This window comes from Petromyzon marinus, chromosome 6 (assembly GCF_048934315.1).
Source record: "Petromyzon marinus isolate PM22_M1 ecotype Great Lakes invasive population chromosome 6, UKy_Petmar_22M1.pri1.0, whole genome shotgun sequence".
In the NCBI taxonomy this organism is placed as follows: Eukaryota; Metazoa; Chordata; class Hyperoartia; order Petromyzontiformes; family Petromyzontidae; genus Petromyzon; species Petromyzon marinus.
In genome coordinates, this window is record NC_133672.1 from 16,120,768 (window position 1) to 16,409,125 (window position 288,358).

Genomic DNA, 288,358 nt, shown 5'->3' on the forward strand with positions numbered 1-288,358 from the left:
CAAAAGTTGACACCTCAACAGTGACACCACTTGAATCTCACCGTATATTTTGCACAGCCTCAAAACACAGGTCTAGGTGGGGTTTTTTTTTTACAAAACCTGTTCATTTGTTCTTTTCTCACAAAATGATGGCACAGGTATTTTAAAATGTTGAAAGTGCAGCGCCTCTTTGTGTAAAAATACAGTCAAGAGAATACCACAAGATAAGATTTTACAATTTTTTTTAAAAAATAAAATACAGAGCATAACACGACACAGGTTTTTTTTTTTATAGAATATGCTGGTTTATACCAATCTGCTTGTCAAAAATAAAGCACAGGATCCCTCTCCCTCCCTACAGGTTGCAAGTCTATATAAAGCTTCAGTCCGGAACATCCCACTAACACACTACAGTACAGCACAATATAAATAAATATATCAAAAAACATTTGATTTTTCTTCCAGTCCAAAATAAATCCAAACCAAAAGTAAACACATTATGTTAGCTCTGAAACAGGTTTACTTGAATATATATCCCCAAAGCAAAAAAAGGATATAATATTTAGGTATTATATCCATTCATACACATTCAATTTTAAAAGCAAACGAACCTTCAATTGAAAAACATTCTAAATTGAAAAATAATCCACCCTAATTACAAACATGAGGATTTATTTTTTTACTTTACGCTGTACAAAACCAAGTGTTAGACTATGAACAGTTCAAAGTACAGTTACAACACTGGTATCAGCAATAGCAGCTGTGCACAAGAATTTAGAATCGTTGTTTTACATGGAGATACCAACCCAACCTCTGAAGTTACTGTCTACAAGGCAGTACTAAAGTTAATGGACAACTGTAAGTATGATTCTAAATACTGACACAGCCTCGAGAAGGTGGAGGATAATAAAGTCTGGCATAGCCAGAAGAAAAATGGAATGATACAATGTCTTTCAGTCGTGTCCCGAGCACAACAGAACAGCTGCCAATACTGAATTATGCAACCGATTACAGATGCTCTTAAGGAACCATCCATTCAGGGGTGTTTAAGGCCCATTGACGATACTGATGTTTCTTCACACCAAATGGTCACGGCCTTAGTCTTAGCAGTACATCCGTAATGAGTGAACCATGAACTGATCTCCTGTCTTCACTCCCCAATGTCATATAACACTTCGTCTCCATAATATTCACAGGAAACTAATGAAAGTCGACTACATCCTCTGTACAGTTTAACTTTGAAATTGAGCACATTGGTTATTTCGGGACAAATAAAATACTTCTGTTACACCTTCACCAAATCGACGACGATCTGTGTTGGGGAAGCACAATGTCATTTTGCCAGTATTTTGTTGTTTTGAGCATTTCTCAGCTCAAGCTCCTCGAGCTTTTTCCACAAGTCTTCTCGGTCCTTCTCCTTTTTCTTTTCACTATAAAAGAAACAAGTGAATTAATATTAACAAATGCAATGCTAACATTTCAAACTCGTGAAGCAGGCTAAAGGGTAATCTTTAAATGCTGAAAGTGGCCACTAGGTGTCAGAAATGAATGGTATGGTGAGAGTACTGAATCTCGGTTAACGGAGTACAGTAAAAAGCCCCCTGGTGTCGCCGGATGCTCACCGCTGCCGGTCGGCCTTGAAAGATGCAGTCAGCTCATCGAACAGCTGGCTATTCATCTCCATGAAGGACTTCAGGACGTTGTAAACTAGCGCAACAATTGTCCTGGGAACAACAAAAATACACAATGAATTGTATTCCATCTCTGAAAATGTACCAGCAACAAAGGATCGTGATATACTCCAATCTAACTTACTGGTTCCAATGCTCCTTAGAAATCCTGTAGAGATTTGGGAACATGATGGGTAGGATCACATTGGAATTCTCCTCTATGAGGCTCATTATGTACTCATTGTTCCAGTAGTACAGGGCTCTTTCAGCAACCTAGAAGTGCGGTATGAATCAGAACATCAAGGTTAAATGTCCGAGGGGTCAATAACACCAGCAACTCATGCCACTGTGCTTATCATGGGATGCAGCACCATAGCAAATAAAGTGATTTTATTCACTTAGCAGTCAACATTAAGTGGTTACAACAGCACCTTGTAAAGAACTTTTCACACATAGCAGTACCATAACTTCTGCACACATATCCCTGTGTATTTCAACCAGGGTAATAGAATGGAGCTACCATGGAAGGCATGTGCTTTCTACAGGTGGTGCGAAAGAAGTTCATCATACATTCATTTAATTATTCATAATCAGCCATGGTATTGGTGAATGCCTCCACATTATTGTAATATAGAGATCTCTAGCATACACACACACATTGGATGTCCATGTTATATAAACAATGCTTATGAGAGTAACCTACCTGAAAATGAGGGCTAGCCACACACTTGGCTATTTGTTTGAACAAAGCCTCCTGGACTTTTACAAACTGGGAAGGTTCTATTACATCAAGAATCTCTTCGGCCTCACCCAGGAACATTACCTGGGAAGGAAACAGCACTTTAATCAGTATATGTGAACCCAGACAAATGCTCTGCTCATAACATACACCATTTTGCCCCGTATTTGTAATCAGATACACATTACCATTGTTATTGCGATTTTGCTTGTTAGAAGTAACTGTTTTGCTGTTAAGGGATACACAGAGCGGGGATTAAAAAATCCACCAGATAGATAATAGTTGTGGACACGAGTTCCTGCACTCAAGACAACTGTACAGATCGTATGTATGCAAAAATAAATCATGGGCACAGTCAAGTAGACCATACGCCATCAGGCAGAGATTTTAATTAGATGACATTGGATAGCCATTTGTAGCCCGAGGCAGAAAGGGCAGGGTGATGGATGAAAACAGCACCAAATGCTGCACAAATGTTGCAAAGGCTAAGGTGCTTAATCAAGCCAGTTCCTTTAACAGAGAGGCTCCCATTGAGCAGTTATCTTGTCATATTGTCACCATATCCGCGTTCAATGCATACCCTATATGCGATTTAAATGCAGCTTTATAAAACATCAGTACATAACGTTTTGCAGGGAAGAATAGAATTTCAGATCGCCGACAGGCATATTTGTTTTATTCACAGAAGTATGGGAATAACTAATTGTATTCCCAGCGAGATAACAATTTGGCACTATTTGATAACCATATACAGGGTGCAGATACAATTGTTGTCTAAGTGGCACGTGGGTTTACTATAGCTGCATCTTCATGAGCAGTGCACATTAAAACTGTTAATTGGATGTTTGCATCACATCTCACCTCCTTCTGGCTGCATGTTTTGGGCCAATACTTGAGCAATCCCCGTATTACCTTAAATATCAATAACAAAAGTTAATGCGAGGGATGAGACAGTTTGGGTGTAGAGGTGGCCTCTAGTCACATTTCTAAGTTAGCATTTAATTCGTAAAAGTTTACATAAACATATTCAATCCTTAAATGTGTAACATTCGTTGTATCTGTATGAAAGCAATATTTATCACCAACATCTACTTTTTAGGAAAGTATTCCACATCAACGTTTACAGTGTGTGACAAGCACTATACAGTAAAACCTTGGATTGCGAGCATAATTCGTTCCGGAAACGTGTTTGTAATCCAAAGCACTCGTATATCAACGCACTCGTATATCAGTTGTGATCACGTGACGCTCGGCAGACAAAGCGTATACGTACTACTACTCGTATTGCAAGACCTAGCTCGTTTATCAAATTAATATTTATTTATAATGTTTTGCTCGTCTTGCAAAACACTCGCAGACCAAGTTACTCGCAATCCAAGGTTTTACTGTACATATATATACAGACCAAAACTTTTACATAAAGGATCTTTATACTCAAAAGTATGCATTATAGGGCTCACTACACTGCAAAAAAAAACACAAAAAGGGGTTGTGATCTTTCAACAAATTCCATAACAGTGAAAGCCTGGTCACCCGAGCAGGTTTGTAAGAGTATTGCAGTATAATCTTTGGTTAATGCGAGGAATGAAACAGTACTTACTGGTTCAGTCAATGTGGCATCTTTTTCCAAAAATTGCACAACACAGTATGCCAACTGAAAATAAATAAATAAAACATCAATGTATTATGCAGCATTAACAAATTGATACATCACATTCGTCTCCATTTACAATAATATGGGTATGTAAAACAATTGAGCAAAGTGTGTAATCACAACAAAGCTAGGACACAATTTAAACTTCAAAGCGTATTTATCCTATCTTACCTGTGCATGAAAAAGAGAAAGTCCTTTCGCTGTGTGCAAAGGTATAAGGACTTTGACGAGGAACTGCTTGTGTTCAGCCTTCAGTGGCAAGGCAAATCCATTGATTATGCTAAAATATCATACAAAACCATAGTAGCACTTTTAGTGTTAATATAATGACAAAATTATTTCATCGAAACAAATGTCACATTTTCAGTCTCTATTTTATTGTCTGAAACGCACGTCTATATTCTGTATTATCCGCTTCCAAAAAATATTTGGGGAAGCACATAACCCATCTTTACGACATACCCAAATGTAAAAAAATGACTTGTCATCAGATGCTGTAAGAGGAAAAACTTAATATTCAGGCTTACCTTCCTAAGATTTCTAGGAGCTCTCCAACACCATTGAAATGTTCAGTTTCATAAATAAACCTGAAAAAGGAAATGTAACAATACAATAATATAGTGTTGGAAGGCTTTGGGAATTATCATAAAAAAATAAAATATTACACAATGTAGTAATACAATGTAATTGTTTGTTAAATGTTTTTTGTAAGAGTTTAATACAGGGAAAGATAACTTGAACAATTACACAATGTAATTTGAGTACACAAGGATTACAACAATGCCCTAGTTCTCCGTTGAGCAGTAGCCTCACCTTATAAAAATGTTGTTGATTTGTTTCCTAATAAAAGCCCTGAGCCCAAGGAACTTCCCATAGATGCGGTGAAGCACCGTCTTGAGGAAATCCCGCTCACGGGGGTCCTCACTGTCAAACAGGTCCAGAAGCTGCCAGCCAGATCACACAGCATTCAATGTGAACACTGCTCAACATCACCCACACCAATAATTGTATGCAGAGGGCCTAATTTCAGCTCAGCCTGGGTTGGTGACCCACAACATAGTTTTGCACATGGTATACCACATCTAGTATGCCTCCTGCTATGGCTGTGACTACCAGTCACGTGCCTACTCCCATTACGACCGAGCATATATTCAGTAAGAAATTACACTCCGATTGTAAGCATTAAGAATGTAAAATTTTCGAATTCTTATGCTCACAATATGTGAATTGAATCATGGTTGTAAGCATTGAGTATGTACTCTTTATGCAAATAATATCTGAGTAATACCTTTAGGGTATTGGAAAGAACAAGGCAGGACATAAAGACAGCTAATACCAATTAAAATCAGATAAAAAAAGAATCAACTCTAGAATAAATTTATGAATCCAAGTAACAACAATGTATCTAATTATGGGAAGGAGATAAATAATTTTTACTCATCAAACAGCGGTGCAGCTCTTGAAAAAAAGTGTTCTTTTCATATTTTCAGTGATTTAACCTACTTATATTATTGGACACATACATGACAAATGATATGAATCTGGAATTGACAAGATGTTGGAAGAGTTCAGTTTTCAATGGAAATATAAAATTGTTATGAATGAGATGTACACAACGTATACCTGTTACTGTGAAACTCAATGTTTCTTACCTGCAATACGAACTTTTGATCGATATATTTTTTTGCAATACTTGGTTGAAATTCTTGGTTTTCCAAGAATCTGAGGAATATCTCATATACAATCTGCAAAAGATAATGTTTATGTTGGAGTTATATGACATAACTATTGTTTTCAATGAACATGACAATATTTTATTTTTTTATAGGGGGGGGGAGTGCTTATCGTGAACTTTGTAAACATAATTACATGTTGTACTTAACTTCTATCTGAATAATACAAGTTACATGGCTCATTCACCAGAAAAGTTAAAAGTATGCTTCTCATGTAGTAATGAATGTACATGTATTAACCTGCAAATGTGGCCATGAAGCCTCCAGTGTGGGCTCGTCTTCCTCAGGATCAAACTCTGGATTGTCACTTGGTGGTAAAGTTCTGAATATATTACCAGCAATCTGTTTAAAGGGACAAACAGGTTTTACACTTCGGTATACATATCACACAAAGCACTGAACAAAGTAGGCATGTCATCGTCCTCTCACGCAATTTGATTGTTTAAGATATGGGCGTCAACCTAAAATACTATATATGTAGACATGCGGGAAGTACCCGGCGTTGCCCGGGCAAAAATTTGATTTCAAAACTACTCTTAAAAACCTTACATATACATACACAGATACCAAGCAATTGTGAAAGCCCGGTGGGCCGTTTGTCTGTTTCTCCACCAACAAAATTATAAGAGGCTTGCAGAAGTCCAAAAAGTTATAGAAAGTGGGGGGTAAATAGTTGATCTAAAAGGTTTGCGAAAATTGTCGACCCCCCCCCTCAGAAAATATATTTACCCCCGCGTAGGTATACATACCTACACACCCTACATACAACAGAGTAAGTAGTATCTATTGACTCTGTAGTTGTATCTACTGACTGTACAGTCGTATCTACTGAGGCAGTAGTAGCTACTGACTGATTAGTAGTAGCTACTGACTGATTAGTAGTATTTACTGACTGTAGTAACTACTGACCATAGTAGTATCTACTGGGCCTACAGTAGTATCTACCCCCCCTCTCCCCACCATGCCCCCGCCCGTGCTACATTAATAATATCTAAGCGCTATAATATTAGTTACTACCGACTGTATAGTAGTAACTGCACGCATTGGGGTGGGTGGGGGGGAACATCACACTGTGAAGAATTTTCCTCAGCGTTTTGTGTATATTTTTTGCATTTTTTTTTACACGAAACAAATTTTCGCCCTCACCCCCACCGAACGCGTGTTAATTGGTATGGGCGAGTGCTCGCTCTTTAATAAATAAATGAAAACAGTACTAAATCGCAAATTTAACAACTTTAAAGGTAATGGATGGGAAAACGAAATAGCGCTGGCTCACCACGGGGCTTACAGCGTGGTACCTGGCTACTTTTTAAAAAGGTAAACCCCACGGTTTGCGAGCCAAATACTTCGCAAGTTTCGGCCGCACACACAGCAACCGCCATTCGCCACTAAGTGGCGGTGACGTCACGACGACGACGCTTGTGCCAGGCCATGTGCACCTTGAGGCCACGTGAAGTGTCAGCCGCGCACACACACAGACAGACGGACAAACAATGACATTCATAGGTTAGATACATTCTAAACTGGTTAAATTTAATATTTTATTTAGATAGCTTATTTTGCCTTACCAGGAGATAATGTTGTTGGTAATGCATTGTCACTACTTGTTTCATAAGCAGTGCGATGCACACTTGGAAATAATTTTAATTTCCTATGTAAGCAATATAAGATTAAACGATTCCCATTTGGATCACCAAATGTGGCATTTGGGATGATGGCATGGAGGTGATAATCTCAGTGAATGATGCATGTTGCTACTGACGGAACCAGTGGGGGGGGGGAGGCTGGGGTGGCACGTGTCCCCCCAATGATCCGATCGAAATTAGGGATTTCGATCGGATCATTGGGATTTACCTTACATATAAACGTCATTTTTCGTCTGTCTGTCCGTCTGTCTGTCTCTGTGGAAGCACACTTGCGAAGGATTTTGCTCGCAAACTGTGGGGTATACATTTTTAAAAAGTAGCCGGGTACCACGCTGTAAGCCCCGTGGTGAGGCAGCGCTATTTTGTTTTCCCATCCATCAACTTCAAAGTAGTAAAATTAACAATTTAGTGCTGTTCCGCATTATTTAATTATTTCCTCGCACCGCCAAAGCTGCCCGGGGGTTGCCCCTAGCAATGCACACGCGTCATCGGTGTAGGGAGAGGGGATTTCTCATTTGCGTTCAAAATGCAAAAAAAATACACACAACGCGGAGGCAAATTCATCAAAGTGTCATGTCCTCTTCGCCTCCCCCCACCCCAATGTGTGCAATTACTACTATAGGGTCGGTAGATACTATTATAGCGCTTAGATAGTATTGTAGCCCGGGCAGGGGGATGGTGGGGGGGGCTGGGATAGCGGCCCAGCCCCCAGCCTGCCCAGGTGCCACCACGGCCGGCTGGGCAATTTAGGCGAGGCTGGGGGCTCTGCACGGGACTAGGCCTCACCACGCCACTCTGTCAGGTGAGTACTTTGTGCTATAGAGTCGATATATACTGCTATAGTCAGCATGTACTACTGTAGTGATAGCAGGTAACTACAGTCAGTATGCACTGCTGTAATCATAGCACGTCCCACCAGTCAGTATGCACTGCTGTCGTGAAAGCAGGTACCACCATAGTCGGTATGCACTGCTGTAGCAATATCAGGTTACCACCACACTCAGTATTCACTGCTGTAGTGAAAGCAAGTACCACCACAGTGGGTATGCACTGCTGTAGTCATTGCAGGTACCACCACAATCAGTATGGACTGCTGCAGTGATAGCAGGTTCCACCAGTCAGTATGCACTGCTGCAGTGATAGCAGGTTCCACCACAGTCGGTATGCACAGTTGCAGTGATAGCAGGTAACACCACAGTTGGTATTCACTGCTGTAGTGATAACAAGTACCACCCCAGTCGGTATGCACTGCTGCAGTGACAGCAGGTAACCACCACAGTCGGTATGCACTGCTGTAGTGATAGTAGATACTGCTATCGAGTTGGTAGATACTGCTATATAGAGTTAGTAGATACTAAAACAGTCAGTATATACCCACTACGGTCAGTAAATACTGCTACAGACAGTACATACTACTATACAGTCAGTAGCTACTACTGGCTCAGTAGATGTTACTGTAGTCAGTAGATACAACTACAGAGTCAATAGATACTACTTACTCTGTTGTATGTAGGGTGTGTAGGTATTTTTACGTATGCGGGGGTAAATATATTTTTTGAGGGGGGGTGTCGACAATTTATGGAAACCTTTTCGATCAACTATTTACCCATATTTTCTATTACTTTTTGGACTTCTGCAAGCCTCTTATAATTTTGTTGGTGGAGGAATGGACAAACGGCACACCGGGCTTTCACAATAGCTTAGTATCTGTGTATGTAAATGTAAGGTTGTAAAGAGAAGTTTTGTAATATATTTTTCGCCCGGGCAACGCCGGGTACGTCTCGCAAGTTAGTAATAAATAGGCATTTTGCGACCCCCACTGCCACTGTGTAGCATATTATTACGTGCCAGGGACTCTATGAGATGATAAGACAAAAGTCTGAGTCCATAGTTGGCAATAAGAAATGGCAAAGCAGTTAAAAGTGACTCAAAGAATTCTGCGCAGTTACGTATACAGTACACGACTTCCCTGAAGGCATACCTTCAGCGAGCACGATGCCGACCCTCGATCGATGTCTGCGCCATCGCCGAACACGCGTCGAATAAAAAGCAAGGGATAAGTCCTTACTTACTAACAACTCATTACTTACTAACAACTCCTTACTTACTAAAAACTCCTCTATCATTTTTCATTGCTGGAGGGGTTGCCCCCCCTACCTAAAAATCCTGGCTCCGCCATTGCATGTTGCTCCCCATTAGAACCCGATCAATAGACCTTGGGTGATGAGTCACACATAGCACCCAGCACACAAACTATACTACTGATTTGGGAAACTGCAGCAACTGCAACATCGCAGAGTGTCCTGTGGTTTTCTAAATTAAGTTGTATAAAGGTCAATAATTCAATTATGATGACAAGATGGTTAAAGAAGTTAGGTTAACTGTCGCACTGGATGGACACAGATTTAGCAAAAGCTACTATATCAATCTACCACCTCCTGTTGGACAACTTGTCTCCAAATTTCACACTTACCAGTAATTATATGCAGAAAATACACAGCTATACATCCCCACTAACTTCTCTACTCACTGTCTACTTGTTTATTGTGCCTTGATACTATCTAATTTTGGATTGACTCAAACATTTTCCACCAAACTGATTATCACACTAGTAAATACATCCATACTCGATAAATATTAAAATACATTCACTCAGAGTGAAGCTACAGTATGCTCTTGGTTAACTCGGACACGGTTGCCAAGTGAGCAAAACCATGGCATTATCCTTGACCTCTCACATATTTGACCTTTGTGCGAACTACAACCTACAATCATGCAACATCTCCCGCACAGCTCACTTCCTCATCATATCTACTGATGCGACAGTTATCCATGCCATCATCACCTGTTGCCTTGATCATTGTAACCCTCTCCCTTACGGCCTCCCCAAATCCCTAATCTGCAAACTCCAATTGATCCAGAAAGTGGCTAACTCCTTACACACACCTGTAAAGGACATCACATCACACTCTAATTCCCATGTTCCTCAAAATATACAAGATCATTCACTTGTATCCCCTCTCAAATCGTTTTAATCTCTTAACAAGCCCTTTGGTCTGTTAGTTAATGCCCAGAATGGGATATCACTTCATCTGCTCTGCTGCCCTCAGGCTGAAACTCCCTCCTCCTAGCTGTACACCACGTCAAAATCCTTATTATTCAAATCCAGGTTCAAGATCTTCCTGTTCTTGTCTGCCTATGATATCTATCTCTATGACGTGCCATCGTTCTGTCTTGCAGCCTCCTACCACCGATTATATTTCCCTTGCTGCTAAGATGTCCCCTATTTGTACAGCGTCATGAGCTGCATTTGAATTTAGATGCTTATGAAATAAATACATGCATTATATTAGAATAGGGCCCTAACATCATAATAAGAAATGTCAGAGGTTAAGGAAGGATTTCTCACCTCACCACAGCAGGATTCCATATTTACACATGTCCTGTAATGTGCTGTAGGTTGCACGCAATGTCTTTAAAAAGACCGGTGAATGGTGGGGTCAATGGAATGGAGTTTTGTACTTTCGAGCATAACATGTCGTAGAATTCAAAAAAGGTATAATTCGCTCAAAAATAATCGACATGTAGGTATGATGAACAGTTTATCAGAAAATGTCATGGACTTATATGCTGCACTTAAAACTGTGCACATCCACGCACATCTGCATAATACTAATGAGAATACAATTGCCCCTTACCATGCGGACCATGTCTGGGTAGACGGCCTCTGAAAGGATGCCCCGGCCTGTGGTGATGTAGTCCACCAGCTCATTGAGAGCCGCCCGTTTAATCTCCTTGCCTTTGAGATCTGACACGGAGTCCATGAAGTCAAAGATGACACAGCACTGCTGTAGCTTCTTCACAAACAGCTCCGGCTGTTCCAAGGCTGCCACATCTGCAGCCATAATCAGAACACGTTAGCAAAGACTCGTGATTACACGACCAAAATGCACACACTCACGTCAAATGAGAAAATGACGGAATTACAATTAAAAGAACAACATGAGTAAGGTTACAATCTCAGCGCATGCAATCTATAAAACATAATTGTAAAATTTTCAACGTTCTTAAGCACATTGTCTGTTTATTGTGTAAATATTGGCAAGCCTTGAATGTTTTATTTTACACCACAAATCAAAATACGTGCATTATCGTGTTATTGCCCTGTTTAAACACTTATGGCTTATTTTATTTAAACCCAGGTGACTACCATTGAGATATGTCTCACAGAGTGCAACACTTGTAAGTACTAATCAAAAAACGTAGCCCAAAACATATATACGCGATCTAACCCAAACATTTTGTTGACAACAAAATCCCAAAGTATATGTCAACATAGCTCATGTGAACAATATGCATAAACAGCAACTAAAGCATTATGTAAAAAAAATCTAAGTAATTTCCCCAATATTTAGGAAATTGCATAAAAGCATTCCATCAACAAACCAAGACTTGTTCATGTTGAAATAGGTATCAGCTGGTAATGATGTCACAACAAACATTAAACAACGCGATATTTTCCCTCAAGTTAGTGGGCAATTCTAAACCAAGTAACATAAATGCATTATTTAACTCAATACCTTTTAGTCCCATTAATTAACCTTGACAATGTCTACAACTATAAAATACATAAATCTATGAGGATAATTTGCAAAGCAACAAAATGATGACATAATTCACAAATATAACCACGAAACAAAATATCTCCTCATTTGTAAATCAAACATCCATGAGACCTATTAAAAGGATGGAATTACACGAAAACATTCTAAGATACTACATTTTAATTTATTAATTAAATTTAAAGGCCAGTTATAAATGAATTGTTGTACACAAGCAAATCACAGTGCACATACTAGTAATCCACTTGTCACGTTGGTTATTACACTTTGTGCATGAACTATTACAGGTCGTTGTGCTGTAATTATATGCTCCCTGTCGTCACCAACTTGTAATGACCGGTGTGGTGAAGTATGGTTAAAAGACCCCAAAGCAAGGAGCTCTTATCCAGCAGTATATTTACATGTACACATTCATCACCACCATCACAATCCATGGGCAGAGAGCCCGTAGGTGTCCACTGCACATTTCGTCATCTGTTCCACTTTCCTGTCTTGTGCCAATATGCTCAAGTAGTGCCACATCTTTCTGGCACCACATTACAGATCTATTATTTGTGGTACATTACATATTTCCATTGGACAACACATCTCTTGATTTACAAAATTAGCTACTTAACTTTTTGAAATTTGTAAAGGGAGGTTAACATATTAAAAGGGTGGTGTTTGTTTAGATGTCAATGGAGCTTTTAGTCATGAGAGCAAACGATAAACACTTTGGATTAACACGTAGATCTAACCCAAAAAACCTTTATTATGAATAAACACTTTGACCCAGGAAAGTGCATAAACATTCCTTCTTCTTATTCTTGATTCTTTCGGTAAAGTCACGTAGAAGGGAAACAATATAATAATATAAATATAAAACAATTAAATTCTCACGACGTTTCGACTGCAACAAAAGCAATCATCATCAGGTGTGAAAACCACAGCAATAATTTTTTCTTGCTGTGAAACGTCGTGAGAATTTTATTGTTTTATATTTGTATTATTTTATTGTTTCCCTTCTACGTGACTTTACCAAAAGAACCAATAATATGAATCCCTGCAGTCACGAAAGCTTTAAATCAAAATTTATTCCTTCTTCTTCGCATGTTGTCCACAAGCTTCCCAACCTGCCATTTGCACACTTCACCATTTCCTACCACTATTTTTTTTCCAAAGCAATATCTTAAGAGCCCTTGTTTAGAACAATTGAAACCTACAGGAAATTAGTCAAGTATAGCCCACATTCAAACGACACCTATTCAGTTGGACAATACTGATCATGTTTAAAAAAACAATTAAGTAATTATGTATTCCATGTCAATCCACTGTCCTTGTCAATCCAATGGATAAAGGCCATGTAGGTCTTGCGGGTCGTTTGACCATACTTAACCACGTTGGCCATTTCCAGCTCGTGAGGGGGGACGAAATCTGGTTCATATATCACACCACTGACTTGGGTGGGTGGGAATCAACCTCAGGAAACAGTATTCATAGTGCAGTGCATTAACCATTGGGCCACCACTTCATATCTTGAAATAGCATGTTTAATACTTGAATTTCTGTTTTGCTATTACCACAATAGAGTTATAAAATACAGCCTATCATGGCTAATGCACTTGGCTACAAGTGACCATATTCTGCAGTCAATACAACACTGCAAAAGCTCCTGCATGCTAGTTGTGAATCCCAACTAGCGTACTTCATTCACACGAACACATACAGGTAAAATACACCATAATTACAACAATTGATTCTTCTTTGTGGTGTTCTTTATTATTTGTAATTAATGTAATACTTCCTACATGTTTGTTTATGAAATAAAATATCATCTAAAACCATCAGTTATAAAAGTAATATTCCAAAAATGTGCACAGGCAACAATGTTCTGCTTTATCTAGTTTACCAGAATCTGACATAAAAACCCACGGACATTGCACCACTCGCATTGCATGCGAGTTGCCACAGCGGTAATGAACATTCATGTTGGCAGCTCGTGCACGAGTCGCTGAGGCTAGCCAATGACTGAAATTCACAATGGCAGGTCAAGGTGTTATTTAATTTACAGCAGTTTAATATTAACGCCTTTCAAATATTGGAGTAAAAATTATGTTTTGCATAATCAAAAGTGGTGTAATTTACTATTTATACTGACAATCTATCTCTCTGAAACTGTGCTCAAAAAGTGGGTCTCAGTGTGAATTAACTCTCAAGAGAATTAGAATAAATTTAGCATTTTGTCTCAAAACAGCCTTGGTTTTTTACATATATAAGATAAATGATATCACAAAAAAATGCAAATGGTTTAATTCTGTAATTAACTCAATAAAAAATGGGCTCATATTAATAGGATTAATGTTTCATTGACACACCTGACCCAGCATTACGGAACACTGGGAGGGGAATCACATTGTGTACAGGCCTAGACTGTGTAATGCTGACCAAAAACAGCACTTGATAAAAAAGCAGTAGCACCTTAACTGCTGCTCATTTAAGGATGGACTCTGTCATTCCAGTGTATGTTTTGGCACCAGCAAGGTCACAAATGGGTCAAAAGCATGACTCCATGACAAGGTATCCGTTTAATAAACATAGCTGCTAAAATTTTAGATTTTTCCACACAATGGAATGGAAATAATACCCACACTTTTTAAGTAACACACTATTTTGACTACACACTGCTAATGACACATACAGTACGTGCAACTGCCTCTTGGATGCATTTTATTTATACCAAAATGTATATGTCAGCACCGTTAACCCAAAACTGCAGCGCATATTAAAAGTATACCGTTCATTGGACAGGAAACAAAAATAAAATATTCCGTATTACATACTTTTGATAAGACGTCTATGGCAGCCAACATGAACAGACTATTGAGAGAAACAGAAACTTTTATCTTGTTTGATGTTTCACAAAAGAGTCAAAATGTATGCATACTGACTGCAGCTGCATATGTATAGTCCAGTGCACATTCTCAATATTGTGCCCCAACGTAGGTATTAGTTATTATGAAAACTGTATGTTATAAAGCATAGAGCACTTAAAATTAAGATACGTCTCCAAAGAAAACGCATTGCTAAACAGTCCTGTTCAACAAAACAACCAAACATTAAAACCATGAATAATCATCTTTGTAAGCACAATAATAAAGGAGGTGATGGCACACGCCGTGAGTGGAGCATGACAAACGCAATGTTGCTGGTCTGGACTCGCTTTTTGGGTACGGCCGCCCCAGGCAAGGAGCTTTACAGGTTAGAATGCACAACTGCAGTGTTCTAAAAATAATGTTGTGACCTGTTAAGCAAACAAATTCTGACAGATAAACATTTCCGCCATTTCAATATTGACATAAAACAGATACAGTAGTACATTTAATGTGACTACAAGCTTAGTGGGTGATAAACTATTCACTGAAAAACATTCCAACACCATTCAATTGAGGAATATGCTCTTCCAAAGATGTGTCAATGTAACTCATTTCACAAAATCCCAATGTACCATAACCATAAAAGAAGTCAACAGTTCCTAACAATACTTCCAAACTCATGCCATACATGATGTATATGTTGTATTTATATCACAAAAATTACAACACTTATGGCAGACAATTGTGAAACCAAAGATAGCTTGGCATTGGTAATGAACTACTGAATAGCAATCTGGTCAGCTCTTCTTCCAATGTGCAGTCTATGTCGGTATGGCTGCACTAAAATATATAAACCACCAGCAGTTAATATGCTCATTCGTGAAAATGCATTCATATGTGCAATTATGTTAACACGATATTCAGTTACTCTTTCGATTAACACATTTTTAGAATGTTCGTGGATACAGTAGGATAATTTACGTTCAGCACGATGCTTTTGAATGTTACAAGCATTATTCTTTGGGTTTTTGGAATTCGAAGATTCCCAGTATACTTAAACCATTACAGGACGGATAAGCATGGCCATTTTGGTTCACACTACATTGGTCACGTTTATGCACGTTACACATCAACAATGTGCCAAGGACATGGCGTTATTCTCAAAAGGTGCACTACTACATCGCCGTCAATCAAGCACGTACGTCTCTGTAAATTCTACACGAGTCTTATTTAATGTGTGTGTGTGCAGAATATAGTGAATGACGGGCTGAAGAACGAGTGCGTGGGTCACAGTTTGGACCCTGGCCGGGTCTGAAACGCATCTCGGTGGGCCACTGACTCGCCCGTGTCCGAGCACCTTGCCAGGGATCAGAACGGCAGCATTCAGGTGCGAGTGACGAGTTATGGCACGGACGAATTACCAAGCACGATCGGGTGACAATAGAGGGACAGGGTGAGATTAAGAATCTGTTAAGGTATGATAGGATTAAAGAGCTGGAAAGGATGAGAAGGGCTAAGTAAGAAGGTTAGGTGGCATAAATGATCGCTCCAGCAGTGGGATGTAGAGAAAGGATGGAATGGAAAGAGACGGGGTGAGATTAAATGCCGGGTAAGGCATCATAGGATGATGGTGGGGGATAAGGGGTTGTGAATGGAATAAACGAGTGTGTCTGGTGACACCTTCGCCCACATTATCCACCTGTTTCAACAACAACAACAAAAAACACCGATCGACATCTTCAATCAAACGCTGCGAGCGACCACAAACGCAGGAGAGCGAGCCCGAGTTGAAGGGCCCTCCCGTCCGCCATCGGTGGGGGGGCTGTGTTGGTGGTGTGTGTGTGTGGGGTTACCTTTGAGGTGCGGCAACGGCGTGAGCTCGACGAGACAGAAGGTACGGAACTGGGAAGATCCCTGCGAGCGCTTGTGGCGCCCACCGCGGCGCAGAGACTTCCTGCTAAAGCCGTCCACCTTCTCGGCCGCTGTCGCTGCCATTTTACTCCCCCCCCACCACGCCGCAGCCGCCGCCGCCTCTGCCGCCCCCTCTGCGGCCTTCGGGGCCCCGGCCTCCCGCCTGCTCGAGCCCTGCAGCCTCTCTTCTCGAGTCCTCCCCGCTCAAGATTCACACCCCACACCCCACCCACCACCCACCCGCTCAGCCTCCCACACTACCTCGAACCTCCCCGGCCCCACGAGCCTCCTCCACTGGCCGACCCCCCGCTCGTCACGGGGATTAAGGTGAGGAGCTACGGTCGTCGTTTAGGGGGGGGGGGGGGGGCACGCTGCATGAAGCGTCGGCGTGAAGGGAGGAGGAGGATCGGTGATGGCGAGGGAGGAGGAGGTGGTGGTGGTGATGGTGGTGAAGATGGTTAGGGAGGAGCTTAATGAAAGGGAATTGAGCGCGAATAGAAGCGGAGGTGACCACGAGGATGCGAACGATGCACAGATGATGTTGTGGAGGAAGAGCAAGTGGCGAGATTGTTGATGGTGATGCCGAATACGATTATTAAGAGCGGTCACTAGTGATACTGGGGTTTTTTTTAATGAAGGGATGATTCTTGTCGATGCTGTGGTGATGGTGTTAATGTTATCAATGGTTTCGATACGGAGGGTGATGTTTGCTGACAGTAACGATGACGGTGTTGATAATGCTGCTGCTGCTGCTACTGATTACGATATGGGGTAGGTAATAACGTGTAGCTGCTGGTGATGATGATGGTGGTGATGTTGACGTTTTGAGTCCGAATTTGTGTCACTTCTCCTCCCCCGCGTCTCCCGATCGCCGCTTCATCCGCACGCGCATCGCGGCGCGCCCCGCGGTCGCCTCGCTACGATTACAAAAAAATATATTTATACACACACACACGTATATATACACGAACCGATTTAACGCACACGGGCCTCACTACCCCCTGAGGATACGAAGAATCTCGCCCAGAACGCGAGGAGGGAAGAGGCGGACGAGAAAATACAAAGGGCGGTGGTGGTGGTGGCGGTGGTGGCCGCGGCGTTTTGCGGCGGCGTCGCCACTCGCGGGCCCGGGACTCCCGAGCCGCTACGGGCCGGCCCGCGTCTCACGTGACGCCCAACGCCGCGCGCCCATTGGGCCGCCACGCGGCGTGACGTCGCGCGTTAAAGGGAGCCGCGAAAACCTGGCTCCGGGGTGCGGTGGGGGGGGGTCATGGTGGGGGTCAGGGTGGGGGGGGTCAGGGTGGGGGGGGGTCGGGGTGCAGTGAGGTCAGGGAGCGGTGGGGTATTGGTGCGGTGTCAAGGTGCAGTGGGGTCAGAGTTCAGTGGGATCACGGTGAGGTGGGGTCAGGGTGCGGTGGGGGTCAGGGTGGGGTCAGGGTGGGGGGTCAGGGTGGGGGGGTCGGGATGCAGTGGAGTCGGGGTGCAGTGGGATTAGGGTGCAGTGGGGACAGAGTGCAGTGCATTGGGGTCAGAGTTCAGTGGGATTAGGGTGCAGTGGGGACAGAGTGCAGGGGGGTCGTGTGCAGTGGGGTCAGGGTGCGCATGGGGTCAGGTTTCAGTAGGGTCGTGGTGTAGGGGTGGGAGTCAAGTGCAGAGTCAGGTAGTCGGTTCAGGGTGTAGGGTCTGTGGTCAGGGGTCAGAGTGGGGTGTGTGGTCAGGGTGTAGGGTCTGTGGTCAGGGATCAGAGTGGGGTGTGTGGTCAGGGTGTGGGGTCAGAGTGGGGTGTGTGGTCAGGGTGTAGGGTCTGTGGTCAGGGGTCAGAGTGGGGTGTGTGGTCAGGGTGTAGGGTCTGTGGTCAGGGGTCAGAGTGGGGTGTGTGGTCAGGGTGTGGGGTCAGAGTGGGGTGTGTGGTCAGGGTGTAGGGTCTGTGGTCAGGGGTCAGAGTGGGGTGTGTGGTCAGGATGTGGGGTCAGAGTGGGGTCTGTGGTCAGGGTGTGGGGTCAGAGTGGGGTCTGTGGTCAGGATGCAGGGTGTGTGATCAGAGTGCGAGCTTCTGCGTGTACTGGAGTGTTGTATGCTGGGTGTAGTGGGGGAGCGGTAGTGTAGTGGTTAACGCGCTGCGCGATGAACCTGCGAACCCGGTTCAATTCCCACTCACGGCCAGTCTGAACTGGTCCGGGACCTCGCCTAGGTCTACTCAGTCTCAAATGAGTACCTGATGTGGTATATAAACATCGCCATAGGGAGACAAAGGCAGTCGGGCGTAGTACCACCCACCCCCTCGTGTACCGTGCCGGCCTTCATAGGTGTTCGCCCACATCACTGAATCCCAACAATCTGTTACGGCTACACGGGGGGAGTCTTTGTCGTCAACGCTGGATTGAGAAGGTGCTGGGCCGGGTGTGTGTGAGTGATGGGCGCGCTGGGGATGGGATGCACCCTGCAGGCTTGAGCGCGTTCTCTCGGTGAATAAAGAACGCCGCTCTCACGACAATATACGGCCAGTGCGTGAGCCTGGCCGGTAGGGGGCGTGCGATTGGGCAATGTCTGCGTGAGAACAGAACACATTCCTGCGGAGGGAGCTGGTAGTAGGAACGTTGGGTTGCTCGGTCAATGGCCAGGGTCAACGGCGGCACCACCACGTGGTGTATTCCGCACAATATTCCCGACTGTGAGGGCGGGCACAAGCCGGCGTGAAGGGTGGGGACCGAGTGGGGACCTGGTATGGTGGAGAGAGAGAGAAAAAAAGCTGTTCCTTAAAAAAAGAGTACAATACCCACGAATTGGCGGCTTATAATGTAGAGATTGAGAGCAGCCGTATACTCCAAACGCACGTTGTTGATTCTCCACGTGGAGGGAAAAATGTCGTGAAGATGGCCGGATGTGGTTGGTTCCTACCAGTATTATTTTTTTTTTAAATGATGCCTCAAGAGAGGAAGAGCTGTCAACTGGTAGCAGGGCTGCGCTTGACGACTCGCCGCACCAGCGTTTTCCTCATACAGGAAATGTGTGAAATTTCAGCATGGGACAAATGACAAAGCCATAAATGCGTGAGACACGGTTTGTGTCCGGTACTGTCTCCTGATGTACGAAGGCACGCTATTGCCATCCCACACGGTCCTGCGATGACGCAATCCATCTCACTCGTGCACATGGGCTGATCTCATCATCGTCGTCGTTGGTATGTCCCCTCATTTGGCTACCATTCCATCACCACTCTTATCCCCCATTCATTATCCTTTGCAACAATGTGTTCCGGCCAAGCCCACTTTTCTCATCGGTCAATATTGCCTGGGTAAATTTCCATACCGTAGGTGGCCTCAGATAAACTGCCTTCAACTACGAGCCGGCACAAATCAAAGCACTCGATGTGTGCCCGGCCAGGCACAAATGCCCCCTACGCTGGCAGCAGCTGTGGCAGTTTAAGGGTGAAGGATGTGAGTAGATGCCCACTCTTCCCAGCTTGTCGCCTGATTAAGCAACTTCTTCATCTTTCAATTAATGATCTAGCAAACGGGATTGTAGATTTTTATAAGTGCTTGCCCTTTTTGACTTGTGCAATGTTATTGTGTGAGGTACAGTATATGAATGTGACGCAGTATTAATTAACGCACAGCTAGATTAAACTGAAATCGATTATTTAATTGTGCATACTAATTACAATCAGAAGATACATCAGACAAAATGTTTCTTATATAGGTGACCTTTTAAAATGCTCATCTAGAATGTGATTACCGTGAATGGAAAGCAGTAAGAACACATGATCCAAATGTAGGTGATGTCCATAATTAATAATTTTAATAATATGTGACATATTCTTGGTTCTTTCGGTAAAGTCACGTTGACGGGAAACAATAAAATAATAAAATATATAAAACAATTAAATTCTCACGACGTTTCGACTGCACACTGCTTGTGTTGCAGTCGAAACGTCGTGAGAATTTAATTGTTTTATATATATATTTCATTATTTTATTGTTTCCCTTCACCGTGACTTTACCGAAAGAACCAAGAATATGAATCACTGCAGTCACGGAAGCTTTAAATCAAAAGTTAATATGTGACAGTTTAGGTGTTCCATCATATCCACGTTTTTTTTCTATATCCCTCCCTGGTATGAAAGATAATAAACCATTTGGTATAACACACACAATGTACCTCAACTTCCTCAACCGACACTTTGATAAGATAGGCATATCATGATTTTTCGAGCACGGTAGGAGCATGCCTTTGAACTGGACATGCAATTAATATTTTTAGCAGCTCAGGTGATGGCTTTAATTGGGCAGTATATACACAGCTCGTCACTCGGTCGCTTTCTAATTATACTGCATCAGAATGTTAATGAAATCATGCCTGTAGTGGTGCGTGTACATTGCTGAAATGAAAAATAATATTTTGCACGTCTTTTTTCTATGGTCGTTTACTTCGACAGTACATTCACAGGATGACCATTCTGTGTGCCATCGCAGACTCGGAGAGAGCTGCCTGCAGAATTCACCAACAACCGCCATTCGACACTAAGTGGCGGTGACGTCACCGCGACGCTTGTGCCAGGCTATGTGCACCTTGAGGCCACGTGAAGTGTCGAACGCCCGCTGGCAGGAGGTCACGGGACCGACCCAGGTGCCACGGGTCGACTGACTGAGACGACTGGCAGATGCACCACCTGTGCCCCCTACTGTGCCAACTTGCTGTGCTTTAGCCACCCGGTGCTCTGCTCGTTGTTGTGAGCGTCGCTCATCCGCCCTCCGTTGTTGTTGGAGGTCGACTGCCTCCAAATGCCCAGTAGCAGCGTCCTTCACGAGCCTCCTCCACAGAGGCCGATCTTGACACCGCTGGTACGAGTCATCGACAAGTCCACTCAGCTCCACGTCCTCCTGTACCACATCACTCCATCTCTTCTCTAGCCCGTGCCGCGCCTGTTTAGCAGAATTCACCACCACCTCTTTCACAGGCGACGTGGCACCCCCAATCAGCATCCAAGTAGCACCTAATCATAGTTCACAAACAGTGACCCCTTAATACTGTGACCTCTTAATACTGTGACCTATATAAATTGACCTATTAAAAGTGTAAAAAAACTTTTATTTTATACGTGGAGTACAGATTTTTTAAATTAGTTAAATTGTCTACTTAGTTTTTTAAAATAAAAAAAAACTATCTCCTTGCAAACGCGTATTTATCTGCTAGGGGAAACTTGGGTGGAGTTTTGATTTAAAGCTTTCGTGACTCTTGGTTCTTTCGGTAAAGTCACGTAGAAGGGAAACAATATTATTTTATTGGGTGGAGTTGTCCATTAAGTCAACAACCCCATAACCCTAATACTCATCAACTATACACACTCGCAGAACATGCAGGCACAGGGGAATTAGAGTTGTATACAGTACATGACTACCATATACAGCGGAAGGAGAGCTGTACACACGCACAGTGAGTGGAAAGAGTTGAAAGGACAAGTCCGGGGACACACACATGTAGGTTGTCAGCGGTATGGGTCACAGCCAAGTGGAGAAGTAGCGAATGCTTACGGAAACTGAGCGGTCTGGCTGAAAGTTATGTGGACGATGTCTAGGTGGAGAGGGTCGTTTGCACGGTTAAAGGTCGCACGTCTACCTATGGAGTCGGGGGTCTTAAAGCTACAGAAAGCAGTACCCACATAGTGGTTTTCTTAGCAGCATAGGATATCAAATCAGTAATGTGGCTGGCATGGGCTCTGGTCCGAGGAATTATATGGCCCGTCCTATTCAATTCCAACCGCCTTCTTAACCAGATCCCTTGGCCCCTCCGATCTCTTCCTGCACACTATACCACACCATGATACACTTGTTATAGGCAATGTTTGGTTATTCAAAAGTTATGCAGTTGCCAAATGCAGGATGTGTGACAGTTCCCAACTAAATGTAAATACAGGTTTGTTTGTTTTCTTTTTGCAGGCATCTTTGTTTTTACTTAAGCTCACTGCTGAAGGGGAACTATTCAAACTCAAGAGGAAACATTGTTTTAACTCATTCACCCTAGGATCAAAATCCCTCAATCTCGGAGGAAAAATGGAAGGTGAAATATGTAGTTAGGTTATGGCATATTTATTGTTGCCTCTGTGTCATCATTTAGTGAAACCATGTAACATATATTTAAAAGGCAACTATGTGCATTAATGTGGCTCATCACATCTAATTGAAGTTACGCAAATACATTGAAAATACATTTTCACAGAATTGATTGGGAAATATTAAACAATACCTCATCCTTAAGATTATTACAGGTGATTAAATGAAATGTGGCAACTTAATTCGTTCCCTTTCCCACATGTCCAAAAATATACATGCATTTCCTTAGCTTAATAAAAATGTGCAGTGCAACACCGCTATTTGCTCAGACTCTAATCTACATAGTGCTATCACTGCCGCTAATGAGAATATGCAATCTCAAGGGAAATGCAGCTCGACCTTGCATTAGGCTTTGCTCAATGTAAACACAACCGCAGCCGTTGTGCTTCAGTGAGCCATTGGGTCCGCTTCCACAGAGCAACTCTCGCTGCAGGTGTCAGGAATAATTGAGATCACAACGTCTCTCGTATCACTCCATGGCTCACGAAAACTCCAGTCATCCTCGCAGGTGGCTTTTGGATAGCCATCGAACAAAGACGGTCACTGCATCGCACGTTTTCAGATATATTTGGAAGCCACTGGAGCTATGCATTCTTAAATCTCGATTAAAAACTCATTTCTTTAGAATATATTTTTTGTGTATAATTTGTTGTCCTTCCCTCGCACCCCCGGTTAGCACGGTTGGATACGTAGGGTGCGAAAGAAACTCAATATACATGCATACTAAGATAGGCTGCCTCCAGTTGTAAGCTCTGCTAGGTTCTTTAAAACTCAAGATACTTTATACCCATACATAATTTTTGACTATTGAAACTCAATGATTCTGTTGAGTGTGAACTGTTTTAAATGCTTTATAATATACTGTATTATCCCAAATCACTTTGATGTATGTAATACATATCATCGGGTTATCTTTATTGTGTGAATCTTACCACTGAGAAGTACTTTCGAACGTGTTTACATTTTTCTCTCCAAAACTGACATGAAGCGAGCAGCACGAACATACACCCTTAAGCACTTTTGTAAGTTGTATTACAGCTGCTGTTTATATTACAATCTACTCTTGCATATGGCAATATGTTCAGCAGCTAAATGGTAACGTTGAGGTATGCTAGCCACAATAGGGCTTCAGGAGAGAGTTTGTGTAGTTTTCCTATTCCTCCGTTGAAGGAGCGCTGTCTACAGGAGTTTACGATATGGTCCACAGTTTGGGTTGCATAACCACAGTCACACTGTGGCATCGATTTAATTTGTAATATACATATAACTGCCTTTGTTATTGTGGCATATGCCTCTGTAGTTTAATGCTATTTACCATTTAGAACAGTGTATCCTTGTCTCTCCGAAGCAGTTTGCCAACTCCACTCGTAAATGTAACATTATTTACGAAGTATGATTGATGTCACAAAAGTGTGCATATAATCGGAAAGCTTATATTATGGAGTGCTTTTGGAAAACTGACTTTGGTAATGAGAAGAGATGTACCAATGTGCTTGAAGAATAACGTTTGAAAAAATAAGTGCACAGAGTATTACCCACTATGACATACAGACTGGAAACATGGACACTGACACAAATGGAACAAAAAGTTGAATAGTGAAAAAGAGGTGGCAAGATATTCATACTTGGAATTACACTGAGCCACCAATGCGGAGAATGCATGCATGTTGAACTTCTTTCGCACCGTATGTAGTTAACCGTGCCAATCGGGGGTGTTGGAAATTGGATGCCCACTGCAGAGATAGGATGATGTTCAGATGGATTCTTGCATCACAACCCCATGAGGGATGGTGATGACTTCGGAAGTCTTTATCCAGGAGTGGATAGAAGATGGAAATTATTAGTGGAGCTTGGTCATCTCAAATTAAATGTTTCCATAGTTATTGTGAGGACTAAACAGACAAGATTATGAAACCTTGGCCCGTGTGGCAGCGATTGGATCTGCACAGGACATTGGGTGAAACTAGTCGGTTGTTGATAATTACACAAGTAAAAAATACATGGTAACCTGGGATGGCTTGGGATGAGATTCTTATTGTCGCTCTCAGTGGCTTAAGTCACAATTTTCTAACCTCAGGTTACCTCTCAGCTGTAAGGATTTGTCGATGCTAATATATTTATTTTTAAGCTAATGGAATTGTCCTCTCACAGAACCCCAAATTATTAACAATCTTGTGTACTTTAGGGTGACTCACATAGACACACGGATGTATAATCTCCACCACTCCAACAAGTCCCCGTCTTTTCCCTTCCCATAAAAGCAGATTGGACGTATTAACATTTTCATGAAATATAGCTCCGGTTTCATTTAAACGAGTTTGACAGTTTGCACGCATATGCCTGACTTGATTTTCACTGTGGGCTTACTGTGCCATCTGACTCCATGGTATTGGCTGTACGCACTTACAATATTTCCAATCCTTTTTATTTTTACTCTTTCAGTGTAAGTCTTTTGGATATCTATCCGAAGTGATTTCCTGTAATATTATACTAATTATAAAATGTCTAGGAACTATTGAGATTTCTTACTAAATGCCAGGAATGTATGCAATTGGACACAATGTACAAACGAGCTCCATTGTCGACATCAGTAAATACGGCCACATTAATCATGAAAATATATAACTGTGCATTGCACATGACACGAATGAATAAATTATCTCTTCAAGAATGTCCATACAATTGAATATGCAGCTGCAATACTTAATTAAATAACATTGTTAAAACCTTACATTATAATATCGTATGCATTCGTCTTCAGAAGTTTGGCCTCAACATATTCCCCATAGCTCGATACAGAGGCATTGAGGCAGGGTGAGTGACATGCAGTAAATTAATGTGTACAGTGCAGTGCTTATAATGTGTGTGTGTTATGTGGACATGTGTCCAATGGAAAAGCAGGATATACAGGCGATGTGTCCACAGCTGTCGAAACTGCAAACATATTTCCCATGAATGGGAACCCTGCCTTCATTAATCACTGAAAGCGGCGGAATGACAGGAGGCCCTAGCCAGGATGATTGGAAAATGGGAAAAGGAGATCTCGTGTTTGTGACACCACTCTTGCAGCATTTATATGGCCTTTGCTGCGAAGGACGAGGGTGGCACTATTTATACTTGTATTAATTGTATGCATCTATCTGTAAAGTTATACATTGTTTTATGTACGAATATGTGAGAATGAAAAAAGAGTCTCAAATATATGCTTCAAAGGCAATCCTGTTGTTTACCGACTGACATTCTAGGGATTTCGTTATAAACCAGGTTAATGAAACGTTCTCAACAGTAACATATACTGTATCATAACTAATAGAACATGGACACATAAACGTAACGCAAAATACATCGAAACATTGACATACAATCTCAAAACAAACCACTATCAATTACTCATTTCGAATTCAGGTGGCAATCATCGCCCCCCTACTGCAAACACTTTCCAGAACCGTCCTGAATAAGTCTCGTGCGACTCTGCGTGTCATTCCTGGGTAAACATGCATAATAAATAATATACACGTGCCTTAGAGCTATAATGATAACAAGATAACCTCTCACCTGAAGACGATTGCTTGTGTTGTGATCGAAACGTGATATTTTTATTATTTTTCTATCTACGTGGCTTTACCGAAAGACCCATATAATAAGATAACCACAATGTATAATATCACAACTTTGTAGCTGATTTACTAGAAAATTAGGATGTGTAGGTATTTAGCTGAGGACCGAAGTATATATATAAACACGTTTTATAGTTTGGGAGTAAGGGTCACATCTGTTATATTTGCCAATATTTTATTGCAAAAAATATGTTATATTTGCCAATATTTTACTGGTAGGAACGAAGTTGTAAACTGAGTGTACCAGCCTGCAATAGATTAATGTGTCCGTCCGTCCCCTTTCAATACTTTAACGAAGTGAAATCTCGTGCTGTTGGGTGTAAAATCAGCAATAGACAGCGCAGAGACTTGAAAAATTGCAATGTTCCTACCAGCCCACCCTGCAGGGACCTGTTATTGCAAATAATTTAACCAACAAAGCATATCTTGTACGGTTGACCACCGCCAAATGTAATCACACCTCACTGAAGCAGATTTTTCAGTAAGTTGCACTGCCACCAACAACTCAATGTTTGTTATTTTATACACTTTTATACACGGAGTGGTGGCGCAGTGGTTAGCACATCGCACTCTGAACTTGGCAATATAGATTCCCGGCCACGTAAGTGGAGAGTCATATCTGAGCCTGGCATCGCCCTCCCTTCACCACCCCGCACTGACCAGCGATGGTGAATTTTGGTTAAACAACCCTTATGACCGACATCTCATTTTAAGGCCATTATCCTGCGGTGAATAACAAAGGGATGTAGGTTATCCGTTATTGTACAGGTACCACTTTCACTGAAAAAAAAACCAATGGCATAATTTGGATGTGGGAACCATGGTATAAGCGAATCAGACGGTTTATTTGTTTTTATTTCTCTTACTTTTGTTATTTTGAGGTGACATTCGTTCCCTCCCGCACGGGGATTAGAAAGCTGGCTATTTCTGGCACGCTCGACTATGATGCGGCTGGTCATTGACGTCAGAGTTGCTGCCTTTAGGGACGAGCATAAAAGACAAAATGGCAAATCACTGAGTTAGCAACAGCAGCAATTTCCCTCAGGGCTTTCTGTGAGGGGGCTTAGCTGCATGCGCGTGCAGTTAACACACGCACTGTAACATCCCATTAATATTAGCCAACTCAAGCTTATGATTGCGCGTGAGCATCATTATTGCAGTGTAATCATTTCCATCCCAACTGCATGACAAATCCATAAAGTGTGCGGGCAAATGCTGTTATATAAACACAATTATCTGAATATAAGTGGTGATTCTCGGTGGCAATCATCTCTCCTGTAAACCTGGTTTGGTATGCATTTAGTTTAACTCACTAAGCATATATCGTATTGATTGTGCCCAATATGGAATATTAAGAAGCCACTTGCGCATCACGTAGGTATAAAATAAAATAACTTAAATCACAACAATATTGTTTCTTGCTGTGGTTGTCCCACCTGATGACGGACGCTTGTGTTGCGCCCGAAACGTCGTGATTTAATTTATTTTATTTTCTACCTACGTGACTTTACCGAAAGAACCAAAGAGTATGGATCCCTGCGGTCACGAAAACTTCAAATCTAGACTTGCTCATCACTTGTCACATTATCATTCTCCACTACTTGTAATATGACGGTTTCATAAATTGTAACAACTTTGGGCCGCGATTCGGTGTAGCTATCGAGTGTGCAGGCGGTGCAACTGCACTGTAGCTCTCAGGCCTGGTTGTGTAGTACCATCTCATTTGCATACAATGTGTATAAATTAGAATGAATCTATTCTCACACACAAATCGATGCACGAGAATCACCTTCAATCAATGAGCCGATGCATTGTTGCATACTTTTTCATCACCCTACCGAAGACCAAAGAGCTTTCTCTTCAGGAATATTGCTGAAGAGTCAAATTTGTGTTGGCCCACTATTGTTTCTGTAATCTAATGACCAAGTCGAGCGTGGGTGGATTACGATTACGCCTGGCCATGTCGCACATGAAACATCGACCTGGTGGCAAACAGTGCCAGTAGGGGCAGTAGCGTAGCATGGTTGACATGGGTCCCTGGTGCAAGGAGTGGAATCCTGTAGAGCCCCCCCACTCCCCCTGTCCAACATACCCAGTCCTCCTACTCCGGTGCCTGGGTCTCACTAACTCGTGGGCCCTACTGCAGTTTCACCGCCTCCACACTCGATAGGAGGGGTCAGTCCAACCGGCAGGCACCTGACACCACACCCGTGCATCATTTTGGCATGTCCCGTCTGAAGTATATGGGCTGTCTCTGGGTACTTCAACTTCCTTTCAAAATCTAAAAAGACATATAGAAATATAAAAAAAATCTATTTGACTACACGTCCTAAGTAAAATCCTCTTATTCTTGGTTCTTTCGGTAAAGTCACGTAGAAGGGAAACAATGAAATAATAAAAATATAAAACAAAATTCTCACGACGTTTCGACTGCAACACAAGCAATCATCATCAGGTGTGAAAACCACAACAAGAAAAAGTTTCTGATGATGATTGCTTGTGTTGCAGTCGAAACTTCGTGAGAATTTTATTGTATTATATTTTTATTCTTTTATTGTTTCCCTTCTACGTGACTTTACCGAAAGAACCAAGAATATGAATCACTGCAGTCACGAAAGCTTTAAATCAAAATAAAATATCCTCTTAGTCTTTAATTTCGATCACACTTTAAAGGGTAAATATTTCAAATGCACATGCTTTCAGCCTGGTCACCAATGACTGCGCAAAACGTATGGCATGTTCACATATGACAACACGATATTTCAGCTATGAGAATAAAAATATATATTTTGAATGTTATGCGATGAACATATCTGTGTTGCATTGCATGTGGAAAAGTGTTCCCCTATTGTGTACATTGAATCAAGTTGCATGAATAGTTCCAGATGAATACTTTGTCTTGGGGCCATGGTGCCGATAGCACATTTGGAATGAAGTCGGGATATATAATAATGTAATCCAAAAAATAAAGATATCAAATGCAGTAAAAGTCACATTTTACTGATAGCATGCCCTTCTGAAATGACGTTATGGTGTTTTTCAGTTTAGCAGTGCCACCCAGTGGCCACCATTGGGACTTTTTTCCCGAGACCACATCGCGTTCCTGGCCATTACAAATCTATATTCATAAATACCGCACTCTTAAATTTTACACGTGACATTTTCTGTACGCATTGATAATCAATACATAGTTGCCAAATTATCCTACACACTACAACCCTTATCTCTCAATGGGCCAGAGATCAGTATGCGACTGCAACAACCCTTGTGGGCCACAAATGACCTGTGTGCCTGAGTTCATGCTTTTACAGTATTTTTTTTTTATCTTAAAACCTGATGTCAGATTCTTGCATTTTATTTATTTTAAACACACATTACGCGTATTCTGATTAGACTATGCATTATGAATATTTTTAAAAGTGTAAATAACATGATGCGGTTAATACTAATGTTGAACTTCGTTCGCACCGTACGTAGCCAGCCCTTGCTAATCGTCGGAGCACTGTCAACCCTATATACAGTGGTGCTGTGTGATGCTGATGACAAAGCTTGACGAGGCTTGCCGTGGCATGTTGGGGCACTGTTATCAGTCGTCCCTTTGCTGATACGAGGGAATGGCCTCTCCGTGCAGATAAGAAAGTGCTGTACTTGCAAAGCTCAATTCGCTCCATACGCCGACGCAGATACGGAGCAATCTACAATGAAGATGAATGCGAGGCTGATACCTCGTGCTGACAAAATACACGCATTGACTACTTTGTTTAAAGAGAATATACATTTGTCATTTACCGTATGCGCACGATGTACTCGCTCATGTATCTGTTTGGCTAATGGGTAAAAAACTACCGTGCATAAACAAGACGCACGAAACGTCAAATATATGAGACGGTAAAGGCAAAACGAGAATAATTTTTGAATCAAATTGCAGCCTGCAATAATGACCATTCAATGAAGTACTATGGGGATGGCTTATTCGGTACAAGTTATTAGCCCGATTATTAATAATGCATGTTTTTAAATAAATATACGGTATCTTCTTTGGTTCTTTCGGTAAAGTCACGTAGAATGAGAATAAAATAAATTGATAAAATAAAATAACACAATAATATTCTCATGACGTTTCGGCCACAACACAAGCGGCCTTCATCAGGTGAAGGGACGAGACTGTCTGGTAGGACAGCGCTGGAGTGAAAGAGCCACGTTCAGATCACGACCTTTAAGCTGTGTGAGAGGAAACAAAGCGCCTTGACAAAGGAATTAGCATATAATTTAGCATTGAAATGGCTGAGTGATTAGCTTGTGACTGGTCACAGAAATAGCTATGTTAAAAGTTAAAGCATACACATCCGCAGAGGCACCCCTTGATAAAGGAATTAGCATAGAATTTAGCATTGAAATAGCTAAGTTAAAGCATACACATCCGCAGAGGCACCCCTTGACAAAGGAATTAGCATAGAATTTAGCATTGAAATAGCTGAGTGATTAGCTTGTAACTGGTCACAGAAATAGCTACGTTAAAGTCAGAGCATACACATTCACCGAGGCACTTAGTACAAATCAAACAGGAGAATTTAGCATTGAAATAACTGAGTGATTAGCTAGTGACTGGTCACAGAAATGACTATGTTGAAGTCAAGGCCTACACATCTGAGCTATTCACAGTACTATATAGTGAACCAATAAAAAAACTAAAATATAAATTACCTTAATGTTATCAATAAACTCTATATTCTCCAATCAGCTAAGCTACCAACAATAAGTCGTTATATATCACAATGCTATACGGCGAAAAAATGGGTGGATTCTTACCCTCAACATGTGCCCTGCAGCAGCTAAAGACCGTCAACCCCACGGTGTTAAACGAGGAAATAAAATCAGGAATGTGCGTGCATTCTGTAACCCTTTCTAACATGTGTGTGTCCTCACAAATATGCCATTTGCGATAATAACGTTACCTTCCGAGAATCACAATGATATTATTATTGTTTTTGTTACGCTTGATAAACCAGGAAAGCTTTCGTAAGTATCAAAATTATTTTCCAAAAATATCTTGCCATGTTTTGACAAAAAAAAAAACCTCTTATGGATGATATTGATCGCAAAAGCCTACGTGTTAAACTAAAAAGGCGATGTTGCTATGTATAATGCCAATTGAGTCATTTGCAGGTAATCTTTCAGCATTGGGATGTTTTTGTATATACATATGGGAGGAAACCAGAGAACCCAGAAGCAACCCATGCAGAACAGGGGGAGAACATCCATACTCCACGCAGAAAGGCCCTTCTTGCATTGAGGCACAAGAGTTACCACTACGCATTGCTGCCACCACTATGCCGATGTGTGGCGTCGTGAGATGACGTCCCTCGTAATGATGTCTTGGGGAGGCAAGGCGCACGCATGGTGTAACATCATCATCGCCTTGGCCAAAAAAATATTTGCTCGTTTAGCGCTAGTTTTGCAATTGGCTAATTTTTGGCAACTATTTAATCAAGGATCAGTTTTACATTGGGCAAGTTCCTCATAGCAACACAACTTTTATACATTTAATTTTCATTGGACACAGATAGCATTATCTACGTTACTAGATCAAAGCCTCTCCAATTCGTCTTGGCCATGGGGTTGTTTGACCGTACTGTACTTCATACTGGTCAGTGAATTGTGGTTGGAGGGTGCATATTCAATAAATATTTTACTTGGCACTGATGTTAGCCGTGGCCAGGGACCTAACTCAGGTTGGCCAGGAACATAATTCGGGTAACAGATAGGGTTCATAGCCCTGCATGTGGACCACACTGCTGTTGCTGTTAATATGAACCATTCAGCTTACAACCAGGGGCGGAGCCACATGGGGGCCTGGGGGGAGGGGGCTCAGCCCCCCCTGAAATTTTGGGAAAGTCGGTAATCGGGATAACCGGATATCCGGCTGCTGCAAAATGCTGAAGGCTGCCACCTTGTGCTGCCCTGCAGGCTGCCACCTCGTGTGCTGCCCTGCAGGCTGCCACCTCGTGTGCTGCCCTGCAGGCTGCCACCTCGTGTGCTGCCCTGCAGACTGCCACCTCGTGTGCTGCCCTGCAGGCTGCCACCTCGTGTGCTGCCCTGCAGGCTGCCACCTCGTGTGCTGCCCTGCAGGCTGCCACCTCGTGTGCTGCCCTGCAGGCTGCCACTTTGTGCTGCCACCTTGTGTGCTGCCCTGCAGGCTGCCACCTTGTGCTGCCCTGCAGGCTGCTTGAGCGGCAGCCTTTCGAACTTATCGAACTTATTAGCCACATCAGCGGCTCCGACCTATTAATAAACTCCGCGTTCAAATCCAATAAAATTTGTTTTATACATTTGTGGCGCCCATTGGAAAACATACACTGGATATCTCAGAATATTGAAGTCAGCCCCCCCAAAGTAAAAATCCTGGCTCCGCCCCTGCTTACAACGCATGCATCATATTACATGTGAGACAATTGATGCTTTTACATTGTGCTGTATGTCCCTGGTATGGTAGCATTGGCAGTTTCAACCCACTGTACCCACTGCTCAACGAAGAAAGTAACAGGGTCAGTGTCAAACCGGTATATTCATTACTCAACTGGTAAACCCTCACCACAGCCCTGACACCTCCAAACTAGAGGAATACAAAGCATGCGAGGGTACAGATTAAATCGTTTTAAACGCCTCTACCCCACACTCTGAATCACGTCAAATCATACCCAAAATGCTAACCGTGCGCAGTTAAGCTGGACCTGACATGGATAAAGTCGCTTATCCGTCTGCAAAGAGCAGCACTGAGGGATGGCGGTGTAGGGAATGCGGTGTTGTGTTTGTGTGAGGGTTGTGTAATTATTCACCAGGGAACGCCTTATACAACGAAGAATCAATCTCTCTCCATTGATGGATCACATCGGATTTGCTCTCGAACGTCTGATGTAACTTCATTAATCATTACCTTCACAGATATCTTAACTCCTAAGCCAACAGCGTGGGATTGGTATTGTTGGTTGGTGGCGGGCGGATTAGATTCGACACTAGGTGGAGTTAGGCCAGGCACGCCGCTATGCAGGGTTATTATGGCAAATTGGTCATAAATAATAAGGGAGTAGATGGAATGAGCTTGTGTGCAGGTCCAAGGTGGAATACGAACATCGTAGCATCGTGAGAAATCGCGACAGCTTGGCGAGGCCTTCATCCAGCAGTGGATTGATCATTGCTCTTCACAAAGCATTGGCGCGCGATGTCTAGTCAGGAGATGTTGTTTAATGATAAGTAAGAGAGGGATGGGGTGCGATGAGAAGGCTGATTTTCACACTTTCTCACATACCAATACCCGCCACTCGCCACTAAGTGACGGTGATGTCACCACGGCGTCTGTGCCAGGCCAGGTGCACTTTGAGGGAGCCACGTGAAGTGTCGAAGGCTCGCTGGACAGGAGGTCACGGGACAGACCCGGCCGGTGCCATGGGTTGACTCACTTTACCTGGTCTGACTGAGATTACTTTGCCTTGCTCACATATCCACCGTCTCGCGTACACACACAAAAACGAACGCGTATTTTTGCACAGAGTGTAATGTAAACACACTCGCTCGTAATCACGTCATACTCTCACTCACGCACTTTCACATTCACACGTACTCGTGTGATCCCCCTATAGACGTATAGTAGACATGTTGGGGTCAGTGCTGTCAGCGAGCACAAATAAATGTCAGCACGGTGCACGATGGAGTAGCGGGATCAGCTCACTCTTGCAAATGAGACGATTCTGGTCTCTTGGGTTCTTACCAGGTTAAACAAGTAACATTACACTTCTATTAAGGTCCCACTTAAAAAAAAGAAATGGAGACCACCAGGGCATCCTTCCAAGCCCGTGGAATCCATCCAAACGCTACTTTACTTAGCAGTTCGCTGGAGAGGTCATCTCTGCCCGACGCTTTACCTGGTCTCAGGTTATGGATCGATCACTCTTTGCACTTCTTCAACAGATGGCACATCAGCCAACCACTCACAGGGAGCGGCTACTTTAGTCTTAGTTGAATATTTGAGGCAATGCAACCTCAGCAGGGTCAACCCCACCTTGTCCCGTGATATTGTTTAAGCTGAGGGGTTTTCCGCTACCACAAGACCTCAAAACCTCAAAGTAATGCTCAGCAAACCTGTTCGTGGGGGTTGGAGATCAGATCACCCTTCTTTCCCTCACATGCATACACATTGTCTCACACAAAAACGAAGATCCCACGCATAGTCTTAACAGACTGCCCTGTTAGCGAGCACCTTTGAAGGCTGGCACGGCACACGAGAGGAGTGGGTGGCCAGCACCACGCCCGACCGTCTTTGTCTCCCCAATGGAGATATTTACACATCGGACACTTATTTGAGGTTGAGTCGACCTAGGGGAAACCCAGGACCGGTTCAGATAATCGTCACTGGTGTCCGTGAACGGGAATCGAACTCGGATTCCAAGGTTCGTAACAGTGCGCTAACAACTACCGTTCCGTACACACACACACACTCACTCTCAAACAAAGACAGTGGGAATGTGTAGGGGTAATGGTGATTGCATCAAGGGCGTACACTATAACACACTAACTGCCATGCACCCAAAAGGAAATCTCTCAGTGTGGCAAGGGACCGCAGGGGGTGGTCCCAGAGGTTATTAGCAGCAGAGTAGGATATGAGCTCTCTAAGCCCTCTAAGCAACAACCGTCAAGTGCTCCCACAGCCCCACACGACTACAGGCTGCCGACATTACGCAACGCTCTGAAATAAGTCCACTTCAGTGCATCAACAACGCTTGCATGTTAAGTACATAAAGATGAATGCAGTGCTAAAATTGTGCGTGTGACTTTATTTTGCGAGTGCATCTCTTCATAAAAAAAATATTTCCGACCAACGTGTAACGATTCTGGCACAATAAGAGGGGGCCGCTATACGATTGGTGGGATGGGGGGCACACATATAAGCACCCTCAAGAGCAACCCTGAAACGTCACGTGCAACAGCTGTGGTATCTGCCATAGTAAATTAAGTTCATGGAAAGGTTTGACGATGCCATGAACGTCGCGGACCACGATGACTTAGGGGGGTACGGAGCTCTCGAAATCGAAACTGTAATCGTCACTTGTAGATGTTGCAGATGAATTAAGCAGTTGAACAGCTTCAGAGTGAGCGTTTTGCAAGAGTAAGGTTGACAGCCCATAATCTCTCCAGGTGTGATGAAATGAGCAGCACTCTGTGAGGGGGACGTCCTTTGTGTAGTGAGCGACTTCTCACTCTTCAGGCACAATCACTGGGCGACAATATACATGCACGGCTACGCATAGCTGATTCATCCACACAGCCCCATCGTCGGCATCTAACTATATAGCTGGCTGACTAATATAGGGACGATGATGGGAGCCGTGCAGAGGATCGGCCACGAGGCTGGACGATGAAGAGAGATGACGGCGAGACAGCGACGACAGCCAAGACCCGGGACACCCCTGAACCCTCCGTCACGTCCCCCTTATATACTTCCCGGCGTGGCACGGCCCCGCATCCGGCCCCGCCTCCGGCCACGCCCACTTCTAGAACCTTCGAGCAGGTTCCCGGAGCTTCCCGACTGACCCCGCCTTTTACCTTTAACCCGGTTACGCCCCTCTTCTAGTTGGTTATTATATAATGCGCCCATACTCGTGATTACCCCTCCTGGTCAACAGATGGCACCCTGTCATTACATTTGTAAAGACCCACCCCAGGTTGATAGGAATGTGGAATTCTCACCACTGGCTCAGGGCTGTAAACAGGAAACAAGGACTGTCGCAATGCTCATTTGAGTAGCCAATCAATTGCGCAGTGTTGTAGAGAAACAGCGGAGTGGTAAGATACTCAAATAGTTTATTTTGGAGACATGAAAATGGTTCCTAAGCATCAAGTTTAAGTCAAGTTTATTTTCTTTCACCAGGTGAGAAATAAAGAGACCAGGATAGTAAAATTTGCAAGTGACCTGGGGCACTAGTCTGCCAGTAGGGGGCGATGATTATTGTGTATAATTTCAAATATGTAAACCCCGATGCCAGCACACAATGGCCAACTTTTGCGAATTACGTTTTGGGATCTTTAACGTCCACTGTGAGTGAAGCAGATGGCAAGTAGTATCATAATGGTTAATACACACCACAGTATTAACCAGGGAGGCTGCTGGATTGGAACTGTGAACCTCTGCCACAAGCGGAAGGATACGCTACTGCTCAGCCACGGCACCATGAGCGTATCTAGATATACTGCCACGCGAAGTCATTTTATAGATGCCAGAAGGACACAGACAGATCTAACCTGGAAAAGAGTGCAAAAAAATAAATCTAAATGACTGGCGATCTCTTTGCATTTTATAGTGCTGTGTAGGTGAAGGCACAAGTGAATGAATACTCTCATAACGTTTAGTGTGAAAATGGACAAAGGGCGTAATGGCACAGAGGTATGCCATATATTTATTATGATGTTGAAAGAGAGGGAGTGCCATGGGGATCATTATCATTAACAGTCAAGTTCAACCACAGTTCTGGAAGCTGTGCTAAAGTACATTTATATAATAACAAAAATTTAAACACGCTGTAATATGAATTGTAGTACAATTATAATCAGCTAGGACATCGGCGATGAAGAGATGGTCTCCCCACATAATCGCCATCCTTCACGGTCTTGGGGCGCAGTAATCCATCTCGCTACTGCACATGAGCTAATCTGATCCCTCCATCTCGATTGTGGTCGTATTCTCGGGCAAGTTCTCTCTTTTGATTGCCATTCTGTCACCTCCTCTATCAGCCATCTTCCCTTCTATATCCTACCCAAGCCCACTTAATGTTCTTAACAGTCAACATGAGGTATCCGATTATCGTAAGTTATTTGATCAACATTTATCTTTCTATCTTTCATTGTAATTCCCGGCATTCATCTTTTCACGATTCTTAGTGTATCAGTTATTCTTCGCAAGGCATGCTCTTACACTTATCCAGCTGACGCAGAGGCTAGTAGAATCAGAAGCTACTCGGGGCCAAGGGAACTGTGGTTTATGTACCGCAATCACGAGGGATTTCGACTACAGTGGTACCCTGAAGATCGAACTTAATTCGTTCCAGAAGGCCATTCGAACACCGCTTTGTTCGAGTTCTGGTGCGTTCGATCTCCGAGGTTCTACTGTATATATATCACCACGCTGGTCAGTGCGGGTTGAGAACGCACAATGACCATGCACAAGGCCCCCAATTGCAGTTTACTCGTGGTAACGACTGAAATAATTATCACAACACAACACCACATCGTATATATAAGCTACTACTGATTCTAATTGTAATACAATACTATTAAAATTGCTACTCTGGAAGCTAGCAATATGGATTACGTTGCTGCGTGATGTACATTACTGCTCAATCATGAAAGTTTTAGTCCATGTAAACTGCAATTATTAAATTATCAGACAGCGTTAATCCACTGCTGGATGAAGGCATACCCAAGCCGTCTCGACCTCTGACGATCATCCTTTGTGATAATCCTCCTCCCACCTGCATACAAACTAATTTTATCACTCTATTTCCCCGATGGACGTCCACTTAGATGCATTCCAATACCTTGGCTGCCACTAGGTGTCATTATTCCTGACCATTTGCCATCATCCCTTCTAACCATGACGCGTCCTACCCACTTCGTTTTATTAACACAGTTCAGTAGTTTGAAATTGGAAATCAATCATTAGCATGGGATTCTCTTTCTGTCCCTCGGTGCTTGGTTATTTATTACATTTATTATTGGGCAAAGCAGACACTTTTCCTTGCCTCGTGACAACACCCTATTCTGGGCTTCCAGGTAGAGGTTGAATAACTCAGAATGTCGTAATTGGTGCAAAAGAGAAACACCTGAGGTTGTTTATTGTTGCACTTACATAACGCCGCTGAAAATAACTCTGGAAGATACTATTTACGATTTAAGCAAACTATATGCCAATGTTATGTTTAATAAAAACATACATTAAGGTAGTATAACTCCATTACATTATACATCGGACAAATAATATGACCTTGAATCGAATCTCAGCATGCAAAGAGCAGTGCAACTTGTTGCAGTCGATATTATAGTAGCAGAAGCAAAGACACCCCCCCTCCCCCCATGCTGTAATAAACAGTGTCAAGACAACGGCGTCACCTCGCAAAACGAGCAATAAGGAGACGTTGTGACTTTTAGGGGCCTCGGGAGTGAATGCTGACGTGGTCATTCACTCAGGGAAACTCTGCACTTGTAGGGCGCGGCGCGTGGTTAAACACGAGGTAGAGTGAGTTCACAGTGCTGACCCCATGGCGTGAGCAATACAGTGGGTTCATGGTGGTGACCCCATGGCGTGATCTATAGAGTGGGGTTCACGGTGATGACATGACGTGATCTATAGAGTGGGGTTCACAGTGGTGACATCATGACGTGACCTATAGAGTGGGTTCACGGTGGTGACCCCATGGCGTGACCTATAGAGTGGGTTCACGGTGATGACCCCATGGCGTGATCTATAGAGTGAGGTTCACGGTGATGACCCCATGGCGTGACCTATAGAGTGGGTTCACGGTGGTGACATCATGACGTGACCTATAGACTGGGGTTCACAGTGGTGACATCATGACGTGACCTATAGAGCGGGTTCACAGTGCTGACCCCATGGCGTGACCAATAGTGGGTTTACGGTGGTGACCCCATGGCGTGATCTATAGAGTGGGGTTCACGGTGGTGACATCATGACGTGACCTATAGAGCGGGTTCACGGTGGTGACATGACGTGACCTATAGAGCGGGTTCACTGTGCTGTGACCCCATGGCGTGACCAATAGACTGGGGTTCACTGTGCTGTGACCCCATGGCGTGACCTATAGAGTGGGTTCACGGTGGTGACCCCATGGCGTGATCTATAGAGTGGGGTTCACGGTGGTAACATGACGTGACCTATAGAGCGGGTTCACTGTGCTGTGACCCCATGGCGTGACCAATAGACTGGGGTTCACTGTGCTGTGACCCCATGGGGTGACCTATAGAGTGGGTTCACGGTGGTGACATCATGACGTGACCTATAGAGTGGGTTCACGGTGGTGACATCATGACGTGACCTATAGTGTGGGTTCACGGCGGTGACATCATGACGTGACCTATAGAGCGGGTTCACGGTGGTGACATCATGACGTGACCTATAGTGTGGGTTCACTGTGCTGTGACCCCATGGCGTGAGCAATACAGTGGGTTCACGGTGGTGACCCCACGGTGTGACCCGTGGCGGATTGCGTTCACTGTGGTGACAGACCCCATGGCGTGATCCTAAATCGCTTCACCATGCTGATACCGCGTGGTACACTGGGTTTGACCCCCCCCCCACCGCGTGGACCTCACGGAGTGACCTCGCGCCAATGCCGCCTGACCCCAATACACACACACAAAACCTTAACCGGGGCACGGTCTACCACGTGGGCGGCGGACGTGACGCACCACGGCCTTATATGGACTTCCGGGGGTGTGCGGGTCACGCGCGGACGGGCGACCGCTCGACCGGCGAGGAGGCGATAACCGGCGAGGAGGCGCTGCAAGAAGACGAGGCCGCGACCACCACCACCACCACGACGACGAACGGAGGGAGAGAGGGAGAACAACAACGAGGTGACTTCAGGATCACGCGGAGGCGAGCTCCCCAGGAGGAGGAGGAGGGAGTAGGAGGAGGAGGAGACGGGAGAGGCTGAAGGAGGAGCCAGCGCGGTGGGGCCGTGCGCACCGGGCCGGGCTGAGTGCAAAATCGGTGCGCACGGCCCCACCGCGATCACCGCCGCCGCCGCCCCGCCCGGTCCCTCATTGACAGCAGCAGCGGCAGTAGTAGCGGCAACAACAACAGCGGCAGCAGCGGCGGCACAAGAAGCGTAAGAATAATTAAAGCAACAAAGGGACGCGGTGTTGTCCGGTTACGTGTTCGTCGTCAGATTTTTTTTTAATTTCTTCTTGAGCCTCGTTTTGTGTCGTCTCGCCACTTCGGCGTCGGCGTCCAACCCGCCCGTTTCAGTCGAGCCCCGGCGAGGCCAGCAACGGCGGCGGCGTCGGCAAACAAAGGAACGCCTGGACCAAGTTTCCTTCGGCGTTATTCATCGTCGTCCCTCTTCATCTGGGTGACTTCGCTCAACTCGGCGGAGTTGTCCGTCGCCCCGAACCGCTCGATTCGCGACCCCGACGGGGAGAAGAAGAGGAAGCGGCAAAAACACGGAACGCGGGAGGATCCGTCAACCTCGTCCTCTACCCGCTCCTTCCGCCTCCTTCCGTTCCTCGCCACCGTCACCGTCTCCCCTGCTCGTGCCGCCTCGCGCGCTCCTCCAACCGCGATCGTCGTCCGTTCCATCGGTGAAGCGCGAAGGCCGAGGAGGAGGAGGAGGGAGGAGGAGAGGCAACCATGAACCCGAACCGAGCGCGCCTGATGTGCATGCTGGCGCTCACCATCGCCTTCTTCTTCGTTGAGCTGGTGGTGAGTCGCATCACCGAGTCGCTCGCCATGCTGTCCGACTCGTTCCACATGCTGTCGGACGTGATCGCGCTCTGCGTCGCCCTGGTGGCCGTCAAATTCGCGGAGCGCACCGAGTCCACGAGCAAGAACACGTTCGGCTGGATCCGCGCCGAGGTGATGGGCGCCCTGGTGAACGCGGTCTTCCTCACGGCGCTTTGCTTCACCATCGTGCTGGAGGCCATCGAGCGCTTCACCGAGCCGCGCCGCGTCGATCAGCCCCTGCTCGTGCTGGGCGTGGGCCTCGGCGGCCTCCTCATCAACCTCATCGGCCTGTGCATCTTCCGCGGCCACAGCCACGGCCACGGGCACAGCCACGGCGGCCAGGCCGGCCACGGGCACGGGCACGGCAAGAGCAACGGGTGGAAGAAGAACTCTAGCGAGGAGCGTGCCAACCCCGGGGAGACGTCGCAGTTCATCCAGTCCGTGGGTGCCGCCGAGCAGGGACCGCGCATCATCCCCGACAAAGACGCCATGGGCGGTACGGGGCCCGCACCACCACCACCACCAACCCGTTACACTTTCACACGTCGCACGCACGCATTCATTCATGTCGCATTGTTGCCGTGTTTACCATGCCAGCCTGTCACCATGTCGCGTCGTCACGATACCGTACTGTTACCATGCTTTGTGCCGTGTCACCATGTGTTACCCCTGGCCCACGCTGTTGCCATTTCAATCTTGTCAGCCTGTTTCCCATGACGGTGTACCCCTCAATCCCGTCACGTTGTTACCACGCCACCGCTTTCGGCCAATAATCTTGCCACCGTGTTAACCTTGTCGTTACTCAGTTATCATGTCACGCTGATTCATCTCGTGGTGTTTGCTCGCATGCCGTTCGTTTTGTGGCCTGGTGACCGTTCAAAACCATTAACTACAAACGGCCATGCTCGTATTAGACTTTATCCAAGCCATATCCGTGACATCGACTGCATATTCAGCTTCAACCAGTCTCATCCTCTCACCCTAGCTCAAACCACGAGCAATCCAAATCGCAACCTTACCCTAGCGCCTATTTCTGATTATGAATCGATGCCCAGGTTACAAAAAGTGGGACCGAATGCCAGCCAATCAAATTTGAATGGGGCTCCAAGCAGTGCGTGCTTTCACGTCAGTGCCCTCGCAGTAACCGTTAGGCTGTTCCATATTCACACAGCAGCAACAGCAGGAAACAGGAGGCCTCTCTTGTGCCGAACCCCCCCCCACCACACACACACATTTCCGATTTGAAAAAATAAAGATGAGGTGAGGATTGCTTCGAGCGTCTAGATGGTGGTGTGTGTGAGATCCATGAGGTCTGGAGGTGGCCGGCCATGACCCAGAAAGTGATTGGGCTTTATTGACAGCGTGGCGTAGTCTCCTTGCATCTTCCGATTTTTAATGTGTTGCGGTCGAGCTGTGGTGCTTTTGAGAAGTGAGCTCAACATCGCTGTGTCGCTTTGACACCCGGATGTGTGGCGACTTCCTGTCGAATACTGTATGCTCTAAATGCTCCATTGCTTTGAGGTTATACCAAACATTTCATGAGAGAATGTCGCTTGTTGTTGGCCATTATTAAGTGACAGTTTCTGATAATTGTTCCACATGTCTAGTGGTCTTGGCATAATGGTACCTGACCTTAAAGAAGCTGTGCCGTGGTCCCGTTTTTTTAATTAAAATATTTCAGGATAATACATTCAGATGGAACATCCATTTGCAAGGTATTGCGGGGTGTCAATTGACACGGCTCATACGAACATTTATTAAAGTAATTGAAAAATTCTATTTCATTTAAGAATATTTTAGAATTAATAATTGAGTTAAAAGTAAGCTGCTGGTCTTTGAATTATAACGAATGATTCATTTTCATAATGTTTACACCGCATTTCTAATATATGATAAGTTTGGATTTCATTTTAAACATACTTTATGCACCGCAAATGTAATATAAAATGTTTGTCCTCACAATCACAGCTTTTTCCAAAAATAGAACACATTTCTAAGAGTGATATTGAATGTAGCATCGAATGCCATATCAGGTGTGGTGACCTATTTAGTAACTACAGAGTGAGGTATGATGAATGTCGGTGTTAATATTTCTCAAATTTTCTTGTTCAGATGTCAAGTTGGCGTGCTCAGAACCTTTGCCACATGTCAACGGCAACCTGCAGAATGGCGATATGGCGACCGGTGTGGATCTGGAGATGGCAGAGGAGTCTGCTTCCCAGATGAATATGCGTGGTGTGTTCCTGCACGTGCTGGGTGATGCCCTCGGCTCTGTGGTGGTCGTGGTCAATGCAATTTTGTATCACTTTTTCCAGGATACTTGCACTTCTGGCGAAGAAAGATCCTGTTGGGTCTATTACTTAGACCCCAGCTTGTGTTTGGTGATCGTTTTCATTCTTTTGGGCACCACATTCCCCCTGCTGCGCGAGTCGGCACTGATCCTTTTGCAAACGGTGCCCAAGCACATCGATGTGCGGGTGTTGACGGAGCGACTTCGCAAGATCGAAGGCGTGCTGGCGGTGCACGAACTGCATGTGTGGCAGCTTGCGGGAAGCCGCATCATCGCGACGGCGCACATTAAGTGCCAGGGCCCGGCCTCCTACATGGAGACTGCAAAGCTTATTAAAGCTTTCTTTCACAATGAAGGCATTCATGCCACCACTGTGCAGCCCGAGTTTGCAGATGATGGCCTCTCAGGTTCGCGTATGGCTCTCTGCGACCTATCCTGCCAAACGCAGTGTGCGCCTAAGCTTTGCTGTTCTACCGGTAAAGTGATAGCTGGTGACTGGAACGGACAGCAGCAGTCTGGACCTGGAAACGGCAACAACCTAGAGACTATCCGAGAGACACCGGAGCCCAGCCGGGAGTCACCTGCACACTGTGAACTGAAGGAGGGAGACGAAATCAGCATTGACATCAAACCTGCCTCTGCGGAGGATAAAGTGGGAACAGAGAGTGAAAGCCAGATGTAACGTGTATATTTGGAAAGTCACTTTTATCCATTGGTTATGTGTGAACGTGTGTACAGGTTCATGATGAGGAGTAGGCTTAACTTTGCATTGTACCAATTCATTAACAATACATTTGGTAAGGATCTTGACAATAGATCAGCAGAGCATATATTTATTAAGTTTTCCTTTGGATAATTTGTATGAATGCAGAACTCATTCGACGATGCCAAGTTTAGCCTATTTCAAGGTTTTTTTCATGCCGTTGTGAACGCTGCGGGAGTTGACGTGCTTATTTGGTAATCGAGTGGTAAAATTGGTGGCACTTCATCAGAAATGGAGACGTAGCTCCAGTGTGACAGAATGGTCACTACTGTGCACAAAGGAATTGTGATGTGTTTTGTCATACTTCAACTTAACTACATCTTGTATCCATTTGTGGATCTCCAAACATCGCTCAATGCAATTAGAGTACTTGTAATTTAAGTATATATTGCCTTTGTATTTCGATTTTTTGTTTCATTGTTACAGTTTCACTGTAGTTTTGTGAATACTTGACTAAAAACATTTGAATGCCATCGTTTGGGTTATTGCTCTATTACCAGCAGTGCACAGTAACATTGCAAAAATGTTTCTGTTCACATTGGCTTTTTAGTGTGGATCATCAGTTGCATAACACCACGGCAAATGGTCACAGTTGACTCTTTTTTAAGAACAGAAACTTACATTGTGCCATGCTGTTTGTCTTTGAACAGTAGTAGCATAAAGTACAATCCGTTTTCTACCAGGTTTAGCTTATGCTTGCAGTGGTGTGGCAGAGGCCTCTTGCCAGTAGTGATTAATATTTCTTTAGAGGCCCCTGCACTCTTGGTGCTTTTGCAAGCTTGACCGTGCATGCAGCTTTTAGGACTATTAACTCTCCTGAGCAAAAATTAGATTTTCGAAATAACATGAAGTAAATTATAGCATTGGAAACTGGATATTTGCCTCCGATTTTTATACGTAAAAAAACACTTGTTAATGACATTAAAGAGTTAATTTTGCATAAGCAAAAGTAGACATGTTTCTGATAAATGGTGATTATGCCATGTGTCGGTCCATTCTTTTTTTTTATTGACTAAAGTGGTGGAACCACAATTGAGAGAATTGTTTCCCTCAGTCAACTCAACAATTGTAAACTTAAAGATAGTATTAAAACATACCATTGTTGTGTACTTGCTCTTTTACTTGAATTTATTTTCATTGAAGAAATTTGTGTTTGGATTCTTATTCATTAAACATTTAACTTTGATATTTGTACCGATTACATTGTTCAGCTAATCGGATTTTAAAGGCGTTTAGTTAATGTTGACTTAAATATAGGCCAAACATTGTTTTTTTTTGCTTAAAGTGATTATATTTCCCTAAAATGCTATTTATTTGGCCTATTCCGTGATTGGTTTGTGTTACTCGGCTACCCATTAAATGACGTTTAAAGAAATTAAAGCATTATTTGAGCTCATTTGCCTTTTTTCTCCCACTGAAACTGGACGAATGGAACTGGCCACATTGCCACTTATGAATGCATGCTAATTGCGAGGTGGAGAATAAAATTAAAAAAAAAACTTCTACCCTTTAAAGTAATAATTACAGCTTCTATAGCACCTTGCATAAAATCTCAAGTAATGGACTAAACATTAGTACAACGGCCCAGGTCCACTGATGTCAACATTTGAATGTGATTACAGAGGAGGCCTCATTTGCCTCGTTCACATCTAAATGTATATTTTGTGAGTGGTGAATTAAATGTCTAAATATGCAAAAAGTTAAGTTTTTTTTTAGTTTTACAAAAAAGGGGAGATTTCCTGTGGATTTCACTGCAAACACATCTGAGTGAATAGTCATAAAAGCTGGACTTCGGTTTTACTATTAAAAAAATCACATTTGCCCTCATTTACGAGTGGCAGATAAATTGTGTATTTGAATAATTTTTATTTCTTAGTATTTTGCGTGGTTGGGTGAAAATTTACTATTCAGTGTTCTGATTGTTGTGTATGTTATGCAAAGTTTTTCAAACATCATTGTTTTATTTGTCTACACTACTTTAGCTGTTTGTAGCTGGTTCTTGAATAATATTTTTATGTATAGCTCTTTCCATTTCTAAAAACAATCGCTATAACCTTGTCTTTTTAGATTCATACCTCATTAAAGTGCGCTTTAAAATTACCACTTGTAATTTCATGCTGTTTATCATTTCATGACATTCAGCACACCATCTGCAACAGCTAAGGCTGATTTAGAAGATGCATGGTTTGTATCGTTAACTAATAGTATGGTGGCTCATCCAAAATAAAAAAAAAATTATAGACCTGTATTGAGGTATTTTAAAAATTAAAAGCTTGTAAATACTATACAATGTGCAACTAGACTCCACCCTAAAATGATTGCGCTTTTGTATTCTCAAAAGTGACTACCTCAAAAGCAGGCAGCAGTGTATTTTCAAATCAGCACAAGTGTAGCTATTTAGAAAGAAAACCCTGCCAATTCTGTACTCCATATTTAATAATTTGTTAAAGTTTAATTACCCAACAGTATGTGCTCTCATGAAATTAACAATTAACAGGTATATGTGCTGATTACGTGAACTGGTGACAATAAAAAAACTGGCAATTTTACAGCATGCCAGGGCTGGATTTTCCCTGCATAGTGCATATTTTTTTAGATGTAATTAATACATTTTCCTGCATAATCGGCCAGGTGATTTATGCTATTAGCCTGTGAAGTAGGCCAATGTATTATTGGCTGACGTTTACTTTAAAATTATCATCTTTAAAGACTACTTTTCCTGTGCAAGCATCCAGTTTATAATTGAGCACCTTACACGAAAACTGTATACACATACTGTATATTAACTTATTGATCTGGGAAATATGGGACAAACGGATTTTTAAACGTCTATCTTGGGGAACAAAGTTAAGTCGCGCACAGAGATCGCATGAATAAAGTGGTTCCCATGTACAACGTTGACGGAGCTGTAACATTAACTATCAATTTAAATTCACTGTAATTTGGCAATCTTTCTTGGTATGATTTAGATGCGGCACAGCAGTGTAATAATTAAATAGTTTACACTGACTGGATGTTGCTTTGTCATCCCAACTTTTAACTAGAAAACCATATTGACACTTTTGAGAAATGTTTGACACCAAGTAACCCCCTATTCCGTGAGAGCATCATGTCCTTCGTTATTGTGCTGGAAAAGTACTCGAATGTGTTATCTGCTGAAGCATGTGATCGTGTCGTATGCCAAGGGTCACGATTCCGCATCTCCGAGCTTATGACCGCGTGCGTTGCCTGGCCAACAATCGTCCTTTTTTTCTTTCACACACTGCCATTGTGGGAGAACCAATGTCTTCACATTGACATCTGTAGCACGATGCATGTGCTTGTTTCACTTGAATAGAGTGCTTGTGTGTGTTTTACTGCCATTAATTTAACACCCAGAATCAAAACCAGAAGAGACAAGGAGATGCACTCTTATTAATAATGTTCACATTCACAGTGAACGGTTTTTTTTAATTGTTTTGGAAAAAAAACTGAAGCACAAATGGAGAGCGTATAAATAATCCGAATGAATTGTAATTTTTTTTACAGTGAATGGATATACAATATGGAAATTATTGTAGAACTTACAAAGTTGGGATGAAGATAAATACAGTTTGAGCAAAACAAGTCATACATAACATGATTGCTAAACAAACAAAAAGATGGAGTGCTTCTAACAAACTGCGGTTAAAAGAAAATATAGTTTTCGATTCTTGCATATTATCTGCTTTAACATAGGTGGAAACATAGACGAAGAAATTGGGACAAAGGCAGAAGCATGACAGGATATATTCTAAGAATTAGAGACAAAACTGGGGACACGTGGACGAGAGAACAAATGCTTTTTCGTGACAATACTTTAAGAAACGTGGGCTTGGGCAAAACATTTGCTAGAAGGGATGATGGACGAGTTGACGGAATAGCAGCCAAAGCTAAGAACACGCCCGAGAGGATGACCAGAGATGGTGCGATGGGATAATCTTATGTGCAGACGAGACTTGTTCAGCTGTGGGCTGATCATGGCTGATAATGATGCTTAAAACAAACGGTTTTTTTAACATTTTATATTTTACAAATGAATGGAGATGCGCGGTTTATAGGTTAGACATTTGATGAAGTAATGGTTAAAAAGTAGTCACACAAGGCACAGTTTCCCAACAACAAATTTTCTGCAACTTAAATCATGAGGAACAAAACAAAAACTCAACGCATTCGTCAATAATTGCTTTAGAAGGAAAATATATATAAAAGGTGCCGTTTTGAGCAATGGCCCTTATACATTGCACAAACAGGCCAGGGGAATAAGAGTGGATAAGAGTTGGAGACTACACTTTAAAAAATGCTTCTTGATGAACAGTTTTTACATTGGCATATGAACAGTTACATATTAGTGGCTATTGAGCAACAGAAACATGCTTCAATAATCACAAATGTAAGACTAACAATAAAAATGTGCAGTTTCCAACTAATCCACTATCTCTGGCCTATGTTTACAGTGAGGGAAAAAAGTATTTGATCCCCTGGTGATTTTGAACGTTTACCCACTGACAAAGAAATGATCAGTCTATAATTTGAATGGTAGGTTTATTTGAACAGTGAGAGACAGCATAACAACAAAACTGAAAAACGCATGTCAAAAATGTTATAAATTGATTTGCATTTTAATGAGGGAAATAAGTATTTGACCCCCTCTCAATCAGAAAGATTTCTGGCTCCCAGGTGACTTTTATACAGGTAACGAGCTGAGATTCGGAGCACACTCTTAATGGGAGTGCTCCTAATCTCAGCTTGTTACCTGTATAAAAGACACCTATCCACAGAAGCAATCAATCAGATTCCAAACTCTCCACCATGGCCAAGACCAAAGAGCTCTCCAAGGATGTCAGGGACAAGATTGTAGACCTACACAAGGCTGGAATGGGCTACAAGACCATTGCCAAGCAGCTTGGTGAGAAGGTGACAACAGTTGGTGCGATTATTCGCAAATGGAAGAAACACAAAAGAACTGTCAATCTCCCTCGGCATGGGGCTCCATACAAGATCTCACCTCGTGGAGTTGCAATGATCATGAGAACCGTGAGGAATCAGCCCAGAACTACACGGGAGGATCTTGTCAATGATCTCAAGGCAGCTGTGACCATAGTCACCAAGAAAACAACTGGTAACACACTACGCCGTGAAGGACTGAAAACCTGCAGCGCCCGCAAGGTCCCCCTGCTCAAGAAAGCACATATACATGCCCGTCTGAAGTTTGCCAATGAACATCTGAATGATTCAGAGGACAACTGGGTGAAAGTGTTGTGGTCAGATGAGACCAAAATGGAGCTCTTTGGCATCAACTCAACTCGCTGTGTTTGGAGGAGGAGGAATGCTGCCTATGACCCCAAGAACACCATCCCCACCGTCAAACATGGAGGTGGAAACATTATGCTTTGGGGGTGTTTTTCTGCTAAGGGGACAGGACAACTTCACCGCATCAAAGGGGCGATGGACGGGGCCATGTACCGTCAAATCTTGGGTGAGAACCTCCTTCCCTCAGCCAGGGCATTGAAAATGGGTCGTGGATGGGTATTCCAGCATGACAATGACCCAAACACATGGCCAAGGCAACAAAGGAGTGGGTCAAGAAGAAGCACATGAAGGTCCTGGAGTGGCCTAGCCAGTCTCCAGACCTTAATCCCATAGAAAATCTGTGGAGGGAGCTGAAGGTTCGAGTTGCCAAACGTCAGCCTCGAAACCTTAATGACTTGGAGAAGATCTGCAAAGAGGAGTGGGACAAAATCCCTTGAGATGTGTGCAAACCTGGTGGCCAACTACAAGAAACGTCTGACCTCTGTGATTGCCAACAAGGGTTTTGCCACCAAGTACTAAGTCATGTTTTGCAGATGGGTCAAATACTTATTTCCCTCATTAAAATGCAAATCAATTTATAACATTTTCGACATGCGTTTTTCTGCATTTTGTTGTTGTTTTTCTGTCTTTCACTGTTCAAATAAACCTACCATTAAAATTATAGACTGATCATTTTCTTTGTCAGTGGGCAAACGTACAAAATCAGCAAAAAATCAAATATTTTTTTCCCTCACTGTACGTGCTACGAAGAAGGGTCAAGAGCCCGAAGCACCGTCGATTATATATTTAAATTTAAGGCAGTGTTATCGAATAATGTTTTGAGTTTGTTATTTAAACAGCACCGTAATTGCAGTATCACCAAATCACGTTTTATGAGGAATATTTACCATAACACTAATAAATGTATACGGTGCTCTCATACATACAATTAAATATTAAATATATATGAGTGACGAGCCCAAAGGGTTGAATCTGAAATAATGTATACATGTGTAGTGACGTTAAGGGTGTCACTATGGTGGTAGCGCCAGGCACTGTCATAACAGTGCTACTGTGTGTCCGAAACCTTTCTCTGGGGCCAGAGTGATTATGGCATGTGAACGGGCCCTAGGGGGCATAGTCCTGGTGACGGCCTGAGAGAGGGCAAGTCAGGACATGGTAGTCTGGGTGAACCCGAGAGGGCACGTGACCGGGACAGGGTAGTGAGGGGGGCCCGAGGGGGGCTTGAGGGACACGTGACGCTCCGTCGAGATCCTTCGGGAAAGGTCTCGAAGGGGCGTGGCCGAAAGAGGAGCGAGGCCACGCTCAGGAGCATAAAGGGGCAGTCCCGAGAGCGTTCTGGGCTCATCCGTGGAATCATCCTGGGGTCCTGCGTCTCATCGTCTCTGGGTCTTCAGGCTTTGCTCGGCATCGTGGGTCAGGCAGCATGTACGCTGACCGACCCGTTCATGTAGTTAATCCGCTACTCACATAGTTAACCGTATAGTTATCACTTCGGTGTTGAACTAGTGTACGTTTATGTAGTTAGCCCTGTTGAGGTGTTGTAATAAACATGTTGCCTCCAACTTCAGTGTGTGGCTCCGTACAACACACTACAACGAGTCAGAAGTGTTAAGAAATATTGTTAGGTGATAGCCTAGTGTAGAGATGTTAATTAGGAGGAAACTACTCACCAAGCCGTCTTCGGACAAGGAAGATGATGACGGGGTGTTTCCCCAGTCGGCTCCGGCTCATCAAGCCCCGGAGATCGGGCACGAGGAGGACCTGCCGCCGATGCAGCGGGCCGACATGGACCTCGCCGCTTCGCCGCCGCCAAGGAGGGTGCGCTGATCAAGGAATGACTGCCTCGGCGACCTTCTGACCGCTGTGGTGGCTTTGGCCGCCGTCCTGAAGAAGGAGGATGACGACGACACGCCGGAGTCGCGCCGAAAACTCTCCGCCGTCGCTGCCTCCCGCGCGCGGGAAACCGAAGGAACACGGCCCGCGCAAGCGGCCGCCATTTTGACGAGCGGGCGGGACGGGGTTCCAGCCAAATTGGACCTCCCGCCAAAAGCGCCGTCTCAAGACCGCGCTCTCAAGAAGAAGCTTCCGTTCGTCCGGGAGTTTGCGGCTGCGGGTGGCGACTGGGAAGCCTTCCGACGCCGTTTCGCCGCCGCCTGTGATCTCTCGGGATGGACGAAGAAGGAGGCGCTGCGGGCGCTTCCCACAGCACTGGATGACGACGTCTTGGTGGCTTTCGACGCCATCCCGGACGAGGACAAGTCCACGCTGTCCCAAGCCCTTGCTCATTTGGGGGCGATTTTTGCTCCTCCATCGAACAAGTGGCAGAAGTTTGCCACGCGAAGGCGGGGAGAGGTCGAGACGCCCCTTGCCTTCCGCAGCGCGCTTCCTGGCGCTGGCAAAATCGGCATACCCCGGGATGGACCAAGTGGAGAGAGACTCACTCAAGACCTCCTGTCTTCACTCAAAGTCGCGCGATGCCTGGAGGTGCACTTCAACACCCAGCGACGCGCCACCGTGGCCCTCCGAGGACGATGGAGCACCCGAGAACAGAGAAAATCTTCGAGTCTGCGCTTCCCTTCCCGGTGTAAAGGGGAGGACGGCAGACGCGAGTCATCAAGGCGGCCGGGACCAACCGGAGGGGCCCTTCCCTCGCCAGAGGGATGATCCGGTCGTCTACTTCAGGTGTGGCCTGCCGGGACACGTCTCCATGGGCTGCCGCGCTCGACAAGGGAGACCCTTCACGTTGCCGCCATCCTACGGTGGACCGTCCTTCTCTCCGCTGGGTCCTCATGCAAGTCGCGGCGCACCACACACAGCCCTCGCAGTCACTTCACGCATCGGGTTTGGAGTCGTGGGTCCTGCGTTTTTGCCAGGGTGCGTCGCGTGTTGGTCGGGTTGTTGGCCTTGGGCCGCCGTGTTATCGCCGCGGTGGCGGGATCATCCGCTGTTATCAGGAATTTCGAGGGTGTGGAGGTGCGGGTGCTTGTTGATACCGGTGCATTCGCGACCATCATTTCGGAAATGATTTTTAATTGTTTGCCGCCAAAATCGCACACCATTCGGCCCGTTAACATCCTATGTTTTGCCGCGAAAAGAACAGTCCTTGGGGATTATTGGCCAGATATCGGCTACAGTCTGCATAGGTGACATTCGGTAATGGGTCCTGTACTTGTTTAAACGTCCCTAGCCATACCCTGCCTGTTAGGGACCGATTTTCTAGGGAAAATGCCACTGAAGTTCCTTGTGGATCAAGGCTTCATTGAGTTGCCATCGGACCGCCGAATGGCGTTTCTCAATTCCGCACGGCTAATGCATCGGTCCTAGTGCTGGCCAAACTGTAAAAATTCCCCCCGGTCCACAGATGCTCATTCCCTTGCGCCTGAAAAAACAACTCGACTGGAAAACGACTACGGAAGGGATGTTGTTGGTTCCCTTCATCAAGGCTGCTCATGGTAGAACTTTATTGTATGCGCGGACTTTGGTGGCAAACGATCATGAGCCATTTATCCAGCTTTTGAACATTGGCTCGGTCACGTCTGTCATACAAGAGAGTACTCTTTTGGCTTACACGTCAGCCGCATGTCGCGAGGGGAAAAACGGGACTGTTGGAGTTGCAGCGGTTGCGGAGCAGGGTGAGGAATGTGACGAGTCATGGATTGACGCACTCTGCTCCAAAAGCCCGGATTTATCCGCGGCACAGAGGCTCGAGTTGCGTGCGGTTTTGAATGCATTTTCTGACTTTTGAGTAAATCTAAATATATTGGTTGCACGCCGCTGTTACATCACCACATCGATACGGGGAACGCCGCTCCCATTCGCCTAAACCCATACAGATTGAGTCCCAAGGAGAAAGACCGCGTGCGTCATGTGGTCGACGAGATGTTGGCCGCTGACAATTTCTCCATCAAACAGTCCATGGGGGGCACCCATTGTGCTTGTTTAAAAGCAGGACGGGAGTCTGAGGTTTTTCGTCGACTTCCGCAATCTCAACAAAGTCTCCGTGGCTGATGCGTACCCGCTCCGACAGATGGATGACTCGTTTGACGCTTTGTCGGGGGCGCGTTTCTTCTCCACCCTTGATTTACTGTTTGGATTCTGGCAGTTGCTTTTGGACGACAGCTGTAGACCTAAGACCGCATTCCGTACACCCCAAGGGTTGTTCGAGTTTAACCGGCTCCCGATGGGACTTCACTCGGCCCCTGCCATGTTCCAGAGGTTAATGGAGTTGGTATTGGCGGGACTCCAATGGGACGCTTGTCTAATTTACCTCGACGACGTCATTGTTTTCGAACGTACGTCCGAGGAACACCTGTGGAGGTTGCAGGCAGTTTTTCTCAAAATGCGGGCTGCAAAGCTAAAATTTTAACCGCAGAAATGCCATTTGCTCCAAAGGTCGGTCCGGTACCTGGGGCACATTGTCAGCGAATCCGGGATATCGACAGACCCTGATGAAACTGCGTGCATACGCACAAGGCCAACCCCCAAGTTGGTGGAGCGTGTGGTTGCGTACGGGAGTAGAGTACTGTCCCCGGTGGAGCAGCGCTACTGTGTGACGTGCCGTGAGCTGCTGGCTATACTCTTTGGTTCTTTCGGTAAAGTCACATAGAAAGAAATTAAATAAAATAATAATAGAATACGAAGTTTCGATTGCAACACAAGCAACCATCATCAGGTACAAATGAATGAGAAAACAAACATAGTAAACTTGGAAATATAATGCAATACAACACAGAGAGTCGGCCAACACAAGTCAACACCCCACCTGATTGATTACGTTCTTCCAAAGATTGCTAAATTTGAGAGAAAGACAAAACACAGACACGGAGACACACAAACACACAGAGAGAGACTCACACAGAGACAAACAGAGAGAGACTCACACAGAGACAAACAGAGAGAGACATACACATAGGCACACAGAAAGACGTCTCTGTGTCGAGGCCTTAAATAGAGAGAGAGGGGGGGGGCAGAGGGTGGAGTTGTGTGGAATTCCTGCCCATAGCAGACGGACGAGCTGGACCCTGGACTTCTAAACAAACAAGCACGGAGCTTTGTGTGGAATTCCTGCCCATAGTGGCAGGAATTCACTAAAATTAGGAAGAGTAATTCCTGCAGTCACGAAAGCTTTGAATCTAGTTTGAACCACCTCTACGGGGAGGGTTTGCCGTGCTTATTTGTTTCACACACAACTTATAATTGAGCAATCTTTGGAAGAATGTAATCAACCAGGCTATGCGTTAACCGTGTGCGAACCGACTCTGTGTTGCATTGCATTACACCAGTGTTGTCATCATGGGCTGTACAGCAGCGTCTCCGATTACCACACGTTCGAGCATGTGGTTAGTCACACATTTACCATACATTTAAACCGTACACAAAATAAAAATACTGCACTATTGTTTTGGCGGATATATTGTGACTTTGGATTACTTAAAATGGTAAATGTGTTGCACCCAACAAGACACGCACCCAACAACGCAGGTAAATGTTCAGCCCTGAATTTGTGTTTCTCATACCTCCCCGAGCAGAGGTAAAAGGGGCTTCTACTCGGGGAGGAGCTCCAAGTGAGCCCTTATAAACTATTTGTCCCACTCTACGCTGGCCACATGTCTTGGAGGTTGGAGTACCCACACTTGACCTCCAGATTGCCTGTGAATAACACGTGAATAAAAAAAAGCAAGTGACCCATGCATTACATAAGATTGCCTTAGTTGTAATTAGGAACATACACTTTAGGGATACTTGAAGCTCTGTTAAATACAACTTATTCTTTGGGTCTTTGGGTAAAGTCAATTTATTTTCTTTGAACCTATCTACGTGACTTTAACAAAAGACCCAAATATGAATTCCTGCAGTCACGAAAGCTTTAAATCAAGATTTAAATACAGCTTGATAAACCGTGGTAAAAAGTGTAAATATACTCTACTTAAAAAGCTATACATGACGTACTGAACCGTACACTGTGCCGTGCGTGGGTGTATACTCATTGTGTATTGTGAAATCGGGGTGATTAGCTTCCGTTTACAGCAATTTTCCATTTTAACATCAGCCACTGATAGATCCATAACGGTCCCGAAAAGTACACAATCCACACATAGTTTTGATCGCTCCGTCTCCGTGGTGGGTGTACTCTCGGAACGTTCCCTCTTGTGGCTGCAACTGCGTTGTTGAGTCTCGACGACCGGCCATCATCATCTGTTGATTCTATTCCATTGACGTGTCTTGCCCAAGCCCAATTACTTTATTGGCCAACATTGTTGGTGAAGTCTTGAGCCAAACAACACCAGCCAAGGACGTTAATCACCTTCTTTTCAGGAGTAAAGCATTCTGCCGATACCTGTAGTTATATTTTAACAAGAGTCAATCGCACTGTGAAGGTAGTGATGCAACCTGAAGTGTTTTTTTTAAGCTGTATCGCGTTTATAACTTCAGCACGCACCAAATGGCACTACGTTGAAATTTTACAGCTTTTAAAGTGTAATCTCAGGGTCGTGATGGGACTGTGAGCCAGACTGCTGAAATGACACTTTCAGAGAACATTTCACGAAAGAGGTTTATTGCATCCACCCAAAAGTACAGTGAGAGAAAAAAAGTATTTGATCCCCTGCTGATTTTGTACGTTTGCCCACTGACAAAGAAATGATCAGTCTATAATTTTAATGGTAGGTTTATTTGAACAGTGAGAGACAGAATAACAACAAAAAATCCAGAAAAACGCATGTCAAAAATGTTATAAATTGATATGCATTTTAATGAGGGAAATAAGTATTTGACCCCCTCTCAATCAAAGATTTTTGGCTCCCAGGCGTCTTTTATACAGGTAACGAGCTGAGATTACGAGCACACTCTTAAAGGGAGTGCTCCTAATCTCAGCTTGTTACCTGTATAAAAGACACCTGTCCACAGAAACAATCAATCAGATTCCAAACTCTCCACCATGGCCAAGACCAAAGAGCCTTCCAAGGATGCCAGGGACAAGATTGTAGACCTACACAAGGCTGGAATGGGCTACAAGACCATTGCCAAGCAGCTTGGTGAGAAGGTGACAACAGTTGGTGCGATTATTCGCAAATGGAAGAAACACAAAAGAACTGTCAATCTCCCTCGGCCTGGGGCTCCATGCAAGATCTCACCTCGTGGAGTTGCAATGATCATGAGAACGGTGAGGAATCAGCCCAAAACTACACGGGAGGATCTTGTCAATGATTAAGGCAGCTGGGACCATAGTCACCAAGAAAACAATTGGTAACACACTACGCCGTGAAGGACTGAAATCCTGCAGTGCCCGCAAGGTCCCCCTGCTCAAGAAAGCACATATACATGCCCGTCTTAAGTTTTCCAATGAACATCTGAATGATTCAGAGGACAACTGGGTGAAAGTGTTGTGGTCAGATGAGACCAAAATGGAGCTCTTTGGCATCAACTCAACTCGCCGTGTTTGGAGGAGGAGGAATGCTGCCTATGACCCCAAGAACACCATCCCCACCGTCAAACATGGAGGTGGAAACATTATGCTTTGGGGGTGTTTTTCTGCTAAGGGGATAGGACAACTTCACCGCATCAAAGGGACGATGGACAGGGCCATGTACCGTCAAATCTTGGTCGAGAACCTCCTTCCCTCAGCCAGGGCATTGAAAATGGGTCGTGGATGGCTATTCCAGCATGACAATGACCCAAAACACACGGCCAAGGCAACAAAGGAGTGGCTCAAGAAGAAGCACATGAAGGTCCTGGAGTGGCCTAGCAAGTCTCCAGACCTTAATCCCATAGAAAATCTGTGGAGGGAGCTGAAGGTTCGAGTTGCCAAACGTCAGCCTCGAAACTTGAATGACTTGGAGAAGATCTGCAAAGAGGAGTGGGACAAAATCCCTCCTGAAATGTGTGCAAACCTGGTGGCTAACTACAAGAAACGTCTGACCTCTGTGATTGCCAACAAGGGTTTTGCCACCAAGTACTAAGTCATGTTTTGCAGGGGGGTCAAATACTTATTTCCCTCATTAAAATCAATTTATAACACTTTTGACATGCGTTTTTCTGGATTTTTTTTATTGTTATTCTGTCCCTCACGGTTCAAATAAACCTACCATTAAAATTATAGACTGACCATTTCTTCGTCAGTGGGCAAACGTACAAAATCAGCAGGGGATCAAATACTTTTTCCCCTCATTGTAGCGTAATACAGCTGCAAATAACGATACAAAACTTGAGCGATAATAATGACAATATTATCCAACAATGACCTCAAGACTTTCATTTAAATGAAGGCCCTGCATTGGGATGGTTGCTATATTTCGTTAAAACAATACGCCCAAGAAAGTACTGTACTGGTATTTACGCAACTTGTGTGTACAGTCTACAGACAAAAAAACAGGAAAGTATGAGTTCGAACTATGTTACGTGTAGATAATGTATTGGACATGCCACGAGTGGGCAAGTTCATATGCCCCAAACATTCGTGTTTGAGGATGATGCATTGACACGTGTACTATTTAACACCAAGTTAGGGTCGGCTCCTGGGGAACGAGACAATTGTTATGCTGGACCAGAGACAATGCCAGTGAGCTTAATTAAACTTTACATCCACCTGGTCAATCCACTGCTGGATGAAGACCTCTCCGTGCCGATAAGATGGTTGTTGGTGGCCAGACCAAACCGAACTTCACCACGCTGGGCAGTGGCGGTTCATGTTGCACAACTTTGCTACACCGCCCTCTGCTGCACAAGCTGTGTGATTTCGCACTCCACACGGCACTCGTCTTCAGTGTAGATCCACGCACAGTTTGGGGGGGGGAAGGACAGGGTGAGTCGGACGGACAAGTGATGGTTTGCGAACACATTTTGAACGCGGTCACGCCGAGACGAGCTGCCTTTGCCTCCTCAACCAAGGCGAGGGTCAGGAACCGGATTAAAGGACTCAAATCCCTGAGCGGTTGCGTAGATGACGATGATGATAACGACGATGACCCTTGGCAACATGTTGGATCTCCCCCCCCCCCCACACACACAATGGATACGGCGCTTGGAGTCATTCACCCACCAGCGCAATTCCAGTGTAGTGCACGCACCGCACGCGCGATACATCTGTAACATCATCACCATCATCATCACCACCAACACCACCAACACCGTGCAGGCCGGCTGACGTGCGCCCACGCCAGGCCCGAACCCTCTGCAGCTGTGCGGGCTCCCGAGGGTGCGGAGTCCCCGGGACCCCTATCAGGAGTCCCCGGGACCCCTATCAGGAGTCCCCGGGACCCCTATCAGGAGTCCCCCCTCCTGGGGGAAGGGGGCGGGTGGGCGACTCCTGCGACTGGTCCGCGGCCCGAGGCGTCGCTCTTCGCTGCGACCTCGCTTCTACCCAGTCCCGGTGGGTTGGGGGGCCGCCAACCGCGGCGTTCGGGGACCCGGCGGCTCGACGAGGCCCGGACGAGGGCCCGGATGAGGCCGGGCCGCGCTCCCCGGCCCCGGCGGCTCGAGGAGGGCGTCCGGGACCACGTGCGGGGTTGTCACCAGAGGTCTGGTGACATCAGTTCGGCTTTATAGGAAGTTGTATAGATGTAATGTTAATGTTAAAACCCCACCACCACCACCACCCACCCACCCACCGAGATCTTGTGTGACGATGTGTTGAACTTTTATCACCGCTGCTGGCAACAGTCTTTGTAGACGTTCTGCGTCCATCCCGGATTTGGTGGCAACTTCCGTGTGCGATGTGCGCACTTCTTTAGGCCTCGGCGAGCAGAAAGGGAACTTTGTTTGTGTTCGGGGGCGATGGGGAGGAGGGTTACCAGTGGAGCCCAGCGGAGGACGTGGTGTGCAACAGATCACACAATGTGCACCGAATGTCCCGACGTAGATCCCGGCATAAGGAAGGAGGCGATGGCGCCAGAGCTCTTGAACTCGAGGTCGGAGTTTGACACCTTTGGAAGGGCGGGCGGGGGGGTAACAACAACAACTTGACGCATATCGTAGCAAGAGGAATACGTCTATAACTCACAGTGCCGGGAGAGAGCGAGAGAGAAAATGAATTTAGCAAAGTGCCGACTACACAGAGTGTCTTCTTGTTTCCTCTGATCGTTAAAAACAGAAAGAGTTAGAGATTCGAGAACTATCGTCGGGTGTATTGTCTTGCGCGAGCGGTGTGCTTATAGGTAACGGATCAAAGCAACGACTTTTAAATGTCACGGGGAATACTTTTTATGGGACGGGTAAGCAACTCTGCCCCAGGAGGAGCTGGCTAAGTTGGGGGGCGATTCGCCCCCCACCACCCAAACTCCTTAGAGCACGTGCACGTTATCATCTTAACGTGCACGTGGTGCTCCCGTTAGCCTAAGCACGTGCACGTTAAGATAACGAGCACGTGGTGCTGCCATTAGCCTAAGCACGTGCACGTTAAGATAACGAGCACGTGGTGCTGCCATTAGCCTAAGCACGTGCACGTTAAGATAACGAGCACGTGGTGCTGCCATTAGCCTAAGCACGTGCACGTTAAGGTAACGAGCACGTGGTGCTGCCATTAGCTTGAGCACGTGCACGTTAAGGTAACGAGCACGTGGTGCTGCCATTAGCCTAAGCACGTGCACGTTAAGGTAACGAGCACGTGGTGCTGCCATTAGCCTAAGCACGTGCACGTTATCATCTTAACGTGCACGTGGTGCTGCCATTAGCCTAAGCACGTGCACATTAGGATAACGAGCACGTGGTGCTGCCATTAGCTTGAGCACGTGCACGTTAAGATAACGAGCACGTGGTGCTGCCATTAGCCTAAGCACGTGCACGTTAAGATAACGAGCACGTGGTGCTGCCATTAGCCTAAGCACGTGCACGTTAAGGTAACGAGCACGTGGTGCTGCCATTAGCTTGAGCACGTGCACGTTATCTTAAAGGCGTTTTGTCAATCCGCCGCTGATATGAGGGCCTCCCTATTTCGTCCGGACCGTGGGGTGATTATTTGACCATTCTTGATCACGATGGTTCGTGCGGTTTGGTAAAGGGGCCGTCCATAAATGACGTCACGCATTTAGGGGAGGGGGGGTCAGACATTTGTGACGATGTGTGACGATGTGTGACAATGGGGGGGGGGGGGGGGGGAGGAGTTTGAGAAATGTGACGTTACATCAAAATGCGCAACTTTAAATAAATATAGACAACACGTTCTGCTTAATTAAATACACTTTTTAAATAAATGTCCTCTCCTACAACATCACAGTGCAGCGCCACATTAAATACGCACAATGACAATAGTTTAAAGCGATTTGAAGCATGTTTTATATATTTTTTTGGGGGGGGGGGGGGGCAGAGCTTTGTGACGTTATATTTTGAGGGGGGGGGTCTGACTTTTTGTGACGCCGTGTGACGAAGGTGGGGGGGGGGGGTCCAAAATCGCGTGACGTCATTTATGGACGGCCCCAAAGACAAGGATCATATACAATTAATGGGAGGGGGCAAAGACTTAACTATACTGTACAACGATTTATTAGGGTGCACTGCCTTCTGCTGGCCAAAGTGTGTGAATACTGCTAAACTCCCTCCCCCCACCCAGGATAACCTCACCGCGAGTCTTGAGGATTTTGATCTCAAGAGGGGTCTCTTGCTTTTGAACGGCAAATTCAATTCATGCCTATTTGGCATGTAGGAGTAAACTAGATAACGCAGAGAAAACTTGGAAGTTGTGGAAGTCCTGCCAGAAAATGGTTCCCAATGGTTATTGTTTCGGTCATAGAGAGTATTTGTGAAGTTTTTCCCCCCGCTTTGTCACAAATAAGGAGAGTTCAGCTGTCCTATAATGATTAAGCACTGATTACTAACTCGTCAATGAGCTTACTATTTACGTGCAACTTTGTATTTAATGGTGCTTCCATTAGCCTAATCACCATTTACCCCCTTGTTGAAATCGTAAAATATATTGTCAAAAAAAGGCTGCATCTCATTTAGTCATATCTTGAAATGTGGGGAGTGGTCTGTGGTGTCATACGAAACCTGTTGTTCTGGAAGAGCTCGGTTCATAACTCGCGTTTCTCTGCACCCAGAGATGTCACAGAGGCAGGAGCTGGTGAGCCGACTCAAGCAGCAGGACATGACTGGGAGGCTGTGGCCCTGGCTGGCCAAGCTTCCTCGGGCGTCCGTGCTTGTGCCGCTGTTTTTGTGGAACGGAGAGCCCCATGTGCTGCTCACTGTGCGCTCCGAGCAGGCGAGTCTCATTGACGTCGTGAATTATGGTGAAATAAAATCGATCGGTCACACGGTGCGGGCAGGCCGTCATCCATTGGTGGATTGACAACAATTATACCTGGACTGTACTTTTCCCTCTCTGCCCAGCTGCGAACAAATAAAGGAGAGGTTTGTTTCCCGGGAGGGAAGCAAGACCCGCAGGACCAGGATGAGATAGCCACAGCTTTGCGGGAGGCGCAGGAGGAGATCGGACTTGCCCCTGATCAGGTCGAGGTGGTGTGCCAGTTCGTGCCCATCATCAACTTGGTACCACACTCACTGCTTGACTTGCTTTCAGCAGGTCCTTTAAATGTAGTAAAAAAAAATGCTCACTGGTCTGTTTTTATCACAAAACAGTGTCCTATTTCTTACTTCAAGTTTACCTACATTTTCATATTTTGAAATTGATTGCTTTATATTTGAAAAATTATGGTTACAATATTTGTTAGAATTTAAAAGATGTAGCCCATTTCATTGTCCAATAGCAATGCAGAAGGCTATCGTGTAAAAATAAAAATATTTTGTCTGGAAATGACCCATAATTCTATTATGAATAATTGCTCACGAAAGCCTCGGTGTTAATTTTGCTTAAATTTGAATTTAATGTACTCCATTGCCTAAACTCTTCTGCAATTTACATAAGTTAAGAAAATGTTTGCATATGCCAGGTTTTGATCACAATAAGACATTCATAATATTGAAAAAAAAATGTCTCCTCAAAACATTTTCATAACAGAACCGGTGCACGTTGTGTTCCAGAGGGGCTTAATGGTCACCCCGGTGGTAGGATTCGTGCCATCGGACTTTGAACCGAAGCCCAACCCGGATGAAGTGAGTGCCATATTCCACATGCCGCTGGCTCACTTTTTGAGCCCCATCAACCACAGCGACCGTATGTTCACCATGCCAGGAGGCTCCACATTTAACATCCACTACTTCACCTATCAGGAAGCGAAGAGCGGTGAGGCTGAGGGTCCTTCTTATGAGATTTGGGGCCTGACTTCCATCATTTGCATCGTGGTTGCCACCATCGTCCTTGGCCGAGCGCCTGAATTCCCGGTGAATTTCGACGTTTCAAATCCCCAAGGTTTTATGGAGCAGTATCTGAATGATAGAATGATCCCCAATAAGCTTTGAGAGCATTAGCCTGATGCTGAAGCCATAATCATCTGAAAACATGAAGCTGATCATATCTTGTAAAACGGTGTACAGCAATCCCTTGCCAACCATTGTTTCGAGTATCCACGCATAATATTATTTTGACCGTTTTTTGCCAACCACGGTTTGGTTTTTCGTTTCCCGTGACCTGAAATCTTCAGCCGTGTTCAAGCATCTGCCACCGAGGGCGCTGTAATACTATAAAAATCGTACACCTGACGAATCAAGTTTAAGATCGATGATCCCATCGCAGTCCGCTTTTATTGTACCACGGCTGCATCAAGCACGTGTACCCATACTTGTCCACTTACAGTACTTGTCCACGTCGTTCAGTGTTGTGCAGCAGTCGTCAAAGCGTAGGAGCACTGTAATTTATACCTCATGAAAGTGTACCAACAATTTTTGCCCCGAAGCATGGCCCCCTAAGCGTCGAGCTGGTGGTGAAGGTGAGCGTAATGTGAAGAGGGCCAGGAAAGTGATTTGTCTTCAGAGAAAAAAAGATATTAGTCTTGCCAACCACGGTTTTGCCAACCAGGGGGGTTTTCAGGAACCTAACCACCGTGGTTCGTGAGGATTTGCAGTATATATTGTTTGAAATAGGTTGAATTGGCTCAAAGCACAAGCTCTTTAACTCTAAGCAGACCAACTCTGGATTTTACAGGCCCTTTGTTATAAGACCACCTTTTTACCCATGAAGACACCCACCCCTTCTGAAGAATTTAAGAACACTTCCCTTGTGTTTACTGTCTCTTCAAACATTTTTTTACTGATCCACGTCCATTATTTTGTATATATACACTGCATACTCAATATACAGTATATATTATAAAGTTAATAATGTACCAGTGGCAGTACTTTTTATGTAAAACATGTATACACAAAATGGAAGCGGAACAATAAAGAAACATGTAATAATACTTCTAATTGTTAAATGAGCATTGTGCATTGAATATTGTGTGAACAGTGACTTGGATAACTGTTAAAATACTTTATTAAAATATGGAATCATTTTACTTCAGTCGTTTATTTATTTTATTGTAAAAGCAAACAATCAAATGACATTCAAAATCTTTACATTCAAATACTACCCGTCATCTGGCATCTACCCCCCCCCCATCACTGACCAATCAGAATGCTTCCCAGTGTCAAGCGATCATCTATGATGCATAATTTCCCCACGACCGGCCATCTGGCGTCTGCCCTTCATTACTGACCAATCGGCATGCTCTCCAGCGTCAAGCGATCATCTATGATGCTTAATTTTCCCCAGTGTCGATCCGTAATCACCGAAGGTCACGTGGCCAACGCCGTTTAACCCTCGATTAGCCGGATTCGAATTTCCCGACAAAAATACTGGACCAATCGACGTGTTCAGCACAGGCGCGCGTGGCGGTTGGTGGAAGGGTCACGTGTGTGAAGTGGAAAATGCAATGTTTTGAGTGGATAGCTGCCCATGTGCTTGTAAAATTGTAAAGGGCCGATGTGATGATCCCCAGTGTCAGCCCTATAGTGCTTACTGGCGAATAGTGTGCTGATTGTTAGGTGTGTGTAAAGTGTGAGTTGCCTCTGGTGAGTGTTAGGTGTATGTTTGGTGAGTATCCAGTGAATGGTGAGTGTCTGATGAGGGCTGTGTGAAATGAGTGGAGAGTGATACATGTGAGTTTCTGGTGGGTGGTATCAGGTGACTGGTTAGGGTGCGGTGAGAGTGCTTGGTGATACATGATCAGCTTTATTACAAAGTACCGCTGTACGTAGTGTCGCCAGCGAACATAGTACATTATGTATGTGACACGTGTGTTAACACAGTTCGGAAAACTTAATTTTGTAATTTCCAACATAGTACAATATGAAAGGGTCCCTGCATTAGTGACATTTATCGAACATCAAAAATGCACAGCCATGCTACTGCTCAAAGGAGCATTTCTGTTCTTCAGAGTATGTCTTCTTTAACTCATGGACTTGAACAGACAGATGAGGCAGCTTGCCAGTGTTAGGCTGCCCAAGGCCGTCAGCTGCATGCCATCTGATTTTGTTGACGGTCCCTCTGTGAACAGGTATGGCTGGTCCTGCAGGCACAAGGACAAACCATTTGCAAGTACATTAATGTTGGTGTGTTATATACAGTAAAACCTTGCATTGCGAGTAACTTGGTCTGCGAGTGTTTTGCAAGACGAGCAAATTTTTTAAAATAAATATTAATTTGATAAACGAGCGAGGGTCTTAGCAATACGAGTAGCATGTATACGCTTTGTCTGCCGAACGTCACGTGATCACAACTGATAAACGAGTGCTTTGATATACGAGTGCTTTGGATTACAAACACGTTTCCGGAACGAATTATGCTCGCAATCCAAGGTTTTACTGTATACGTTATTGATCCTGAAGTGATTCAGCTGCATTTTTAAACTAAATAAATACAAATCCTTATATAAACTATGCATGTAAGGATTCGGACACAAGCTTTCCCTCGTGTACACTTGGCTATTGAACCATTTCTGTGACGTTGCATTGTAGTTGTGTCCTTGTGAAGGGCATCGAGAACAATTTGTTGGAGAAAAAAATGGTACCAGACCATGAACCCACGTGCTCATGGTCACCGCCAGGGGGCAGTCATCGTTGCGAGTTGCCACTTTTCACTTTTATGAGTCCCGAACACCTATGAGCAGTTCCAGTACTGAGTACCTTCACATGTGTTCATAATCACGACTGCCTTAGCTCACACTTGAAGGTGCAGTGTACTTAATCTCGTTGATTTAGCGCAATGTATCACCTTTGTAGGGCATTTCAGCTTTTTCCTGCTTGTTCTAAAGTCGTTGTACGTTTGCTTCTTACCCACGGGCTCCAGCTGAATAACAGGACGATAATCACAATATATTTTAGTTTGTTCCATCACACCAAATAGTACAGGTATTGTAATGCTATAGTACTTATAAGAACACGTATATATAAGCATGTAATGTACACAGAACGTGTATGTTTCATGATCAAAACGTATCGTGGTGTGTTGTGTGTGCCATGGTAAGATGGTTTAGTTTCGAACTACAGTAAACTCACCATGTTGTTCCAAACAGCAATGGCCATCTCAGCCTGCCCCTTCTCGCTGAAATGGAAGCAATCCCTGGAGAAGTAGCTCAGGTCTGGTTCATTGAGCTGTGATTGGAGGAGAGCACAGGGGTTACACAGTGCTGTCAAGAGGACATCCGTGAATAGATCGAGTGGTTTGCCCATTTGCATGATGTTCACAAGGAGTTGGTGAAAGTGAATGTGACCCTTGGGCACCAACCTCGTCCAGTGGAAGGAAGGTGTTTCGGAAGAAGGGCTGCAGAACGATGGTGAAGTCATCACGGTCGGAGTACTTGCCGCTGGCAATCAGATCGCTGGTTTTTGTCTACAAAGGCACAGTGACATCACAGTTCACCATTGCCATCTTACGTTTTTTAAGTGCACAGAAGCCAACAGATTCCGGGCCTTAACGTGCTTGGTACTCATATTCTTGGTTCTTTCGGTAAAGGCACGTAGATAGACAACAACAAAAATATTAAATAAATTGAAAATAATAAAAGCAAAAAAACACAAAAAATTAAAATAGTACCTGGTACTCCCTGTTGACGATGACCATTTCTTCTAGCTCCTTAGAATATTCTCCAGGATTTATGAAACATGGGCAAAGTAACCTGTACGATAACAAAAATATATTTCGTTGAATAGTTTTCATAATGTTTACTTAAATACAAAAATACAAATGAATACATCTTACGTTTGTTGCTACCTAAAATAAATAGTGCAATGCAGTGTATGCCATTCTTTATTTTGATAGACAGTTAAAATAAGATGATTCTTCCTGTCTGTAAATACGATGGTTGATATAATAAGAAAAAGACATGTCAGGATTATTAAAATCATCAACTACTGGCACTAGCCAGTATCGCATGATTTCTATTTCCAAAGGAAAATAAATTGGACCTCCGGTGAGGGCAGTAAACACAGGCACAGAACAGAATTATTGAATTCGCAATCATGATCGAGATCCATGTGCAGATAGCCCCTTTAGGTGTCCACTGCACATTTCGAATTCCCTATACGAATTGGAAATTCGCCAAAATAATTGGACCATTTGGAGTGGTGTTATTCAGTTTCAAATGTATGTCGTGTGGACCTCGGATTCTTGGTGCAGCCGTAAGCACTGGACACGAGTCTCCGCAGCCCTTTGATCTCCAGGATCTCCACCAAGTTCACAAACACCCGCGGCACCTGTGCACACACGCCGCTTTATACGTGACCCATGATTCTGGTGACACTGTTGCTCGATGTCACGCCACGGTAGTTGACCGTGAAATAATATTGAGAGTGTTTTTCATTTTTAAACTGCAGTTAAATGGATTGTAGTTACATTGAAGACCAAATCTTACGGTGACAAATGTTCAGTAAAAACTCGAGCAAACAAAATGTAACGTAGAATTGTATTTGTTCACTTGAATATCCCGACTTATAAGTGTGCAGATACCCGAGCCTGAACCAAATGGTGCTTGCGTTTTGTTAAGGAAACCGTGTGCACAGTAGCCGATACTGCAATAGCAACTTCCATAATTAGATTCAGCCATAATCAGTCGATTGTTGGAGGACGACGTCCAAGCCCACACCCATCTCCTTTCGGTAAATTAGTTGCTTTTCATTATCACGTTCAGTTTTCCAATACACTCTCAGCTGCCCTCATAAACAGGTCCCTGCAGGGTGGGCTGGTAGGAACATTGGAATTTTGCGCAATTTTATTTTTACACCCCAACAGCACGAGATTTCACTTCGTTAAAGTATTGAAAGGGGACGGACGGACGGACACATTAATCTATTGCAGGCTGGTACACTCAGTTTACAACTTCGTTCCTACCAGTATAATTTCTCATATATACTCTGATGTGTTTTACAGTTGTATTCTTAGCGAATTTGTACATTAACTTTTTTGTTTCTGTCATACGTATCTTGAGCCCAACTTTGCAGCCTTCTTTATTGAGGTTTCCAATCACAATTTGTTGTTATTATGATTGTATGTTTGTCAAATCTGAGACAGTTAATACTTTCTCCATTTGTCTGTGCTTTTATATTTCAATCAAATTTTTCGGGAACTATCACTTCAAATGTCGCTGTGAATAACTTTGGTGAGAGCTGATCTCCTCGGCCGACTCACCTTATGATTATATGTTTTAGTATAACTATTAAGTTATCGTAAATAGCTTTTGATCCTTTCTATTTTTTAAAAAAGAGGTCTCGGTTTGTGAGAGCTTGGATGATTAAAAAAAATAAAAGCTAGACATGGAATAGTTATTAATTAGTATTTTCCATAACCTGACACTATGTCATCAATGGTAACACATCTTTCCTAAAATCTAGATTGTCCGTTATTTTGCTCCCAACTGTTACTACAGTATATATATGCACGTGCAAGACAGCTGTAAAATACAAACATGGTAAATTTGGCTGCATTATGGAATGTGAATCTGCCGTTCCAAGGAACTTGGTGATGTACCTTTTCATACAGAATGTCCAGGGCTGCAGAGATGTGATTTACAAACTTGTCAGCTGAACTTTCTTCCTGTTGGAACAAATATTAGATTTAGGGCCACTGAAAAGTAACTTTCAATATACACCACTGTAAAATAATAACTATATTCCCAGGACATTATTGTAGAATTATAACTATGATAATTCATGTAACTTTCATTTGCACATGTTTATTGGGATTACCTTTGCATCAATTCCCCTGGAAATGTAGTTACGTTTACATTTACAGTGTCTGGAGAAGCAGTTATAAATGTCATAAATAGGAGTTGTATTGTAAAAATATGTGAAAATATATAACTATATCGCAATGAATTGCCAAATGGCAAAGGGAGTAAGCACATTGCTGTGGAGTGGAAAACCCTCGCCAAATGTTTTAGAAAGCGGACCGAATTAGGAGTGTGTGAAGTGAGCACTTTCAATCAGGCGGGCAGATAAGCTACAGCGGAACCTGGCGTGACATATTGAAATAACTCAATTGGGATTGCATATAGCAGTCACTACCCCCTGCTGGCAGACTAATGCCCACGTGCAGGCTGGTACTGAGCTGCCTTGTCCCGGCACAAGGACAGCTGCTATCAGGGCATCCTATCGGCTAAAATAAAAAATGTGCACTCTGACATGTTTTGTTCTATTATGGGCACAAATGCAAGGATCAATGATTACCTTGGCGAGGCAGTACTGACATAAGTCGTTCCCACCGATGAAGATCGTCACCAGCTTCCAGTCATTGTTGAAGTTAATTTTCTGATTTTCGGTGAAAAAAAACATCAACAGGAAGCAGCATTACACTTCACTTGCTTTGAACGCAAGCAATTAATAAATCAATTCAAGTATGATAACACGCCATAATCGGCAAAAAAGCTGAGATGCAAGTGGGGATTATGGCACTGAGAAAATTTAAATGAGTTAAACTAAACAGAAATGTTTTTAGTCTGGTCTTAAAAACACCGAATGTCACGGCTGATCTGACTTCAGGTGGCAGAGACTGTCCCAGACCATTTCCTACTGCAGCAGATGAGCGTGGATTCCGCGGTGGTACGTATGGGTGGATGGCATGGCTCAGCTAAGTTGGTTGACCAGTTGTCTTTGCTATTAAACCAAGGACCTCGGACTGTGTAGCTTTGCAGCTGCTACAGCAGAAAACACAGACACACTCACTTGGTCATTGCTCATGCGGGTCACCAGTTCTTGTGCTTGCCCAGTTAGGTTCCTGCCGTGGCAGAACGTGCAAGGATCAATGCAATGCCACGGGCGGTGAAACTATCAGCAACAGTTCCACACATACACAGCTTAAATAAGCCTTTAAATGTTATTTTCTCCACAATGAAAGCATTTTTTGTGTGAAGTATTTGATTGTGCGAATAGCTTTGAAAATCGGTATGCAGTAAGAGGGGTTTTAAAATTGGCAGCCTGCTGCTTAGGGGCCGTCCATAAATGACGTCACGCGATTTTGGACGATTTTTGACCCCCATCCCCTTCGTCACACGACGTCACAAAAAGTCAGACCCCCCCTCAAATATGACGTCACATAGCTCTGCCCCCCCCCTCCCCAAAAAATAAAACATGCTTCAAATCGCTTTAAACTATTGTCATTGTAGTGCGTATTTAATGTGGCGCTGCACTCTGATGTTGTAGGAGAAAACATTTATTAAAAAGTATATATAATTAAGTAGAACGTGTTGTCTATATTTAAAGTTGCGCATTTTGATGTGACGTCACATTTCTCAACCCCCCCCCCCCATCACAAATGTCTGACCCCCCCTCCCCCCCTAGGTGCGTGACGTCATTTATGGACGGCCCCTTATGTATGTATTTTTCACTTCTTCCACAGTGTTGGTAGCCAACCGAGCTAATCGGAGGTGTGGTGGAAGGACATCAAACTCCACCGGTCGGGCTGGCAAGTATGGTTACGAATAGTTGCTCCCACCCCAGTGACGGATTAAGCTAGTGCGGGGCCTGTAGCAAATGTTATAAAGGGGCCCTAAAAAAAACGTTAATATTAAAACACCAATTTTTTTACTTGCATGGTAAAGCAATTGTATTTGTTCATTTGCTATACAACCAGATAATACGAGAAATCGCTACCCTTAAACACCCAGTCGTTCATAAAAGTTGAAGGCAGTGTAGTACTATAGTAATAGAGCAAGTGCAGAATCACTGAACCGGAATTGATAGCTTGAAAGCATTTAGCGCGGGGCCCTTGAAAGTGCGGGGCCCGTAGCTCCACGTGTAGCTACTGTTGCTCCACGTGTAGCTACTGTTGCTCCACGTGTAGCTACCGTTGCTCCACGTGTAGCTACCGTTGCTCCACGTGTAGCTACCGTTGCTCCACGTGTAGCAACCGTTGCTCCACGTGTAGCAACCGTTGCTCCACGTGTAGCTACCGTTGCTCCACGTGTAGCTACCGTTGCTCCACGTGTAGCTACCGTTGCTCCACGTGTAGCTACCGTTGCTCCACGTGTAGCTACCGTTGCTCCACGTGTAGCTACCGTTGCTCCACGTGTAGCTACCGTTGCTCCACGTGTAGCTACCGTTGCTCCACGTGTAGCTACTGTTGCTCCTCGGGTAATCCGGCACAGCTCTCACCTCCCAAGTACGGTTGACGAATACCGTATTCTTTGGTTCTTTCGGTAAAGTCCCGTAGTTAGAAATAAAATAAAATATTTTTATTTCTAAAAATATTTTATAAAATAAACTACGTGGCTTTTTTCGGTAAAGTCACGTAAAATATTAAATTTTCTTTTTCTACCAACGTGACTTTACCGAAAGAACCAAAGAGTATGGATTCCTGCGGTCACGAAAGCTTCAAATCAAGACGTTTGATGAATCTCAATCCACGGGATAATGCAGTTTAAGCTCTAACTAATTATCGCAGGTGCAATCCCCGGTCGCGAGGTGGCGATCGCGAGGTGTGGGCGAGTCACCGTGCGCGAGCTCCCGGCACGGCGACGTTGAACCGCGCGTTCGGAGAGTCCTTGCTGCCGATGCCCTCCGAGAAGCCGTACAGGTCGGGGTTGAACTTCTTCAGGATGTCTGCGTCGCGTGACAGGACAGCGAAAGAGCGTGACAGGGCATCGTCAGGTGATGGATCTCTGGACGGGCAACGATTCAGTCTGCGCTCTCATTCCCCCGCACCTCCGATTAGCACGATTGACTACGTGCGGTGGGAAAGAAGTTCAACAACATACGCGCACACGTATAATTGAAATGTCATCTCTGGCTGTCAAAGTGCTCCATTTCAAATGGTGAGCAAGTTGTGGAAATTACATATTACTTTGGCAGGAACCACTTTAGAGATGGATAATTCAAATCGGCTTGTGTGCAGGAGCTTAATGGACTGAGTTGCAGTATTGCGAGACTAAGAGATGGTGACAGAATGGGGAGACCTTTCTTCCAGCGGCTGATCATGATTACAGCAGGGTCCAGTCTGTCCGTACGACAACCACAGCTGCATTCCTCATGAAGTGAAACTCACTTTTTTCAAACCCAGATTCAACCGCCCCCCCCCCCCGATCGGCATTGTGTATGGAACGCATCGCTAACATCCCTACTTGGCCGGATGTGGTGCAAATTATTTTGCGCGGAAAAAATCTCGGCGTTACTCACTTGCAAGAGTAGTGATCGTGCTGAGAGTTTCATCTCCTCCAACACTGTGTGAGGGATCAAATAAAAAACAATTATGAAAGATGACCGACTTTCCCCGGCAGGCATAATTCATAATCGCGGTAATGTTCAGTCGTGCGCGTTGTTCCTTTCGTGGCCCAACTCACCTCCAAGACACCCCTCTCCACTGGGTGGTAACGTTGCTAAAATAGTCAGCCCTGGCTCCATTGGCAGCCTGTGGACAATTATCACAGGGAACTGCGTTCAATCGGATGGGAGGTAGTAACCCCGTGCAGCCCAACAATGCTCACACAGACTGTAACTTGTCGAGTACATATCAGTCGCATGTTCCTTCACTCACGAGCTCTGCCAACAATGAAACGGCAGGGCCTTTGATCAACCGACGAGATTGGGTGTCATATACAAAGCGATCGTTGCTCATCACCAAAATGTGGCAGACTGAGGAATGTTGAATGACAATTTTTAAGCGTGTGATTCGCGGCACGCAATATGCGTGCTTGTGCCTTAGCATCGGGATAAAAAAATATATATACGGAAGCACTTCGGCAAACAGTCTTAAGACATCGGTTTTTCCGAATTGCCCTGAGATGCATCGAAACCTTCGACAACTCGCTGTTTGTGCCCAACTTAGAAAGTGAAGGCACGGTGTTAAAGTACAGTGCTGAAAAGTGTTGCTGACTTGCGTGGCATTTAATGATGCACGTGCACGGCTTTTTAGTTCAAAAGATGCATTTAAAATTCAGAAGGCATGCGTACAGCTGTCAGCTCAATGTGCACTCTGAGCGATTCATGACCAAATATGTTTGGAGCCGTGCCATCGGGAATTGTGCCGTCCCCTTACCGTCAGAGAGTCGCCGAGCGCCGCAATGACCTTGATGTCTGCTGGCCTCAGGGTGTGCACTGGATGAGGATTGAGGGTTGGAAGCAGAGACAGCACTCGAATCAAGAATCTCTGCCGTCACCAACCAAAATCGAAGTTGGTTTACATCCGGGCGAGCACAGGCGTTGCGTGTGATCTGCCATCTCACCAGAAGTGGGGACAGTGCTTGATGGACTTATATCGGTGCAGGAGAAATCGCTTCCCCAGTCCTGCAATGAGAGCAAAGTCATTCCTGAAGATACATTGTTTAACATGTGCATTTTTAAGTTTCAAAATAAGCCAAAGACAGACATTTTTAAGCATGATATTACCACAAAGCACAATATCTATTTGAGAAAATATATTGTGATAAAATAATATTTAAAAAATATTTGTTTTTTTTCATATATGGGGAGTTAAACGATTAGTCTTGATATCATATCTCACCTTTTTCTTGTAATTGTAGTTGCTGTTCTTGTAAGTATGTAGGTATGGTTCTTTCTGCAAAAATCAATATTCGCTGTCTATGAATTTTCAACACACTGTTGCAATAATGAAAGGCAATGACAGTGGCATTAAATGTGGAGGTATGTGGTGGTGGTGGTGTTATAGTACCTCTGTGGGACAGCGGATGGGCAGGTCAGCCACAAAGTCCTGATCGGTGGTTTTCTTTCCCACTGGCTCCAGCTGCAAACCAGCAAGTAAGGTCACACTTGCCTTAAATCATTATCTCACCATCCTTTAACATCAGCTATTCTTGTGGGTAAGGCAATGTGCTATATCTCCAACAGAGTTGACCTGAGGTTGAGACAGATCAGATGTATTTTAGGTTTGCAATGCACTTGGGCGTTGCAAGCTAAGTTCCAAATGGTGTTGTTTTGGAAGACTTTCAACCCAAACAGGTGTTATCTGATTCTTTCTGTTGATGATTTCACAACATAAGATAAGCACAACACCTATAGGTTGAGTACTACTTTGCCTTAAATAGAGGTGAGTGATTAGGTAACGGGTTTCCAATCCTTTATTGTCTCATAAACAAAGGGCATAAACAAAAAACATGTGTTAGTAACCATGAAACATCCACGTCTCACAGACACGAAAGGTAATTTCATCTATCGCACAGCCGCAGTATATTACCGGCCTTGAGGTCACAGTGCCGTACCATGTTATTCCAGAGGGCCTTGGCAGACAGAGCATGGGCCTTCTCACCAAAGTGGAAGCAGTCCGGAGAGAAGAACGAAGGGTCTGGTTTCCCTAGCTGCACACCAGCAAGACGTGTGCAGAACAAAGAGGGCAACAGCACGAACCTGGGTCACCCTCTCCCTGCATGCTGTTCACCACCTTCGCAGGCGCGTGATGAAACAACCCCAGCATTGATTTGCCGTTTTTTTTGTTGTTGTCGCGATTCGGGGGCAAGGATTACATCTTGTGTATCGGTTTATACCAACTCGTATTGTTTCTCGGTCTTTTGTTTAATTTGTAAAAGATTTGTTTGCTCAGTTAACCGAAACGGAACGCTAGCACATTATTTACATCAATCGTACAAAATGTGAATCTCACTCATGTTTCGATGCATGTGTTGTAAGCGTAAGATTTAATATTAATATGACGAATGCATGCCTTCATACATGCCTATGACAAAACATCTGTTGCAATGTAATATAACTTATTTAGATTATGGACACATAGAGGTATATTTTGTTGTCTGTGACCGAATAACATTGCCATTGGAAGGCGTGTGCTGTGCAGGTGGGCGATGTGTAATGGTTATCAAACTCTGCTACAAACTCGAAAACCCGAGTTCAATTCCCGGCCATGATTAACATCAATGATCAAATTTCCCAACCGGTCCTGAGTATCCCTTTGGTTGATTCAGCCTTGCATTAGTAGCTGGCGTGGCGTGATCAACGTCAGCACCGCGGAGAGCAAAGTCTTATGGGCACGGTACTAGCCGCACCATCTTCCCGTGTGCTCTTCGAGCCTTCACAGGCGTTCGCTCGCGGCACTTGCCCCCCCCCGACAGGGAGGAGCACATATGTCATTGCACTGTGCTGGTGTACTGAGCTGACCGAATCGAGGGGCATGGTGAGGTTGCGCAGGAAGGGCTGCAGCACCACCGTGAAGTCATCCCTCGTGTCGTAGCGCCCGCTCTCTATCAGATCCTGCTGTCGTTGCTGCATGAGGAAGACAGCACATGCCAGCAGCTTGTCATGATCATCATCATCATCGCCATTCTTGTTACTAATCATAATCATCATTGTTGTTGCCTTCAACATCATCATCTTATTTCATGAGCAAGAAAGTACATCTATGAACGCGCGAGTCTTATAACCGAGGTTATTACGAGTGCCACAATTCAAAACACAGGTTTTCGTATAGATTTATTAGGTTACGAATTTAACTATGTCTAGCGATAGTCCAGTATTTAAATCTCTTTGCGCATTGGGACGAAGTTGGATCGTGACTTTAACGAGTCAGTTGCATATCGTCAAAAAAAAACTGGCTCCAACGCCACTTAACCCCAGAGAATTGCACAGCTGCCGGTAACGGAGATATCAGCGGGCATTTGTTTTCTCCAACTATCACACAATACGACAAACGTTCGTCCACATGTGGATTGAGCCGAATGTGTGCACAATATTTAACCAGCGGGAGGCTGTCATTGTGTAAGCTGGAAAACTGTTGCCACCGTTGTGTCCAGCAAACTATTGGTTTAATGCTCGCATTGAGAAAAAAAAAACATTGGAAAAATGTTTCTATTTGCATTGAGCGGTACATTATTTTTTTTGTGTGCAGCTTAGCATTTCTGCTGTGTGAGGATTTAGCGGACGTGTGCGTTTTTTTTATCATTTGACTTGTGCGCCAACTTGAGCGCTGACATATGTGTTCATGAATGTGTTTGCCGTGGATTTTGGAGACTCCGCAGCAGTACCTGGTATGCCCGGTTGAGTGTGATGAGGTAGTCAAGCTCGCTGGAGCCCTCGGAGAGATCCACCACGCAATCACACAGCTCCCTGCGGGGACACATGCACCCTGAGCCTCGCTTGGGAGTCGCGGCGCCGTGCAGCAAGAACAAATGCTCCAACCGCAAGCCCTCTTTGCGGAACTTTGAAGCTCTTATTACAATTGTCGTCATAAACAAACGTTCAAGGGTGGTTCAAACGGTCGCTGAGCAGCACACATTTCTGTTGGCGGTCTTGAGCAAGTTGTGAAAAATTCCACATTCTTCAAGCATCGTCTCCCTGTATGAAGAACGCAGTAAAACGCGTTGGGGGTTTGATTTGGTTCTTGTCTGCCATGCATCAATGGTGTCTCCCCACGCACCTGAGGATGATTCGGGGGCAATCGTTGCCATTGTCATTATATAGCCCTCGCAGGGGCTCAATGTACAGCATCTCCATGAGGTTCACGAATGCCCGGGGCACCTGCAGCACACACACAGTGAAATATTTCCATGCTGCCCTACACTTCTGGACGTTGGACATGTAACATGGCGACGGCTTAGAGAGGCCATCATCCAGCAGCGGATTAATCATGCAGTGTTCTTCATTGCAGGCCCTGCGGGGGCACTGGCGGACCCCTGGTGGCCTTTAGTGTGACCCCTGACGTGCAGCCGCTGAAAATACACAAATCGTGAAAACAACCCCTTGTAGGCGGTGGGGCGGCCCTCACACCGATGTCTTATCAGCGGGAAGTGGACCCCTCTCTGAAAATTAGCGACGAACGCCGTGGGCATGTGTACGTCGCCCACCCTAATAATTATTACTGTGGGTGTAATGAGCACAGGGAGACTACATGCTGTCTGCTTCCCAGTGGACGCTTAGGATCACCCGACGTCATTCGCAAGACGAGACCATTGTGTGCCAGCATCAGAGTCTGAATGTTCAGAGTAAAAAATTTACCCACAAATGACTCAATTTGGAATATGCATATAGCATTAATCGCCCCTCTACTGGCAGAATCACCCCCCAGGTTACTCTTGCAATTGAGATTAACGTTGACTCTTGGTTCTCACCCAGATAAATAAAAATAAACTTAAATCTTAACGATGGGGTGCCAGTGTGAGCTCCGTACCTCTGCATGCAGGATGTCGAGGGCTTCGCTGATGTACGTTATGTAGTTGTCGGCGGAGTGGTAGGGCTGTTGACATCCACACAATTTAGATGTCCAGATCAGTGTCACGTTTTAAATGTAAACATGCGATTTTTGTGTTTAGATTGGTCCACGTGTTTTCGTGTAACTGGGGCAAACCTTGTTTGAGCAGTATCCGCAGAGGTCATTTCCACCAATGAACAATGTGATGATCTTCCAGTCATTATTGAAATCTATTCTCTGCAAAAAAAAAAAACAAGAGTACAATTATAAACTGCCAACTTAAGCATGTAATGTTCTATGGCCAGTTTTAAATTACTTCAATGTTACAGTAGTTGCATGTGGAGCCATTATTAATGGATACACAGTCGTTTCTATTCGGCAAAAGGCAAGGTCACTGTCAGCATTGTGTGCTCCGTTTCATACCTTATCGTTTTTCATGATGTCCACAAGCTTACGGATCTGCTTTGGCATATCGCTGCAAAAATAATGAACACAAGCAATTAATGGTTTTAACACTTTTATCTCTATATACCCTATTTGTATGGAAATATGTAAAGTATAACAAGCAAATCATTTTCAACGAATGTACCTAAGAACATGTAGATAATTTTACATGTGCCTCATCTACCAACCATTTTTAAGTAGTGGTAGACTCTTGCCATGATTTGGGATATGTCATTTAAGTGCTGTTCAATTACACGCAAATTGTTATTTTTATTAAATGATTGTACTCTGTTGTATTTTATTGCTTTTATCATTTTGTTAACTCAATTCACTCTCACAAATGAGACGATCCTGGTCTCTTGAGTTCTCAAATGGTTATACAGCACATAGAACCTTAAACAGTTAGACCTCGTCAAGGAGAGGCCATGGTAAGGAGCTGCCTACTCTGCTTTTGCGCCCGGGACACCCTGGTTGAGGAAGGATTGCGGGTGTTGCTCATCGCCGATGCCCGTGGAGAAACCCGTCAGGTTCGTGTTAAAGTAACGCAGGATGTCTTGGGAAGAGAGCAAATTAAAACGACATCGATTACAGGGATAAAACAGTAACAGTATTTTTTTTATCAGAAAGGTATACTGGAAGCATCAATTTTCAACGCATAAGCGAATACCATGAAAAGTGTATCATAAAAAAAAACAATGTCAAAACTGAGCCATCGTGCTTACGTACTCGGAAGGGTTGTCACTTTGGAAATGTCATCTTTTCCACCAACGCTGCGAACAAAATTACAATCACCGACATTGTTGCGTGCAAAAATATGTGCTCCAACTATAAATCGCGCCGAGTGTCGATGATCTGCGCGGGCGGTGCTGCTCATTGCTCATCGTCGTCACGTGGTGGTGCGTCGTGGGTGTGCATCCATGTATTTGGAGATGACCCTGCCCTACCTCCAGGTGAGCCCCCGGTACTGAATGATCACCTCCAGCAGGTTGTCAGCCCCTGCCCCATTGCCAGCCTGGAAAACACACGCTCGGTTAGCAGCGCAAGAGCATTTTACATGCCTCCGTAAAAACGCATGTCATGTTTTAACGGTGCACCTATGGGACTTGTGGTCGGATGACGTCATCACGCTTCAGAATCAGAACATTTATTCTGGAGGAATTCGATGAGCTGTAAAGTGTTTTTCACAGATGTCCAGTTGGGGCGGGTCAAAACGTTACAACAACGAAAAATACAAAAATACTATAGGGAATGCAAAGTATAGTTAAGGTAAACAAATCGCTTAATAAAAATATATACAAATAAAACGAAACTCTTTTTCATCTTACCAGGTAGAATCCACTGAGTTATTCACTTATATATATATCTTTTTTTAGAAGCGACCTGACCACAAATGATAGCTCAGCAAAGTGGCTTGTTATTCACGATAAAAAGCTGTCCGCCCATCAGCTTCAGACTCCGGCAGTCATACAAGGGGTGGACATGAAGCTTTTGTTTAAAGGGTTCATCTTTGAACTCACCGTCAGAGAGTCTCCAACGGCCCCGATGACCTTGATGTCAGCCGGTCTGAGTTCGTGAACTGTGTGGCGAGGAAGGTATTGTAAAATTATTCAATGCAAATAGCTTAAAATGGAGCACATCTTGCTCGCTCCCTTTGCCATCTGGTTGATTGTATATTCAAATAGGAAATCATTGGATACCTGCACTGGTAATAAGCTCCGGTGCCGATGCACGTGGCATTGGAAACGTTCCTCGTGTGTGGCATTTAGGTGGCATTTCGTAAGTGCTCTTACTACCTGATTTCGGAACGCTTGCGGAAGGAGATGTATCCTTGCAATTGATTTCACTTCCATAGTTCGGCTGCAAGTAAGAATTAACACAAGAGTACATTTAACATGTATGCGTTACTGCAATGCACGTTCACACATCCAGAATACTAAAAGCCAACGTGTGTGTAAGCGATGGTTTGTGGGGGTATGCGGGGTGGGGGGGGGGCACCTTGGGGGGCGAGGTGGGCTCAGGGGGGGGCGGGGGGATGGAAGGCACTGCGGGGTAACTGTAGTTGCTGTTCTTGTACGTTCGCAGATATGGTTGTGCCTACAGGGTAGGGGGGGGGGGATAGGAGAGTGTAACGTATTATGGCACGACATCTGGGTGCAAAGCAAATATACGTAGGCAAAAAAAAACAAGTTTTGGGTTTTCAAATAATCTAATTTAATTTAGCTCAATGTGCGCGTTACAATAATAATGCAGCTTTTTTTAACGTGGAATTGTGTTGTGTAGTCGCATCGTACCGCACTGGGGCAATTAATCGTGATGTTGGCCGCGAAGTCTTGAAAAGTGCTTTTATTTCCAACTGGTTCGAGCTGAAAGAGAGAAGATGCACACACCGCTTTCACATAGGATACAGACCAATAAATCAGAATCAGAGTTTCCAAGCGATGACCAGGATAACCCGTGACACAGCCACAAGACTGCTGTCAGCGATGTTGTTTGTGCATTTCTCACACTCAAAAAAAAAACCTCACCATGGCGTTCCACAGTGCCTTGGCAGACATGGCGTGCGCCTTCTCTGAGAAGTGAAAGCAGTCCGGTGCAAAGTAGGTTTCGTCCGCAAGTCCTCCCTGAACAACAAGCGAGGGAGGTGCAAGTGACCGCTGTGTCGTGCAGGCTGAATTCCATTTTCCAATCACTGAACTATGCAATGAAGTTGCTGCTTCGGTAAAACGTACAACGTAAACAGTTAACATTTCTCACAATGTAGCGGTTTACACGTTTCCTTCAGGACACGTGAGCCACATCCTTTGGGCTACGTGTCGTTGAAGCGTGAGCGATGATGGAAAGGACTCGCACTCACAGTCCTGACCACAACCGTCTTGCAGTGTTTAAAGTGCCGCCGCTTTAAAGTGCCACCGCTTGCTGAAAGGCCTACCTCTGTGACTGGCATGGTGACGTCGTGAAAAAAAGGTTGCAGCACGACTGTGAAGTCCTCCATTGTGTCGTAGCGCCGTGTAGCCACCAGCTGCTTGTTGTAGTCCTGTACACGGAAGAGATGGCACACACGAGGTCAAGCGAGGCACTTGGCAACACAGTGGTCGAGCACTGAGCTGGCACCGCTAACATCCTGGGTTCGAATCCAGACAGGAGCTTGTGATTGAAGTGAATTCTCAATGTGTACGTAGATGATGGTCTCAGCTTAGTCACCGATAACTGCGCAAAACAAAAAACTCCATGAATGGACATTTGGTTCTGCACTTAATTTGGTTAAAATCCAGCAGGAAGAATGGCATATATTTATTTGACCCTCATGTGATGAAGATTACTCCTACTGTTTTGAATGGATCTCAGATGTAGTTATTTGACGAAAGGTTGTACTGGGGAGAGCACAACTGGGAAAAATATTTCTTGAAAGTTAAACAATATATAACAAACGGCAATGCCACGGCACTTGGTGAAACTTCGATTTCATTGTCCAGACATCTCGATTCATTCGTTATCATCAGCAATTAAGGCCATGGGAATGTAGTTTTCGTTGAGTTTTGTAAATCCTTTGAACAATAAAAAGCAAAGCCTAGTTCATCATGTACTTAGCTGGGAGTCTCTGAGGCCCTCTCGGAGAAATATGCATACCTGGTAAGCCCTGTTTGCTTTGGTCACCACTGCCAAGTCATCTGGGTTTGTGGGGTCCACGATGCATCCACACAGAATGCTGAGGAATGAAGATGCTCCCTGTTAATCAGTGGCAACTGATGCAATGATTACTTATCACTAGTCAACAACTCTCAATATAAATATATTTCAATTAAATCGTTACAAAGCACTTCTTTCATTCCCGTAAAACATAATGTTGTGTTACAGCCTATATTCGACGAGTGATCACTTTAAAATTAGAAGTAAATCTTGACTTAAAACTTTCGTGACTGCAGGAATTCATATTCTATGGTTATTTCGGTAAAGTCACGTAGGTAGAAAAAATAATAACAATAAAAAATAAAGTGAATGAAAATATCACGACGTTTCGATCACAACACAAGCGATCCTCATCAGGAGAAAAGATGACGATCGCTTGTGTTGTGATCGAAACGTCATGATATTTTCATTCACTTTATTATTTTATTGTTATAATTTTTTTCTATCTACGTGACTTTACCGAAAAGAACCATAGAATATTAGAAGTAATCATCACACATACTCTTTGGTTCTTTCGGTAAAGTCACGTAGGCATAAAATAAAATGAATTAAATCACGACGTTTCGGGTGCAACACAAGCGTCCGTCATCAGGTGGGACAACCACAGCAAGAAACAATTGCTGACGTGGGCAAAAGGGCTGCTGTGACAAGAGGCTCTATAAGGTAAGAGAGGGGGGAGACCTCATGAGCTGTTTGGGGCACTTGTTCTCGTCCTGGTGGAGTTTCCGTAGCGGCTCGATGTACAGAATCTCCACCAAGTTGACAAAGGCCCTTGGTACCTGAACGAGCAGGGAAAGTGCACTCAAAGGGGATGTCTTTTTTTTTTACGGAGCGTGGATGAAAAACACTGATGTCAATTTAAACTGTAATGATGTGCCCAGGTAAAGTGCATCGATACCTCTTTGTGGAGCATATCCAACGCAGTCTGTATGTGGTTAATGTAGCGTTCGGGCGAGTGCTTTATCTGGAGGGTGAATAACGTCGACATCACAGTGGAGGGAATTAATATGGTTTGCAAGTAAGCATGTAAATAGCACCTTGAACTTGAGTTTAACCTCTTTGCTGCCATGTCCCATACTCCTAATTTTGAACATCTTTTAAAAATGGGGAATGCAGCGTGGTGTTTTCAGGGCCATGGTGTATGGAGGAGGGTCATGGTGTGTGTAGGGGCATGGTGTGTGTAGGGGCATGGTGTATGGAGGAGGGTCATGGTGTGTGTAGGGGCATGGTGTGTGTAGGGGCATGGTGTGTGTAGGGGCATGGTGTGTGTAGGGGCATGGTGTGTGTAGGGGCATGGTGTGTGTAGGGGCATGGTGTGTGCAGGGGCATGGTGTGTGTATGGTCATGGTGTGTGTAGGGTCATGGTGTGTGTAGGGGCATGGTGTGTGTAGGGTCGTGGTGTGTGCAGGGTCATGGTGTGTGTAGGGTCATGGTGTGTGTAGGGTCATGGTGTGTGTAGGGTCATGGTGTGTGTAGGAGTATGGTGTGTGTAGGGGCATGGTGTGTGTAGGGTCATGGTGTGTGTAGGGGCATGGTGTGTGTAGGGTCATGGTGTGTGCAGGGTCATGGTGTGTGTAGGGTCATGGTGTGTGTAGGGGCATGGTGTGTGTAGGGTCATGGTGTGTGTATGGTCATGGTGTGTGTATGGCCATGTGTGTGTGCACGGTCATGGTGTGTGTAGGGGCATGGTGTGTGTAGGAGTATGGTGTGTGTAGGGGCATGGTGTGTGCAGGGTCATGGTGTGTGTAGGGTCATGGTGTGTGTAGGAGCATGGTGTGTGCAGGGTCATGGTGTGTGCAGGGTCATGGTGTGTGTATGGCCATGGTGTGTGCACGGTCATGGTGTGTGTAGGGGCATGGTGTGTGTAGGAGTATGGTGTGTGTAGGGGCATGGTGTGTGCAGGGTCATGGTGTGTGCAGGGTCATGGTGTGTAGGAGTATGGTGTGTGTAGGGGCATGGTGTGTGTATGTCCATGGTGTGTGTATGGTCATGGTGTGTGTATGGCCATGTGTGTGTGTAGGGGCATGGTGTGTGTAGGGTCGTGGTATGTGCAGGGTCATGGTGTGTGTAGGGGCATGGTGTGTGCAGGGTCATGGTGTGTGTAGGGGCATGGTGTGTGTAGGAGTATGGTATATGTAGGGGCATGGTGTGTGTAGGGTCATGGTGTGTGTAGGGGCATGGTGTGTGTAGGAGTATGGTGTGTGTAGGGGCATGGTGTGTGTAGGGGCATGGTGTGTGTAGGGGCATGGTGTGTGTAGGGGCATGGTGTGTGTAGGGGCATGGTGTGTGTAGGAGTATGGTGTGTGTAGGGGCATGGTGTGTGTAGGGGCATGGTGTGTGTAGGGGCATGGTGTGTGTAGGAGTATGGTGTATGTAGGGGCATGGTGTGTGTAGGGGCATGGTGTGTGTAGGGGCATGGTGTGTGTAGGGGCATGGTGTGTGTAGGAGTATGGTGTGTGTAGGGGCATGGTGTGTGTAGGGGCATGGTGTGTGTAGGAGTATGGTGTATGTAGGGGCATGGGGTGTGCATGGTCATGGTGTGTAGGGGCATGGTGTGTTTAGGGGCATGGTGTGTGTAGGGGCATGGTGTGTGTAGGGTCATGGTGTGTGTAGGGGCATGGTGTGTGTAGGGGCATGGTGTGTGTAGGGTCATGGTGTGTGTAGGGGCATGGTGTATGTAGGGGCATGGTGTGTGCATGGTCATAGTGTGTAGGGGCATGGTGTGTGTAGGGTCATAGTGTATGTAGGGGCATGGTGTGTGTGTGTATGTCCATGGTGTGTGTATGGTCATGGTGTGTGTATGGCCATGTGTGTGTGCAGGGGCATGGTGTGTGTAGGGGCATGGTGTGTAGGGGCATGGTGTGTGTAGGGGCATGGTGTGTGTAGGGGCATGGTGTGTGTAGGGGCATGGTGTGTGCAGGGTCATGGTGTGTGTAGGGTCATGGTGTGTGTAGGGGCATGGTGTGTGTAGGGGCATGGTGTGTGTATGGCCATGTGTGTGTGTAGGGGCATGGTGTGTGTAGGGGCATGGCGTGTGTAGGGTCGTGGTGTGTGTAGGGGCATGGTGTGTGCAGGGTAATGGTGTGTGTAGGGGCATGGTGTGTGTAGGGGCATGGTGTGTGCAGGGTCATGGTGTGTGTAGGGGCATGGTGTGTGTAGGGGCATGGTGTGTGTAGGGGCATGGTGTGTGTAGGGGCATGGTGTGTGTATGGCCGTGGTGTGTGTAGGGTCGTGGTGTGTGCAGGGTCATGGTGTGTGTAGGGGCATGGTGTGTGTAGGGTCATGGTGTGTGTAGGGGCATGGTGTGTGTAGGGTCATGGTGTGTGCAGGGTCATGGTGTGTGTAGGGGCATGGTGTGTGCAGGGTCATGTGTGTGTATGGCCATGGTATGTGCAGGGTCATGTGTGTGTATGGCCATGGTGAATGGATAATGGTGTGTGCAGGGTCATGGTGTGTGCAGGGTCATGGTGTGTGAGGGTCATGGTGTGTGTATGATCATGGTGTGTGTAGGGGCATGGTGAATGGATAATGGTATGTTCAGGGTCATGGGGTGTGTCGAGTAATGTGTGTACAGAATTGTGCGCACCTGGTCTTCACAGTAGCTGCACACATCATTTGCTCCGATGAAGAGAGTGATGAGCTTCCAGTCATCTTCAAAATTTATCTCCTGAAAGTGTTTCAAAATCCACGTATACATTAAATGTATTTTGCAGAACATAATAGGAAATACATTAGTGTGAAAAACACATTTTTAAAATTGCATGTAAGGATATGTTTTTATGATCTTACCACGGTAGATTTCATTACTTCGATAAGTTTCTCCACTTGAGATGGGATATCCCTGTGGGTGGGCAATGGAAACAAGCACCATTCACTTTACATCAATCACCACAGTCATCATGATGTGAGGGCATTGGTGCGTACTATCTGTTATGACATAGGGATCAAAAACACGGATATCAATTAAGTAAATGGAACAATGGCTGACAATTGTGAAGATAATCGTGGAGACGCATGCTTGGAATTACATTGCGAGATAGGAAGAGAAACACATGGTTAAGAGTGCATATGCAAGTTAGAGACATCATCCTGACTTTTGCAAAAAATAAGTGGACTTGGGCAGAACGTATCGTTATAACAACGGAGTGGCAGGCAAATGAAGAGAGGCGCCTACCGACAAGGGGGAGGAATTGCTTCACATCAGGCGAATTATATCGCATGATCGTGAGAGATGGCGACGGCTTTGGGGGAGGCTTTTATCCAGCGGTGGATCGATGATGGCGGATGACGACGATGGTGCTTGGCGAGTGAGCTGAGTGGAGAGGGAATGAATGCGTGAGGGGTTTCTCTTACGCGGCGATGGCGCCCGGCACTGCCTGGTTGAGGAACCTCTGACCATTCCCAACGCCACTGGAAAACCCCTTCAGGTTGGGGTTGAAGACGCGCAGGATATCTGAGGATGGACACACAGTTGTTCATCGCCGTTCATTCACTCGATTTGCGGCGCTGGGATTTAATTGGAGTGCTTAACGTTTTTTTTACTTCATACAATGACCTCACAATTGGTCACGTTTGCATTGCGGATGAGTGAAATCTGCCCTTACTTGGGAGCGTAGTGACATTGCCGATGTTTTCATCGCCTCCGATACTACAGGTGGGAGAAAACAAAAACGCACATTCAGCGAAGGGGCGCAGCGTGGTTTTATTGAAATTTAACGGAAGCAAGGGTTAATATTTTGCGGTGGCGACATGCAGAGAGACCTCCATGCCAGCCCTCTGTATGTTTGTAGCACATCGAGCACGTCTCCTGGCACCGAGCCAGCGCCGTTCGCAGCCTGGCAGACAACGCATTACGTGCACATCACACGCATCGCAACGACACGTGAGTCACATGACCTATGGCTCACCCCTCCAGACCCTGCCCGCCTTTTTATTTTATATTTCGCAGGGACAAGTGCTGTTGCGAGCAACCTACGATGGCCCCGGCCCGGTCAGGACGGCCAGGATTCCGCAAAGGACATAGCCTACTTGTCACCCAGGCAACCAGGGGGCACAAACAATAGAAATATTTCTTGACATATCAACTCGAGCAACAATGACAGCAACCACACCTGGCCACCGTTGCCTCCCAAGTATGCTGGTGTTTACACATTGTGTCAGTAATAATTTAATGGCGAGTTGAGCTGTGGGAGGCACGGTTCAGGTCCCGATAGTATTTGCCACTGGTGGGTGCGGCACAATTGCCGCATGCTCCTGTTTTGGACACACAAAACGTGGAGCAAGAACCTTTATAGGTTTGGTATGAGAAGCACAAATCGATTAACCAGTTTGAAAGCACAGATACCACTGATTTTAGAGGTTGACTGATAGTGACTACTGACATTGAATTATTGCCTGTAGAACCGTTTTTACGCTTTGCTATCTTTCCTAATAGTATTTGTATTTTAGGCAAGAGTGTGCGGCATGCTAAATTAGCCTTGTCATAATTAAATGTTGTTTTATTTAACTAAGCATAATTTATGAATGCTGAGATAATTGCACCAGGGGTTGTTATGTTGGGAGACCAGGTCCCACCATAGTCTTGTGGAATTTCTACAACTGGCCCAAGGACACCAATGGAAGATGCACGCCATGCCAAGCTCATTTTGAGCGGGAGAGATTGCTGCCTCTCAAAAAATGTAATAGGGCAATACGTTGGGGGGGGGGGGGGGTTCATCTGCAAGGTGCAAATGCTTTCAGGTTTGATTAAAAAATAAATGTGTGCTCAGAGGCGTGTTCGAGGAGAGGCGTCGAGAAGTGTCGCCATCACTCGCAGCGCGTCCCATACCGTGAGTGAGTCGCCAAGAGCCGCCACCACTTTAATGTCGGCGGGGCGCAGTTTGTGCACTGCGGAAGGGAGGTGACCGACAGTTATTGTTCAACAGCTGCATTTGCACTTAATCTAATCTGATAGGGCAATATTGCTGTTTTTTTCTCAGAAACCATGCCCCGCCCGGTTCAAATCTTATCATTGTCACCTTGGCTAGAGGCTGAACTCCAAGGGATCAGAGCCGTGAACTGTGGTTGCCCTGATCAGACCATAATCTAATATTACCTATCACTCCCGTCACAGATGTCAACGTTTAATAACGTGTAGTTCAATTCCATTTGAAAAGTGCACCTGACCAGCTATGGACATATTTAACGTTTCGTCACTTTGATAAATAAACAGAACTCTCAGGAGTAATAAAATAAAATTTGCTAAGAGAAAACCTAATTATTGTTACGTGAGACCAGGGCTGCCCACAACCTCAGCCATTGGGGCCAAATGCAGCCCACCAACTCATTGAATCCAACCCACGTGTTCACTCAGATCGATACAAACTAAAATGCCCACCGTGTGTTTTTTTTTTAAGTTGTATGATGGCTAATATTTTGGTATCCCCAAAAAAAGTAGGTAACAGGCTCCAGAGGATATCTCCCGTGGACAAATTCTTGGAGCTTGATGGAAGAGGGTCACATCACAAGACCATGAGGATTGGGAACGGCTAGGGGAGGCCTTCATCCAGCAGTGTATAGATTATAGCTGGTGTCTGCGTATTGACGGTGAACTCGTGGTGTGTGTGGTTCTCCGTGAAACTAACGTACCTGATGTGGGAACGGAGTTCGAGGGGGCGAGATCCGTGCATGAGACGACACTCCCCCACACCTGCGACGTTGACAATCGTGGCATCAGTTTCAGGCAACCCACAGAGATGCGCAATCGTGATAAAAATAAGAAATATATATAAAAAAAACTTTTTTAAACACGCTTTAATTAAATGTACTAGTAATGGAAGAACTCCACGACTCTAGGAAGTGTCCCCGAAGGTTTCCATAACGTAAGGGACCACAGTCAATTACAGCCAACGTCAGTTGACCGTGGGCAATTAGACCCAAACCGAAACATAACATATAAAAAAAATATTGTTTAAAAATATGTTTTTATTTTTTTATGATTGAATATAGTATTGTCATCAGTATGACATAAATTTACCAAGTTTGCAGTCGAAACCACATTGGGAAGTGGGTTAAAATTGAGTTACACGATTTGAGGATACAACAACAACAGACAGAGTGAGTTAAATAAAGCGTGTAATAATAATAATAAAAACCTGTTCGCTGTCATATGCACTTTCATTGCTAGCTGTGCGTCGCATTGCCCCCCCCCCCGCGACTCTGTGTGTGTGTCAAGTTCTGCCGTCCTTTGAGAGCCGCACGTAACTGATAAGCGGGGTGGACGGCTTGGCATTTGAAGCGTCTCTTATCGCCTCTCACGGCCAGGTGTGTGTACAAACAAAGACACACATTCACCCCAAAATCCCGAAACAGACTGTTGGGGCAAGTGCTGCTAGCGATTAGCACCGACTAAGGCCGGCACGGCACACCAAGGCGGTGGGTGGCCAGCACCGCGCCCGGCCGCCTTTGTTTTCCCGAGTGGCGAAGTTTACACAGCACCAGGTACTGCACTCCTTTGAGGCTGAGTCTACCTAGAGGAGGCCTCGGTGGCCTCAGACACCTCCTCATGCCCCCCCACCCACCCGTTCATGCAATTTAGTCTTGAAAAATCGGTAGCGATTGATGTAGTTTAACACGTAGGCTTTCGCGACCAATATCATCCATAATAGAGGTTTTTTGGGGTTAGATCGCGTTAATGATGTACTTATTCAATTTGAACTTATATACGTATTGGTGTGACTTGCTTACCTTTCCTATACTTTGAACTTTCATAGGTTTTTTTTAACTGTTTGTTGAAACTTTCTGACACGCCCCTCCAGGATAATAAAGAAAGATTCTCAAATAAAAAAAATAAAGGTTCTGTACGTGCGTTTGACCGCGGGTTTGGGGTGTGTTGGGGGAATATCCACGCCGGGAGCCCAAGCGTTATGTGAAGTAAAAAAAAGAGTATCTCAATACAACACTGTATATGTGAACAATGAAAATAAACTAGTCACCTTATGATGGACGCTTGTGTTGCGCCCAAAACGTCGTGATTTATTTTTTTATTTTATACCTACGTGACTTTACCGAAAGAACCAAAGAGTATGGATTCCTGCAGTCACGAAAGCTTCAAATCAAGATTAGTCAGCTGATTGTGTAAGTCAGCGTTTATTAAAAATGTTGGAGTGAAAAAGCAACGGCACCACTCTCGCACATAAAGGCCTCTACAACACACGTTTCTTTTTGTCCCTATAGCGTTCGAATGAAACCACATCTCAAGATGCTGCACATTTTATTTCACGGAGAAAGAGGCAGAGGATCAAAAAAAAACATTGTGAGGTCTTTAGCCTGGAGTTGAACAGGGGGGGGGGGGGGGGGGCAGGATGCCAACAGCGTGGATAAGGTATCGTTTGCTGGAGTCTAGAGTTGGGTCGAGGGGAGTTAAAGTGAGATGAAAGGAGAGAGAACACGGCAGGTGAAGTAGACCGGGAGGGGAGAGATGGGCAGGGATGACAAAGTCCACGGAGGATGTTGAAGACGGTGAGCACAATCTTACTAATTGACCTTGTCGGGTGGTGGTGTGTTCACGACACTTTTATACTTTCGCGATCTAAGCCAATAAACGTTATTATGATTATTATTATGGATGGGGTGATGTATTCTCGCTTACGAATGCAGGTTGAGAGCTGGGCAGTGGCGTTTTGGATCACCTGGATTTGTGTACAAAGCGTTGGTGTACGGTGCTTTTTCAGGAATATTTTGATGTTTTTCCCTGGATTTTCTGTTTGCACAGTCACCTAGTCACTTTAAGATGTTTTCTTGTTCATGTTTTTTTTGTTTGTTGCGGTTGCACCCGATTCAAGAGCCGAATGGCTCACAGGGCTATACCAAATAAATGGAACTGAACTGAACCTGGAGTTGCAGATGGAGGATGTTGGAATAACGCAGGGATCGAGAGTGGCAATATTATTTATGGATTCATCCCAGATGAGATCACATCAAGGCAAGATGTGTGATTGGACAGATAATTGAAATCGTGGAGTTGATGACAATATAGAGCTGGGTGTCATCAGCATATGAATGGTGATCAATATTAAAAACCGGAGATGATTTTGCCCAGAGGAAGGAGGTTGAGAGTATGAAGCTGATGATGAGGTGATGTACAACAGGGGCTACTGAGAGTAGGACAGCCCTTGAGGGGTAAGTGCGGAATGAGGAGTGAAGTGTACCGCAAATCCCTACATTGTTATGGAGGTGCTGATACTCCAGAAAGATGGAACGGTCTGTGGTGTCCAAAGCAGCAGTAATGTCTAAGAGAGTGATGCATGGTCTGAAGACAGAAGGTCATTTACCACTTAGATGACTTTGACATGGAATTCATCTAATAACTTAGGAATAGAAGCTGAATTGCCCAAGTCTTCTACTGAAGTGAAACAAACACTGGTCACGAACGAGCTCGTCATGTATTAAGATGCACACAGGAAACACCACTATCATGAGTTGAATATTTGAAGTTCGTGCTCTCGACTTACCCGTGGGTTCTTGGTGGGTTTGTTCTTGAGATCGTACCATTTTCCTGTGAACAAAACAAACAACTCCAGTTAAGTCATTGTATCAATAAAATACAGAAAAAACAATCTTACGGTGAATTTGTTTTTACTTTATATATTTTTACCTGCTGAAAGCAATGCCTGCCCCAAAACGATAACTATGAGGGCGACAACGCCGCGCTGTGGGACAAGATGCATGGTTGGGTCCACTGATTAATTCCGCTCAGTCGTCGCCTTTTAAAGCATCTCACAGACAGAGGTTTATTCATGGCATGTAGAGTGGTGCGCAAGCCATAGGCTGACATATCGCAGGTAGATTTAACAGCCTCCCCGCCACATCTGCTCTTACTATCTAAATTGATCCATAAAGCTATCCACGGTCCTAATCTATATAGTGCAAGTGTGTAAACGAGCTGAAGATAAGCCGTGTCGATCAACATCTTTATTGTCTGAATTGTCAGGTCATGAACTAGTAAAAATCCTGAGTGTGCAATATTCTTATAGGTTTGAACACTGCCATTTTTATTTCAAAGGCATTCTGTTATTCGTATATGTGTAAAAGATATGATATTAGAAGAACAAAAGGTGTTGGAATAAGTACCACTCTGGATTATTTAGGAATGAAAGAGAGGCAAAATGGTTGCCTTTGCAGGTGTGGCAGAATGGGTGGTCAAGAGATTGGACTTGTTTGGTTGCAAGTCCAAAGTTACTGGTTTATCTTTGAACATGACCTTCTGGTAAAGCGCAAATGAGCTGAATAGGATATATAACGTTGGTCTTTGTCTTCGTTGTTTTATTTTTGAGAACAAATATAGTCACGGTTTGTCACACCACATACGGAATGTAGCTCTATGAATGCCCATTATGTTGGGAAATATTACAAGTCCACATAACTGCTGTGGCACTGTGAACTTCACTACCGTCACACGAAGTATAAACCGCCAACAAAGCAACAGCAGTTGGCAGGAGCAGCTTTAGGTGTTGAAGAGACTACGTGCTGGAAATATAGTTCACACGTGGGAAACTACAGTAAATGAGCCACCATCAGAAATCACATACCTGCACAATTACTTAACCTCTATAATGGGACCTCCCTTGCCAGTATCAAAATATAAGAATAGGGTTGACGCTTTCTGCAATAAAATAAGTGTTAAACATCCATAATAGAGGTTTTTTCGGGCTAGATCGCGTAAATATATAAATGTGTTGTTAAAACCCGCCACTACCCGACACAGCCAACTAGTAAGGGTTGTTACGTAAACAGAACATGCCAATTCGTCACTAGTACAGCACACCGGTGTGTTGGAGATCCAAGCCACAACATTTATAATCTGAGTATGACGTTTCGCCAGTAATTACAACTACAGTGAGGGAAAAAAGTATTTGATCCCCTGCTGATTTTGTACGTTTGCCCATTGACAAAGAAATGATCAGTCTATAATTTTAATGCCAGGTTTATTTGAACAGTGAGAGACAGAATAACAACAACAAAATCCAGAAAAACGCATGTCAAAAATGTTATAAATTGATTTGCATTTTAATGAGGGAAATAAGTATTTGACCCCTCTGCAAAACATGACTTAGTACTTGGTAGCAAAACCCTTGATTTGAAGCTTTCGTGACTGCAAGGATCCATACTCTTTGGTTCTATTCGGTAAAGTCACGTAGGTAAAAAAATAAAACAACAAAAATCACGACGTTTCGGCCACAACACAAGCGGCCTTCATCAGGTGAAGGGACCGGACTGTCTCGAAGACTGCGCTGGAGTGAAACAGAGCCAAGCTCAGACTACGACCTTTAAGCTGTGTGAGAGGGATTAAGGTGCCTTGACAAAGGAATTAGCGTAAAAATTAGCATTTAAGTCCGCCAATCAAATGCTAATTTTTACGCTAATTCCTTTGTCAAGGCACCTTAATCCCTCTCACACAGCCTAAAGGTCGTAGTCTGAGCTTGGCTCTGTTTCACTCCAGCGCAGTCTTCGAGACAGTCTGGTCCCTTCACCTGATGAAGTCCGCTTGTGTTGTGGCCGAAACGTCGTGATTTTTGTTGTTTTATTTTTTTACCTACGTGACTTTATCGAATAGAATCAAAGAGTATAGCAAAACCCTTGTTGGCAATCACAGAGGTCAGACGTTTCTTGTAGTTAGCCACCAGGTTTGCACACATTTCAGGAGGGATTTTGTCCCACTCCTCTTTGCAGATCTTCTCCAAGTCATTAAGGTTTCGAGACTGACGTTTGGCAACTCGAACCTTCAGCTCCCACCACAGATTTTCTATGGGATTAAGGTCTGGAGACTGGCTAGGCCACTCCAGGACCTTAATTTGCTTCTTCTTGAGCCACTCCTTTGTTGCCTTGGCCGTGTGTCATTGTCATGCTGGAATACCCATCCACGACCCATTTTCAATGCCCTGACTGAGGGAAAGAGGTTCTCACCCAAGATTTGACGGTAAATGGCCCCGTCCATCGTCCCTTTGATGCGGTGAAGTTGTCCTGTCCCCTTAGTAGAAAAACACCCCCAAAGCATAATGTTTCCACCTCCATGTTTGACGGTGGGGATGGTGTTCTTGGGGTCATAGGCAGCATTCCTCCTCCTCCTCCAAACACGGCGAGTTGAGTTGATGCCAAAGAGCTCCATTTTGGTCTCATCTGACTACAACACTTTCACCCAGTTGTCCTCTGAATCATTCAGATGTTCATTGGCAAAGTTCAGACGGGCATGTATATGTGCTTTCTTGAGCAGGGGAACCTTGCGGGCGCTGCAGGATTTCAGTCCTTCACGGCGTAGTGTGTTACCAATTGTTTTCTTGGTGACCATGGTCCCAGCTGCCTTGAGATCATTGACAAGATCCTCCAGTGTAGTTCTGGGCTGATTCCTCACCGTTCTCATGATCATTGCAACTCCACGAGGTGAGATCTTGCATGGAGCCCCAGGCCGAGGGAAATTGACAGTTTTTTTGTGTTTCTTCCATTTGCGAATAATCGCACCAACTGTTGTCACCTTCTCACCAAGCTGCTTGGCAATGGTCTTGTAGCCCATTCCAGCCTTGTGTAGGTCTACAATCTTGTCCCTGACATCCTGGGAGAGCTCTTTGGTCTTGGCCATGGTGGAGAGTTTGGCATCTGATTTATTGATTGCTTCTGTGGACAGGTGTATTTTATACAGGTAACAAGCTGAGATTAGGAACACTCCCTTTAAGAGTGTGCTCCTAATCTCAGCTCGTTACCTGTATTAAAGACACCTGGGAGCCAGAAATCTTTCTGATTGAGAGGGGGTCAAATACTTATTTCCCTCATTAACATGCAAATCAATTTATAAAAATTTTGACATGCGTTTTTCTGGATTTTCTTGTTGTTATTCTGTCTCTCACTGTTCAAATAAACCTACCATTAAAATTATAGACTGATCATTTCTTCGTCAGTGGGCAAACGTACAAAATCAGCAGGGGATCAAATACTTTTTTTCCCTCACTGTAGCTTCATTAGGCGACAGCCAGATTTGTGGAGAAGTCTAACTGTTGCGTTCCTTATATAGAGGCGTAGGTGTGGTGCTACATCGCTAGGACCTCTTCGTTCATCAAAGACTCTGAATATCTCGTAAACATAATTAGAGATATGAAGCTTAACCCTAATGATATTTTCACCTGACTTCTCTGTTCACGGAGGTTCCGGTCAACGAGTCAATGAAGTTACTCGACACTCTGGCAACGAACAAAGGTTTAGCCAAAGATATCCCAAGACTAGCTGAACACTGTCTAAAGAACACCGACTTCTTGTGGCAAGGTGACTATAAACAAAAGGAAGGAGCAGCAATGGGCTCTCCTTTGTCTCCTGTGATAGCGAATTTGTACATGTGTAGTGTCTTAAAAAAATACTCACACCGACACGTTGTAACAAGTCACCTGCTTACACTTTAGTCACCTATTTTTGCACCCGTCGTAGGCACTCCTATAACTATCAACACGGTCACTTATATTTTGATTTAAAGCTTTCGTGACTGCAGTAATTCATATTCTTAGTTTTTTCGGTAAAGTCACATTGAAGAGAAACAACAAAATAACAAAATATATATAAAACAATAAAAAATTCTCACGACGTTTCGACCATAACTCAAACGGTCATCATCAGGTGTGTCGGTTTGCATAAATTTATTTTGAAAACGGCATATTTATTTATATATATATAAAAAATTAACGTTTGATTGTTCACGCTTACAGTGGCTTTCAGACAGCATACATAAAAACAAATTTCGTCTCCCCCCTCCTCTTTTCAAAAAAATAGATGGACTAGTCCTGGGCAAACTGCCAATCGCTGCGCGTGACGCAAACGTTAATTTTTTTATATATATAAATAAATATATATGCCGTTTTCTAAATAAATTTATGCAAACCGACACACCTGATGATGACCGTTTGAGTTATGGTCGAAACGTCGTGAGAATTTTTTATTGTTTTATATATATTTTGTTATTTTGTTGTTTCTCTTCAACGTGACTTTACCGAAAAAACTAAGAATACGGTCACTTATGTTTAACTTCTCCCCACTCTTATCTACGTTCAACCTCACTCCACAGCTCTGCTCTCAGCGTCTCCGCACACAGCGTCTCCGCACACAGCAACTCTACATCTCCACCGCTGTGCGAACCTACGCTCCCCCAGACCCGCTCACCCGTCTGTCCCGGGCGGGGGGATCAGCCAACACCCGCCCGGCGACGGCGTGAGGGTTGAGGTCCTGTTGACGGCTGGAGCGGCAGCGGCGAGATGCCTTCGCTCTTGTCCCCGGCAACAACAACTCCCTCTCGGCTCACGCACACACACCCTTATTTCCCTCTGCTAATTATCCGAGACCTCTCGTGCATCGAACCAGGCTGGCGCCTGTTGGCCCATCAATCAACCCTTATCTCCCGTCTCCCTGGCAACACCTCCGGTCTCAACATGCACAACTTGTCAACCCAGTTTCAACCTACTTCGCCCCTTAACAACTTGGCGGTTTGTCCGTGCAACCCTCATGTTGCACACGCGCACCTGTTTGTCCTCAGTTGCCCCGGTTAACTGTGCGCCCCGCGTATTTCACTCCTCTACACATGTTTAGTGACGTATATTGGGTCACTACGGCGTTTAACGCCAGCTAGTGAGAGAAGGGTGCAACTGTGCGTGTTGGAGCCTCTCTCTGCCACCAGATGATGTATGGCATGGAAGGGGGCCCTAGCGGGCATGGTTCTGGTGACAGTCAGAGAGAGGGCAGTTGAGGACGTGACAGTCTAGGTGAACCCGAGAGGGCACGTGACCAGGACAGGATAATGAGGGGGGCCAAAAGGTGGCGAGAGGGACACGTGATGTATAGCCCAGAACTTTCTAGCAGGATCTAGACGGGGCGTGGCCGAGGGCGGAGCTGGGCCACGCTCAGGGGCATAAAAGGGAGGTCCCGAGAGCCGATCGAGGCTGTCTGTTGGAATGGAACCCGTCGGTGCTACGTCTCTTCGATCCTCAGTCCTCGGTCTTCGGTCCTTATGCTCAGCATCATTGGTCAGGTAGTATGTGACTGACTGACCCAGTTATGTAATTACCCCGTTGTGGTCTAGTTAACCTGTTGTGGTTCATGTAGTTTCCCCGTTGGGGTCGTGTAATAAACGTTTTGCCTCCAAGTTCAAGTGTGTGCCTCCGTAGAACCCACTACACATGTGTAATGACAGGGTGCCACCTGTTGGCCTGGAAGAATAATCACGGGAATGGGCAAGGTTATGTAACAACTAATCAGAAGGGGGGCGTGCCCAGAGGCGGGGCCTGGCCACGCCGAGAGGTATATAAGGGGGATGGAACTGAGGGTTCAGGGTTGTTGCGCGGTCCCGGGTCCTGGCTGCATCACTGCTCTTTCCGTCGTCCGGCCGCATGGAATATCCTCTGCACGGCTCCCATCGCCGTCATCGTCACACTAGTCAGTCAGCGGTGTGGTTGGATGTAGGCGATGGGATTATGCAGAGAGGTCGGCTGTGCATAGCTAAAGTAGAGATGTATATATATATATATAACCCAGTGTTGTGCCCAGTGAGAGGAGACATATATATGTGTGTATCGGCCTGAGTTGTGCCCAGTGTAAGAATAAGTAAGAAGAATCCCTCTACATGACATGTCTCGGAAGTCGCTCGTTACATTTGGAGTCTGTTCTGGTGGGAACGTCCGCAAGCGCGACGGCCGCCATTACACGTGGCGCGAAGAACACGCGGCCGGAGGCCACCATTACACGTGGCGCGAAGAACACGCGGCCGGAGGCCACCATTACACGTGGCGCGAAGAACACGCGGCCGGAGGCCACCATTACATGTGGCACGAAGAACACGCGGCCAGAGGCCACCATTACACGTGGCGCGAAGAACACGCGGCCGGAGGCCACCATTACACGTGGCACGAAAAGCACGTGGCCGGAGGCCACCATTACACGTGGCGCGAAGAACACGCGGCCGGAGGCCACCATTACACGTGGCGCGAAAAGCACGTGGCCGGAGGCCACCATTATGCGTGGCGCAGGAGAGGCGTGGCCGGAAGTGAATAATCAAATAATATATTATATAAATGCATGCCTACAAAGGGCAGCGTACTTCAATAGGGATTACCGTTCGTAGGGCTATTTTAACAAACACAATAGACAGGAAGGACAAGTTCAAAGGGCTCGCATAATGCGTAATGTAAGTTGCCTCAGTAATCCACCCCTCCCCCCCCCCACATTATGCAATTACGCAGAAGGGTGGTCAACACATCTACACCTCCATATAAGGAACGACACAGTCAGACTTATCCACAAATCTGCCTGTCGCCTGATGAAGCTAGTTGTAATTACTGGCGAAATGTCGTACTTAGTTTGTAAATGTTGTGGTTTGGCTCTCCAACACACTGGTGTGCTGTACTAGTGACGAATTGGCATGTTCTGTTTACGTAACAACCCTTATTAGTTGGCTGTGTCGGATGGTGGCGGGTTTTAACGACACATTGATATATTTACGCGATCTCCCCCCCCCCCCCCTAAAAAGAAACCTCTATTAAGGTGTTAAGATGTTAAAACACCAAACTGAAACTTTTTGCAAGGAATCACATCTGCATTCACCAATGGTGTGGACCAATCGGTTTCAAAGACAATGCAAATACCACCAGATCATCTTTCTTTGTTTGCATCTTCACCACAAGTATATGTGGTTAATGCAGACATGATTCCTTGCAAAAGGTTTCAGTTTCGTGTTTAATATCTTAACACAACTGTTTTATTGCCAGAAAGGATAAAACCTATTCTTATGATGTGCCATCATAAAACAATCCCTGTATTGTACCTTCACAGAACCCATCCGTGTGCTATCACTAGACTTATTCCTGTGCCAACAGGACCCATAGCTGTGCCAATATGAGATCCTGTGTCATCATGTGACTCATCCCTGTACCATCACAGGGCTCATCCCTGTACTATCACGGGAGGTCTGACACATGCCCGTTAGTGCCCGCCACCATCAGAATCACATAGGTGGCAAAGGCCCACTGTGCCAACCAGAGTGTCTATGTTTCACCGTGTTGTAGAAGAGCACCTGCAATGTTAGGCCGGTGTCATGATAGACCCTGGAATGGCCAACTAACATGCCGGAGACGGTTGAGATCCACTCATCGCCTGGATGGATAGAAGCAAGGCATGGCGTGCGGGAGGAGTCATCCTCCATTCTTGCAATGTGGCCAAACAGATGAGACACGTCTCGAGTGGACGATGTTGCGATAGTTAGAAGACCAGTCCTCGACAAGACTTTGGCATTGGGGACACAGTCGAACCATTCGATGCGAAGGAGCTGATGCTTACACCACATACGGAAGGAAGGCGTGCAGACTGTTTGAGTCTGATTGCAGGAGGGCCCACTTCTCAGCACATTACAGCAGGACTGGCATCGCTCAAGTCTCGTATATTCGGATTTTGGTAGATGTGCTGAGACGACGTTGAGGCCAGATGTAGGGTAAAGACCGCACGATGGACGCAGCCAGGCCGATCTGGCTCCTGAGCGTGGTCAATCCTGGTAGTGCTGAATGTGAAACCTGCGATGTGTGCCTAGACACTCGCATGCAATGCGATACCCAGCCTGCACGGTGGAGTGGACATAGCATGCGCAATGGGATAAATCAGGATTGGGAGTAGGCATTGACGCCGTAAGGCACGACTGATGATAATAATCATCATATATTACTGTGCCCTATATTCCCATGAATCATATTAACAGGTTTGTAAAAGTATCCATAAAGATATCATGTAAACAAATTAAGGCGAGATGGATGTGTCTGGTGCGTAAATAATTTCAGGAATGGGGTTCTGGACTGTTCCGGCTGAAATTGAGCCACTGGAGTTCACACGCTTTGAAAAAATGGCCATTGCCCTAAGCGTTGCCGATTGTATATAATTTAAGGCGGTGTTGTTGACGAGTGTGTAGAATGTTATTTTTAGTTTTGCTTGTGCACCACTGCCAATGCACCAGCAGCATCACCAAATAAATTGGGGTTCATGATGATTTCGCAAAGCCCATAACACTGGGGATCTGTGAAAGAGCTTCATAGCTCATCGGGTTCCTCCAGCCTAAATAAAGCTTCTGACAATATTTGTAGAGCACCTTGTCTCAAGCCGCTTTACATCGTTTTAAAAGTGGTAACACAAAATGGAGTGATTTAGATGGCAGGGCGTGAAAGGGTCGAGGAATTAGTCACCTTAACACAGGTCGTGCGGGGGTCACGTTAGGGCTACAGGGGAGGGACGGGACGAAGTGGAGGGGCGAGGGGAGGGATTAGGAAGGGGATGAGCAATGCATCGTTTTGGCGAATATACGGAACAGAATAAATGTAAGGAACGATACGCCTCCCTCACATGTCTGTCCATCCACATGTAAACGTGTTATTTTACACGTCCCATCAGCCACGCCTGGCCTTCTTCTGGGAGATATTGTTCGGCAGAACTGTGTTTCGTCGGGGCAATCGACGGACAGCAGCACCAATTGATTCACCATTTAAATTGTTTACTAATTCACCCATTTACGAATTAATTTGCAAACTCGCTCTTCATGTCCTCAGTCACCATTCAATTAACTCATTTCCTTACTATTTCACGCACCAATTCACTCATTCATTCACGCATTGATAAGTTCACGCGTCGACTAAGTCGTTCATTCCGCTCAGTTGATTAATTCGCTCATGATTAACCAGTGCCGGATGAAGCTAGTGCGGTGCCTGTCGCATATGTTATAAAGGGGCCCTAAATAACAAAACATGTAAATTAAAAAAAACATTTTTACCTTGCATAGTAAAGTAATTGTTTTTTTCTTCATTTGCGTTACAACCAGATGATACGACAAATCTCTAACCTTAAACACCCAGTCGTTCATAAAATTTGAAGGCGGTATCGTACTATAGTACTTTTTGCTGTTATTATTTTCAATTAATAATTTTATTTTTTAAATTCTATTATTTTATTTTCTACCTACATGACGTTACCGAAAGAACCAAGAATATAGCACAATAGTAATAGAGCAAGTGCAGAATCACTGTTCATTTCATTTAGTTCATTTATTTGGTATAGCCCTGTGAGCCATTCGGCTCTTGAATCGGGTGCAAGCGCAACAAACAAAAACATGAACAAGAAAACACTGAACCGGAATTGATAGCTTGAACGCATTTAGCGCGGGGGCCCTTGAAAGTGCGGGAACCCGTAGCATTGCGTTGCTACTTTGTGCTACTCGGATAACAATCCGACACTGGGGTTGAACCGATCCCCGGCCCACACCACTGCCCATTCATTCCTCTATGCAACATCCAATGGGAATCGATTCCGCAGTTACCGACCCATACATTCTCGGAATCGATCCAACACGTGGCAGCCCGCGCACGCGGAAGTGGCTCCCGGCTTTGCGTGCGCGGAGCTACAAAAGCTGCTCCCACTCGCGCTCCGCTAAGCCCCGGGAGTCTGGCCAGGCTCGTTCCAGATTAGCTTCCTCAGTCTACAACAGTCGAACTCCTCTGCGGTCCGACTCGTCGGCAGCCTTAAGAGCCCCGCAAGCCGCCGCCACCTCGACAGTCGGCTACGGCTACGGTGCGACTTAGCGGTCGCGCGCGGCGGCCGTCTGGAACGCTCCTTCAAATTCGGATGTTACGGAGCTGATGCGCGTTCAAAACCTCGATTGAAAGCCATTTTTTTCTTCTTCTGAAACTGCTTTTTTGTGTGTTTAGTTTGTTGGCCTTAGCCCCTCGCTCGCACCTCCGATTAGCAGGATAGGCCACGCACGACGCGAAAGAAGTTCGACATAGCACACGCCGCACCGCTCGATCTCGCTCACAAGGCCACTCGGCGAGGCTGATAAATGTTGAGTGCACGTGTTTGTTTGCATGGCCTGAACGTGTGCGCGCTATGGGTCTCGGCGTGGTGTGGGTTGTGGACGTGTGTCCTGGTCCAGACCAGAATAGGATCAACTCCCTGGGCAAACGCTTTGTCTTTTTCAACCCAAAAATTCGCTGCAGCCTCCTCCGTTCTCTATCCCCGCTGACCCGTGCGTGGCACTGCAGTTTCGGCCATGAAGGATCGGCGACAGGTGACGAGCAGCACAGATGACGTTGGGAAGACGGCAAGCGAGGAGGATGAGGAGACTGAGGAGGAGACTGAGGAGCCGCTCTTAGGCTCGCCTGGCTTGAAGAGGGCTCGCCAAGAGGTCCTCGTCTGCCATCACTTCTGTACGTTGCCAAACCGGGCTTACAACACGAGCGCAGCTTCAGGTCCCCTTCAGCCGCATTTCGTTGGGGAGGGATGGCGTGGATTTGTACTAAACTAAACCATTTAACTATTTCGTTTCATTTCGCCAGGTGAAGCACCACAATAGCTATTTTTTTGCCCCCAAAAGCGACCTGGCCACAAATGATATAGCTCAACGAAGTGGCTTAGCACGTGGACATTTATTCCGGCCAAATATATACTTTAAACGCATGTTTCTAAATGTGGGGAAAAGCGCAGGACCTGGAGAAAAATCTACGCGGACCACGGGGAGAACATACAAACTCCAAATATACAGGCGTCAGGGTTGGGATCGAACCCACGACCTCCTGTACACCAGGGGAGGTAGTTAACATCCAGCCACCGTATCGCATTATTAGCACCAGGCCTGCAAATGCCAAACGCTGCTTCAGGCCTAACCACGTGGTTCACTTGTGGCTCATTCTGGGTTCAGGTATTTGAGACTGGTCTACGATTGAGGAATGGACCCCATGTTCGTGTGTATTATTCTTACTTGTCTCTGCTTGTCGCTCAGATGCCCCACTGCTGAGATTAGGCCGAATGAATTCACACATTGAGTATGGGAGGGGCGTTCATGATTCTTCCACGTACTCAATATGGTTCTCTTGGACTTGGTGAGGTTTATCCTAGTTAAATAAATGGCACCATTGTTATGAGATGCAGCAGCTGATTTGCAAAGTTTGCCATTTAGTGCTATCACTACACATCACCTTACCTGTGCTCTCCAACATCACACATCCCAGCAGTCTAATCATCGTCGGTCAAGATATATCCACGGCTGGCTGAAAGCCTCCCCAGGACGGCACCATCTCTCATGGTTGCACGTTTCTCCAGACTAATAAGGGGATCTGGTGAGCGCACTTGGCGGACGATGGGGTGTGCTCATTTCTTACAGGGCATATGCTAACAAAGCCAGCGGGGGTTTTTGGGAGGAGCACATGGCTGATTGAATTGCACGAGGCCTTGCTGCGGCACCACTGGGTCCGTGCTGCTCATCTCCTTCTGCCTGCGCTGGGAAGCCTGGAGACATGGGGGAAAAATGCCCTGCTACCCGAGGTGAGGGACGCGTGAAAAGCTAATATCCAGCGGGTCCTGCGAGTCTGTTGTTAAAGGGAGTGCCACGATAAACAGCCAGGCCTCGCTGAGCCTTAAACATTTTCAGTGGGGGGTTCAGATTTTCAGCCTTTTTTTTTAGCACTGTACATATCTGCTTGTCATCTTGTGAATTTGGACGTAATGCTGTAATATTTTTATTTGTCCATGTGGAGTGTGGAGTTTTAGGACATCTGATGTTCATGTGATATTACAGATTAACATTACCATTTTAAACACCGTAATTATTTCATTTATCAGAAAATTACATTTTGGCTGTATGACCTCTTTAAGTTAGTAAATGTTGTGTTTTCTTTTAGATTTATTGGAAGGCTGGAGCTGAAGTGATGATGAACCATCCACAGAGAAGTATGGAGCAGTTCAGCCTCTTTGCAAACAGGATGAAGTCATTTTCGAGAGACCTAAAATTGAAGGTAGTTTAACAGGACCTCGCAATATTGCTGAATTCAAATTTAAAAGAAACGTGACACTCGACGCAAACACTATTTACATGCAATAGGTTCTTTACCGAAGTTCAACGGAAAGCAGAATAGATGCCAGTATGAATCATGCTGTGTTTACAATAAACACTTAAAATTCTGTATTAGAAAACAGTCTGGCTGGCTAGCTGGCTGTCAGGCTGGCTTGCTGGGCTGGGCTGGATGGCTGGCTGGCTGGACGGTCACGTCCGAAGGACATGCAGGATGCTAGTAAGCTTGAAAAAAAAGTATCACTTTGGTGCCCAGGCGAGTGCGAGTTTGCCCACGGAGCGAGGTTGTGTGAGAAGGGTTCTTGTGCCAGCAGCACAGCTGTGTTATGTGGAGACATCAAACCCGTCTGTGGCTGTACATCAAGTCTCTCACGCATCGCTTTGCATTTGGTGCGATCAGCACACGTCGCTCTCGACGAATTAAAACAAAATCGGAATATTTCAACTGGAGGAATCTGATGAGCTATAAAGCTCTTTTTCACAGACGTTCAGTAAGGGCGGGTCAGAACGTTACAACGACAAATGATACAAAAACACGATAGGAGGGTACAGTATAGAAAAGGTAAACAAATCACGTAAAAACAATAAAACCAAACTATAAATTTTATCTTACCAGGTAATGCCCATTGAGCAATTAGCTTATTTTTCAGATGCAACCTGTCTTGGCAGTGTGCGTCAACGTTTTCTTCATATTGAAACAAGTTCGGCTTGCCATATTGATCGGCCGGGGACTTTTAGTGATCATTATTCTCATCACCTCCGATTAGCACGGTTTGCTACGTACGGTGCGAAAGAAGTTCATACATCACGCATGTGGCTTTTACTAAAAATGTTATGCACAGTGGGACGTGCCATCCTGCGTGTGTCTGCATTCAGCTGATCTGCTGTTTGGTCCCTTTACCACCAGGTGTGTCTAGAGCATACCTGGAACCTGCTGTGTCAGGGGCGGGAGCAGGAAGCTCACCGTGAGCTTCTTGCCTTCACTGCAAGGCACAAGGACCTTGCCTCTCCAAGCTGCGTCCTGCTCGTAGACCTCATCCAAGGCTATTGTGGCCTACTCCACTACTATGACTGGCAGCAGCAAAAGGACCGTCTTTCCAGTGGAAATGGTACAGTGTCATTTGGTGTGCATGCTCATAGCACTTGCCCCAGCAGTCTGTTAAGGCTGTACGGGAGGGGGGGGGGGAGGATCTTGGTCTTTGATTTGGTGTGTATATTTTCATGCTTCATTTGATTAGGTTTTGGAGTTCTTAATTTCTTTGCATTATATTCTTGGTTCTTTCGGTAAAGTCACGTAGAAGGGAAACAATAAAATAAAAATATATATAAAACAAAACCATTCTCACGACGTTTCGTTGCAGTCGAAACGTCGTGAGAATTTTATTGTTTATTATTTGTATTATTTTATTGTTTCCCTTCTACGTGGTGACTTTACCGAAAGAACCAAGAATATGAATCCCTGCAGTCACGAAAGCTTTAAATAAAAATTTATTTGCATTAGTCTAGCTTATTGCTCTCTGTTGAGGTTTGTTTTGCCATGTTACAGTTTTTTTTGCACAAAGGAAACATGTCTTTTTGTTTTGATTACCTGTCATGTCGTGATTCAGACGTGGGCGATACGCAGACCAACTCGGCTGCCCTAAAGGAGATGCACCATAGCTTCCGGAAATCCTCCTTAAACTTCATCAGTATCCTGCAGAAACCCGGGGTGTGGGACATATTCACCCCGAAATATGTGGAGGTACATATGAACAGTTCCGCTTTGGTTCCACGTGACATAAATAAGCAACGTATCCACAATATACTTCGTTATTGTATTAAATGGCCTCTGCCACGTCTTCCTTTTTTACTTACCACCCTTTCCAAAGCTGTTGGAGTTTTACGGAAACGTTGACGAAGCCCACGAACTTCTGGAGAACATTGCGTATGACAACAAGTACCCGCCCAACCCCAATGCACACGTGCACCTCTACAACTTCCTCAAGAAACACGACGCTCCCCAACCGAAGCTGCTCGCTGTGCTCAGGGTGCCTCCTTAAGCCACGGTTATTGCAAACCAAATTAAAAAACCAGACATTTTAAATGTGTGTGTTTTTTTGAAATGACTGTGAACTATTTGCCGGTATAGTATGTTGCGTAATTTTCTATTTACTGTAACGCTAAGGTGAATGTGGGTGATTCATCCCTCTTTCAAGACGCAATGATAGGCCAGGTAAAAATTCGCCACTGCCGGCCGCTCCCCCCCCCCCACAAGGGATTTCATGACGTTCCACAGTTTAATTCAAGCATCAGTTTTATGTGTTGCTATAATTATCACGCGATTCAATCGTAATGTAGTACCATGAACGTAGGATTATATCTCAAATCGATGCCTAACGATGGAGTCGTTAAATCGGTGTTCACTGTCACCGGTTATACTTGATAAAAAAAAAGTGTTCAGGCGAAACGCATGGTGTCATAAATGTCGTTTGTTGTCTGTTGCTTGTGTAATTTCAACAGGTCCTGCATAAATTGGTGCCATCTCATGAGCTGATGCTGGAATATAGCCGATTGTTGCATGAAAGTGGTGAGTTTCTGCAGCCCGTTGAGCTGCAGCGAGCACAATGCATCGCACGTCAAATACTACGCGGGGCGTGTTTCTGAAACGCTTCGTAACGCACATTCTATGTTTTACTGTAGGGACGGACACGATGCAGGAGAGAATTTCTGTGCTGATGAGCGTCCTGGATTACTCTCCCTGGCAGAGGGATGTGCGACCTTGGCAGAGTCTTGCAGAGCTCATCAGCGCTTGCATTAAAAAGTACAGTACGCTGTTATATGTAGACACAGTACGTTCCGTAAATCCTTTACACATGCACGCCACGATACAAAATTGCTTGCAGTTGCACATTTGCAGGGGGGCTCGCTATTCGAATAGTGACCGCCCTGACGAATGTTGCGACTGTATTAACTGTAAAAAAATATGCACCTGATTTACGGTGGACGTCATTAGCAAGGGTTAGGACGTTGTGTGCTGGCATCATTTGCTAAATTTGAAGAAAAAATTACAATTCGAATCTACATAGCAACCATCGCCCCCCAATTGCGAAACATTTGGTGGACTTTTTTTGTTATAAAAGAAAGGAAACTACGCTTAATCATTACAGCGGTTGTAAATCCACTGCTGGATGAAGGCGTCCCCATATCATTTTGCCATGGGAGTTTGAAGAAACTTAATGTGGATCAGTGCAGTTTGGTGAAATTGGCTACATACAAAACTATAAATTCCCACTGATGTTATCCATATCTTGGAATCAAACTCAGGTTGCCGGGTTCATAGTGCAATGCATAAAACTAAATGATGCCGCTCCACTCCCAAAATCTGCTTGCTTACCTTCAGACTTATTTGTATTCATTGACACTTGGCTAATGTATTTTCGGTCATCCAAAAACCTAATAAACTGCATTTCTGTGGCATGTTTACATCTTGGGGTGATCAATAAAAATACATCAACACATATGAACAGACTGCTACATGTAAAGTGTGAAGGACATAGTCTGGCACATGCTGCCACTGTGTAATGCACATGGTCTCGTGTGACTAACACAGTGGGAATGAGGCCTGCTTTTTAGAGCCCTGGGAGGTTCGGATGGACTGGTGGCCAAGGTTCTGCTTCTGTGAGGACCAGGCCAAGGATGACTTCCACTACAATCCTCTCCTTGCATCCAACAAGGCCACTATAGCCAAAGGGCTGATGGGGAAGAGTAAGTACACACAAACACATGAACACACATAGTGTGTGTCATGCAGTTAGTCACGTGTATGAGCAACATTTTTTACATTGGTGTTGTAAATGTAATTTGACAACATTTAATCAATCGCCATTTCTTTCAACGTGAAATTAAGAAAAAAACACATTTTTTATCACAGAATCTAGTGTTGATTATTGTGAAACGTATTTGCTTAGTTTTTAATGTATACATGAATGCACAAGTTTAGCACGGTTGGCTACGTACGGTGCGAAAGAAATTCAACATATATACACAAGTGTCATGCATATGGATATCTATACTATACATGATATATGACTGCGTGCCACACTTGCATACATAGCATCATACAGTGGTGTATGCATACATTCACGGAGGCCGTAATTTTTTGCTTCCAGGATAAAAAAAAACACAAATTGTCTTTGTTTATACGGTCGAGGTGTTTGTACCTGTGCCAAGCATTGCACACGGACTCCGATGTGGACATTCCAACTCTTGTTAGATTTGCGAGTACACGAGTGTGCTAAAATGGGAAACGTTTTTTTTTGCATCTGCACGTGCAATTATTTTCTAAAATACAGTAAGACATCCCCTCCGCACTTTTGCATGATGCTGAATTGATACATGTATGACCTTCATTGCCCGTGGCTCTTCAATGGGTTCTCTTTTCTGTGGTCTTTTAATTTGACTCACTGGCTAAACATGTGTGGTTTGTTACTGGGGGGTACACATGTGGTGAATGCGTCTGCGGGAACAAGTAAGTGGGAAGGCCACACTGTGTGACTCATTACCTGCGTGTGCGCTTTGGGGAAATAAACCAAAAAAAATGCATGGAAAATGAAATTGAGAATTTGCAAACTATTTATCCATTCCTTTCTGTCCATCTACAGAAAATAAATACGGCGTCCGTGTGCGGGCTCTAAAAAAGAAAATTCCACCCCGCAAGAAGCATAAAACCTAATGTGTGTTTTTGTGTTCGTTTACAAGTATACCACTTGCCAATGTAGCTTGTTCGACATTTTCCACTGTTGTAAATCAATATTTGCCAAGTGAATGGTGATGACAGTATTCTAAGGACTCATGTTTATACAGAGATTTATATAGACATCTCAATATCCCAGTATCTGGGTTATCTATTATTTCCGTACAAGTAACTTTTAACAGAACTTGAGAATAAACGGACCTCGGTGTGCATGAGTAGCATTCTAGAACCTTTCATGGGATATGTAATTTCCAAGTTTTGTTTGACATCTCTGGACAATATTCTTGGTTCTTTCGGTAAAGTTACAAAGAAGGGAAACAATAAAATAATAAAAATATGAAACAATAAAATTATCACGACGTTTCGACTGCAACACAAGCAATCATCATCAGGTGTGAAAACCACAGCAAGAAAATTTGAAAAAAGTGGCGTTTTTTTCTCTTGACAAGTACATCTTACATTTCATTGTCGCCAGTTTTTAGTGTTGAGTAAATATTCAATGTAAAAAATCAATGTTAAGCTGTCGTTCGTGGTTTGCAATTAATTGTACCTTCAACTTAAATTGTAATATTGTCAGTCGTGGAAATGTGCCAGAATGCTCTGGAACGCCATGGTGGGAGTGAGTTTTAACACGACTGTTCCGGAAGGAATCAAGGATTCATCTTTTTTCATAATTTGACTCGCATATAGACTCCTAGTCTAACAGAGAGATCCACAAACACCCACACATATGCACAGACCCACAGACATGCATAGAGACCCATGTGCAGAGTGAAGCTCCGCCTCCTCAGATCTAGTGGGGGTGGTGAGAATCATTTGAACAGTAATTTCCCATTTCCAGCGCTGAATATTTTTCAATAGATTTGCAAGCATTTTGTTCAAATTAGTCATGTATGTACATCAAGGCATTGCAGAATAAATCTTTGCTACACTACCACGTGTTCGTGTACATTTTTAGTGTGCCACATGAATGTTGATAATAGGATATTTCCTAAGTTCTGGAGTTTAGGTCATACTCCATTTCTCCAGGTACCTTGAATGTCCTCTAACCGGCGTGGTGTCGCCTATGATTCAGTGCTTTGGTGGGGATGCAAGGATTGGCGGATCACCCAGATTTGTTAAACTTCCAGATAAGCTGCGCTGAGAGGTATCTTGGAGATGGCAGTACAGACTGGGTTTGTGAACATTTGTGCAGACCTTTGAAGGAGTTTCGTGTGTGTGGTGGAGACTCCGGTTACCTCCCACGTGCCAAACACTTCCTGATTTGATGGACTTTTCAAAACATCCCTATGAAGGACCTTTACTGAAACAGTATCTAGACTTCGTAATGCTTTATTGGACAAAAAAAATGCATTACTGTACAAAGCGTAGAAAGGCGTTAACCCAGCATTGGATAAACAAAAATATCTACTTGGATATTATGACAAGGCCCCTCATCCATGTACCTCGCTGCCGGCTCAAGTCCTGATCCCCCCTTCTGGGTTTATGCTGTCACCATCTTAGAATCTCACCTAGATCCAGATGGACGCTGGCAAACGGACTGAAATAACGTGGTTGCCTCGGATAAACGCCTCATTCGAGATTTAAACCAAGCACTGTCTGGCTTGGACATTTCACAAAGGGTTAACCATCAACCGCATTAGAACATCAATAGGCCGACGCGCACATTTCTTTAATCTGAAATTAAAGACAGGCCGCAGTGCGACTGTGGCCATGTAACCCAAACGATGGACCATTGAGTAAACCACTGTAGGCTGCTCCGCTGCAATGGAGGAGGAAGAAGCGAAACTCCACGCACTCGTGAAGCCCTCGTGGCTAGCAGATGCCGACATTGGCATTTGGCTCCTGACCATACAATTATTGCTTTGCCATACGCAAACAACACAATTGCAATGGCATGTTGAAGAACACTCGAGCCCGAATGCTTCATGGCTCGCCTTCCCTCCTCGCTCCGTTTTTCTTGTTCGTGTTTTTGCTTTTTTTGTGTGTGTTGCGGTTGCACCCGATTCAAGAGCCGAATGGCTCACAGGGCTATACCAAAAATAAATAAACTGAAACTGTTGGCGTGTAATCGGGCACCGACGGCTGGCAACGCTGTGTGGGTGCTGGGATGGGACGTCCGGTCGGATCCGCTCGTGCGTGAAGCTATCCCGGCTGCCACGAGACAACGCAGGAATGCGGCCACGCACCAAGCCGCTGGTAATCATCATGATGATGATAATAATTCGTGACAATGATGGCGAAGGCATTTTTATTTATTGTTATTATTGCGGTGATGATGATGATGGTGTAGATGACAGTGGTGATAATTGGGGATAATTGTATTGATGATAGTGATGGTCCAATAGCAGACGAGTGTGTCGCGGTGGTGGAGGAGGGTGGAGGATGGAATTTCACACGGGCAGGAGGAGCGCGCTGTGGTGGTGGTGGAGGAGGAGGAGGTGGAGGAGCCGTGTTTCCCCGGGGAGGTGACGTGGGAGGCGGTAGCCCGCCCTGCCTCGATCCACGGAGAGTCACGCAACCTCCTCAAACCCACGTCTCTCTCTCTCACACCACGCCGCCTTGCCTGCCTGCTCCATCCTGCACGAGCAGACATCTGCGTGGGGAGTCTAAGGACCTCGCGAGGTAAGGCGGCGGCGGCGGCGGTGTTAGCTCCGAGCAGACAGATATCATGAGCCTTGCTCCGAATAATCGTCGTCTGCTCCGCTGGCCTCTCCTCCTCGTTGCCGTCGCCCTCGTTCGCCTCCGCTCGAGGGTCACCGGACACCCTCAGTGTCTCGACTATCGCCCGCCCTTCCAGCCGTCATCCCCGCTGCATCTGTGCACAGAGTACAGCAGCTTCGGCTGCTGCGATGCGGAGAGGGACTTGCAGATCTACCGCAGGTTCTGGGAGGTCATGGGGCACATGGATGGAGGCGGATACCGCCTGTGCGCCTCCTTCATCAAGAACCTCCTCTGCCAGGTGAGACGAGGTGACGCTCACTCTGTGTTTGCGTTGTTCTTTGTGCGCGTGCCACGTGGACGAGGGACAAAAAGCTGAGCTTATTACGAATGTGATTGGATGCATCGGTGGTACAGGAGTAGTGATGATAACAATTACGTCCCAAGATTTGCCTTTCGGGTCTTGGGACATTGAGACGTTTGGCCAAGTTCATTCATGAGTTTGGAAGCTTCTTTTGGGAGAGAAAGAGGAATAATCCACCATGCACACGAGGGATAAGCACACTCAAAAGTTCCGCACGGATGGATTTAAGTCCCCGTTGCTGTCAATGCCATCTCCTGGCCACCCCGCAGCCGAAGTCTACAACAGCTGGTACAGTAATTATTCCTAAGCAGCAGTGCCCCACCATCGAAAGTGTATGGGGACTGAATAGAGAAACGTTAACATGCAACGTGTTGTAATAATTAATAACACAGGTGGCCGGATGAGAAATAGAACAGGTGGTTCATAATTATGAGCAGGTGGCCGGATGTCTAGGCATCCGGAGTGGAGAGCATTGTCTAATTGAGGGCGAGGAGAGAGAGAGAGGATCAAAGGGGGAGCGAGGGCCAAAAGTCGGGGCGCGTGTCTGGGACGAAGACGATTTGGTGGCTCAGTCCTCGTAAGGAGGGATGTGAACCTCCCGCACACACGAAGCTTCTTGACGCAAGTACTATCCAGGCTCAGCCGTGCTTAATTTCTTCGTCTAAAGGGTGTGTGGGCAATACCAGCGACTTGAGGTCGTGACTGCCCATTCATTGCGCATCGGGTTTCGCCTCCACATTCGGAGAGACCAGGGGCATTTCGCGTTATGTGCTGACAACTTGCCAAAGTGCATGGAAGACCACTCCTTGGATCTTCTCGTTCATCAGATGTCCAGACTTTCGAGCAGGGGGTTTCCCAAACGCAAGTTCTCGCGACTCGCCACGCTACGTCGTCTTTCCGCGTTTACTCCCCATTCAAGTACAAGTCGGTCCACGCTTCACGCGCCCGATGATTGTTAAACACGTGACGCTCCAAGCAATTATCGCGCACAGACACGTGGAACGGGTTCACACGCACACAAACATCTCAATTTTAATTGTAAATAGGCTCAATGAACGCAGACAGCGTCATTTGCGTCACGTGGGACGTGTTTAAGCAGTTTAACAATCATCGGGCGCGTGCAGCGTGGACGGACTCGTATTTGAGTGGGGAGTAAACGCGGAACAAGGCGGGTGACTCGCGAGATCCGGCGCGTTGGAAACCCTCCACGATAGGAACATGTGCAAAACATGTTCAAAGCGAAAGTGACTTCGCCTACAACCGGTGCATGGTGTGCCAACGCGTGTTCAGGGGGCAATGCCCCCTGGAGGTAGCGGACGTGAGCAGAGTGTTTACACTGGAGCAGTGGGTGCTGTGCCACTGCTCCGTGCGAACTTCAGATGCCGAGTACAGTTTACAAACATGGAATGAAAATAAGTGGGCAAGGTCTGTCTCGTGAGTGATACGCGACCTCCATAAGAAATATATTTATTTTAAAATGTTACATCGCGTATTTACGTATTGCGCGATCTAACCAACCACCCCCCCCCCCCCCCAAATACAAAAAACCCTGTATTTTATGGATGATATTGACTTAAAGCTTTCGTGACTGCAGGAATTTATATTCTTTGAGTCTTTCGGTAAAGTCAACGTAGATAGGTACACATTTCGATCACAAGCGATGACTATCGTTTGTGATCGAAACGTCGTAGTTTTTTGTTTGTTTATTTTATATTCATTATTTGCATTAATATCTACCTATCTACGTGACTTTACCGAAAGACCCAATGGATACGGACGATATTGGTTGCGAAAGCCGACGCGTTGAACTGAATACGACACCTGCTGGTCATTCGAGTCCAATGCAATCGTGGATGGCGGGGCAAATCGTTGGCCCTCAACTGAACCCCAGGGTTCATTAAATCTTTTTTTAAATTCGCGCAGAGGCCACGGGGGATATGGAATACAGCAGCAATCTCTGTACCCGTTCGTGAATTATTCAGTCTCTGCAAAGGCCGGCGTGAAGGCTGTTTTTAAGGGTCCGGGCTAATTCCCTTCCTACCACTCTTCCAAGCAACACGCGAATAGTTGGCTCCTTGTGTAAACCGTTTTATGCAACAGTTGGCGCCCGTCATTAACTGGCCTAGGTTCGCTTTGAAGCCGGAAATGAAACATCAAGTGCCACACTGCCATTTGGTCTTGCATTCCGAGGACGGACGATCCAAAGAGAGGTGCCAGACTCCGGGGAGGTGTCTGTGTGGCTTGTACAGTACTGCAAAGCCCTTTGTTAAGTGCCCTGCCTCCCACTTGCTCGCCGCACAGAGATGTGCATCCGATTTTGGAGTGCCAAGGCACCGTTTGTTTTGCAGATTTTGTCCACTGTTCTGTGAGATGTGTAACTTAACTGTGAAGTCACGTAGGTAAAAAATAAAATAAAAATAAGAGATACAAATATAAATTAAATATAAATAAATAAAAGTAAATTAACGAACCAAAGATTATGGATCCTTGTAGTCACGAAAACTTCAAATCTAGAATGAAGTGTAACTTAAATTTTAAAAAATGTAATACTGTACCTTATTGTTGTGCATGTTGTTTGCCTGGGTCATTCATCTTGAGCCCAGCCAACTTTGCAAGCACTGCTGTTCAGTTCTTTACTTATTTCCACCTACAAGTTTTATAAACATTCGAAGATTTCTGTTGTGTTTCGAGGTCATTTAAGCACAGGGATGAAAATAATAAAAGAAACAGGCGAGTGTGTGATGGCCTGTTTTTGGAGAATGTTTATTTTTAAAGTGAAATGCAACATACCAAGGTGCACAAAAATAAATATTTTAATCAGTGCTTGTTACCCGAGTCAGAATATTGGGCATTGACAAGTAAAATTGAACAATGTGAAAAGTAAGTGGGCTTGGACACGCCACGTCCCCCTCCCTGGTAAGAGATTAAGAACGAGATCGGTGATGGAATGGAAGTCGGAGGAGGGAACGAGACATGGCGTGGAGAAGTTGACCTCATGCACAGCAGCGATTTGTATTCGTGGCACCGCAGGAGCATGAGGGATGGCGATAACACAGAGATCTTCAGGAGTAGATGGAGCATTGATGTGATGCATTTAAAGGGAGCGTGATAAAGCGAGCTAAATATTATACACTTGCAAATTGTCCCTTGGAGTATATAGCCCTTTTGTGAAAGGGCTTTAAGAATGAGTTGCTTTCTTCTGGGCAGGATAATGAACACCATGTTAACCATATGCCCAAGAAATGTCTGAAACCTTTCTTCAAACGAAACGTGAGCACTCGTGTTGGATTGATGACAGATGTGCCGTGAGGCAGTGTTGTGGAGATCAAGATGGGGTTAGCCTCAGCCTTAACTTTTGTGGAAAGCAGATTTCGGGGAATACTTAAATGGAGCGTAAGACATCAAAAACCGAGCCCGGATGTGAAACCACCGCGTGTAGTACTTGTCAAGCAATGTCCGACTGAATGGCTTCAAGATATATACACCTTCCTAAAACCCAATCGATAACCACTCTTTATGTCATTTTATCTTGATGGAAATCATAAAAAGTTATCACCTTTGACACTAAACTGCTCGAGCATTATACATTGTGTCACACATTTGCTCTCTAGCTATACAAATGGCCCAAGCCTCTGAGCACTGCAGATAAGAGTTGTAACTGCGCCTTAATAATTATAATGTATTTTAATTCAGTGCCTTTCATCAAAAGCTCACAAAATGCTGTACACGTTCAAATGTCAACACACCATTCAAAACGAGATTTTTTAAAAAAAAGTAGACAAAACTGTTTGGGTGAACGATTTGCACCGAGTGCTCCACAAGCGTTGGTACTGACCGCCGTGAGCTTTCGTGACGTCAAGACGTCGCCTGTGCCCGAGTCACGGACAGGTGGCTCTCCATAGGTGCAGAAAGCCCGGCCGGTGTCACATCGTCGCCCTTGCCTTGGCAGGAGTGCTCGCCGTACGCGGCGCACCTGTTCGACGCCGAGGACCTGTCCACGCCCGTGCGCACCCTGCCGGGCCTCTGCCCCGACTACTGCCGCTCCTTTTACTACCAATGCGGCTCGACCCTGAGCCTGCTGACCGACGACAAAGAGGTACGACGCCTGGAGACGGACGGGGAGCGGCTCTGCAAGAGGCTCGTTCTGGAAGACGAGGATTACTGTTACCCCGCCGTGCTGGAAAGCCCCGACCTCAACGCGGAGCTGGGCGTGGTGCAGGCGGGAGAAGATGGCTGCATGCAGCTGTGCCTCGAGGAGGTGGCCAACGGGCTGCGCAACCCCGTGGCCATGGTGCACGCCGGCGACGGCACGCACCGCCGCTTCGTGGCCGAGCAGCTGGGCCTCGTGTGGATGCTGCTGCCCAACGGCACGCGGGCCGAGCGGCCCTTCCTCAACGTCAGCAAGGAGGTCCTCACCTCGCCCTGGATCGGGGATGAGCGCGGGTTCCTTTGCCTGGCCTTCCACCCCAACTATCGTAAGAACGGAAAGATTTACACGTACTATTCGGTGCTCTCCAAGGATCGCAAGAGAGAGCTCGTACGCATCAGTGAGTTCCGCGTGTCGCCAGACAACATGAACTATGTAGATCCCAAAACCGAGAGGTAAGCAGATCGCATGATGCGTGTTGGGTATTTATCATAGTTGTGAAAGGTTTGGCTGTCATTGGCTGCACAAGGAAAGTCTGTGGTTCACTGTAAGTGGTTGTTTGTCGTTCAATCTGTTTATTTTGGACGTTCCGCTGTTTTAGGATAATGGGGCTGTTATTTGTCATGCTCGTGCGTGCCAAGAACATAGCGTTTATATTTCCAGGAAAGGACACTGATGTTATGATGTGTTTTAATAGCAATGTGTATTCAGTTGCCTGAAAGATGTACACATTTACACGATGGGTTTTATACATTTATACGAGTCATCTTGTTGGAAAATTTTTCTAAAGATATGCATATCTGTATGCATATAAAATTTATAAGCCAAAGTACATTTTACCACTGGGCAGAGTTTGCTTAACGATACAATTAATTGAGTGCAGTTTTGTTAAACTTTTTGACGTACGCAAATGAAAACACGATGTTAAAAGCCCTCCGTCTGTACAGGTACATTTTAGAGATAGAGGAGCCAGCAGCCAATCACAACGGAGGGCAGCTGCTCTTCGGAGAAGACGGCTTCCTCTACATTTTCACCGGCGATGGTGGCCGTGCCGGGGACCCGTTCGGGCTCTTCGGGAACGCGCAGAACAAGTCGGTTCTCCACCCCCCCCCCCCCCCCCCAGTCACGCTGCACCCATCGCCCGTTGTGCGTTTATCGGTGCGGTGAAGTTGCTGACACAGCCTTAACCCTATTGTGGTTTCAACCACAGATTCATTGCAAGCTGGCTCTGTGCTGGTCGGCGACTCAGAAAATATTCTTGCACCCAACACACCGCTATCGAGTCTGCCTAACGCTATGGTTGCGGCTACTAACAACACGCTCAGCGACGCGGACTACACTTGGTGACAAATGAAGCCCTGGTTACACCTGATTGCAGCACCTGGTGTTTGTGTAATACCTAACATACCCAACATTGCAACGGTTATTTTTACAGGCCTCAAATAGGAACATATCTTCAATGTAGCCACTTCCCTGTTTATATTGTAAAATATCCTCGGATCCCACCAGTGTTTTTAAGGCCATTCGTTTACACCTTCCCTCCCATTGGCTTGAGACACACATTTCTTCCTTTGAGGCCACGCTTATAGAGTCTGGTGTCACGTGGAGACGCTGACGTCATTGCCTTGTCTCTGAAAGGACAAGGCTCATCGCGCTCTCACTGTCTCCACATCTTGACGGCATCTGCTTACTGCCCACCACCACCACCACCACCACCGCCGCCGCCTCCCCCCCACTCCCGCCAGGTCCGCGTTGCTCGGCAAGGTCCTGCGCATCGACGTGGACGGCGCGGACGCGGGGCGGCCGTACCGCGTGCCCCGCGACAACCCCTTCGTGCGTGAGCGGGGCGCGCGGGCCGAGGTGTTCGCCTACGGCGTGCGCAACATGTGGCGCTGCTCCTTCGACCGGGGCGACCGGCTGACGGGCGCGGGGCGCGGCCGTCTCTTCTGCGGCGACGTCGGGCAGAACAAGTTCGAGGAGGTGGACATCATCGTCAAGGGAGGAAATTATGGCTGGAGAGCCAAGGAGGGCTTCGAGTGCTACGACCGCCAGCTCTGCCACAACCACACGCTCGGCACGTTTGTTTTTTGGTGGTTCGTCAGGGGAGAGCGCGCACCGTCAACCGTTTCAAGATTCGGGGGTCCGATGCGGTGACCCGAGCTACTGTGTGCTGCTCTTGGGCAAGCGTACGCAGTCGTGGTATAAACACATGTTCAGTCATGAAGCATTCTGTTTGTAATGCCTTGTTTTTGTTTCGTATATGTACAGATGACATCCTTCCAATATACGCATATAACCACAGCTTGGGGAAGTCTGTTACGGGTGGCTACGTCTACAGGGGGTGCCACTCCCCAAACCTAAATGGACTCTACATCTTTGGAGACTTCATGAGTGGGTGTGTCCTCACCCCAAAATCAATAGCACCAGAGCAGACGTTCTTACACAAAACACAACTTTCTCAAGGTACATTTCTATCTAGACTGCACTGCATTCTTTTAATGGAATGCTTCAGGTTCAAAATGGTTCAGAATTTTCTTCACCTCACAACCAAATTCAACAACATATGATGTTTCTCTCGGACTGCTTTTTTTATTTTTGTTTTGCCATTGTTGGCAGGCGGCTGATGGCGCTGAAGGAGGACCCTCGGCTCGGACGCTGGGAGAAGAAGGACGTGTGCATGGGCCAGGGTCAGACCTGCGTGTTCCCTGGCATCATCAACAACTACTACCAGTACATCATTTCCTTTGCCGAGGACGAGGCAGGCACGTCTCCCACACTGCCACCAACGCTCTCCCACCTTCAGGCTTCACCCAGCCAACGTGCCGCGTTTACTTGTTTTTCACCTATTTGTGCCTGCTGCCACATCATCCGGAAATCACCTGATCTTGTCAGAGCTCGGCAGCTAAGCAGGCTTGAGCCTGGCTAGTGCTTGGTTGGGTGAACCCCCTTGAATAAAACTGGTGCTGTAGGCAGCTACGGGGCGACCTTGTGTCCACAGGGCAAGTTTGGCAAAATGTATTGTCGTCCTTAACCATACCTCAACATCTCTGCGTCTTGCCTTAAATCTTCAACTGACCAGTGTGGTGAAGTTTGGCCGAATAACCCCCACGGTACCACATGGCATCGGGAGGCTCTTGCCAGCAGTGTACAGTATTGGCAAAGCACTGCGCATGCTCACATTGCGTCAACAATCCAGGAGGGTGTCTCTGTGGCAAGAGCGCTTGACTTGCAAATCAGCTGGTTGCAAGTGTTTAATCCGGTCGCGGGTTGACTTGATCGGTCCTGATTTTTGAGGGCTGATAAAATCGGTAGCGCCCTGTAGAGCACTTCTCGATTTCTCACATGCCAGCGGTTGCCCTTGAAACAAAGTGCTATGGATACCACGATGAGAAAACAACGGAGCGCGGCGACTCCTGCACCGCACGTTGAGTTACGGGCGGCCGTGTTCTGCCTCCAGGAGAGCTGTACTTCCTGTCATCGGGTCTGGCGAGTGCTCTGTCTCCCACGTCCACCATTTACCGCATCATAGACCCGTCCAGGTGCCTCCCCCGCATGCCCATCGCCTGCACTTGCAGCTCCACATCTTAACGCGTTGTTGTTGTTGGAAAAAGGGTAACCGTGTCTGAGGTGGGTTTTTTTTCATTTCCAGGAGAGCTCCCCCAAAGAAGTGCCAGGTGACGGTGGCCCCTGTTAAAGTGAAAGGAAGGCTTGTAGATTTCAAACCCAAACAAAGTAGGTACCATTTAAATGTCCTTACACTACACTGGGGGGGGTTTGCACTCAGAAAAATGGAATGTCTTGAACAATTTTCACAAGCTGTGCTGTGATGTTTTGTTTTAGGGCTGATAATATCAAAAACAACCACCACCCCTCCACCTCCTCCAACAAAACCTCCGCAACTTGCGCCCACTCGGAGGCCCAAGCCTACACGGCCATCTGGGTCAAAAGGCAAAACGTTCACCACCACCACCACCTCAAGGCTGGCAGCACCGGGTTCGCTGCATCCTTCTCGTCGTCCAGCCGGTCAGCCCACTCTGAGGCCCCCGACCGCAGGCGCGATTTCCCGCCATGGGCAGCAGAAGAACCAGAGCCGGACGGGCAAGCCAGGGCAGGCCGGCCGAAAACGTCCCTGGGTCAGCAGGCCGTCGAGGCCGTTGCGGCCAGGCACGCGCCGAAGGCCCACGCCGAACATGCGGAGGCCACACGTGCCGCGGACGAACAAACAGATGGCCGAAAGTAGCCCGGAGAGCAGATGATAAAGGTGCAAGCCGCAAGTGCTGTCCGGCACCGACATCCACGGACAAGTCACTCGCCTTTGGCGTGAGCGGGGTTTCATTTCAGCGCTGGAGCTGTCCTGGGCTGGGCTCTGGAAAATATTTCGCCTCCACTCTCCTCTCACCCACCCCCACGCCACTCAGTCTTCGGGTGGGCAGCCTCCAGAGTGGTTGGGGGGGGGCGTCAGAATATATTCCATGAGAAATCAAGCCCTTTGTGTGGGCATAATAATTTTAGAACGTGGAACACAGTACGTTTACACCTGCCTGGCCAGTCTTGCACCCACGGAAAGAGAAGCTGTACTTTGAGTTGCCAATGTATTCTCTGATGGCATTATTGACAAAGGTTAAGAAGCAGCTTGCATTGTCAATGGCCCTTTTTAAAACAATGCAGTGGTGCTGGGGCCTGCAGAAGAATCCATTGAGTTGGTGGGGCAGCATTGTGCGATTGTTTTTTTTACAGTATTCATCCTCCTGTATTTTGATCGTTCGAATTTTTACGAAGCATGAACTAAACTTGAATTTTTAAACTAATGACTAAAAATCAGGACAAATGTATTGTGTTAGTGATTGTTTTAATTTATTTAATACCCCCATAACTGAAAGTCTAAAGACCAAAGTGTGAAAAAAACCAATCACCTTTTGGGTTTCACCACCTGTGTATTTACAGCAAAACTCATTGATTGGGTCACGGTCTGTTACGTTTATTTTGTTTTAGATACAAAAAAAATCACCGTTGCACATGGATTGTGTCGCATTTATTTTTGGTGCTAAGTGTTGCATTTCCCCTGAAATATGTACGTGTAACTTTTCGAAACGTTAAGAGAAATATGTGAAGTCTGCTAAGCCCTAGATTTTGCCGTGGCAGCCACGGACGCCATTTGTTCTGCTGTATTTCTCAAGCCGGTGTTTGTTTGCGAGTGTGTAGGTAGGGTCGGTCTAACTTGTGCCAAAATGCCCCGGCAGTATTTTGGAGTTTTAAGGATTTCCTATGAATAACAAACAAACAGGCGCACGCAGCCTTCTGAGTAATAAATCAGCAGCCCTTGTGTTTTCATTATTTTATCCCTGAGGGTTGGATGAAGTTTCCTTCACCTTGATTGCCTTGAGGTCACCTGTGGACGCACACGTTCTGCGAATTCGTTTTCTCCAGAATGCAATTTTTATTAACTTTGTGCCAAAAAAAATGTAATCGTTTTAGCGCACTGTGCTATGAACCCAGTGACCTGAGTTTGATCCCAAGCACAGCTAACCTCAGTCGTGAATTGATATCTGAACCAGTCCTCGCATCCACCCTCCACCCCTTTACGAATCCTGATTGACCATTGTGGTGAAGTATGGTCAAAAAATCCCATGGCCAATACGATGCGGACAGGCCTTCATTCAGAAATGGATTGACAAAGGGCTGTAAAGAATGCAAGGCATATCGGTGTGTGCATGCAATCAATACAAGTATCAGATGTAAAACCAGAGGAATGTTATTGTGAATTTCTTAGCAATGAAAGTGGCAGCAGCGATATCGCGTTGTATTGATTCTGGAATATTAATTCTTACGCCCGCATTAATGCATCTAATCGTGCATGTCGTATGTTCACTCATGAGTTCACGCGCAATGATTTGTTTTTTTTAATCTCCCAACGGGGGCCCTCCGTTGGAAGATGTTTGAGAGCCGCTGAGGACCTGAGTATCTGAACTGGTTCTGGGCACCCACACCGGTCGGGTAACTCGGCTAGAGGTGACGTGAAATGTGCTCCTGGCTACCCACTGAGCAGCGTGGGGAAGTATGGTCAAATGCAAAGATCCCCCGTATAGCCTGAAGAGACGTTTGGGGCAAATGTCGCTATCGAGCATAAATACGCCATACGATCGGGTTGGTCGGCAGTACCACGCCCGGCCGCATTTGTATCCCCAGTGCTGATGTTTGCACACCGCACTGGGTACTCATTTAAGGCTGAGTAGACATAGGGGAGGCCCAGAACCGGTGTCCAAAATAAAATCAGTGGTGAAATCGGGGAAAGTCAGGGTGGGGGTGTGGGTGAGGTGGTCTTGCAGGCCTCCGTCCACTGATAGGGGTTCTTAGGGGATGTGAGTTGGGTGAGGGGGCGTGCAACCTCGCTGAATCCCCTTACGAATCGGCGATAATAGGTGGCGAGCCCCAAGAATGATCTGATCTCCGTCAGGTTCCTTGGCCGTGGCCATTCCACTACGGCGCGCATCTTCTCCGGATCAGTGCGCATCGCCGCCTCGCTGACTCGGTGTCCGAGGTACCCCACCTCGCGCTGCGCAAGGTAACACTTACGCGGCTTGAGCTTGAGATGGGCTGCTCGCAATCGCTGGAACACCTCTCGCAGCCTGGACCAGTGCTCAGACAAAGATCTACTGAACACTATCACGTCGTCCAGGTAAATCGGGCACTGTTCCCACTACAAGCCCCGCATCACCAACTCCATCAACCGCTGGAACGTCGCGGGCGCGTTAGTGAGTCCGAACGGAAGCACTCGGAACTCGAACAATCCCATCGGGGTGGTAAACGCGGTTTTTGGCCGATCCTCCTCCGCCATCTCCACCTGCCAGTACCCGGACGCCAGATCGAGGGTGGAAAAATACCGTGCTCCTGCGAGGCTGTCAAAGGTGTCATCGATGCGTGATATGGGGAAGGCGTCGCCGAGGGTGACTGCATTCAACTTTCGGTAATCAACACAGAATCGGGTCGACCCATCCTTTTTCGTCACTAGTACCACCGGGGCAGACCAGGGGCTCGCTGAGGGCTGGATTATGTTATCGCGGAGCATATCCACGACTGCTTCTTTAATCTGGCCCCGTTCAGGTGCGCCCACTCGGTATGCGGGGATTTTAATGGGTCGGGCGGCACCGGTGTCAATTTGGTGCTTCACGAGGTCTGTCCGACCCACGTCCGAGTCGTGTGCACTGAACACGTCGGCGTACTCCCGCAGTAACCCGCGCAGCTGATCGGCCTCCCCCTTAGGTAAATCTGCCCAGGGTACGTGTAACGCGTCAAGCAGGGGGACGGCCTCTGCTCGGGGAGTCAGGCCGACTCGCCAGCCCAGGTCCTGGTTGTCCTCGGGGTGACCGGGGTCCTCAGCCCAGAGTGCAAATACCGAGTCGTTAGAGTAGCGCGCGTGCAGGGGGTGTATGGTGGCTACCGGGGTGCGTCGTCGTAGCATTGCCGGGGTACTGTGTGGGTTAAACACCCGCACGAACAGTCGGCCCCCGTCTGCGTTGACCAGCGTGGCTGATCCCACAACCCCGTACCGCGCCGCCAACTCCGGGTGTGTGGGGTCGGTGGAGGGGGTTGCCACGGGCACCAGCATCTCGGCGAGCGGGCCGATGGTGACGGCCGACACCAGGGTGGCGGCCACGGGTGTGAAGCGAGGGCGATTCCGCTCCTGTCCCAGGAACGGAAACCGCTCCCCACTGCCTTCCACCGTGGCGCATCGCTGGCGGGGCTGCACGTTGAGCCCCAGTTTCTCCAGGAGGTCCGTCCCTGCAATACACTCATGGCACAACACACTCGAGACGTAGAATTCCTGTGTGCACACCTGGTGTCCGAGACGGACCTCGAGGGAGATCCTTCCCAGCAACCCCATCCCGGCTCCGCTCGCCGTGTGCAGCGCGCGATCCGGGGCCTGCAGGCGGCTCACGTTCAACCCCGAGCACGCTGCAGTGTGTGGTGCTCACGAGTGAGACCACTGCCCCCGTGTCCAGTAGAATCCGGGTGCGCTGCCTATTCACCTGTCCTACCAGTGACGTGGCCCCCGTGATTCCCGCCACCAGCTCCCGTAGCCAGTCGCCCATCCTCAGCGCGTCCTTGGGTGTTGTGGTTGGAATCTGCGTGGGGGTCACTCGCTCACCATTATTACTATCATCGTTTTGTTTCGGGACCTCGTCGATTGCACCCCTAGGTGGTCCGCTCTCTAGGGGGCGTTGGCGTTTAACCCTGGTGCATGTCTAGCGCGGGCGATCTGAGGACAGTCTCTCACGAGGTGCCCTCGGTGGTCGCACAGGTAACACGCCCGGGGGGCGGCCCCGTAGGAGCCCCCCCGCCCGTTCCCTATTCCCCCCAACCAGCACGCCGCTGCCCAGACTCTGCCTCTAGTCGGGACACTCGTCCAGTTAGCCCCCCTACCGTGGAGCGCAGTTCTCCCATTTCGGACTGAATGGTCTCCACTGTGGACTGCAGTTTGGTCATGTTCCGGCTCGCTTCCTCATGTACGTGGGTCACCCTGTCACCTACTTGGGTCACCTGGCCGGCTATATCCTTTATGCCCCTTCTGTATCCCCGCTACTCATCCCGGGGTTGTCTCGCGGGATACCGGAGGCTCCCTTTCCCGACCCCTTACAGTCCTGGCGAGCTCCTGTTCCTCCTCTTCCTCCTCTGGGGACAGGCTTGCGATGGTGCGTTCTCGTCCCAGCCCCCGGAGCTGCGCGCGTTCGCTGGAAATTCTTTCACATTTACGCGCGCGCTCGACAGGGGCGTTAAAGGGGAGACGTGTACAGCTCATATCGGGCTGCCACCACGAGGTGCGAGCCAAGTACCGTTGGATCTTCTCGGCGGCGAGCTCCTCAATCACCTCAGTCGTGTACCCCGGGCGTGCGATCTTTGTTAGCTCACGCACATCCTCGGCATAGTCACGCAGGTCCTCGCAGGGTTGGCGCCGGCGTGCCTCTAAGGCCGCCTTTGCCTCCTCCTCATCACGCATACCGAAGGGCAGATCAAGTCGGCGCACCAGCTCCTCAGCTGGGTTTGCGCGCTTGGGGGCAGGGCCTCCACAAAGTCGGCTGCCCACCCATCCAGGTTCATAATAAGTTGGCGTAACGCCTGCGCGTCCGTCCACCCATTAATCTCTTTAGCCCCTATGACGTTGCGGGAAAATGCTTTCCACGAAGCAGTCCCCTGGCCGGTGGATATACGCCTTATTTTTGCGTGGGGTAACGCGCTGGGGGTTCGTACCGCTTCTGACGCCAAATTGTTGGGGACCGCTGCTCCCCGAATCTCCACTCCCTTGTGATCCGAGGCTCTCCTCTTCCACACTCAGGGGAGGGTTGCTACCCTCCGCCTCTCCCACCTTCGCCGCTGCTGTGCGAGGCGTGGGCCGCGGCTGGCGCTTAGCCCCCCAGAATCCGTTCGCACACATGCCCTACGTGCCCTACGTGCCCCGGCACGACTCGAACGGCTGGCCCACCACTCCGCTGATCTCGATGCCTTGAAGAACACCGACTCCTTCACTCCCTGGTTCACCCTCTTTTATCGTTCTCACATCAAAGGGCACCGCGCTGCCCCGCCCCCTGGCCTCCCGTCCAATCGGGGGCCCAGATTTTCCCGCTCTTTTGATAGTCGGATCCTAGCTCTGGTGACGTCACCGCAGTGGTCCCCTCGACGTCCGCTTTCTGCTCCTCCCGCTACCAGCCTACTGACCCGTGTTACGTGTGCGCGTTTCTTTCCGCGGTGGCTCAACAGCCCCTGCCGTGACCACGCAATTACAATCCCAGGTCACGGCGCCGCGGTGCACGTCAGCCTCAGGGGTAGGTCGCCCAATTCCCCGGCCGTAGGAAACCGTGAAGCTTGATCCCATTAGGGGCTTCTGGACGAAAACCTGCCGGCCAGGCGACTTCCCCTCGGGCTCTATGTGGGGTATGCGTGCGTTCACGTGGGGGGCGGTGAGGGGCGAGCAGCGTCGGTGCCGTCGCTCCTTGGTGGCGGCGTCACGGCGGTGGGTACGGCCCCGACGGAGCGGCTCCGTTGCGGCGGCACCACAGGACCCCCATTCCACCACCCCCGTAGCGCCGCCGGCCCTCCTGTTCAACGTACAAAAAAAACCCCCACACCTTACTTTGGCAATTCGCTGGCAGTCAAAGGAGAAAACGTGCCCAACAGGACAAGAAGTGTGAAGATGGAGCCGTGAGGTCAGCTCGTGCGGGAGCGAGATGAAAATGTGGCATTGCAGGACGGAGACGGCGTGGTAATGAAAGCTTCGATGCAAACGTAAATAAACAGCAGGTCCTCGTTTAACGCGGTCGATGCGTTCCTGAACAGTGCCGCAATTTCGCCAAAAATAATTTCACGATAAAAGTTTGGCGAGATACGATGGGTATGCCGCTGTGTTACTGTATCAATCCGCGTACTGCATCGTACCGTCAGCCGCGCAGCTCAAGAAAGTAGTTCGTCGTCGACCGCAAAGGGGCCGTCCATAAATGATGTCACGCACCTGGGGGCGGGGGGGGGGGGTCAGACATCTGTGACGATGTGTGACGAGGGGGGGGGGGGTTTGAGAAATGTGATGTCACATCAAAATGCGCAACTTTAAATAAATATTGAATTATATTCTTGGTTCTTTCGGTAAAGTCATGTAGAAGGGAAACAATAAAATAATAAAAATATTAAACAATAAAATTATCACGATGTTTCTACTGCAACACAAGTAAGCATCATCAGGTCTCCCCCCTCCTCTTTTCCGAACATAGATGGACTCGTCCATCTGAACAAACTGTCAAATCGCTCTCCGTGGTGCTAACGTAAAAAAATAACCGCCACTTTTTAAAAATTTTATTGTTGTGGTTTTCACACCTGATGATGATTACTTGTGTTGCAGTCGAAACGTCGTGAGAATTTAATTGTTTAATTTTTATATGATTTTATTGTTTACCTTCTACGTGACTTTACCGAAAGAACCAAGAATATGAATCCCTGCAATCACGAAAGCTTTAAATAAAAAATATAGAATTGTTATAACAACTCTACCGGTAATTGTCATAACAACACTCCTACAACATCAGAGTACAGCGCCACATTAAATACGCACTACGATGACAATAGTTTAAAGCGATTTGAGGAATGTTTTATTTTAAAAACGGAAATATGGTTTGGGGGGGAGGGGGCAGAGCTTTGTGACGTCATATTTGAGGGGTGTCTGACTTTTTGTGATGCCGTGTGACGAGGGGGGTGGGGAGTCAAAAATCGTCCAAACCGCGTTATAACAGAGCGCGTTCCCCGTTGTACGAAAAGTTCCCGAATGGAGGAAGCGCGTGATAGCGAAAACGCGTTTGTGTGAACACGCGTTAAGCGAGGACTTGCCACGCTTCACTGTAAATTCCAAGCACGTCCCGTTCAGTTCACGTGTCCGCTAAAGCCACGAGAGGGCGCTGTACATCCCGCAACTGTTGAAAAAATAATAGCGGGATCAAATCGCGATTTGGAATCGTCAACACGGATCGAATCTCGAGTGCGAATCGTTACACTCCCAATGTATAATAACTAAAAATATGAATGTATAATAATTTAGGACCTTGCCTATAACATCTGATAGTTGACCACCATCAATGAAAGCCTGACTGCAGGATGAGACACGATGTCTAAACCTGTCCAGAGTTTGTTTGCACTGAATCAACGGTGCGATTATGATGCACTTTCAGAGATGACGGGGAGGTCTTCTTTGGTTCTTTCGGTAAAGTCACGTAGAATGAGAATAAAATAATAAATTGATAAAATAAAATAACAATAATATTCTCACGACGTTTCGGCCACAACACAAGCGGCCTTCATCAGGTGAAGGGAGCGAGACTGTCTGGTAGGACAGCGCTGGAGTCTCGCTCCCTTCACCTGATGAAGGCCGCTTGTGTTGTGGCCGAAACGTCGTGAGAATATTATTGTTATTTTATTTTATCAATTTATTATTTTATTCTCATTCTACGTGACTTTACCGAAAGAACCAAAGAAGATGAATCATTGCAGTCACGAAAGCTTTAAATGACGGGGAGGGCTGATGGTTGTGTAAAAAAGAAAAACCTTTTAATTGTTAAGTGGAGTAACAGCTGTATCCGTGTATCTATTTAGTAATCATTGCAGTATGTAATGTACTGTATGGCTTGTTCCCCACTTGATGGAAGTGAAAAGCGTGCTGCATATTAACAGCAGATGGCAGTATTCACGCGAACATTTTACTGGAAGGAACCTCCTGGTTACACCAGCAGCCCACAAGGGCTTATTGTGTCCGTCCGTCCGTCGTGCATCCAAAAATGGGAGGGTTGGGGCTGGGTGGAGAGGGGAGGGTGGGGAGGGTGGGGAGGGGCTGGGTGGGGAGGGTGGGGCTGGGTGGGGGGTGGAAGGGGTGGGGCTGGGTGGGGAGGGGCTGGGTGGAAGGGTTGGGGCTGGGTGGGGAGGGGCTGGTCACCCCGTGGTGCCCTTATAAAACTCAACGTTTAACCTACTCACGGCGGCTTGTGCCCGCCCTCACAGTCGGGCATATTTGCGGAATACACCACGTGGTGGTGCCGCCGTTGACCCTGGCCATTGATCGAGCAACCCAACGTTCCTACCAGCTCCATTCGCAGGAATGTGTTTTATGTCAATCCAGCAATCCTGCCAAGTGACACAATTTGCAGTGAAGGCAAATTTCCACTCAGAGATTCCCATTTTCATTCGGAGTTTGAGGTCGGGGCTCTTGTCCCGCACACAGCTCTTGCCGTCCGAAGGAGGTGATTATCCGACATCAATTGTAAGATGCTCAAATAGACGTTTACAACACTCTTGAGGGTCAAGTTCAGTTTGTAAAGTGTATTTGTTTAAGAACTCCAAAGAGATCCGGAAAGTTTGTTTTCAAGATTGACCTGATTCAACAACATGAGATAGAAACCAAACAAATAACACAGAATATATTATTCGAAGCACACAGACATCGAAGCAAAAAAAAACCAACTGCGCCACTTGAGAAATCGAAAAACGTTGGACAACCCAATCGATGTTAAATAATGTCAACACAAATTGATCGCATACATTCCGTGTGGCATGAGGTGCATTGTTGGCAGCTCCTAGGAAACGGCAATGTGGTGGCATCTCGCGCTGCTTCATGTCGTGGAAATGAGATTGACGGTAAATTCACCATCGCTCACAACTGAAACATGAACATCAGGACTCTTGCTCATCTGTTGGCGATGGGCTTGCACTTCATCCAGCAGGTGGATTGATCATGGAATATGACGATGACGACGATTATTTGGGTATCACCTACGTTTTTCAGGTTCGAGTACGTAAAAAAAAGCAACGTACAAATGAATGATGGCTAAGAATATTAAAGATTCGCTCCGAAATTTTTTTTTTAAAGTTTTTAAAACAATTTCCCCCCAAAAATGTCATGCTTGTTTGTAATTTCGTTTTGCTTAAAATGTCCATTTGCCGGCGTTCTTGTTGGCGTGCTGCTTATCAGCAAAGGAAATCTTGGCACAGTCGCCGATACGGCGACATATGCTTGTGGGTACGGCGCTCTCTTCTGAAACGTTTCGGCCGCTTGACTGACGGGCTGTGGCACAATCCACCCGCCCCTAGGACACCGACGCGGGTGACGGGACGTGAATGTCGAGGCAGGGATCACGTGAAGAAGCCGTGGGCCCTGCTGAGGGAATGCATTCCTGCAGGGTGAGCGCACGCCACACGCGGCGGCAGACACAGGAATCATCACCCCCCCCCACCAGCACCACCCCCACTTGCATCTGCGCCACCACATGTGCGCATCTCCTCGTTGCACTCTGCACACTCACCCAGCAACAACAACAACAGCAGCCGCAGCAGCAGCCGCAGCAGCAGCCATGTGGGCACACTGATATCTGATCTGAATGATGACCGTTATTGTAGGGCGCGGTTACGCCTGAAATCCTACACGTCGGAGAGGCAAGAGTTGGTGAAGCACTTGGGGTATTTTTTTTTGTCGGGGTAGGAGATTGGCAGCACAGCAAATTTGTTCACGAACACATCTGTGCGGAGCTTTAAGCGTTATCCACTACCGACGTCTTGGTGTTCTCTGTGTACCTCCCAGACGCGAAATATTCCTGAAAATGTAACTGGCTGGATGCGCGTTAATAGGTTTGAGAATTATTGAGGCTTTCCACTAAATATAAGCAACACGCAAACTGGACTGAAATTGACATGTCGTATGTAATATTCCGTTTCTTGAGCAGTTCGGTTGGCTACTGACGGTGCGAATGAAATTCAACATACATCCAAACGAATGTCTATCATACAACGCATGGCCCAATATAACTTTAGAGGCGTGCATAAATTATACACATAGGCTGCGTATTAATACAATCAACGATAACTCACAAGAAACAGCAGTGCCACTACCGCAGTACAAATTGGCGTGCGAGGGAGGTTGTGTTGTAGGATGGTTGAACGCATCGGTTGTCACATTGAAACGATTATAAAGGTTACTTAGACCACTCCGTAATCATTTCACAATGAACATGTCATGGGGGCGATGAGCTCATGTCGCGGGTAAGATTAAATTAAACATGATCACGATGTAGAGAAGGCAAATGTTACGGTAACACGATGGACCATGAATGTGTATCCATGGCTTCAAATTCGCCTTGGGCATCTTTGATGCGACGTGGCTATATTTACGTTTGTTATTGGACAATGTCTTCGCTGTTTTAGCAACAGAAGGCCTGCAGAATATAGCATCAGCAGCGGCGCTAGCAGCCGCTGCTTCTGGAGGTCGCACAGTTTATTGCCATGGTGAGTGCAAGCAATGCTTACTAAAACTCTCATCCCATCGGTGGCTTTAGCGATCACCTCTGAAGCTCTGCCAAACCCTGAGACATTGTCACCCGTGCAATCGATTTCGAGCAAAGTTGATCGTTTTGTGCGTGGGTGCGTTTCGTCGAGCAGTGGAATGATTCACAACCCGCCCTGACGCCTGTATATTTGCATCCATGATGGTGCTTTTTGGGTTAGATCGCGTAAATATATCAATGTGTCGTTAAATCCCGCCACCACCCGACACAGCCAACTAGTAAGGGTTGTCACGGAAACAGAACGTGCCAATTCGTCACTAGTACAGCACACCGGTGTGTTGGCTGTGTCGGGTGGTGGCGGGTTTTAACGACACATTTATATATTTAGGCCATCTAACCCAAAAACCTCTATTATGGATGATATTGGTCGCGAAAGCCTACCACGTGTTAAACTGTATATTTGGAGTCTGCGTGTCTCTCTCCCTGTTGTCGCGTGGATTTTTCTCCGGGTTCTCCCTTTGTCCCTCCACATTTAGAAACAAGCGTTTAAAGTCTTTGGCTACAATACACTTCCACGTGATAAGCCACTTCGTTGAGCTATCATTTGTGGCCAGGTCGCTTCTGAAAAGGAGCTTTATAGCTAAGCGGGCCTTACCTGGTAAAATAAATATACTTGATATTAGCTCATCACTCGCCACTGGTGTTAGCCATAACCGGGAATCCAATTCATGTTTCCTGGGTTCCATAGCGTGCGGCAAGGCCGTGGCCATGGAGTCAACATTGGGGGGGACCAAATCTTCCAGGGTGTCTGGGGGTCCCCCCCCAGAAAAAAAATCTAAATTTGAAAACTTATTTCCTGCCATTTCCTGCCTAAAATATAAAAAAAATCACTAACACATGGGATGGACTTTTTGTTTATTTTTTACAATAATGTCTAATAGTGTATTGTATGACATTGCTCTGTTTTTTCTTTTTTTAGCTTTTCTTGTTTCATTGTATGTAATGGCAGAGATTAGGGATTAATAAAGTACAACCATAACCACAATCATATAAACAGAAATCTATTTTATAGCAATATATTGGGGGGGGGGGGACATTTTGAGCACATTTGAATATTGGGGAGGGGATGTGTGTTCCCCCAATATATATTATAATTATATATTATAATTATATATATTATAAATATAAATTATAATTACGACCTTGGCGTGCGGTGCCTTGAGCAATGCACGACCGCTCCCTCACCTCACACAATATGACTGAATAATAAAAACTCTTAGTTAACATGAGATTTGATCGAATGCATGTATCATGAGCTTAGGCATGAATATTAATTGATGAATCGAGGGATCGTCCCACCTCTAGTTTCCAGGTTCGTCGTGTTTTCTAGGAAGCCCTCTCTGCGTGGCTCCAATGTTCCTCCAGTGAAGTGCGCTTTGTTTCCACAAACATTACACGGTTTTTTTTTTCACGTCCTATGTGGGGATTATTTTTTTTGAAAACTTGGGCCAGGTCATGTTTGTTGTTCAAGTGGGGGGGAAAAAAATGTGTGTTCGATGCACAAAGAGTGAGGGAGCGATAGTGCAGCAGCTAGTGCGATGTGCTACTTAAGCGGTTTCGATTTCCACTCATGGGCGACACCAGTGACGATTATCTGAACCAATTCTTGGCCTCCTCGAGGTCGACTCAGCCTCAGAAGAGTACCTAGTATGGTGTGTAAACATCGCCACAACGGAGACAAATGCAGCGGGGTAGGGTGCTGGCCACCCACCCCCTCGTGTGCCGTGCCGGCCTTTATAGGTCCTCGCTAACAGCACTTGCCCCAACAGTCTGTTAAGGCTATACGGAGGGTCTTTGTCTGTCATGGACAATGAGGGACGGCAGGACTGCACTGGGTGATGCTTGGCATTGGGTGGGTTCATTTAATTTCTGATTGTACTAAGGCCTGCGTTATTATTGACTTAAAGCTTTCGTGACTGCAGGAATTCATATTCTTTGGGTCTTTCGGTAAAGTCACATAGATAGGTTCAAAGAAAATAACAAAACACGACTGTTATTTTCTTTGAACCTATCGACGTTACTTTACCGAAAGACCCAAAGAATATTATGATATGTGTAGTACCACTGCATAGGTTTTTGTGGTTGTGCTGTACAGCTCTTAGATGTGTTTACGGGTTGTACCGCATGTTGCTCGGCATGAGCTTCTTCGGGAACTGAATTAAGTTTGCTGCCCATCAGACATCATGCTAAACAACAGAAGATCGTATTAAAGCAACGAGAGACACCGAGTGTGTGGTGTGCTGTGTTAAAGTTAGCCCAATTCCTTGCCCGTTAGCTCATGGCGCAGGCCCAACTGGCTGAGAATGCGATAAAGCCCCTTCGCTGTCTCATGAATGCAGTGGCTATTTTGGTAATTCTCGACCATATGGCCAAAACGATTCGGAGTGGCCTCATTGGCGGGAGCTAATCCAGAACGCAATGATTTAATGCTCACCCCTCCTGCTTCCCTGCTTCTGCACTGGTGGCATTTCTAATCTAAAATTAGATATTTACCATGGGAACACGCGTTTAGAAAACACAAACACTGACAAGTGTGGACTCGCTTTGTCTTATCCAGTTCGTGAACCTTCACCAACTTAAATAGAGAGTGCTGGCAGAAAGGTCACTTTAACTTAGAGCGCGAACCAGAGACAACATTTTGGCTGAGGTCATTTTCTGAATGCCCTGCCATTTGTTTTAGTGATATAAAATATGACATTATCTCAGTTTCATCACGAGTTGATGACCTATTTCAGTTCTTTTTTTTTCAGTTTCTTTATTTTGGTGTAGCCCTGTGAGCCATTCGGCTCTTGAATCGGGTGCAACCACAACAAACAAACAAAACAAAAACACGAACAAGAAAACATCAATATCATTGTCGAATGATCGATAGTTATTTCAGTACGTAATGGACACCGATAACTTGCTCTGCTATGTATAGGAAATTAAAGCCATACAGGTCACCATAACAAAAACACAGCACATGCAGTGCATAGTGTGACGTCGTGTTTTCCAAATAAATAACATTGCCTCCAGTGGAAAACAAACGGAATGGTTAATCTATGTACCTGTGTGTCTCGAACTTGTATGTCTAGTAAAACAGCAACAATGCCCCATGGAACAACAGCCTATTATTACTGTTTGAATGTTGACACCTGGGTCTGTCCTTTGGTGATGATTATTCTGGCGATTAATGTTCACACAAGGAGGCGAGTGAGCACTTTAGAGATATAAAATCCAAGAATTTGCTAGTCTTGAAACAATGCTGTTGAAATTAAGCACTCCCAGAATGCCATGTGGCTGATGGCTTGTGTAAGAAAAGTTTATTTTTTTTCATACGGAGAGCCAGATATGCGATGAAGACATAGTGTGCTTATAGCTACTTCTCAACCGCCAAACACAAATGTTATTTTGTAAAAAAAAAAAATCCTCTTTTTGGCCGTTTTTTTGTTGTTCATATATGTGACTAATTCTTTAAAATAAATTATCTTGCGCGATTGTCTTGCAGTTGTCCGAAGCTTAACCGAAGTGTATCAGTTCTGCTGGCTGTTAGGTTGTTAGAGACACCGCTGCCAATGATGATGCATTACATAAACTATGGCAATTGCTCTCTGCTAAATAGTGTCCTCTGCCATACCCTTGCAACGTATCAGGGTTACTAAACTGTGCAGAACGTCTCTGTGTTGTTCTGTTCTCATTAGGTGACTGCTGGGGAATTAACCATTGACCTTGCCGTGTGCACGTGTAACACACCGTGTCGGAGTAGCTGCCTGCACGAGCAGAGGGGCAGGAGGAACAGCATAGGTCACACACTCCGTGACTTCTCAATCTTTCGGGGTGTTAATTGCAGCACGTACCCCATGAGCAGCTCCTCTATTTGCGTGGTCAATGCAGTCCAGGATGCTTTCCCAGCCCAGCGCCCAAAAAAACACACGGACAAGATAAACGTTTCTAATTACAGCAGACCGCTTGCCGATACGACCAACCAACACAATAACAAGCGTTGGCATCACATTGGACACCAGATAAAATTTCTCAGAACACACATGTCAAAGCACAAACACCACACACATTACCATCAACGTAACATCGAACGGATAGCCCCATGCATCTTCATAAAGAAAAGGTCATGCCTCATACACGCTTTCATAACCTCTTTGCGAGATTTTCCCTACTTTTTGTCATACCTCAAGCAGCTACAACGCCTCAAAAAGAATCCAGAATAATGCCACTAGACCAATCTTCAACCTCCAGAAATGATCGCACATCACACAAAAAAACCGTATACTGGTTAGTTACCAATCAAATGCAGAATATACTTCAATATCATCCTGTTAAAATGCAAAGCAATACGCAACCAACCTCCACCGCCTTACACCAGAAACCTCACACCATAAACTTCATACAGATCGAGCAAAACAACGGATCGCTTCGCCTCTCAACCCAAAAACTTTTCCAACCGCCAAAAACCCAACACACACACGCACCATGGGAGTCAAACTGTTCTCATTTGCAGCACCGCACGTCTGGAAGATCCTCCTTGAAGCAATCCGGACACAATCCGGACGCAATCCGAACATTCAAAGTCGCAACTCAAAACACTCCTCTTTGCATTTGCACACAACAACTAACTCACAGCTCCAACTTGCTTTTTATTTTTTTTTAAACTACAGATATGAAATAGTGTCTATAGTTGTTATTTTCTCATAGTATAGAATTTTACATTTTAATGTTGAGCATCCACGCAATGCCGCTTTGAGTGGCGGATTTATGCCAGTAAGGCGTCACGTGCGTAAACAAAAATACATTTTAATTGTCTCGACACGACTTGCTGGGAAATTAACGGTGTGAGGATGTCAGTGCGTGGAGCGTCCCAACACCGTCGAGATTGCTTCTGCTTCCACGCGGCACCTCCTCTGGCGCGGCTTGACGAGTGCGGCGGAGTGATCTCTGTCTGTCAGTTGGCAGGGTGCCTGCCTCACTGGCCACGCGTTTCACGGTGCCGCCGCCATCTGGCATCGATGTGCCCGATTCTAAAGCACGAGCTGCTGCGGTCGTGGGAGGATGACATGTGCGTGCTCATTTGAAGAACTTAGCACATTTATTTTTTAATGCACCGAATTTTTAAGACGCTAAAATAACCCCCCTTTATTATGAATCCCACGCTCTACCCATAACACAGTCTGGGATTTTGACTTTGCTGCAGGGCTCTCTGGGATTTGTAATTGCTGTAAGGGTTTTTTGTTGTTGTGTGTGAGTAATATTACATTACTGGGGGTCACCTGCAGCTGAATTGAAGTTTGAATTAATCGAGGGGGAAAGTGTGCATACATTCCTTTCACCCCCTTGCCTACTTTGTTTCAAACTACTCTCAAAAACATAAAATGGGAGAGTTTGAGTACAGGCTAATGGCTAAAGGAGTCGCCGCTTTATTTATGTAATCCATCAGTGCTTTTTTACTGTAGAGTTGAAGAAGATGTTTTGTCTGTGAAGTGGACCCTATGGCTGAGTTGTTTAATATGTAATCATGTCATTCGAAAGCGCACACCGGTTGGTGCATTGCCAAGAGGAATGCTCCATTGCCCTTTCCCGTGGCTATACTTTTACCCACGGAACACGGAGAGCGCTTCAGGGGGGCCTCGTTGTGCCAGAGAGCAGAGCCGCCGTTTCACAACCCTCGCTTCTGTGAGCAGCCGCTGGGGCTCTCCCGCGAACATCTCAGTAACATCCTCACTACGGCTCTTAAAACACTGCTCATGGGAAAACCCACAGGCTGCGAACCAAAGGGTGTGTTTATACTGCCGCACGCTGCAATCTCCTAGTAGCACGGTTGGCTACGTACGGTGCGAAAGAAGCTCAGCATGCATCCATCATTCGATGGCTTAATGGGTAGCGTGGCCGGGAAGTGGATTGTTGTTCCACATCCATTTCAGGGTGTACAAAGTACTCTTTTTACACCATTCCTTGCAGATTATATTTAATGATCTAATAATGCTCAATAAACATTGTCCATGTGTACACTTCTACCGGAGGAAAATCCAACAAATCTCACATCGCAGCTGGGAGTTCGTCTCTGAACACAGACTTGTCAGTCATCTTCGCTGGGGATGGGGGGGGGGGATCATTTTGAAATCACAGTCTATTACCCTAACAGCATCGGATCTTGTGTAGTCTATGCCATCGCAGTGTTTCCAGCTGAGTTTGCTCTTTTTATGTGATCCTTTCTGCACAAGATTATTGTAATTGTGAGTGTGTGGCGCTGCGTGTTTACTGAACCCAAGTTTTCTCAGGCATCATTCAGTGAGAGACGGCGCGGTCTTGGGACATGCAGCATGACATTCTGACCTTGCTTGGTAATATAATTCACGTGGTCTCACCAGTGTTTGTGTGTGTTTCTATTCCATGCGAATCCACCTACAGACTCGGCCCGAACGTTAACGCCACGCGACAGTATATTGCCGGTATATTTTTTGGTCTCTCAATGAATGTTAGCCCCCATATACTCACGGGGTCTAATTACAGCGAACAGCTTTATACACGCGCGTGAACAACCTATGCCCGCTTTATGGGTGCGGGAACTGTGGTGGTGCGTTTAGCGCGTGAGTTTGGGGCTATGCATTTAGTACGTACACATTGAGGGGGGAGGGGGGGAATTTACCCAAATGCGTACGCTTGCGTATGGGGGGGGGGTCTACTGACAATGTACGCGTAGAAAACGTGGGGGGGGGGGAGGGTGAAGTCTCGATAATAATTTGTCTACGTTCGCCTTCAAATGAGTTAGAGAGTCCGGCAGTGGACTATCTGTTAGCTTAAACACGTTAATATTATTAATCCTTGCTCTTTTGCTGCGTGGATTAAAAATCGGCCGTTCTTTAGGATTCGTGGTGGAGGGGTGTGTGTAAAAAGTACGCGTGCGCATAGGGAGGGGGGATGGGGTCAAGTTTTGGCAATTTTTTTTGCGTGCCTACTGAATGGATATGGCCCCCTAATCGGAGGGCATCGCGGGCTCGAATTGCGGCTTCCGACACGCGGCGCGCGTTGCTCCGTTGTCCCGCGGCTGCCCCGGTGCGCTTGATGTCTCTTGACGGATGGTTGCCCAGTGTCTGGTGAAGTCAGCTTGGGAGCTTGGCAGGGAATGAGTTCACAGGGTGTCCATGGAGCGGAGTGGAGTCGCTGCTGTTGCTGCGTTATGAACACGGCAGCAACGCCTCTCATGTCCCCGTTTCCTGCATCATTTGTTAGCTCTGAAATGGCTCTTTCATACATCATACGGGGAAGGAGAAAACAAGCAAAAAAAAGAGGTCGCGGGTATTTTACCTGTGGTATTTGCACATTTTTTCCGCACCTGTGTGGAAACAAAATCACGTGGAATTTTAATGGGTTCTGTGCTGTAGTCATTAATTTGCCTCTAATGTTTTTTTTGTTAAGGTTCATTTATTTCCCTCCCCCGTTTTATTTGATGCCATTGCCATCCAATTTGTGCTGTCATTTCATTTTCAAATGAAAACGTAAATAGCTTTTTTTTTGTGAAAAGCGCATTTGAAGGTGAGGGATTGAGTTCACAACAGCCCGGTGCAACCTAATCACATGTGCGCTTATCAGGAGACCCCCCCAAGAGGCTTGCGTACTGAGACATCTCATACTGTCACACATAAACACAACAAGGACAGGCGAGGAGCCCCACTGCTAAAAAAATGAAGCTGGATTTATTGAGATCCAGGCCGAAAACCCCAACAACACAAACCCCAATCTCTCTCCCAAAGGAGCAACTGCATGAATGCGTGTGCAGAACAGGCTTGTGTTTTGTTTTCATTATGAGGACATTTGATACGGAGCGGGGCGGGGGGGGTAGCCTCCCCTCTGCCGTACGTATAGGCGTCCTTTTGTTTGAATGCCTCATTTCATTTTCTAATGGCTTGTCAAATTGGTGAGAAGATGCCATGCTGAGCGGGAGACCCAGAGTGACGGGCGTGAGTTCCGGTGTTGTTGGTTGTTGTTGTTTGTTGTTGTTTGTTGTTGTTTTGTGGCCGCGGCCGTACAGGGGGACGGCGCTACGATGCAGGCCACCTTCCCCAGCGTCGAGTTTTATTTTTTAAACCTTCATTTAATCTCCGAGCCTTGCATCAGCCCCCATCGATTAAAACATTCCTGCCGAATGATGCACAACAGCAATCCCTTCTGCATATGAGGGTTCCTGTTGCCTTGGATGTGTGCTCTAATCGGCTCCAGATGGTGCACGCAGTGATTAGTATCGCTTTATCGTCCCGGCATTGTGTTGTGCGCCGGGGCCGCCGGCAGATTTCGGGAGGGATAAAACGAAACAACGGGGTACAATTTGAGACACCGACTCAACACATTCTTCATTTGCACTGTGGCCTTAAAAGGAGGGCAAACATCACAGGGGGTATTTCAGCAATGGCCCTTCTTCCTGACGCATACTGTCCGCGGTGAAGCCAAAGGGACAAGTGCAGATAGGAGTTGGAGACTTGCACTCTACACCATAGGGCCTGACAAGTATACTCTTATTCATATTCTTGGATCTTTCGGTAAAGTCACGTAGAAGGAAAATATTGTTATTATTGTTGTTATTATTTCCCTTCTACGTGAATTTACCGAAAGAACCAATAATATGAATCCCTGCAGTCACGAAAGCTTTAAATCGAAATAGAAGTCTACTCTTATTCGTGTGCTATGCAGAAGGGCCATTGCCCGAAACGTCGCCTATTATGTATTTTCCTTTTCAGGTCACGCAGTTATTGATTCATGTGTTGAGCTTTTATTTATTGATTTCTGCTCGTGCACCACTGCCCATGTAGCAGCATCGCCCGCGTTCTCTTCCTTTTATTTTAAACATCGATCGAGAGTTTTTTTTTTAACGCAGTCCACCGCAAGGGTTAATGTACATTTGAATGTCCTGCCGCTGTCTCATAATGGGATAATGTTTGGCGTTTAAAATCAGGGAAATTCAGAGTCATCTGAGGCAGTACTCTGCGCGTGCGTGTGGGGTAATGGATGGCTGCAATATCTATAAGGATGCGATTCAGCCTTAAGGTGGCTCTCTTCAGGCACAGCTCGGTGTAATCACGCATAATGCACAGTGCAAATTATCCATCACTTCAGAACGCTGCGAGGGCCGGGGTAATGCCGGTGCGGTGGGAACAGCAACATTAACGATCCCACCACCCACGCAGCGTCTCAGCTCATTGCTCCACCGTTCTGTGATGTTGCCGCATCTCTCCCCCCCACCCCACCCTCGCCCCCCCTCTCTCTCTTAATTACAACACGAGCGCAGAGAGGATTGTGCCCGAGCCACATCGGGAGTTAGCGGCTACAGGAGAAAAAGGCTCCTTGTCGTCCAGGCCGGTGGAGGGACCTGCGGACGTGTTTTGGGAACCTCGCTCACGCCGTGAGAATGCGGCGTGAGCCGCTCTTGCATGATGTCACGGTCCCATGTCATCGCCACTGAACACGCTAGCCATTTAGGCTTTTTTCTCTCTCTCTCTCTCTCCCTATTTGGGGAAGAAACACAAATGTGCGAGCGTATGTCGGCGCGGAGCAAGCAGTTTCCGTTTACGTCAAGCAATGAGTTCCACGTGTGTCTCAAGGGAGCGGTGCATGGCTAGGTGGAGCGTGCGATTGTGCACTTTGGCTGTGGTTGACGTAACCAAAGTTTATATTCAGATTTCGTGTGCATAAATACACATTGAGAACATTTTCTTATTTTTTTGTTCCAAATGCTTTTGCACTTTTCACTTTATTTATATTATCACGTTTTACACATCGGTTCGTAACAAATCGGTGGATTATTTATTTTTGGGTGCATGATTCATGTTCTACCAGTCACTGTTGTTGTGGCTTATACTTTTCAAAAATCTGCATTTAGATCCAGTTGACACGTCGATGATTTGTTCCACCGGGCGCGCGCATGGTGTTTAAAAGTGCAATACGTCGTCAGCAGACGACACGCGCCCTACTTACCTGGCAAACACGAAACAATACAAAAGGCACACAAAACACACACTTCACCCTCGTCTCAGACACCTCCGCACGCACACAGCGCTCGGTGAAAATATTTTATCAGGGTTTTGCCGGCCTGAGCTGTGGCCAGCGCGCGCACGGCTGTTTAAAGCCTCAGGGTTAAATGCACTGAGGACCATTATTTGTCTTGTGTTAAAATGCCACCGAGTTAGAGTAAATGGATAAGCCCTTAATGAACTGCTGTTTAAAATCTTGCGGGTTCCATGTCCCCTGGGCTCCATCTGGAATAGCCAACTGCCTCTTCTGATTTAGACTTTGTATTCTTTGGCTGCAGCTTCCTATTGATTGACTTTGCTTATAAGTCCTTGAGAGGAAAATAAGCTGCGTTAATCTGAACAAGCCCCAAATAAGGGCACGACCCACGGAATGGCGATGTGGAGGATACAGTGCAGTTTTGAAAGAGCAGAAGATGGGATTCATGGGAAGAGTTTATTGAGAAAACTCTTATTGGGTGCAATTAATTTCGGCACCGAGGGAGATATCGTAGCGTGCGTGCGGGGCGATGTTGTGTGTGCCCTCTGAGGAGCACAGGGCGATAGCTGAGGCACTCGTTGTCGTTGTGCTGCGACGATGTTGCTTCCTATGCCCGATGCAACAAGGCCAATTGGTGGTGTTAGCTTGCAGCGCAGCATTTCGTCTGTCAGGAGGAATTTTCCTGTAATGTTTACGATGAAAACGTGGCCCATTACCCAAATTGCTTTCAGATGCCAAGAAGTCATATCGTTGCTATTTTCAGCACGGCACCGCTCCGTGCTGACATTCAAATCTTGAGAAAATGTGAACAAAAATTATCCCACTGGCCTTTGAACAGGTTTTTATATTCTATTTCTGGAAAGCCATCGCGTGCTGCTCGGGCCAATCCCATCTGTTAGCAATGGATGAAAAAAGCCTGTCCTGTCACAGGACCGCGACGCGCATGTTGGTTTTGCTATTAACGTGTTACATGCATGTGTTTATAAACTTGTTGCATGCATGTTTTGATAAACGCTGCGACTCTTGCTGCTCGACGATCCCAAGAGGATCGATTGATCGTCACGTAGCCGCGGTTCAGATTCGGGCCTGCCAGCTATTAGGTGCCGTTTTTGGCACGAGGCGTGATCACATGTTTTTTTTTTAAGAAAAGGGGAAAACAGTCATTTGTTGTGACTATGCGTGGGCCAGAACCCTGTCGAAATGTCCGATTTCACTGGGTCATCCGAGTGCTCGTATACATATGCTGCCCTCCTCTACTGCTCCTCCCGTCTTTCCCATGGCTTTGTGCAGCGCTGGAACGAGTGGCCTGCGCGCTTGGCTGGCGGCGACCCGCTAGCCGGCTCCCTGAACAGGGCGCGGTAGTGATGGCGCTGACTGATGCCCGTCCGTGGGCAGGAGCCGAGACGTTAACTCGGCTTCCTGGCGAACCCAACCGCGTCCCGCATACTACGATCGTCGCATACTCCGCGCAGGCCGATGTAGCTACAACTGCTGTTGCTGATGCTGCTGCCTCGTGGCTATTAATGATTTACGCGCGCGCCACGTGGAGTGGAAGTGAACTTCATCTGAACCGCGGACGCAACGCGAATAACCACGGTCCCGTTTCGTGCAGAAATTGTGAGCCGCTTACTACCGCGACCGCTTGTCAGAAGGGACAGGTGACAGACTTTGCGTGTGACCTATTTTTATTATTATTATGATAATTATTATTTAAAGTCAATCAAACTGAGCGAACAATGTCAAGGGTACATTTTAGCTCACGTTCAAATAACACTTCGTGTGTGTTAAAATGTAAAGCGATATTAGTTTGCGCTGCATCGATGTGAAATAAAATATATATTAGCCAGTAGGGCCTCCCACGGAATTCGAGATTATTGTTATTCAGGAGGGCCCTGCATTGTGATGATTGGCCGTATCTATTAATAACTATTTGCCTTCATGTAGCAGGGAGGAGGAGGAAACCACCCACGCGTACAAATGGGTAACCACTCAACACTGCCATTTCCTGGCCACCGTTGCAGTCACACACCTACGACACCTGACAATCCCCCGGTAGTCACCCATCCGAGTACTAACCGGTCTCGAACCTGCTCACTTTCCAAGATCCGACGATACGAGTTGCATGTTTGGGGGTCATTTGCTCCGTGTGGTCACGCATAACTTTCCCGTGCCGGATTTGAACGGCGTTTAAACACGTGGGAAGAGCTCGTGGTACCTCGTTGCTTTGAACTCCGCGTGGGGTTTGTGAACACGGGGGAAGTGTGTCAAGGTGGTTATTTACGGGAAGCTTCCGAGCGGATGGAGAGAAAACAATGTTATTATTGTGTTAGAAGTGGCTCGAGTATTGCAGCTCTGGGTGACTGCTCTTCGACTCACAGACAAACAATAGCGATCCTTTTTCCCCCCTCCCACGGGATTGACATAGTTGCGGAGAATGAGGTGGCGAGTGCGTGGTGCCGCTATCCCGTGCTTATGAAGCAATGTTTGATCTTTGTGCCCTTTGATGTGATCTCAACTCTGACACCGTCTCTTAGTTGAGTAATGCATTTGAATGAGTTCATCTTAACGGTGATGACTCGTACTTTGTAAAATAGCATGAGTCAGTCTTTGCCATCCATCCTTACTCATTTACTGCAACCAATGTGTAATATATATTTAAAAAATTATGTGATGCACATGCCACCGAGATAACACTCTTTCTCTTAATTTAATTAGTCCGGTGCTTTTTTAAAGTGGGGTAAAGACTACTTTAATTGACATTTTTGACAAGGACAATTTATTTGAATTGATTCTTTTTCTTGTGATGGCATATAGCAATAATTGATGCAGAAATGTGTGTAGCGTGGATAAATAATTGGTTTGAAACCCGTATCTGTAAAAAACATTTAGAAATATCTTGTCAAATGTGTAAAGGGCATGTTACTTGGTGGAGAGAGTTGAGCTCATAGTGGGGACCCCTCTGTGGTCGAGTAAACCGGTACCACTTTGTCAAAAGTCAGCAGTGGTGTGCTTGTCCAACGTAAGATGGCCCCTTCATCATTACCTGTGACTAAACTGGTATGAACTACGGCTGATCTCAGAGCGTCTTAGAAACTAAACAGAAATGTTGACTTAAAGCTTTCGTGACTGCAGGAATTAATATTCTTTGGGTCTTTCGGTAAAGTCACGTAGATAGGTTCCTTCCTGAAGACGACCGCTTGTGTTGCGATCGAAACGTCGTAGTTTTTGTTTTCTGTAATTTACCCCAAAAATATAAACTAAACAGAGTCGAGCATGGTTCGTAATTAAATGGGTTATCACCCAAGTTGCCAAGTGTTGTTGACATGGAGCATGTGAGGTGGCACGGAAAATGACAGTGCTTAATGTCGCCCGCTCGTAAAGTGTTGATGGGGCACTCCAATATCTTTCGTCAATCGGCAAGTCGCGTGGGTTTGTTTGATACGATGTGGGTACTCTCACTGTTTTTCCAAGAGAGTAGGTACTCACCACCTGGCCAGGGTGAAAGAGTAGGCCGACGTACCTTCTAGCGGGGTTATCTAGAGCTCCCGCCTGCTGGAGGCCCTTCTGTCAGCAGCGGCTGTGAGCGCGGCATTTGCAGCCCTGCGCCTTTACCTTTTTGTCCAGTTTCCTTCCACGAGAAGCCAATCACTCACGAATGTTTTTTTTGGCCAAATGAAATAAGACTTTCTTGAAAATGTTATATTTAGACTCGGTGAGAGTCTCCTGGGCTAAACAGCAATAAAGTATCTACATCAAAACCCTATTATTATTATAACAATAAAGTAGTAATTATAACAACGTGAGATTGCCTACTCGGGGAGTCAACGGATATGAGCACTCATCTCGCCTGCTTGAGTTAGGCAAACACTGACTGAACTGGATTTGCCGTGTGCGACGTGCGTCGGGAACAATGGGAGTCTGCGCGCCTCTGGTGGTGTTGGTGTGACCTCTCCTGTTGGCAGCGCCCTCAGTGGCGGCTCTGGCTCGAACCTACCTTTTGGGGTGACGGGTGAGGGGAGATTGCAGTAATGTTCGTACGAGTCTGCACACCGGTTCTCCTCTGCATAATTACTGTTTATAAATAGAATCTGTAATAAGCTCAGGCCGACGGCAGAGTGGATTGGAAGCTGTAGCCAAATTCTCACGGCTGTGCTGCGTGTGCCGCATATTAATCGGATTGCCACTGTGCGTGCGCGAGGCGGTGGCGATCAGAGAGAGAGAGAGGGCCTGCAGATGGTGGCTGGTTGGGATGGCGTGGAAGGCGCTGACCCTGCAGGCTGTTGGCGCTGACAGGGACCGGTCAGAGTAGCTCCGTCTCCCACGGGAGCTGACTGAGATGCAGCGAGCAGCGAGGTCACGGCCGCTGACCTCGATGGGGCGTGAAGAATCTGCGTGAGTTGTACATTTTTGTCAGGCCGATTCTCCTGGTTCTTGGGGAACACGAGGCAACCGTTATTTTAACCTCAGCTGCATATAGTCGCACCATCATCTCATTTTGTCTGGCTATTCTTTTGAGAACTGTGCGCTGAGGAATAAGTGAAAAGTAAGTATCTTCCCACATGTTGGAGTACAGTTCTTCCTCATTCCTACTGCTCTCTCTCTGCCCTTTGCTTCTCTGTCTTCCCTCCCAAGGATCAGTCTTGGCTCATTGTAGAAATAATTGCAGGGGCGGAGATTAGATGAGCACTTCATACCTTCTATCGAATGGCTCTGGAACGTGCTAAATGACCTCCATTGCATTTATTTAAGGTTAAAAGCACGAACCAATGAGAGTAGTTGTACCAGTGCTTTCCGAGGGATCAGGGAATTGTCCATTGCATCACACGCCACTTCGTCACAATCACACTGCCCTTTAGGAACGCACATTCATAAAATACAGTGGGCACTTTGCTCACAAAAAAGAACCAACATTTTTAATTAAAGCGGCCTCCTGGTAAATTTGCCCTATTACATATTGACATTGTCTAGAGCAGCAAGCAGAGACTTGTGTGCAAAAAAAAACCAACCACACACAAATCAGAGTTGTGCTGCTGTGCGTTATGAAGCACTGCTCTGCAATGCCTTGGGGTGTTAGGGGAAAGCGATGGAAATTATCCTCGCGCCTAAACTCAGGGTATTTGTATATGTCTACTGTTTGCTCATACGTGATGGCTCTCGAAGTTAATTATATAAAAATGCCAAGGAGAAAAAAGTCGTACTTGTTAATGAGCTGCCTTGCAGGTGACCAACTGCGCAAGTTGATAGTGACGCGGTGTAGATAAATAAGATCGGAGACGTTGATGCATTTATTCTTTGGCACATCCGAGTCGTTTCTAGAGACGGCAGCTCAGCGCGGGCAGCAGCAGCAGCAGCGGCAAGTGGTGCCCGGGGTTAAACAGGAACGTGAGCCGTGGCGTCGGGAGCTTGATCAGGAGCGATGTGCTGCCATGCCCTCGTGCTCTGCCCTGTATAGGGGCTGTGCGTGTGTGCTGTGGCCTCGTTGCTTATGAGTTGTGACATTTCCAGCATTTAGATCTCCGACCTCAGTCGATGCTGATTTATTGAGCAGCGGTGTCCAGTGCACACTTGGCCGGTGTCGTTTCCAGTCCAGGAGGTGCACTCAGACCGGTTTCATTGGGGCGTCACCCTGTCTGGCGCGGTGGCGCTACGGTTCGAGCAATTGACTCTGAATCAGAAGGCTGAGAGCTCAATCGCTCCGCAGGGTCAACGTAAATGTTGTTATCCTGCAGGGTTGATGAAATGGATATAACTTCGTGGAATAAACAGTGGCTGCTCTGAATAGACAGACCCTGCCACAGCAATTCGGAATTTAAATGACCACCGCCGCATGATAGCTTGAGCACGAAGACACTCCGACTTAATATTTATAGCCCCACTAACCAGAATTCGATTTATTTTTTGGAATCAAATGTCTGAGTGCGTAAAATGTTTGTTTCCCTCTCTCTTGCCGTGACAAGTGGCTGTAGAGGGGATGTACAGGGGACCACCCTGAGGAGTGAGCACACGGGGTCCGACAGAGCACGGTGCGTCATGTCACCCACATCACTGGTACGGTGTGGTTTAGGGTGGTGATATGGCCGAGGCCCTAAGAGGTAGTGCGATCACCGCTCGTTGCAGAGGTCCACAGCTTGAATGCAACGGCCACTCCGATTGCCTCTGTGGGTGTGATCACCAAAACACCACGCACCGTCTGCTCCAAAGTGGACGTTAAAGATCCCCGGGCGTCATACGCAATAGTAAGTCACTGTGTGCTGGCGTCAAAGGTCAACATTAAAAAAATAAATCGAACAACTTCCAAAAAATGGGATTATACATCACAAGCGTCGCCCCCTACTGGCACACTGATGCCTCGGGTTATTCTTGCAATTGAGTCTATCCCAGTCTCTTGAGTTCTCACCTGGTTAAACAAAATGCACTTGGTTGCCTCGTGGGTCTCTTGCTGAGCCGATGCCCTCGTGCACCGAGTGCCCACCCAGGAGTTTGCGCTGAGTGCGACCTTGCGCGAGGATGCCCTCCTCCACGCATACTCCCGGTGATGGAGCTGATGATGGCGTCTATGATGATGGTGCTTGTATTTAGATGAGCGGGTGCATTGGCCAGGAGGTGCAAGTATAGCAATTGATTATCTTAAATCTATCCGTGTGGAGCTTTTGAGTCTTACCCCCTTGTATGTATGTCATTTTTGCAGGTACTCTTTTTATTCTCTTCCAACAAGTCAAACACTCATACATGGACTTGAACAAGCATCCCAGCATGGCAGGACCCTCATGAATAATAAATTATACTCAAGTGAGTTTTTTTTCTTTTTCCCCTGGGTACATGGAGGGCAATTAGCCCCCGAACAGAATTCCCGATGCTGCTGGCTTAACCGTTACGTAGATCAACGAGAGGTTTGTGCAGTCCACTCAGGCACCGCGGTGGTTGTGAATATTTGGCTTGCGGGCCCTGCCTCCCTAAGCTGTGGCATCAGGGTTGGGTTGGTAGTCCAGCTACTTAAATGAAGAAATTTAAAGGCCCGGGGAAAGTATATCCAACAGGAATACTTGAAGCAAATACAAAGACAATAGCCAGGATATGACACTGGAAATGTAAGGCAACTGCACAAAAAAAGGCCGAGGCAGATATATTGCTTTGTTGGTGATTTGAAAAAGTAACAGCACCGCGAATGGTGGGATGAGTGAAATTAGGTGGATAGATTCAGGTTGGGCCTGACGTGAGGATTACACTCTGCGGTATCGTGGGGCGTGGGAGGGGGGTGAGGCATCACGAAGCAGGACGAGGGATGGCCATTAGCAACATGATAGCAAATTGGATGACCATGTATGTCTCAGAGGGGCAGCATGGGATAGGGCAGGGGAATAATAATGGAACCATGTTACTCGAGTTATGCAGCAAGGAATAGATTAATTATCTGGAATACACAGTTGGAATAGAATAAGTCACCCAAGCTGATGTGGAAATCACAACGATGGTGAGCCTGAGGCTTTGTATGATTACATTGTAGCCCGAGAACAACGCAGGAAATCTTACCTGAAGACCAGAGCTTACAATGTTGCATATATCAATCCAGACACAAAATAGTTATTGCAGGAGTAAGAGAGAAGCCAGGGAGCAAGTGACCTAGATGAGCTGTTCTTAGTCGTGACACAGCAAAACTAAAGATCTACGAGGGACAGCGACAAATTCAGGTAAGCACCGGGAGGCAGGTTTGGACAGAAGAAGAAGGAGGGGAGTCGGAATGAGAAGCAGACGCTCCGGGAAGGCTTTATTGTAGTTGAAGTTGAAGCAGCAGCAGAAGTCCTTGGTCCTAAAGTCAGCAATAAGGGTGAACAAGTGCTCAACCGAAGAAGCCATAGATGGAGCTGCACGAGGGAAGTGAAAGCAAATGTTGCATGGAGAGGACAATAGAACAGGGAAGAGCAGGGAAGATTGAGGATACGTTGTACGACCACAGGAAGGAAACCAGACACTGGCATAGGTGAGGACTACCGTACTTATTGGCAGGCGCAAGCAGAGGAGATGGAAAATCCTAACAGGAAAAGGAACAGCAAAACGTTATTTCCAATGGTCAATGAATGACGCGTTAAGGAAATGTCTTAAGAATGCGGATTAGAGCTGGAGCTGAGCAGGGATGGCAGTGGGAACACTGATGATGAATGAGTGTTAGAGGTATTGCAGACATGATCTTAGCCGCCTTTTGAGCAGAGAAGAACGCATAGACCCAGGAGTATAATTGCTACGGAACATCGGGCATCAGGAGGAAATGTCTGTGCAGGATTAAGCAATGATAGTAGGCATGGTTGAAAGAGGTAACCTCAGAAGAAGTTGAAACAGCGGTGAAGAACATTAGATCAGGTCAGGGGGCTGTGAGAAGGAGGTCAAGAAGTGAATTGCTATCAGCAGACAATGTTTTTTTTTTATGGGCTATGGAAACCACTGTGAAAGAGAGATAAGCGTGTAAACAGAATGGTATGCGAGGCAGGAGTGGTGTATATGTTTTACTCTACGGATCGGAGAGCTGCACTCGCATCGGTTCAAAAATAAGTTGTGAGGATTTGAGCACTACAGATGTCTGACACGGATGATCGGGATTTCCATGGCAAGACAGGATATGAGCATTGCGAAGGTATGGGAGATAACATGCCAGGTAAGTAGATGTGATCACAAAAAAAAACCCGCTGTGCTGATTGGGACGTGTGGAGGATGGGTAGAGGACCTATGGCCAAAGACAGGTAATGGAGTGGTCTCTATAAGTCTCTTGACGGAGTGGATGACCTAAGAACAGATGGTGGGAAACTGTTGGGACAGATTTTGGAGGTTGTCTGTCTAATGTGCAACATTTGCAGGATCTGACGGAGAGTTAAAGGCTTTGGCGAGGTGTGGTGTCATGAACGTCTTTGACATCTTGATATTTTGATCTCATAGTACTATGATCATTATTTGGGCTCACATCTCCCTGTTGTTATCCTATCTCACGAGTCGTCTTCCCTCCACGACTCCCTTTTTACCTTGGCTGAATAAGGAATTGTATTTTTCATTTAATTGAAAAATAAACACGAGATAATGTGTTTTTTTTTACGTTACTGTTTTTCTCACCATTGCTTTCGTGTGTGCACATTTGTCGAGAGCTTCAGGTTGGTACTGCTGCAGAAAGACTGAGTTCAGAAGAATCTGGAACAAGGTTGTTGGATGTAAAAATGGATGTAACATCAGGCTGCTCGAAATGCATACCTTACTGTACTCATTATAGACTTGCAGCAGTGACTGCACACAAAAGCTTACATTATGGCGTGCATTTTTGTAAACTCTTGGGTGTACGAGCCTGCAAGATAGCAGGTCGGGAGGACCTGTTATTTTCTCGTTCTAAGCGTCTTATGTAACCAGCCACCATAGCGATGCACACAAAATATTACCATTAGTAATGCGTCTGCTGTGGCGAGTACCATTTTTTTGTCTCATCAAGTTGCGCGGGCAGTTTGCAGGCAGTTGAACACATGGGCTTGTTTGGGCATGGAAATGAGAACAGGCAAAACTGTATGGCACCTTCATCCTGAACGCTACGGTTCCACATTCCACGGGTGATGTCAGAAATCTGACTGGGGACTACTGCTGTGCTATTTGTGAATTTTGGCAGAGAGGAGGCAAACAACTTGCCCTTTTTTGGGAAAACGATTGGTGCTGGTTCTTCCCTTTCGAATCTGAAAATTGGCGGCCGTTTTGCTCTTGGCCGGAACCGTAATGGCTGCCTTACTGTTGGCTGATTCAGTGATGTTTGGCTTTGTGATGCCGGGCAAAACGATCGCTGGCTAAATGATGGATGGGTGATGGCTGAGTGTGTGATGACAGTGTTTGACGGCTGGCCGGATGATGGCTGTCTGGGTGATGGCTGGGTGTGTGATGGCTGTCTGGGTGATGGCTGTTTGGGTGATGGCTGTTTGGGTGATGGCTGGATATGATTGCTGACTGTGATGGCTGACTGTGTGATGGCTGGCTGGGTGAATGCCGTCTGGGTGATGACTGACTGGGTGATGGCTGTCTGGGTCATGGTTGGCTGGGTGATGGCGGTCTGGGTGATGACTGACTGGGTGATGACTGACTGGGTGATGGCTGGCTGGGTGATGACTGACTGGGTGATGACTGGTAGAGTGATGTCTGGCTGGGTAATGACTGACTGGGTGATGGCTGGCTGGGTGATGGTTGGCTGGGTGATGGCGGTCTGGGTGATGACTGACTGGGTGATGGCTGGCTGGGTGATGGCCGAATGGGTGATGGCTGACTGGGTGATGGCTGGCTGGGTGATGGCTGGTAGAGTGATGGCTGGCTGGGTGATGACTGACTGGGTGATGGCTGGCTGGGTGATGACTGACTGGGTGATGGCTGGCTGGGTGATGGTTGGCTGGGTGAATGCCGTCTGGGTGATGACTGACTTGGTGATGGCTGGCTGGGTGATGGCGGTCTGGGTGATGACTGACTGGGTGATGGCTGGTAGAGTGATGGTTGGCTTGCTGATGGCGGACTGGGTGATGACTGACTGGGTGATGGCTGGCTGGGTGATGGCTGGCTGGGTGATGACTGGTTGGTTGATGACTGGTTGGGTGATGGCCGTCTGAGTGATGACTGAATGGGTGAAGCCTGCCTGTGTGATGACTAACTGGGTGATGGCTGGCTGGGTGATGGCTGGCTGGGTCATCAATGGCTAGTTGATGGCTGTGTAGGTGCCAGCTTGAATCCAAGCAAGGGACAGCCACAGTTTAACATTACACTTGTTAAAACATTTTTTATCTTGACGCTGACACTTCCCTAATGAGGATATTTTCACAGACTGTGTTAAAAGAAGTACATTTTAATCTCACTTTCGAGGAAAATGGGCAGCGTAATGTAGGCAGCGCTTGCCCTGAGGAACTAACCTTCATCACACATTCTATGTGTAAGGCTGAAAGGTGCTGCAACCTACGGTGCAAACCAATGTACACTGGGAGTGATTCTGTAAATTAATAATCATTTGTGATCGCATCTCATTTGCAACGTAAGCTAAAAATGTGGACACAATTGTACGCCCCGACTTCAGACGGTGTGTCTGTATGTTGAACTTCCTTCGAACTGTACGTTTCCAACCGTGCTAAATGGAGGTGCGGGGGAAGGACAAATGAACTGTTCATAGGGATACGGATGCCTTTAGGGTTCAGTAAACTGGCGGAGCAGACGAAAGCATTGGCGATGTGTGGCCTCAACCGCTTTTGGCATGATCTTCAGTGATGATTTTGTATGGAGCAAAATATCAACAATCCCTTCTGGTCGTGCCGTAAAAGTCAGTGGCTCCCTGTTCAACTGAGCATTCATCATTGATCTCGATTTGCAGTCTAAAGCCAGCGGAAGAAGTTCCACAGTCCTATACCAGGGCCAATATGTCGAGGAGAGGTAGACTGTTCAACTCCTGAAGATGCTGACAGTAAGTGCGAGGTAAAAGCTGGAGAAGAAGAAATTCTCAGCCCAATGCGCAAGCCACCACTTGGATCAGCAGTGTTTATTTTATTGACCCCACAAGGATGATGGGTTAAATTAAATCCGGACTGGCGTACGAACTCACGATCCTCTGATTGTGACGGACACTTTGCCAGAGCACCACCCACCAGGTTGATTTAACTCGGACATAGTCACGTGACCACATCGTGATCATGGGCAATGTTCTCATGATATCACAAGGCTATTCTTCAGAGTTTGGTGCGCCTTATAATGGCAAATTCTCACGAGCTCATGAGTTGAATTCGTACAGATTTTTTTTTAAAAAATATCAATGAATAATAACAAATACACACGCATTGCCAGGGCTGGATGCATCTCCCGACTGTGGTAATAGGCTGGCACAACGTGTGCTTGCAGTGAAGACAATTCATGCCTTATTGGAAAAGAGGAAATTAAAACGTGAAGTCATGCATCAGCTGTGTAAATACAAGATGTACCACTAATGGGCTGGGGCCACGGTGCATTCTTCCCCTGTGCAGCCACTGTTTTTATTCCAGCTCACATGGCGGTGACATCATCTTTGCGAGGCCATGCCTTGAGCCCCACGAATGGAAGAGCGGTAAACACACGGACAGCGGGCGCGCAGCTTGTTCGCTCAAGTGAACGGAATGAGTTATCCTGACCAAGCAATACACTGGCGTAGAATGGTTGGCATTGGGCCCTCGTGCATGGAATTAAATTGGGACAGCATCTTGTAAATTCCAACACCCCCCCCCCCTCCCCTTTTTTGTAGCTCAGCGCCTTGAACTCCCCCCGACCACAGCACAGTCCAGTTGGCACCTTTGACACACTCTAAGCTCTACCAACTGGACCCCTCTACACGTGGCGGATCTTAAAGATAGCACATTCGCCGCTTGTTGTAGAGGTTCACGGTTCTGGACATAGCGGCCGCCCCGATGAATACTTGCGTGAAAGATCCCGTGATGTCATTCCCGTGATGTCGGTAGACCATTGTGTGCTGGCAACGGGGTACAAATTTGACAAAATTCGATAATCACTCGCATTTAATTTAATTGGGTTCAAACATAGCATTAATCGCCCCCAAATGGCAGACTAATGTACCAGGTCACTTGTAAATTAGACTGTAGGTCTCATATTCTCACCTGATTAAACATATATTTTAAACTCAGCTCACTTTGTGTCAGTAATGATCTCAAGCTAAATTACGTTTTCTCCAGCTAGTGAGCTACCCCATCAACGGTGCACTGAGCACGCAACACGTGCAGGCTAAAAGCACGATACACCATACTCTTTGGTGCTTTCGGTAAAGTCACGTAGATAGAAAATGTATAGATCACCACGTTTCGATCGCAACACAAGCAATCGTCATCAGCAGGAGAACTGCTGAGGCAGGACAACGAGCTGCTGCAACAAGAGGTTATATAGGCTTGAGGTGGGATCAACCCAGGGGTAAGTGGGCCGAGCTAGAGATGGAATTTGCATGTAAATGTAAGAGATTAGCATGTCAATGTGAGACGGCTTCAGCAACCGGGGGCTGTGCCAATGAGTTAGACATTCAACTGTTGACCGCAAGGTCTCGTGACGTAGAACGTCAAACGCAATACGATCATTTTGATCCACGCGGCATTGTTGTGACCCCTTTCGTTTCTGCCACGGGCAAATCCATGCAGCGGGAGTAGCTTTCCACTCTCAACAACGCAGCGGCTTTGGAATGCGCCACTTCATTGAGCACGTCGCTCCTTCCCTGTTGCGTCCAATGTTCGTGGTAAATCTTGCGGCTTTATATAAAAAATAAATATTTTAAAAAACTTGTTTTTTTTAGGTATGGTCCACTGAGCTGTGTAGCTCTTTTTTTCAGAAGCGACCTGACCGTCACAAATGATAGCTCAACAAAGTGGCTCATCACGTGGAAATGTATAGCAGTCAAATAACTGTAAACGCATGTTTCTAAATATGGAGGAAAACTCTGGAAGGACCGGTGAACAGTCCCTGCGACCGCGGAGACACGCAAACTCCACATTTACAGCAGGCGTCAGGGTCGGGATCGAGCCCACAACCTCCTGTATACCGGGCGAGGTAGTTAACATCTCACCCACCGCGGCGCTTTCCGTGGTGGCGGGGATCCATGTGTACCTCGCGTAATTGCTCACGCTCAATTAGAACTGTGTCGTGCTTTCATTTTCCACTCACTTGTCACGGCCATGCTTGGTCGGGCGATTTGCCCAGCAAGTTCCAGTTGCGTTGAGTTTTGTCAAAAGGAAGGTTTGCGTTTGGTCAGGCTAAGTGAGAGCCGGGGCCAGGAGCCTGAGCCGAGTTTCGTCTCCTTGCAGAAGAGGCGATGTAACTCGTCACGTCGGGCATTTGCTTGCTTCAAAACGGCGCAGTATTTACAGCGGCATTGTGTGCTGTTGAAATCAGAATACATGCACAGTAATCATTGAGTCGTACGTGTGACAACCGGTTAAATTCGATTCGTATACGACGTCTTCTTACCTCCGATTAGCATGGTTGGCTACGTACGGTGCAGAAGAAGTTAAACATACATGCGTATACTTTGTATTGAATTCAGTTACTGTACCCCAGTTTGATTCTCGGTCACAGCTAACATCGGTCGGCGGTGAGTGATAATTAAACCGCTTCTGGACGCCCCCCCCCCCATTCACTTTACCAAACCACACGATAATCAGCATGGTAAGTTAGTTATAGCTAATCCCCTTCATCCCCTCTGGGACACGAGGCCGCAATGCGTCCCCTCCACTTCTTCCTGTCCTTGGCAACATGTTGAGCCTCGCCCCAAGAGAGGTTTGCATGCCGGCAGCTTGTCCTTCACGGCATTGACTTGGGCTGTCTTTGATGTCTCGTCCACGGTGGGGGCGAGACGTGTACCAAGTTTTATCATGGCTTTAGGGCCCAATAGGCTCTCCTTCACACTCCTGACGTCCAACAGGCTCTCATCAGGAGTGGTCATACTGCCTATAGGCAAGGTCGGATTAAGATTTTGTAGATCCCCTGGACTACAGGTACCGTTAGGCCCCCAGTATATTTTCAAAAGGAAAACAAAGTTAAAGAAAACAATTATTTTTACAAGGCTGACAACAAATAAAATTCAGCATTCACAAATGAAATAACTTTTCACCTAATCTCTGGACGCCCTCCAGCTGGCGGAGGCCCTAGGCTACAGCCCCTAAAGTCCGTGCCTTAATCCGGCCCCGTGGCCCTGGTGTTGTCTCTCTTTCTCGTTATGGTTACCGTGACAAACTTTTCGTTTTCCCGGGTTCTTAGCGCTACGCCCAACCCCCAACCTGGAGGTGCCAGTATGCTGTCGTTTGTCAGACCTGCCAGAAACCCCCACCGGCATAGCTGTCAGGGTCCTTGAGGCACACGAGCCTCACCACCACGACCACCACGACAAGGTGACACAGCAAGAGGGCGAGGTCAGCATGGTTTCAAGTATGGTGAAACAACCCCATGACCTAAATCGTGCGGGAAGGAAGAATGCCGTCCGTCCAGCATCGTATTGACTAAGGGATGAACATCGTGTGTGATGGATGTCATTTGCTTACAATAAGCTCTGCAGACTGGTGCTGTGCTCCAATCTTACTGGTAAAAAAAATCGATTCTTAGATGGAATTGCGGCACGAAATCACGCCAGGCCATTGAATCGCGAAGGGATGGAGTCGTTACACGCCCAGTGTGAAACATGACAAGGTAATGTGTTACTTGCTGTCAGATTATTGCCAAGTGTGTTGATAAGATAGTTGGGCAGAAATTATGTATCTGTCAAGAGGCTGTGGATCTGGATCTCTTGGTCTGGGACCTGTGAATTTCATATCATCACTGTCAGGGGACTGAGGATGTTGACATCATACCTCAAAACACTGTACCCCTTCCTACATTGTTCAAAATCGAATGTGTGCGTGGGTTTCTTTGGTAAAAGAATAAACAGCTTAAAAAACACAAACGCGATTCCATACATTTTAAATTCCGGAAAAGTATGTTTACCTAGCATGGCTTAGCATTATGGTGTTATGCACGCCAACAGCTGCAAATACTGGCTTTTAAAATGCACCCGACATATGTGGAATTCCAAACGGCCCCACAATAACATGTACAATTCTATCGGGCTCGAACGGAATCGGTTGCAGGAGGCAGCTGTGCTTGATTTAGCGGTGCCCTGTTCAAAAACAAGGAAAAGGAATTAAATTACAAGGATTGTGTTGAGCAGGTTTGGATGAAAAAAAGAAGCAGCAAATCTCAAATGCGGGGAGTAAATGAAGCTGCTCGGTGGAGAAGCTTTGGCTTGCATTTTATGGGCTGTAGAGGCAGCGAGAACGCAGGATGACCATGCAGGCGGTGTTCCCGATAACGTCTCCTCGTTAAGCGACGAGGAGACGGGTCGCGGCCAGGGGATGCCATCCGCATCGCGGCTGCGAGAGGGACGCTCTCGTCGTCGAATGTCATCGGCGATCGCCGCACAGCGCTCTCATTCCCCCTTCCTGCTGCCTCTGTCTGGGGCCGGTTTTCTGGACGTCGGAGAATTTTACCATCGCGTACACTGCAGCGCTGTTTTTGTCATATTGAGAAGCCTTACCCGCCACGGTAACGTGGAAATGCACGCGGCTCTCTTGGGGCTGGTGCTCACTCGGGCAGGCAGACGCTTTGATTTGCATATAGTGCAGCGTACAGTGGCTTTACGCTTGGGAAAGAATGAAAATACCGTAAGCGCAGAATATTGGTCACACATTTCTGCCCCTGATACAGCCACTGCTGTAGCCAGATTATTCTCGCTGAAGTTGACGGTCTTCATTCTGGTTCCTTTAGAATATGCACGCGTGCCTCTGAAATCGGTGCCTCACCACTGTAGTGAGGCCACGTCACCGTGTAAAAGGCCACACCATTGCGGTTATGCCACTATGGTCAAGCCGGAGTAGCATGGTAAGATCACGCCGCCGTGGTAAGGCCACACCATTTGTGATCACGCTACACCACCGTGTATTTGTACTCGTGGCTATTCCTGACGCATGGCTTTTCTTTTTCTGTAGTGCCTTCGCTTACTGTAATCTCGCTACTGTCATTCTCTAACAAAGTGATCGATATAGCCGCTTATATAACATTGGCTCCAGCATTCATTATTTTAAAGATAGCTCTCATGAACTTTTTTTCCTCTGCTGAAGTGTAGTTTATAACCCACATTGGCTGTGTGCCTGCATTTTGGCCAGTACTTTACCCAATGACGCAACCTTTGCATTCCTGAGTATTTATGCCTTTGTTTGGCTTTATTGTTATTTATGCCATAGTTTTTTTTCATTCTTATTTATGATCTTGTTACTTCCCTTTTTTTCACATGTTGTTTATTACTCCCAATGAGTTATTTTTATGGACCCAATTTATGTTGTGCAGCGGTGACAGGAACAATTTGGTACAGCGCCGCGCGACGAGAACTTCGGATGAGACGCCAATAAATGAGCAATCAGGACCGGCGTGGAGATGGGCCCAGCTGCTCAAGAGGGAGCCCTTGTTTGAGGTTTGTTTTCTCTTTGCATGTATGTCTGCGTATCTGTGCATATGTATCTGTGGGACCATTGGCGAAAGTAGCAGGTCCTATTTGAGGGGATACATAAGTACGTCTCCATGGCTGTCTTTGTTCGTCTTTGTATGTGTATCTGTCTCAGCCCAGTTACTCCAGCCTGCCTCTTGTTTTGAGAAGGTTTGAGTTGACGTGCGTGCGAGGCCGATCTCCATTGGCGAGCGTCTTGACCATTTGCTTATTTCAAGGTGGTGAGGGTTGTGTCGGCGGTAGGTTCTCCGTCTGTTGTATGTCGATGCCTCCGCGGACTCACTGACCGCACCATTAGCACCAGGCCCCGTGGATGCCACGAGCTGCCTGCAGCCGTAGGAGTGAGCGAGCGGGCGGGCGGGCGAGCGGTGAGACATGTGGCGAATGCTGTCTGGGGCTCGTCTCCTCGCACTCGCATCACATTTCGGTCAGCCTGAATCACGTCCAGCGCAGTTTCACTTTCGCACAACTGTAGATCTGCTGAAGCCTAACACTGTAATGTTATCATGTACCATGGTGCAATTACTTTCCTAGCCAGACTAATGTATTTTTAGAAATGTTTCAGCCTGCTGAATTTATATTTTAAATTGTATAACAATTTGTTTCGTAATTATTTCACGTGGCCATTTGAGTTGTGCAAAGGTCAACAAGGTAACTGTACAATTAATAATACTTATTGCTTTCATTATAAGTGTACCACATTTTATATTTTGTATCAGACTGCTTATTTAAAAAATAAACTTTTCGCCGGGCAGCTTAGTGATTAGTGCTCTTGCCCCTGGGTTTTGCCGATTCAATTCTAACCTCAACCCCCAGCTAATGTATGCTGTGGCAGTAGCATCATGGAACAGCCGCTGTGCAATCATTTGTGCTGACAGAAAATATTCCGTACAATATATATTTTTTTGCAATTAGTAAACTATTGTGTCCCTGCGTTGAGGCCGCATCGTGTCAGTTGGGCATAATTGTCTCATCGTGATTACTGGGAAGAGGGACAAATGTCAAAATGTCGCAAACAATGATGATGATGATGATAAAATATGAATTTGGTTAAATCTGCAGCGCTGAGATGTTTGTTCATAACAAATGCGAAAGAATTTCCCTGCCAACTGCAGCAGGGCACAGCGGGAGCTGCCTTCACCCTCTCGTACCCCAGACTACAGCCGGCATCAAATAATATGAACAGCTGAATGCAAGTAAACATGTGTGTGGAATATTCATAACACGATGCTAAGTGGCATCCTGCTCATTGTAAGTGGTGAGGCAAGGCGGCCTTGGTGCACCACGCTCTTATCGACCGCCACACACACACACACAGGTACTGGCACACAGACATGGCTTCTGTCCCGCCTTGCCGGTGAATTTTAATCCCACACGTAGCCTGAAGTAGGCCCTGGATGAGGTACAGATCGGATTGCCATCACTGAGGGACAAAAAAAACAGGAAGAATGCAGTATCTCAGGATACCTCAAGAATGAAAGACTGCACGTCTTGAGCGGTTTATATTACGCAACTGACAAAATCAGGACACTTAATGTCCCGGGTAGGCTCCTAATGACAGGTACACTACCTCGAAAGAGGTTGCTATTGAAAAACCAGCGCAGGTGGCAATCCGAGGTACAGTGGTAAGACCTTCTGGGCCCATGCGTGTGAATTGTCTGTTACATATTTTGTTCAAGGTGAATGTTGAATAGCATCGGGTGTCATAATTCTCTCAAGGTCGAGTATTAATGTGTTAGCGAGGTGCACAGATATTAGATTTTTCTTCTGGGAGGTCCCCGAGCACAGGCAAAATGCCTGTGACACAGGAAGCACAATTACATGTATTGATGATTTATCTCATACAATATTTATATGAATTGGGGGTTGGAAAAGCGCAGTGGCCTAGTGGTTACCAGACTACATTAGGAGCCCTATGACCTGAGTTTGATCCCTGGCCACGGCTAATTTCAGCGGTGAGTGTTATCTCCACTGGTCCTGGGTGCCCTCCTTTACCAAATGAGCAGCGCTGTGAAGTATTAACAGCCACCCACGACGGAAAGGCGTTCATCCACTAGTGCATCCACAAAAGTATTCATTAATTACTATTAACGATGCCGGTGACCCATTCCTGATGACCCAGAGACACGTGTAAACAAGTTTAATCGAAACGTGTGCGGCGACTTGTGCATGTGAGCCATCGTGGGCACGTCGCACGCACGCTGGGGGAGATGAAGGAGCGGTGTTATTTTGTTTTCAGCTAGAAGCCTGCACCTCCTTTGGACCTGCCCGTTTGTCCCTCCCTCCCTCGTCTCGCTCCAGCTAGCCAGCCAGCCAGCCAGTGAGCAAAACTTAACAAAAAACAATATAAAATACAGTACCTATATTAATATTAACCATTGTTGAACAATGGCTTTCCGCCACCCCCACCTCCCCACCCCTGGTTACCCACAGGCCCCCCACCACTCACATAACTCTTCAGTGCCCCCCCCCCCCACCGCGCTCCCTTTACCCCTATGCAGCCAATCAGAACGCAGCGCGTGGCCAGCGAGCCAGCAAAGAAGGCAGCCAGCCGGCAAAACTTGTTATAACGTAGCATGATGTGTGTCTACTGATGGCAAAATACCTCTGCATTCGCAGGGACAGAGACACTCGGCAAGGCAGCCCTATTGCGGCCGCTGCATGCCCGTGACTAACGACGAGGGCATGGATACGGAACTTTAACGCGGGCAAAGGAAACTTGGGCAATGATGATGTCACGAAGCAGGCCCTTGCCCTCCCCGGGGATGAGAAGCCGGCCAGGGGGAAATGAAGTGAACTCTGACGCCACGAGTTTATAAATCCAGGGCGTCGTTTACTTTTGGCTTTTGACATAATAGGGGTTTGTTTGCAGCTCGTGAATGCGGCGCTTGTGTGCGCGTTCGGCTGAATGCGCACCGCTACTCTGTGACAGAACTCTCATCTGACTTAAAGTTTTCGTGACTGCAGGAATTCATATTCTTTGGGTCTTTCGGTAAAGGCACGTAGATAGGCTCAAAGAAAATAGCAAAAAACTACGACGTTTCGATCGCAACGCAAGCGTTCGTCATCAGGAAGAAAATAGAGGGGGACAGCTCCTGACGCAGATTGTTTTAAAGGTCTAAAATTTGTGCAGCTTTTACGCAGTTTGCGCTGTATGATGCTTAATTGAATGTGCCAATTGACCAGTGTGCAGTCATTTGCATAACCGCAGCAATCGGTATAAAAAAAGACTTCCTCAGGAGCAAAGAGCATAATTTACATGTGTATGTGTCTGACTCGGGTGGCAGCATATACATGGTCTAATTATATACAGGAAATAATAATTCTATGTCACCAGAACAATCAATTTTACATCCATAAAATGACCACTTAAATGCCTTTTTAAGCATTTTACCAAATAGCCTATTGCTCCTCATGAAGATTTAATGCGCATTTAAAAAAGGGTTGCAATAACTCGGTGGCTTTGTATTATGGCCCAAAACTATTAAAAAAAATAGTTTATATGTAAAAAAACTATTCAAATGAGTGTCATGATTTATTGGACTTTCGCTGAAAGGACCCCTGTCGCAGATACAATCCACGTGTATTATCATCATAGGGTTAGCTCATCTTTAAGCACCTCCGATTCGCACGGTTGGCTTATGTATGGTGCAAAAGAAGTTCTACATACTGTACATCTCCCGGTGGCCCCAGCGCTAGCAGGCGCGTGTGCCTGCACTTGTGCGGAGCGGTAGTGGAGCGGTTAGCGCGCTGCGCTACCAACCCGAGTTCGATTCCCGCTCGCAGCCAACAACCACTGACGATTACGCCCCCCCCCCCCCACCTAGGTCGACTCAGCCTCAAATGAATACCTGACGCGGTATGTAAACGTCGCCACTAGGGAGACAAAGGCGGCCCGGGCGTGGTGCTGGCCAACCACCTCGCAGGGTGCCGTGCCGGCTTTCATCGGTGCCCGCTAACAGCACTTGCCCCAACAGTCTGTTAGGGCTGGGGTGGGGGGGTGGAGAGGTCTTTGCCACCAACATCCCGACTCCACCACCAGCAGCACCAACAGGCACGGGGTCCGGGGGGGGGTGGGGGAACTCGCCTCTCTGTTTGTTGCCGTTCTCCATGGTGCCCAGCGGTACCCTAAAAATACGAGCGAGCGGCCGCGTCTCAAAGTGCCGCATTAAAGAGTGGCTGGCAGGTGAACAAGCGCGCGCTAATGAACTTTATCGGCTGTTAATGAAGTCTTCTGCAAAAAAAAAGGGGGGGGGGGTGGGGGTGGGGGTGGGGGTGACAACTGACGTGAGAAAGCCGTCGCAAGGCTGGCAAGCAGCAGGGCGCGGACGAGGGGGGGGGGCGGCATGTGGGGTGTGTGTGTGTGGGGGGGGGGGTGTTGGATGCAGTGGAAATCTGAGCAGCCCCCCCTCGCCCGTAGCTATGGCTCCTGCCCGACAAACACAACTCCAATAGTAGCAACAGAGACAGAGTTGGAGCAGGAGGCATGCCGTGGTCAACTGAAAAATATCTGGCCTGCTCGAGAGTGATAGCACAGACTCTAATGTCATCTGCTCAGCGAGGATTGTGCTCTGCAGCACTTGGCAGGGCGACTCTTAAAAAAGCGTTCAGAAATAGGCGCATCGCGGAATGTTTTGGATAAACCCGTCGCTATAGTTCCTCTGTTTTCAAGGATGTTGTAAATTGTTTCATTAAAATGACCGAGCAGACGGAAGCAATTCCGAAAGCCTTGTCACTTGAGCAGTGGTAGCACAGAAGTGATCATCATCATCATCACTATCGTTTAGTCTTCAACGATGTTTGTTTTTTTATTGCCTGTCTCACCTATCATCATTAAGATATGTTTTTTTTTTATTATACAAACTATGCACAGGATGTTTTAAAGCTTGAAAAATATTGAATAGGTTGAGTTGGAAAAAAGCATTTGGACCCAAAAAATTATTTAGATTTGTGTGCAGACACACAGCGACGTTGTGCCGCGAATAATATGTATGGTCTTACCTCTAAACGGTACATGGGGGAGAGCAATACGAGGGACATTATTATTATTATTACACTTGTTTACTCATGAAGCCTCGCTGAGTTTTGTGAGTCTCTTTCATGAGGATCCTGGCAAGTGTTTTTTCTCTTCAGGAGAACGTCCACTGTGAAGCAGATGGCACTATTTAATGGTTGATATACCCGAAGTAATAACCACTGTAGCCGCTGGACTTGAACCGTGAACCTCTCCTCCAACAAGTGACGAACTAACTACCGTTAGGCCGATCCATGGGAGCCCAGTTTACCATGGGAGTCCAGTTCACCATGGGAGTCCAGTTCACCATGGAGGTCCAGTTCACCATGGGAGTCCAGTTCACCATGGAGGTCCAGTTCACCATGGGAGTCCAGTTCACCATGGAGGTCCAGTTTACCATGGGAGTCCAGTTTACCATGGGGGTCCAGTTCACCATGGAGGTGCAGTTCACCATGGAGGTCCAGTTCACCATGGGAGTCCAGTTTACCATGGAGGTCCAGTTCACCATGGGAGTCCAGTTTACCATGGGGGTCCAGTTTACCATGGGTCGGGGTCGGTAACTTGTGGCTCCGGAGCCGCACGTGGCTCATTAAGGACTGCTTCATGAGGTCATTTTTTAAAGGACCACCGTCTCGTATCCACGTGCATTTTGAGTCTTGAAAATTAGTTTTTTTAGACCGAATGAAAAAAAATTGCTCTTCTCGTTTTTTGGGTTTCCGACACCTGCACCAGGTGAACAGTGACCCGGTGATGTTCGAGAGCATAGAAGTATAGCGCACACTACAGCAATTAATTTTACCACACTGCCATCTGCTGCCCACAGCATATCATTTGTAGCAGCCTATAACACCTGTTTTATGCACGGCGGTCGCCAACCCAAACAAAATTCCGCATAAACCCTGCTCAACTTGCAAGATGTGAGGGGATCGAGTGCATTCTGGGTGATTTTGTGAAAGGTGGATGCCTCAATGCATTGATGTACGGGTCAGAAAATGTGAAGGCATGAAACGCATAGCTACGGGGAACACCAGTGCAGCGTGTCCTAACAATTGTAACGCACTCATTGAGAGGCAACAGCATAAACAAGCTTGTCTCTGTTGCATGCACACACGGGACACATTTGTCGCCTCCAGATTGTGTTGTGACAGACGTAAAACGTGTCACTCTCCAAACACAGCGTGTACACTTGGCTTAGCAGATGTGTGACGTATTTGTGTGGTGGTAGTAGTGTAAGAATGATTTTGTACTCTTCATGCCGGCTTTGCGATTCCCCTCCTCCCACCTTCTAAAAACAGCTCATTTAAAATGCTGCTGCGACCGCAATGGCACTGATACGTAGGTCCCGTTGCATGCCAGTTACCGAACGTAAGAAGGATCAGCCAAGAAGCCCAGCAGCTGCAGATCTGCAATGTATCGATGCCTGCACATAGCCCGCACTGTGCAGAATTGGCTGCATCGCATTCTATCCATTTCTAGCCATGTGCTCATTAAAAGCATGGCATAGGCACGTTCAACATTCATAATGAATATTCACCAGGAGCTATCGGCACATCCACTCTTAAAATAAGACTCGTATTTATTTTAATAGTGTGTGTAATGCCCTTCCTGGGTTGACAAGGTCACGTTTCTTATGATGTATTTGACAAGGGGAGGTAATGCTCGTCTTATTTATTGCACTTCGTAGGCTTATACATTACACGCAGTGCTAAATTCAATCTGAGAACTTGTCAGTTGCTTAAATAAAACCATTCATTGGCACGTTCTTCTTGCTCTAAAAAGATTTGGTTTATATCAGCATCCCTTATATAACCAAACCACTCATGGCAAGCACATATGAAACACGCACGCGATTAAAAGGAATAATGTGCACGGTCAATATGCGACAGTTTATCTGCCACACGTATCGTTCATCCAAGGTTGGCGTTATACTTTGTTACTAGAGTTTAATTTCGAAATTGCCCCATAAATGTATCAAAAAGCACTGTAATGTTTAAAAAAAAAACGGATGCGGATATCGCCAACACAAATTGGCTGGAATTATGTTGTGTACAAATAAGCACTTAAATGACAATAAAACACTACCCACAACATCAGTGCGAAATAAAACCCTGCTGTAGCTCTATTCATATTTCAATTATTTACTCTATTGAGAGTGGCACAAACAACATTCTCAATCACAGAGTCTGGTTTCACCAATTGCAGTCTCGTAAATGTCACGCGTAACGGTGAAAAGCAGCATTACCAACTTTTACTACTTTTATTATGCATAGGAAGCTAAAGGAATATTTACGTGTTTTCTGTTGCTAAAGCCACATTACAACGTACTGACTGATGCATTTATTTTTTGGTGATGGTTACTCAGCTAACACCATTAACACAAGTACTATACTCATCTTGGAAGGGAAACTTACATTGTTATACACGAGCAGGGATTATATACACAATTATACACCAGTACTTATTAAACGAACCAAATAAACTAAACACATTTGTTAATAACACTGCCTTAAAAGGAAAAATATATCATAGGCAACGTATTGGGCAATGATCCTTCTCCATAGCTTATAAAGGAACGAGGGCCAGTGTCCAAAATGTCACCTATTGTTTTTCCTTTCCAGGTAGTTGTTATTGACTAAAGTGATGAGTTGTTTTCGTTCATTATGCGTGTGCGCCACTGCCAACGCAGCATCACCAAATAATTGATCTGAACCATATTGTTTCAATGTTGCATAGATAAAGCCTTTCTACTGGTAGGAACCTCCTGGTTACACCAGCCCACAGGGGATTATTGTGTCCGTCCGTCGTGCATCCAAAAATGGGAGGGATGGGGTTGGTGGAGAGGGGAGGGTGGGGAGGGGCTGGGTGGGGAGGGTAGGGAGGGGAGGGTGTGGAGGGGCTGGGTGGAGAGGGTGGGGCTGGGTGGGGAGGGGCTGGGTGTGGCGTGGGAGGGGTGGGGCTGGGTGGGGGAGAGTGGGGCTGGGTGGGGGGTGGGAGGGGTGGGGCTGGGTGGGGAGGGGCTGGTCACCCCGTGGTGCCCCCTTATATAACTCAACGTTTAACCTACTCACGCCGTTTTGTGCCCGCCCTCAGTCGGGCATATTTGCAGAATACACCACGTGCCGCCGTTGACCCTGCCATTGACCGAGCAACCCAACGTTCCTACCAGCTCCCTCCGCAGGAATGTGTAACTGTGACACGTCCATTGTCCGCCTAAACTCGCATTCTGAACATTGGCGCTCACGTAAAGCACGCATACTGCATTGGGGGAGTGGACGTTTAAAAATAAGTTGTTCAACCGCCTCCACTGGGAACTGAATATGGTACAAATTAAGATTACAAGGTCAAATCATGATGGCACCACAAGATATAACACACAACTTGGAAAGTGTTTATGTTGTGGATGATCATTGTCCAGGTGTATTAAAGTGTGCAGCAATTTGTTTTAAAAGGACACGAGTTTTTTTTTTTTGGCGAGGATCAAATCTGGCTCACCATGGAACTGCTGAGCCAGGGAATGTGTAAGCCTGGATGGTGGATGTGTGTACACATGCATGTGCTGTCGTCTATGAATAGATCTGATATCAGCACTGCCGACCGTTATCGCTAGACACCCCTCTTACAAGGTGAATTGCATGTCAACCTCCCGAGTCTCAGCCAAGTTATATTCGTGCCTGTGACCAAACCCACATCATTTGGTCCTCTACAGTCTGGGCTGCATAATTTTCGTGGAGTGGCTGGTGCCATCATTTTCACTTTTGCAAGAACAAATGGCACGTCATTTCAGGATTTCACAAATCAAATATTATTTTCATACAATTGTACCGAAATTAGGTAACGTTCACATTTGGCGCAAGGAAATTCAAGGTTTTATTTTTCAGGCTAGCACTGCCTGTGCATTTGCGCGGGATATACGGCCAAAATGGAGGTGAAGTCAGCATGCACGAACCTAGCTCAGCGCTGCGATGTGGATGACATCATTACGCAGATGTGCACGCTGACAATACCACTGCAAACTTGCCCGTTCACGCGTCAGCCAGCGAACTTGTTTTTTGTATTGTATGGTTCATAACGTCTCAAAGTATGAGTTGATGCAAGTAACCAGTCACGGCTGATGCCTCCCGGCACTTGGCTTAGCCTTGCCCAGGTGTTCTTGGACGGCAAGCAGAAAAAGGGGGTGGTTGATCAAACTGTATCGATTTTTGGCCTGCTTGGACAAACGGCTGGCCGAATGCCATGTGGGTCACTTACAAGCAAAATCCTTTACAGTAACTACTTGCTGTCAGCCACCCTCTAAAATGTAATCATGTGAAATGTGCAAAAATAATTTTATATCGAGGCTTTTATTGATGGAGCACATTTTAGTGTGCGCACAAATAGACGTCAGATGTGCGATGTAATTATTATTCTGCAGTGGAGACTTTTCCGCAAGCAAATGCCTCATCATTCTGAATACGGAAACCAAATACGAAGAACTGCCACCATTGTGCCAACAGCATCTGTCATAGTGAAAACGCTGTATAGTTCAAATTTGGAAACAAGCGTCAAAGTAGTCATTAGGGTGTTGAATGCTGACAAAATAAACCAACATTATATTCCTATTCCACCATAAAAGGTTATGCCAGAGGACCGTTATACAAATGACAATTTATTGCCAAAATAAAACAAGATCGCGAGGTACAAGGGATGAGAGTAATAAATATAGCATCATATCAAACGAGCATATTTTTTCTTTCAATTTTAACATATAAACAAAGTGTCTTTGGTTTTATTTCATTACATTTAGCTCCTGAAAATGCTGGGCATAGTGCAAACATTTGCTTTAATAAACAGCACCTATATCCCCTCACCCTGCCCCTCGAAGCATAGGTCAGGTTAAATAAAATACATCCGTTTTCAAAACACACACCACATTTCTTTGAATGTTTCTCTTTATATACCTCTCAAACATTTGAAAAAAAAGGTTCTAATTTCATTCGGTGGTTATTACATTGTAATGAAAGGCCACCTAATGGCCTAGAACTTGAGAAATATAAACGTCCTCAGTGTGAGGCACACAACAGCATAAAATGGACATAGCACGAGCACCTACGGAGCAGACTGTACCAAACCCTTAATTGGTACCTCCCTTTTGGCTTCATATCCTTAGGTCTTGATTTTTGTAACAAAAATCGCTTTTATTTGACATTGCAATAATACTGCCACAAATAGGAAAGCTTATCGAGTTTAGATTTATCCGCAGCCCTTGGTAGGTCAAAACAACATTTTTTTGCACAGTGATTGGTACATGGTAAAAACTAAAAGGTTAATAGCAGTTTCCAATCACTCATTCTCTTCGTAAAAAAATGTGCATCATCACCCAGTCCATTGCCAAAAAAAAAACATGTTATGGATTTTCTTCTCACATATCTTGAAAGGCACAGGGCTCAATGCATTTCCCCTGCACAAAAAAAATATTCTGCTGTCATATCTGGTTCTCTGGCCAGGAGTCACGACTTGTCGACTTTGTGCAAGCACTGGATTATTCCTGTTAAAAGGTCTTTCAACAAAAGAGTTGGGATTGTAAATGTCAATTGTACACCACAAAGCAAAGAGTGACCCACATATCAGTTAATAGCAGCATATCAAGGATTAGCACTCGGTTCACCATTTGAAAAGTTATTGGCTGAGAATACTGTATCTGTTCACCCAAACAGTACCAGCATCATTGCAAAAGAAAGCACTGCCTTCATATCCATGGGAAGAAGTTCTATGCGAGTCTTGTACGCAAACGGTATTTAAGAGCGGGATGACTTCCATGCAGAAAACTCCCAAAAACCTAACAGGTGTGATCCTGCAGTGGTTTCACACCACAGTCTCCAGGCCCACCAGGCGGTGGCTCAGGATGCGAGGGCTTACGCCAGAGTTGAGGTCCTCCTCAAACTGCAGGAGCTGGCCCATGAAGTTGAGGTTTGGCGAGATGATCGGCCGCTTGCCTTTCACAAACTTGTAGGCATCCGTCATGGTCATACGCGTATGCTTCATCAAGTAGGCAATGACGATGGTGGCAGAGCGCGACACACCAGCCTGGCAGTGGATTAAGAGCCCCTTTCCACTTTGGTAGGCTTCCTCTGTTAGATGGCAGAAACAACAATGTCACATTCATGGAACACATGTAAAAAAATATACAATATAGTTATTACACAATGTTTTTTTCCCCATTTTAAACTCAATTTTATCAATGTAAATATAAGCTGCATTATGTGAAATTACAAGTGTTGTAAAATCAAGTACTGACCTATGAACTCAAAAGCCTCCTCAAAGTACTGGCGTAGGTTCTGCTTGCAGCTGTCCGTGGCCGGTAGCCGCTTGTACCGCAGCGCCCCGCGCTCATAGTGGTAGAGGGGTAGATGGGATGTGACATTGATGATGTAGCCAATGTTGAGCCTCTGCAGTTGTGCCAGGTCTTGGGCATCTTGCTCATTGCCCAAGAAGAGGAAGGGCAGCACTGCGGTCATCTCCGCATTTTCAACATCGGGTGTGCTGGCGTCAGAGCCTCCCATCCCCTGGCCCCCGAACCCAAATGAGAGCGTTTGCATCTGCAAGCCCTGCGATGATGGAAAATTCGAATGCAGGGACGATGGAAATGATGGCACGTGCAGGGAGCTGGTGCAGAGATTCTCATGTTGTTGCCGAAAGGAGCTCAGGCCTCCTGTGGATATGTAAAAACAATGGAGTGTTAATTTTAATGTAGAGACTGGCGTTCCATATGCTTAGTACACAAACTGTTTTATCAAGTCAATAATGTTAATGCGATAGAAGGCATAAAAAATATCGAACAAGTTCTATTTTAACACCATTAGATTTTCATAGCTTCATATTTTTTTTACAGTGACAAGGCTCACACACAGTACGAGATGCTGCCTGCAGGGTTTTGTTAAGTTCTTCAAATGTAGTGGCAGGAGCACTGTTGTGAGCTTGTAAGCCAGGTTTTTGGACCTTTTTGGGCAAGCATTTTGGCACCGTATGAAATGCTGCATTCCAATTGTATTGAGCTGTACCAGATGGAGCGGGCCTCATGCCTGCCAAGGGTATAGCTAGAGGCCTGGCAGGCGTGCCTGGCTCAAAGAGCCTGTAGCAACACATCAAAAACCCGACAATGCATGCTATAAGATGGGGGATTTAGGTGGGAAATGGCACATTAAGGCACCATTAGTGTTAAACATAAAGAGAGGTTATGATATTGTACTAAGTATGCATGGCTGGCTAACACCCATATGAAGTCATTTCATTCCGGTTCCTGGTTATTTGGAAAACCATGTTTACGTGGGTTTATGGCTTCTTTGATTTGATAACAGTCTTCGGCATAATGGGTGTAAGTTGGATTCTTATCGACATCCCATTATATCCTTATTTAATCAACTGGCTTAACATGCAGTCAACCTCATCGACCCTGTGCAAGTGGAAGAAAAGATGCACTGGTCTTAATGTGCCTGGTGACACGGTGGCCACACACACACACACTTTGTGGCCCATCCCGGCTGCTGTGACTGGGCCCTGCCGGCGCGCTGCCATTAGTATGCCTGGGACACGGCCTGCCATCAATCACGGCCGTCCAAGCCGAGGGATGCACGGAGCCTTTAATCTGATACGGCAGGGCAAGCCACTCGCCGCGGCGTGAAGGCTGAGCCCGCGTTTTGTATGCCGCGGGCATCGCGCGGGATGCGTGCGGTCGCGGGAATTGGGCATGAGCCCTGTGGGCAGAGCTTTACACTACAGTGCCCTTATCACATACACTCTAATCATCCCCCAATGGTGCGCTCTGAGGGGGCCCTCCCATTAAGGCAGTGTATGGGATGTTTGATGAAATTGTTCAAAGCGTTCATTTGCGCGTATTACCAAATGTCTGACAATGACAATGGACGGATTTCAATTGACCACGATGGCGAGATGGCTCGAGTGGTAGCTATGGATGAGGGGGGCAGAGCTGTACATGGAAAGTGTTCCTCCGCACGTCTTTTTATAGTCCGTAAAGAGGTCTCATATACTTCATAATGCATATTATTTACCCAGAAAAGCCCCTTGGTATCAATACGGTTTTTAGGAGTGTCCTGCATTGGGATTGTTGGGTGTGATACGATCTGCTCCTCACCGCCCTGGCAAACCACTACTTTTAAATAATAAAAAAAGATTCGTCAATAACACTGCCTCGAAAGCTAAATATATAAGCGACGTTTCGGGCAATGGCCCTTCTCCATAGCACAAAAGGGCAGTGTTATTGATGAACGTTGGGTGTTTTGTTATTTGTACAATGCTGCCAACAATGTATCACCGCATAATGTGTTACATATAACCTAGTCCAGCGACCATGTGCCCACACGAATCGGAGGTGTTTCCGGTACCTCCGATTATCACGTTTGGCTACGTAGGGTGCGAAAGAAGTCCTACGTACATACACACACCGTTGGCGAAGGTGCCATTATACAGGACCAGATGCGATTACTCCCCAGGATGAAAAAGGGTCCTTATTCCCACCGGGGCTTTTTGGGTGCTGCAGCCAGATGGTGGTGCCCTGGACGCCAGAAATACCCTCTTCTCTATTCACAGTGCGTGTTGGTATAAAGAAAGACGCGGTCCACTCAACTCTCCGCCTACCGCAACAACGACAGAATACGAGCGCCAAGAAGTGGTCACCTTTGAGCACGATGGGCTCTCGTCCCTCCTTGCGCAGGGACTCGATGACCAGGCAGAGCGGGCTGGAGGACGGCATGCGGCCCAGGTCGGTGGTGTTCTCGTCGTAGATGACCACCTCCCTGGTGGAGAGCTGGCGGCGCAGGGCCTCCTTGCCCTCCCGGCACGACGCCAGCTCCACCACGGACACTTTGCCCTGCTGCAGACGCCGGCGGCTCATCTTGTCCGTGCAGTGCACGTGCAGTGCGCCCTGCACGTGGCACCGGTTGTAATCCAGGAACGGGCGGCAGTCGATTATCAGAGGACCCGCCGCGCCGGCTGTGTCGCGCTCCCACGACGACGGGTGGTGGTGCATGTGGTGGTGGTGATGGAGGTGCAGGTCGCGGTGCTTGGAGGCCCTGCTCAATCTCCTGGCGAGCTCGTTGGGCCAGATGGTCCTGCACGTCGGGTCGGGACTGCCCGTGCGCTGCTGCTGCTGGCTGCGGTGCAGACCGCTCTTGCCCAACTGCAGCAGATGCCCGCAGGGCGCGCAGGCCGTTAGCTGCTGCAGGCCGCCCGTGGGGCCCGGGTACACGGAGTCGGCAGAGCCCGCGGGCTGCAGGAGCTGGGCCCGTAGCGCCGACTGCGAGTCCGCGCCGGCGCCGCCTGCTGTGCTGCTGCTGCTGCAGGCAGAGTCCCCGGCGCCCGCGCCCCGCTCCTCGTAGCTGAGCACCGCGCTGCAGCAGCTGCTGCTGCTGCAGCCGCACGACAGCGACCGTACGGGGCCTCCTCCGCCTGCGGACCTGCCGCCTGTCGCCGGCATGGCGAGCGACGCGCTGCCGGGGTCGCCCTCGACGGGGGAGCGCTGCTGCTGTAGCGGCGGCTGCGGCGCCGAGAGGCTCCTCTCGAGGCACACGGACAAGGCGAGATCCTGCGGTCTGACGGGCCGCGTTAACCCCAGCGTGAGCCGCGCTTCAAGTGGCGACGGAGGCATGGAGGCGACTGCTTGCTTGTTGCTCCCCCTTGCTGTTGGCGCCTTCGTGGACCGCCGATGTTCCGAAAAGCTTGCGGGATCCACGTGCCAAGAAGAACAAACCGGCGTTGTTTGCAAGCGCGGGAGGTGGGTCCCCGGATTGCCGGACCCCTGTGGGGTCTCGCCGGCTCCTGCCGCTGGGTCTTTTGGGAGATCGGTCCCGCTTCACTCCGAGGCTGGGCTCAAAAGCCGCAGCTCGGCGATAATTTGCGATGATGGGAGCCGCAGAGGATGAATGAAGAAGCCTTCGGGCGCCGCGGAGTAAATTTGTTTGGTCGTTGCGGCTTCCAGAGAGATTCAACAACTCGGCTTTGCTGCCTGTGGTCGTTTAACTCGAGCAGGGTTGGAACTTGTTAATCAGGGCGACGACCGCCGACTCTGCGATATTCCCTATGAGAACAAACACAGCTCACACAATGGCCCGGTGGTACACACAAAAGTGTCTTGCTGTTGCGGGGTCTTTAACGTCCACTCTACAGCAGACGGCGCGCTTCGTCGATTACCGGGGCCGGCTGTTGCACCCTTCCCACCCCCTCCCCACCTACAAGAAAAGAAAGAGTAATAAAAAAATACAGCAATCAATATGAAATGAGAAGAAATTTTACATAAAAAAGGAGACGTAAAAGGACAACCGATAAATTTAACGACCACAGCGCGCGGCGGCCAAAACTGCGACCCCCCCAGCACGCCGCACCGCCCCTTTTATAGCGCGCGCTGCCCCCCCCCACCTCCCCCCCCGGGGATACATGACATCACCGCCAACCAATCGGCGAGCCGCGTCCTTGGAAATGTTCGACGTGCGCGTGACGTCGAACCGCCAGCGGCGTCACCCCGTCACGTCGAACACGCGGAACATTTCCGTCGCGCGGTGACGTCATGAGCATGGTGGCGTCACGGCGTCGGGTTTGACGTCATCGCGCCCCCCCCCCTCCCCCCCCGTGACCGCGGAGGCTCGACTCAACCGGATCGCGTTTGCTCGAAGCCTCCACACACGTTTGCACTGTACAGCTGTTATTAATTACGGTACATATAGACGTGTAAAAATGTGTTTGGTTTTGTTTTTTTTTTAAATCCTGTTTAGTAGATACGCACGCTCGGGTTGTGCGATCTGTGCTATCCAAACGTGGGATTTCAAGCGTCCGTGAAACATGGGAGAGGACTGTGGAAGTCCACGATCGGCGCGTCTCTTATGGAACTTTGAAGTGAGGCCACCGCTGGCCGTGGTGTCACTCGAACGGCAACTTGACTCTGGTTGACAGCGCGTCTCGCCGTCCCTTCAGAGCAGGCTTTTAGAAACGACACATCGCGTTAACCCGGCGCTGTGCTCGTCAGGCCTCAAGCGGGTCACGAGGTTCGCTGAAGAGAAGGCGGCGTGATAACGGCGTCACTCGCTCAGCGCGTGGCCCATCCACGCGCTGACGGTAACCAGCGGCGATCGACGGGCAGGAAAAGCAACCCTCGTGCGCCTTTGCTGGTGGTGGTCACATCGGGTTTCCTCTGTGCCGTTGTTCAGATGTGAACCTAACATGATGATGGTCCGATCTCCGTGCGGGGCAGGCAGATCACATCTCCCCGCCCTGATAATGGTCAGTTATACTTGCCGATGATCAGATGTCCATGGTCAGGTCTGATCTCACGTGCTGGTGGTCGGATCTGATCTCCCTGCCCTGCTAATGGTCAGTTATACTTTCCGATGATCAGATCTTCATGCCCGTGGTCAGGTCTGATCTCACATGCAGGTGGTCAGATCACTCAGATGTGATCTCTGCTCTGCTAATGGTCAGTTATACTTGGCAATGATCAGATCTCCATGCCCATGGTCAGGTCTGATCTCACATGCAGGTGATCAGATCTTCCTGCCCTGCTAATGGTCAGTTATACTTGCCGATCATATCTCCATGCCCATGGTCAGGTCTGATCTCACATGCTGGTGGTCAGATCTGATGTCCCTGCCCTGCTAATGGTCAGTTGTAGTTGCTGATGATCAGATCTCTATGCCCATGGTCAGATTTGATCTCCTATCCTGATAATGGTCAGTTATACTTGCCGATGAGCAGATCTCCATGTTCAGGTCTGATCTCACATGCTGGTGGTCAGAAGTGATCTCCCTGCTCTGCTAATGGTCAGTTATACTTGCTGATGATCAGATCTCTATTCCGGTGGTCAGATCTGATCCCCCCGATAATGGTCAATCACCCTTGCTGATGATCACATCTGTATCCTCTATGTGAGGTCAGATCTTCTGCTCAAGCATGTTGATCAGTGCCCTGGTCCACTTTTGATCAGCCATGCACGTGGTAAGATTTTATCGACCATTCCTGGGTTGTCAATTCTGACGCCCATTGTTGGTGGGCTTGTGTTGGCTGTCGGTTATGATCTACTCACCACTATTCTGATTCATGTGCCAAGTTGTGATCAAGTTCTGTTCCATTTCTGAAACACCATTTTAGAGCTCACTGTTTTGCTGAGATTGGATTGTAAATGGCAGAGGTGACTGGGCACCGCGGTGGATAGATTTTTACTACCTTGCCTGGTGTACAGGAGTGCGTGGGTTCGATCCTAACCCTGTCGCCTGTATATTTGGAGTTTGCATGTTCTCTCTGTGGTCGCGTGGATTTTTCTCTGGGTCCTCCGGTTTTTCCATCCACATTAAGAAACATGCGTTTTAGAGTATTTGGCTTCTATAAATTTCCACGTGATAAGCCACTTCACTGAGATATCATTTGTGGCCAGTTCGCTTTAAAACAAATATATATAGCTCAGTGGGCCTTACTTGGTAAAATAAAAATTGTTTAGTTTTTCGTTTAGACTGCCAATTTGTGTGCAGTGTTAATTCGATTTAGCAGTTATCAGCGACCATGGCTTTTATATACTGCTTATCATGCAGTAATTATTATCCAGGTGTTTTATATTTAGCATGCTCACATCAATCAAACTGAAACAACCCAATCTGATGTCTTAATAAAGGCAGTGATGACTGTGCACGCAGATGCGGGGAGGAAAAACTGGATCTCAGGCTCTACTGTCCCCGCAGCTTTTTTTTCAATCATATACTCTCTGTGGGTTAAAGGGTTAGGGTTTAGGGTCTGGAGTTAGGTTTAGGAGACACTAATCTCTGCCTTTACCAAGAAATTAACTGAAAATCAACTTAATTGACTCAGCTATTTCACATTTTTAAAGTTTCGTTATTCTAAAGATTTTGTTTGACCATTTATATAATCTCGTAGCATAGTAAATACCAATTAAGTTAGTTTTCTTTAGATGCATTCTTCCACATTTTTGGCCTCATTTATAGTGCTAAGTTACGCATCGGTGCATATTTAATTTTTACTTAAACAATGTAAATTAAGTGTCGCTGCGGGGTGGATGAGGAGTAATATGCAGTCATTGTTTATTGTGGGTGAGGCTCACAGTAGTTTTGCCAATCCACCCCCAGGCAAGAAGCTGAAGCTTCGGCAACCACAATGGAGCCGGGATGCGGGTTCCACAGAACGAGTTTGCACTCTTAGATGAACAGGTATACAACCCTTTTGTAGGTGTCCGTACGGATTTCACCACGCTGGTCTGTGTGGGTTGAAGTCATGGAGCATGGGTGAGTAACCAAAGATGTATAGAACAACAATTTAATATGTTCTTAACTGCCCTGTGCGGCTGTCCACATAGCACTTTGATCACCTTGTTTGTGCACGGTGATGATCCATCCAGGCTCAATCCAGCTTAGCTTCGGAGATCTGACACATTCTGGATAATTTGGCAAATAGTGTAATTTATTTCTTAATTCACCAGGTAACGGGCCACAGCTATATAGTTCTTTTTCAGAAGCGACCTGCCCACAAATTATAGCTTAAAAAAGTAGCTTAACGTGTGGAAATGTCCAGCAGCCAAATACTCTAAACGCATGTTTCTGAATGTAGAGGGGAAAAACCGGAGGACATGGGGAGAACATGCAAATAGTACTCTGCATTGCTATGCAACTTCCACGTTCACTGTATATTGACTGTACAAATGACATTTTTGGAGAAAGCAGAAGCGTTTGTAAAATTTGCCACGGACAGAAGTGGACTCATTCTGTCAGGCTAGGTGATGAGTGGTGTAAACTGAGTTTGATGGAGGGCATATGAGGGTGAGTGGGAATGACTTAAGAGAAGAAAGAAGGATCTTGGTGATTCCTGCTCATCTCCAGGACCTCCCTAGTTGATACATCTTCATGATCACTGGGTGGGTGTGAGTCCTGCATTCATAATGGCTGCACATGTTACAACTACAGTGCATTTCTAGATTTAAAGCTTTCGTGACTGCTAGGATCCATAAGAGTAACTACAGTGCATGTTAATTATAGTGTTACCTAAAATTCTGGTTATACAGCACAGTTCGGTATGGCTTTAGTTACGTGATCCGGCTTCGAGGATGTTAAATGACATACAAATGTCACTGCAAAGACAATGAGTTATAACTATGGACTTGAAAAGTATCAGAATCTGCAGTTTATGGTGAGGCGAAGGCTCGTGCAGATATTGGAGACAGCAGAGAAGTGCCTCCAAAAGGTGCAATGGAGTAGGGAGGAAGAGATTGCTGAAGGGGTGAGGAGTCTGAGGTCAGCAAGTGAGATAATGCAAGGCCACGGTTAATGTTGCAGTACACGAGGATATTGCAGATATACTGTATGGAGCCCCTGCAACTTGCAGATAATGTATTTTGGAAATATACAGAGAACCAAGTTGCCACAATATTGATAAGGCGAAGGTTTCAACACGGCAAGTGTTGGTTAAGTTGGATAATGTGTAGGTGCTGATGGCACGTCGTGGTGGTAGATAATTTTGGAGACTAGGAGTTGAAAGACATGACAGTTTTTTAGGTGCTGAGATTTATATGACGTGAGACAGGTCAAAGTAGAGATTTACACACAGTACAGGCTTTTTAAAGGCACTTTAACTTAATACATATTCATTGTAATATATTTTAGAGCCCTTTGTTATTCCTGGGTTGGATGAAGGCCTCACCATGCCGTGTTAGTCAAGGACATTGTTTGACCACACTGCACATTGGTAAGTGCAGGTTGGTGAAGGCGCCCCTGGACATGTTCACATATCACTATATCACTCGCCACTGATTGAGATATTAATTTTAAAGCGCAATTAATTTTACGTTGAAGATTTCACGGTAAAGATAGAGGTGGGATTTAGGTTTTAGAGTAATTCCCACAACAGTCGTTCTCAAACACCTATGTGCGTAATTATTACATGATCATGGTGGATGTTTGCTGCTGTGGGTCTCCTTTGCATTAAAGGTGTGTCACACTGGATTCTCACGTGATTATTAATATAATAAACTTAGCATCCAATATTAATCATTCAAAAACATATTTCGAGTCTCCAAGGTGTTAAAATAGTTTTGGGTGGGCCTGTATTGGAGTTATGCTGGCATCCTGTTTCAGATTGTGCGAGTGAGGTAATGCCAGACTTGGCGTCTGATTCTATGCTTTCCCTGAGACCTTTTACATGCAAACCAGAGCATAGACCTGCCCTCCCATTAAGACGCCCATGGGGGTACTATATTGGGTCGCGGGGTTGTTGGGAAAATTCTATTACACGCCCTCACATACAGAGAACCTGGATTGATGAGCCACTAAGCTGGTGGCTGACTATTAATTTTTCATCAGCTCTGTGTGGGTGTTACGTAGCCTGATGAAATGCAGACACTGCACATAACCTGCAAATTACTTCATCAAAATGTTGCCAGCAGTCATTGTCAAACATGTTAACTGTTACATTGCTAAAAGGGTATTTTTCAAATGAGGATTTTTTTTTTTAATTAAGGCTGGGAATTCAGAACTTGCAAATTGTAAAAAAAGCATGGCATGGATGAAGACATGACAAAACCTTAATAGTGCAAAATGTGTTAATTTCATGAAACAGCCATTCAAGTGGCACTGGTTAGATTACTTGACTAGCATTAGAAGATTGAGTTCAAATCTTGCGCAATGGTTGACTCGGCATGTCTTTAGGTTTGATTTAAATGAGTAGCTGTGCCACTTTATCGGAAGTCGGCAGTAGACTTCCTGCGAAAATACCTACTGGCCCCCATTATTGGAGTCTGGACTTTCCACCATGCAGAAGAGTAAAGCCCCTTTGCTCATTCCGTCAGAAAAATATGTTGGGTTCTCTTTTCTACATAAAGAGCACAGCAATGTTACCATAGGCCCTGCATTGAACAAGCCAAACCTTAGCCACAGCTCTGCTTTTGAGTACTGTTTTTTTTGTAAAATATAGTCATTGCCAGTTGTGCAATATTCAAACAATAAAGGCCAAAATTAGATGTTCAGCTCATTGTACAACATTAAAGTTAAGTAACTTCAGAATGAGATGACAATCTTACAATAGAACCCCTTTCACAGCGTATTCGACAATGCATTACCATGAATAATGGTATTATTTTCAAACTATCAGAGTTGTACATAAAACTTGGAATTTCCTAATTCGTAGAAATGTCGTTACTTCTCATTTTCAGCACAATATTACACTCAGAACTTTGTGTGAAAGCATGTTCAAGATGCTTGCCACCCTAGAGCGCCTTGTCAACACAAGCGATACTTGACAGTGTCAAGTGGAGTGTTTTGCATCATGGCCATTATAAAGAGCGTATTAGGAACTGGTGCTGTGATATATTGACAACAGAGATCCCTTCAGCGTTGGTAATGCCTGTGCTTGCGAGGTGCACGCTGTCCTTAAGCGGCTGATCCCATGAACCCTTCTCATTCCCGGCCAGCGGTTTCGCAACCAGAGTGCGTCACGAGCAGTGGCGTCAGCGGTTCGCATTCACACAGCGCCACATTGACGAATCCACTGCATAATTATAATTTTTGAAACCAATGGACCATGTGTCCTCATGAGCATGTGTACGTAATTGAATATGTAGAAATTGAATTTTAAATAAGAGATGTATATAAACACAAAAAACTATTTCTTTCAAAAGAAGTGTAAGAAATCATATTTAGATTATAGTAAAGTGTATTTTGAAATAAAAAATTTCACTGAACCTAATTGATTGTAAAGAATTGCATGAAAAGCACAAATGTATTTATTTATTTGGAATTAAAAAACTGTAAAGTATAGAGAAGTATGGAGACACGCATGATGCGAATTAAATTGAGAAACCGCAAGTAGAACACATAGATTGGACAACAAACTAAAATTAGAGACATTGACTTCAAAAAGTAAATGGGTGTGCAGAGGACACATTGCTAGATGGGATGATGGCCAATAGACAATACTTATGATGGAACAGTGACATAAAGAAGGAAGTGCCCAACAGGATACTAACCGCAGAGATGGAGCAATGAGATTAGCTCATATACAGTATTAAGATGGATTATGGCATTGCTAGACCATGATGGATAGGGAAGACTTCATGTAGCAGTGGATGGAACATGGCTGCTGTCAATGATGCTCTTTTTAAGAAGAAATAAAGGTTTCGCTTCCATAAAATTGCCGTAATTTTATGCTTCCCATTACTGTCGCTTGGTTTAATACAAAAACTATAAAATTAGCAACTGTAGCCCATTCCATGTTGATAAACTGCAAAATTGGATGGGGCAGTGAGCATGACAGATAATGCAGGGACACAGCAGACAGCGCCATAAAGCCACTAATGACCTCCAATGACCTTACCGCTCCCAGAGACGAATGTGCCGCTTGCACAACGGGCATCTGAATTCATCTCAGCACAAGATGGTTTGTGACCTGATGGAAACCGCCTTGGGATGGCCAAAACCGCGGCACTTTATACCACCAAATTATCCCGCTGTTGGAAAATGCTTAAAAATTACAAACAATTATTACGTGATTGGGAAGTTGATATTATTACAGGGTTTCATTTGCATGATCTGCACATTTCTATGCTCAAAGGCAACTCTTGGTAAACTCCTACATTATACAAATAGAGATGTTTTCGGGCTTATTAATTTAACCATTGCTAACCATGTAATATGACAGCGCGTGCGCAACATATTAGCATCATTTTAAAGTCATTCGATACCGAAGCTGTTATTTTGAGTGTTGCTGGGCCTGTTGCTTATTTTCAGAAAAATAAGTTAATACCTCAGTGGGCTTTGCCTGGTAGGATGGGGATGAATTTCGATTTAAAGCTTTCGTGACTGCAGGGATTCATATTCTTGGTTCTTTCGGTAAAGTCACATAGAAGGGAAATCATATTTTACCGAAAGAACCAAGACTAGGATGGGGATGGTTTAGTTTTATTTGTATGTGTTTGGGTGATTTGTTGACTTTTCTTGTGCTTTGTACAACTATCATGTTTTTGTACTGTTCGTCAGGCATAACTACCTCCGATGTTCCCACAGTATTGTGCATGAGCTGACACGCCCACTCTCTCATGAATACTGCTATGGTTCATTAATTGAAAGGAAATTATGAAGAAATGCATTTGAGTGCAGTGATATTTTTTTGCTGCACAATTTATACATCCATTGGTGTATCCTGCACAGTGCATCTGAAGCATATTGGTGCGAATGCCCTTTGCTGTGTAAGACTGTATTTGCAAAGTGGAATGATGATTGTCATCATCAGCTATGTGAAACAGCAGTGTGCTCACAGCACACATGCATTTTAATTTTTAAAGAATTGTTTTCCAATTACGATGTGACAGAACAATGCGTAGAGTTGGGCAGAGCCTGGTAAAATGTGCCCAGAGGCAACGGCGTGATTTGGTACGTCCAATTTATGCTTTTAAAAACATCTCAAAAATGTGCCTATTCATTTTGCCTCATGTATATCAGTGTTTTACACAACGTACATAACTGTGCCTTTCAAGCATTTATAAGACAAATGTTCCTGAAGGTTCTCAATCAGTACTTGGTGGATTTAGTTTGTTTTATTAGGCTTTGGCCTTGGTGCCTTGTGTAGTGAGCCCTTTGCAAGATTACGATACGGCCGAGTAAGCTGGCTAGCTGGACACTCCCCTTGAGGAAGTTTAACCAAAAATAGGGGGACGCGTAATGGAATCTAAAAGAGGGGCCAGAGCACTGGTAGCAAATCCTGGAGCAGAGGAGAGAGCATCCGGGAGGGCGCGTCCGTCAAACTAGGAGGATGCACATGAGGCCTCTCGTCATGGGTGGGGTCTCTCTGCAGGATCTCTGGTGGTCAAAGTTTAAACTCTGGAGATTTTTTTTTAATTCACTGAGGAACTGTTTACAATCTTTGTTAAGTGATACCCAATATTGTTTCAAAACAAACTCATAATAATGTTTATATCGGCTATAACCATAGAGGTGGGACCCGAACTGGTTCAGATGTCACCCAACGCTGATGGTAGCAATGGCTGGGAATTGAACTCGGGTTGGGGGGGTTCAGTACACGGGCACAAACCACTGCACTACTGCTCCACCCCTGGAGTTGAACTCTTGGGTAGAGAATGTGCATCATCTGGTTACGTAAACTCGTGTATCGGAGTCCATGGCGGTTTCGCATTGTGCATGATCTCTGCACTCTGGTGTGAAGAACCTACCGTGTGTGCGCACACCTCCGATTAACACGCTTGGCTACGTACGATGCGGGAAAAAAAAGTTAAACATGCATGATTACGGTTTGCACCTCGTGATGGGTCAAACCCCATGCCCCAGTGTCGGTGCAGCACACTCAGCTGTGGAGTGTCAGCCTCACTGGGAGGCAAAGACCACATTTGTCACTCGTTAAGCGGTATCGAGTGATGCAATGTCTGCCAAATATCCTGGACTCCCACAACAGCAGGACTGCGTGGGGGAGATGATTGAAATGTGAAAAGGGGCTTTTGTAATTAGAGCCGTTTGCCCGCACCTCCGATTAGCGCGGTTGGCTACGTACGGTGCGAAAGAAGTTCAACATACGTTCCGTATATGTTATTTTCTGCATTATACAATGATTAAGAGATTTGTAAGTATGATGTCATGATGATGATGACATTTGTAAGTGCTAAGCCCGGTGAATGATTAACCTTGGAAAATAAATAGAGCATATGGTAATACAATACGAACACGTACATTTTTCTACTTTGCACCATTTTGCTCGCACAAAGGCTATCATGTTTATCCAGAATATGTGTGTATTTTTAGTCTACGGCAGAAATTCCTGAGAGTGACGAATCGCGAACAATGTACCACTTAGATGAGTCGGACACTGCAACCATTTTTAGTTGTTGTCATGAATATATATTATCCTACACATTAACATTAGTCCTTGTGTATATCGTACATTTTCTCGAGTGCGTAGTCTATAAAAAACGTAAGGTGTACATATGCGCTTAACGTTGACATTGCACCCTCGCGCGCCGTGCGGAGAAGCATAATTCTCGAATTGTTGAAACGGTGTTCTAGGATTTGCGGTGACAATCTCTACGTGCTGTAGGCAAAGGAGCTTGTGCTCGTACACAGCAGCTACTTATCGCGTGAGAAGAGCGTGGGAACTTCCTGTTCCACCCCCCCCTCCCTCCCCCCCGCTGCCTCTTTTGCAATTTGCAGCTATTTCACTGGACATGCAGCATTGCGAAAGAGCCCGCGTGGCGTTCGGTGCACTGCAAAGCAAAATCACCGAGAGACAGGGAGAGAGGGAGAGAGACTCGCCGCTTGTCGCTCACTCTCCAACTCCAGCCACGGAAGCCGGTGTCTCCTGCTGACGTCAGCCCGTAAAGTGGTACTCTGTGGGGGGGGGGGTTTCTCCCATCTACGTGGCTTTACCGAAAGAACCATAGAATGTGAATTCCTGCAGTCACGAAAGTTTAAAGTCAAAATTGGTACTCATCTCATCCACTCTTGGTCGAGTCGACAAGCCCGTTGATTGCCACTCAGAAACATGTCATCACAGTGCTACCCGACAGGCAGTGAATGAATGGGGACAATGCGTGTTTTTTGTTGTTGTTGTACTCTATTAAAACATTCACGTGTTATTTATGTTATGGCTATATCACTGGATGCGGGAAGTTGCGATGTGTGTTTGGTAGGCAGGTGTGCTCGCGGTTGCTGTGGTGTGTGTGCGTGCGTGTGATCCGGCCACATGGGGGAAAGTACAGCGCCGCTACCGTATTCACTTCTCAGTGGGACATGGCAACACATTTCCTGGAACATTGAGCTTATCTGTGGAGGATGGGGGGGGTTATTCCCCAGGATGTATTGCCGTTTAACATTGCGACATTAAGACGTATCAGGTTCATACCACTGCAGTCTGCCGTCGCACCGCTAGACTTGTGATAAAAACGCCTTGTTTTTTTTTTAGTCGATAGCTGTTTGAAATAACGCGTCCCCGGATATCATTTAAGTTGTGTGCAAATTGTACACGGTACTACAGATGATGCTGATTTAACAAAACAATAGCTGCTGCTGCCAGAACAGTGAAACTGCAGTATGTATAATTGTTTTGACAGCCGTGTACAACTGTAAACAGAGCAAGTCGTAACGCTGTAAAATAAGGATGACCCCCTGAAGCATTGCCCTTTGCCGCAACTGTGCACTGCGGCATTGTGCTTAAAGATGAGTGCTAAAAGAGCTGGAAAGAGGTCTGGCCTCATGGGGCTGGTGGAATTTAAGACGTTCCCTGGTGTTGGTTGGTGGGAGGACCAAACTCAACCTATCAGTGTTCAACGGCCCCTCTCATTTGTGCAGAACCTGTCAGCCTGATCAGGAGTTTTCAGTTAGTGCTCTTCGACACGTGGCATTACATCAGCGCCTGCCTGACTGCTTTGTGTCAACATCGCAGGGTTATAATAAACACGTGGCGCATTGCAGAAACACGGGGCTGTGCACACGCCTGGCCGGAGGGTCAAGGATATTTCACAAGTGCGAGCAGGAGGACTGTTGATTTGAAGCTTTCGTGACTTTACCGAAAGAACCAAAGAGTAAGGAGGACAGTGTTTTAGCGTGGACACGGCGTAATCTCGTCGACAAAACTAGACGGTGGCGATGAAACTCCACGTGACAAGCTAAACGCGATGGGCCCACCTCTGTGTCGCACAATTGTAAAGTCGCCTTATACGGGACGGTACTGTAATTCTGTGATGAAAAGGCTTCACAATTATGGGAATGTCTAAACTACTGTGCGCTCCGGCGAGTGTTAAAATAACCGCAAGTGCAGAAATATGACTGACATTCACAGTGTACAGTGACTGCCAGCAGTGTAATAAGCTGCGGGCGCGGTATCTCATAGAGCGCTCCGCTGTTAAACGCGTTTGACGAATTACCGTACCTCATGCAGTGCATAATGGCCAGCACTAATGCTTCAGCCGACGGAATATATCCCACGTGGAAGAGGGCATTCGTGTCACAGCTTAGCGGTTCATTGCGGCTTCGGGCGGGTGCCGTTGGGTGTGCTGTTTAGGATGGCTCGGGGAGCCTAAGGTTGATGATGCCATTCGTGTGCCATGGCCCTGCTTTGTTTGGAGATGCTGGGCACCGGTGCTCAAAGCCTTCCGAACGATTATATTCATGAGCACATGCTCCTGCAATTTGGCTTTAGGGAAATTGCCCCGAATCCATGGACCAGATAGCACCCATGACTTGAACTCATGCCGCCCTCGGCCACATTGAGGCCGAACCACTTCTAAGCGGCCCATACATTAAATGTATCCGTCACTGCAAGTATCTCGGCCACGCTAATAGCGGAATATTTTCGGCCTAGATATACTTTTTAATGTTATGTCGTTGCAAGGGCCCGTTTAGAGCCAAGTAAAACCGTTTAACCAGGCGTGAACTTATGTTAATTTGGTGTTATTATTGGATTATCGCTAAGGTGTGTGTGTGTGGTAATGTGTGACTCGGTAAGAGTATTTGAAAGTTCTATTGTGTCCTCTGTACAGAAAAGGTTTGCCACACTTGCGCTAATAATAATAAAAAAGGCTGTGTGGTGTACTGTACTGTGGAGATGCAAATGTGTAAATTGCATTGTGCAGTACGCTCCTAAAATGTATTTTTAACCCGTTCAGAGAATATGAGTCGTGTTAAATGTTTCATGCAAAATTAACTCCGATGTGCGCAAGCGGTGAGAGCGCACAATGAATGAGACACATGACGCGCTGAATGATGCGCCTTATTGATCTCGAAATTGCTCGCGGTGCCATACCTCAACGGCGAGCGAACAATTATAAAATTGCACGCCAGCCACGTTCGAATTTTGGCAAACGACGCACGGATAATTAGTGGAGCATTTCCAGGCCCCTTGTGCTGCAATCGGCGTTTTTGTTTTGTTTCCTCCCTTTGTGCTCTAGTGTCGCAATTATGCGTTATGTTGTTTGGAGGCGCCGCCGTGATGGGAAATAGGCCTCGTGTGATTGCCACTTAGATGGCGTCACGCTAATGTTTATTTAGCCGATGTCATTAAGGGCATAAGTCGCAGCATTTGCACCAACCCAATTCTGTGCAACGATTTAGTCGAATTAACCAGCATGGCCATCGCTCTATGTTTTTGGTTAAATGTAGCCTTGGAAAAATTGGAGAGGTAAAAACATCTACAAGCTTTCATAATTTGTAGTCATAAATGTGTTATGTATAATAGCAACTATAATATAAATGTAGAATGTTTACGACATGTTACATTTTATACGTAGGTTTCACAACCAATATGAATAATTACGGTAATTTCTTTTGGGTTAGATCGTGGAGGTATATTTGCCATTATCATAACTCTCCACCAACTGATAAAGCTAAGACTGGTGTAGGGTTATAGTAAAAAAAATTGACATACCTACACGATCTAACCCAAAATAAACGAATTATGAATCTAAATATAAATGATTTCTAATGACTCTGCTACTAAGTTTAAATGGTTCTCTAAAGACACTTTATATATACAAATTGTATATAATCCTTGACTTTCCTGGTAATGCATGCAACATATTTAGAGTGTAGTCTGTAGCTGTGTCTTTGATATAGGAAGTGCAGCGGTTAGTGCACTGCATTACGAAAATAGCGACCTGACTTTTATTCCTGCTTATGGCCAACACCGGTGGCGAATATCTGAACCAGTTTTGGGCCCTCCCGAGGTCGACTCAGCCTTATGACGCCTTGATGTGTATTCATCTGGACTGGAAGACGAAGGCAACCCGGCATGGTGCTGGCCTCACCACCCTCTCGTGCGCTGTGCCGACATTCATTTGTCGCTCACAAAACTTTCCCCAAAAGTCGACGGAGGCTATGTAAGAGTTCTATGTTTAGTACCGTACCTGCGTTATGTTTTTGATGAAGAAATAATTATGGGTGATCCACCTCTGATTGCTTGCTGACAGCACTTGCAAAGGGCAGAGAGACGTTATCACAATGATCCAAAGCAAACGTAAGTGGCCTTAATTGTACTGGGATGTACATAGCTATTAAACTTCTCTGGCATCATAAGCATTCATTTTTGAATGGCAAACGAGTGCCCTTTGAGGATGCCAATTATACATCACTTAATACGTATTATTTTTTTTGTTTTAATTGTGCAAATGTACCAGATTCTATTATCGTATTTTATTATATATGTGCTTGTATTGAGCGACAATTTAATGGTTAAATTGGATGCTCTTGTGAGCTTGGTGTTGCTCCGTGCGTGCAGATTAGTCTATGTCGTCTGCACAAGATGCATGCATTGCATTAGCCTTCCAGCAACCAACATTTTTAATTCCACTCGAATAGATCCACAGCGGATGCCTCTCCTCCCACCGATATTTTCTTCACAAACATCTATACATTTGCGCGATCAGTAAAGCAATTCAGTGTAATCTTTGAAGACTATACTCCACGCGTGTAACAACGTCTGTACAATGCCGTTATTAAATATATCGATAAACTTTCGATAATCTCTCGTCTCGGTGTGAACCACTCATATCGTCACTGCCGCGACCAATGCAGCAATTCCCGGCACCGATTCCACACTCACAATCGCTGCCCCTGTCTTCACGATGACATTCTTGCGATTTCTCGAGCACACTACTGGTCAGCTTTTCCAGATATTCTTAGCGGCTTCGTCCGCAGTCTCCAGTCCCATCCTTCCTTCGCTCCCCAACTACCGCCTTGTATAGCCCCAGAACCAATAATCCCTGCCGATCCACTCATTTGCATACCCAATGGAGTGTGGCATCCCAGGCCCCTGTCCTCGTTATCTCTCCCCCAATTGGTTCCCCTAGGATCCTACTCTCCTCTTGGCAAGAATTTCCTCTGTGCCACTTTGGCAACGTTACCCTGATTGGTAACGTTGGCCTCTTGCCTGCATCGGCTGGATGCTCAGGTGGAGTGTGAACTTTGTGGAGCGTGGAGAGTGTGGCATGATCTCTGCTGTGCGGCCAAGCAGTCACTCTTAAAGCACCAACCCAGGGTCAGTTCTGATCTCTTGTTTAATGCCCATCACATTCTGCACTGCCACAGTCGTGTCATCTTGCATTGAGGTGTACAAAATTTAGATCTTTACTGTAATGCCACAATTGCTTGAGGTTGCAGTGAAGTGGATATCCAAATCATTTTTAAATAACTGTTCAGGACTGGGGCTGAAGTAATATTTAAGCGATTCCAAGGCAAACAACTGATCATTTCAACGCACAGTTTATTATGGGGGAGATAGAGTGGGGTGTGCGATAAGCGTTGGCAGTCGTGTGCCGCAATGCACGAGGAGGCGTCAGTGTTGCTGGAGGCACAAGTTCGGGGACAGTTCCAGGGGCCACCTTGTTTGCGTATGTATGTGGAACTTCTTTCGCACTGTACGTAACCGACCGTGCTCATCGCAGGTGCTAGGGAAGAATGCCAAACCAAACACGAAAGGCAGTTCTACTGAATTGGGTTTTCGGTCTATTTTTAAAAGTGCATAGCTTTTGTGGCTTCCTGATATCGGAAGGAAGAGCGTTCCAGACGGCTGCAGAAGCGCATCTGAAAGCACGCGATGCGGTGACCGCCTTTGTTCGATGGTTTGCCAAAAGCCGCTGCGAGGATGACCGGAGTTCACGTGATGGTCTATGCTCCTTGACGAGATCACCAAGGTATTGTGGTTCATTTGTGGAAAGCACTTTGTGTGTAATGAGTGCGACCATGCAATGTGATTCGTTCGGGAACTAAAGCCAATGCAGCTCAGCGAGCACTGGATCGGCATTGTGATGAGCGCACTCGGTGCGTTTATGATTCCGGATATATCGCTGTTGTTTCTTGTGAACACTGGTATGCAAACTTGCAGCCGTGGAAAGAATCCACAGCTAGTGAAAAGGTACACCTCAGTGTTAAAAATACTTTTTTATCCAGTAAACTAAACTGTTAAAAACTCTTTAAAAAAACCCAAATATGGCATCTACCATTGATTGCATTGTGGGCCCATCCTAGAGATGCCACTGTTGAGGCCCAGCCTCAAATACTTTGCCTGTTCTTTCTTCTTTCTGTAATTACCGTATTAATATCTAGCACGTGTTTTATTGGTTATCTAATTTTCTTCATTATTGTACAGTAGTTCCTTTGGTAATCCAGGTCTAGCTTGCAAAAGGGACTCAATGGAATCTCACCTGGTTGAAAACAAAGGTTCTGTCTGTTTGTCTGGTGAGTAATTATTTGACTTGAAATTGTCATGATAATCAGTGATTAATGCACCTGTTAAAGTTTAACTTCTTTGAAGAAAATACCACAAACCAACTGTGTATAAATCATATCAGTTTCAGCACCCTCCCTATTTTTTTGTGTGTATAGTGAGTAGCATCTAAGTGATTGCACCGCGAGGATCTTGTCTAATGTGGCATTGTAGCATATCACCATCATCAGAAATGCCGAGGTGTCGCAGACCCGTTGCGCCGATCAGAGTGTCCACGGTTTCGCCGCATTGCAGGCTCCCTCCTGCAAGGTTAGGCCGTTGTCACCACAGGTCTGATGAACCCACAAGTCCCTCGGAACGGCTGACTGGACGGTGCCGTGATTGAGATGGTCAAGATCCGCGCATTGAATGCAGGGATGGATACAAGCAGGCCACCGTGCGCAGGAGCGTCGTCCTCCATTCTTGCAGCATTGTGGCACAGACGGTACCGCTTGACTTGGGCATGTGTGAGTGAGCTCACCACTCGTCGCCGTGTCCACGTATTCCCTGCAATTAACACGTGAAATCGCGGTGTGTGTGCAAGTCCAAGCGGTCACTTCGCGTGCACGCTTGAAGTACGCGCTGGTGTGAGAGCTACACAAAATGCGTTGCCCCCTGCGTCGGCGCGTGAGGCCGATGTGCCGGGATGTGGTTGAGCGAGCAGTAAGTGGAACTAGTTTGACTGCAGGGAGTGCTGCTTGTGCCACAGCGCAGCACTGTTATGCAAGGTCTCTTGCAAAGCACCCGACCTGGGGGCTGAGCGGTCGAGTCAGCGGTTCGTAATCGCAAGGTTGCGAGTTGCAATCCTGGTTGGTGGCTGAACTCAGTCCATCACATGTCCTGCCACATATGTATGTACATATGTATTTTTAACTTCTTTCGCACCGTACTTATCCATCGGTGATGATCGGAAGTATGGGGGAGGGACAACAAACGAAAACACACAAAAAGCAGTTCTAAAAAAATGAGTTGTCAATCTAGATGATCTAAAGGTGCATAGCTCCAGTAGCTTCCTAATATTGGATGGCCGCAGTAGCGCATGTGAAAGTGCGCGATACAGTGACCGTCTTTGTTCGATGGGCAGCCGATCTGACTGTGGTAAGAGAACACGGTGAGGAGACTTTGTGGGGGAAGTCAATATTGGTCGTCCTTTGGGTAGACTTGCTACCATCCATGTAATGTGGAATTGCCACCACTGGTTCAGGGCTGTAGACAGAGATGAGCACTGCCTCAATGCTCGTTTCAGCTTGACGTCACTGACGTTTTATTGACTTGCAGAAGATATTTACATCGGTACGATGTTTACAAGCTTACTCTAGGACTGCTGTCGTGATGTGAATGGGGCCTCTTTGCTTCAGTGGTCAATTCGCCATTTTTGGACGGAGGAGCTGAATTAATTTGTGCAGAATGGTTTACACTGTAGAACTGTGGGTTCATCTCTCGCGTAACGCTATCGCACCAGGGTACACGTGTTAGCAGTGGTGGTTCAATACATCCTGAACTAAGTGCTTTGCAGAGTTATTTATCCGTTACAAGACTAACACTCTGCACTGTGTACAATATTACACGTATGTTTAACAATCCTTTTTGAAGAAGCCTGCAAAGTAATTTTTATTTCATAAACACAGTCGAGGCTGTAAATACAATACAGTACAGTATTATACGTTTACATACATCGTCACGTGTAATAGTAGAGTATTGAAGTATAGGTTATTTCAGTGAAGTCAAGATGCATAACAAACAATTAGCGTTTACTTTGGTGACATCATTGTTTGTAACAGTAGTTACCAAAAAAATTAGAATGTCAGTCTTTGTAGGTGTTGCAATTGCAGCTCGTGTTGTGGCCATATTAATATAAATTGTCATTTAAAAAGTCATCGGCTCAATTGCCTTTCCTTGACTGATGCATGGCACTGGTCCGGTTATGCTCTTCGCGTGCCAGAGGATTTTAATGGCCAATTCCCGTCTACTGCCGCACAGAGCTCAACAAAAGTCAAAAGGGCCAGTACAATCGGCTGACTTCGATTAACCTGCAGTGTCAACATTTCTTTCAGAGAAAAATAAAACCGGTTTTTTTTCTGTCAAACAAGTGACATCATCTCCATGAGCTCACCCTGATAGGTATTAGCTCACATCAAAGCTTACAATAACAAATATACAATGACACCTTGCTTGTTCAACTGATCGGTGGCGGGGTTTATGCCACGTTAGTCATTGCTAAGGTTCCATGTCAAGACAACTCTGGCTATTGTCACTAGGCACGTAACAATTCGTCTTTTTAAATATATACTTACGCTCGTGGTAATCTTTTAGCTCATGTGCGTTCAAGAACAACTATTTACAGTTTACGAAAATTCTATGTAAAATATATTCAAATATTACTTTTAGCGTAGCAGACTGAACAAGACTGTGCAAAGAGTGGTTGAGTGTCGTTTGCATGTTCCTTGGCGCAAGGAATGAAATGGGACCTCCTGTCCAATTCCCTACCCCCCACCCCACCTTACGTAGCCCAGGACGTGAACCTGGTTCGTGGGACCGGTACAGTTGCACCACCTGCATACTCGATAGCGATGCCACTCTGTACAAATCATAGGCAACGAGGCAAAACAGACATTTTCTGCTAATTTTTGTACAATTTCAGTGGAACTGATGTACCACTGCCATCTTGTCAGGATGCCCTTGTAAATGAGATTTAAATCTCAAGGGTTTTTTTTCTGGTTAAATAAAAGCGTGTTTTCATGATTACATTTTTTTTTATCATAACCCCTGATCGTAACAATTCATTGGGGCGGAGTGGGGTGGGGGGGGGAGCGATTAATTCGTTAATTGGATAACTTCCACTGGGGTCGCGCGGCTGTGGTCACATTCAACTGGCACGTGATCATCAGCCGTCGCATTGGCGTGTCCTTTCGGGAGCTGTGTGCAGCCAACTTGCCCCATACAGCCGCGGCGATTCACCGGTGCCGCAAACGCACGGGAGCCTTACCTCTGCTCCACACCGGCAATCATCCGGAGCCCGTGGCGCCAGCGCTGTCTCCTCCTTCCTCTCGCGCAAGTGTGGGGCACGTCATTTGGGGCGTTGGGGCTGAGCCGCATCAGACCACACACAATGCAAAATAATCATAGGTGTCGCTGTGCAAAAGTCACAACATAAACAAAAGCGTGGTATTACTAACCTGACAATATACCTCGGACAATATAGATGAGTGAGCGATGTATATTTTATTATTATTTATATTGTTTAGGATTATAAAATACTGTATGCAATTCACGTGTAGCTTTGAATTGACAGTCATGTTACCTCCACTTTTATTGGCGATGAATAATTTATAGACTAAGGTTGACAAAGAAAATGGAACAAAAGCTCAAAAGTTTGCAACGAATTGCCCTGAGAGACAGAAATAAGAACACATGTATTAGGGAACAAGCCCAACTTAGGGATATCATATTTACTTGTGTAAAGTAAGTGGGCCTGGGCAGGATACATGATGGCCAGGAGTTTTAGAAGAGATGATCTATGGGCGATATTGGTTATGGAATGGGAGCCATAGGAGGGGAATGCCCAGGAGGAAGACCACCGCAGAGATGGAGTAATGAGATGCAGTGATGAAATGGATTGACAAAGTAGGTGAAGGCCTTCATTTCAGTGAATGCAACTTGGCTGCCAATGATGAGATTCGTAATATAATTTGGTACCATTACAACAGAGCAACTTATAACTTCCCAGCTGTCTTTAACATGAATACAAAGATGCATTCATAAAAAAAACGATTTCAATTTAATTTGATTGTGGGTGGAGCTGGGGTGGGTACTGTATGTTATGAGTTAATTTATTTGCACATTATTGTCTTGTGGTGGTCGGAAGCTACAGTCAAGATAATGCCACCAGCAGGGGTTTTACACCATGAATAAAATAAAAGATAAAATGCCTCTATCTTGGATTCATGGGCTCGCTGGGGTTTTGCTGGGCTGGCTGGCACAGACCATCATCTTTCTGAATCCAAAGCATTAAAGTGACTAGTACGGGTTATTCTGTTTCTGCATTTGGAAACCGTCGCATTTGTGAGCTACACACAGCCCAAACGAATGCTGAGCGATGTGGTTTATAACAGTACAGGGGGTCCCCGATTTACGTTGGGGTTAGGGACAGGAAAGTTGCAACTCATAACGAAATGATGTATAATGGGGAATTCCCCCCCCCCCCCCCCGTGAGAATAATCGGAAATGGGACAGGTGTGGGGACCATAAGAGAGTAAGCATTGTCTATGAGACACAAAGCGGGGCAATTTCTCCCATAGGAAACAATGGAATAAGGTAGGGATAGGGACCGTAACTTAGGGCAATGTTGTGTTTCATACACATTAATTACGGGGAATTTCACTGTGTGGTGCCGGGCTTGTGAGGCCACGGCCGGATGTATACTGTTGTGTGTACACCCCGGACACGGGGTGTAGTACCAGCCCTAGTGGGGGCTTCGTTGAGCGCTGGTTAAGCGCGGTGGCCATGCATAGCGTGCAGTGCGGGCTCCCGTTGAGAGAGCGAGAGAGTGTCAGTCAGCTGGGGTTACGTTGGGGGCATGATACTCTGGCTGAGCTGGGGACATGTGACCGGATGATTTTGGAGGGGGCCACCGGTGGAGGGGGCTAATGGGTGGTCACGTGGCACAGGAAGAACTCTCGAGAGCCTTCGGGCAAGGGCGAGAGAGATCGAGAAGGTGGGCGTGGAGAGAGGCGGAGCCAGCCCCAGCCCGGCCCGATATAAGGGGGGTCCTGTGAGGGGCTCGGGGTTCTTACTTTTGGAGAGGCAGGAGATCCACGTCAAGCTTGAAGAAGCCTCCAGCCACGCGGTCCGGGACCCAGCTTGTGGTCCGGACCGGGATAGTGGAACCGTGTCTAGTTCCGCCGTAGCGTGGTTAGTTGGGTGGTCACCGGCCGAGAGTATGTTGTGTTAATAGCCTGGAGTGTGTTGTGTTAATAGCCTGGAGTATGTTGTGTTAATAGCCTGGAGTATGTTGTGTTAATAGCCTGGAGTATGTTGTGTTAATAGCCTGGAGTGTGTTGTGTTAATAGCCTGGAGTGTGTTGTGTTAATAGCCTGGAGTGTGTTGTGTCAATAGCCTGGAGTATGTTGTGTTAATTGCCTGGAGTATGTTGTGCTAATAGCTTGGAGTATGTTGTGTTAATAGCCTGGAGTGTTTTGTGTCAATAGCCTGGAGTATGTTGTGTCAATAGCCTGGAGTATGTTGTGTCAATAGCCTGGAGTATGTTGTGTTAATAGCCTGGAGTATGTTGTGTTAATAGCCTGGAGTGTGTTGTGTCAATAGCCTGGAGTATGTTGTGTTAATAGCCTGGAGTATGTTGTGCTAATAGCTTGGAGTATGTTGTGTTAATAGTTTGGAGTATGTTGTGTTAATAGCTTGGAGTATGTTGTGTTAATAGCCTGGAGTGTGTTGTGTTAATAGCCTGGAGTATGTTGTGTTAATAGCCTGGAGTGTGTTGTGTTAATAGCCTGGAGTGTGTTGTGTTAATAGCCTGGAGTGTGTTGTGTTAATAGTTTGGAGTATGTTGTGTTAATAGCTTGGAGTGTGTTGTGTTAATAGCCTGGAGTATGTTGTGTCAATAGCCTGGAGTGTGTTGTGTTAATAGCCTGGAGTGTGTTGTGTTAATAGCCTGGAGTGTGTTGTGTCAATAGCCTGGAGTATGTTGTGTTAATTGCCTGGAGTATGTTGTGCTAATAGCTTGGAGTATGTTGTGTTAATGGCCTGGATTATGTTGTGTCAATAGCCTGGAGTATGTTGTGTTAATTGCCTGGAGTATGTTGTGTTAATAGCCTGGAGTATGTTGTGTTAATAGCCTGGAACATGTTGTGTTAATAGCCTGGAGTATGTTGTGTTAATAGCCTGGAGTATGTTGTGTTAATAGCCTGGAGTATGTTGTGTTAATAGCCTGGAGTATGTTGTGCTAATAGCCTGGAGTATGTTGTGCTATAGTTGAATAAAACGTGTTGCTCCCAAGACGTCTGCGACTCAGTTGGACTCACTACACATGTACAGTACCCGTACAATAATGTACAACACAGTGTACACATTTATAACCAATTCTGAGTTCAAGAACCTTTAAACAGCATTCATATTTATAAATCGAGCACTTAATTGAAAATACAATTTTGAGCATTTCGAAGCAGTCCCGTACACTTTAAAATGTTTTCATTTTAAAAATACTAAACGTATTTGTGACATGTTTAAGCAATTACTCAAAACAGAAAACAATTTTAGTGTCAAAAAGCACAGAATCTTAAACAGCGTTTAAAAAAAAGATGTTACCTTAACCTATAATTTTTTATGATATTAACTTGAGGAGTGAGTAAGTTGTGCTTGATTGGAGAAGGTTGTTGGGAGAGGATTAGGTGGAGGATGAGGATGGAGATGCAGCTGTAGGGTCATAAACTGCCATCTCAAGCTGACTTCATCAACGTTAAAACGCCTCTCTCTGATCATACCCCGCCTTCAATGATTTTCTGAAAACGTTTATGCAGAATCTGCATCGGCACTGGGTGACTCTCCCTGTATTTTTACATTCTTGAAACTATTTCGTGCCCGAAAATCTGTAAAACCAACCACGGGCAGCCTCGCACGGTTTCTCTTATCGCCGCTTCTTGCTCTCCCAACAGCGGAGATGCTTGGAAAGTTGAGTACCGCGAATTCAAACGCTGCACCCCCAATTCGCCTCCCTGCCTATGCGTGGGATGTGCTTCAGTTAAGCCGCGAGAAAATGTAAACGAATCTGTGCGCTTTGCAAAAAAAATGTTTTAACATGTGTCGTATCCTGGGAGATGCCATTTTCGATCATGCGCCGTGTTTTTTTTGCAGCAGCAGCAGTAGGTGCCGCACAGAAGGCATCTGTTTTGCTACTGGAGCCAGTTAATCATGCAATGGGATTACCAAATCAAATTTCAACACCAAAAAAGCCCTTTCTATAAGTCACAAATTATTAAAGATGAAAAAGAGCCAAAGGACTCAACAATTTAATGCCGTTCACTCAGTGGCAGGGAACGCAATATGCCAACGTCAGCCAACTGCCCGGGATAAAGATGTTTGCAATTCGTTTATAGCGATCTGCTGTGGACGAATGTATTATTACCGCTGTGCAATTTAAATAGATGTTTTCAGAAACTTGAAACCTTGTAAAAATGTACATTAACTGAATCTAATCAAATGTGTTGGGGGTGGTGGAGATGGCGGCGTGCAGCTCTCAGTGAAATCCAAAACCAATTAAACTGCATCGATTCTGTTTGCTGGTGCCTACTGGCCCAGTTAGAACAGCTCTGTTCCCTCATGTATGTTGGTCCAGCGAGAACAATTCAGTTTGCTTGTGCTGGCTGCCCCAACTGTAGCCATTTCCCTTGCTTGGGTCTGATATCCTTGCTACTGTAACAGATCAAGTGGTGTTGTGCCAGCTAGCCCAGAAAAAAAACGTTGTGCTCTCATGTCTACTAGCCAGACCTGAACAGTCCTGTGCTCTCATGTCTACTAGCCAGACTAGAACAGGTATGTTCTCTCATGTCCACGAGCCAGGCTAGAACAGTTACGTTTGCTCATGTCGGTTCGCCCAGCTGTGACCAGAGACGGGTTTCCACCTGACAATCAAACTGCAGCTCGGTGCTTGCCCACAGTGATGTCAGCACTTCCCGATGTGGAGACCTATCGGACCCTTTGCACGCATGCACGTTAATAAATGCACGTGGAGTTTCATTATTAACATGTTCTCAAGGACCCCTGCCGCATTGACAAGTGTTCAGTTGCTGTAATGTGTTTATCACGCAAAACGTTTTCAGAATTATTGGGCTGCACGCCCGAGCAAAAGCACTCTGTTACCCTGATGCCACATTGTTGTAGATATATAGTCATCGTCGTCAGCCATGACCAGTCCATTGCTGGCAGGCATCACTGAGCCGTCACCCTCTCTTATGGTCCTGCGATGCATCAATCCATCTAGCACATACGCGCCAGATGATTTTATAGCTCCAGTAGACATTTCTCTCGGCTACGTTTTTTCTTCATTTGGCTTCTAGTCTCGACTACCAGCCATAACCCCCCCCCCCCCCCCCCCCATAGCCATGACGTGTCCTGTCCAGGTCCACTCACTTTTCCAAACAGTTTTAATGATCTCCTCGACCTGCACATGTTTTCCAATGGACGCGCTCTGCTGAAATGTCTAAATTAAATTCCAAGCGTGCATCTCTCCGCGTTTCTTTGCACGGAGCTCATGGAGGTCCACGGTGAAACAATTGAAAATGTCATGGAAAGTCGGGGGAATCCCCATAACTTGCATGGAATTTACGTGGAACAGGAGGACGTTAAGAATTCCACATTCGTTAAACAAAAGGGCATTTGTCAGGGGCAGAGGGATGATAAGAGGTTAACAAGAATACTTTGCATTGACAGTCATTGCTTTTTCGCAATGTATGTTGAACTTCTTTTGCACCGTACGTAGCCAACCGTGGTAATCGTAGGAAAACAATCTGAAGACAAAAAGCAGTTCTAAAGAAATTCGTTTTCAATCTAGATCTAAATGTGCACATCTCCAGTGGCTTCCTAGTATCGGAAGGAGGAGCGTTCCTGATGACCGCAGAAGCGCATCTAAACGCGCGCTATGCGGTAACCGTCTTTGTTCGATGGCTAGCCAAGCTAGCCAAAAGCCACTGCGAGGATGACTGGAGTTCGTGTGATGGTGCTCCTTGACGAGATCGGCAAGGTATTGTGGTTCATTTGTGGCAAGCACTTTGTGTGTAATGAGTGCGAACAATAATCACATTTACATTAACCCCTGCAGTTCACACTCCCTCCGCATGGGGCTCCTTCCATCTCCCAGCCCTGGTTCCCTAGCCGTCGCTTCAACACTGCCATTCGCCCTGTAATCCAGGCCTACAGCTGTCCCGGCTGTGTGTGAAAGTGTGAATGTCGTTCTTGCCTTTTTTCTCCTGCGTGCATGCTGCTCTCTGCCTGTGATGGATCCAAAGATGGATTTACAGCGTTTTTGCTAAAGCCGTGGCTCTACTATCCCAGCTGTGCGCAGTGTGAGCGACACTTTGAGCGTTGCCTCGAATGAACCTCGGGTAGTTTCTCCCTGAGCTTTTTGGGCTGCCAACCATGTGGACTACGTGTTCCACGAACTCGCCGACGAATGTTCACAAGCACGAAGAAACAAGTCACAATTTCCATCGATATGGGCAAATGTACAACCCACAGTTCTGCTAGCCAGCACAATAACATTCCGAGTGGCTTGTGACAGATGAAAGGGTGGACTGAGTTGACCGAGGTTTTTTTATTTAGGATTCGTGTGCCTCGGAAACCATTGGAGAAAGACGATGTGCCAGACTCGGTGACATTGTTCCCACATGTAGCCACCGCTGCGTAGTCGTGTCACAGTGTGTAAATGGTTTCCAGGGTATGTGTTTTTTATTTGTTGTCAAGAGTCAACCCCGCTTGTCGAGTGCGATTAGACTGTGATGCAGCTTTACTCGGCATTCCCTTAGCAGGAGGTCTCGGGAGGCGATATCCTTTTTGAGACCCTGTGGTTTTCTGGAGTGAGACAAAACAAAGTGAGAACGTTGCTTGAGATATGAGCTCATTTCTCAATCGCCGCATTTCGGTTGGGAAAAAAAATAACAAACACAAAACTGCTGTTTATTAAAATGGATAGGGCTAATTGCTGCAATTATGACTTTTGATTTTTACTGATCTGTGTGTGGCCGACACCAATCCGTGTGACCCCGTGTGGGTGTGGATAGGTGGCGCAGTGGTTACCGTACTGCACTAAAAATTCTGATGTTAGCCGTGGCTAACATCAGAATTTGTCCTTGGCCACCCTAGGTCAACTCGACCTCAAATGAGTATTGCGGATGCTTTGTGAAAACATGAGTAATGAGCAGACAAATGTGGCCGACCATGGTGCTGGCCACACTATCCTTTGTGCAGTTTCAGCCCTAATAGGTACACACTAACAGCCCTTCTCCTACCAGCCTATACTGCTAAGCAGCGGATGTTCGTGTGAGAGAGAGAGAGAGAGTGTTCTACCCTGGGGTACTACAGCTGTTCAGCTGTCGGCTGTTCACATGAGCAGGTAATACGTAAACAGGCCACAAACAAGTCACTTAAATATTGAATTCAGTAAAAGTGAAGGACTCTTGGCTCTTGAACAGTGACGCATTTGCAGTGGCTCTGATCCCAATGCTTGGAGTTTGGCTAAGGGGGGGGGGGGGGTGGTGGCTTTATTTCTGTGCTGGTGGTATAATTACCTGCAGTGACTCAAGTAATCCTGCCAGGCACTAGTTGTTTTTTTCAGGATACAATGGACAGAAACTGAGGCTCAGGGGCCATCGTTTTTTTAGCTTCAGAGCAAAAGATAATCTGAACTGTCGTGGGAGGTTTCTGCACTCTTTGCTAGTCCGTATTAGTAGTCCACCGAGTATAGCCTTGTCGGTATAATTATCTGGATTGCTCGCTTGCACCATGAGTTTAATTTCCATTTGCAACGTTCTGTGCTGTGTAATGCATTATTTTTTTGTAAGAAAAACGCTGCAAGGATCATCTGCAATGGAATGTGACCCCAAACGAGGGGCGGTCATGCAACTGCTCACACAGTGAATAATCACAACGCCAATGTATATAAAATAAAGAAACAGGTAATGCAGACAACTGAAGCACCTTCATTCTCGCCATTATCATTCACTACGGCATTCCCCAAGCATCACAAACCTGCATGGTTATAATCCGAGCGGGTGTATTTTTAGAATAGTGTTATTTTATGAATGTCACCGGCGAAACTATCGGAGAGAGGCTGTCTGCCCGCGTGTCTGAGGCAGCATGGATGCGCGAGTCAAATTACTGGAGATCTGTGGGACCAAAAAAGCTTTGTAGCTCATCGGATTCCTCCTGTATAAATATTCTGAACCACCGCGAAGCTCACTCACGACGTTCACCGTGCGCCGGTCCTGCCTGGAGAAGCACGGGGCCCACCGTGGGCTGGTCCATGTGGCTTGATCGGGAATATTTCTGTAATGACGGCCTCGCACGGAAGGATTGGGGGGGGGGCGATCCCACCAGGAGGGCGGTGTAGTTGGAGCATATTATGTAAGTGTCTTGCGTGGCGGGGGTGGGTGATTGGTGGCGTGTGTTCGATTCAGCCTCTCTGTTAGTGGAGTGCCTACGTTGACCATGATGATCATCTTTGTGGACAAATGCTTTGTTTCCCTCTGGGATTCTCAATAACACAGTACCCGTTTTCACCCGTATTTACTTGTGTGGTGTGAAAATGGTTATTATGTCAGTGTTTACAATGTCCATGCGTGATTTCTGACATCGTTGGCACCTTACTGGCAGACTAATCGTTAGCAGGCTGTTCTCTGTCCTCGTTTTTCTGCCTTGGGGTCATTGCCACTGGGGGGAGGGGGGGGGGTGGCTCTTGGCTAGAATGCCACTGGGCAATGGAATGGTTGAGATGCGACGTGACGTTGGGTGCTTTGAAACTCTCAGGCATTTGGAGCGTCCCTATAAATGCAACCCTTGAAGTCCATATAATTGAAACAACGACAAGAAAACCAGCGGAAAAGGGGGGATACAATTCACAACAAAGCGATCAACTGAAGGTGAACGATAAGGTGACTTTAAAAATAGAGATTTCCATTCGGGCTCTGATCACAAATGCTCGATCCCCACCATCGCGAGGAGCGGCGCTGCAGCCCACTATGCGGCAGCTCCATCACCACTTGCGCTTCGGTCCGCATGCTCCCTTGCGCCACGTGGCGCCAATGAAAAGACCCTTTTCAGTTAGATCGTGTAAATATATAAAAGCGTTGTTAAGCCTGCCACCACCCGACACGGCCAATGAGTAAGGTTTGTCAACGTAAACAGAACGTGCCAATTTGGAGAGCAAGCCACAGCATTTACAATGCGAGTACGACGTTTCGCCAGTAACTGCAACTAGCTTCATCAGGCGACAGCCAGATTTGTTTTGCAACACATTTATATTTACCGATCTAACCCTAAAGAAACCTACATTATGGACGATGTTGTTCGCGAAAGCCTACTACGTGTTCAACTAAAAAGCCCCACGTTTTGTTTCTGGGCTTTTGCCGTCAACTGGGAGACTCGAGAGGAGCCAAAGAGCGTGTGCCCCTTTGACAATCACAGTCGTGCCTGTCAAGTGATCGCGTGCAAAAAAAAAATAAGCAAAACTCGCTCCCTGCGAACGGTTTAATTGTAAACACAGCCCTGACCCTAATAGTTATATTGCATTACGGCTCTTACACTAAGGGAGCGGATCAATCGCACAATTCCCTGCCAGCAAATTCTCTGCAGGGACTAAGTTGGTTATCAATAACCCGGGCGTGTGGTCTGTGAGTGAATTGTCCTGTTGTGTGCAAATGACCATCGTGCGCTTCCGCGGTTTACAGTGCAGTGTCGTGACAACAAGACGCTTAGGTGGCTCAAACGCGGGTTAGGTCCACGCGGACGCTGCGTGCGTCAAGACTCCCGAGGGACAGCAGCTACCCCGTCTTGCTCTCTCACTCACTTCGTTGAGTGTTTTTTTTTTCTCTTAATTCTCAACGGCGTGTTAGCTCCGAAATCGTGGTGGCGGCGGCTGCTCTAGAGGAATCGAGCACTCGGGCTGCGCCTGGAGGGCCCATCGCGACTGCGGCGACGGCGCGCACAGAGAGCTCGAGGGGCGCTCTTCTCGCTCGGCCGACAACGCGCGGCGCGAGCGGTGGCTTCGGGCTCCCTGGATCGACGATTGCAAAGGGATCGAGGCTCTTTTTTTTTGTTTGTGGGACCGTGTCAGACACAGCCGGCACCGCTGTTGGTGTGCCATTACCTGCCCCTTGAGTAGCCAGGATGTTACGATGGGATCGCCTCTTATTTGAGACGTTAGTGCGAGAGTGTAGTAGCGTATCTGATTATCCATATTTCCCCCCCGCCCCCGCGCACTTTATTATTATTATTATTATTCACGTGGTTACGTGGGGGTGAAACTGGATAAGTGGGCATTTTTTCCACCACTTCTGGGTCACTCTTATCCATGCAACGACTTTGAATAATGAGAGGGATTGTATCACTTCTGGGAGACCATGGTTATGGATAAGCACGGATACAGCCAATTCTGGCTGACTTCTCTCATCAGCTGAGAAGTTTGCGTAACGGAAATAATTTGTACACGGACAAAACAAATCTGATCAATTGGGGGTGCGAATAATGGGAGAACTGTATCGTGTAACAGGATCCTCGGATAAGAGAGATCTTGCCGCACTGGATACGAACTTCAGGGTGCGATGTTTGGTGAAGAAGTCTGGAATTTGGAGCTGTGACCTTTTGCATTTTTAAATCTACTCCTCTCCAAGGCTTTCGCCGGCTTATGACCCCTGGCCCCCGTCAGCGCCGGTGTTTCTACCAGTGGCAATGATGGAGGACAAGAAGGTTGATGATGATGCTGCTGCTGCGGTTGTGTCTCGTATACAAAACAAGCGGTGTCATTTTTGTCACGTTTCACTTACAGAACCGCAGGGTCTGTGTTGTGTCAGGAGCCACCGCAGGGTATCGTGAGTTTGTCAAATTCGGCACGACGGCAAAGCTCCGTTCACGTGGTGTCACTTTGCTCGGTCGAACAACGACGGGGCGGAGCGGTGGCGCAGCGGTTAAAACATAAAGAAAGACCAAGGTCCCCCGTGTAGCGTACACAACAACACACCATGCTGTTGGGACGCGTGTTGTTGGTGAGCACCTACTAAAGCCGGGACGACGCACGAGGGCGTAGTAAATGGTGGCTCGCTATAGACCTCGGTGTCGAGTCCTAACTGATCCAATCCTGGATGCATCCCCCTCCACCAACCCAAACTGTCCAGCGTGGTGAAGTATGGTCAAACAACCCCCATGGCTGGCACGGGGGGGGGGATACTGTACCATCATCCGGCATTGAATTGATAAAAGATAGTAACTATTCTATCTTCTCTAAACTATTCAACTATTATTTATTCTACCAGGTAAGGCCCACTGAGCTATATAGCTCTTTTTCAGAAGCGACCTGGCCACCAATGATAGCTCACTGAAGTGGCTTATCACGTGGAAATGTATAGCAGCCAGACACTCTAAACGCGTTGATTCTAAATGTGGAAGGGAAAACCGGCGGACCCGGAGAAAGAAAAAGACACGCGACCACGGAGAGAGAAAACATGCAAACTCCAAATATATAGGCGTGCAGGGTCGGGATCGAACCCACAACCTCCTGAACATCAGATGAGGGAGTTAACATCTCGCCAACGCGGTGCCCTCAATGTAACCGAATGTACAGACAGAGCATCCATCAGGCCTGTGTCTCAAAACGCGCATGCGTTCTGGCAGAATAGAGTTGTCACATCCCTCGCCGCACCGGGGCTATAGCCTGCCTGCCCGTCGCATCTGGCAGGATCGATGTTGTGAGCGCAGCGTAACAGAGATACACAGGACAGCGACTGAATTCCACAAAACTGATTGCCTTTCATTGACCGCTTCTTCGCGAAAAGAATAAGTTTGAGCCCGGTTTTGTTCGAGAGTGTTTGTGCATCCTCCCGGTTTGCACGCCGAGTGGAGAGCGGTCGCGTAGTAGCGGCTAGCGCGCTGCGCTGCGCTACGAACCCGGCGACCCGAGTTTCGATTCCCGCTGACGCCCAACACACCGATGACGATTATCTGAACCGGTCCCGGGCCTCCCTTAGGTTGCGTCAACCTCAATTGAGTGCCTAGTGCGGCGCATGACCATCGCACGCATTACGGGCCTCCATAGGTGCTGCTACTCGCTAACGGCATTGGGCCCCCCCAAAAAAAAGGTCTGACAAGGATTTAGGAGGAGACCTTTGCCCTTGCATGTTAACGTCTCAAAAGTGCCGTAGATATTGACACGCCAAGGTGAAAAGCACGCAGCGACGGCGTGCAGGCGCGCGTGTGTGTGTGGGCGGGGAGATGGCATTGCCTGTCATCGAAATGTCAGCTCGATTGAAAAACGTTTTGACGCGCGGGCGACGGGGCGGTGAAGAGGAGGGGAGGCTGCTGCGGTCGGACCGTCTGGTCGCGGCAGGGCCAGTTGAGTGGGTCTCCCCGGCTGAATGGGGAAATAGCCTCAAGGAGCGTCGTCTTGACTTGACCCTGAGTAACTCGCTGCGCGCAGTCTCGCAGGCGTGGCGTGGCGTGGCGGGGGGCGCGCGCGCGCGCGCTCATTACGAATGCCGGTGGCAGTTCTGCCATCAAGCCGGAGCACGTTTCGCGCTGCTGTAATGTGCAAATGCACTGCAGATGCCCTCATTTAAAGTCAAGATCAACAAAAATTGTATATGGGAAGTGAATGAGTGTATTGTACACTGTGCCACCTCCCCCCCCCCCCCCCCCATTATGTTAAACAATGTACAGTATACACGTATACTTGCAATAATAAGAGGCGAATGGGTCTATAATGGGACTGTTATTCTTCAAGTCAGTTTTGTCATCGCGAGGACAATGTGGGATGGCAACGTCTTGGTGAGATCTTCATCCAACAGTGGGTAAATAATGGTTGCTGATGATGATGATGTATGCCATTTATTTTGTCATTTGCATATGCTTTAAATATATTCTAACCACGTGTGGTGGTCACGAGCCTCGTCCCGCACGACGCATCAAGTCGGCGGCGTTCAACAAAACCAGCGGTGGACGCCTCTGAAGGGGTCCGGACCACCACCACCACCGTCCCCCGTGGCGGGACTGCTGTGTCACTGCTGCTACTGCTGCGATGCAGGCCACTCCGGGCAGCAGCAGACAGCAGAAGCAGCGGAGGGTAGCAGCCGCGTCGTGCCTGTGGTGTGGGCTCCGGGGCCCTGAGCCAACAAGAAACGTTCGTGCGAGGACATCATTACCGCCGCGCCGCGGCAGCGAGATGTTAACTCCCTCGCCCGGTACGCAGGAGGTTGTGCGTTCGAATCCCGACCCTGACGGCTGTATAGATGGAGTTTGCGCGTTCTGACCGTGGTCGCGTGGATTTTTCTCCGTATCCTCCGATTTTTCTCTCCACATTTAGAATCAACGGGGGGTTTTAGAGTATTTGGCTGCTGTACATTTTACACGTGATGAGCCTCTTCTTTGAGTTATCATTCGTGGCCAAGTCTTCTGAAGAAAAAAAAGCTATACGGCTCAGTGGGCCTTACCTGGTAAAATAAAAAAAAATGTTTATAGTTTTATCACCACCACCATCATCATCAGCCATGCTCGGTGCACAGAGATGAAGGCTTCTCCGAGCCGACGACATCCCTCGCAAATGCCGCGACGCAAAAGCCCGCCGATGGGAACAACACGAGCGGCACGCACGTCCTCTCGAGGGCAATTGATGACCATGGCTCTCGCGTTACGGTGACGTCATTGGCACGCGCTGTGAGGCCTGTGATCACTTTCGAGATTAGGTAATTGCCGGTAGTTTCTCGAAAACCCTTGCACCGTGCTGCGTGGTGGACGTTCAGTGTTTGCATCACCACCGGCGAGGCGTAAACAGCCCGGGACCAGGGCGATGGAAGAATGCTCTCGCTGTGCTGTTCCTGTGCAGCTGTTCACGACTCTTGTCTGCCGAGCGCAGCTGTCCTCTCTGTGTCCACGCGCACGTGCGCCTGTCCTGCGGGGTAGAATCAACACATTCGTCACGAACTGCCGGTTAAAATACAAAAAAATATAGATACACACACGAGGTGACGTTTCGGGCAATTAGCTTATTTCATATCACAGTCTCCAAAGCGTTTTTTATTTTTTTTATTTTAGGGCAGTGTTGACGAAATTAGTGTGTGTTGTTATTTGTGCTCGGGCACCGCTGCCAACGTAGAAGCATCACAAAAGAACGTGTTATTTTTTTAAAAAATCTACGTTAAATTTTTAAAACGATTTAGAGGCCAAGGCGCCTATGGTTGGAAGATGCTCGTCCGTGCTTCGTCGGTCATGGATTGCCTCGTGCCAATCTGTTTATTTAAGCGTTGTGGGTTGTGGTAGCGCCGGAGTTGGGCACACTTGCACTACAAACACGGCAGCCCGTGTTCGATTCCCGACCACGGCCAACATCAGTAGCGATAAACTAAACCAAATTCTGGGCCTCCGCCAGGTCGACTCAAATGTGTACTAGCTTTCAGTTGGCACATCATCATCGGAGAGAGACAAAGGCGGCCGCCGGACGTGGTGCTAGCCAAAGCCACTACGCCCTCGTGCGGCGTGCCGGCTTTCATATGTAGTGGTCCTTATGGCGGTACCCCGGGGTACCAAATAATACAAAATGGGCCGAGGCAATTAAATATTTTATTTCTGGGACACTATTTTTTTCCAAGGGTGTTACTTAACTCCGCGACTGGGGTACCAATCAATCCGAAATCGGTGCCACTCCGCGATGTCGAAACGCAGCGAGGACTATTGCGCTGAAACCCTGAACGCTCGCACGCACCGTGGTGGTGCATCGTGAGTACGGCTCGTCGAGATGAGTCGATTGCCGCATCGCCGACCATCAACAGACTAAAAATGACTGCATCACGCACATTATGCGAGAGCCGGGCTACTATGGTCACCCGGGGTACCGCCATAAGGTTCAAGTGTCTCAACAGCACGGTGTGTGTGTGTGCGCGTGCGCGCGTGTGTTTCGGCTACACGGAGAACCTTTGTCTTTGTGTCTTTCCTCGCGTTGTGTAATGTTTTAATAGATGTTGGATGGCAGCCAGGCACAGTGCGCGTGGCGCGGGCAGCCGGCGACAGTTGTGGCAGCTGCACGTGCCGCTCGCTGCGTGCGCTCACGGAGATCCGAGCAGACGGTGAACTTGGCCTACGAGCACCGCTGGCAATCCGACTGTAGCCATAGATGGACACCGCAGCGGTGCCCCTGCGCGATGCTCGGGCATCTCTGGTCCTGGCAGCGGGCATAGCGAGGGCACCGCGGTGGCGAAATGTGACCCGCCTCGCCTGGTATACACGAGGTCGTGGATTCGATCCCGACCCTGACGCGTGTTGTATATTTGGAGCTGGCGGTGTCTCCTTTCTCTCCGTGGTCGCGTGGATTTTCTGCGGGTTCTCCGGGGTTTTTCCCTCCGCCATTTAGAAACATGCCTCTAGAGTGTTTGGCTGCTTTAAATTTCCACACGATAAGCAACTTCGTTGTGGGCAGATCGCTTTGTGAAAAAACGAGCTATGTAGCTCAGTGGGTGTTACCTGGTCAAGTAAAAAAAAATGGTTCAATAATAAATAGTTAAATACCGGCGTCGGTGGTGTATAAGAGTGGTTGGCATGGACATGATGGTGAAACGGGGGGGCCCCCACTCCCAGATTTCTCCACAACTCCTCGCAGCCATCGGGGACTCAATGAGGCCCTCTGGTCCGCGGCCCGCAGTGCCAAATTGTGCCGCCTGCACTCGACAGCTGCACCACTGTGGCCTGTCCTTGAGTGATGTCGGTGGGCAGGAGCGTCTGACAATCGTGCGGGTATAATAATCATCATCATTATGCGGATATCAATGGTGCCAGGTGCAGATATACAATAAGTATATATCGCTAGCATAATTATCGACCACGGCTAACTTGAGTGGCGAGTGATATCCGAACCGGTAGCGTGCGAGCCCATTCATGAATCCGCAACTGACCAGGGTGGTTGATGCATGGTCAGACAACTTTCCATGTTGACCGAAAGCGGCAACCTGGGACGACTACCACTGGTGCAGCCGTCCCATGTGCCCACTCAGAAGTGGCCACTCAGATGTGGCGCTGGCTAAGGTTGAGCTCAGTGGGACGCCAAGTGCGGCGGCGTCGTCCGATGCTTTCACGGGCGAGTTAACTGCCTGCTTACAAGGCACACGTCATCCATTACCAACGTGAGGGCAATTAAAGCCAGTGTGCTCCTCTCTATTGCCTGCTAATTATGAATCATTATGTGCAATAGGCAGCGGTAGCGATTTAATGGGGATCACGCACAGCACGGATAAGCTCATCCGCGGGTTTGCACGGATGCTGTTGTTCTGCCGGGTTACGTTGACGGACTGGCAGCTGTTGGTTCTGCCGCTGTTACCGGAGACCTGTGTCGTCAAGATGATTTCGTACGGCCCATGAAGTGGTTCAACTCTTAGAGATGCCGTTATGTAAGGGTCCGTCCATAAATGAAGTCACGCACCTGGGGGGGGGGGTGGGGTGGGGGGTCAGACATTTGTGACGATGTGTGACGTCACATCAAAATGCGCAACTTTAAATAAATATAGACAACACGTTCTACTTAATTAAATAGACTTTTTAACGAATGTTTTCTCCTACAACATCAGAGTGCAGCGCCACATTAAATACAATAGTTTAAAGCACTGAGTGCAAACACAGTCTTGCCAAATCAAAACACATACGTACACAACTAATTTGATAAAATAGCACAGTCATAGATTTCACTGGTTCTGTTGTAGAGGTTACACAGCGTGTGGCTGCGCTGTGGGATAGGCGTGGGTGCAATCCCATTCATTGCTCATTCTAGTGTGTGTGTGGGGGGGGGGGATTTCTCGCCGTGGATTACCCCCGGGACTGGATTGATCCGGCTGCTGGCTCGACCCAACGATTACGTCAGCCGGGTCGGGTGGCAGGGTCCCGTGTTGGCAAGTGAAAACAGAAGGCACGTGACGAGGTAAAGCTGCTGAGTGCACCATCCCCCTCCACTCCCCGTGGGGAGGAGGAGGTGGGGGGGGGAACGCGTTTCCACGCAACTTTCTCGACCCGGTCAGAACATCTCCGGCAGTTCACACCAGAAGCAACCGGGTACTGCCAGATCATTCTCGAAACTCGTGGCCATACCAGGTCAAACCAGCCCATCGTAAGTAACCACCCCCACCCACCGACCCACCCACCCCCCGGCCAACCACCAGATACAACCGGTCTCCTCTGAAGTCAACCACCACCAAAGGCACAACTGCCTCATCGTCACACCCAACAGGCGGAGGGTGAAGCTGGGGGAACAGTGTGTTCGTGGCCTGAAGGCGGCAATACATCGAACACGTTGTCAATGATAAGACATGCGGCAAAAAAAAAAAACAACTCAAATTGATGCCTATTATTTTAGACGGCAGTCGGGCCGTCTAGAAATGGTGCGTTAGGTGCGCACCGCGACTTGTTTCCAGCGTGCAAGCACTTATTCGGTCAGATTAGCTTCGAATGATTTGCAGAAAGTGTGTTAGAATTGGTTCGTTGTCACCTTGAACCAGTGTCAAACTGTCTTGCCGCAGTGACCAGGGAAGGTTTTGACCCACATAACGCCCCTGCTACACATACGGCAGCAGGACGAATATAATTGGCCGTGCCGTATTGATGAGTCCCAACCGGGATACATCCGCGGTTGGGTTTTCCATTGCCCCCTGCTTTACGTCGAAAATAACACTGCCATGATGTTGACAACTTTTGAGTTGGTGGTCTAAAACAAGGGCTGTGTGCGTTCATCCTCCACGCGGCACACGGTTGACGCGAGATGCGAGGCACGACGGGAGGACACATTTTAGTGGTCACAATCGTGCCCTTTTTAGTCTTAATTCAGTAAACGCCTCGTCGCGTGCGAGCCAGTAACGTTGCTGATGAGCCACGAATTAAATATGGGGAAATAAAAAGTCGAGATAGATTGACGTCAGTGGGGGAAACATTTTACCGTTGCGCGAGCTAAATATATTTCGTGGCATCCACGGTGTTTCGAGACGTGGCAGCTGATTTATCTCCATTATTAACACATCGGATACGGCCGATGAGCGGAGGCACCGATGGGGAAAAAAAATAAAATGGTGAAACGGTTCTTAATGACGCTCGCAGTTCCGCTCGAAAAATGCCGCGCATCCGTCTGCCGCAATTATAGATAGTGATGATCAAGTGCAGCCATGGTTAATCCACTTGCTCGATGCGAAGCACGCCCCCCTCCCATCTAAACCGTCGTCACCACTCGCGACCCTGTGACGTAATAATAGTACGGTAATCCACCCACAACACCTGCACGTGAGCCGATTTAATTCCCCCCCCCGCCCCCCATCTGGTCAAAGGGAGTCACTGCATTCTCCGACGCGTTCCCGTTCCGTGGGGCTTTCTAATCCGTCGCTTGCTTTACCCAGTAGCGAATCGTCTCTTGGAAGCGACGCGTCACACCACCCGCCCAACGCGGCGGTCGCTTTAAAAGCGGCGAATGTGACTGCACGATAAACCACGTGGTCACGGTCGTCGGAAAAAGGCCGAGTGGCCGTGGCGGTTCGTCGATTGCATTGTGCGCGGGACTTCAGACCTCCTCCTCCTCCTCATTCTCCTCCATATGTCTGCTAATTGAAGTCTTGTGTCAATCTCGCAGTGGATTGCCCAAGGCTGCTGATGCTGCTGCTGACGACGGAGGCGGTGGTGGTTAAGCCAGAAGTGGTCGTCATCCCCGCAACGGCCAGTTCAATGTAAAAAAGAAGAGACTAATCCGTCAGCGGCGGAATATAATGAACAGTTTCGCGCTTTCATAAGCGGCGGCGTGACTGATGACTCAAAAAATGACGCAATCATTTATCGAGTTGGTGGTGGCATCGCACAGGTGGCGATGCCGAGTTCACCCTGTAGGTGATGTTTGTGCCGAGTCAAAGATCAATAGAGCAAGTAGCCACGCCTTGACTTAAAGCTTTCGTGACTGCAGGAATTCATGCCACTACACCTGCTAACGAAACAGCTCATAGACACTTCTACACTCCATCATTGTATCCTTTTAAACCCTATCGTCCCATTACTTCACCAGCACTCCTTCCAAACTTCATTCTGCTCTTAAACATAACACCATCTGCGAGCTATTGCTATTCGTCCAAGGTTCGCCGCTCTTCATCCTTTCACAGAAAATACTTGTGCAAACTATTAATTCTACTTTTCTTATTTCTGGGTGGTATTGAGCTTCATCCTGGCCCAAATGAAAAGAACTCGTATAATTCTGTAGATTTTCCTGGCAGGAAAGGTGTTGGTGTTCTACATGTCAACATCAGAGGGCTTGTGATTAAATTAAGTCAACTAAAACTAGAAGTGGCAAATCTTGACCCGGACATTTTTTGCCTAACAGAAACATTTCTCACTCCTGCCGTCAATGACTTGCAGATTGCGATTGACAACTACAACCTTTTTCGGCTTGACCGAGGATCTAAAGGAGGTGGAATTACCATCTATGTTGGAGTTACTATTGCATGTTCTCTAGGTCACTCAATGTTTAAAAAATGTTGCTTTGAAGGTCTGGCTCTAAAAATAATTCTCCCAAATAATCAACAGATATTGGTAGTGTGCTGCTATCGACCGCCTAGTGGGAAGGATGTTGAAGCTGCATCTGCACTGAGAGAGCTTTTTGGGGGCCTCCCTAAAGGTGTAATAGTTTTAGTGGGTAATCTAAATTGGAATTGGCTAAACCCGCCGGCCGTGGCCACAAATTTTGCAGATTAATTTAATCTGTTTCAATTTATAAATGTCCTCACAAGACCCAACCTAAAAAATTCCGGGACAGTCATCTCTGTTTGACGTCCTATTGACAAATGCCCCTCACAATTTCACACTGACTGGTGTTCTGGGTAATAACCTTAGTGATCACTCCTTCATTTTGGGGTGAGATCATCAGCCAGACCCAAAACCCCCTCTAAATTGGTTGAGAAGCACTCTATGAGACACTTCAGCACTCAGGCATTTACTAATGATGTGCTTCACTCGGATATTGACAAGGTCTGTGATTTTGATTTAAAGCTTTCGTGACTGCAGTAATTCATATTCTTAGCTCTTTCGGTAAAGTCACGTTGAAGGGAAACAATACAATAATACGTGACTTTACCGAAAGAGCTAAGAATAAGGTCTGTGATATCCCCAACCTGACTACGGCTTGGGAGACCTTCAGGTACACGTTTCTCCAAATTCTTAACAAACATGCTCCGTTGGTTAGATTTAAAACTAAAGGCAACCGTCCACCATGGTTTGATCCGTTGATTACAAAGTTCATGAAAACTAGGGACAAGGCTTGGGCATGTGCTCAGAAAAGTAATTTGGTCAATGACTGGCTAGAATACAGGATTTTAAGGAATAGATGCGTCAAAAAAATACGGCATGCAAAAAATGCCTACTTTTCCTCCACTCTCCTGGAATCACATGGAAATGCCAGGATTTTCTGGAAAACAATCAAATGTATCGAAAAGGCATCCAAAACAGACAATCTGCCTGTTGAGCTTAACCGAAATGGGGAATATTTTTCAGATCCCCAAAAAATAGTTGACAATTTTAACCTTCATTTTTCTGAAGCTGGTAATTTTTTTGATAATGTATTGGTAGTCACCCCTGCTCATGCAAATTCCTACACTCCTGTCCAAACATTAAACGAATTTAGTTTCCAGCCAATCCACGAAAGTAATGTTCTGAAACAACTGTCCTACCTCAAAGGGTCTTCCTCTACCAGAGCAGATAGTATTCCCGTCTTTGCTCTACTAACTGTTGGTCACCTAATATACAAACCTATAGCCCATATTTTCAACCTGTCCATCAAAGAAGCATCAGTTCCTCTAGAATGGAAACATTCCTATGTCCGCCCACTTCACAAAGGGGGCCCTAAAGATTATCCAAATAACTATCGACCTATCTCAATTTTGTCCCCGTTGATGAAAATTTTTGAAAAATTATTGTCCTACCAAATTAGCAGTTTCGTTTCCACCTACAATCTACTACATCTAAAACAATCTGGGTTCCGAAAAAAATACAGCACCACATCTGCTGCATTAGACTCTCTGAATCACATTTACAGTAGCCTTGATAATAAGCAGTACTGTGCCTGTCTTTTTCTAAGCCTGTCCAAAGCTTTTGATACAGTAGACCGCAACACTCTGCTTAGTAATCTAAGTTGCCTCGGTTTTTCCGAAAACGCAGTAAAATGGTTACAAAATTACCTCTTTTCTCGCACCCAAACTGTATTTACAGATGGTTGGAGGTCAAACAGTGTTAAGATAACAAAAGGGATTCCACAGGGTTCTATCCTCGGCCCCCTTTTGTTCTCTCTTCATGTCAATGACTTGGGCACTGACCTGGATCATTCCAGGGTATATCTTTTTGCAGATGACACGATACTGATTAATGCTGGCCACTCTCCGGATGACGTGATTGCTAAGCTACAGGGTAATTTCAACTATAACATCAGCTAGTTGCTCTTAAACTAGTCCTGAATACCTCCAAAACCAAGGTGCTATGCTTCTCACCAGGACTAAAGCAGGAAGTTATTTTTCCCCAATTACATTCCTTAAATAACTATCAAATAGAGCAAGTCAAGATCTATAAGTATCTTGGGGTCATCCTGGATTCAAAACTGAATTTTGAAGATCACATTGATTATATTGGTAAAAAGACAAAAATAAAAATTGGTTTTCTGTATCGACACGAGCACTGCTTCCCCCCAATGTTCCGTTTGGAATTGATAAAAGCTACCATACTGCCTCTACTTGATTATTGTGATATCGTGTATAAATCAGCCGCAAGTACTGTACTGAAGAAGCTTGATTCTATCTATCACTCGGCCTTAAGATTTACATTGAACTGCCCATATAGGACTCATTACTGTGATCTCTACATTGGGTCAAACTTAACATCTCTTAATGTTCGACGGCTTGTGCACCAGATCTTATTTATTCACGATGTACTTACAAAAAAATCCGCAGACTACCTGCTGGATCTCCTCTCTGTTTCAAAGAACAAATTTGACCTCAGGTCTTCGCTCATTTACCAGCTTCACATTCCCTATTGCCGTACAAAAACTGGAGGAAGGGCCTTTGCTATTGATGCCCCCAGGGCCTGGAATGCTATTGCCAATAAACTGCAACTTGAATCGCTACCAATGAGATCTTCTCTCAAAACTGCTCTAGAGGAATTGTACACCCCTTGCTGCCACTGCTATTCATTGGTGTAAAATAAAATAAAATGTTTTGCTCCGGATGACGCTGCAAAGTATTATCTGTATTTTGATTTATCGTGCTGATCTTAAAGGTGCATTTAAAAATTTGATACTCCGACTGATGCTTCTGTTGTTGTGGAGTAACTCATGCAGCCAGCTATGGCTCTAGGATTTGGTGTTACATGTTATTTATGTAGTTTATTGTAAAAATTCGGTCACAGTCCCTGTGATCACTGTTACGTTGCAATTATGGCTTTATTTTGGTGATTTCGAAAAGATTTTTGGTTTGGCCATGTTTGTTTTGTTATAGTACGGAGTTATACTGATGGCTTTAATCTAAGTTTTCTTGTGGTTGTTGTTGTTTGACTTGCATCCCACTGGGATTTTTTGCACACAGCGTTGGTGTACGGTGTTTTTTTCAGGAATATTTTGCTGTTTTTTCATGGATTTTCTGTTTGCACAGTCACATAGTCACTTTAAGATGTTTTTCGTGTTTTTGTTTTTTTTGTTTGTTGTGGTTGCACCCGATTCGAGAGCCGAATGGCTCACAGGGCTATACCAAAATAAATAAACTGAAAATAAACTGGGTTTTTCGGTAAAGTCACGTAGATAGGTTCAATGGCGGAGCCAGGATTTTCAGGTAGGGGGGGCAACCCCTCCAGCAATGAAAAATGATAGGAGTTGTTAGTAAGTAAGGAGTTGTTAGTAAGTAAGGAGTTGTTAGTAAGGACTTGTCCCTTGCTTTTCAATCGACGCGTGTGCGGCGATGGCGCAGCCATCGATCGAGGGTCGAATTCGAACCGCGTTGTGTGATCGCCATCGCGCTCGCTGAAGGTGTTGATGCCTTCGGGGAAGTCGTGTGCTGTATACGCAACTGCGCACAATTCTGAGTCACTTATAACTGCTTTGCCGTCACTTATTGCCAATTATGGACTCAGACTATTATCCTATCATCTCATAGAGTCCCTGGCACATAATAATATGCTACAAAGTGGCAGTGGGGGTCGCAAAATGCCGATTTATTCTAATAAACCCCAATGATCCGATCGAAATCCCTAATTTCGATCGGATCATTGGGGGGGCACGTGCCACCCCCCCCCCCCCCCCCCCACTGGCTCCGCCAGTGGATAGGTTCAAAGAAAATAACAAAAAAAATGTTTTGTTATTTTCTTTGAACCTATCTACGTGACTTTACCGAAAGACCCAATAATATAGCCACGCCTTGATTAGTCGCCCGCTCCCTGCCACCCCAGTCGCCCGTGTTGCCCACGCCATGCCCCTCTCCACTGTCCAGATGGTGCAACCCTTCACGTACACACTTTACTTTGTTACGCTGTGCACCCAATCCTCGCCACGGCAAACACAACGCATAGCAGGCAACAACAACAACAACACGTCTTACACTCGGCTCCTTTATTTATTCCTCTGCCCTTGGACGGTGACTTGCGTTTACCCCTCACTCTCTCTCTCTGTGTGTCAGAAATATATCCACCGCTTCTGTGTAGAGTTGTAAGATTCGGTCTCATTTGGACGCTAAACAAATCCAAACACCACGCGACTCCTTTTTAATTATTATTACACGTTTTTATTTAACTCACTTTGTCTGTTGTTGTTGTATCCTCCAATCTTGTAACTCAATGTTTACCCACTTCCCAATGTGGTATCGACTGAAAACTTGGTATACTTATGTCATACTGGTGACAATACTATATTCTATTAATGAAATATTTTTAAACATTATTTTTTATATGTTAATTTTCCGCTTGGGTCTAAATGTCCACGCTCAACTCACGTTGGCTGTAAATCACCACGGTCCCTGACGTTATGGCAAGTTTCGGGGCCACTTCCTGGAGTTCTGCCATTACGAGTAGGGTACATTTCATTAAAGCGTGTTTAATTAAAAAAAAATATTACTTATTAAGCCTGGGGTCATTTTACTCGATGGGCGTTGGAGGCTGTGACGCTGCATCCTTCATCACAGAGGGCCCCCTGATGGTGTCGCCATCTCGGGCCGTAGTCTCTGTCGCCACCTGCTGGCCGCGCCTGGGAATGCCGCGTCCTCTCGACGTATTCTGTCGCAGTTCAAACCCGAATGTTGCTCGGTGAGCTGAATGGAGTTCTCAAGAGAACTCACAAACACACGCACACACACACACACGTTGTTGCGAATAGCCCAACGCAGGAGACCCCTGGTTGTGAACTTCCCACGAAGCTCACGGGTCACCCGAAACCGCATCCGCACAAACCAAGGCTGGCACGGCCCGGTTTTATTCATTCGGGTTTTAATCGTTTTTTATATATAAAGCCGGAGCACCTGGATCCTGCCCAAATCCGTTTTTATTAAAGTTAAGTCGGGATTTCAGTCGCTCGTCTTCATCGAGTCGAACCTCACCGCGTTCTACGACTACTCGATGCCCGACGACGACACCGAGTCCAGCGGGGAGAGCGACGACGAAGACGACGAAGACGACGCGGCGGCGGCGGACGACGACGAGGAGGAGGAGCAGGATTGAAGTGTGCACGAGATGCCGATAGTAAAAGCAGGTTTTAATCGGCAAAATCGGGTTTAATTCCATTAAAACCAATAACTCGATTTGTCGGGCAAAAAAAATCGGGGTTTTCCCACCCTTGGCACAAACCATGGCAGATGCGGTACAAATGGAATATAAAAAAACACCTCTCCAGTAGTGGTGCGACTGTGGTCATCCCTCCCCTTATTAATAATGTTCAACCCCGAAGTGAAGACGACATCATCGATCCTCAAGTCCCGGGTCGTCATCTGGGACCAGGCAGCCCGTTACCTGCCTGGGTCACGCTGTATAGTGTTCCAGAGTGCTAGTGAGTTGAGGAAGGTACAGTGTTATATTACTTACCGCTCTAATAAATAGTGTTGCCTCGAAGCTGTGTGTGTGCGCACCTGAGTTAGAACCCACTACATTTGGTGTCAGGAGTTGCGGAAAAATAAATATTGCTAGGTGTTATCCTAGGGTAGTAAAATGAGCGCACAAAAACAAACTCACCTGGACGCCTTCGTACGACGCGGACGGCATGACGGCGTGATGACCATCACTTGGGACAGCCCCGGGGATGGCAGCCCCGGTGACAGACAGAGAGAGAGAGATGGCGCTGCACGTCGAGGGGCGGGACTGGCATCGCAGGAATCAGATGAGCCGTGAAGCTCTTTGTCTCCCGGGATGTCGGGGTGGTGCGTCTCACCCCAGCGCGGCTCTGCGAGCGACCGTGGGGGGCTGGGTCCCGTCGTCACCGTGCCGCCACCCCCCCCGCCCCCCTGTGCGCTTCCTTTGCAGGAACTCTTTCAGCTGCAAAGTATTATCTGTATTTTGATTTAGCGTGCTGATCTTAAAGGTGCATTGAAAAATGTGATACTCAGACTGATGCTCCTGTTGTTGTGGAGTGACTCATGCAGCCAGCTGTGGCTCTAGGGTTTGGTGCTACATGTTGTTTATGTAGTTTATTGTAAAAATTCGGTCACAGTCCCTGTGGTCACTGTTACGTTGCATTTATGGCTTTATTTTGGTGATTTCGAAAAGTTTTTTGGTTTGGACATGTTTGTTTTGTTGTAGTACGGAGTTAGACTGATGGCCTTAATGTAAGTTGTCTTGTGGTTGTTGTTGTTTGACTTGCATCCCACCGGGATTTTTGCACACAGCGTTGGTGTACGGTGCTTTTTCAGGAATATTTTGCTGTTTTTTTCCTGGATTTTCTGTTTGCACAGTCACATAGTCACTTTAAGATGTTTTTCTTGTTCATGTGTATTGTTTTTTTTATTTGTTGCGGTTGCACCCGATTCAAGAGCCGAATGGCTCACAGGGCTATACCAAAATAAATGAAAACTGAAAATGAAAACTGAAATCCAGAACAGACCGTACAACGTATGACGTTGCAATGCCCGATCCACAAAACACGTTGGAGACATCACGGCGATGATACACTCCACGGCTCCTGATGTGGTTATCTGGACTTGACCACCTGTATGTGAATTTGCTGTCATTTCCTCTGCGTCTACGCTCAGTCGTACACAAGAAGAGACGGATGCCATTTCTACTGCGGACCCCAAAATGATGATTTTTTTTACTCTAACCACGTGTACACATTCAGCTGAGCCCCTCCCACCCGAACCGTCTCCTGCCTGCCAGGAGCATCTTGACGTGAAGGCGTCTCAGAGAGAACGCCTCGTGCTGCTCTGCAATGGAGAATAAGAGACCAGCTGTCACTTGCATGCTCCTCTCACAATCATCTCGAAGTCGGGAGTACTACAAAGTAAGCGGTTTCTTTTTTAACGTAATAATACAATCCGATATAATACGCATTGCGAGGTTTTTGTTTGTGTTATCTAGTAAATTGAAAGAATATCCTGGCGAAATAAGGGGCCTTTCATAAATGACGTCACGCACCTTGGGGGGGTGGGGGGGGTCAGACATTTGTGACGATGTGTGACGAGGGGGGGGGGGGAGTTGAGAAATGTGACGTCACAGCAAAATGCGCAACTTTAAATAAATATAGACAACACGTTCTACTTAAATAAATAGACTTTTTAATAAATGTTTTCTCCTACAACATCAGAGTTCAGCGCCACATTAAAGACGCACCACAATGACAATAGTTTAAAGCGATTTGAAGCATGTTTTATATTTTTTTTGGCGGGGGGGGGGGCGGGCAGAGCTTTGTGACGTCATATTTGAGGGGGGGTCTGACTTTTTGTGACGTCGTGTGACGAAGGGGGGGGGGGTCCAAAATCGTCCAAAATCGCGTGACGTCATTTATGGACGGCCCCTAATTGAAAAGTTTTGAGTTATTTTAAACGAACCGTGTCGATCTTCTATGCGGTATTTGTAACTCCCGCCTTTTGGGTGTCGCTGTCTATTTATTCAATGTCTTCCGAACGTCTTCCACCGTCATCGTTGGGGTGATGGAAAGGTGTCCAACAACAAGCAGCCAGCCAGGAAACTCGAGGCATGGATGTGTTTTTTTTTTAAAGTAGTATTATGGATGACGATGATGTACACTTCACACGGTCGCTGTTCACTGACGAGTTTGGCGACACAATCGTGCGTGTCGTGGTGTCGTGTTGTGGTCAATCCAAGGAGCTCAACACGCCCGGGAGGACTTCCGCCGTAAAGATGGAGCGATTAAAGTCAGCTCACGTGCAGGGACGAGGTGAACTATTGCAAGGCAGGATCGTAAGAAGTGGCGGCGACGGCGGCGGCTTTGGGGAGAACATTCAGCCAGCAGCGGATCGACCATGGCATATGGTGTTCATGGCATCGTCAGCCAGCGTTTGGCTGTGCGTGGATGAGCGGCGAACGGACACGTTGCGATTCCGAGCCACGATTCGGATCCGGCACTGCTGAATTTTTAGAATATAAGAATGCGCGTGGATGGAACGCGCATCGCATGAGAAAGTACACGTCGCCTCTTATGTAGTCACGAGAATAAACATCCAATGTCCTGGGCTGATTTATGAGGCCATTAAAAAAGCTTTCAGAGTGCCGCGCGGATCTTCAAAAAAAAAGCTGCACCTCCCTGTACACCACGGCGTGGCCCCGGGGTTGTGTTTTAAATCAGGGGCTGCGTCTCTGTGCCCCCTTGGGAGGGAGCAGCACCCCCCCCCCTTACCCCACTCCCGCACATCTCCCCACGCCACCCTCGGGGGAGCTGCGTGGAGTCTCCAGCGTGACCCACGTGGGAGACCGGCTCGCACCCACTGGGTGACGCCAGTGTGGTGGTGCTGTTCTCACGTCCGTGAGCCGCATCCTCCTCAGTGCCAATGCTGAAGCTGGTTTTTGAGGACGGATGATGGTTTCGCGTTGATGGTAAAAAAAACTATCTTCGTTATGCATAAGTATGTTTAGCTCTTCGGATAAGTTTCGGGTTTAACTACAGTTCATAATAAAAAGTTTGCTATTCAACACACCGGTGTGCTGTACGAGTAACGAATTGGCACGTTCTGTTTACGTGACAAACCTTACTAGTTGGCTGTGTCGGGTGGTGGTGGGTTTAACGACACATGCATATATTTCCGCGATCGATCCCCAAAAACCGGCTTATCGATGAAATTGTGTTAAATTAAACGACAGTGTTGTTCGGCATTGTTACCGACGTTCCGCTCCACTTGCTGGTAGTTGTTTTTATTTTTATTTTTGCTCAACAGCACGCTCTGCAATCCGAAGACACATCGGACGAGCTATACAGAGTGCCAACGCGAAATACCGCAAAGTATATCGGTAGGTTGTTTTCATGATCAAGTTCGCGTTTCCAAAACCACTTCGGCCCCCTTATGGTATACCTCTTTATTTGATCATTTTGATTCTGATCCGTTTGCAGGAGAGTAGCTGCCCCATGTGTATATGCGAATACCATACCTGGCATAGCCGTCCCTATGGGGTACGGCGAATCGGGGCGACCACCCCGGGCCCCGTGCTTTAGGGGGCCCCGCGCATCGACGCCACGGTGTTAGATTAAATAGTTACGGTTTAGTTTGAAGGCGTTGGGGGGCCCACACACAGCGGGATTTGCCCCGCACACCGCCGCCCTCCCCCCCCCCCCTGCTATGGACGGCCCTGATACCTGCTGTGACATTTGTCAGAGAAAAAAAAACACACACACATGGACACCTTTAAAGGATATGTCGCGAAAACTGAAAAAGAGCACTCGGAAGCATGGACGGATGAGACGCGCGGGGCATTGCATGGAGCGACATAAAGAGGAGCACGCGGGTCAGAGGACATTGTCGCACGCTATTGAAATTGTATTGACCGTGAAGAAGAGTGCGCTTGGGCCAGGGTGCGTCGCTAGAAGGGACGATGGCCAAACGGCAATGACGGAGCGGCAGCCAAGGAATGCAACGCGTACCGAGATGACGCCCGTCGTTGAGAGATGGAGCAATGAAATCGTGCTCGTGTGCAGGAGCTACATTACTCATTACATGACACGTGAATGCGAGCGGTGGCGACGTCTTGGGGAGGTCTTCATCCAGCAGTGAATAGATCATGGCTGATGACGTCGCGGCTCCGAGAGCCATGCGCGTGAGTCCGCTGACGTTGTTGTGCCCGGGTTGTTCCGTAAACAAAGACGGCGGTCACCGCATCGCGCGGCGCTTCCAGATGCTCTTCTGCGGCCGTCTGGAACGCTCTTCCGATATTGGGAAGCCGCTGGAACTGTTAACTTTTTAAAAAAAATCCATCAGCTTTCTTTTTTTATTTAACACGTAGGCTTTCGCGACCAATATTATTAATAAATGTTTTTTGGGTTAGATCGCGTTATTATTTATAAAAGTGTTGTAACCCTCCACCACCCGACATGGCCAATCAGTAAAAAAAGTGTCACGTTGACAAAAGACACATAGTTCACTACTTTAGCCCACCGGTGTGTTGAAGAGTGAATCAACATCATTTACAATTTTGAGTACGACGTTTCGCTGGTAATTACATCCAGCATCATCGGGCAATTTGCCAGAATGAAGCCCTCCACTTGCTCCCGGTCTTAAATAGAGCAGCACCGTGACGTCATCATTTAACCCAATCTGGTGCAGTGATTTGAGGCGGAGAGGGTATTGTAATTATATAATAGATTGGTAACCATTCACTTGTTATTCATTAGTATTTGTTTCCCCTATAAGGAATTGTAATATATATTTTATTTTGTTAACAGAAACGTGAGCCCGCGTGACAATGCACTGGGTGACGACAAAAACAGCCGGGCAAAGACAACAGCGAGGCATACAAACCCGAAGCCATCGATCCATTTGAGGGCAAGACAGTCCAACCCGGAGAGATGTAAGAGTCTATCGCCCCATTCGCCTAGCGGGTGTCGCGCCGCTGGTAGAAAACAAGTTTTTTTCAAGGGTGGGAAAAACACGATTTTTTTTTGCCCGACAAATCGGGTTATTGGTTTTAATGTAATTAAACCCGATTTTGCCGATTAAAACCTGCTTTTATTATCGGCGTCTCGTGCACACTTCAATCCTGCTCCTCCTCCTCGTCGTCGTCCGCCGCCGCCGCAGCGTCGTCTTCGTCATCGCTCTCGCCGCTGGACTCGGCGTTGTCGTCGTCGGCCGTCGGGTAGTCGTAGAACGCGTGGAGGTTCGACTCGATGAGGACGAGCTTCTCGACTGTGTTGGGCGCCAGGCTGTGCCTCAACTTGGGATGGACAAATCCCATCGTCGAGAAGTTTCGCTCAGACGCAGCAGCGGCGGTCGACGTGGCCATGCCGCCGTGCGCGTGACTCACGCTAATGGGTGCGTGCGACTGAAATCCCGACTTAACTCTAAATAAAAAACGGATTTGGGCAGGATCCAGGTGCTCCGGTTTTATATAAAACCGATTAAAACCCGAATGAATAAAACCGGGCCGTGCCAGCCTTGTTTTTTTCTTTTATCGAGGAGAGGGAGACGGGTGGGGGGAGCTACGCACTTTTAAACTAGATGAAAAACTAATTTCTTTAGCGCTGATTTTTTCCGTTCAGTTTGTTGTCCTTTCCCCCGCACCTCCTCCGATTAGCACGGGCCGACTACGTGCGGTGCGAAAGAAGTTCAACATACGTACGTAATGGCAAACGAGTTAACTTATTTCGGTTACAGCGCAGAGCTTATGCAACGTGCGGTGTTTTTCTTTATTAATACACAGCCTGCTCTGAACACACCGCAAAAGCGTTATATCTGGAAAACAACTTTATATATGTAGAAGAAAAAAACCCAACATAAACTGCATCTGCTCGAACAAATTGTTCCATTGGGGATGGTTCCAGCCTTGATTTTCATCTTGACCTTTGCGATGGCTCAGTTTTTGGTGAAACATAACGCTGATGTCAAAGTATAGAATCATTGCGCCTTAAATAAATATATATAAACGCTCGGGAATACTGTATTTGTTTCCACGCACTAGGAATGTTATGGCATGCCTCGGCCTGTTACGGTTTTGACATTCATGCTACGTGCGCGTTTTTAATTAAATTACGAACTTTTCACTGTTTACGTCAGAGTTCATTTCTGGCTGCGGTCACGTGCAGAGGAGCAGCAGTAGATATATGTGCAGTTGATCAGTGCTATGAGTCAATTTTTTTTATTTTATATCACGTCATGCATGATAATAGCATCCCACAACACAGTACGTTAATGTTATATAAAGGACCAACTCGCAAATACGGCCACTACCAAGCAAAAATCATAAATTCATCAACAAATTAAGAAATGGCACACAAACAAACAGGATATCACAACAAAGAATGTTGATCTCTAAAGTGACTCCTTGATTTCGACCATCACCCAGGGTCGACCACGATGTGTTGGACTGCATGCGAGACACCATGACCCCTGTCAAACCGTTGTCATGCCGTGTCACAGTCACATCGCGCCACGCTATGTTACTGCGCTTATCACGCTGTGTTATGCCGTGTCACGTCTCTCTGTGTCACGTCTCTCTGTGCTCCGTGTCACGTCTCTCTGTGTCACGTCTCTCTGTGTCCAATGTCACGTCTCTCTGTGCCCCATGTCACTTCTCTCTGTGCCCCGTGTCACGTCTCTCTGTGTCACGTCTCTCTGTGTCACGTCTCTCTGTGTCACGTCTCTCTGTGTCACGTGTCACATCTCTCTGTGCCACGTGTCACGTCTCTCTGTGTCCTGCGTCACGTCTCTCTGTGCCCCGTGTCACGTCTCTCTGTGTCACGTGTCACGTCTCTCTGTGTCCCGTGTCACGTCTCTCTGTGTCACGTGTCACATCTCTCTGTGTCACGTCTCTCTGTGTCACGTCTCTCTGTGTCACGTGTCACATCTCTCTGTGCCACGTGTCACGTCTATCTGTGTCCCGTGTCACGTCTCTCTGTGTCCTGCGTCACGTCTCTCTGTGTCACGTCTCTCTGTGTCACGTCTCTCTGTGTCACGTCTCTCTGTGTCACGTGTCACATCTCTCTGTGCCACGTGTCACGTCTCTCTGTGTCCTGCGTCACGTCTCTCTGTGCCCCGTGTCACGTCTCTCTGTGTCACGTCTCTCTGTGTCACGTCTCTCTGTGTCACGTGTCACATCTCTCTGTGTCCCGTGTCACGTCTCTCTGTGTCCCGTGTCACGTCTCTCTGTGTCACGTCTCTCTCTGTCACGTGTCACGTCTCTCTGTGTCACGTGTCACGTCTCTCTGTGTCCCGTGTCACGTCTCTCTGTGTCACGTCTCTCTGTGTCACGTGTCACGTCTCTCTGTGCCACGTGTCACGTCTCTTTGTGTCCTGTGTCACGTCTCTCTGTGTCACGTCTCGCTGTGTCCCGTGTCACGTCTCTCTGTGCCCCGTGTCACGTCTCTCTGTGCCCCGTGTCACGTCTCTCTGTGTCCCGTGTAACGTCTCTCTGTGTCACGTCTCTCTGTGTCACGTGTCACGTCTCTCTGTGCCACGTGTCACGTCTCTCTGTGTCCCGTGTCACGTCTCTCTGTGCCACGTGTCACGTCTCTCTGTGTCACGTGTCACGTCTCTCTGTGTCACGTGTCACGTCTCTCTGTGTCCCGTGTCACATCTCTCTGTGCCACGTGTCACGTCTCTCTGTGCCCCGTGTCACGTCTCTCTGTGTCACGTGTCACGTCTCTCTGTGTCACGTCTCTCTGTGTCCCGCGTCACGTCTCTCTGTGTCACGTCTCTCTGTGTCACGTGTCACATCTCTCTGTGTCACGTGTCACGTCTCTCTGTGTCACGTGTCACGTCTCTCTGTGTACCGCGTCACGTCTCTCTGTGTCCTGCGTCACGTCTCTCTGTGCCACGTGACTCACGGTGTCCCGCCTGCGCTTCCTGCCGCCCTGGCACTTCCCGTGCCACTCTGGCCATTGACGCACGCGCCGCGCATTGCCACGGTGACTCAGGAGCTCCGTGATGGTGATGGAGACAGGGAATTTGTCGCCTCTTGGTATACAGAGTTGAACGTGGGGGGGAGGGGGGGTGGAATCCGGTAGGGGAGGGGGGGGGGTTATGGGGGAGTAATTTTCGTGGAATCTTTTGTTTTAGATTGCAAATATCCAATTGTAGTTGGAGCTCAGGCGCCTTTTTACTGTATTTCCAAACGTATGACACGCATGTGTAGGTTCAGTGAAACGTACTGTGCATTGTTTACAAACGTTGATAACATTGCACGTGATGGTTGCATACTACAATCTAAAAATATAAATCACGTGGGAGTTATGACAAACAAGTCTTTATTTATACAAGGTGGCTGGTATAAGTTGTTGTTTTAGCAATCGAATAACATTCACACACACACACGTGTAAATTCATTAAGGGCCGTCCATAAATGACGTCACGCACCTCGGGGGGGGGGGGGGGTCAGACATTTGTGAAGATGTGTGACGAGGGGCGGGGGGTGAGAAATGTGACGTCACATTAAAATTCGCACCCTTAAATAAATATAGACAACACATTCTACTTAATTAAATAGACTTTTTAATAAATGTTTTCTCCTACAACATCAGAGTGCAGCGCCACATTAAATACGCACTAGAATAACTGGTTTGAAGCGATTTGAACCATGTTTTTTTGGGGGGGGGGGGGGGTAAGCTTTGTGACGTCATATTTGAGGGGGGGGGTCTGACTTTTTGTGACGCCGTGTCACGAGGAGGGGGGGGGGGTCAAAAATCGGCCAAAATCGCGTGACGTCATTTATGGACGGCCCCTTATAATTTAACATTTAGCCTTGCGTCCTTTAGAGGAGACGATGGACTGGCATCCTCGACTCGTAACGGGTGAAGAGCTCGCCAGCTCCCCTCTTTGAAGATAGAAGGGAGGATCAGCATTTACATTTCAAGTCAATAACATTTCGATCGCAACACAAGCATTCGTCTTCAGGCGAAGATCCCTCTTTTTTCACCTGAAGACGATTGCTTGTGTTGCGATCGAAACGTCGTGATACTGTTATTATCCTGATTATTTTTTTCTATCTACGTGGCTTCACCGAAAGAACCAAAGAATATGAATAATAACAATGTTGCCCGTTCCGCACACTAACTCTTCCCACGCTACACGCGCCCGATGATTGTTAAACACGCCCCACGTGACGCTGCACGCGATGAACGATGTCTGCGTCACGTTGACACGCGCAGGACACGTGCGCGTGCACACACGCGCGGTGATGACGATCTGAATTTGAATCGGCCCTTTTAACGTAGACACCGTTAATTGCTAGGCGCGTCACGTGGGACATGTTTAACGGGCATCGGGCGCGTGCAGCGCGGGAGTGAATTGGCGAACGCGGAGAGACGGGGGAGTGTGTCGGTGGGGTCGCGAGAACTGGAGGTTGTGCAACCCCGGCGCCAGCGCTTTACGTTCCCCCCTAACACAGCTGCCGCGGACTTCAAGCGAGACGCTGTCGGAGGAGGAGGCTGTTTCGCTGATTTGTGGCTCCCTCTGCCGACACCGGCGCGCGCTGCCATCGGACCAAAAGACAAATTCCCCGCAGCATTGACACTCGAGAAATGTCACGGAGTTGGCAGTGGAGGGCGCAGGTTTTTTTTTAATCTGTGCGCTGCTGCTGCTGCTGTTGTTGTTGTCGACAGGACCCCAGCGTTGATTGGTGCGACGGTGACCGCCGCTGTTTCGCTACCTGTCCCGCTGCAGGCCGGGCTGACGCATGGCCCGGAGTTCTGCTTCGTCTCGCGAGAGGCCAACGATTCTGTCAACATTAGCTGGTGCTCAAGCTCTCAAGTTGCGGACACACAACTTTTGGGCGTTCTGTTGTGGTAGCTGTGATTGGTACCCATCGTGGGTATTCGGAGATCGTTGGACGTCTCCGTGGCGTAATTGTTTTCATCACGTGAATGGACGCCGCCTCCTGTGAATCTTGAGTTGTGAATCGCACACGCAACGCACACACACACAAAAAAAACCCCACACGGTCATTGTTATGATCTCGTACTCTTTTATGTTCCTAGAATTTAAACAGCTCGGTTCTTTGTCCTCCGTGTCCACCACAGACCGATGTCATAGCTGAGCGCAATATACAGCCAGCTCAATGCTGGACAGTGTTTCGCGAGATCAAACGCTGCTCGCGTATAAATATTTGCAAATTCTCAAGACGCAGAGAGCGCCCCACGGATCGCTTGTCAGGATTTACTTCCTGTAATACGGCAGCGTTTCGTTTGTCGGGAGTAACGCGTGTTCTCTGATAAGGCACTCAATGTATGTTGCTGTCACCCTCGCCAGCCATTAGGTGCCAAATAACATTGCTCAGGGCGGCCAAGTGTTTACTCTGTGTCTGTCTGGCCGTGCGTTTATCCCCCGCGGCGTGGCCGGTGGTCTGTGTGATGGATGCGCGCCCTCACGGGGGGGGGGGGGGGGGGCACGCGCGCCCTCCTCCCTCTGGCTCGGTGTCTCCGGGATTTGGCGAACGACGACAAACAAAAGTGGAGCTCCGGGCCCACGTTGTGCCCTGGCGACAAAGCCAAGATTTGGGAGGGAGGGAGGGAGGGGGGGCTTTACTCGCGCCGTGCCCCTCGTCCTGGCCAACAGAGGGCGCCCTCTTATTGATGAGTGACCACGAAGCGATTGTGAACCCTGCATCGCTGGGTTATAACTGTGATTTGTTATTGTCATTATTATTATCTGGGCTTAACGGCTCTGCCAAGTCAGGTTTAAGCAATGTAGTCCAAAGCACTTACCCCCCCCCCGTCCCATTAAATAATGCAGTATAAAGGATTTCGCGAGCGATGCTTTGGTGTCGTCGGAAAAAAATCATCATCCATGATTGATTCACTGCTGGATGAAGGCCTTACCAAAGGTGTTGCCATTTATCCGTGACTCCCCCGTGACCTCGCTGTGCGTGATTTCATCGTGGAATAAATAAAACCTACTAATATTATTGCTTTCTCTCCGCCTTTTGGTCAAATTTGAGCCACGTTCAATCCACTGCACGAGGCACCCGACTTCTATCGCTGGGTCCGTAACACGAGCAGCCACTGCTGGTTAGCCTCGCGCGCTCTCCCCACGTGAACGTGCCCGGAATTCTCCTTGATTCCGTAGCCCGCTACCTGCGGCCACGCTGGGTCACTTTGGTTACCGTGTTTGATCGATTGCCCCCTGTGCGTACGCAGTACCGAATGAATCCCATCAGCCACTGTCTTGGGCGCAGAGGTTTCGATCACCCTCGCAATTCGTTTTTGGTTCGGTGCTCCGTGACCATTGAGGCCATCTGTCGAGCAGCCCCCCCCCCCAACCCCGCTGCCCCTACGATCACATTCATGTGCTGCACGAATGTTTAATTTCTTCCTGCCATTATGCTGTAAATTTAGCCATGACGTTGTTGTGAGATTCTATCATCGCGGCTGATTATTGCCGCTCTGGGGGGACCGCGAGTGAATGGAGCGCGCGGGTGCCGTGACCTCCCCCGGCCGAGTCCGGCCCAGCGGCGGCAGCGGCAAGTGGCGACATGAATAGCGCCGTGTTTTTGTCAAACAGGAAGAAAGGAATATCCTTGACGCACGACCCAGCGCTGCCGTGACGCTGGCGCGGCCTAGAGGATGCGCCTCCCGCTCTGCAACTCTTTCGTCATTCCTCCTCCTCCTCCCTCTCTGCAGCCGCTGGGCTCGCAGTGCGATGCATGCGTTGCGGCGCTTCCTGTTATTGTGCAGTGGCTGCTGTGACTGCTGCTGCTGAGCCTCCTGCTGCTGCTGCAAAAGCCGGTTCCACTACTCCAGCTACGCTTACTGATGATGTTGCTGCTACTCACGCGTGTTGGTTGTGAATGATCGTCTCCAACGGCTGCATGCAACAGACGAACTACAGTATAACATCAGAACTTCACATCGTTACGACGGTCCAACGGGACCTCACAGCATTAAGGCTATTCGGTAGGGCCTCGCAGACATCATGAGGACTCTTGTCAAATGCAAGCGAGACTGGATGTGTGTCCACCAGCTGCATGATTGCAACAGGTGATGACTTTGCAGCAGTTCTATGAACGAAAGAAAGCAAACAAGTCTGAATTAAAATCTTAAAATATACGTGAACATTTTTTTTGTAAATGGAATTCAAAGTAAACCCACCATTGATTTGTCTTTGTCAATCGGGTTCATAAAAAAAATCCATTGCCGCAGAAAGGAAAGAATGATGTTGACTTTCAGTAAATTTCCAAAATGCGCTCTTGGGCTTCCAATAACAATGAAAAACTCGAACCGAAACGCACCGGGGCGGCTGTGATGATAAACAACAGCTCCTTTTATAAGGTCGCACGTCCGCACCAAAAATAACTCTCATCAGATAAACCCGAGCTTTCAGTCACACTGGGGCAGAGGAAGAGCTCTTGTAAACGAGCTCCATTCTCACACGTGGCCACGTCCGCCTGCCAGGCGCTCAGAGCCCCCCCCCCCACACCGCCTTCAACAACGTCCCAACCCCGAGCCCTCTTCCATCGTTATTTTAGGGCCCTTAAAAAGACGTTCAGTAAACATGGCTGTTTACGGAGGGTTCCGAGGTCTATTATGCACTGCAACATTTACACGGAGCCAACCAAATGAATAAATAATGCGGCTCACATTCGCGACTGTTGGACATCAGATGTGTTAAGTTACTTGTTGCGTTTCAAGAGTTATTCACAGTGGAATATGAATGGTTTTTTTGTTAAAATATATGGTTTTAAATAGATATGTGCGAGATGTGATGATTATCAATACACGATCTCAAAATGTGTATAAATTTAATTACTAGGATATATCTAACAATCAACTGCAAAATATCTCGCAAAGTGTATGCATTTCTACAGGCGCCTACCCTCTGATTTTTATTTTTTTAAATGGCCTCTTCCCATTTGTTGAAATATTGAGACAGCGATAGCTCCAAGTCTCACTGCAGAAAGTGTGACAGGATTTCATCAGGATATTGAGATTCGTTGTGAGACGTGGAGAGGCCTTGAAATAAAATATACTATACTATAAGTGTACTATAAAATATACTTTAAGTTGTTTTGATTAAGTTTGTTGAGCCGGCTGGGTCAGGATTGAGCTAAATTTATCTCACTTTTCACCCAGGCAACTGAAGAGCATACACCTAAGTGTTACGAACCTACCATTACATCTAACAATACATATTTAACGAACACAGTTAAAAGACAAACAACGCATATGGTATTAAAAATAATAATAAAAATACGTACTCTTTGGCTCTTTCGGTAAAGTCACGTAGGTAGAAATAAAATCAATCACGACGTTTCGGGCGCAACACAGAAACAATTAAATTTTTATTTAAAGCTTTCGTGACTGCAGGGATTCATATTCTTGGTTCTTTCGGTAAAGTCACGTAGAAGGGAAACAATAAAATAATAAAAATATATTTAAAATATATTAAAAATATATATTAAAAATAAATATATACATATTTTAAAATATATTCTTTAAAAAAATACAGAATATATTTTTATTATTTTATTGTTTCCTTTCTACGTGACTTTACCGAAAAAATATATTTAAAATATATATATTTATATTATTTTATTGTTTCCCTTCTACGTGACTTCACCGAAAGAACCAAGAATACAGCAACAATTGTTTATTGCTGTGGTGGTCGCGACTGGATGACGGACGCTTCATGACGTCGTGAATTATTTTATTTTATATCTACCTACGTGACTTTACCGACATAACCAAAGAGTATGGATTCCTGCAGTCACGAAAGCTTCAAATCCACTTAAAATCTCGGCAATGGTCCTCAAACTATCCGGAACACTATTTCTGTGCCCCAGCAAGCTGCTGTTATTATGATTTAATTTTAAACACCATAAGTACCAACCAAACGCCGTGAAGAAAATGTTTTTGCATTTTTTAAATCAGTACTTTGACCGCCATTGATCTGGCTGAGAGTACGGAAGGGGAGTTTCCCTTCAGATGATACAAATATCGATCAATTAAAATATCGTGTATAAACCGACGGGAGTTCTTGTTCCTTCGATCTGCTAAGCAGATATATCGGTATTGTTTTAGTGGGGTACGTATACATGGATTATCGTGTACATCTGTCCCGCACCTCCGATTAACAACGAGTGGCTAAGTACGGTGCCCAAGAAGAAGTTCACCATACGTTATTCTCTCAAAAGTCACAATTACGTGTGGCTTAATGAGCTTCATAGAATGGATTTTATTTTTGCTGAATAATCTTAAAACATTATTATTATTATTATTCCTGCGTTGGCAACGGTGCATAACTAACGTATAACAAAAAAAACCTCAACATATTCGTCAATGACGTTTCTGGTAAAATAAACCTATATATAATCGGTGACGTTTCAGGCAAATATCCCCTTTTTCATGGATTTACAGCTAAATAATGATCCTAGTCTGATCATTAAAAAAAACAAGTAGTTTAATGCACTCTTGACCCGCTCACAACTCCAGTGCTGAGGACTCGAAACAATTTGCGGATGCAATCCCCGTGGAGAGGTGGAAGGCTGCTTGTACTTGGTGCTTCCGCCCCGCTCCTTAAATTACTGTGCGCATTGTCCCCCCTCCGCTATAAATAAAGGGTCATTTATTTAAACAAGTTCAAAAGCTAGCCAAAGGGTAAAGAGTCGCATTCCACTCACGGCTGGACAAAGTAACAATAGGGATAGGGACGTGTTTTCTCTACAGTCCAAAAAGTTGTCAAATCCCCACGCCCAGGCACAGAAGAGAGAGAGAGATCTCCGTTCTGTCTCGGACGAGATATCTGCGTGGCTCCATCGCGCTCGCCCTTGCCGACTCATCCCCCAGTGCCCTCTGTGGTTGATGAGTGCGCGCGCCGTGTGTGGCGACAGCGAATTGTCACACGGGTTCGGTTCCCGCTCATGACTGACATTAGTGACGAATATCTGAAATACGTCCCGGGCATCCCTCTCGGTTGACTCCAGCTTTAAATGAGAATCTGGTGCGGTGCGATGAACATCAGCACTGGGGAGACAAAGGCGGCCGTGCGTGGTGCTGGCCACCCAACCCTCAATCCTTTGCTGTTTCCGGCCTTAAAGGATGCTGGCTAACAGCACTTGGCCTAACAGTCTGGCAAAGGCTATACGGGGGGTTCCTTGTCTTCTCGTATGGCGTCTGTGTGTGCGTAAGCAGTAAATTAACTGTGAAATGCGAGGCCAAACACACGATCTCACAGAATATAAAATCACACAGGAATCTGTGTCCACGGCGCGAAGGAACAACTCCGTGCGTGCGCAGTGAGAGACACAGAGAGAGAGAGAGACTCCAGCAATGGTAACGATGACATGCACTGTATTTAAAAAAAAGAGATACAACGAGAGGAGAGCTTGCGACTTTAACAAGGCTGTTCAATCAAAGACGTAACAAAAAACAAATCAAAGAGGCTGCTGCGCACATCTGAGCGAGTGTGTTTTTGGCAGCGAGAGCGCATCTAATCAGCCGGCATTGTCGGCTGCTTTTGGCAGGACGGCTCCCTCCTGTCCGCACGCTCGCGCACAACCACACGCGACACTCCTTCTCCTGCTGCTGTCTGCTGCCCGTGTCTGGCTGTAATTACGCGAGCGCACTCGGCCTGCGCTCCCCCCTCCGAGTCGCCGCCTCATCGCTCACTCGCCGTGGTGCCTGGAATCGCGAGCCACTCCGTGACCACGAAGAGCTAACGCTCGTACCGAATGGAATTATCTGCGGAGAGAGGAGCTCGTGCGTTGTCATTTCGCAGCGTTGTGTACATTTCGTTTTGTTTTGTATCTCCTCCCCACCCACCACCACCACCACCACCCTTTGTCCGGTTCTTTTCACTGGCGAAGCACCAAATAAGCGCCCGGTACGAAGAGATGAAGAAGTAGTCCAGCGCTCGTCTCGTGGCACCTGAACGCACGTGGCACCTGAACACACGTGGCACCTGAACACACGTGACACCTACACACACGTGGCACCTGAACACACGTGACACCTACACACACGTGGCACCTGAACACACGTGGCCGTAACTCACCAAATCCGCGACCTTGAACTTCACCCCATCGCCTAACCGCCACTCCCAACCAGCTTTGACCAGTTTTTGCTTCCATTTATTCGAAGGATGTATCATGGTGCAGACATTATATTCGCAACATTATACAATTAATCACGATAATCAGTGATATTAATTGGCATTGGATAATGCTCAAGACTCTTTGAAGTTAGCCTCAGGTTGTGTGTGTGTGTGTGTTCATAGAGTTGTGCTACGTGTCCAACAGAGGTGGGCTACGTTCGCCTCACGTAACAATTGAACGTATAAGGTGAAGAGTTCTGGATGAGGGAGGGGGGGGGGGGAGTTCCGGGGGGACTGAGATGCTCCCCTCAAATGCGGTTGTGGTGGACGTAAGTGAGTGAATGAGTGATCGTGATTGCGGTTATGAAATAAGTAAAAACAGGGGTAGGGAACATTTTCCTTCGGGCCGAATAGGGCTTTCAGGGATTCCTTTGACAGGGATTACACATTCGTTGACACGAGACTTTGATCACCATAGGACCGTGTTCAATGCCTGTGGGCTCAGGAATACTTGAAAGACAACACGTGATTCTGAGCGCGATTAAAATTGCAAACACAATACTGTTGCCAAGTGGAAAGCATTCCCTCTAGTACCGAATTAGTGTGGCCAAGATGCTTATAGTGACTGATAAATATCGCTTTCGGGCTGCTTCTAAAGTATAGGCCTCATGTGCCCACGGGTCTATTTAAATGAAGTCACGGGCCATGGGTTCCCCATCCCTGGTTTAGAGGATTTAAAAATGCGCCAATGCATATAAATATTACCACACCAGCCTTGGCACAGCGCTGTGAATGCCAGTCATCTTCTAGCAGAAGCACTGCTTCTTCATTTAAAGGGGGGTACAGCAACAACAACAACAACAAAAATAACCCCCACCCCCCCCTCCAATTGTACACCGCTCACTCGAGCACGAGTGGCGATGTTCGCACCCGGCGTGAGCTCAGTAGGCCCGCGCCGTTACATTCTGTCATTCTCACCTTTCAGCCAAACAAGTGCGCATTGATTACCGTGGCACTTTATCACCCGGCACGGCAATTCCCCGGGCGGGCACCAGCAGGCAACGTCCTGTACGCCTGTCACTTCCTCGCACTCGTAACGACTGAGACGGGGGGTTGGAGAGAGGGAGAGGGGGGGGGGGGCAAACGGACGCGCCCCCGTGCTCCCCTCCTGTCAGCGCGTTCTCAAGGTTGCCTCATCACTTGCCTCTGACATGCAGAAAGGGACCCAGGCTTTAATTGCCCCCCCCACCTCCTTTCGCGCTCTCTCGCTCCCCCCCCCTCTCGCTCGTTCTCCTCGGGGTCGCGCGCACGGCTCGTAAATCACGCGCGCCGCGACTCAATACGCGCAGTGTCCTTGTGGCCACGGTGGCAGCGTTGCCCGTGGCCTCGCCGTGCCCTGAGGCCACGTGGGCCTCTCGCCCATCACCTTGCCGGGCGGTTGTGAACACAACGCGGTTGTGAACACAATTACTGTAAGATAAACACGGCCGCGCTCTGCTCCGTATATATTGGTGCGTTTAGCTCCGTCTGAGGTTTCTCTGTTTAGCTTTTTAAGTGGTTGTGTTTGAAAATACTGCAGTCGCAGTTCTAGAGTAGCGAAGTTCGGGTCCGTGCGTGTTTGCTTTTTAGGGAACGTTTATTTTTCCTATTAGCATAACATACACCGTTTGAAATGTGTTTATTCAGTAGTACATTACACAAGTCACTCGCAATGTGTGTTGGCTTGTGGCCGCTACAAAGTGGGCTAAGACCTGGTGAAATAAGCCGCATGTCCTTTCTGCACATTGCCAAAATTTCTCTAATTGTCGATTTCCCAGCTGAAAAAACCCAAAACGATCTGCAAGAATCCGCTGTCAAGTAAACAAATTGCAGCCGCCTAACCCTTAATTAATGCAAATTGGGGCTTCGTTTCCTAAAGCGGGGCTGCCTTAATCCAGAAAGCGGTAATTTGTCCGACGGAGCCCAGATGTGCAATTTGTCCGACTCAGGAACAGCCGTTGAGTATTTTTTTTTGCGAGGGCACGCCGAGTTTAGCTAAGCTACAGTCCGGGACAGGCGCGATGGAGGAGGTTTTTTTTGGGGGGGTGGGGGTGGGGGGTGCTCGGGAGTGGGTAAAGATTCAAAAGCAGGGATGGGTGGCTGCGTGGTAATGTTAACTCACAGCTGCGAGGGAAGTTTTAGCATGCGCTTCTAGTTAGCGAGGACATTCTTCCGAGTCATTTGTGAAATTGCTTCAATGTGGAGCGTGCCGGGGTGCGGCGGGGGGGGGCAGTGAGAGTCTGTCCCACTGCGGCGATCAGCTCCTCGTTATTACAGCGCACGCGGGCAAGGGTGGCGGTGCCATCTGAGTTCCATTATCCAAACCAGTGTGGCCGCATTTATGTAAAATTACCGAGAGGTTAGCGAAAGTCCACCAATACATTACAGTCGACGTCATACAAACGTGTTAAAGGCAATTACTCCCCCCCATCAAGTGGGCGGCGTGTTCGCCGGTTTCCATCGCCGTTGTGATACCATTTATATTGGGGGGTGGGCGAGGAGGAGGGGGGGGTTATATTGTCGTAGCCTTTAACCAATTGTGAGATTATTTGTTTCTCTTTACCAGGTGGACGCCATTAAACAGGGCCTGATGAGTTCATCAAGCCAAATAAAATGCCCTCCTCGTGACCCTGGCCCGCGCGGTGTAATTACGGTGCGCAATTGAAACCACGCGCACGGGGCCCGAAATGCGGCTGTAGCACCTGGACGTGCCTGGCTCACCGCTGCGGTGGCCAGTCGGGGACCCCGAGGGGGTCACATCTCCCTCCTCCGTGCGCGTCCACGGCCTGGGAAAACTTTTAATTTGTCTTTAGTGGATTCCGCGGAACTAACGAGGGTTTGTGCGCAATTGCAACAAACGTAAAAATATGGTGCGGATTGCTGCGCCTCGAACAAAGGCACGGAGCAGATGTGGTGGTGGTGGTGGGGTGTTTTTTTTTGTTTTGGTGAGAATCGAGGCCAAGAGTTTTTCTCAGGAGTCCAAATGGCGCTCGGCAGGAGGGTTCGAGCGCGGTGCTGCGCGGGGTTAAACTTTTCCAGCCGTCCCAGCCGGCCCCCAAGTGGCCCTGAGTGGCCTTGCTACGTTTAGCTTTTGGCATTCACTTAACCCGGGATGTGTCAGTTTGACATTAAAAAGTCAGAGCCAATTTGTTTAGCTGGCCCAGCGGAGTGCGAGCGCATCGCTTCTGCTCGGAGAGAGAGAGAGAGAGCGAGAGATCCATTAAGCGTATCTGAGTCCCTTTCCTCCCACAACGCCAAGAGACGCTTTAACAGGAACTATCTAATACTCGCTGTTGTTGTTGGCATTCGGCTAAAGTAAACCTACGCTGTTTGGCAGCAGCAGCAGCACTAAGAGTGGGATTTCCCCCTCCCCCCCCCCGGCATAAAAAAAAACAACAAATCTCCATACGGAGCACAGTGTAGGTGTTTGCAGGTGTAGTGGCGAATGGGACGAGCCACGCCACATCACTTGCACTGACGCGGGCGGGTGGCTGAGCGCCGATCGCGCGGCTGATAAGAGGGAAGGACGGGAAGGTTTGCCAAGTCGGGGTAATGGTAATGTCTTTCTTTTTTTCAAACCTGACGGAGTCTTCTGACGTGCGAGACTCCGGGGTGAGCGCGCGTTACCTTGTAAAAGCTGTCCAGGGCGCTGTCGGCAGGAACCGGAATGCATTTCCCACCGAGGTTGAAGTTGACACGTTTCCTACGCCGATGCAGATGTCCCGCGCACTCGTCTCAAACTCAAAAGCAATAACTCCACAATCTCCTCTTTCCAACATATCCTCCACTGTATATATTCGCAATGTGCGCGTGCGTGCGTGTGTGTGCATGCTTTTTTTTATGCGTGTCGGGTTTCCCCGTCAACTCTTGAGTCCTAACTACAGGGAGCGTTGCATTAAAATGTATGTCACTTTAAAAATTATTGTGCGCGCTCCGTCACAGATACGATACAGGATTGCGAGTGCCAAGTGTAAGCTCGCAAGCGTAATGTATACTAATGTATCAACCTCGTGGCATTACGTGAGACAGTCCACGGGCTAATTGATCGCAGGTCGGATGTGTAAATGATTTATGCGACCGCGGAAAATACACGACCACTTTGTCAACTTCTGCGCCGTGATCTGAGCGCTCTCTTGGAGGATGACGGAGGGAGACTTTACACGAACCTCGCTCTGTATACCAGCAGTGCACAACGGTGATTTGCTCGCACCCATGAAACTGCGCGTCAATGAGCAGCCGCTGGATAACATTGAAACGGCACGGTACTCCTCGCAAATCGTCACGAGTACTCGAATTGTAAATCGTCGTGGGATTTACTCTCCAACAACACCGGTGTGCTGAACTAGTGACGAATTTGAATGTTTTTTTTGTTGCGTGATAAACTTTACTAATTGGCTGTGCCGGGTGGTGGCGGGTTTCACGACACATGTATCTGTACGTTATATAACCCAAAGAAACATCAATTGTGGATAATATTGGTATGGAAAGTGAAAAGGCCGTTGGAGTGAAACAAACAAAACCATGCGCACTTCCGATTAGCACGGCTGGCTACGTATGGTGCGAAAGAAGTTCAACACACGTACACATATACTGGCGATAACCTAAGGTTACAAGAGTTGCGCGTTCATAAGACAAAGATCCCCCGTATAGCCTCAACAGACTGTTGGGGCAAGTGCTGTTAGCGAGCACCTATAAAGGCCGGCACGGCACACGAGGGGGTCGGTGGACAACACCACGCCCGGCCGCCTTTGTCTCCCCAGTGGCGATGTTTACACACCGCACCAGGTACTCGTTTGAGGCTGAGTCGACCCAGGGGAGGCCCAGGACCGGTTCAGATAATCGTCACCGGTGTTGGCCGTGAGCGGGAATCGAACCCGGGTGGCCAGGTTCGTGGTGCAGCGTAGCGCTAACCGCCACGGGTTCATCAATACACTCACTCACTCAGTGCGAGGAGACAACACGGAGTGCTGGTTTATACTATGGCTAAACGATTTGGGGAAAATACTCAATTGCGATTTTTCTGACAGATATTGCGATTGCGATTTGATTTGCGATTACATGTTTTAAGTCAAGCTTCAGTTACATTTTCACTGTGTAATAGATTTAAAACACGTGATGGAGCATTACCACGTAATACCATCAAAATACGAACTGCTCTGTATAGTCTATCATGAATTGCTTCCAACATGTAATAATAGGATTTTTCCCCTTTTTTCTGGCAACAAAACTGAAACCTTTTTTTTACAAGGATTCATGTCTGGCGTCATGTGGTCGAGCACCAATTGGGTCGAGGCTCAAAAGAAAGCCATCCCTTGGTGTGGACCAATCAGTTTCAAGGACAATGCATATATTATCAGAGTGTTTTTGTTTGCATTTTGACTGCAGGTATTGTGGTTAATGCAGACATGAATCCTTGTAAAAAGGTTTCAGTTTTGTTGCCAGAAAAAAGGGGAAAAACCCTATTATTACATTTTGGTACTGGCAAAGGAGGTCTAATCATGCTTCCAACATGCATTTATTAAATTGAAATAGAACAATCAAACAGAACAATTATTAAGTTAACTAAATAAAGTTATAATAATAAAAAAAAAGAAAACAATTCCAGTAACAAAGTAAGAGGACTTTTCAAATCGCAAAAAAAAAAATCGCAGCCTTCGCGCTTTGCTAATGGCATTGTTTCAAATTTCGATTTCGATTTGAAATCGCTTCATCGTTCGACCCTTAGTTTAAACTTGCTCGCGCCCACTCAGCTCGCCGCACGTGCTGCCTTGCCCGTACGTCACCGATGAGCCGCGCGTTTTTCGTGCAGTTCCGTCGGCAATTTCCCCGCGCTACGAACGTGACGGACCCCCAAACCCTCCCCAGCAAAAAAAAAATGTTGTTGTTTAATCGCTGGGAGTTTTCCCGCTGTGATATTTACGTATAACCGCAGCAACGATATCGTTCGACTCGTTTCAACGTCCGCGGTGCTTTTTGTTGTTCGCACCGGGCGTTTGGTAAAACAAAACAAAAACGTTCGACTGAACTCTTGGGATGGACCGCGTGACGTAGCGCAACGTGGAAGCTCCGAAACTTCCGTGGTGCTCGTCCCGAAGAGAGTCGTCGCGCAAGCGGGGAGATGGAGCTGGGCACGGCGACGTTTCACGACACCCCCCTCGCCCCCCCCCCCCCCCCCCCCCCACTGGCCGCATTGCGCGCTGGGGCTCAACGATTAATCGAATTCAAATCGAAATTTGAAACAATGCGATTAGCAAATCGCAAAGGCTGCGTTTTTTGTTGTTGTTGCGGCTTGATAAGTCTTATCTTGAATTTGAAGCTTTCGTGACTGCAGGAATCCATACTCTTTGGTTCTGTCGGTAAAGTCACGCAGGTAGAAAATAAAATAAAATAAATCACGACGTTTCGATCGCAACACAAGCGGTCGTTCTCAAGAGGATAAAAAATAAAATCCAGCAGTGGAACTGCTCAAACAACGAGAGAGCTGTTACAATTCCAGCTCAGACTCCACTTGCTTGCCCATCGCCACGTATATAACCTCTTGGTTCAGCAGTTCTACTGCTGGATTATATTTTTTTCCGCCTGAGGACGACCGCTTGTGTTGCGATCGAAAGGTGGTAATTCATTTTATTTTATACCTACGTGACTTTACCGAAAGAACCAAAGAGTATGGAAAGTCATATTACTTTCTCATTGGAATTATTTTTATTTATTATAATAACTTTTTTTTTTATTTAACTTAACAATTGTTCTATGTTTGATTGTCCTATTTCAATTACAACATTTTGATAAATACATGTTGGAAGCGATTAAAATATTTTAAGTTCTCATTCTTGCATTAGAACATATAGAGCTTGTGGTAATGCTCCATCACATGATTTAAATCTATTACACAGTGAATGTTGAACTGAAGCTTGACTTTCAAAATGTAATCGCAATTCAAATAGTGTATGTAGTAGATACTATTGACTGTATTGTATGTAGTAGATACTACTGACTGTATTGTATGTAGTAGATACTACTGACTGTATTGTATGTAGTAGATACTACTGACTGTATTGTATGTAGTAGATACTACTGACTGTATTGTATGTAGTAGATACTACTGACTGTATTGTATGTAGTAGATACTACTGACTGTATTGTATGTAGTAGATATAACTGACTGTATTGTATGTAGTAGATACTACTGACTGTATTGTATGTAGTAGATACTACTGACTCTATTGTATGTAGTAGATACTACTGACTCTATTGTATGTAGTATATACTACTGACTGTATTGTATGTAGTAGATACTACTGACTGTATTGTATGTAGTAGATACTACTGACTGTATTGTATGTAGTAGATACTACTGACTGTATTGGATGTAGTAGATACTACTGACTCTATTGTATGTAGTAGATACTACTGACTGTATTGTATGTAGTAGATACTACTGACTGTATTGTATGTAGTAGATACTACTGACTGTATTGTATGTAGTAGATACTACTGACTGTATTGTATGTAGTAGATACTACTGACTGTATTGTATGTAGTAGATACTACTGACTGTATTGTATGTAGTAGATACTACTGACTGTATTGTATGTAGTAGATACTACTGACTGTATTGTATGTAGTATATACTACTGACTTTATTGTATGTAGTAGATACTACTGACTGTATTGTATGTAGTAGATACTACTGACTGTATTGTATGTAGTAGATACTACTGACTGTATTGTATGTAGTAGATACTACTGACTGTATTGTATGTAGTAGATACTACTGACTGTATTGTATGTAGTAGATACTACTGACTATTGTATGTAGTAGATACTACTGACTGTATTGTATGTAGTAGATATAACTGACTGTATTGTATGTAGTAGATACTACTGACTGTATTGTATGTAGTATATACTACTGACTTTATTGTATGTAGTAGATACTACTGACTGTATTGTATGTAGTAGATACTACTGACTGTATTGTATGTAGTAGATACTACTGACTGTATTGTATGTAGTAGATACTACTGACTCTATTGTATGTAGTAGATAATCTGACTATATTGTATGTAGTAGATACTACTGACTGTATTGTATGTAGAAGATACTACTGACTGTATTGTATGTAGTAGATACTACTGACTGTATTGTATGTAGTAGATACTACTGACTGTATTGTATGTAGTAGATACTACTGACTGTATTGTATGTAGTAGATACTACTGACTCTATTGTATGTAGTAGATACTACTGACTGTATTGTATGTAGTATATACTACTGACTGTATTGTATGTAGTAGATACTACTGACTGTATTGTATGTAGTAGATACTACTGACTGTATTGTATGTAGTAGATACTACTGACTGTATTGTATGTAGTAGATACTACTGACTGTATTGTATGTAGTAGATACTACTGACTGTATTGTATGTAGTATATACTACTGACTGTATTGTATGTAGTAGACACTACTGACTGTATTGTATGTAGTAGATACTACTGACTGTATTGTATGTAGTAGATACTACTGACTGTATTGTATGTAGAAGATACTACTGACTCTATTGTATGTAGTAGATAATCTGACTATATTGTATGTAGTAGATACTACTGACTGTATTGTATGTAGTAGATACTACTGACTGTATTGTATGTAGTAGATACTACTGACTGTATTGTATGTAGTAGATACTACTGACTGTATTGTATGTAGTAGATACTACTGACTGTATTGTATGTAGTAGATACTACTGACTCTATTCTATATAGTAGATACTACTGACTGTATTGTATGTAGTATATACTACTGACTGTATTGTATGTAGTAGATACTACTGACTGTATTGTATGTAGTAGATACTACTGACTGTATTGTATGTAGTAGATACTACTGACTGTATTGTATGTAGTAGATACTACTGACTGTATTGTATGTAGTAGATACTACTGACTGTATTGTATGTAGTAGATACTACTGACTGTATTGTATGTAGTAGATACTACTGACTGTATTGTATGTAGTATATACTACTGACTGTATTGTATGTAGTAGATACTACTGACTGTATTGTATGTAGTAGATACTACTGACTGTATTGTATGTAGTAGATATAACTGACTGTATTGTATGTAGTAGATACTACTGACTGTATTGTATGTTGTAGATACTACTGACTGTATTGTATGTAGTAGATACTACTGACTGTATTGTATGTAGTAGATACTACTGACTATATTGTATGTAGAAGATACTACTGACTGTATTGTATGTAGTAGATACTACTGACTGTATTGTATGTAGTAGATACTACTGACTGTATTGTATGTAGTAGATACTACTGACTGTATTGTATGTAGTAGATACTACTGACTGTATTGTATGCAGTAGATACTACTGACTGTATTGTATGTAGTAGATACTACTGACTGTATTGTATGTAGTAGATACTACTGACTGTATTGTATGTAGTAGATACTACTGACTGTATTGTATGTAGTAGATAGTACTGACTGTATTGTATGTAGTAGATACTACTGACTGTATTGTATGTAGTAGATACTACTGACTGTATTGTATGTAGTAGATACTACTGACTGTATTGTATGTAGTAGATACTACTGACTCTATTGTATGTAGTAGATACTACTGACTCTATTGTATGTAGTAGCTACTACTGACTGTATTGTATGTAGTAGATACTACTGACTGTATTGTATGTAGTAGATACTACTGACTGTATTGTATGTAGTAGATACTACTGACTCTATTGTATGTAGTATATACTACTGACTGTATTGTACGTAGTAGATACTACTGACTGTATTGTATGTAGTAGATACTACTGACTGTATTGTATGTAGTAGATACTACTGACTGTATTGTATGTAGTAGATACTACTGACTGTATTGTATGTAGTAGATACTACTGACTGTATTGTATGTAGTAGATACTACTGACTCTATTGTATGTAGTAGATACTACTGACTCTATTGTATGTAGTAGGTACTACTGACTGTATTGTACGTAGTAGATACTACTGACTGTATTGTATGTAGTAGATACTACTGACTGTATTGTATGTAGTAGATACTACTGACTCTATTGTATGTAGTAGATACTACTGACTGTATTGTATGTAGTAGATACTACTGACTCTATTGTATGTAGTAGATACTACTGACTGTATTGTATGTAGTAGATACTACTGACTGTATTGTATGTAGTAGATACTACTCACTGTATTGTATGTAGTAGATACTACTGACTGTATTGTATGTAGTAGATACTACTGACTGTATTGTATTTAGTAGATACTACTGACTGTATTGTATGTAGTAGATACTACTGACTGTATTGTATGTAGTAGATACTACTGACTGTATTATATGTAGTAGATACTACTGACTGTATTATATGTAGTAGATACTACTGACTGTATTGTATGTAGTAGATACTACTGACTGTATTGTATGTAGTAGATACTACTGACTCTATTGTATGTAGTAGATACTACTGACTGTATTGTATGTAGTAGATACTACTGACTGTATTGTATGTAGTAGATACTACTGACTCTATTGTATGTAGTAGATACTACTGACTGTATTGTATGTAGTAGATACTACTGACTCTATTGTATGTAGTAGATACTACTGACTGTATTGTATGTAGTAGATACTACTGACTCTATTGTATGTAGTAGATACTACTGACTGTATTGTATGTAGTAGATACTAGTGACTGTATTGTATGTAGTAGATACTACTGACTGTATTGTATGTAGTAAATACTACTGACTGTATTGTATGTAGTAGATACTACTCACTGTATTGTATGTAGTAGATACTACTCACTGTATTGTATGTAGTAGATACTACTGACTGTATTGTATGTAGTAGATACTACTGACTCTATTGTATGTAGTAGATACTACTGACTGTATTGTATGTAGTATATACTACTGACTGTATTGTATGTAGTAGATACTACTGACTCTATTGTATGTAGTAGATACTACTGACTGTATTGTATGTAGTAGATACTACTGACTCTATTGTATGTAGTAGATACTACTGACTGTATTGTATGTAGTAGATACTACTGACTGTATTGTATCTAGTAGATACTACTGACTCTATTGTATGTAGTAGATGCTACTGACTGTATTGTATGTAGTAGATACTACTGACTGTATTGTATGTAGTAGATACTACTGACTGTATTGTATGTAGTAGATACTACTGACTGTATTGTATGTAGTAGATACTACTGACTGTATTGTATGTAGTAGATACTACTGACTGTATTGTATGTAGTAGATACTACTGACTGTATTGTATGTAGTAGATACTACTGACTGTATTGTATGTAGTAGATACTACTGACTGTATTGTATGTAGTAGATACTACTGACTGTATTGTATGTAGTAGATACTACTGACTGTATTGTATGTAGTAGATACTACTGACTCTATTGTATGTAGTAGATACTACTGACTGTATTGTATGTAGTAGATACTACTGACTGTATTGTATGTAGTAGATACTACTGACTGTATTGTATGTAGTAGATACTACTGACTGTATTGTATGTAGTAGATACTACTGACTCTATTGTATGTAGTAGATACTACTGACTGTATTGTATGTAGTAGATACTACTGACTGTATTGTATGTAGTAGATACTACTGACTCTATTGTATGTAGTAGATACTACTGACTGTATTGTATGTAGTAGATACTACTGACTGTATTGTATGTAGTAGATACTACTGACTCTATTGTATGTAGTAGATGCTACTGACTGTATTGTATGTAGTAGATGCTACTGACTGTATTGTATGTAGTAGGTACTACTGACTCTATTGTATGCAGTAGATACTACTGACTCTATTGTATGTAGTAGATGCTACTGACTATTGTATGTAGTAGATACTACTGACTATATTGTATATAGTAGATACTCCTTACTCTCTTGTATGCAGTAGTAGATAGCCAGTAGATACTACTGACTATTGTATGGATATACTACTGACTATACTATATTCTATGTAGGGTGTATTGATATATAGAGTCTGTAGATGCTACTGACTATTCTATGTAGAGTGTGTAGGTATGCATAGGTATATTTGCCTACAAAAGAAATGTCTATTTTTGGTGGTCGACAATTTTCGGAAACTTGTTGAATCAACTTTTTACCCCCCCACATCTGGTGGGGATGGGGGTGGGGTGCGGGATCCACTTCCTACAACTGTTTGATGCAGCCCTTCTGAAAGGCTCTCCTATAATTTAGTTGACGGACAGACGGAACGCCGGGCTTTTGATAATTGGAGGGCCGCATCAACTCGTTGAGCGGTATCGCAACTTGTCGCGCGAGAAGCGACGGTGGGGGGGCAAGAGGCTGCGGTCGAAGCCGGCTCTGGGACCTCGAGTCGAGTCGAGGTTCGCGCGCGGGCTGTTCCGAGTAGCGCGCGATGAGCTTTTTACATTGTTCACGCCGCGTGTCATTTCTCATTATCAATGAGCATTTGCGTTCATTAATCGCTCGCCTGCCCAAATGCCAAGGTCAATATTTGCACGTGCTTTTTTTTTTACTTGAGTTAACAGGCATTTTTATATCTGCCGCAGCTGCGTTCACACACACGCGCACACACACGCACGCACGCGCGCAAACATAAAAAGTGTTACGACTTGAGCGTCGTTGAATCGAGAGCCGCATGTGGTTTCGTGAGCAACTTTGTCTGGCATCTTCAATCCGGAGCACGGAACCCCCCTCCCCTCTATGACCCCCCCGCCCTCTCCCGATGTACACACAACGCGCACACTCCTCGCGCTGTTTACACGCAATTTAGCCACCTCCCGCAAAACGCCAAGTGCCCTAACCGTGGGCCCGCACCGGGCAGCCATGCACGTGTTTATAATTTGTCCAGTGCTGGAGTGGCAGAGTCCTGGCGGGTGAGCGAGCTAGCGTGCGTGCGCGCGCTTAGAGTTACAGGGCACGTGTTAGAGTTATGGGCACGTCAGCTCAGTTACAGGCATGTGTTAGAGTTGCAGGCACGTGTTTGAGTTATAGGCATTGTTATAGACATCACATTGAAGATATGGGCAATGTGCGAAACATTATGGGCTCCAATATATCTTCCTCCGAGTTCTCCACACTACGTCAATGTCCGTTGTGGTGTTGTGGGCGAAGCACCCCTCTGACCACACAGAGAGATCGCCTGGCCCCTCACTGCACTCAGCCTGCAGCCCACACGGATCTGACGCTGCTGCTGCTGCTGCGGAAAAAGGACCCCAGCCAAGACTCCCGGGCACATGGCAGTAGCGGCCTGCCTCTCTCCCCCGCAGGCACTCTCGATGACAGTTTAAACTTTTCACGTGCAGCTGGTAAAGAGTAATATTACCTCTTGAATTTTCAGCCTCGGCACAATGCACTGCCGCATGGGTGATGGGCCTTGCCAAGGCACACGTCGGTCGCGGCAGTTGCTTGGCCATACTTCCCCACGCCGGGCAGTGCGCGTTCGTGAAGGGGACGCCCGGCACGGTGCTCGGTTGCCGCTTCGCCGCTGATGTTAGCCGTGGCTGGAAATCTAACTCGGGCGACAGGATTCATATAGCGCAGTGCACGGATCGTGTAATTAGTACTGGCTAAGTAGTTTTATCCGAGCACCGGCTGGAAGGGAATTCATTCCAGCCCGTGCCGGTTGTTGCTGGAGCGTGCACCATCTATTCTGGCGCACAGGACACCAGAGTACACTGCACTGTTCATTTCAGCGCTTGTTTTGGGGGGGGGGGGGGGAGGATGTTGAAATCCGAAACTGTTATCTTCTTCTGCCGCAGATTTCCATTCTTTAGAAGGCATTAGCGAGTAATCATCTACCCCGAGATTTTATCGACGATTGTCATGGAAGTAAATGCTGACGACGACCGCCCCGTAAAATAAAACAATCCATTACGCCGTCTGCGACGGCTTGTTTAGAAATAATCCAGACGGACAATCAAGGGAGGCAGCGTGGCACAACACTGGGAGGGCGAGGCAAGTAGGGAGAGGAGGAGGAGGAGATGGGGCCGCGAGGTTTGGAGACACTGGGCCCGAGACCGGCACAGGGGAAGCGGCGAGGGCTACGCGCCGAGTCTAATTATGATGTAGTTGCCCCATGGGGTTGCTCGCTAAAGAGGAAACGGCAGTCAATTACCCGCGTTGCCTTTACGGGGGGGGAGTGGGTGGCGGGCACAGGAATTGCTGTCCGTGGATCCCTGTCATTCACGGCTTTTTTTTTGGACAAATTCTAGCTGTCAGCCCACAAATCTCGCCCCCCACTACACAGCTCCCCATCCCTCTCGCCACCAGCACGGGTCCCGCACTTAACCCGCGTGCCCGCGGCCAGCAGGGCTGACCTGAGATGGTGGTGGTAATCCAATGCCTTTATCACCCACGTGGATGGTCAATGCTCTCCTCCTGAGCGCTCATCGCCTCCAAATCAAGGTTTCCCATCGACAGCTGACGGCGCTGAGGTCAGGGCCCACTTCGTTCATAGCTCCTCACTGTGAGACATTTCGAGGCCTTAATGGGAGATATCATCAATGAATTGAATCGAGCGGGTTTTTATTTATTTAAACACAGCTCTGCAATTATTTTAATTCTGTAAAATTGTTTGACTAGATAGATACATATATATGTAAAACAATAAAATCCGAGTTCCACATGCGGAGCCGAGTTCACGCGCTCGATTCATCGCGCGTTTATAAACACAACGCCCGATGGCGAGTTTATTATTTTATTATAGATATATAAAAAAAAATGTGGATTTTCACGACGCAAGTTTGGTCCGACGCCGTGGGCGTGCGCCGCACGTGAAGGCAGTGACCGGTCCCGCGGCTCCTGCCAAGGAGGGAAGGGGGAGAGGTGAAGGAGAATCGGCCGAGGCTGCGTGCGTGCGTGCGGGCAGCCTCGTGGCGTTGGCCTCTTTTGCGAACATTCACGATAAATAACAACAACAGCAGCGGCGGCGGGAGATAGCGCTCTACCAAGACGGACAGCCAAAGCGACTTGCCCGAGCACCCGCAGGAGGGTGCTAGCATTCCTCCCTTATCCCGGTGCTTGATTAACAAGGCGTTAAAGCCTCGCGACAGCCGGCCTCCTGCATCCAGCCGGCCGGGTCGTTTTATGACGGGTGGGGGTCGCCTGACCTTTGACCCGTGCCAGGTGATCCCTGGGCAGGTCACCGCTCGTGTGGCACTCACTCCCCGGCGCGAACAGCGCGGATCGCGTTTCAGCCAGCAGCGATCCAACGGATGACAGAAAGGGGCTTTACGGATGGCAGCCGTGACGGATGTTGGCTTAAAGCGTAACCGTAATTGCCCTGCAATTAGCTCAAATATCATATGGCAGCGCGGTGTATGCAGATGGCAGGATGACATCAGAGGTCTTAAAAGTTTAACATTCTCCACCGATTTCTGTGCTGTTTCCTTGTCTGTCGATGTGGCAGACATAATCTGCGCCTGTATTCCTGTTCACCTTGGCGTTCGTCTGGTTCCTTGCCTCTAACTGAGTCTGTCCATGTGTCTCAACGTCGAGGTAATGCTCGGTCAAGCGTTCACGCCAACCACCTTGAAACGTTCAAACAATCCCCGACCATATATGCATTGGACGAATAGCCCGTATTAAAAATAGCCACAATCGAAGTTTTATTTTGTTTTATTTAAAAGCTTTGGGAAATCAGCGACAATCCTTGCATGGTTGAGCGGTGACCTCGGGTCTCATTGACAAAAAGGGATATGAAATCTCCACGTCCTACTGCAGGCAGTCCCGCGGTTAAACAAAGGACGCGCGAATGAAATAAACCCTGGACAGTGTTCACGACAAAAAAACAATAACTATGATTAAAGGCCATCTAATGGTGGCTGCTGATGGAAGCGTTTGGCCGAGGGCTGGCGTGCGAGCGAGCTCCCCGCTGCCGCGTTTCCGTGACGAAGTACACATGGCGGAAAGCCGGCAGAACGCGGAGCGTAACCTATCTCTCGCCCCCCCCCCCCACCACTATATTACCCCATTAATTGGTTTTTACTTATAAACACACATGCTGCTGATATTCAACTTCAAAGTGAGAAAAGACAAATATTAACACTGGGTTTGCTCCGGAGGCTGATGATCTGTGATTGTTGAGACTAGCGGGCCAAGCATTTATGCCTTAAGACGTTGGCGCAGCTTGGAAATAAATAACCAACAAGTTTGCACAATGGGTCGGCTCGCATGGAAGGGAAGATCCTTCAATTACCAAAGATAAACTCGCAGGGCTTTAACCGAGTGATTTGCGGGCGGGCGGGCGGGCTGCCCATCCACTCTGTTGTACTCGCGGACCCCGGGATTTATGGAGGATTGTGGGCGCCACGGTCGCTACAGCCGCCTTCCCGATAGCCGGACCACCCATCCGTGCGCTCGGGGTCTGTGCTGCCCACGCAGAACAACAGTCCTGGCAGCGCGGCCTCATTATCTCCCGCCAGTGACAGATCGCTGGAGTTAGTACTCGCGCTACGAGGCAATGTCTCTCACGCACTTTAACTCACAGCCTGCATCACGCACTTGTCTGACCATTGAGGGTCTCATCATTGCAAGAATGCGTTAGAATTGCAGTTGTAAGTCTTCTCTCCGGCTTGTTATTTTTTTGTTGTTGCTCGGAATAACATCAGACGTTTCGCTCGATGTGCTTATTCAGGAACCGAATATTTATGGAAATTATATGTGTATTCAGGAACTGAGCAAAACGTCGGACATCATGCCGAATAACTCGAAAACACGTCAGGGAGTAGCATTATAGTTGGTTCGCACACCCCCATTCCTCACGACGGACGAAAGGCCCTTTGGATAACAAATCGACATTGACGCTTCGTGGATTCTAATCATTGGATCAATCATTCTAATCATTGGATTCTAATCATTGGATCAATCATTCTAATAATTGGATTCTAATCACTGGATCAATCATTCTAATAATTGGATTCTAATCACTGGATCAACCATTCTAATCATTGGATTCTAATCACTGGATCAACCATTCTAATAATTGGATTCTAATCATTGGATCAATCATTCTAATCATTGGATTCTAATCACTGGATCAACCATTCTAATCATTGGATTCTAATCATTGGATCAATCATTATAATAATTGGATTCTAATCATTGGATCAAAACACAGTGGTGCAACGGGCGCCAACGTGGCGAGATGTTAACTGCCTCGCCTGGTATACAGGAGGATCGTGGGTTCGATCCCGACGCTGACGCCTGCTGCGTGTTTTGAGTTCGCGTGTTCTCCCCGTGGTCGCGTGTATTGTTCTCCGGCTGCTATACATTTCAACACGATATGTCGCTTTGTCGGGCTATCATTGGTGATAGCCAGGTCGCGTCTGAAAAAATAGCTATATAGCTCAATGGGCCCTAACTGATACAAAAAAAGAAAGTTTAGTTTAGTATACTTAAGGCACAATATTGCTTTCTCTTAGTAACATTGCGGTGCGTGCTTGTGCGTGAATACGACGTTTCGATTGCAGCACAAGCAACCGTCATCAGGTGTGAATGAATGAGAAAACAAAGTGAACATTCATACCTGATGACGATTGCTTGTGTTGCAATCGAAACGTCGTATTCTATTATTCATTTTAATTTCTTTCCACACGTGACTTTACCGAAAGAACCAAAAAGTAATTCCTGCAGTCACGAAAGCTTCTAATCAAGTTCATGGTTCTTTCGGTAAAGTCACGTAGATAGAAACACAAGCAAACTGAAGAAGGCCGCTTGTGAAGAAGGCCGCTCGTGTTGCGATCGAAACTTCGTGGGTTTTTTTTCCTTTTAATTTTGATTTTTGTTTTCTATCTACGTGACTTTACCGAATGAAACCAAGAATACGAATTCCTGCAGTCACGAAAGTTTTAAGTCTAAATTCGTGCTGATGCTTCTCGCGGTTGTCCAGAGACCTTCCTGGCTCACCGGGTGGCACGTTCGATTGAAGGGGTCGCTCTCTACGCTCGAAGCAATTAGCCGAAGGCCACTCCACTGTTCGGTGTCTCCCAGCGTACAAGAGCCGTGCCACGATAGCCGCGCGCGCCTGCCACAAGGCAGCAAGCGCCGTCATCACACTGTTTGTCACGTCACAGCCACGTGACTCTTCCTGTTCACGCCACGTGCTGCGACGCGGGTCCCACGACGGAGCTCACGCGCTTTGTTTTTACAGTCTTCTTCTTCGTGGGGGTGGTGGTGGTGGTGGGGGGCTCTCTGGGAAGCACAGAAGGGACAGGCAAAATGCCTCATACTCGACATTCGCCCACGCCGATTAAACGCTGCCATATTGTTCGTGCGAGCGCATGCACGCACGCACGCGCGCGCCCACACAACCACACTCCCATATAACCACACAACCTACACACACACGCACAGCAGACGAAGATCCCCCTCCCCCCCCCTATTGCATATACCAGAATGGTGGGGGAAGTTCTGTTACCGAGCAGCTGTGAAGGCCGGCACGGAACACTAGGGGGTGGGTGGTCAGCACCACGGCCCGGACGCCTTTGTCTCTCCAGTGCTGATGTTCACACACTGCACCAGGTACTGTAGTGCTCATGTTAAGGCTGAGTCTACCTAGGAGAGGCTCCCTACCGGTTCGGATAGCCGCACACTCCCAGACAACCACGCACACCCTACATACAAAGACACAAAAATCCACGGTATAGCTTTAACAGACTTTTGGGGCAAGTGCTGTTAACGGACACATATGAAGTCCGCTACGACACACGACGGGGTGGGTGGCTGGCACCATGCCCGGCCGCCTTTGTCTCCCTAGTGGCGATGTTCACTACGCACCGCACCAGGTGAGACTCAGGTTCGACTGAGATATTCGTCACCGATGTTGGGAGCCGTGAGCGGGAATTAAACCGGGGTCGCCGGGCTCGTAACGCGCTAACCGCGACACTACCGCTTCCCACGCACACACACACACGGGCGATGGACAGAGAGGCTGCGGTTGAATTAGAGCGTTGTTTAGAATGAGTGAGGCTCGCGCTGAGCCAAGCCACTGCAGGCATGCGATGCATCAGTCATCTTGTATAAGTTTGGTGACAAATGTGTTATTCTAAGTATTTTACATCAAAAGCTTGCGGCCCTCTCAGCTGCGCCCGTCCGCTGCATGGTGATATCACATCTGTCACTAAATATACTGCTTTTTCATGTGCGCGAGCATCTTGTTTATATAATTTAATCGTATATGTTTTATCATTGGTCATTACGCGAGCTGCGCTACCGACGTGTTTACACGAGATGGAAACTTCTTCTCGCGTGACAGCACGGCCCTGCAGAGTGTCCGCGCGTGCACGGAGAGAAGGCGTCGCGTGACCGATGTGAGCCCGTGACCGAACCCTCACGTGAGTGCGCACGAGGAGGCAGTCTCGAAGATCGCAGACGGGAGGTGAGGATCGCCACGCGCTCCTCCGGCACGCTGGCGACTCGCCGAGAGACGCTGGGATTTGTCGGACTCTCGGCGTGAGACAACCCCCCCCCCCCATACCCCCGGAGACTCACTGGGAGACACGGGGTGTCGCTGGCAAGCGGGTTGGCGTGCAAAGAGATTCGCTGGCACTCGCAAGGAGACACCGGATTCATTAGACACGGGGTGGGGGGGGGGGGGGTGACTCGTAGGTAGACGCGGGGAGTCACGGGCAAGACACTGGGACTCACGGAGAGAAATAAAAAAACAAGGGAATCGTTCACATGAGACGCGGGGACTCGGTAGGAGACGCGGAGGACTCACTGGGAGACAGGGGGACGCGGTGGAAGACACGGAGTGTCACTTGGGAATGGCTGGGCAGGATTCCCACGTGTGTCCCCTTCCAGTTCTTCCATCGCACTTGATTGGCTTCGCATCGAAGAAAAATACATTATAGAGAGAAAAAGAAGCATTAATTGAAGACCCTGCTCACAATTAGAGGCTATAAAGAACAAATTACTCCCAGGTTTTCATTGCCTGAGCATAGGCAGACGTACGGCAGGGAAAGTTTTGCTCATGGTAAAAAAATAAAGGCAAAAATGCTCGATTTCGTGCGCGTGGGTGGGGGGTGGCTGTTATTGCTCCGTAGGAAGCGGTGAGTTTCTGTAACTTTTTGCAGGCAACCTGCGGCCGTGTCCGGGGCACCGCTAATCACGCCGAGCACCACCACCACCACCACCCCCTCCACTGCCTCCTTCCCCTCCTCGGTATTTCTGGAGTTTGTTCTTTTTGCCTTTTTCCCCCTCCTTTCTCGTTCTCTCTTTCTCTGTACATATTCTACATCTCTCTCTCTCTCTCTGTGTGCCCTTCATCTACCTCTCTGCATCTCTCTCTTCTACCCTTCTATCGCTACACTTCTGCCTCTCTATCTATCTCCCTCCTTCTCTCCCCCCTCCCTCCCTTCTACTCTTTCTATCTCAACGCCTCTCTCCCTTCCCTCCGCTATCTCTTTGCACTTGCTTACCGCTCTGCCTCTGTCCCCTACTTATCTCGCTGTCTCTCTCTCTCTTATCTTGCTCCCATCTTGCTCCCATCTTCCTCCCATCTTCCTCCTATCTCCGACGTGCAGCGCCGCACGTGCTCCGTAGCACACGTGCGGCGCTCCCAGCTGTGGTCCCCGCTGTACGGGGACGCGGCTGCCGCACGCACGTGCGCCCGGGGGGGGGGGGGGGCTGGGGGAGTGACTTCGCTTCGGCTCGGCTGATTAAAGTACTCGGAGCGACCCCTCCTCCCCCCATCACCACCACCATCACCACCCCTCCACGCTCGCCTCCCTACCCCGTAGAGCGCTCGCATTGGGGGCTCGGGGATTTTGCATTTTTCGGGGACCGCAAACTTCCACAATCAATAAACCCCACACCTACCACATGCACGGTTCCGCATAGCGTGCAAGCAAAACATTTTTTTTCCTATCCCGCAAGAAAAAGGGAGAAGTGAGCCTTCAAAGGTCACCCCGTGTGCTGCCACAATAGCAAAACTTGAAGCGGATCCAATCGCACCGCAGAGGCTGCAGTTGATGAAGTTTATTCAAGCCACGTCTCTGAATTATTTCTCTCTCGCTCTCTCTCTCTCTGTGACGACCGACGACGCTGCTTGTCGCGAGGTAGTTCGCGGAGAGACGGCGAGGCGAGTGTGTACCACACACAAGCGCGGTGCTTGCAATCTGTCTCATCAGACCATTGGGCATTATTGTTGTTGTTACGATTCCTCCCGTACTCCACACTGCCTGCTGCGCGGGGTTTATACCTGACACACGGCTTGTATACAAACCCGTTGTGTGCACGGTTGTGTCTGCGCACATATAAACTGTATACACACTCAATCACTTTTATCCGTATGTTTATTAAACTCTTCCTTTTTTTTTACATCAGCAGACAACGCACGGATTTTTTTTATTTACTTACACCACCGCCCGTGTTACAAATGGTCTCGTAACTTCTCCTTTGCATCACAAAGCGGGTCGCGTCTCGTGATGACTGCGTGCGCGTACAACGTTGCGTGCGTGAGAAATCATTTTTTCTCCGGGGTTAGAATGTCTCGGTTTATTGCTGCTTCCTTAGACATTATCATTACACGTAGGCCCCAGCGCGCGTCCGTGAGTGCGCGCAGACCGCGATGAGAGAGAGAGAGGGGGGGTGGGTGGGGAAGTTGTGGAATCAAACAGCAGACACCTCATCCCGAGAGTGAGCCGAGTCTGGGTTCTTGGTCAGCCTTCTCACGCCACGGGGCCCTCTCGAAGCCTCATGTCTGAGCCAACTGTCGTCGCATCGCATTTATTTGCCTTCAATATTGATTTTCCGTTTGCGCAATGCAGCATTCTCGATTTGGCCCCGAAATGCGGTTCGTTTTTGTTGCGCTGATTTTTGTTTATTTCGTTTTTTTTACTTGTTTTCTTCTTCTATTGCTTTTGTCATATTGGTATTCCGAGGTCATTCTAGAAAATGTCATTCATCCCGATCTCTTGAGTTCTCACTCGATGAAACGAATAAACATCAACAACAACAAGAACCATCATTCACCACTACGTGGCGGTGACGTCTCCACGGTGCTTGTGCCACGCTAGGTGCACTTAGAGGCCACGAGAAGTGGCGAAAACTCGCTTGGCAGGAGGTCACGGAACAGACCCAGGTGCCATGTGTTGACTGACCGAGTCGACCGGCAGATTCTACCTCCTGTGCTCTCCGCTGTGTCAACTCCCTGGGTTTTAGCTCTGCTCGTTGTCGTGAGCGTCGCTCCTCTGCCCTCCGTTATTTCTGGCGGGGCGACTGGCTCCAATTGCCCTGTAGCGTCCTTCGCGAACCTCTTCTATACATCATCATCATCACCACCATCATTATCGTCATCATTTCCGTCACCTGTTCGTTCCGTCGGCTGATCAGCAACGATGGGACCGACAGAATTTCTTCCATGGGGTTTCTGTATGTAGCCGGTATTACTGCTTAGCTCATTCTCAATCTTTTCTCTTCCAAGCTAAATCGTGTCTTCGCTCGAGGGAGGGGAACTCAGATGTTTGGTTTATTGGAGAGAACCTCGGAGTGCTGTGCATATGTGCTCCAGGATGACTACGCTCTGGCCAATAAAGATAATTTACACTCTGCAGTTGAAACAAAGGGATAAATGTAATACGTATCATCGGCAATACATAAAATGCTTACTTTGGCTTAATATCCAGTGACTCATGTCAATGTTGATTAAACGATTCTTGCATTCACGCACATCTGTATAAATATGTTTTTGGGAATGCGCGAACGGCAATCTTGCTACGTAGGGAATATCGCGCCATTGAAAAGCATCGCGGCTGAACGTGTCTTGGGAATGCATCTGAGAGTCGAGCGTTCATTCTCTGGGCACCGCATCGACTCGGAGAGACTTCATTTCATTACCGCTGTAAATAACGCGCGCGTCCTCGTGGCTTTGACCTCGCCTCCAGATGTTCCACTGTGAAACACGTGCCGGAGCAAGGCTAGCGACGGGGCTATAGCTGTGCCGATTGGGGTAGGGAGGACGTTGCAGGTGAGAGGGTGTAGGGGCAGGTGTAAGCGACTCTTGTGTGCGGGGGGGGGGGGGGAGGAGGGTCGGCCTACTGGTGGTGTGAGCTCGCGTGCATTTCCTTGTGGCGCTGATGTAGCGCTCCATGTCCCGCGCATCGGGCCTCGCTTCTGACTCCCCGTTTGCTTTGCGTCGTTCCCCTCCAGCCCCTGTCCTCATGTCAGAACGTTAGTTTATTATTTCCTGCTCCCCGAGAAATCCTAGCCAGCCTCTTGCACCTGTTAACTCGTTTTACCGGCAGAGCGCAACAGGAAGAAAAAAAAAATCAAATTAAACAAATCGTAGGAATGGACTCTGGGGAGTTTTCTCTAATTTCGTGCCGATGGACTTTTGTTTCCGCAGTTCGTAGACATTCTGCAAGATGTCACTTATTGCGCTTTGATCTTCCGCTCCATTAATTATTTAAAGATGCAATCAGAGCGGCGGTGTTTGGATTGTGCATAGGGCGCCTCCAGATCAGAACCCCCATAATTATCGTAAAATTGGCCGATTAGCAGCTTTGATTAATGGCCTTAGCCTCTGAGCATCCACGGCAGCTGGTGTTTTAATAAAGCGCTAGAAAATATCTGTGCCCTGCAAACTGACACGCATTATTAAATCAAATGGGGAAGGGGGGGGCTCTCCGTTTGGTCAAGCTGGGCTCCCTATCCCAACTTCTTTTTTCTTGTTCCATTTCAGCGGTCATTACCGGGCCCCGGGACAAAGAGCTGAAGGATGGGGGGTGATGTCCGCAGAGAGCAATCAGGTGCACGTGACTTCCCACTAAGGATGCCATGAAAATAACTGCGCGATGATGCCGCGTGATATTAATATCATCTGCGTCGTGGTGCAGCCTCCTTCCCTGTGGAGGTGGGGGAGGGTTGGGGGGGTGGATCGTGGGGGGGGGGGTCACGAGTGGTGATCGCACGGCTGTGGAATGAGATGGGAGGCGAACAACGAAAACGCAGGCCCTTCTTCACTCCAGACACATCACCATGACTTGTAGTACTGTCTCTCTCTCTCTCACGCACACAGTCAGCGGTGTTCCCCATGCACTTTTGTATCTCTCTCTCGCTCTGCAACAGCTCTCACATTACCCTCGTGTGTAAATGTCTTCATCGACAGCCACGACAATAGGGTGTGGTTGGGTCTAAGGAGCGCGGCGATCAATTGTAACCCTCGTGAGCTGAACACGTATGCCGCTCCCCCACCCAACCCGCCCGCCACCCCGTGTTCTCACGTCGTGCTGATTTTTCGGGGGGCGGGGCGGTGGAGGTCTCTGCTTTTCTTGTATTTTTAGGGTCGTGTTGAGAAGGTGGGAAAGAGGAGGAGGGAGGGAGGGGGGGTGCAATAGGGTTATTGGGGTGCTGAGAGGACCCCGGGGTTCCACTTTGCGTTCCGTTCCATGCGGAGCCTCCGAGCGGCCCTCCACCCTCACCACTCTCAGCACGTCTCTCCTGCGCTAGGTTTGGGCAAGAGGAATGTGCGGGTTTCGTCTTCGCGGTAAACCATACTGCCGCTGTGCATCTCGCTGCAAGTGAAGTGCGGGATGTGTGTGGAAGTGTGGGCGAGAGTCGGGGCAGGTGTCACGCAAGATCGTCTGTCTGACACCCGCACTCAGAAGTTCCCATTTCAGGATTAATTTTTAATTCTTAATTCACTGACGTTCAGTCCTCACGTGGCATCGTTACGGCGCACGTGACATCTTCACTCAAACCGTGCGCTGTCATTTCGAATCATCCGCTGCTGCTGATTCATGTTGGTGGGTGCCCTGCGTTGTCGTTGTGTACGAACACTGCGAGAACGTTTTACACGCCCAGTGCCTCGTCTCACATTGAGAATACATCTCGAGGTGTCACATGCACATACCGTTTTGGGTTTGCTTAGTTAACCCACATATAACGCGACGTGGCGTCGTGTAATGCCTTAATCAATCACGAAGACAACAATTGGCCAAGGCTTGTTGAGCAGGCTCCTTTGCAGCATTTTTGCCCCGTCATTAAAATAAAACTGTCACAACAGGAAGAGTCTGATTACATTAGGCTCATAAGACGGCTTTTAATGTCTCCACGGAGCGAGCCAGGGGGAGGAACTGGGCCCGAGGCGAGCTCGATAGATTCTTGGCATCAACAGCGGGGGTGTCGGACGAACCGCGGAGAAGCACCGTGGGGCTCGGTGGAGCTTGGTGCTCCACGGCGCTCCACGGTGCTCCAAGTGGCGCTTTCCCAATCGTTATCCACCAACTGCGAGCTGATCGGTATTATGAATAATTAAAATTATGAGACCAAGTTCACGACTCATGGTTATTGCCACGAAATACGTTTACGCTCATGATCGCTTTTTATTGCGGGCTGCGCCTTGCCTTTAATAACACACGTGGCAGATGCTCGGGTACATTTCACCTCCCTGCACTTTAAAGACTCGCGCGTGATGTTTAGCAGAGACCTGCCCTCGTGCTGCCCGTCGATGCAGAGCTGCCAGGGACGTTGTTTTTGTGACGCGATTGTATTCGTCTTCGCGCGAAAAGCTGGCATATTTAATTTTCATTTTCCCTTCAGCAGAAATAGAACATGAAGTGAAACACGCACTTTAATTTCCCGTCCAACTTGATTTACCGGACGGCAATACGTAGCAATAAAACTAAATATCTCGTGCATATATGTCAGAGAATTCTCCGCGAACCTGACCCTCTCTCTAAGCGCAGCCTTGATAATGAACACGTTATACACCACGAGCTCTTCCCAGGGCGACCGCTCTCTCCGCCAGTGCACACTCGAGGCCGCACAAAATGCTTCCCCGAAGATCCAGGCTAAATTTTCCGCGATGGATGTTTGAACAGAGCGTGGCCCTTCCTGCTACATTCTAAAGGGCGCCAGCGGCAGGATGACGGATACATCCTCCCGCGGTGCGCAAGACGAATCGCTCACCCCGACCACCAGCACCATCACCACCACCACCCCCCCCCCCCTCGCGCCTCGTCACATAAGGAGGGCCTGTAATAAAAATGAGCGGCGGTTTCCAGGGAAGTGCAGTGATTATAGGAGACTAACGTGTTAAACTCTAAGCAAAGCGCGCTGCCTTTACATTATTGTAACTCAATGAACGAAGGTTTTTTTGAACTCTCAAAATATCCCGCTGGCTGAACCAGTGTGAACTTGAGCCAAAAAGGTTCCTCCAGAACAACAACAACAACAAAAGTATCTTATTTCTGAACGCTGCTGAGATGTGAAAGAAAGGGACTCGGCAGACAGTGTTTTGATTTGTAATGTAGAAAATGGACGGGTCACGGCTTTGCTTGTTTAAATGACATTTGGTTTGTTTGGAGACTAAATTAGACCACTGCTAGAAAAGTATTCCTGCAAGTCCTCAGCCAGCTCTCTGTAGGCCAAATGACTACAGTGCAATACAAATATTTCCAGCATCATCGACCATAAATTCCACCAGCGGTGCTCATTTTATGGGCTGCATAGCGTAATTGCCAAAACAAGGCCGTTGTATTCCCATGCTTGCACTTTTGGGTTTTCGGGTCGGCACTGCCGTCCCTGCCCTCCCCCCCCGTCGCAGCCTTTGCTTCTGGCCGTCAAGCAGCTGGGAAATGAATCTCATGCAGATATTTTTCCTGACCATCTGAGAATTTCACTTCCAGGTCATTAATCCCTTTTCCGTGTGTTTGCTCAGTTCTCTACTCGCTCCTTTCCGAGAACGTCCGCTGGCCCTGTCCACAAGTGCTCTCAAAAATGGGGCCTTAAACAGACGGGAGACACAGAGCGTTGCCTAGCTTATACAGCGAGGATTAATTTTCTTGTAGCGAATCTTAAATCTTGTACTTAGATTCACAAACACCGCCCGCACATCTCTTCCTCAAGCACGGGCACGGGGGTGGAACCTCGCGAATGGCGCATGCCTCGCGTGCCAGACAATGCAGCGCGCGTACGCCCATAACTTAGCGCAAATAATGTCAGCGCTTTAATGTTGGTGTAAATCTGCAGCGGCGGATAAATGTCCCCGGTGCAGTTGTTCTTTCCAACAGGTCGAGTTCCACTTTTCGTCTCGTAGAATGACAATGGACGTCTCACATCCTCCGCAGTGATGATGTGGCCGCCGGTTAGTTGTCTCGTATTCATCCGTCTACGTGGAACAGTGCTAGTCACTTCTCTACGAACACCGGGATAGTGAAGTGAATATAAATGTTTTCGGGGTATTTTTGCGTGCGTGTGCGTGTGCGCTGACACAGTCTGGAGCACAGGTGGTGCATCTGCCAGTCATCTCAGGCAGTCAGCTCATAACACCTGGGTCTGTCCCGTGATCTCCTGTCAACGATCCTTCGATACTTCACGTGGCCTCAAAGCGCACCTATCCTGGCACAGACGTTGTGGGGAATTCGCCGCCACCTAGTTGCGAATGTTGGCTGCTGTTCTGTGCCGCTGTGGGGAACGGTGGCGCAATAGTTAGCGCACTGTGTTATGAACCCAGCGACACGAGTTCGATTGCCGCTCACGACCAATAAACAGTGGCGAATATCTAACCTTTCCTGAGTCTCCCCTAGATCGACTCACACCTCAAATGAGTATCTACAGCACTGGGAATACAAAGGCAGCCGGGCGTGGTGTTGGCTACCCACCCCCTGGTGTGCCGTGAATTACTTCATAGGTGCTCATTAACAGCACTTGCCCCAACATTCTGTTAAGGCGAGGTTGTTGGAGGAAGGGATCTTTGTCTTTTGTGTCTGCGTATGCATGTGTGCATGTGCGTGTCTGGGTGCTGTTCATGCATGTGCGGAGCGGTAGTGTAGGGGTTAGCGCGCTACGCTACGAACCTGGCGATTTTCGCCAACACCAGTGACGATTATCTGAACCGGTCCTGGGCCTCCCCTAGGTCGGCTCAACCTCAAATGAGTACCTGGTGCGGCGTAAATATCGCCACGAGGGAGACAAAGGCGGCCGGACGTGGTGTTGGCCACCCACCCCCTCGTGTGCTGTGCCGGCCTTCATAGGTGCTCGCTAACAGCACTTGCCCCAACAGTCGGTTACAAGCTATACGGGGGATCTTTGTCTTGGTCTTGCTGTTCATGCATCTGTATGTGCGTGAGTGCGTGCATCTGTTTGTGTATGTGTGTGTGCATAGTATACATTTAGACAAAAAGGTCACCTGCAATTTCCTAAAACGCAATTCTACTATTTATTTTAATAAAAAATACGAAACATAAGTCGCGCAAATACATGCAGTCCATAACAATTTATTGCAAAGCGTTTCGACTATTTTTATATATTTTTAACCACCATTTATTTTCACTGAACAACACCCTTTTGCCGAGGTTATTAAAAAATAATACGAGCCCGGTAATAACGCGAGCTGGAGCGAGAGAGAGAGGGAGAAAAAAGAGACCGATCTGAAGGGTTCCACGTAGCTACGTGTGTTTGAGTCGTAATCGCCGTGTAGTCATATCAGGTTTTTTTCTTAATTAAAAATAAAATTACCGTGGGAGTCATTGCGAAAAGAGGCAGTGAGCGGTGCGGTAAATATTTATTAATAGGAGCCTTAATAACGCTCAAGGATAAGGGGCTAATTGTGGGTAACAAACACGAGGATTTGCAACGCCTGCCCTGGGTCCAAGACAGCCTGAAACATGCCCGCGCTATTTATGCGTTCAGTTCACATTAATTACGGTTTCCCGTTCTTCACGGCTATAATTAATCGGGGTGTATTTTTAAACCGCCATAAAAAAACCCATATCCTCCACTTCCTTTGAAAAGTTTAGGGGTCGGTCAGTGTGAACGTTGAGCACATTTTGCATCCTTCGGGACCCTGGTGGTTAGTCAACGCTTTGTTTCTCATTGCGTACTTTCCTTGGTTGATAGAAGTAGACCGATGGTATAGGCACGTGACTGAGTGAGAGATATACTGGATGTGGTGTTCCGGGTATGGCAGTACAGTATTCCCCGAGTTGGCGACCCGGACAGATCCAGCTGAAATTAAAACCCATTTTCAAACCAATTCGGTGTAATTCGCGCTGGCCTATCCCATTGTGACCATAACGAGAGCGATGTCCTCCTGCGAGAGCCAAGCAGCTCCTCTTTAGAAGTCACGAGAGGCAGCTCGGATTAACAGCCACGCCTCCACAAAGCCTCTAATCCCCTTCATTAGACCACGTGTTGCTTCGCGGCCTTACAGCGGCTGTCCTCCGAGCGCGAATGCCGCTGTGCCGCTGATGAATTCGCTATTAGTTCCCACCAGCTGTTTGTGAATGCGCACGCCGTTCCATTAGCGGTGGAGGGTAAGAGGTTGGGGGTCGTTGGGATGGAATGGGCGCGGCGGGTGGGGGGGGGTGCAACGTCAACCGAAAAAATGCGGCAGAGATCCCTGAGGGCTGAGGGGCATAGAGCGGGGAGTTACAGTCCGCCTGACCGAGTTTCATCCCAAGGTTATCGTTGCGGCAGGGACGCTTAATTATATTGTTATGTCACACCCTGTCACCCGCATGGCCGCGGCTTTAAGCCTCATAGAAGCCCTCAGTGGCGGCGAGCGCGGCTCCTCCGCGTGCTTTTCCGATATTCATTTCACAGCTCCCCAGTGCCGGAATGTTCATTTTCTGCTGTGGCCCCTCTCGGAGTTAATCTGTTCCTGGCGTGTGGCCACTTCTCTGGCCTCGCGTTTTTTTTTTGCGTGCACGAAATGTACAACGGAATTCGTCTCACAATGGATCTTTGCTGAGATGATTTTATTGGTCCCGTATGTAGAAGGTCTAAAAATAGTAGACGCTATAATAATGCCCGTGCCACGCAATTACCGCGTTTATTCTGCTCAGAGACAGAGTGTTTCAGCTGCTGCTGCTGCTGCAACCTTAAAGCACACGTCTCTCATTGGTGAGAAAAATGACACAGTTGTAAATGTGCATGAATAGCATCATTGAATTAAATGACATCAATCCCTCTGCCAATCGGAAAGCCACCGAGGTATTTGTGGCCCCCGCTGGAATTGACACCGCTATTTGTGTTGTCCTATTCATATTCTTTGATTCTTTCGGTAAAAGCCACGTTCGATAGAAGAAAAAAATAATAATTATAAAAATAAAAACCGCGACGTTTCGATCACAACACAAGCGATCGTATTGTCCTGTAGTTGTAACATGTACGAAATGAAATTGATTTATAAAGAGCAGGGATAACTGCATGCGCCGTGACATTGTTAATCGACGATCATTTCCCTTGCGTCCACACCGTAACCAGGGCGTGTGCCACCAAGCTCGCGTCAGATGGATCTGCTCGCCGCGTTCACGTGTGGACCTTGAAGGACAACCCGAACATTTAAAGCCGCAGTGTGTGTGGCTCGCAGCTTCTCGCCGGTCAATTCACGAGGCGTGAATAGGAGCGAGTTGCGGTGACTCTGCCAAATGTTTTGTTCGGCTGCAAATCTCCCAAGACCGTTGGCCTCCAATGACGCATCTGGGAACGCATAGTGCCTCGAATCCCGAGCGAACAATCCACGTGATCTGCAAAAATAACAACAAACAAAAGCAAAACCCCAAGACGCTTACTCGAGCGCAGGCTCCACTTGCCATCATCCACAATCATTTTAATTGACTCCCAGGAATTTACCCGTTGTGCAAAAAAAAAAGACACTCGATTGTGGCCGTCATCATAACCTGTGCACAACACACGCCCGAGACGGACACGCACCAAGGGAGAATAGAATACAGCAAAGAGTGCCGCCGAGATCATGAGGTGTCACATGTCCAAAATAAAAATGGTCACGATTGAACGTCTTTTTTGAGTTGTGGGTAGGTGAGGGGTGTACAAAACGAGGCTCTGCGCATGATACGCACTGGTATGCAGCCAACCGATTAGCACGGTTGGCTTCATATGATGCGAAATAGGTTCAGCATACATATACACACCATGTTACGTCACCATTTACACACTGTATGGCAATGTAACGTGATATGTAAGACATAAATGAATGTTTATTTAACCAGGTAAGGCCCACTGAGCTATTTAGCTTTTTTCAGAAGCGACCTGGCCACAAATGATTACTCATCCAAGTGGCTTATCACGTGTACATTTACTACTCTAAAGGCGTGATGTTGATTCTAAATTTCGGAGGTGGAAAATCCACAGAACCCGGAGACAAATCCTTGCGACCACGGGGAGAACACGCAATCCCCAAATATAGAGGCGTCAGGGTCAGGATCGAACCTCATCCAGGCGAGGTAGTTAACATCTCGCCACCGTGGCGCTGTAGCAGAACCAATCTCATTGCGTCAGTTTGCTGTCGAGATATCACTATTTGTGGGTATTATTTCTCCGATGTGTTTCCAGCCTATGCACGTCATCTTCTGCCCTGATAAACTCCTCAACGTTGTATTATTTGGGTCTTTCGGTAAAGTCACGTAGATATCTTTAAATAAAATAACACAAAAAAAACATCTACGACGTTTCGATCGCAATACAAGTGGTCGTCGTTTTTTTCCTGATGACGAACGCTTGTGTTGCGATCGAAACGTCCTAGATTTATTTTTGTTATTTTCTTTGAACCTATCGACGTGACTTTACTGAAAGGCCCAACGAATATTAATTCTTGCAGTCACGAAAGCTAAGCCAAGATTGAAGTTCCTGAACGTTTACAGAAAAAGAGTTAGAATCGGTTTACACGTGGAGGAGTTTGCCAGCTGTTGAGGTGGAGAGTGGCGACTCGGTCAGCGGCGCTTCCTTTTCAGAAGACGTTTTGTATGCGGCTGGACGCCGGTCCCATTGCGTCGAGAGCTGTGCAATTCATCGCAACAGGTTTCGTCAAAAAATACGAATCCCGCCGGGCTGTAGATGCAGACAGCCTGTCAATCCCAGATCGCCCTCACAGACGAGACAATGACGGAAGACAATCATTCTCGACTGCTAGGAATGAAGAGGCAGATGTGAAGAAGAAGATGATGATGATGATGCAGATGTGCGCTGAGGGCACGGTGTCTTGTGATGCCTTCGTGCATCGCAAGACGCGCCCAGGGGTCATGCGCTCGAAGCCTCCACGCTCTGGGGTCCGCTATCCCCTTCACGCACACAGAGCCAGGCCGAGCAGATACTCTCACACACACAAAGATCCCCCGTATAGACTTAACAGACTGGAGGGGCAAGTGCTGTTAGCGAGCACCTATGAAGGCCGGAACGGCACAGGAGGGGGTGGGTGGCCAGCACCACGCCCGACCGCCTTTGTCTCCCCAGTGGCGATGCTTAGACACCGCACCGGGTACTCATTTGAGGCTGAGTCGACCTAGGGGAGGCCCAGGACCGGTTCAGATAATCGTCGCTGGTGTTGGCCGTGAGCGGGAATCGAACCCGGGTCGCCGGGGTTCATAGTACAGCGCGCTAACTGCTACACTACCGCTCCCCACACACACACAGACACATACACACACATACAGACACATACACACACATGCAGACACATACACACACATACAGACACATACACACACATACAGACACATACACACACATACAGACACATACAGACACATACACACACATACAGACACATACACACACATACAGACACATACACACACATACAGACACATACACACACATACAGACACATACACACACATACAGACACATACACACACATACAGACACATACACACACATACAGACACATACACACACGTGCACCTCGCAGGTGTGGCACGGACCGGCATTGCTTAGCTACATCGTCATGTAGGACACATGCAGGTGATGTGGGAGTGAGACTAGGTGAGGTGGTGGGAGTGAGCCCAGGTGAGGTGTTGGAAGTGAGACCAGGTGAGGTGCTGGGAGTGAGACTAGGTGAGGTGTTGGAAGTGAGACCAGGTGAGGTGGTGGGAGTGAGCCCAGGTGAGGTGCTGGGAGTGAGCCTAGGTGAGGTGGTGGGAGTGAGCCCAGGTGAGGTGTTGGGAGTGAGGTCAGGTGAGGTGGTGGGAGTGAGCCCAGGTGAGGTGCTGGGAGTGAGCCTAGGTGAGGTGGTGGGAGTGAGCCCAGGTGAGGTGTTGGGAGTGAGGTCAGGTGAGGTGCTGGGAGTGAGACTAGGTGAGGTGGTGGGAGTGAGCCCAGGTGAGGTGCTGGGAGTGAGCCTAGGTGAGGTGGTGGGAGTGAGCCTAGGTGAGGTGGTGGGAGTGAGCCCAGGTGAGGTGTTGGGAGTGAGGTCAGGTGAGTTGGTGGGAGTGAGCCCAGGTGAGGTGCTGGGAGTGAGCCTAGGTGAGGTGGTGGGAGTGAGCCCAGGTGAGGTGTTGGGAGTGAGGTCAGGTGAGGTGCTGGGAGTGAGACTAGGTGAGGTGGTGGGAGTGAGCCCAGGTGAGGTGTTGGAAGTGAGACCAGGTGAGGTGGTGGGAGTGAGACTAGGTGAGGTGGTGGGAGTGAGGCCAGGTGAGGTGGTGGGAGTGAGGCCAGGTGAGGTGGTGGGAGTGAGACCAGGTGAGGTGGTGGGAGTGAGGCCAGGTGACGTGGTGGAAGTAAGGCCAGGTGAAGTGATGAGAGTGAGACCAGGTGAGGTGGTGGGAGTGAGGCCAGGTGAGGTGGTGGAAGGGAGACCAGGTGACGTGGTGGAAGTAAGGCCAGGTGAAGTGATGAGAGTGAGACCAGGTGACGTGGTGGGAGTGAGCCCAGGTGACGTGGTGGAAGTGAGACCAGGTGAGGTGGTGGAAGTGAGACCAGGTGAAGTGATGAGAGTGAGACCAGGTGAGGTGGTAGAAGTGAGCCCAGATGAAGTGTTGGGAGTGAGTCCAGGTGACGTGGTGGGAGTGAGACTCGGCTGAGCTATCCAAGTCGGATGGGATCTGCTGGGGGGCGAGGTTAGGGGGTGGGTGGGGTGGGGGTGGTGGTGCTGATGTAAGGCGAGAAGCCCCCCCGGGACGTGACAACCCTTTCCGCCAAACAGGAAGGCAGAGCCCACTCAGTGATGAAAGATCCAAATGCGATCGCGAGGGATAATTAGCGGCGCGGTGCGTGGCCGCGTCTCCGCCCCCCCCCCCCATCTCACCGGGTGCCCAGCAGCCGGGCGCGGTCTGAGCTGGGGGAAGAGGCGGTGGGCAGATGGGGGGGGGGGGGGGTGATGGAGGTGTGCGGGGTGTTAAAGAGTCCCCCGCGTCTAGACACCCAAGACCCCGAGCGGAAGGCGGAGCTCCCCCCACCCCGCGCCCCCCCTTGACATGGAGCCTGATGGAGCGCAGCGCGCTAATTAGCGATTCGCGCACACACCATAAATACACACAGAGAACGTTCACGGCGGGGTTGCGCGCACAGGGGGTTACGTGCACGTAGAAGTGTGCACCGTGAACGTGTACACAGGGGACGTTTATGCGGGGCACGTGCACGCGGGGCACGTGTACACAAGACAATCACGCTCAGAGAACAACAACAACAACAACAAAGACATAGACAAAGGTCCCCCGTCTTGTGATGTCGCACGCGCGGCGCACACTGGCACACAACAACAACAAAACCACGCACATGTGGCACGACTCGCCTCTGGCTTGCGGCTATTGCACGTGTGCTTGATGCAGTTTGTGTTGGTAATTAGCCCTGGGTTCCCATTGCGCGTGTATACTGTGTGTGTGTATATATAGACGACCCGTACGCTTCGCGTGTCGCTCAACACGTGACTGCGGGTATAACTTAATGATGGTCGCTTTTCAGTGGGTTTCATATTATTTGCCCAGCACGCCGCGTTAAACGGAATTACGCTCCCAAGTACGAGTTATCGGCGAACCTGGGAATTCTACTCAAGCAATTGCAATCGAGATAGGTTCAAGCGGTGTTTGCTGTAATTTCGCTGCCGCTGTAGTCATTCCCGTGAGTGATGATGATGATGATGATTATTGTTGTTGTTGTTGTTGTGGTCGTGATAATAGTGGTGGTGAGTGTGGTGGCGACTGACGGTGATCGTGGTGTTTAATGGCATTGGTGGTGGTGATCTTGGTGATTCATAATGACCATGGGTCGGCAACTAAAATATTTTAAGAGCCACAATGCAATGTGAATGAGACGGTGGTCCTTGATAAATGATGCCACGAAGCAGTCCTTAAAGAGCCGCAGGTTGCCTGCTCCAGATGATGATGATGGTGAACATGCTGGTGATGATTGATGGTGGTGGTGATGGCGGTGATGATGATGCTGATTGTGGTCGTGGTTGGTGAAATGTTGATGATGATGATGATGCTGGTGGTGGTATGCTCGTGGCAATTCATAATGATGATGATGATGACGATGAACACGTAGAAGGCTTTCGCGACCAATATCATCTATAATAGAGGTTGTTTGGGTAAGATCGCGTAAATATATCAATGTGTCGTTAAAACCTGTCACCACCCGACACAGCCAACTCCTAAGGGTTGTCACGTAAACAGAACGTGGCCAATTCGTCACTAGTACAGCGCACCGGTGTGTTGGAGAGCCAAGCCACAACATTTACAATCTGAGTACGACGTTTTGCCAGTAATTACAACTAGCTTCATCAGGCGACAGCCAGATTTGTGGAGAAGTCTGTTTCGTTCCTTATGTAGAGGCATAGATGTGGTGACCACGCAGCTGCGCTCTTGCACAATGTGTGTGGGGGGGGGGGGATTACTGAGGCAACGTGCATTATGCGAGCCCTTTGAACTTGTCCTTCCTGTCTATTGTGTGCATTAAAATAGCCCTACCAACGGTAATCCCGATTGAAGTACGCTGCCCTTTGTAGGCATGCATTTAAATAATGTATTATTTGATGGTTCGCTTCCACGCAGCACTAAGGCGGTAGCTATCCCAACGGTTAAAGTTAGTTTTATTTCTTTAAATTTCGATACATTCTCTAATTTGTCTTGGCCAGTAGTGGCTAGTTTTGCACAGAACTTCAACATTATCAAAATTAATTGAGTGTCCTTGTTTGCACGCGTGTTCTGCTACTGCTGACAGTTGCATTTGGGAGAATTTAATATTTCTCTGATGTTCTTTTAATCTCGTGCTGATCATTCGTCCTGTTTGCCCAACACAACATTTACCACACGTGCAGTTAATCCTGTACACACCTTCTGTTGATAGCTTCTATAATACATCTATTGTACCAGATATTCATTTTGTGTATTTTATGTACCATGCCAAATCTGACTCGGATGTTTTGTTTTTCCAAACATATGGCTAGTTTATTGGTTACTCCCGCAATGTACGGTATTTTGATCGTTTTAATTACTTGGGCAGCTTCAATGCTCGTGTTATTTGATTTGGTTTTGGCTTTCAATGCCCTGTTGATTTGTGCATCATTGTAACCGTTCATTTGCAACGCTTCTTTAACATGTTGAATTTCACTTCATAATAGATGTTTTTTTGAAATTCAACATGTTAAAGAAGCACTGCAAATGAACGGTTACAATGATGCACAAATCAACAGGGTATTGAAAGCCAAAACCAAATCAAATAACACGAGTAATCCCCCATCCGCCCCCCCCCCTACGTGACGCAAGAGTGCAGAAGCGTGGTCACCACATCTACGCCTCTATATAAGGAACGAAACAGACTTCTCCACACGTCTGTCTGTCGCCTGATGAAGATAGTTGTAGTTTATGGCGAAACGTCGTACTCAGTTTGTAAATGTTGTGGCTTAGCTCTCCAACACACCGGTGTGCTGTACTAGTGACGAATTGCCACGTTCTGTTTACGTGACAACCCTTACTAGTTGGCTGTGTCGGGTGGTGGCGGGTTTTAACGACACATTTAGATATTTATGCGACCTAACCCAAAAAACCTCGATCATGAATTATGATGATGCTGGATTTGAATCATGATGATCATGCTCATGATGTCGGTGATGATGCTGATCGTAGTGGTGGTGATTGTAGTGATGATGATAATGATTATGGTGGTTCATGGTTGATGCTGATGATCATAGTAGGAATGACGGTGGTTCTTGATTGATAATGTTTGTAGCGATGGTGGTTCGCTTTAATATTGATTGTGATGATGTTGATGGGAGTAATAACGGTAGTTCTTGATTGATGGTCGTTGCGATGACGATGGTGGTAGCGGTAGTGGTGACGATGGTAAATGGTGACGGGTCGGCCAAGCACCTCTCTGAATCCCGCAGAGTAAATGTCAAGGGCTGGGAGCTGCCTGTGGCTTTGCAGCAAAACATAAAATGCAACTCCGTGTGTGATCACCGCACCAAAGCGCAATTAAACCGCAGCATGGCGTCACAGCGACTCAAGTTTTCCATGCGAATTCCTACGCATTGATTACACGTGCAAACGAGGCAGAGACAAAGATCCCCAGTATAGCCTTAACAGACTGTTGGGGCAAGTGCTGTTAGCGAGCGTACCTATGAAGGCCGGCACGGTACACGAGGGGGTGGGGGGGACAGCACCACGCCTGGATGCCTTTGTCTTCCCAGTGGCAATGTTTACACATCGCACCAGGTGCTCATTTGAGGCCGAGTCGAACTAGGGGAGGCCCAGGGCCGATTCAGATAATCGTCACTGGCCGTGAGTGGGTAGCGCGGTGCGCTAACCGCTGCACCACCGCTCCCAGCAAACACACATACATATACATACATAGACACGCGCGCGCGTCCAAATACAGGCGCCAGAACATACGCGATCGAGACTAAGATCTTCCACATAGCCGGCAAGAGGTCTGGTAGCGAACACTTATTAAGGCCCCGCACGGCAGGCGAACGGATGAATAGCCAACCCCAAGCCCAACCGCCTTTGTCTCCCCGACAATGTTGACGTTTGCAACACCGCACCAAATACTAATTTAACACTGAGACCACCTAGGGGAGGAAAATAACCGCTCCAAATATTCGTCATTGATGTTTGCCGTGAGCCGGAATCGATCTCGGATTGACTCGGTTCGTAGCGCAGTGCGCTAACTGCCGCGCCACCGCTCCCCACACGACCACGTGCATATAATAACGTACAAGAATGTACTTACGTATCCATGAGAGTAACTGTTTTTTTAAGACGGTCCTGCCTTGGGTTTTTGTTTTAAGATGTTGCCATCCAATTGATGATGCGTTGTGATTACTTTCCACGCGGGAGGAAACCAAAGCACTCGGTTAGAAGGTCCACACTTTATTTATTATTTCTTTATCCAGAAGATGAAACACTGCCTGTTTTGAAAGTGCGATCTGGCTTAAAGGGACACTTAAATACACACATGCAAATATACCCCTAGAACCTAAACACACTAACACATTCAGATGTAAACTATCTTGTATACTTAAATGCCCACCCTAAAACCCGATACCTGTTGCACACATTCACTCTACATTCTGTAGGCAAACACTCACACACACACTGATATCCCCATTACCCCGTGAACCACCCCCCCCCCCCCCCCCAGTCTCTATCTCCCACGATCTTAACTAAGCCTCCCGCTTGGCATATCCTTTCACAACATTGACGACGTCATTCCACACTCTTGGCTGGGACACCCCTCTAACCACCGTAATCTACTCGGCTGCCACCCTACTGGTTCTCAGACGCAGTGGTCTCATTGAATCTTGTCCCTCCAGATGTCAAATCCCTCTGCTCTGAGCTCGGGATTTTCACATGTCAGCGCAGGGGCACGAAGGAGAAAGACACTCCACCCCCTGACCCACGATGCCATCCAAGCCCCACGTCTTCCAATACCCACACCCCCACCAACCTACCAGTCCAAATACAAAGATCGCACCCTATAGGGCCCAAACAGATTATTGGGTTAGGTGTTGTTAGCGAGCACCTATGAAGCCCAACACAGCGCACGATGGGGCGGGTGGCCAACATCACATCCGGACGCCTTTGTCTCCCCAAGTGCTAATGTTTGCACACCGCGTCAGGTAACCCATAGGGGAGACCCAAGAAATCATATTTGTTCGTCACCGACGTTGGCCGTGAAAGGTGAATCTAATGCGGGTCGCAGTGCGCTGACCACGAAACCACCGCTCCCCTCACCAGTACCGTCCATGTTGGGCGTGTTTGGGGCCTGGCGTAAACCCCACCGTACCCCCCCCCCCCCCCCCCCCACTGGCGCCTTCAAACTAAACCAAAAGTATTACATCTGACACCCCCTCCCCAAAGCGCGGAACCCGGGGCGGTCGTCCCGTTTTGCCGTGCCCAAGGGATGGGTCTTCCCCTAGCCCACCGATCCACATATTGCTCACACACAACCGCGCACTCACTGGCCACCTACCCAGCCCAGGTATCGATTCTACCGCCCGCTGCCTTCCCCACTACCCACATTGAGCACAACTTCGTGGCACCTCTTATCTGGCGCGCTGTAACGGTCGATCCATTTGCCCTCACCGCAAGTATATACAAGCGGCAGAAGCCCCACTGTGTCTCCACATATAAATAACACGTGTTTTATCCTAGGAGGCATTGCAGACCGCTTTTATGAAGCAGCGTTTGTTTAAGCGAGCCAAATCCTGGACCGATTTTGACCTTCTGGGTCTCATCAAACCCAATGACATTCCAAAGCAACCCAAATGAGGGCATCATCACTGTCATCGTCATCATCATCATCAAGGGCTTCTCCTCGAGCACCCCCAGCCATCGCATGTTCGTCGCGTTTCCTAAACGACCACTCAGGCGAGTCTAGGACGCTTCTCATCCACGACCTCCTGCAGGAGGGCACCATGGACATCCTCTGTCTCACTGCTGTTAGCGAGTCGCACCTTATGAAGGCCGGCACGGCACACGAGGGCGTGGGCGGCCAGCATCACGCCCGGCCTCCTTTGTCTCCCCAGTGGCGATGTTTACACACCGCACCAGGTACTCATTAGAGGCTGCGTCGATCGAGGGGAGGCCCAGGACCGGTTCAGATATTCGTCACTGGAATTGGCCGTGATCGGGAATCGAACTTGGGTTGCCGCTCTAACCGCGACACTACTGCTGCCCATAGACTTGGCACACACACACACATACCTCGACGCACTACTCACTCTTTTAACATTTTCCCACTGGCAACGCGCCTCTACGAGCGAGACAAGTTAATAAATCCGCCCTTGAAATTGTCAACCAGATCAGGAAGGCTCACAGTAAATCTTATCAGTCCGCACTGGCAAGGTCGAAATCAGACTTCCACTCTGCTCGGATCGACGACGGCGCTGTAAATCATCAACCTCTCTCAAAAGTGCCGTCAACTCCCTCCTGAATCCCCCCCCAGGCATGGCTCATCAAGTAACTCGTATTTGCTCTGCGCATGGACTGCACCCCCCCCTCCCCCCCGTCGAGCAAAGGATGAGCGTCGCGGCATTTGCACGTTTGAACAGAGCGACTCTTGAGACTTTGATCCGTCGACCAACCTGGGCTGCGAGTCTCTGCAACGGCTGCGTGACCGCGCGGCCCGTTCTGCTCGTGCGCAGCCGCGGTCCGTGAGCATCTCCCACGGCTTTTACTGCCAAAGTGCCTCCCCTCCCGAACCCAGCGTGGATGGCGCACGTCACTCTCAGCCGATCCTGGAAATGTCTACGTTTACAATGACGGCGGTCAGTCCATTCATTGCACTGGTCATTGATGACTGCCAAAAAATAAGTTGCCTTTAACTCCATGATGATGATCATGATGATGATGCTTTTGTTCGATAATTATGTGTCGATGTCAATGGAGCCACAGTCGAACTTTGTACAAAGAAGCACGGAGAGTGTGCATGCTCGGAACTGCAGACACAGGAACATGAAGGCGTGGGTTAGAGAACATGTGCAATTGAGAAACATCATGTTGACTTTGAAGGTTACCCAGCGAACATGTCGCTAGATGGTTGAGGAGACTAACGATGGACTAGAAGACAAAAAGGGTCAACTGACGACGGCCACCGCGGAGATGGAGGAATGATGTCAGCTCGGTGCGCAGATGATGGGCGACTTGCTACATCTTGGGATCGTGAGAGATGGCGACAGCTTGGGGAATGCCTTCATCCAGCAGTGGATCGATCGTGCTTGATGATGATGATGATCGTGACAACAATGATGGCGATAGCGTTGATGAGCTAAATCCGGGGCTTAAATTCTGACTGAATATTTTCCAGGTCGCTGGCAGACTGGACTAGGTGGCACGTGACTCATCGTCACCGCCACACAAGCGAGAGGTGTCGTGGATGTGGTGCGCCCGGTATGGATCTATATTTATTATTTACAGGTCGCTGTCCCGGAACAGATCTTTATATATATATAGCAATGAAGCCCTGGATGAGTAGACCCCGACTAACGTTCGGACTGGAGGTGGACTGGAGGTGGACGAGAAGGGCTGGGGAGTCTCCTCGGCGGAGGGACGGGGAGCGGCGCCTCAACCTCCTCCACCTCCTCCTCCTCCTCTCGCCGCTCCTCTTCGCGCCGTGAGTTATGTGCGGAGTGATTCGCCCGGCCGCGCTCTGTATACTCAGGCCGCGCCGATTTATCGTCTGTGTATATTTCGTGGCTCCAAGATACTGGGCCTCATAATGGACAGCGATATTTCAGCTATCTTCTTGTTTCACTCTGCTCTCTCCCTCGGGACGCGGCGGAGTGAGGGGGTGGGGTGGGGGGTTAGGGAGAGTTCTGCTTCCCTTGCGAGAATAAAGTACGAGGAGATGTTTCTGAGAGGAGGTTTTCATAATGATTATTTGAAACCTAGAGAGAGACTCCAAGCCGTATACGTGACGATGAGCAGGGCAGCATGGGATGGGGGTGGCGGGGGATGCACCCTCCTATCGCTCAGCCCTCCGTGGCTTTGCCGGTGACTTCTGAACAGCGCTGCTGCGATTGCGTTTTCGGGGTCGTGCCGCGGCGTTGTGGTTCCGCACGGTGGCCGCGACGCTTTCGCTCAGCGCGCCGACCGTTTTCTACCTCTTCTTCTTCTACTTCTTCTTCTTCGGCAGCTGGACGGAGCACACCGAGTTGTCGAAGAAGCTCCCCGGCGCGCCGGGTCCGAACGTCCGACATCCCACGCCGCAACCGCACGCGGCGAAAACCAGAGGACACATCAGAGAGCTCGTTGCAGCCGCAACCGCGCGCGCAAAACAAAATAAAACCTGCGTCGCAGATTTCAGATCCTTTCTCCGTCCGCCGCGAGGTCTCACCGCCCGCTGAGCGACCTGCGCACGTGTTTCTTACCCACCCAAAAAAAAAACACACAACGCAAACTCCCAGAAATATTTCCATAAGAATGTCCATTGTTCCAGAGCGGAACATATCCAATTGTGCGCTCACCCCGGGGTATTTAATTCGTCGCAACCGGGGATGGGACTGCAACCCGCGAATCTGAGAAGAGTGCAGCTGCACCTCGCTCAGGCTCCCGCGGGGCAAACTCAACTCGCGTCACACCGCCGACGTCCCCAGGGCTGTTACGCCATGGAGGGGTTGAAGGGGTTGACGGCGCACTGCGTGATGGGGGAGGGGGGGGGGAGGCGCGTCTGCACATAGGAGGTGTCCCGACCGTAGGTTATGTGTACGAGTGAGTTACGTTTACGTGCGTGGAGACTGGAGGCCGAGCAATGGCGATTCTATTAAACAAATCGAGTCTCTTTGTTCCATTGCGCTGAATGTAGCGGTCTCTTGCGTCTGCAGGAGTCACGTAATACACGTTCACGGTTAAAACAAAAATACTCGTCAGCTTTCTGTCAATACAACGTTAGACAAAGACCTCACCAACGCCCTGTCGATCATGGAAGGGTGGGGGGGATTGTTGTTTGACCATACTTCGCCACGCCGGTCACTGCGGGTTGTTGAAGGGGGTCAAATAATTATCGAATATCACAGGAATCAAACTCGGATCGCCGAGCCCATATCGTAGTGCACTCAGGACTGCTCTAAACCCAAAAAGCACACACGTGACGATTTTAAACACACCAGTTCTTACACGCCGCAATTATACGAGAGAACAGTTGAGCTTAAGAATGTATTTTAATAAATGGCTAGTTACTGGTCTAGTACGCAGTGATCATGACGTACTTAACGTGCAACCGACGCCACGCGGGACGCGTACGATGGGTAGGCTGGAGTGGGGGGGTTGGTGGGGGGGTTGGGGGGGTTGGTGGGGGGGTTGGGGGGATCGGTGGGGGGGGGGGGTCGGGGGGGTTGGTGGGGAGGGTTGTGGGGGGGGGGTTGGGAGGGGGTTAGGGGGGGGGGTTGGGGGGATTGGTGGGGGGGTTGGCAGGGGTTGGGGGGTTGGTGGGGGGGTTGGTGGGGGGATTGGTGGGGGGGTTTGGAGGGGGTTGGGGGGGTTGGTGGGGGGTTTGGGGGGGTTGGTGGGAGGGTTGGTGGGGGAGTTGGGAGGGGGTTGGGGGAGTTGGTGGGGGGGTTGGGGGGGGTTAGTGGGGGGTTGGGGGGATTGGTGGGGGGGTTGGCAGGGGTTGGGGGGTTGGTGGGGGGGTTGGTGGGGGGATTGGTGGGGGGGTTTGGAGGGGGTTGGGGGGGTTGGTGGGGGGGTTTGGGGGGGTTGGTGGGAGGGTTGGTGGGGGAGTTGGGAGGGGGTTGGGGGAGTTGGGGGGGTTGGGAGGGGTTGGTGGGGGGGTTGGTGGGGCGATTGGTGGGGGGGTCGGGGGGGTTGGTGGGGGTCGGGGGGGTTGGTGGGGGAGGGGTTGGTGGGGGGGTTGGGAGGGGGTTAGTGGGGGGGGGTTGGGGGATTGGTGGGGGGGTTGTCAGGGGTTGGGGGGGTTGGTGGGGGGGTTGGAGGGTTGGTGGGGGGATTGGTGGGGGGGTTTGGAGGGGGTTGGGGGGTTTGGGGGGGTTGGTGGGAGGGTTGGTGGGGGAGTTGGGAGGGGGTTGGGGGGGTTGGGCGGGTTTGTGTGGGGGGGGGTGTTGGGGGGGTTAGTGGGGGGTTGGGGTTGTTGGTGGGGGGGAGTTGGGGGTGGGCGAGGCTTCTGCTGGGGACTGCAGTCGTGGGATTTTTTTTTGTTCCTTGCAAAATTGTTTTGCCGCTTTTTTACCATCTGGAACATGGGGACGCCTCTACAAACTCTCACAAGACAATAACGCGTAGCTTCTGCCAAAACCCGGGCTTTAAACAATTGCATAATTCTAATTGACACTGGATATGTTAGACGCACGCATACGTTATTAAACAAAGCGTACAAATGCTGGCGAGGCTGATGCGAGTGCATTAAACTGTCACGCGTATCGCGTGCGCAACATGAAAGCCCCCTCCACATCCAGCGCCACTTGTCCCTTCGAGAGAGGGCCAGGCCTCACCTTGGGTTTTCTCCTGGCTTCTCAATGCCCCCTCCGCCGCCTCCAAGCTGTCCCCCCACCCACCTCCCCACCCCCGGCTCAGTGGAGCCACAGTGCGATGGAGCTCACAGCGCCCGCGTGCCAGCCCGTGTGCTTACACGATCTCGATAAGTCACGCCGTCTCCACGAGTCGCCGGTGCTCTAAGGCTCTTTGCTGCGTCTCCAGATGGTCGCCGTCACTCGTTCAGCGCTGCGCTTCGCTCGGACGCGGCGACCCCCTGCCCAGCTCAATAAGCACTTTAATGGCCTCATTAGGGCCCCGCCAGTCCCCTCCCACTGCCCCTACTCCCCCCCCCCACTCTCCCAGCTCCAACCCTTTACTCATTCCCAGCCCGACCCGAGCCGTTCGCGGTCGAGAGTAGCGGAGATGGCGAGGGGAGGTAGGGAGAGGGGCGGAGTTGGGTGGTGAGGCTCAGGGCTGCATCCCAAAGAGGCCCCTCTCTCTCTCTCTGTAGTTCTTCACGCACGCCAAGTGTTCCATAAAACTCTTTAAAACGTTTACACGAGTCAGCAGGGCAGTGCTTTACCGCGAGTTTACGTGTCCTAATAAACGACTCGTCGTAGAAACACAGAGGACAAAACGTCCCCCTGGTCGAATCCGTGCTTAAGCAGCCAGCACTGACCAAGAGCCAAACTCTTGTTTTTATTTTTTGTATCCAAGATAGGTCAGCCGTGATAACCTTAACCCTGCTGACCCTTAGACGCGCGCGGCCACATCCCAGTCTGCGCGGCACCCAGCGAGCACCACCGGAAAGCCGAGAGCAGGGCTCTTTGCGGCTGTGAATTGAAGCGTCCCTCTCCTGCCAGCCCGAACCTCATCCATTCATCCCCCCCGCTCGTCGCACGCATTCCTCCCGTGCAGGTGCTGTGACGCTGTTCCCCCCCCCCCCCCGCTCGCCCGCTCGCCCTACCCCCGATAATCGGGCCCGCCGGCACCAATTATAGCCCCGGCGATCAATTATAGCGAACCTGGTTAGAAGAGGAATGGAGCCTTGCCGCGTTTCCACGGCCACCTGAAGTTGCTGCCCAGCACCGCGCGTGCACGCGAGGACTCAGATCGATCTTGCCAGAGACCATTGCTCTGTCTATAACTTTTGCTCCTTTCCGGGAAGTTAAGAGCTCATGTTTCTTCTTCTTATTATTATTATCATCCTTTCTTATAATTTAGGTAATAGCCTGGCCTCTTTTTTTTCCCCAAGTGTATGAGATATATGGGAATGCGTGATGATGGGCATTTACCGCAATGGGCAGTTTACACGGGGTGATACAAAACAAGATGACAATATAACACCCCGCAGAAAGGATGATAACGAAACGAGGTGAAGTCGACTGGAAGTCAATAAATCATTAGACAGGAAGACACCAAATCAGTGTCACTTTATCGCTTAAACAAAAACCCATCTCATCTCCAGTGGCGCTCTTGAGCCATTGGTGAAAATTCCTGAATCCTCTGGCAGGGGCTACAATCTACCCATGTGACAACCGCAGTTGCCTCACGCCGTTTAATTGAATTCAATGTCTATGTAAACACCATAAATAACCCTCAACCCACGCAGGGCACGCGGCACTGAGACGCGAGCTCGTAAACTCACAGAGCGCGTGAATTACACCCCGAGATCTCGCTCTGCAATAAGAAACGTACGTGCACTCAATCATAACTCGCCAAGAGATTGCGAGATAGGTGACGGACGAGGATGAGAAACGCGTCGCGTGAGGTGAGACGAAGCGGCTCTCGATCAGCAGTGGAGTGGGAATGTCAGATTATATATATAATATATTATCCCGATTGAGTAACTGCATGGTATAAGCTCGCATTAATGGCTTATGCGGGATTGCAAGCTGAGAGTCGACACAATTGCAGTTGGGTCTGTGCTTACAACTCGAAAAATCCGAAAAAGCACATTTTAACATTTGGCCGCTGCAATTTCGTGGAGCGAAATAATTACAAAAAAAAATTCCTCAGAATGTTTGTATCTGGAGGTTTAAAATGGCGCAGGAACCCACGTTAAGAAGCGAGATATCCGATAACTCAACGTTGTGCTACTTTGTTGCATAAATAAAAAAAAGTCTGTCGCTAACGCCGACACCAAGTTGGCGAAGTCTGCCGGCGGTTACGAAGATCACACCGCCGCGATCTGCAGCCAGTGTGGGGGGCGGGGGGCTCTCTAGAACGCGAGACAATTCGCAGTAAAATATCAGAGGAGACCACACGCGTGCAAGAGACAACGCGCACTCACGGTGAGGGAGCTGTGCTTGATTATTATCATTATTAATAAACCTTTGGTCGTCACGCTTTGACAAAAAAAAAAAAGCCACCTGAGTTCGATTTCCCTCTCGGGTTAGCCGAGCCGCTGTAAATGAGGGTCAAGGGTTCGGGGGGACCAGGGCCTAGGGTTAGCTCGCGGGTCGGCTAAGACTCGACCGGGCTAGGGGGGGTAGGGGGGCGGTGAATTTGTCATCGTGATCCCGGCGAGGTGACGGCTGTTTACGCGAGGCGGCGGCTCGCGGTGGCGAGATTAGGGCCGAGTTTTTCGGGAGACGCGCGGCATCTGAGCGGGATTAGAGGCGGCTTTGGGCAGATGATGTCCAGGTACAGCGCGTCTCGCTCCGTGTCTCGTCGCGTCCCGCACAGCCCACGTCTCTTACCGTCACCCACAGCCCACGTCTCTTACCGTCACCCACAACCCGTGTCTCTTACCGTCACCCACAACCCGTGTTTCTTACCGTCACCCACAACCCGTGTCTCTTCCCGTCACCCACAACCCGTGTCTCTTCGCGTCTCGCACAGCCCGTGTCTCTTCCCGTCACCCACAGCCCGTGTCTCTTCCCGTCACCCACAACCCGTGTCTCTTCCCGTCACCCACAACCCGTGTCTCTTCCCGTCACCCACAGCCCGTGTCTCCTCCCGTCACCCACAGCCCGTGTCTCCTCCCGTCACCCACAACCCGTGTCTCTTCGCGTCTCGCACAGCCCGTGTCTCTTACCGTCACCCACAACCCGTGTCTCTTCCCGTCACCCACAGCCCGTGTCTCCTCCCGTCACCCACAGCCCGTGTCTCTTCCCGTCACCCACAGCCCGTGTCTCCTCCCGTCACCCACAGCCCGTGTCTCTTCCCGTCACCCACAGCCCGTGTTTTTTCGCGGCACGCACTCCAAGTGGTGGTGGTGTTTTTTTTTTAGTCTTGCAGGGACACTGCGTTGACGCGCCATTTACGTTGTAAAAATGAGTTAATCCCAGCGCGGACCACCGTAAATGCCAAAACTGTTTTGATAGCGGCCACAAGCGCGGCCGCGTGAGTGACTAGCTGTGCGCGTACCATCGTCATCTGCGCATACGCGTGCAAACAATTAATCCGCCGCCGCCGCGTCAGTGAGCTCATACAATAACAGGTGATTTAAATTAATCACGAGGTTTTTAACGTCTGGAACAAAAAACCAAACGATAGGAGTTACTTTGGAACCATATTTAAGACTCTTTCGCCGTGCGCGTTCATATTTTCCGAAGATGAAGAAGAAAGCCGGTCGTTGAATTCTCGATGTCACTCGTGTAAATAATGCACGCATTGGCGCTGTGCATCATAAACCACGCAGCACCCCCATATCTCTCGCGCGCTCTCTCTCTCTCCTGCGCCGCGGTGGAGGGTAGAGGAATTCCGCGTGCCGCTCCAGGTGATAAGGCGATGCGCGAGGATGTGAAACATGGGTCGTGTCAACTCCGACCAAAATGTTTATAAAGACAGCGAGTCGGGGGGTGGATCGCCTGACCCGGACTTAATTGATGGGCAGCATTAATATAGCAGTGCTCTTTATTTAGGAAACTTGTGGAGGAGGGAGGGAAGGGGGCGAGCGTGGGGGGCCCGGGGGTTAAAAGCGGCGTGAGTCGGGCGAATGTCGCCCCCCCCCTCCCCCCCCACAATCCGTTCCGACACGGAGCTGCTGATTGACGAAGCGATCTGTTCTTATCCGGGTCTGAGCATCGCTCCGATTTGGTGCAGGATTTAGCAAAAGTGAACTCACTTTAAAACTTTCGTGACCGCAGGAATTCATGTTCTTTGGTTCTTTCCGTAAAGTCACGTAGATAGAAAATAAAAATAAAAGTAAAAATAAAAGCAACAAACCCACGACGTTTCGATCGCAACACAAGCGGTCTTTATCAAGCAACACAAGCGGTCTTCATCTTTTCTCTCCGCCTGATGAAGACCGCTGGTGTCGCGATCGAAACGTCGTGGGTTTTTTTACTTTTATTTTTAAATTTATTTTAAAAATTTATTTTAATTTTATTTTCTATCCACGTGACTTTACCCAAAGAACTAAAAGAATAAGTGAACTAACGTCGAACAGCGGTTATTCGGTTGTCCACAGAAGCCTTATTGAGCCTCAAGGCTCAGTGTAGGGACGGCCCCATGTTAGAATGTTTCGCCAGTGCAGTTGTTGCATTCGAAGCACTGCTTTGCATGAGAAATCCAGAGGACCCCCTCCGACGTAATCCAAGACGCATACAAAAGGGGCGATAGAGTACGCGTGGCTTCTTAATTGGCCACGACAAATTGAGTAGAGTCACGTGAGAAGGTTGCTTCATCACTCCGTGCGTCTCACCGCCCTCGCTTCTTACTCTCATCCGGAACCTCGCAGTAAAAAATAATAATAATAATACAGTAATAAGAATGATTGCTTACATTACATTTGCTTCTGGATCAAGCCCTCCCTACGCCGTGTTGGTAAAGAGGGCTTGTTTATCCATACTTCATCGCGATGGGGGGGGGGGGAGTTATTTTACCATACTTCACAACGCTTGCCAGTGGGGATTTATGAAAGAAGGAGGAAGATGCCACAGGACGGGTTCATAGAGATATCACTCGCCACTGATGTTAACCGTAGACGGAAATCGAATTCAGGTCGCCGCCGGGATCATAGCGCAGTGCTCGTACCGCTGTGCAACTCGCCCACCCCTCGCCGTCGTGAGATTTCTAGCGTTCCCAGTCAGTCCACGAGGTTCATTACCGGTGGTCGCTTGTACGGGGGGGGGGGGGGGGTCGACGCGTACGGCGTCTCCAGCAACAGCAGCAGCGTCCTATTGTCCATCGAGGTGCTCAGCACGCGCGCTGATTGGCGATGCACACTGGCGCCTGTACACGCGCGGTGGGGGGGGGGGAGGGTTCGAGCGGCGGCGCAGAAATTTTGCGCACTGCCGCTACAAAAAAAACCCAGCCACGGCTGCTAAAAAAGAAAATCATCAGTGGCGAATTTTATCTGAAAAGATTCCTCGCTCAATCCACACCTCCATTCTCCAACAGCGCGCCCGAAGAGCGTGGTGGAGTATGGCGAGGCAACAAACCGTAACCACGACCGACACGTCGTGGGAGCGGCGTTCATCAGGCAATGAGTTTACAAAGGGCTGTAAACTACGAACTTCACCTGGATTACACTCGCGTAGCACCTGTGCTAAGCTCGTAGCGGGGCAAGTGAAGGGCTTGGCAGCGGCTGCTCTTCCCACGCGTTGAATGCAGTCGTGAGGGCGCACGCACCGATCTCTGTCCGTTGTAAACACAGCACGGAGCGGGGAGTCTATTACGCACCATGTTAAGTTGCATCGCGCTCACTCATTCCACGGTGTCATCGTGGGTCTTTTGTGGAGCTCTACACCGCTATGGTGATGAATTGTGGACCGTGTACAATTTACGGTATTGTGATAGATTATGAAGTGGAATGACGACAAACGGGGCTTTGTTATTCTGGCTTCTTATGAACTGAAGAGTCAGGGATCATTTATCCCACTGAATTTTTCTTTTTTAGAGTCGCCGGAGAGGCCGCGGTAGAAGGTACGTGACCAGTAACCACATCCGTTGAGATGGGTATCGTGGATGTGGTGTGCCGGGTCCAGGCACAAGTTGACGGTCCTCGACAATGGTGGAATGAAGCCCTGACTATATTACTCTCATGTCGTTGTATTTAGTGAACTATAGAGTGCAATAATTATAAGATAAGATTGTGAACTGTGGTGTATTAACTGTGAGGTCAACCATTGTTCTGTTATAAACTACCGTGTCCTGACTGCAATGTACTATGGACTCTATAAAACACAATGACATTCGTATTTCTAGAATATACTCTCTGTTACGTTTCCGTGAATGTGAACTAAATCGTACTAAACCAACCTACAATAAACCACAGTGTTATGACTGTAATATACTCTGAACTAACAATCCGATGCTAAATTTGATTTATATGACGTATGGACTGCCACGGACTATGAATGTGAACTTTAGCGCACTGACTAATGTGTTATGAACTCTCGCGAAACTAACCGCATCACGGTGAATCATAGCTCGCGCGTTGAGCAATCCGCTGCTCCTGTCAATAGCATGCGGCTGTCGTCAGGGAGGCTTCAGCTGTTCCCATCTGGCGCCTGATGCGACGAAGGGCCCCAAGCCGGTGCGTGACCGTCAACACAAACACGGTCGATTGACTCGAACGCCACCGATCTGGGTCAACAGGTCACCCGAGTAACCGGGTCACACACACACACACACTGGCCACGTCGATCGCTGCCTGTCGGCCAACTTGGCGACATTCTGGTCAAACTGCCAGCGGTAAATACGCGATACACAGTACACTGTGACCAAATCACCAGGAATGCGCCACGTCTCGATATCTGAAACTAAATCAGAGCATCGCAGTATGTAGTTGTGTACAGTCCGTACAACAGCCGCCGCCGGATGAAGGCTTCCCCGCGCCGTGCCAGTCCTGGGGGTTATTTGACCAAACTTCATCACGCTGTCCAGTCGGGGTGGGTGAAGGCCAAAGCTCCGAGTTGGGGCCCCCTTTGATAATCACCATGATATATGTTTTCAACAACGGTGTAAAAGAACAACACGTATTTAAAACGAGGTTTACATTTATTTTCATGAACATGCTTTCAATTACGTAACACGGTTCATTTTTATATTTCACGAGAGCGGTAACGTAACGCTGCAAAAGCGGTGCTACTACGGAGCTACAGTGGGAGCGATTTGGCACGACGATCCGCACGGTGTGACCGTGCGAAACAAATCAAATATTGGGGCCCCCATCTGACCGTTTGCCGCACCCCCTGAGCTGATAATGCCGTTACTAGGCCACTGGCGTGAAGCACAGAAGGGGCGAGGGAGCATAAGAATACAGTCCAACAACGGATGATGCTATATGCTCGCAGCAACCTACAACAAACAGCCCATTGAAGCGCCATCGAGCAGGCTCGCACTGCCGAGTTTTCGAGATCTGCGAAAGGGGGGCATTCCGCGTGATTTGGGCATGGGTTTTAAAGCGATATCAGTCATATTAATTTACAGCGTGATGCGTTTTATACACTGCATATACACGCGACCCACGGTAAACCTCTCCCCTTACCATAAACACGCGTGAGCGCAGCCCTACACACCAACACTATCCATGCCTTGCGCTGATAAATGCGAGGCATTGCTACAGGGAAGTGAGTGATGGCCACTCCATGGCCATGCGTGGAGTGGTACTGCCCACACGAAGACAAAGATCCCCCCATATAGCCTTGAGCAGACTGTTGAGTCAAGTGCTGTTAGCGAGCACCTATTAAGGCTGGCACGGCACACAAGTGGGGTGGCCAAAACAACGCCCGGCCGCCTTTGTCTCCCCAGTGGTGATGTTTACACACCACAGTAGTTACTCATTTGAGGCTGAGTCGACCGAGGGGAAGCCCATGACCGGTTCAGATAATCGTCACTGGTGTTTGACCGTGAGCGGGAATCTAACTCGGGATGCCTGGTTCGTAGCGCAGCGCACTAACCGCTACACCATCGCTCCCCACTTACACTTATCAGTGCCCTACCTTATTACAGACCAATTAAAACCTTATTGGTCACCCCCGTGGCCTTATAACTCTCAACGTTCATCCTACAAAGTCCTATCACAAGGGAGAAACACAAACAAATAGACAACATCCATAATAGAGGGGTTTTTTTGGGGGTTAGATCGCGTAAATATATAAATGTGTCATTAAAACCCACCACCACCCGACACAGCCAGCTAGTAAGGGTTGTGACGTAAACAGAACGTGGCCAATTCATCACTAGTACAGCACGTCGGTGTGTTAGAGAGCCAAGCCACAACATTTAGAATCTGAGTACTCAGGTTGTAAATTATTATCGGAGTACCGTACTCAGATTGTAATCAGATAATAATTTTAGATTGTAAATGTTGTCGCCTGGCTCTAGTGACGAATTGGCCACGTTCTGTTTACGTGACAACCCTTACTAGTTGGCTGTGTCGGGTGGTGGCGGGTTTTAACGACACATTTATATATTTACGCGATCTGACCAAACCCCCCCCCCCTCTATTATGATTGATATTGGTCGCGAAAGCCTACGTGTTAAACCAAATGGACAACATTTTGTGTGCCCGTATTGAAACGCCTGTACACCGTATGGACCTGAAAAGTAAATTTCCCCCGTACAAGAATACGGAGTGAATAGTATGGGTTGACAAGTATGCACTTACAGTACACGCCAGTCTCGATCCGCTGCTACCTGAATGGGGTCCTCTTGAGACATCGCCCCCATCCTGCGCGTGCCCAACCCTTGCCACTCGGCCACGAGTGTTTATTTTTTTCTATCGATGCACGCTCCATCTTTTGATTCCATCTTTCTCGCACGTTGACAATCAGATTTACGCTGCAAGGCTTGCTGTCGAAAGTCGTGAACGCGGAAATGCACAAGCTTTGTCAAATCGCTCGTCGCTATGTAACGTGGCGTGATGGTTTGTGCATTGCATGTATCTTGAACTTGTTCGTGCAGTGTGATTCGAGAGATGGTGTGTGTGTGCGTGTGATGTGTGGTGCTACGCGTGCGCGGCACGGACTCGAGAAGAGATGGACTGATGCGGTACAGAAGGATGTGGAGCTGATTTGATTTGCAGTTGACCGGTACCAGCGGTGTCAAGATCGGCCTCTGTGGAGGAGAAGGCTCGTGAAGGACGCCGCTACTGGACAGTTGGAGGCAGTCGTCCTCCAAAAACAACGGAGGGCAGAGGAGGGACCCTCACAACAACGAAACGGAGCGCAGTGGCGGGTAAACGAATCAAGTTGGCACAGTGGGGAGCACACATGATGCACCTTCCAGCCTTCTCACTCGGAATCAGAATCTTTATTAAAACTGGAGGAATCCGATGCGCTATGAAGCTCTTTTTCACAGATGTCCAGTCGGTGAAGCCGAAATACCTCGGTCTGTGCCGTGGCCTCCTTCCTGTCGGCGAGCCTTCGACACCTCGCGCGATGGCTTACAAAGTGCACCTAGCCTGGCACCAACGCCGTGGTAACGTCACCGCCACTTTGGTGGCGACCGACGACGATGACGGCGGTTGTTTGTTGTTGTTGTGTGCGAGTGAGTTTGCGTGAAGTTGTGTCCCCTTTGTCTCTGCGTGTGCATGCACGTGCAATGAGCAACTGAGCACGTGGCGCTGCACGCCAACCTGGGGGGCAGTCGGCTCTCAGTCCCGGGGGGCACCTTGAACGAGGAGCCACCAGCTGACCGGGAAATGTCTCTAAACATCGATTGAGATAAACAGCGTATAGATTGTCACGGGGATCTCACTTTGGGTGGTGGTAGGGGGGGGGGCAGCCACTGAGTGTGCGTGCAGTGTATGTTTGTATGTATGGGCAAACTGGGTACAGCACTTGCCCCAACATTCTGTGAAGGCTATATAGGGGAGGGGATCTGTGTGTTTGTGTTGTATGGGGGAGCGGTAGTACAGCGGTCAGCGCACTGCGCTACGAACAATGTTGACCCGAGGTCGATTTCTCTCTCGCAACCGATAAGAGTGAAGAATGTTTGAACCGGTCCCAGACCTCCTCCAGGTCGACTGAGCCTCACAGCCCTTTGCACCAACAGTATGCTGAGGCTACACGGGGGATCTTTGTCTTTGTGTGTCTCTGTGTGTGTGTGTGGAGATCCACATGCATATTCTGTATGTGTACTGTTTGTAAATGCATGTACCGTACTGTGTGTATATATGTATGGGTGTATTGTGTACATGTGTGTACTGTTTGTATGTTGTTACCCGTGCAGACGAGGGTAGTGTTTATATGGTTGTACATTTGTGTGTGTACTCTTTGCAGATGTGCTGTTTGCAAATGCACATAGTATATGTACTGTCTGAATGTGCACTGTTTATATGTGTACTGTTTATATGTGTACTGTTTGTATGTGTACTGTTTGTATATGCACTGTTTATATGTGTACTGTTTATATGTGTACTATTTGTTGTGTACTGTTTATATGTGTACTGTTTGTATGTGTACTGTTTATTTGTGTACTGTTTGTTGTGTATTGTTTATATGTGTACTGTTTGTATGTGTACTATTTGTATATGTACTGTTTGTTTGTGTACTGTTTATATGTGTACTGTTTGTATGTGTACTGTTTATATATGTACTGTTTGTATGTGTACTGTTTATATGTGTACTATTTGTATATGTACTGTTTGTTTGTGTACTGTTTATATGTGTACTATTTGTATATGTACTGTTTGTATGTGTACTGTTTATATGTGTACTATTTGTATATGTACTGTTTGTTTGTGTACTGTTTATATGTGTACTGTTTGTATGTGTACTGTTTGTATGTGTACTTTTGCATGTGTACTATTTGTATATGTACTGTTTGTATGTGTACTGTTTATATGTGTACTGTTTGTATGTGTACTGTTTGTATGTGTACTGTTTATATGTGCACTGTTTGTATATGTACTGTTTGTTTGTGTACTGTTTGTATGTGTACTGTTTGTATGTGTACTGTTTGTATGTGTACTGTTTATATGTGTACTGTTTATATGTGTACTATTTGTATATGCACTGTTTGTTTGTGCACTGTTTATGTGTAATGTTTGTATGTGTACTGTGTATATGTGTACTGGTTTTATGTGTACTGTTTGTGTACTGTGTGTATGTGTACTGTTTGTGTACTGTTTGTATGTGTACTGTTTATATGTGTACTGTTTGTATGTGTACTGTTTATAAGTGTACTGTTTGTATATGTACTGTTTGTATGCGTGCTGTTTATATGTGTACTGTTTATAGGCGTACTTTATGTATTTTAACACGATGTGCTGCGCACGGTATACGAAAGAAGTGCAGCATATATGTTGTGCATTGTTTACAGGTGCACTGTTTTGTGTGCAATGTGTGTATGGTATCCACATTGTGCGTGTACTGTGCACAACTTATCCCGTGTACTCTTATGTCTACAGTACTGTGTGCAGATGCACACCTGGTTTGTGTGTAAATGTGTACTGCGCATGGATAGTGTACTTGGGTTGCTAAGTCGGTTTCTTTTTTTGCATCAACGGTAACCGAATGAAACGAACCCCCCCGCCCCGGTTAGGTAACCGGTTATCGGTTCGAATCCGTGGTTCGGCAACACACAAATATCCCCCATATAGCCTTAACAGACTGTAGGGGCAAGTGCTGTTAGCGAGCACCTATGAAGGCCGGAACGGCACACGAGGGGGTGGGTGGACAGCACCACGCCCGACCGCCTTTGTCTCTCTAGTGGCGATGTTTACACACCGCACCAGGTACTATTGTCATTGTAGTGCGTATTTAATGTGGCGCTGCACTCTGATGTTGTAGGAGAAAACATTTATTTAAAAAAAGTCTATTTAATTAAGTAGAACGTGTTGTCGATATTTATTTAAAGTTGCGCATTTTGATGTGACGTCACATTTCTCAAACCCCCCGCCCCCCCGCGTCACACATCGTCACAAATGTCTGACCCCCGCCCCCAATAGGTGCGTGACGTCATTTATGGACGGCCCCTTTGTACGATCGCGCGTGCCAATCGAAAGCCTTCATTGAACAGAAACTCAACTGGAAACGATTGTCGGGGTTTCTGACTTTCGGAACCGCTCATCGAATCTGAAAAGGGTTACCGGTTTAGCAGTTGTCGTCTAAAAACGTGTTTATTACTCACGATCATCCATCATTCCTTCTAGCGACACGTCCTGCCCGTGCCAACTTGTCTTTTCGCCGTTGTTAACAGTTAGAATGATGCCTTTAATTGGCTTATGTCCCATAATCCACGTGTTCCTCTTCCTGTCTGTCAATGTAATTCATTACAATCGTGCATCTCTCTCTCTCTGTGCGCTAAATAGTGCTTTAGTTCCGATGAGTACAATACTGCATGT

General features: G+C 47.0%; 7 protein-coding genes and 3 long non-coding RNA genes across 15 annotated transcripts; 6 read left to right on the forward strand and 4 right to left on the reverse strand.

Annotated features, from left to right (window-relative positions):
• Window positions 1–204: 204 nt before the first annotated feature.
• Window positions 205–17,001, reverse strand: LOC116939403 (serine/threonine-protein phosphatase 2A 56 kDa regulatory subunit epsilon isoform). Its single transcript, XM_032947683.2, has 13 exons — window positions 16,749–17,001; window positions 11,120–11,316; window positions 6,016–6,117; window positions 5,695–5,787; window positions 4,856–4,986; window positions 4,570–4,629; window positions 4,214–4,322; window positions 3,989–4,042; window positions 3,250–3,300; window positions 2,353–2,472; window positions 1,795–1,922; window positions 1,602–1,703; window positions 205–1,409 (listed from the first exon to the last, which is right to left on the reverse strand). Exons 1-13 carry the CDS (start codon window positions 16,888–16,890, stop codon window positions 1,313–1,315), a joined length of 1,386 nt encoding a protein of 461 aa, XP_032803574.1. The 5' UTR covers window positions 16,891–17,001; the 3' UTR covers window positions 205–1,312.
• A 40-nt stretch (window positions 17,002–17,041) lies between these two features.
• On the forward strand, window positions 17,042–29,333 carry LOC142923990 (uncharacterized). Its single transcript, XR_012941113.1, has 2 exons — window positions 17,042–17,133; window positions 21,279–29,333. It is a non-coding gene; the product is annotated as an uncharacterized LOC142923990 (long non-coding RNA).
• A 10,681-nt stretch (window positions 29,334–40,014) lies between these two features.
• Window positions 40,015–46,195, forward strand: LOC116939402 (proton-coupled zinc antiporter SLC30A1-like). The gene is made up of 2 exons (XM_032947682.2): window positions 40,015–41,538; window positions 43,155–46,195. The coding sequence occupies exons 1-2, from the start codon at window positions 40,950–40,952 to the stop codon at window positions 44,012–44,014; spliced, it is 1,449 nt and encodes a 482-aa protein (XP_032803573.1). The 5' UTR covers window positions 40,015–40,949; the 3' UTR covers window positions 44,015–46,195.
• An 11,836-nt stretch (window positions 46,196–58,031) lies between these two features.
• On the forward strand, window positions 58,032–77,671 carry LOC116939400 (peroxisomal coenzyme A diphosphatase NUDT7). Of its 5 annotated transcripts, XM_076065133.1 has the most exons (6): window positions 58,032–58,796; window positions 61,459–61,619; window positions 61,748–61,906; window positions 62,399–62,470; window positions 69,329–69,388; window positions 70,185–77,671. In XM_076065133.1, the coding sequence occupies exons 2-6, from the start codon at window positions 61,461–61,463 to the stop codon at window positions 70,191–70,193; spliced, it is 459 nt and encodes a 152-aa protein (XP_075921248.1). In that variant the 5' UTR covers window positions 58,032–58,796; window positions 61,459–61,460; the 3' UTR covers window positions 70,194–77,671. The 5 variants fall into 5 exon arrangements, with proteins under 5 accessions (XP_075921248.1, XP_075921249.1, XP_032803572.1 ...); XM_076065134.1 differs by lacking the exon at window positions 69,329–69,388 and having other exon boundaries at window positions 58,036–58,796; XM_032947681.2 differs by lacking the exons at window positions 69,329–69,388; window positions 70,185–77,671 and having other exon boundaries at window positions 58,039–58,944; window positions 62,399–63,810.
• On the reverse strand, window positions 58,266–59,720 carry LOC142923991 (uncharacterized). Its single transcript, XR_012941114.1, has 2 exons — window positions 59,035–59,720; window positions 58,266–58,946 (listed from the first exon to the last, which is right to left on the reverse strand). It is a non-coding gene; the product is annotated as an uncharacterized LOC142923991 (long non-coding RNA).
• PLB1 (phospholipase B1) lies at window positions 63,816–104,611 on the reverse strand. Its single transcript, XM_032948493.2, has 44 exons — window positions 104,528–104,611; window positions 90,554–90,597; window positions 87,690–87,750; window positions 86,890–86,948; window positions 85,824–85,897; window positions 85,667–85,710; window positions 85,416–85,515; window positions 84,852–84,903; window positions 84,649–84,729; window positions 81,961–82,026; window positions 81,744–81,841; window positions 81,003–81,081; window positions 80,305–80,409; window positions 79,901–79,996; window positions 79,667–79,738; window positions 79,371–79,469; window positions 79,169–79,232; window positions 78,893–78,951; window positions 78,320–78,387; window positions 78,102–78,145; window positions 77,820–77,928; window positions 77,355–77,406; window positions 77,088–77,168; window positions 76,911–76,976; window positions 76,161–76,261; window positions 75,769–75,850; window positions 74,906–75,010; window positions 73,999–74,094; window positions 73,452–73,523; window positions 73,284–73,337; window positions 73,006–73,066; window positions 72,819–72,877; window positions 72,124–72,191; window positions 71,960–72,003; window positions 71,278–71,386; window positions 69,512–69,563; window positions 69,017–69,097; window positions 68,319–68,384; window positions 66,954–67,048; window positions 66,390–66,471; window positions 66,081–66,185; window positions 65,852–65,947; window positions 65,568–65,642; window positions 63,816–64,863 (listed from the first exon to the last, which is right to left on the reverse strand). Exons 1-44 carry the CDS (start codon window positions 104,532–104,534, stop codon window positions 64,744–64,746), a joined length of 3,303 nt encoding a protein of 1,100 aa, XP_032804384.2. The 5' UTR covers window positions 104,535–104,611; the 3' UTR covers window positions 63,816–64,743.
• On the forward strand, window positions 100,376–108,605 carry TAF1A (TATA-box binding protein associated factor, RNA polymerase I subunit A). Of its 2 annotated transcripts, XM_032947677.1 has the most exons (11): window positions 100,376–100,664; window positions 101,135–101,299; window positions 102,253–102,413; window positions 102,770–102,883; window positions 103,847–104,048; window positions 104,547–104,680; window positions 104,808–104,966; window positions 105,439–105,505; window positions 105,619–105,739; window positions 106,529–106,683; window positions 107,580–108,605. In XM_032947677.1, the coding sequence occupies exons 1-11, from the start codon at window positions 100,379–100,381 to the stop codon at window positions 107,648–107,650; spliced, it is 1,635 nt and encodes a 544-aa protein (XP_032803568.1). In that variant the 5' UTR covers window positions 100,376–100,378; the 3' UTR covers window positions 107,651–108,605. The 2 variants fall into 2 exon arrangements, with proteins under 2 accessions (XP_032803568.1, XP_075921246.1); XM_076065131.1 differs by lacking the exon at window positions 104,808–104,966.
• Window positions 108,606–109,757: 1,152 nt separating this feature from the next.
• On the forward strand, window positions 109,758–120,636 carry LOC116939398 (HHIP-like protein 2). The gene is made up of 9 exons (XM_032947676.2): window positions 109,758–110,633; window positions 114,646–115,298; window positions 115,791–115,934; window positions 116,589–116,917; window positions 117,112–117,238; window positions 117,460–117,605; window positions 118,301–118,382; window positions 118,493–118,575; window positions 118,684–120,636. Exons 1-9 carry the CDS (start codon window positions 110,343–110,345, stop codon window positions 119,097–119,099), a joined length of 2,271 nt encoding a protein of 756 aa, XP_032803567.1. The 5' UTR covers window positions 109,758–110,342; the 3' UTR covers window positions 119,100–120,636.
• Window positions 120,637–166,378: 45,742 nt separating this feature from the next.
• Window positions 166,379–172,116, reverse strand: DUSP10 (dual specificity phosphatase 10). Its single transcript, XM_032947675.2, has 3 exons — window positions 170,420–172,116; window positions 168,024–168,437; window positions 166,379–167,856 (listed from the first exon to the last, which is right to left on the reverse strand). Exons 1-3 carry the CDS (start codon window positions 171,387–171,389, stop codon window positions 167,591–167,593), a joined length of 1,650 nt encoding a protein of 549 aa, XP_032803566.2. The 5' UTR covers window positions 171,390–172,116; the 3' UTR covers window positions 166,379–167,590.
• Window positions 172,117–172,294: 178 nt separating this feature from the next.
• On the forward strand, window positions 172,295–193,993 carry LOC142923989 (uncharacterized). The gene is made up of 2 exons (XR_012941112.1): window positions 172,295–172,451; window positions 174,865–193,993. It is a non-coding gene; the product is annotated as an uncharacterized LOC142923989 (long non-coding RNA).
• Window positions 193,994–288,358: the final 94,365 nt, after the last annotated feature.

Coding starts and splice junctions, on each gene's coding strand:
- LOC116939403 (XM_032947683.2), bottom strand. CDS start 16,890: ATGGCAGCGACAGCGGCCGAGAAGGTGGACGGCTTTAGCAGGAAGTCT. Junction 4,987..5,694: donor ATCAAAAGTTCGTATTGCAG/GTAAGAAACATT, acceptor TCTGGCTGGCAG/CTTCTGGACCTGTTTGACAG. Junction 4,323..4,569: donor CTCCTAGAAATCTTAGGAAG/GTAAGCCTGAAT, acceptor ATGATATTTTAG/CATAATCAATGGATTTGCCT.
- LOC116939402 (XM_032947682.2), top strand. CDS start 40,950: ATGAACCCGAACCGAGCGCGCCTGATGTGCATGCTGGCGCTCACCATC. Junction 41,539..43,154: donor CGACAAAGACGCCATGGGCG/GTACGGGGCCCG, acceptor TTTCTTGTTCAG/ATGTCAAGTTGGCGTGCTCA.
- LOC116939400 (XM_032947681.2), top strand. CDS start 61,461: ATGTCACAGAGGCAGGAGCTGGTGAGCCGACTCAAGCAGCAGGACATG. Junction 61,620..61,747: donor TCACTGTGCGCTCCGAGCAG/GCGAGTCTCATT, acceptor CTCTCTGCCCAG/CTGCGAACAAATAAAGGAGA. Junction 61,907..62,398: donor TCGTGCCCATCATCAACTTG/GTACCACACTCA, acceptor GTTGTGTTCCAG/AGGGGCTTAATGGTCACCCC.
- TAF1A (XM_032947677.1), top strand. CDS start 100,379: ATGCAACATCCAATGGGAATCGATTCCGCAGTTACCGACCCATACATT. Junction 104,681..104,807: donor TCACCCCGAAATATGTGGAG/GTACATATGAAC, acceptor CCCTTTCCAAAG/CTGTTGGAGTTTTACGGAAA. Junction 104,967..105,438: donor AGCTGCTCGCTGTGCTCAGG/GTGCCTCCTTAA, acceptor TAATTTCAACAG/GTCCTGCATAAATTGGTGCC.
- PLB1 (XM_032948493.2), bottom strand. Junction 85,898..86,889: donor CTCTTGGCGACTCACTCACG/GTATGGGACGCG, acceptor GTTGTCTGCCAG/GCTGCGAACGGCGCTGGCTC. Junction 85,516..85,666: donor CAATGTCACTACGCTCCCAA/GTAAGGGCAGAT, acceptor GTCCATCCTCAG/ATATCCTGCGCGTCTTCAAC.
- LOC116939398 (XM_032947676.2), top strand. CDS start 110,343: ATGAGCCTTGCTCCGAATAATCGTCGTCTGCTCCGCTGGCCTCTCCTC. Junction 118,383..118,492: donor CGCATCATAGACCCGTCCAG/GTGCCTCCCCCG, acceptor TTTCATTTCCAG/GAGAGCTCCCCCAAAGAAGT. Junction 118,576..118,683: donor AGATTTCAAACCCAAACAAA/GTAGGTACCATT, acceptor GTTTTGTTTTAG/GGCTGATAATATCAAAAACA.
- DUSP10 (XM_032947675.2), bottom strand. CDS start 171,389: ATGCCTCCGTCGCCACTTGAAGCGCGGCTCACGCTGGGGTTAACGCGG. Junction 168,438..170,419: donor AGAGCCCATCGTGCTCAAAG/GTGACCACTTCT, acceptor ACATATCCACAG/GAGGCCTGAGCTCCTTTCGG. Junction 167,857..168,023: donor GGAGGCTTTTGAGTTCATAG/GTCAGTACTTGA, acceptor GCCATCTAACAG/AGGAAGCCTACCAAAGTGGA.